General features: G+C 47.8%; 9 protein-coding genes and 1 long non-coding RNA gene across 30 annotated transcripts; 6 read left to right on the top strand and 4 right to left on the bottom strand.

Annotated features, from left to right (window-relative positions):
- Positions 1-20,954: 20,954 nt before the first annotated feature.
- RIMKLA (ribosomal modification protein rimK like family member A) lies at positions 20,955-48,224 on the top strand. Of its 3 annotated transcripts, XM_084785087.1 has the most exons (6): positions 21,447-21,571; positions 31,760-31,820; positions 35,002-35,232; positions 38,425-38,511; positions 42,869-43,072; positions 44,754-48,224. In XM_084785087.1, the coding sequence occupies exons 2-6, from the start codon at positions 31,772-31,774 to the stop codon at positions 45,209-45,211; spliced, it is 1,029 nt and encodes a 342-aa protein (XP_084641213.1). In that variant the 5' UTR covers positions 21,447-21,571; positions 31,760-31,771; the 3' UTR covers positions 45,212-48,224. The 3 variants fall into 3 exon arrangements, with proteins under 3 accessions (XP_084641212.1, XP_084641213.1, XP_084641214.1); XM_084785086.1 differs by lacking the exon at positions 31,760-31,820 and having other exon boundaries at positions 20,955-21,571; XM_084785088.1 differs by lacking the exons at positions 21,447-21,571; positions 31,760-31,820 and adding an exon at positions 33,247-33,763.
- An 11,523-nt stretch (positions 48,225-59,747) lies between these two features.
- On the bottom strand, positions 59,748-97,393 carry ZMYND12 (zinc finger MYND-type containing 12). 7 transcript variants are annotated; one of them, XM_084785090.1, is made up of 8 exons: positions 95,177-97,393; positions 81,544-81,685; positions 77,014-77,185; positions 70,805-70,974; positions 66,417-66,539; positions 64,550-64,661; positions 62,478-62,623; positions 59,748-60,041 (listed from the first exon to the last, which is right to left on the bottom strand). In XM_084785090.1, the coding sequence occupies exons 1-8, from the start codon at positions 95,275-95,277 to the stop codon at positions 59,916-59,918; spliced, it is 1,092 nt and encodes a 363-aa protein (XP_084641216.1). In that variant the 5' UTR covers positions 95,278-97,393; the 3' UTR covers positions 59,748-59,915. The 7 variants fall into 7 exon arrangements, with proteins under 7 accessions (XP_084641216.1, XP_084641215.1, XP_084641217.1 ...); XM_084785089.1 differs by lacking the exon at positions 95,177-97,393 and adding an exon at positions 93,637-93,853; XM_084785091.1 differs by lacking the exon at positions 95,177-97,393 and adding an exon at positions 93,693-93,838.
- PPCS (phosphopantothenoylcysteine synthetase) lies at positions 94,069-98,187 on the top strand. Of its 4 annotated transcripts, none has more exons than XM_084785097.1 (3): positions 94,069-94,264; positions 94,885-94,988; positions 97,400-98,187. In XM_084785097.1, the coding sequence occupies exons 1-3, from the start codon at positions 94,222-94,224 to the stop codon at positions 97,757-97,759; spliced, it is 507 nt and encodes a 168-aa protein (XP_084641223.1). In that variant the 5' UTR covers positions 94,069-94,221; the 3' UTR covers positions 97,760-98,187. The 4 variants fall into 4 exon arrangements, with proteins under 4 accessions (XP_084641223.1, XP_084641222.1, XP_084641224.1 ...); XM_084785096.1 differs by having other exon boundaries at positions 94,069-94,729; XM_084785098.1 differs by lacking the exon at positions 94,069-94,264 and adding an exon at positions 94,635-94,764.
- A 2,558-nt stretch (positions 98,188-100,745) lies between these two features.
- CCDC30 (coiled-coil domain containing 30) lies at positions 100,746-180,080 on the top strand. Of its 6 annotated transcripts, none has more exons than XM_084787403.1 (19): positions 100,747-101,083; positions 109,506-109,696; positions 111,287-111,440; positions 120,350-120,421; positions 123,942-124,057; positions 134,852-134,977; positions 136,410-136,544; positions 139,469-139,632; positions 145,476-145,692; positions 152,432-152,611; positions 154,808-155,017; positions 157,466-157,620; positions 161,040-161,184; positions 166,765-166,877; positions 171,849-171,990; positions 173,399-173,535; positions 173,959-174,073; positions 179,303-179,370; positions 179,726-180,080. In XM_084787403.1, exons 2-19 carry the CDS (start codon positions 109,532-109,534, stop codon positions 179,922-179,924), a joined length of 2,613 nt encoding a protein of 870 aa, XP_084643529.1. In that variant the 5' UTR covers positions 100,747-101,083; positions 109,506-109,531; the 3' UTR covers positions 179,925-180,080. The 6 variants fall into 6 exon arrangements, with proteins under 6 accessions (XP_084643531.1, XP_084643529.1, XP_084643528.1 ...); XM_084787402.1 differs by having other exon boundaries at positions 100,747-101,277; XM_084787404.1 differs by lacking the exons at positions 100,747-101,083; positions 109,506-109,696; positions 111,287-111,440; positions 120,350-120,421; positions 123,942-124,057 and adding exons at positions 127,710-127,820; positions 132,346-132,444.
- A 1,967-nt stretch (positions 180,081-182,047) lies between these two features.
- PPIH (peptidylprolyl isomerase H) lies at positions 182,048-205,534 on the top strand. 4 transcript variants are annotated; one of them, XM_084787420.1, is made up of 10 exons: positions 182,048-182,145; positions 182,327-182,391; positions 182,710-182,733; positions 182,993-183,037; positions 184,253-184,295; positions 186,503-186,595; positions 191,430-191,517; positions 194,976-195,016; positions 195,638-195,727; positions 205,325-205,527. In XM_084787420.1, exons 1-9 carry the CDS (start codon positions 182,080-182,082, stop codon positions 195,704-195,706), a joined length of 534 nt encoding a protein of 177 aa, XP_084643546.1. In that variant the 5' UTR covers positions 182,048-182,079; the 3' UTR covers positions 195,707-195,727; positions 205,325-205,527. The 4 variants fall into 4 exon arrangements, with proteins under 4 accessions (XP_084643546.1, XP_084643547.1, XP_084643548.1 ...); XM_084787421.1 differs by lacking the exon at positions 205,325-205,527 and adding an exon at positions 197,256-197,881; XM_084787422.1 differs by lacking the exon at positions 182,710-182,733 and having other exon boundaries at positions 205,325-205,533.
- Positions 198,553-212,059, bottom strand: LOC311600580. Its single transcript, XR_014780282.1, has 4 exons — positions 211,836-212,059; positions 210,273-210,367; positions 206,001-206,109; positions 198,553-204,225 (listed from the first exon to the last, which is right to left on the bottom strand). It is a non-coding gene; the product is annotated as an uncharacterized lncRNA (long non-coding RNA).
- Positions 212,060-212,201: 142 nt separating this feature from the next.
- On the top strand, positions 212,202-232,748 carry YBX1 (Y-box binding protein 1). The gene is made up of 8 exons (XM_084787410.1): positions 212,202-212,501; positions 212,922-212,985; positions 224,589-224,622; positions 226,625-226,714; positions 227,077-227,379; positions 228,130-228,212; positions 231,468-231,733; positions 232,355-232,748. The coding sequence occupies exons 1-7, from the start codon at positions 212,342-212,344 to the stop codon at positions 231,700-231,702; spliced, it is 969 nt and encodes a 322-aa protein (XP_084643536.1). The 5' UTR covers positions 212,202-212,341; the 3' UTR covers positions 231,703-231,733; positions 232,355-232,748.
- An 11,830-nt stretch (positions 232,749-244,578) lies between these two features.
- Positions 244,579-249,542, bottom strand: CLDN19 (claudin 19). Its single transcript, XM_084787417.1, has 5 exons — positions 249,001-249,542; positions 247,533-247,697; positions 247,340-247,424; positions 245,505-245,657; positions 244,579-244,726 (listed from the first exon to the last, which is right to left on the bottom strand). The coding sequence occupies exons 1-5, from the start codon at positions 249,221-249,223 to the stop codon at positions 244,678-244,680; spliced, it is 675 nt and encodes a 224-aa protein (XP_084643543.1). The 5' UTR covers positions 249,224-249,542; the 3' UTR covers positions 244,579-244,677.
- Positions 249,543-255,129: 5,587 nt separating this feature from the next.
- Positions 255,130-272,168, bottom strand: P3H1 (prolyl 3-hydroxylase 1). Its single transcript, XM_084787408.1, has 15 exons — positions 271,620-272,168; positions 269,178-269,330; positions 267,265-267,454; positions 266,399-266,530; positions 265,216-265,355; positions 262,739-262,828; positions 262,410-262,462; positions 262,117-262,238; positions 259,550-259,677; positions 259,295-259,390; positions 258,301-258,451; positions 256,775-256,892; positions 256,339-256,414; positions 255,952-256,092; positions 255,130-255,606 (listed from the first exon to the last, which is right to left on the bottom strand). Exons 1-15 carry the CDS (start codon positions 272,097-272,099, stop codon positions 255,451-255,453), a joined length of 2,226 nt encoding a protein of 741 aa, XP_084643534.1. The 5' UTR covers positions 272,100-272,168; the 3' UTR covers positions 255,130-255,450.
- A 127-nt stretch (positions 272,169-272,295) lies between these two features.
- LOC311600577 (uncharacterized protein C1orf50 homolog) lies at positions 272,296-279,308 on the top strand. 2 transcript variants are annotated; one of them, XM_084787418.1, is made up of 5 exons: positions 272,325-272,472; positions 272,589-272,704; positions 276,736-276,822; positions 278,064-278,195; positions 278,690-279,308. In XM_084787418.1, the coding sequence occupies exons 1-5, from the start codon at positions 272,394-272,396 to the stop codon at positions 278,876-278,878; spliced, it is 603 nt and encodes a 200-aa protein (XP_084643544.1). In that variant the 5' UTR covers positions 272,325-272,393; the 3' UTR covers positions 278,879-279,308. The 2 variants fall into 2 exon arrangements, with proteins under 2 accessions (XP_084643545.1, XP_084643544.1); XM_084787419.1 differs by lacking the exon at positions 272,589-272,704 and having other exon boundaries at positions 272,296-272,472.
- The last annotated feature ends 3,013 nt before the right edge of the window (positions 279,309-282,321 follow it).

The raw sequence follows: 282,321 nt of genomic DNA, 5'->3' as shown, positions 1-282,321 counted from the left end.
CTTCGCCAGAATAAACTCATTTAGCATTACTGGATTGAAATGGCGCGACGTTGGCATAGAGCCTGACAAATTGGTGAGCGGAACCGGAAAAAGAACCCCGAAAGCAGGCTTTGAATGACTGTAGTCCGAACACTTCAAGTGTGCCTGTGAAAGTATGGAGTAAAGGGTCAGGTACGGTGGCGCAATCATTTAAGGCCAGCAGAGACAGGTGGGTCTCTGTGAATTTGAGGCCTGGTCTACATAGAGAGCTCCAGGACAGCCAGAACTACATAAAGAGACCCTATCTCAAAATTAAAAAAAAAAAAAAAAAAAAAGATAGATGGAAAAGACAAACTATTCGATAAATAAATGAGAAAATTGGTAACAGTGGAAGAGTCTGGCTTTTGGGGTGATCTGTGATGGGTGCTTTTAGCATAGCAGGAGACACCATGGCCCTGTACTGCATATTCCTCTCACGTGCAGGAGCTTAAAACGTTGACTTCAACATGTTAGTCTTAATGCTCAGATGGAAGGTGTCCTGGGAGCCCAAGAACCACATAGCTCTTAGCTGCCACCAGTGCAGAGATCTTCACAGTACCCTGTGTCCCCTGCCACACACACACACATACACACACACCACACTCAGGAGCTGTCAGTGTAGTGACGATCAGCACACAGCAAAACTTTAAGTGGTGCACACACCACTAGGGCTATTAGAGCCCTTCCTTCCTGCCCCAGGGCTGTCAGGGCCCCTCCTTCCTGATCCTACAGGAGCAGTCAAAATGGTGGCTCCTGTCAGACAGGTGATGCCTACTCTGCTGGAGCTAACACCTTTCCTGCCTCAACCTACTGCCATCACAGGAGCTTCCCAGGATGGCAGCACCTCCTCTTCAAGTCTCTATAGGTTAGTCACGCTGCAGGGAAGGGCTTTCCTGCTGTGGACTTTCTTTGTAAATTTTGTGTACTTTGTAAACCCTCAAGGCAGAAGAGTGACCAGACCCTGGCCTGAGGAAACTCCAACAGCCTGGCCCCTTCACTAGATCTCTGTAATGGTCACAAAGTCATCTCCAGCCCAATAGGACCCATCTCAGATTATGCTAATTTGAGGTGAAAAGTCTGAACCAAAACAAACAACAACAACAACAACAACGAAAATCACCAATCCCTGAAGAGGAAAGCCCACCAATCTCCGAGCTCTCCAAGCCCAGGACTTGAAATCCCACCAATCCTCATTCCGGAAACCTCTGCCCTAGAAAGCTTCACACACACGCACGCGCACACACACACACACACACACACACACACACATGAAATCCTATATAAAGGCTGTGTCTGCCCAATTCCCTGTTTGTCTGCTCCCAGGAGCAGAGGCAGCCACTCCTAAATTCATCCCTCTTCTCCTGGATTCATTCCTCCAATAAACCTCTTTTAAGAAGTGTACTGCCGGGCTGGAGAGATGGCTCAGAGGTTAGGAGCACTGTCTGCTCTTCTAGAGGTCCTAAGTTCAATTCTCAGCAACTACATAGTGGCTCACAACCATTTATAATGAGATCTGGTGCCCCCTTCTGGCCTGAAGGTGTACACGCAGGCAGAACACTATACATAATAACAAATAAATAAATCTTTGAGAGAGAGAGAGAGAGAGAGAGAGCACCTGCCTGGTGTGACTCTCTCATTGGAAAAGGCAGAGAAGAAAAGAAGCAATGAAGAAGAGAAGTGGAGTGGGGCTGAGGCTCCTGCGTTCTTCAACTTAGCTGAGGATACCCTCCCCTGGTCTTTCACTGGGCCACCATCTCACCTCAGAGCTGAGTGGCTCCTGAACTTCCGAGTCCCAGGATAATACCCTCCTATCCAAGAACAAAGGCCAACAAATATCTTTTGGAAGGGCATAGTGGGACATGGGAGACCAGCAACCACCCAGCTCTGAGAGGAGGCGTCCTCAGCAGAGGGCTTGCAGCTCCCAGGAGAGGGTATTCCCAGGTGAGCTGAGGAGCTCGGGAGCTTCGGCCCACTCCACTTCCTCACTTCTTTCCTCCTTCTCCTCTTTCCCTTTTGGCTTCTACTGATGAGAGTCACACCAGGTAGCAAATGGCATAAGAGATTTATTGGAGGGACACATCCAGGGTTGGCTGCCTCTGCTCCGAGCAGAGGACAACAGAGAACTGAGCAGACGCAGCCTTTATATTGGATTTCTTAGGAGTGGGAGGGATTTGTGGGTTTTGGTTTGGTTGTGTTCCTCCCCACCCCACCCTGACAGGGTTTCTTTGTGTAGCCTTTGCTGTCCTGGACTCACTTTGTAGACTAGGTTGGCCTTGAACTCACAGAGATCTGCCTGTCTCTGCCTCCTGAGTGCTGAGATCACAGGCATATGCCACCGTGACTAGTACCACCTGACTAGCACTTGTGGGGTTTTTGTGCTCAGGAATTGGTGGATTTCCCTGTTCAGGGTTTAGTGGCTTTTTGTTTAAACTATTCATAATCTGGAAAGGGTCCTATTGAGGGGCTGGAGATGGCTTTTGTGACAGTTACAGAGGCTGGAAACAGCATGAAGACTGTTAGGTCTTGAGGAGGGGCCTGGCTGCTGGAGCTCCTCAGACAAGGGCCTGGTCACTTCCCTGCTTTGTGGGTTTACCAAGTATATAAAGTTTACTAAGGGAGTCCACGCAGCCTACTGCTTGAGTTGGTGTGAAAAGCCAACACATTGTAGAACACTGTAGAATGCTAATCACTGGAAGCCAGCAAGTGTAGAGGAGAGGGTCAGGCAGCAGGTTCCAAACAGATTGGAGGAGCTGTGGGTTCTACTGTACAGCATAGCACAGTGACTGTTGCCATAACAACCTACTGTATGTGTGAGAAGAAGCAGAGGAGGAGCTCACAGTCTCCACAGAGAAGAAAATATGAAGGGCTGAAGAGATGGCTGTTCTGTCAGAGGGTCTGGGTTCAGTTCCCAGCACCTACATTGGGCCTTGCAACTATTTGTAATTCTGCAGTGGGGGAAAAAAGAAATGGTGTTTATTGAAAAAGCTAGGTGCACAAGCTTCTAATAAAATTCCCACAGATCATTAATAAACGTGAGACAGCAGGAAAGAGGGAAAAGGGGTAATTCCTAGAAGATTTCTGAGTAGCAAATAAATATGCAAAAAAAAATGCACCTTACCCCTTATCAGGCAACTGAAGAAAGCCCTTGGGATGCTATTTCACACCCATCGAAGTAGGAAAGTGGGAAATGATGCTGGTACAAGGGTCGGATATGGAACACTGGGCTCTCGTGCTGCCAAGCAGAACTGTCAGTTCTTTCTACATTAGAAATAATTAGGCAGCTGTGTGCAGTGGTGCTTCCCCATAATTCCAGCTGCTCAGGCCCATGGGATGAGGGGATCACACAACTGAGGTGATTTAGCAAGGCCCTGTCTCAAGAAGGCAGGGAAAACTGCCAGTATAGTTGTGAAAATGAAAGCTGGCATTTCAATTGACTCGCAAGTCCCCTCCCCTCTTTTTGATATTCTGTCGGGCTAGAAAAACCCTCACAGGTATGTACACAAAGTCAAATATATGAATGATCAGGCTGATGGTATGACTCACTGAAAGAATACATGCTTAGCATGCATGAGGGCCTGGGTCCAAACACCAGTACCACATGTGCGTGCACACACACACACACATACACACACACACACACACACACACACACACACACATCATTTGTAATAATAATTATTATTTTAAAAAGGAAATAGCTGAATGTCCAAGAAAAGAAAGAGTGCGGTAGTAATTCACAAGAGAGCTTCCTTAGCACCATTGACATGGGGGTGAAGGTGATGGATATCAAGGGGGGACGCACTTCAAACGTGGTAAGGAGACAAAATCAAGTTGCAGAATAACATGTAGGATAAGGTACCATGAACATAAAGATCCAGCCACGTTCAAATCGTGTTTATGGCACACGTACAAACGTAAGCATCAAAGACACATTGAATTCATAATAGTTGCTAGAAACGGGAGAGAAGGACAGAAGTGAAAAGTTGTCATGGTGGATGCAGATTTCACCTCTACTTACAATATTTATCCCTTTTTGAAAAGTCTAAAGTGAGTGTGAGTATAAAAACATTAGCCTCGGGCTGGAGAGGTGGCTCAGAGCTTAAGAGCCCTGCCTGCTCTTCCAGAGGGCCTGAGTTCAATTCCCAGCTACCACATGGTGGCTCACAACCACCTATAATGTGATCTGATGCCCTCTTCTGGCCGACAGGGGAACAAGCAGGCAGAGCACTGGATACATAATAAATAAATAAATCCGTGTGGCTGTTTTGGGAAACTGTAATAGGAGCTGAAGCATGAGATAAGTTAGCTTCCTGTTGCTGCAATTAAACACTGTGGCCAAAGCAACTTGGGGGAGGAAAGGATTTACTTCATCTTGTAGTTGCAGTCCACTACTGAGGAAAGTCAGGACAGGAGCGTGAGGCAGGAACTGAAGCAGAGGCCACGGAGAGATGCCTACAGTGAGCTGGGCTCTCACACGTCAAACATTAGTCAAGGGCTGGAGAGATGGCTCAGAGGTTAAGAGCGCTAGCTGGTCTCCTAAAGGTCAGGAGTTCAATTCCCAGCAACCACTTGATGGCTCATAACCTCTTCTGGCCTGCAGGCAGAACACTGTGTACATAATAAATAAATAAATCTCTTTAAAAAAAAAACACTAATCAAGAAAATGAAAGCCAGTCATGGTAGTGCATTCCTTTAATCCCAGTACTAGAGAGGGAGAGGCTGGCAGATCTCTGTAAGTTATGGCCAGCCTCATCTACATAGCAAGTTTCGGGCTAGCCAAGGCTACACACTGCAAAAGCTTGTCAAAAAGGAGGAAGAGGAGGAGGAGAAGGAAGGGAAGAAGAAGAAGAAGAAGAAGAACAACAACAACAACAACAACAACAACAACAACAACAACAACAGATGGAAGGAAGGAAGGAAAAGAAACACCGAAAGACAGAAGAAAAGGGCCAGACCTGGCTCATGACTTTAATCCCAGCACTAGAGTAAGGCAGTTGGATCTCTTGAGTTCAAGGTCAGCCTGGTCTACATAGCCCCAGAACAGCCAAGGCTACATAGGGAGACCCTGTGTTTAAAAAAAAAAAAAAAAGAATCAAAAGGTAAAACCAAGTTTAAAAAAAAGGGGGGAGGGCAGGCATGGTGGCACGCACCTTTAACTCCAGCACTCAGGAGGCAGAGGCAGGTGGATTGCTGTGTATTCGAGGCCAGCCTGGTCTGCAAAGTGAGTCCAGGACAGCCAAGGCTACACAGAGAAACCCTGTCTCAAAAAAACCAAAAAAAAAAAAAAAAAAAAAAAAAGGTTTATAGTCTATGCATGTTCTCCCATAGCTGTGGCCGTCTCTAGGTCTCGATCGATGACTTACAGCTCTATGTAAGTCCCTTTACATGTGTAAGGAGAAACCAAGTGCCTGACAGAAACGATGTAGCGTGTTACCCATCACTTGGCTGAAGTCTTCTTGCTCTCCCTGGGTAGGAGCATGGGCAGGTGAAGAAAAAGAAGCTCTTCCCACGCCTTTGGCAGCTTTTGTGTCCCTCAGTGTGTGATAGCAGCATGACTGCAGCTGTCACACAGGAGAGCAGTGGTTGCTCTCTGGTGTCACGGCTTTGTACTGGCCTTGGGAAGTGGGGACCCTTAACTCTCGAGGAGAGCTAGTAGTCTCGTTTGCTATTGGTTGGTGTGATAAAGCACCCTGAGTGAGGCAACTTCTAGAAGGAATGGTTTGACTTAAGGTTCTTGTCAGATGAGAATCTGCCGTGGCAGCAGACACAAGGCGTGGTGCCGGCAGCCGAAGCTGAGGGCTCAGGTCTTCAAACACGAGCTTGAAGCCGAGAGAGCAAACGTGGAATAGAGGAACACTTAAACCAGTGACATACTTCCTTCAGCAAGGACATACCTCGTAAGCCTCCCCTAGTTGGGGACCAAGTGTTCAAATACTTCAGCCTCTAGGGGACATTCTCACTCAACCACCCACAGGCAGTTAGGATTCCTCAGCTCCTGGCAGCACCTGGCATCACTGGGCAGGCATATGCTCTGGGATTCCTCAGGACTTGACATAACCAGTGTTTTATCTCCTGGGCTAGGGGGGTTTCTGAGATCCTTGGCTAGCCCTAAAGGCTTGACAGCTCTCTGAAATTCTTCCAACAACCGGGACCTGCAGTTTATTTTCTCTGTCTATTTATAGCTTTCTTTAGCTTCGGCACTTCATTCGCTCCGTTTCTGCCCACCCCCACCCTCATTCCTGCCCCGGGCCACTGTCTTGACCAGGTCCGTGTGTGTGTGTGTGTGTGTGTGTGTGTGTGTGTGTGTGTGTCTCCCTCAGCTGTTAAGCAGCTAGGCACCTCACAGCTCCGCAGCTTGGCCTGGGGACCACTCAGCTCTGCCTCTCCCTTCAGCTGTCAAGTTGAAGGCTGCCTTGCCACTTCTGCCCCTCAGCTTGGCAACTGCTTGGCTGACATTGCCACTGCTGCCGCCACCGCTGATCTAGAGCATTATGTCTCAGCTGTCTCTGCTAAAAGTGCTCAGGAGAAGAAGATCACCCAGCTGAGCATGGTGGCACACACCTTTAATCCCAGAACTCAGGAAGGCAGAGGAGGCAGATCACTGTGAGTTTGAGGCCAGCCTGGTCTACAAAGCAAATCCAGGACAGCCAAGGCTACACAGAGAAACCCTGTCTTGAAAAGAGGGGTTGGGGGTGGGAGTGGGTCACTGGAGATGAACTTTTGGTCGGGTCTTCTGTTGCATCACCAGGGAGGCAATACAGAGGAAGGATGTCTCCCACGCTGGCTACCTAAGAGAACTTCATATAACAGAATGGGTGCGTGGATCAATCACAGCACAACTTGCATGCAAATGAAGGTTTGTGTTTCCACCAATCACAGCACGCTTTGGGGAATGGAGAGAAATCAAGTTTAGATTCTTACAAATCATAGCCCAGCCTCTAGCACCAGCCACAGCAGTGCCGCTATTTAGACCTCCAAGAGAAATGCTCCTGTTCTGGTGGTGTAAGGTAATTGGTTGCCAGTCCTTTCCTCACCACATCCAGGGCATCAAAGGACCGTCTAACAGCTGCCCATAGAGATCACATTGTTCCATCCTTCAAAAGTTTCCCTACTGACACAAAATGAAACTGAGCATGTTCACACTAAGAACTTTGAGAATCCATCATTAACACTACCAGTAATTTTAACAGATTTCAACAATGTGCTAGCAAATCTTTCTTTTTTTAAAAAAGATTTTATTTATTGCATATGAGTGCTTTATCTGCAGAAGAGGGTATTAGATTACATTATAGATGGTTGTGAGCCACCATGTGGTTGCTGGGAATTGAACTCAGGACCTCTGGAAGAGCAGGCGGCACTCTTAACCACTGAGCCATCTCTCCAGCCCCTGGCAAATCTTTCTTAAAAGAAGGATTTGTTTTGATTTTGTGTTGTATGTGGTAGGGGGCTGTGTTTGCCTGTGGGTATGCCTGCACCACATGCATACAGTGCCTAAGGAGGCCAGAGAAGCTGCCAGATCCTCTCGAATTGGACTTGCAGATAGCTGTGAGCCGCCACATCGGTGCTGAGAACCAACTCTGGTCTTCTGGAAGAGTAGCACTCCTTGTAACCCCTGAGCCGTTTCTCCAGCCCTTGTTGTAGCAAATCTTAACATCTGCCCAGTGGCCCAGAGAGGAGCTCCTACCCCCACCCCTACCCCCCCACCATTTGCCTCATAGGAGGAAGGTCTTGTTTTGTCTGGGAGTTTTGGAGGGCTTAGTGGATGGTTGCTCCCCTGCAAGTGGTTCTATATCATGGCATTGGGAGCTTGTGTGGGTGATGGTTCTCACCTCATGGCTGACATGAGGCAGAGAGAGAAGGAAAAAGACCTTTGAGGGCAGAAATAGCCCTCAAAATCATCCTTCACAGTGACCTGCTTCCGCCAACTAGGCCCCACGCCTACCCTTCACCCTCTCCCAACACAGACCTCATACTATGAATCTATCTCTTGATAGATTCTTGATAGGTCTATGGGCCAGAGAGATGGCTTAGAGGTTAAGAGCACTGTCTGTTCTTCCAAAGGTCCTGAGTTCAGTTCCCATGGTGCTCTGCATGGTGGCTCACAACCATCTGTAATGTGATATGATGCCCTCTTCTGGCACGCAGGTGTACATGCAGGCAGAACACTGTGTACATAATAAATAAAGCGAGACAGAGACAGAGACAGAGATAGATCTATTCATGAGGTCAGAATCTTATAATCTAATCCTGCCTGAAAAATACTATCCCAGATACATCTAGACATATAGTATGTGTTGTTAGCGCCCCAAGGTGTTTCTCACCTGGTAACACTGACGATCAAAATGTAAGCAGCATATTTTCCAGAATGATGACCAGGAAGTGCATGTGCCTTCAACACACATGCATAGTTTCCATTGACATTGGCAGGATCCATGGGCACAGTCTTCAGACAGAGAGCTGACTATGCAACTCCGAGCTCAATAGTTTGAGGAGCATACAGTGGTTTGGTTTTGCTTGTTTGGGTTTTGTTTTGTTTTTTTCTATTTTCTACTTGAGACTTCTATGGGGTGGTCTGTTGACCTTTTCCTTTCTGATATCTGCTTCCTTGGGGTTTGCTGGTAGGACTTTCTCAACATCTTTCCTATTGTTCTTGCATTTATGGGCTAAGGGCTTCTTGGATATAATGTGGCTTTTTAAAAAAAACTATCTTAATGGATTAAGTTTGCCAAAGTTTCATTTAAGACTTTGGAATCTGTGCTCATAAATGTGTTGACCTACACATGTCCTTTTTTTAAAAATACCAGCTTTGTGCACACAGGAGAAAACACAGCATATGAGGACTCAGTCATACAAAGAAGAGAGCACCTGTTACCTTCTGTAACGAGTCCTTTCTTACACAGGGAGGATGGTTTAAGTGTGGTTTTGGGTTCATGTATTTCAATCGAATTTAGTCCTAAAGCCATATTTCCTGGGGCTAGAGAGGTGGCTCAGTGGTTAAGAGCATGTATTACTACTCTTCCAGAGGACCTGAGGTCAGTCTCCAAGTGAGCCACCATGACTCTGGGATTTGACACCTCTGGTCTCCATGAGCACCCAACACACATGGCATGTACTTCCATACACACTGACACACATATTACATACACACATACAAGTAATTAGAAATAAAGCGAATCAGCTGGGCGTGGTGGTGCACACCTTTAATCCTAGCACTTGGGAAGCAGAGGCAAGCGAATCTCTGCGAGTTCGAGGCCAGCCTGGCCTACAAAGAGAGTCCATGATAGCCAAGGTTACACAGAGAAACCCTGTATTGAAAAACCAAAAATAAAAATAAATAAATAAACAAGTAAATAAAGCAAATCTTTTTTTTTAAGGTCATATTTCCTGCTGTCTATCCTTTCAGTCCCCCACCCCGACTCATAGGAGTAGGAGGAAAAGCCTCACACTGTCTTTGTGGCCTTTCTTAAGTTCCTTGTCCAAAGATGTAGCTCAGAAGGGGATTTGTGTAGCACACTCAAGGTCCTGGCTTCAAACCCCAGGACTGCTCCCCCCCCCCAAATCTAACCAGAAACATGGATTGAGGCTGGAGAGATGGCACAGTGGTTAAGTGGCTGCTCTTCCAGAGGCTCTCAGCTCAATTCCCACATGGCAGCTCACAATCCATGTGCCATCTCCTGGTCTGCAGGCATACACGCAGACAAGCACCTGTATCCATTAAAAGAAAAAACGAAAAAGTTCCTTACCACCACCCAAACTTAGTTCAGTACCCGAGCCTAGTGCAGAATTGCTCCAAGGGGCTCAGATCTCTTCCTCTGAAAAACAGGAAGTGGGCACCAGCTCCCAAAGAACAGGAAGTGGACACCAGCCACGCTTTTGAGATTTCCCACAAATCAGTTGTTCTTTGCCTTCTCACTCTCTGATTCATGTTGGCACCATCACAGGAACTTTCTATTTTCTCTTTTTGTTTCTTTGGAGCTTCCTTTACCAAGGACTCTTTTTCTCCCTTGCTGGTATTTGTTGTGTTCTATTCTGAGTCAATAATAGTGCAGGCAGGAGAATGGCAGGGAAATAACCCAAACTGTGGAGGATGTCTTGTAAAAATACCTTCACTTACTCATTAACTAGAATCAGATCAGGATGTTTACCAAACAACGGGGCGGTTAAGCTGAGAAGAAGTTGACTATTCTAACGGCCAGCTGGACCACAAGCCAGGGGACACTTATCCCAAGTCCATCTTTCTGATGAGCTGGTTTAGGAGTGATGCTCTGTGCAGCAGATGGATGGTTCCAGACTGGTCAGCAGCACCTTCTCAGAGATGATGGGCCAAGAGGATGCACATCCCATTCTCTGAGACGGAACCGGGAGATGCTTTTCAGCTCTGTAACTCTCAAGAACAAAGATCACGATTTCTTCAAGCTATTCCTGCCACTTGTTGCCCATATGTAGTTCCCAACATGTCACATAATAGACAGGCAAGGAGGCAGCAGCCACACTGAGGACCACTCGTTGATTGCCAGACTCAGGGCAAAGGAAGTAAGGGCATTTTTCTTTGTTGTTGTTGTTGTTTTGTTTTTTCGAGACATAGGGTTTCTCTGTGTAGCCTTGGCTGTCCTTGCTTTGTAGACCAGGCTGGCCTCGAACTCACAGCAATCCACCTGCCTCTGCCTCCCGAGTGCTGGGATTAAAGGAGTTGAGAGTGTGAAGGCAGCATGCACTCTGGTCTCAATGACAGAGTTTATGCTTACCTTTAAATCTATCTTCTCACGCTTTTCTAGGTCCGAGAATCAAATCACAGCAACAGCCTTCTATTACTAACAAGTTTGGCATGCTGCCCGCTTCCTAAAAGTGCTGTCACCAGCTTCCTATGAACTGTGACGTATCAAACCCATGCCCCAGTGCTACCTTATTTCTAAGTCTCAGCAGAACACATCACATCGTCGCCATCTTACAGAAAAATAAAGCGAGGCAAAGAAAGTGTGTTTGGATCTGAGCAAGGCCACCATAGCAAAAGGATACCAAAGTACGGAGACTAGAAAATGTGCCAGCTTATTTATTGCTTTCACACTGTAACAGAGACAGGCAGAAGGTCCAGAGTGGTAGGGAATTCCACCCCGCGCAAAGTTACTGGGAAACGGTACCTTGTGTCTGGTTACTGCACTGCCACCCGAGGTGTTGTCCTTGTGTCTAAAATAGCTGACATGGCCACCACGCATCAGCGCACCGCCTGTGGGCAAGGAGAAATGGACGAGTGAAGGGCAGGCACTTCCTACAAATACTTCCGCTCTCACTTCCGATTGTTTAAAGATGTAATTGACTGCCAAGGAGGCTGAGAACAACGTAATGTCTGGCTGTGTGGCCAAGGTCAGATCAGTGGTGGGGGTGGGGGGGTGGTTCTATGGCTAGAAGGGCACCGTAAACATGGAGGGTCACAGCAGTGTCCATCGGTGTGTCCGGCGTGTGAGACCCTCCTTCCAAACTCTCAGCCACGTGCCCAGATGGAAAGCCACTGTTCAGGGTTCTCTTGTAAATTGACCCATTCAGTGTGAGCAGAAGCCGCTGGCAAGGGCTTAAAGAAAGATGTAACTGCCCTCTACCTCTTCTCGCCCTTCCTTGCTGCTTAGACAGATGAGAAGGCTCCGGCTTCACAGTCCGTATCTGAGTATGAGTAGTGGACTGCGGACAGGCTGTGTGCTGGAGACGACGGGTACTCAGAAAGGAGGAACCGGAAGTCCCGTGACCAAGGAGCCACCACAGCAATCCTGAGCTGCCACATTCCATATTTTGAGGGAGAAATAAGGTTTTGTATTGTTGTCGTTGTCACTTTTGCTGTTGTTTGAGACAAGGTTTCTCTGTGTAGCCTTGGCTGTCCTGGACTCACTTTGTAGACCATGCTGGCCTCGAACTCACAGACATCCACTTGCCTCTACCTCCCAAGTGCTGGAATTAAAGGTGTGCGCCACCACTCCTGGTTTTGTATTTAAGTTGCCTTTTGTTTGTTTGTTTGTTCGTGTTTTTGTTTTCTTGAGACAGGGTTTTTCTGTGTAGCCTTGGCTGTCCTGGATTCGCTTCGTAAACCAGGCTGGCCTCGAACTCACAGACATCCACTTGCCTCTGCCTCCCGAGTGCTGGGATTAAAGGCGTGTGCCACCACTGCCCGGCTTAAGTTGCTTTTAAAAAATGATGTTCAGGCAAATGTTGTTCCTAACTAATTCAGAGTATTCAATTAAATGATATATTCAGGGGCTGAAGAGATGGCTCAGCAGTTAAGAATTCTTGCTGCTCTTGTAGAGGACCCAGGTGTGGTTCCCAGAACCACATGGCAGCTTACAATCAGCTGTAACTCCAACTTCTGGGAATCTGATGACCTTCTTCTTTGGCTTCTGTAGGCACAAAGTACATACATGGTACACAAACACACATGTAGGCAAAACATTCACACACATTAAAGTAATGTATAAGTAAATGATATGGTCAAAATCATACACCGATTAAGAGGTTTGCATTCAGGACCTATTTGCATCCCTCCACCAGGAGTCTATTTTTCACTTACAATATGGGAGTAATGCCCCTTTGAAAGGCAGCTTCGATCTACTGATGAAACTGTGGTTAGGTCCAGCATACTTAAGGCAGGTTGTTTATCTTTTTTGTCCAAACCGTAGCATGACAGAGCACTGTAACTAGCAAAATATTTCTCTGATAGCTGTATACATCATAAAGTTACAGGAAAACGCCATGAGCTATTGAACCGGGTGTGATTTGTTGTTCCCTGTCTCTGCTTTTTTTTAAAATTAATATTAATTGCCTTCCTGCTTATTTACTTTGCTGCCGCCTACCATGTTCCAACAGACACACAGGTAAGTGGGAGGTGGCAATAATAAGGACAATTAATAAAGAACATTAAAAAAAATTTTATACTGTTTCTTACTTCCAATTTTTTTCTACTTGGAAAAAAATCACAATTATTTAACCTTAGGCACATGCACATATTCTGCGCTGCGCTCTCTATGCCTCCAATGAGTCTTCAATTGCCAGATGGTAAAGATGCAGAGGACAGGGTACAGGCTTAGAGAGCCATCATGAACTGATGTCGTGAAGTCAGTGTCAGATGCCCCAGACCTAGCGTTACAGGTGCCCGAGAGCCACGCAGCATGGGGCCTGGGAACCAAACGTAGGTCCTATGTAAGAGCAATAGACATTCCTAAGCACTGAGCCAGCTCTCCAACAAGAGACTCCCCTGCCTGCCCCCCAAAAGTAAGTTTTATGCGGTAGCTGCTTATTTATTTACTTATTTTGTGTCAGAGTCTCACTGTGTCGTCCAGATGGCCTCCAACTTGCCATCCTCCTGCCTCAATCCTCCTGGTGCTGAGATTATAGGTGCCCGGCACCATTCGAGCTGTAGGAGACTTTATTAATGAGCATCACTACCTGCGTTATATCATACGCTGTGTGTGGTGGCACTCTCCTGTAACCCAAGCACCGGGGAGGCTGAAGCAGGATGGTTGAGAGTTTGAGCGCAGCATTTAAGTTATTGTCTCAAAGCCGAAAGTAAAACAAAAGACTCTGGATGGGGACACTTCCCCTGCCATGTGGAAGGCAGGAACAGTGTCATCGAGAGCAAGGGACAGGAGGAGCAGCAGCAACCTAATTTGGTCTATGTGGACATCTTCTAGTCCCAGGTCCAGCTGAGACTGAGGCCTCCCCAGCCTTCCAAGGATTGTGAACCAGCACATTCCCTTTTTCCTACATTGGTTTAAATTTGTTTTCAGTCATCTGTAAACAAACAACTTCTAAGAAACCTGGGAAAGGTCTGAGTACTCGAGCTAGGCAATTGGGAGCAATCTTGTGTGGCCAATCCATCTTCAGTTCGTTAGGAGCACTAGCTCTGTGGCTACAGAGAAGGCTCAACGGTTGAGAACTGGGTTCTGAATTAAGGGAAAAAAAAAACAAAATAAAACTAGGTTCTGTTTCAGCACCCACACCACGCTGCTCACAACCACTGTAACTCTGTCCCAAAGGATCTGATACCCTCGGTCTCCTTTATCAGCATCTGTACTCATGTGATACATTTGAACTTATGCAGCTGTGCATGTAGACACACACACACACACACACACACACACACACACACACACACACAATTATGAGGAATGGATGGTGGGGCACACCTTTAATCCCAGCACTCAGGAGGCAAAGTCAAGAGGATCTTTGTGAGTTCAAGGTCAGCCTGATCTACGTTGCTAGTTCCAAGACATCCAGGGCTACACAGAGAGACCCTGACTCAAAAAACAAACAAAAATATGAAAACCAAAACCCTCCAGAGCCAACTGCCGCTTCATTCCTTAGATATTGCCAAGGTCTTTCAGGACTGTTTAACTTTTTAAGGTCAACTCTCTCTTTTTGAAATTGTAATTTACTTTCATTTTAGCATTTCTCTCTTCCCTTTTCTCCCTCCAAACCTCCCTATACACCCTTTCCCATTCTTCTTAAAATTCCTGGCCTCTTTTTTTTCACCAGATGTTATTGCGTGCACATCTGTATTTGTACATACATACATATTCCTAAATATAATCTGTTGAGTCCACACAGTGTTATTTGCACGTATGTTTTCAGGACAGACAGGCACTGGGGTAACCAATTGGTGTGTTCTTCACCGTGCAAGGCCATCTCCCCTGCTCCCAGCTTTACCTAGTTGCCTGCTGTGGAGCAGGCATCAGAGGCTTTTCCCCATCCAGTTCATCGGTGCCATCCTTACTGGGCTCACGTTTGGGCAGTCGTGATGGGGAGACTTTGGTGGTAGCTTCTGATGTTTCCAGGAGATGATGTTTCGCCGCAAATTCCCTGATCCTCTGACTCATACAGTCCCCCCTTTTGCAGTGTTCCTTGAACCTAAGGTGTGAAAGTGTTTTGTAGATGTTTTTGGGCCCCACAACTCTCTTGTTATCTGGCCAGTGGTTTGACATACAAAAGAACAGATCGTATGGCTTCCCAAAGCATCCTTCTGTCTTTGGAATGCGGCCTGGCTAATAACTAAAGTCGTGTTGAATGGGAAAACCAGAGGTCCTCAAGGCTGACACTGTAAAGCTGGTAGAAAGAATGGACAGGGCAGCTGGGCGTGGAGGCGCACGCCTTTAATCCCAGCACTCAGGAGTCAGAGGTAGGTGGATCGCTGTGAGTTCGAGGCCAGCCTGGTCTACAAAGTGAGTCCAGGACGGCCAAGGCTACACAGAGAGACCCTGTCTTGAAAAACCAAACCCCCCCCCCCAAAAAAAAAAAAAAGAATGGACAGGGCAGGCGGGGGAGAGGGGTCGTGTGTGGAGGCAGAATCTTATACTTTTGATGTGGGTAGGAAGATCATCCTCCAAAAGGAACAGCTCCCAGGGGCTGACTGCGGGTCCTGTGGCAGAGTGCTTGAGCAGCGCTGAAGAAGTAGTAACCAAAATGACCTTATGATTGGGGTCACCACAACACAAGAAACTGAAGCTGGGTATCGGTGGCACATGCCTTTAATCCCAGCACTTGGGAGGCAGAGGCAGGTGGATCCCTGTGAGTTCGAGGCCAGCCTAATCTACAATGTGAGTCCAGAACAGCCAAGGCTACACAGAGAAACCCTGTCTGGAAAAAAACCAAACCCACCACCACAACAAAACAAAACCAAAACCCAAACCCCAAAACACTGTATTAAAGGGTCTCAGCATTAGGAAGGTTGAGAACCACTGGCCTACCTGGTTTCAGGAAACAGGTTCAGGGCAGGGTTACAAATATTACCAATTGGCCACAACCACCTCAATATCTTCCTTATAGTCTACCTTAATCGTACCCTCCTGCCACACACACACCAAAAAACATATATCGATAAACACGGGATGCTAGGTTCTGCGCGCTTGGTCCCAGTAAGACAAAGACTTGTTTGGGCCTCTGGGCTTCACGTAGCATCCTTCAACTCTTCTGTCCCTTTCATCATTGCTTTTCCATGCCCAGCCATCCTTCCTTGGCTACATTTCCATGAGGCTATTTTTTCATATTATTTTCAATGTCCAGTTCTTGAATCTATGCATATGTGGTACTTCTTTGCTCCTTAAATGTACCACTTTCCATTTATTATAGGACATTTTGACATGATTGAATTTTGACCCTGTGTACACTTGGCAAATCCTCTTGCTTGGGACCATTGGTAATTTTTATAAAGATTCACTTTCTTTGCTTTGTCCAGATTCTCCTCTCAATGTTGTTCTTTGGTGGTGTATAATGAGTGTTGGAAATTAGAGAGAAATCCTGCCTAGAATTTCTGGTTGTAAAAGCTTCTGGCCCTGACACCTCACCCGCCCCTCCCCCCCACTACCATAGGAGTAGTTTCTGAATCAATGGATTCAACCAACTGGACATTGAAAATAATATGAAAAAATAGTTTATACAGACCTCCTTTGTGCATTATTAAGCGATATCGTAAAAAACTATTCACAAAGCACTTGCATTGCCACAGGCAGTTTATGTAATCTAGAGATGACTTAAAGTATACCAGAGGTTGCATGTAGGCTATATGTAAATACCACGTCACTTTATACAAGTGGGGCTTGAGCATCTATAGGAATTGGAGGGGTCCTGGAACTAGTCCCCCAGAGGAAGTAGGAGTGATTGTGTATCTGTATTGACCCTGGTTTTGTCAACTTAAATTGTGATGGTGTCATCTTAAATGGCATGCCCATTGTTGCCAAGACATGTCTGAGTGCCCACTACATGTAGAAACAGTATGCATAATACATGGTTCTTGAGGGGTTTTGTCTAGGTGAGCATATGGTCAAGGCACACACATTTTGGGAACACAGCAAAGGCTCCATTGTCCAATGTGCATACAAGCCAACCATGGTGCTGGGTACTTGCAAAGGAAGGAAGGAAGGAAGGAAGGAAGGAAGGAAGGAAGGGTAGTGGAAGCTTTGGTTTCTTCTATGTGTTTTTTGTTTTGGTCCCAAGTATGGAACATGGGAATGTTTTACCACTACTGAAGATAATCTTGTGACCTTTGTTGGCAGAGAACAGACCAATAAGAGGGCATGTGATGTTTTTCTGGAAGCTGTCTTGTGAGAGGGCGTGTGATGTTCTTCTGGAAGCTGTCTTGTGACAGGGTGTGTGATGTTTTCCTAGAAGTTGTCTTGTGAGAAAGCGTGTGATGTTTTTCTGGAAGCTGTCTTGTGAGAGGGCATGTGATATTCTGCTGAAAGCAGACACATGAGAGGGAGCCTGAGGTTTAGAAAGAATATAAATAGAAGCCCACGGACAGTGAGACAACGCCTTTGCATCGCCACGCCAGGCAACGCTTCACTGGGCTTCACTTTGTAGAGAGAAACATGCTAGAGAACGTCCCGTGGTGTTCTGACTGATTCTAGCTGCTTCCGCTGGCTCATGCTGATTCGGCGGAGCACGGCTCTTCCCGCTGGACTGTGCCTCTGCTACTGATTCGTGTTGCTGTTTGGTGTTTGCTATTGGACTGGACTCCTGGTATCCTGACAACAAAGGGTAGAATCGCCCCAAGGAACTACTTCTAAGCAGGTCCACAACCCTCTTTTCCTACTCTTTCTCCCCCACCTCTGGTCAGTGGGTTAGAGGGAAGGTAGAAGCAAACCCTAAATAAAGTATGTTTTAAAAAACCAAAGCCTACAAGGAAGGAAGGTTGGTTTATTTCACCATCAACCTCTAAAGAGGCCAAGAGCTGTGAAAGCAGCACAATAGAATAAAATTTCAGCTTCTCCTGTCAGTTGGCTTCGAGGAACTTTGTAGGACGGGAGGGGAGAAGCTGCTCGCTGGTTGTGTAGTAAGGAGGAGGGACTTGGGTTCCTTAGCTGAGGAATCACTGGGTGCGTCACAGGTCTCTGTTTCCTTTCTGAGGGGAGTTATTCACTCTGCCTAGAAGGTTTTGAGCTTTCTCTGTGCTGTCAGACGGCCATTGACTGGTTGCTTGCTTCTTGAAGAGCTGGTTTCAGCCTGCACGTGAGTGGAGACTTTCCCATGAAAGACAATTTAAGAACTTGCAATTTAAGGAATGTGTGTCTGGATGTGTTCAGGCTGGAATTCTTTCCTCCTGTGTCCTTTATTCTTACTGACTATTCCATGAGGGACGGGGTGGGGGTGGGGAGAGTGTTGGCACCTTCCTCTGTGTGTGTGTGTGTGTGTGTGTGTGTGTGTGTGTGTGTGTGTGTGTCTCTGTGTGTGTGTGTGTGTGTGTGTGTGTGTGTGTGTGTGTGTGTGTATTTGTAGCTAGAGATCAAAATCCATGTTGCATACATGTCAGGTAAGTTCTCTGCCACTGAGCACCACCTCCATTCCAGATAGAAAGTTCATTTTATTTAATTTGGTGTTTTTAAGATTCATTTTGGGACTGGAGAGATGGCTCAGAGGTTAAGAGCACTGCCTGCTCTTCCAAAGGTCCTGAGTTCAATTCCTAGCAACCACATGGCGGCTAATCTATAATGAGATCTGGTGCCCTCTTCTGGCATACCGATGTACATGCATCCAAAACACTGTGTACTTAATTAATAATAATAATAATAATAATAATAATAATATTTACTTTGGGGCTGAAGAGTCTATAAATCTAGTCCCATGGGATGTAGTACCCTCTTCTGAACTCCACAGACCACAGGCATATACACGGTATACATGGACACATGCAGGCAAAACACTCATATACACAAAAACACCAAAAAAATTGTGTGTGTGTGTGTGTGTGTGTGTGCGTGTGTGTGCGTGTATGTGCGTGTGTGTGCGTGTGTGCGCGTGTGTGTGCGTGTGTGTGCGTGTGTGTGTGTGTCTGCCTCTCTGTATGGGTGTGTGTGGTGTGTGTGCGTGTGTGTGTGTGTGTGTCTGTTTGTCTGTCTGTCTGTCTGTCTGCCTCTCTGTATAGGCGTGTGTGTGTGTGTGTGTGTTGTGTGTGTGTGTGGTGTGTGCGCGTGTGCGTGCACATGCTCCTGGAGGTTATAAGAGGATATTGAATCCCCTAGAGCTGGAGTTACAAGTGGCTATGAGCCACTTAGTACGGATGCTGGGAATTAAACTGTGCTCCTCTGAGCCATTTCTTCAGCACCACAGGGTCTAGTTTCAAACTCCTATACGTAGCTGAGGATGACCTTGAACTCCTTATCCTCATGCCCCTACCTAGAAAGTGTTCAGATTACAGGTATGCAGCAATCTGGCTGAGAGGAAGTTATTAATCTGGTCAGAGCCCAGGAGTTGGCCTTTTCCTTCACTCACAAAACTTTTTTGTTGTTTGTTTTTATTTTGGAGACAGGATCTGCCTAAGTAGCCTAGACTGCCCTTGCACTCAATCCTCCTGTCTCGGCCTTCTTAGTAATGCAAAGACATGCACGCACTACACATATGGCTTCGCACAACAGGTCTAATACTACCCTTGCGTATCTCTTCTGGGACCAGTCCCTGGGACTGTGGTTAGAGTGCCCTCTTTGAAAGCACTACTTATGAAAGCACAGGGATACAGTTTTATCACTTAAAGAAAATGCATTCAAGCCGGGCTTGGTGGCGCACGCCTTTAATCTCAACGCTCAGGAGGCAGAAGCAGGCCAATTGCTGTGAATTCAAGGCCAGCCTGGTCTACAAATCGAGTCCAGGATGGCTAAGATAACATAGAAAAACCCTGTCTTGAAAAAACAAAAACAAAAACAAACAAACAAAAAAACCCCAAAACAAACAAAAACTAACAAGAAAATGCATTCAGAGACCAGGGAGGAGATGTTTTTGCAAACTTAGTGCTGCAAAAAAAAAAATTTTTTTTGCAAGTTTGTTTATACAGAACTTTCCCAGAGGCATACCTTAGTGGGCATTGATATACACAGTGGTACCTGCACCTTACCCGACTAATCTTGCCAGTTTATAGATGTCATTGCTGAGTTGAGCTTGAAACTGGAAAAAGCCTTTTGCATAAATAAGGAAGGGAGGAAGGAGGGAGGGAAGGGAGGAATGTTTTAAGGACAGCAAGATGGCTGAGCAGATCAAAGTGTTGCTGGGCAAAGCCAGCAACCATCTCAGAAGTCCACCCTGGAGAGAACCATGCCCAAAAGCTGTTTTATGAGCCCCAAAAGCTCTTTGTGGCATTTATTGCCCCTGCACTTCAAACACACATTACAGTTGCCAAAAACAAACAAACAAAAACAAAACCAACAAAAAAATAATTTAAGCCAGGGGGTGGGAGTGCACGCCTTTTATCCTATCACTTGGGAGGTAGAGACAGGCAGATCTCTGTGACTTCAAGGCTATCCTGGTCTATAGAGAGAGTTCTAGGACAGCTAGGGCTACACAGAGAAACCCTAGCTCGAAAAACCAAAATAACAATAACAATAATAAAATCGTACAGATGTTTTAATGAGCTGGAAATGCAAATGGATAAAGTCAACCCCATAGTTATTTAAAAGTGACTAGCTAGGATCTGGTGAGGTGGCTCAGAGGGTACGTGCTGCCAAGCCTGATGGCCTGACTTTAACCCCGAACCCACATGATGGAAGAGAACACGTTGTCTTCTGATCTCCGTGTGCAAGCCTTGGTAGCTCACCACCGGCTCGCCTTGTGCACAATAAATAAATAAAAACATAATTTATTTATTTCCAAGAATTGAATACCAGGTTTCACGCTATTGTTTGCAGGCAGAATTTGCAAACGGCTAGAACCAAGGATGAAACGTACAGAAGACTGAGTTGTAGGGAGGAGGGGAAGTGAGATGTGGACCGAGAGGGAAGAGGCACACACCGGGGATCCTCCTAACTCCATAGGATCTTAGACCTGTTTTTATGACACTGAGGCTATGATGGCCAAAAGCTGGCGCAAACCAGGAGACGATGCCTAGTGTAAGAAAACGAGACGCTGAGAAAAAAAAAAAAAAGCACAAGCATTTTCTAATTATCTGAACAAGAGGCTGCCAAGACCCAACTGCCTCCACTTCTCAGCCCAGGCTGCAGGCCAGGATTGGGGCAGTCAGGATCGCTCTTCTAAGGGTCAAGTCCAGCTGCGGAGGACCGCCCCGTGACCTTGCCAAGCTGAGAGTCCTCTTTGGAAGAGGCTAGCGGAACATCTCAGACTCGCGCCTCTCTAGGGGAGCAGCGCCGCGCCCACCCGGCCTGTGGACCCACCGGCTCCGGGGGGCGCCCCACCCCTCCCGGCCGCCGCAGGCTGCGCATCTCCGCAAGCTCCGGGCCGCGTCCTTCCCGGGCGGCGCGACGTGCTGATTGGCTGGGCGGTGGTGGTGGCGGCGGCGGCGGTGGCGCCGGGAGATCCGGTGCATTCGCCGGCGGGGGCTGCAGAGGCGCTGCCTCACGGCGCGAGCGGAGCCGGGGTGCTCGCCCGGGACGCGCCAGGGGGTCGCGCCGGCGGGCGGCCGCCGCTTTGGTCGCCATGTGCGCGCAGGTCTGGCTGCTGACCGACCGGCTCATCCGCGAGGACTACCCGCAGGTGCAGATCCTGCGCGCGCTCCGCCAGCGCTGCTCCGAGCAGGACGTGCGCTTCCGGGCGGTGTTCCTGGACCAGATCGCCGTCACCGTCGTCGGCGGCCACCTAGGTGAGCTCAGTCCCACTAGGGCGGGAGGGGCGCCGGGGTCCCGTGAGCCAGCGGCTCTCTGCATTGAGCCCCTCCTGGAGGCGGCACCTCTTTGAGGCCAAGAGTAGAGATGATGTTTAATTCACTTAGGAGACCGGCTAGCGGGGCATTCGCACTCACCTGAAGCTAAAGACAAATTGTACGTTCTCTGTGCATAGGTGCCCTGCTAGACAGGACTCTGAACCAACCCAGAATTCACAAAATAGCTCTTAGGGCAGATGTTTGGGAAACTTTTCCAGAGATATATATGCACCACCGATGAACGCCCCAGGCAGAACACCGTTCTCAAACTGGGCACCTAATTATGGAAGACAGCTGAGAAAGATTGGGGTTGTCTCTGGAGTTTAAGGGGCGAGAGGAGACGATTGACGGTGCTCATTCATTCATTTCAAAGCATGTTAAATTCTGGTTCCCAAATAATCAAGTACACACCCTTCAAACCTTCCTCATCCCTCCAGTGCCGGGTCCAGGGGAATTTTGGGTGATAAATGGTTATCATCCCGACTCCTATCTCAAAGCGTTCTGTTTTCCGACATTTTTTTTAATCATCCTCATCCACGCCCGCTTTGTGTAGGTTTATCCATGACTTTTCAAACTCACATTCACTGGCTTCACACACACTAAGTCTGTGTTCTCAGCAAGCCCTTGGAGGTATCCAGCTATTTTAGGGGGCGTCCAAGGCGGAAGAGGTCTTCATGGATGCTTCTTAGAATGCTATTCATGTGCCATCTTTATCTGAATAAGTAGATTTTGAACAGACAGACCCCTTCCAAGTGAGGTTTTGAGTACGTGTCTCTAAGTGAAATGGCCTAGTTATACATTGTTCATCCATAAAGTGTATTTAAATCTTCCATATGTAGGATCAGATTACATATACTTTTGGTGAGGTGTACACAAGCATTAGACACCTCACATTTCAAAGAGGTGTGCTTAAGTGTGAAGAGTGCCATTTCTCAAGGCGCGATTGCTAAAACCCTCTCAATGGGTTAATAGTGAATTACGTTCCTGAATAGAGACTCTGAAGAACTGGATTCTTCTAACAGCTTTTCTGTTTCCAAGCGTCTTGGCTTCACTTTGTGCAGATCACTTTGATTTTAATTTTAGGGTTATGTTATGTTTTGCTTTTCACGTTTAATGTTATGTGTTTGGGTGTTTTGTCTCCATATGTCTGTGTACCATGTGCATGCAGTGTCCACAGAGGCCAGAAGAGGGCGTCATATCATCTGGGAACTGAAGCTACAGGCTGTTGTGAGCCACTGTGTGGGTTCTGGGAATCCAACCTGAGCCCTCTACAGCAGCCCCCCAAGGCTCTCGGTCACTGAGCTATCTCTCTAGCCTACATCTCTGAATCGTGTGCCTTAGAGAGTTGAGGTTCTCCAGGCTTGGAAAGTCCGCGCTTTCGGTTCCATGTTTAAGTGCAATGATCAGTTGTATTTTGGTGATCTGAATTAAGTCATTGGTTTATACATCTTTACACTCCCAAAATGAGTTTGCTTGTTTATTTTACAGCATGTGAAGATGTCATTTTTTGTGATGTGGTAGTCAGATTTTCCTATCATTCTCAGCCTTTACATGCACATCAGCAATTCTGAAAATGCTCTCTCTGATTCTGTATCTAAAACTCCATTTTAAAGAGTCAATTGTAAGAAAAGTGAAAGTTAAATCATAGTGATTCAGAAAGCACTTACACAATTAAGTGGAATTCATGTCTGAAAGTATTTGTATTCACAAACCAGTTATTTCCTTTTAGCTACAAGAAAATCTATAGAGATGCTTGCTGGCTAGCTGGAAAATTTGAAGATAGGTTTTTTGTTGGTTATTTGCTTGCTTGTTTGTTTATTTTGAGACAGTGTCTCACTAGGTAGCCTTGGATGGCCTGGAACATGCTATGTAGACCCAGGCTGACCTCAACTCCCAGAGATCTACTTTGCCTCTGCCTGCCAAGTGCTGGGATTAAAGTCATGTGCCACCACACCTGGCTATGTGATGGTTATTTTTACTTCAGTGATCTACCCTAATCAACCTAGATTTGGATGGGCTGGGGGCTCTTAAGGAAAAAGCGATGCTCTTCAGGTGCCTGAAGCAGTCCTGTGGAAAGCACCCCTCCCTTTGCCCTCTGCTTGCTTAACATGAAACCCATAAATGCCTTGTTGGGTTTTCCCTCCTTTGAGAATCTGCCAGTTCTTTAATCATTCAAATAAGTGTGTATTTTCCTAAACACAAATGGTGAACAAGACCCAAATGCATATAACTAACAACAACAACAACAACAGTAAAAACACAGCCACAGTAGTAGGGACTTACATGTGCGCGTGGCTTGCACTGGGTTCTTTTCCCTAATGAGTTCTCATAAGCATCAGTGAGGTCATTAAGCACACAGCGGCAGCTGGGAATCACAGCTGTACTCAGTGGCTCCTTCTGTCTTCTCATGCCTTAGTCGACGCTGGCTTCACTGTCGTCTGTGACTCTGGGCTTCTGCTAAAATGTCAGTCTGAGGTCCCATCTGGTTCCTCCCAGATGGTAGAATTCCATCCACCTCTCAACTCTGGCTCAAGCCACTTGTCTCTCCTGGGAGTCTCTCCCGAGCTCCTTGCTCTATCCCCATGACGATATCTCCCACCTGCTACCAAACAGCACCAGAGTAGCACCCTCTGGATTTTACTTTACTGCAATCTATCTGTGTACAAGGCTTGTATCACCTCGAATCTAAGATTCTTCAAGTATTCGTTCCATAACCAGGACACGGTAGGCCTTAAGGTAACGTCTGTTGGCTGTTTTGAAGTATGGGGCTTGTACTGGAAAGTGCGCAAGGCTTCTATGCAGCTAGTGCCTGGTGTAGGAGACTGTGATTAGATGCGCAGGGTTCTGTGCTGTTAGGTGAAGCCAGGTTTACTAATGACAGTCACTTTCCCTGACCACCCTCAGGTCAGAATCATTAACCGACTCAGGAAAACAAGGAGAGTTATAAACTCATAATCCGAGACAGAGAAAGTGAGTTTGACCCAGAAAGGGCCGTGTTAGCATTTGCCTCTTAGGAGCAGGATGATTCAGCGTTCCTGCTGCTTTCCGAGCTCAAGCTTTGGTGGCCATAGCTACTTATTTATTTATGTTTACGCAGCCCTGGGGACTGGAGCTAGGGTCTTGTACACGCCAGGCAAGTGATCTCCCACTGGACATCTTCAGTGCTTGAAGTACTTTCTAGGTCAGGGTCTCTTTTGTCTGTGGTACTAAAAATTGAACTCAAGGCTTTGTTCATATGTCAGGCAAGCACCCTGCCACTGAGCTACAATGCCTAGTCTTTTTTTTTTTTTTTTCAGACAGAGTCTTGCTTTGTTTCCGATGGAGGCTGGCCTTGAATTCAAGCTCTTTCTAATATGGACTAGATGAGACCCTGTCTCAAAAAGAAAGTGCATGGGTCAGGGTGGAGCTGTCATGGTGACCCACGCCTTTAATCCCAGTGCTTGGGAGGCAGAGGCAGATGGGGTCAATGTAAGTTTGAGGCCAGGCTGGTCTCTATAATAGTCTCAGACCAGCCAGGGCTACAAACTGAGATCCCTTTCCCCCCACCCCCACCCCCAAAAAAAGTAACTCAAGACTTCACCACTACCAAGTGATAATTCAATTACTCTTGATAATTCAATTACTCTGTACTGACAACTGAATAGGAATGACAAGTCTTTATTCTTGCACTGCTATTATTAAATTTTAGTACATGCTTTATTCTTCACAACAATCCGATTTCTCTGTTTTACCCATTTCGTTCAGCAGGTCTTTGCTGAGCAGTGTGCCAGGCAGTGTGCTGGAGATACAGAAGGGCACATAGGAACAGACATGGTCTTTCCCCTCCCAACTAATTCATGTGTTTGTTTACTAAGTATCTTGATGACTGTGTGTAAGGTATTGTTCTAGGTGCCTGAATAAAAGTGCTGGAAGCCACTGCCTATTCAGGGGATTGCATTCTATACTGAGGTAGAATATAACAAGGTAAGTGAACTATACAGAGTAATTCTGAAGGAGCCAAAAAGTGCCAGTCTGCTGGTTTGAATAGGACCAGCCCCCATAAACTAAAGCATTTGAACACTTGGCCCATAGGGAGTGGCTGGAGTGGGTGTGGCTTTGTTGGAAGACGTGTGTCACTGGGAGGGCAGGTGAGCTTTGAGGTCAGAACCAGGCCTAGTGGCTTACAGTCCTCTCCCTGCTGCCGGCAGATCTAGACCTGAGAGGTCTATTGCTCCTTTGCCGGCACCACGTCTGCCTCGTGCCATGCCCTCCGCCATGACAATAATGGATTTATTCCAAACTGCAAGGCAGCCCCAGTGAAATGTTTTCCTTTACAGGCATTGACATGGTCGTGGTGTCTCTTCACGGCAATAGAAACTCTCGGGAAGAGAGCAGGAGGTAGGGAGTGGCCGCCGTGTGAGGGTGACTGGAGTGGTCCACAGGTGTGTTCTAGTCAAGAGCTGAAGGAGGTTCAGGCAGTATACAGTTGGTTTTAAAGATGTTTCTTTGATGGTGGGGTGAGAGCTGCACGTGTCTGTGAGTGTACGGATAAGTATTTAAATGCAGTTGGGGATTGATGTTTGTTTAGGAAAATGGCAGTATCGGTTCTCTGTCAAGGATCTGTGACCTCTCTAACCAGCCATAAATTTCCTCCTTTTGAGCAGGCCTGAAGCCTAATTAGATGGCTATTGCTTTCCTCCAAGATGAAAGTGGCGTGGTTGCATCCTAGGGGCTGGCTATCTTGCTGGGTTGGCCATTGCTGTGGGCCGTAGGCTTTGTAGCTGGGTAGGGGCCATTGGCTGCTTCTCTCCCTTGGCAGCTCGCACGGGGAAGCGTCTTCTGATAGTAGGAGAGCCAGTCCTGAGGGAGGATGCTTGCAAGCCAGTTCCAGCTTGATTCTTCCGAAACCTGTCTGAAGTCCATGGGATCTTCAGCAATCAGGTCTTAACCGCCATGTCCTGGAAGACAACCAGGGGCATTGGTAATCGCCAATATTGTTTTAGTCCCCTGGCCAACAATTTGAAGGGAGATTTCCCCTGTCTGGCATTGGCGTTTTTTTTTTTTTTTGCTAAATAGGCTATGGCTCTTGAGGGAGGGGCATTATCACCCCATGTGGCATAACTCCATTGAACTATATCTATTAATATGCATTTTTTATGTAAGCTTATAAAACAGTGTTTCCCTATGGCTTTTCCAAACATTAGCTTTCTGCCTTCCTTCTTCCTCTCTCTTTTTCTCCCCGCTTCCTCACACCCCAGGAAGTGCACTGTTTAGCTGTAGAGAAGAGAGTTGTCCTGGGTAGAAGAAGCAGGAGGCCAGTGTGACAGAACAGAAGGAGTGAGGGGCAGACTTGAGGAAAAGAGGCGGAGAGGTGGGGGTGGGGCTGAGCAGCTACACAGGGCCTGGTGGGCCAGGGACGGACATTGGTTTCCATCTGGAGGGGGTGACAGAGAAAGGACGGGGGGAGCAACGCATGGCAGTTCCTAGGGAAATCCACTGTAAAGTTTTGAGCAGAGCAGGGAGCATACTGAGGATCTGCAGTCTGGAAGACTCTCTTGTAAAGGGAAGGTGAACATTAGGAATAAGTCAAGGGGGAAGCTAAGGTCCTATACGGGAAGAAACTGGCTCATTCATATGCTAGTGGTCCACGGTTTCCCTACATCCACCAAGGGGAAAAGAGAGGCAGGGAACACCTCAACCCAGGCCAGCTGATCTGAGGGAGGAGGGTAAGAAGACAGTCTGACATGGGAGGGCAAACGGGGAAACAGAGTCACTGGGAAGAGAATGGGAGTCCGAAAGGCAGTAGCTGGCTTTGCTTTCTTTTGTTGTGATGAAGCCACAACCAAAGCAACTTGGGAAGGAAAGGGTTTATTTGGCTTCCCTGGCCGTGGGGGTGGGGGTGGGGGTTGGGGGTTGGGGTGGGGTGGGGGGGTGGGGGGAGGTGGAGGTTGGGGGGTGGGTAATGGGGGTGGAGGGAAGCCAGGATGAGAACCACAGGGCAGGAGCCAGCAGAAGAGAGCTGCTCTTTGGGTTGCGCTCTGTGGCTTATTCAACTTAGTGCTTTGTTGTTACTGTTTTAATATCTTTTAAAGATTTGTCTTCAACTGTGTTTTTGTGAGCACGCACATGCACATCGATATATACGTGTAAAGTGTGTGCCCGCAGAGGCCAGACAATCTCTCGGGAGGCAGAGTGGTTGCTGCTAATGAAAGTCAGGTCGTCTGGAAGAGCAGTATTAGTTTTTTAACCGCTGAGTCATCTCTCCAGCTCCATCAGCTGAGGAGCACTTGCCTGGGCTAGCACTGGCCCCAATGGACTGGGATCTCCCACATCAATCATCAATTAAGAAAATGCCTCACAGACTTGCCTACAGGCCAGTCGGATGGAGGCATTTTTTCAGTGGAGGTTTCCCTCTTTCCAGATGACTGTAGTTGATAAAATATTCGCTGGCACAGTACCTCAGGTGGGTGTATTTGTACTCAGTGCTGGGGGACCCCCCCTCCAGAGGGTGCCAACTCACTGACCACACTCCTGACTTCCCACAATTCCCTTCTCAGGCTCCTCTCTCAGCATTTTTTGAAATCAACGCCTTTTTGGGTACAAGAGCCTAAATTGCGGTCTCAGGGTGTCCTGGCAAACCAAAATTGAGATTGGCCCAAAGTAGCTGCCAAATAACCATCTGCTGAATGAGTGCAAACTAGTCTGTGCACTGAGTCAGACTTCAGCTTCCTGCACGAGGGGGCTGTGAGCTTGGGGGGGGGGGGAGCAGCAGCTGCCTGGCTCGCCTTTGCGTCCTGCTTAGAAGGTGCATCTGCCTCAAGCCAACAGTTCTGTAAAGGCTGCACTGAATTAAGTGGCCTCAGAAAAGCAGTGAGTGGGGAAGGAAAAGAGGGCACATAAGTCACTGTGGGTTTCAGCGAGGTGGCGCCTCGATTTCTGTGGGCATCTTCCCCGACAGAACCTCAAAAGGATAAGCACGGTTGCTGACAGGATCCATCCCAGCATCCAGATGGCTCCCTTATGAGAGGGCGTGGGGGTCAAGCAGAGAAAAAGGGAGAAAAGCTGCAGTGACAGAGCCTGTTGTGCTCCGATGACACGGCTTCCTCCTAACACAGCAAACATCCAGAGCGTGACAGGAGTGACCACGGGGATATTGATTCTTCACTGGCACCTTTCAGAGTTTCAACGCCGGCCACAGTCTCTGGATCCTGCTAAAATACCATAGTCTTAAAAGGTGCCCTGGGGCTGGAGAGATGGCTCAGTGGTTAAGAGCACCGCGTGCTCTTCCAAAGGACCTGGGTTCAATTCCCAGCACCCACATGGCAGCTCACAACTGTCTGCAACTCCAAGATCTGACACCTTCGCACCAACGCATAGATTAGAATTAAATAAAATATTAAAAAAAAAAAAAGTGCCCTAAGTGAGGGCCTCCCTTTCTCTCAACTCAGTGTCTGCTGTTTCTGCTGCTGCTTGCTTTGTACTTTTGTTTCCCAGTGTACTGAGAGCCAGGTTAGTGTTGAAGGGTGTGTGTGTGTGTGTGTGTGTGTGTGTGTGTGTGTGTGTGTGTGTGTGTGTGTGTGTGTCTTCTCGAGTACACAGTGAGTGACTTGCATGCGCAGGAGGCTGGGAGAGCTGTAACCCCCGGTGCATCCTCTTGTGTAAATGCCAGGCCTTTCCAGTCAAATCTCTTTCCAGGGTCTGTATTATCGGATGCCTCTAAATGAGATAATAAATATGGACACTGTTAGGAGAGTACCCAGCACAGAGCAGATACATGCTCAGTTAAAACAGCAGCTGGAGTCAGATCGGACGGACAGTGTGCTTGCCTTCCTCTGTGTGGGTCACAGAGAGTGGTTTTGGGGTTTTTTGTTTGTTTGTTTGTTTGTTTTTGTTTTTTAAGTTTTAAAGCTCTTCCTTTGAATCATGGTTTGTTTATTGCTCAGTAACACCGTATCTCCATTGTGACCTACATTTATCTGCTACTGAACACACAAATGCAAAAGTTTACTTTTGTTGAATGTAATTCATCCTGATACAGGTTATATGAGCAGATTTGATTCTTTGTAGCTTTTTTTCTCCCCCCCCAAGTCAGGGTTTCTCTGTGTAGCCTTGGCTGTCCTGGACTCACTTTGTAGACCAGGCTGGCCTCCAACTCACAGCAATCCTCCTGCCTCTGCCTCTTGAGTGCTAGGATTAAAGGCGTGCTAGATTTGAGTCTTTGAAGAAGTTCTTCTACTCTTCTGTCCTGGGTTAATTTTGTTTGGTCTTGTTAGTTTGTTTGTTGTTGTTTTATGACACGGGCTCACCATGTAGCCCAGGCTGGCCCTAAAGATATGGTCCTCCTCTTTAGCCTCTGCAATGCTGGGGTTACAAATATGCTAGTTAGACTTCTTTCTTTCTTATCAGTTATAACAAGATAGAGTTAGGGAAGAGGAGACCTCAGTTGAGTAAAGGCCTCTATCATATTGTCTGTAGGCAAGTGTGTGGGGTATTGTCTTGACCGATGATTGGCATGGAGGCACCTAGTCTACTGTGGGTGGTGCCACCCCTGAGCAGGTGGTCCTGATGGTCTTGGGTTCTATAAGAAAGCAGGCTGAGCAAGCCATGGGGAGCAAGCCAGTAAGCAGCACCCCTCTATAACCTCTGCCCCAGCTCCTGCCCCTAGGTCCCTGCCTTGAATTCTTGTCCTGACTTCCCTCAGTGATGGACTGTGACCTGGAAGGGCAAGATGAAATAAACCCTTTCCTCTCCAAGTTGCTTTTGGTCATGATGTTTATCACAGCAACAAAACCGCAAGCTAACACAACAGGTATGCAGCGTTTCTGTCTTATTTTAATGCATTAAAATAGTTCCAAATGAAAACAGAATTCAAGAGGAAGTTGTGATATAGTGACCCATAAAGGTAGAAGATGGAGAAAATAGTGTTTCGGTTGCACAAAGTTGATTTATCCTACCTGGGTCATTGCACAAACCAGTTTGACACCTAATCGTTGCCCTATGATAGACTTTTTTGTTTGGTTGGGTTTTTTTTTTTTTTTTTTTTTTTTTTTTTTTTTTTTGAGGATAGAGTGATCACTTCTCCGTTAATTTTTTAAAAGTGGTTTGAGGCTAAACCTCAACCCAGCCAGGTGTCCGAGGGATGGAGGGGTCCTGGACATTGCTCTTGTCCTTCCTACCTCCCTTTGAAGGTGATACCGGGTCCCTGCTTATCTGAGGGCGAGGGTAGTTTTCCTTCCATTCACCACAGCCAAACGGAGCCCCATCCTCCATCCCCTTGGCTTGAGGCCAGCGATCACAGTGAGAATATTAAGGATCCTGGGAAAGGTAATATGTTCAGGAAGCTGTCGGTGCTAGTGATGGGAATTCCTATGTGGTTAAAGGTCTCAAGCTTACTCCCCATGGCCAGCGGGGTTGCCAAGGAGCCAAGCCTAAATGCAAATTTCTCTGCCTGAGGTCACATTGCAGCAATGTGATAATGGCCAACGTGAAGAGACTAAGCAAGGGCTGGTGGGGTGGCCCAGAGCAGGAGTGTCAGGAATGTGGAAGCTTTGTCCTCACAAAGCTGTATGCTTATCTCTTAGTGTTTGCCAGTGATTGTTCTAGACCCTTCCTTCCCATATCAAAATCCGTGGCTCTTCCAGGCCCTAACATGTCACCTACACATGTTCTTCTGTGCTTCAGCACACCTCCAGGTCAATTAGAATACTCAATGAAGTGTATATATTATGTAAATAATTGTGGAGTCTTTGTAGGTTTCTTTTTTTTTTTTTTTTTAAGGTAGGTGGGGTTTAAACCCAGGGCCTTTTGTGTACTTGGTGAGTGCTCTACCACGGAACTATCCCTCCAACCCTGGAAATACTTGTCGTACTGTATTCGTATTGCTTAAGGAATAATGTCAAGGGGAAAAAAAAAAGTTTGAACATTTTCAATATGGACATAAATTAAGTTTTTCCAGTACTTTCTATTTGCAGTTGGCTGGATCCATTGATATGAAACCTGCGGATACCCGGAGCTGATGCAACCCCAAACCCAGCATGTCCCTCTTGCACAGGGTCAGAGGGCAGCAGAGGCAGGCACCAGGCCTGTCCTTGTGCCTGGCAGAGCTTTTGGGGTTCTGCTTTAACCCATTGCATTCTTCATCTATTAAAGGTTTCAGTGGGAATGAGCCAGGCCCAAAGATTTACAGTTGGAGGAAAGAGAGAACGTTCTGGTAAGACTTCTTCCCAGGTGTCTGTCCCGCTGCTTGTGGAAGCTGAGTTCCCTCTGTGCGCTGTGGTCGGTATTTCCAGATATGGACTGAGCTCTTTTCTTCCTGTGTGGAAGTCTGTGTGTCCGTGGGCTTGTGCTGGAACTTGAAGGCTGGATGCTGCTCTTGCTCTTGCTTCTCTAAGTGGTGTTTCTGTTGCTAAGCTGTGTTCTCATCGAGTAGTTTAAAAGCAATTGTCCTTCCGCGCTTTTGGACTGTCTGTGCCATGACGGTGTTGGCGCCTTGTGTGTGCAGTATTTTGTTGGATCTCAAAGTGTCTTTGGCCTCTCTATCGCAGTATGTAATGGTGTGCTGGGCATTCCGTATTTACTCACCATTTTGATCAATGTGGTTACCTTTCTGTTTCTTTCAATTTTGCCTTTTCCCCACTTTCCCACTACTTATCCCAAGGGCTGAAAGGAGAGGGCGTTTTTTCAACTACAGGAAAAGCAGCTTCAGTCTTGTTTCTGGTGGCCCAATGAAGCTAACCCGGCCGCTTCTTAGAGACTAGCCCTGACACAGTTGTACCTGCTGGGCTCACGGCATCACGGGACTGCCAAGAAAAGAGTGTAACTTAATAACTGTCTCTCTATATCCACCTTTAAAAAATAATCCCAGAACAAGGGAGGCAGAAAAAGGCAGATCTCTGTGAGTTTAAGGCTAGCCTGGTCTACAAAGTGAGTCCAGGGCAGCCAGGGCTCTTGTTACACAGAGGAACCCTGTCTCAAAAAAACCAAATAAATGCCGGGTGTGGTGGCACACACCTTTAATCCCAGCATTCAGGAAGCAGAGGCAGGTGGATCACTGTTCGAGGCCAGCCTAGTCTACAAAGCAAGTCTAGGATAGCCAAGGCTACACAGAGAAACCCAAATAAATAAAAATTGATAGCTGACTTGTAAGTTAAAGCCACACAGTCCTTTTTGTGGATGGCTTGCTTTCTGCTTGGTTGATTTTTATTTTAGAGATTTGTTTTTTTCTTCTTCTTTCTCAGCTTAGAACTTCGATATTGATATAGTCACTGTGCCACTGCCACGTAACCCAAGTCCTTGAACTCTATCCTCCTGCCTCAGTATCCTGAAGGCTGAGATTGCGGATGTGTGCCACCGTGTGTAGCTTAGGAGAGACTACTACCCCCTCATGTGGCACTGCATGGGGTTAGGAGAACTTCATACAAGGGCTATCACTGAGGGAGAAACTATTACTTCTTTTGCACTTTTTGGTTTTTTTGGTGTACTATATAATAAAGGTGCTAGAAGTTAAAGCCTGTAAGGTGGGTCTGTAGACTGTACTTTAAAGGGTTTTTTGTTTTTGTTTGTAGAGGATTTGGGAAATTCTTTCAGGTTGGTTAGAATGGAGACCATTCCAGGAAGTTCTGGAACTCAATTCTCATTGCCTCACACGTTCTGTGCCTCCCTCTCTCCATCCCAGGTGCTGGGTGCCCTGTAGATGGTTGGCACCTGGAGTAGACAAGCCCTAGGGTGTCAGGGCTGAGAGGCACCAAGCAGTTTGTATGGGCACCTCTACCCCTTGCGTCCCCTCCATGCCATCTTCGAGTGCCCGCTCCATTCTAAAGGAAGAGCCACCGAACTTGGTGAAGCCCAAATCCATCTTCCTGTCACGTCTGTTCAACTCAACACATTCCAAGTGCCTACCAAGCGCCAGGCAGTGTGCCAGGCATTGGAGTCAGCACAAAACACGCGGATGAAGCTCGTTTCATGGCCAGCTCTAGCTCTTGGTGTCATGCGAGGCAAGCCAGCCGCAGAGTTCTTCCGCACAGACGTCCTTCAGTAACTTGTAGGCTGCTCAGGGCCCTTGTGGGTCTTTACGTGAAGCCGAGCCCCTGGTTAGCCCACAGTCAGCCAGCCAGCCTCAGATGCTGTCACTTGTGTATGCTACAGTAGCTTTCAGTAAGTGCCATTTAGTGAATGTTGACTTCAATATTTGTCAAGTATTGAATTGATTTTTTTTTTCCAGAGGCATTTTTAGCTTTGGTTTTGTTATGAAGATAATATACACCTAGAAAAAAAAACATTCTGGAAAATCAAGATAAAGAGGAGGAAAAAAAGGATAGTCATAGGAGTTTCTGTCCTGTCACTTGGGGTGCTGAGGCAGGAGGCAAGCCACATGAGCTACATAGTGAGTGAGAGGGAGGGAGGGAGGGAGGGAGGGGGGGAGAGAGAGAGAGAGAGAGAGAGAGAGAGAGAGAGAGAGAGAGAGGTTTCTTTTTAACCCTATTCGCACTGTTAAAATGTGTATTTCTTTTCTCTCTCTCTCTCTCTCTCTCTCTCTCTCTCTCTCTCTCTCTCTCTCTCTCTTTTAAGCCAACATGTATTTACATAGTTGAGACCACAGTGAATTAGTTATTTTGAATCCTGAAGTGAATTAGTTATTTTGAATCCTGAAGTGGGTTTATTGGGGGGGGGGGGGGGTAATGGGCAGTGTTAGGAGTTCCTTCCCCCCCACCCCCGTCAATTGTTTCACACTGAGCTGGGAGTTGAAGCTGGGCCTTGCACATACTTGCATACTTTACATAACGTTTCTAGAGTCCTGTTTCTTCATCTAACGTTGACGTTTGCATATACAAAAAAACAACTATGTTCGTGAAGATTATTTAGCTGGGCGTGGCATAGCATGGGTCTAAGAGGCTCAACCCCTGAGGCAGAAGGATCTTCAGTTTGAGCTAGTCTGGGCTACATCATAAGATCATAAGATCAAACGAAACAAAATGAACCGATAATATGGAAGTGGTTGCGTAATGTTGCAGCCAGAAGGGCTTCTCGAGGTTTCGTCACTGAAGAACGTAGGACTGACGGGCTTGAAGCCGGCAGCCTCCCAAGCTCTGGCCCCAGAGCAGTGCTAGCCCCCACCGGAAGCCGGGCCTGTCTACAGCAGTGCTTGGACTCTTCTAACTTACGTCACTCTTCGTGCGCTGCATCCTCTTTCTCTCTGCCCATTCCTTGTCTCATAATCACCTTCTGCCCACTCGCCGGAGGGGGGCGCTGTCTACAGCCCTCTTGTGGCATACACCAGCGACGCCCATGCGGTGGTTCTGAGGCTCTCCTTTGGCCAGATGAACTCTAGAAGCATTTCTCCCAGGTGACGAAGCACTGGCAATCGCTGAGCTCACTCTAGCCCTTGCTTGCAGGCCTGCAGCTGAGCCAGAAACCCCTGACCACCTTCCCGGACGTGGTGGTTGTACGATTATCCACGCCCTCTGTCCAGTCCGACAGTGAAATCACCATCCTGAGGCACCTGGAGAAGCTGGGCTGCCGCTTGGTCAACCGTCCTCAAAGCATCTTAAACTGCATCAACAAGTTTTGGACATTCCAGGAGCTGGCTGGACACGGGGTCCCCATGCCAGACACCTTCTCCTATGGTGAGTGTCCCAAAAATATATTTGTAGCTCCTTCCCAAAATACTGGGTGTCTCTCTTCTCTTCCCCCGGAAACCTCCCGTGTCTCTGGCTGCTGTTCCCTCTGAGTCTGTTTACCTTTGAGGAATTAGTATATGGAATGCTGGCCGGTCCTTCTGTGTGAACTGCCTTGGCCACTTTCTGTTTGTAATGATTTGGTAAACATGGACCAGCCACCATAAGAGGACGTCTTAGCCAGTGTTCTGTTGCTGTGAAGAGACACATGACCAAGGCTACTCTTACAAGGGAAAGCATGTAATTGGTGGCTTGCTTACAGTGTCAGAGGTTCAGTCCGTTATCCTCATGGTAAAGGCCATGGCAACAGGCTGGCAGACATGGTGCCGGAGAAGTGGATGACAGCTGCATCCTGACCCACACACAAGGAAAGAGACCGGCCCTGGCATGTGTTTTTGAAACCTTCAAGCCTACCCCCAGTGACACACTTCCTCCAACAAGTCCACACCTCTTAATCCTTCAAATGTTATCAAAGAGTTTCTCCCACTCCGGTGACTAAGCATTCAGATATATGAACCTACGGGGGACATTCTTTTTTTTTTTTTTTAAAGATTTATTTATTTATTATTATGTATAAGTACTTTCCCCGCATGTACATCTATAGGCAGAGGAGGACATCAGATCACATTATAGATGGTTGTGAGCCACCATGTGGTTGCTGGGAATTGAACTCATGACCTCTGGAAGAGCAGTCAGTTCTCTTAACCGCTGAGCCATCTCTCCAGCCTTATGGGGGACATTCTTGTTCAAGCCACTGCAGAAGCTCTAGGCTAGAAAGGCCCCGGCCCCCCCCCCTGCCCCCACATTCCCCACGGCAAGGCATTCCCATGACGTCAGAAACGAAAGGCAGCAAATATCCAGGCAGCCATTGGGTGGTAGGAGAGTTCATGGGAGAGCTCCACCCACAGAGATCAGGCATGGAGGACCACTCTCTTAAAGAAGCAGCATTATCGAAGCTAAAGATAGCCCACGAACAAAAGGGTCAGAAGTAGCAGAAGAAGAGCCAGGGGTAAAGAGAGCATAGTTAGCAGGTGGTTAAGGATGCACAAGAGAGCTGAGGCGTAAGATCGGGAAGATGAGAGAGTGCTGTATGTGGTGTGCCACCAACAGGAAGGCTCTGACCAGGAAGTGCCTAATCAGAGGCCCTAATGCAGATCCCATTGGCCACGACATGGAGGCAGGGGAGGGAGGGGTAGTCTTCTTCAGTGAGGGAGGAATGGTGTCACACGCTAGTAGACACATTAACAGATTCAGGATTTGTGAGGGCAACGGACAGTCATAGAGCAGAGTGGCTGATCGTGTAGAGGGTGTGAGGGGAGGAATCAAGGTGACTAGGTTCTGGCTTGGGTCGCCCGGTGTCAACACAATCAGGGACTGAACTGGAAACACAGGAGGAAGAAGTACACTGGTTGTCAGGGTGAGTGGCTGGCAGCGGGGACACAATTTCAGTGGAGACTCGGCATGTTTTCATCGTTTGCAGTCTGCAAAGGGAGATGTTTGGAAGGCAGTGAGCAGTGAACCCGAGGCTTCTGAAAGGCTGGGGACGAGGATTTGGAAGCCTCTGCTATGCTGATTTAAGTGAGAGGCACAGGAGGTTGCGCAGTGTGAACACAAAGGATGAAAGAACAGAGGTCTAAAGGGTCCGCTTAAAGGGTTTGACGTGGAATGCTTATGTTTACTACAGGGAAAAGATCAAATTGGGCTGTATTGGTGATGCATGCCAGTAATCATGGCACTTGGGAGGCTGAGGCAGGAGGATCCTAGGTTTGAGGTCAGTCTGGGCTACAAAGCAAGATTGTCTCAAAGAAAACGGAAGACTATGAGGCTGGAGAGATGGCTCAGAGGTTAAGAGCACTGCCTGCTCTTCCAAAGGTCCTGAGTTCAATTCCCAGCCCCCACATGGTGCCTCACAACCATCTATAATGAGATCTGGTGCCCTCTTCTTGGCCTGCAGGTGTACATGCAGGCAGAACATTGTATACATAATAAACAAACAAACAAACAAATAAATAGAGAAAACAAAAGACTAAAACATAAGATAAAATTGGGAGACGAAGAGGGACTCTGTTAGGGAATGGATGGGTAAGAGCCTATTGAATAAGATGCCATTGGAGACGCACAAGGTCACAGAGGCCAGTGGGAAGGATGGGGTCGTCAAAGGCCCACGTGGCTCCCGAGGACAAGAAGACTGCTTCCACTCCGTGGTGGGGAGAGGAGCCATCATTGGGAAGTGTGAAGGACTGAGGGGCAAGTGAAGTGATTGAAACCTGGAACTTCCACGCAGCTCGCCAGTGGGTTACAGAGTTGGAGTTAAGGGATGGTGTGGGGCCAGCAGCAGGAACTCCATTTGTTTAGGATGGGAGAGAACCAAGCACCTGAGGAAACTAGGACAGGGAAATTGCAGAGTAGACCAGAAAAGGAATGCTTTGATGGTGTAAGGCCTGTGAGGAGGTGACAAGCAGGTCCCTCCCCGCTTTCTGGTTGTCCATCAACAGGGGACAAACAGGGTCCCAGATGCTGCCTGCTGTTCCCTGTTACATGGCCCTCTCCACAGCATGGCACTTTGCTCCTTCACGGCCAACAGAAAATGCTCTGGAGTCTTGCTTCCTTTTAAAGGGTTCGCCTGAGTAGAGCAGGTCCACCAAGAACCACTTTCCTTTCCCGCCTTTGATGGACTCAAGGTTAACAGAATATTAACGTAATCCTAGGAGTGACAATCTGTGCTCCCATATTCACTGGCATCTCGCCCACTAGAGAAAGCGACTGTTCACCTGGAGGGGTAAGTGTCCGCCAGGCCAGCCTAGAATTCTGCTCCCACCGCCATTGGGAGAGACCCAACCATAAGAATGCCGTGAGGGTTACAATAGCTGGTGTAAGGTTTCCGTGGAGACAGGGGCATGATGCTGGTAATCGCCTTCCTCTGTGCCCGCCTTGCACATTACAGATGAGTGTGGTTCCTGTGTGCTAGGTCTGGGTGGATTTAGACTGACTTCCTCAGGGCATTACAGATGTGTGTGGTTCCCGTGTGCCAGGTTTGGGTGGATTTAGACTGACTTCCTCAGGGCATTCTAAAGGGGCAAGTGCTGGTCCAGCCTCCGCCCCATCACCAACCCTTGATTGATTCTCGCTTTTTCTCGGCAGGTGGGCACGAAGACTTTTCTAAAATGATCGATGAAGCCGAGCCCCTGGGCTACCCAGTGGTGGTGAAGAGCACACGGGGGCACCAGGGTCAGTGGTACTGCTGGGCCCCCTGGGTGGCCGGTCGGTGTACCCGCAGCTCTGCGGCACAGGAGCGCTGTGCCCATTCACAATGTGTCCTGTCCACTCTGCTCAGTCTCCTCTGTCCTTTTGTCAGACGCACCCCCCATGCCTCCACCCCCCCCCCACCCCCCCCCACCCCCGTCTTGCTTTGACCTATTGCAACAGAGGCTCCCCTGGGCAGATTTAGATTCTCAAGTCCCCAGGAAATGCAGATTTTCAGAAACAGATCCGTTCCCCCTTGCTGAACTCCTCCCAAGTCCCCATGTTACCTGTGAGATGGAATCCATCTTCTTCCTCATGGTGCCAAGGCCTGTGTAGACAGCTCCTCCATTCCAGACTGCCCCATAACCACCTGCTCTCTTGACCTCACTAGAGTACCGTCTTGCTCATCTTGTAAGCACAGCTCCTGACGCCATTTCTTCTATCAACACACCCCCCTTTTCAGACAAAATCAGTCATCTTTCCCTTTTGTTTCTGTAGTATTTTCCCTTACTTCTAGTACAGTGCTACACTGTTTGACTGTTCTAGCTTTAAATGCTACTCGGGTTGGGGTCCTGAGACCCGTCTGTATAAGGTGGTGGTTCTCAGCCTTGCTAATGCTGTGACCCTTTAATATAGTTCCTCATGTTGTGGTGGACCTCAACCATAAAAATGATTAACTTTCTGTTCCATAACTGTACTTTTGCTGCTGTTATGAATCGTAATGTAGCTATCTGTGTTTTCCGGTGGTCTTAGGCAACCCCTGTAAAAGGGTCACTCAGCCCACAGGTTGAGAAGCGCTGCTATAAAGCCCTGCTACAATACTCAATGCAGAGCAGGGGTGTGGCGGAGATCTCGGCAGGAGAGAGTAGTCCCCCTGCGGCAGTCGTATGTAACTCAGATGGCATAGTACACTTGGGATGGGGCTTCTGCAACGAGACGCAGGAGCCTGAACAGAAACGAGCTGCCCCTTGCTGCGGTGTAGGGACTGATGTAGACACCCAGGGAACAGTCCAGTTCCGCTTTCAAGCTCACATGCTAGACAGTGCGGACTGTCATACTGCGGGGTCTGTAAACCGGCATGTCCGCAGGCGTCTTTGAGCCTGGAAAGTGGGACGCTCCTTCAACCTGTTTCATTTCTGGTTTTGAACTTTTAAAGAAGTTAGGCAGTTGATTTATATGTGTATGAGTGTTTTGCCTGCTTTATACACACTGTACCACACTGCACAGTACCTGTAGAGGCCAAAGAGGACGTTGTACCCCTCAGAACTGGAGTTACGGAAGTTCTGAGCCACCATGTGGGTGCTGGGAATCGAACCTGTGTCCTCTGAAAGAGCATCTAGTGCTATGGCCACTGAACCATCTCTCCGTCCTTCATTTCTGTTCTTAAATCTGAGTTATTCTATTCCATTCTCACCTACACACGTGCACATTTAGACACTCTCCGGCGGACGTTAACCGCACACCTCCTGTCACCTGTCACTTGGACATCTTCAAATAACTTGCTTCCTCTTCTCAAATCTCACTGGGTGTCTGGGGTTCCGTCGTCTCAGAAATGGTTGAATATTGTGGTTTGTTTTATTTTGATGGTACTGAAGATGGAAGTGTTCTGGTTAGCTCTCTACCTCTATGCTACATTCTCAGCCCTGAATGTTGCCCGTAGTTTTGGGAGCTGCTTTTCAGTTTTATATGCCGTGTGTGTGTGTGTGTGTGTGTGTGTGTGTGTGTGTGTGTGTGTTATGTGTGTGTGTATGTATATGTGGTCTGTATGTTTGTGTATGTTTGTGGGTATATGTATGTATGGTATGTGTGTATGTATATGTATGTGTGGTGTGTATTTTTGTGTGCATGTGTGTATGTATGTGTGGTGTGTGTGCGGTGTGTTTGTGTATATTTGTGTGTGTGCGGTGTGTTTGTGTATGTTTGTGTGTGTGTGTATGGTGTGTTTGTGTATGTTTGTGTGTGTGTATATGGTGTGTTTGTGTATGTTTGTGTGTGTATGTATGTGTGGTGTATATGTGTATGTGTAGTGTGTTTGTTTGTGTGTGTGGTGTGCGTATTTGTATATACATGTGGTATGTGTGTGTGCACGTGGCATGCATGCACAGAGCCTGTGGGAAGGTGTGAGTATTCACCCCTATCACACTCCATCTTACTCTTTGAAGATAAGTCTCTCCCTAAGCAGAGAGCTCAGGTTTTCCATTTGCCTGGCAGCCAGCAAACCCAGGGATCCCCCTGTCTCCACCGCTCTAGAGCTGAGTTATAGGTGTGCTCAGGATGCCTGCTTGTTATGTGGGTGCTGGGATACAGACTGAGGATCTCGGGCTTCCACAGCCAGCGCTCTGTACTCACCAGGCCATCATCTTCTACCCCTCACCTCTCTTTCTTTCTTTCTTTCTTTCTTTCTTTCTTTCTTTCTTTCTTTCTTTTTTCCCAAAGCTTCCAAAGCTGTTCTACTTCCCTTGTGGTGGTGACAGGAAACCTGGGGAAAACATTTCTTTTCCATTTTTGCCTAAGAGAATGCCCAGTCATGCATGCTCATGCCAGATTTTCAGGACAAACCTGTCGGGAAGGCTGCTCAGACCTGTTCACTGAGATGCAGAGAGACAGCAGGTGCTGGGGGGTCGCAGGAGAAAGGGAGCTTCAGACCCACAGAGGAATACTCTCCCAGGGGACCACAGAAGCAAGTGAGGATGGCCAAGTAATAAATTTCATCCACTTAAAAGGAAGCAGCAGGGAACTGGGAAGATGGCTCCATTGGTAAAGTGCCTTGCTGAATAAGCCTGCGGATGTTCGCTTGGCTCCCTCACCCCCACCCCCACCCCATCACCCACGTAAAACGCTAAGTGTAGTGGAGTGCTGTGCCCTGAATGCTTGCTCTGGAGGGGCGGGGAAGGAGGGCCATTAATCCCACCTAATTGGTGGGCTCCAGGTCCCAGTGAGAGACCTTGTGTCAGAAAATAATGTGGAGGAGCTGAGGAGATGGTGGAGACGCCTCAGTGGATTCAGCACTTCCTGTACAAACAGGAGGACCTGAGTTCCAGCCCTCAGCACCCATGTCAAGAGCTGGGCGCAGCTTACGTGCACCTAACCCTGGCATTGGGCGTAGAGTGGGTAGAGACAGGTGGGTCCTGGGAGCTGGCTAAATTGGCCAGCCATCCAAAACAGCTTCTGGTTCAGTTAAAGACCCTGTCTCAGGGCAGTGAGGTAGAGACTGACAGGGGAAGACAGCCCACTTCTTCTTCTGGCTTCCACATGTGTGTGCATGGGTGCACGCACCATCATGCTCACATGTATGCACTATGCGTACACATGCCCTCCTACACACAAGCACATAGTCGTGCACACACGCACCAAGGTGGGAAGTAATAGAGCAAGGCACCTAACACTGATCTCTGGCTTCCATGTCCCCCACATGCACATATATGGGAATACATGCACACACTACACACAGAAGGTGTCTGTCAGAGGCTCCCCCTGTGAGCCCACAGACCTCTCTTGTGGTCGTAGTGTGGACTTCCTGGGCCTCTTACTGTGCTGTGCTTGTCCTCTGCAACTCCCTCTCCATCCATGCTTGAGACCCCTCCAAACCATGTTCAATTAATTGTGTTCTGTAAACAAAAATGAGTGTCTGTTGTGTATTCTAAGACAAGTGTGTTAGAGCACTTGCAGACAGACAGACAGACAGACTGAGCCCTGCAGGACCTCGAGCTGGTGGGGAGCGCTGACTGACTGCTGGGGATCTTGTTTTGGCCCCTTATATGAGTTTCTAGAACACGTTACCGTTTCGTTTTGGAAAAAAAGAGCAGCCATGGGACACACCCTGTGTTCTATGGGAAGCTAGGATTGGAGGATTGGGAGATTAATTTTAGGGCAGTGTGGGTTACATACAGAGTGAAACTCTTATCTCAAAAAACAAGCATACAAACAAAAATTGGGTGCAGGAAGCAAAACAAAAATTGGGTGCAGGGCCAGGCATGGTGGCTCACGCCTTTAATCCCAGCACTTGGGAGGCAGAAGCAAGCAGATCTCTATGAGTTGAGGCCAGCCTGATCTACAGAGTGAGTTCTAGGACAGTCAAAGCTACCCAGAGAAACCTTGTCTAGAAAAAAACCAAAACCAAACAAACAAAGAAAAAAGTAGGTGCAGGGAAAGAGATAGTGGGATTAAAATCTGGAGAGAATAAGATTTGGTCTCGTCAAAGAAATGGGAGGAGCCAATACATGGAAAGTTCTGGAAAGCTGGCGCCTGTTGGGGCAGGGCGGCAGAATGAGGACGTGGTAAAGCCAGGCGCATAGCCTCTCCAGCCTTCACCCTCTGTCTCCTCTCATCTTTCTTCTTGAAGGAAAAGCTGTTTTTCTGGCTAGAGACAAGCATCACCTCTCTGACGTCTGCCACCTGGTCCGCCATGACGTGCCCTACCTGTTCCAGAAATATGTGAAGGAGTCCCACGGGAAGGACATCCGGGTGGTGGTGGTGGGTGGCCAGGTGATCGGCTCCATGCTGCGCTGCTCCACAGACGGCCGCATGCAGAGCAACTGTTTTCTAGGTAAGTTGCGGAAGGCTTTGTGCAAGGGGGTATACGGGGGGGGGGTGCGGGGGGGGGGCGGAGGGAAAGGAGGTGTGAAGGCGCCAGAAGACCTCACTAGGCTATTCGCCCCCACCCCCACTTCCCTTTCTCTGTTTTTTTTGGGGGGGGCAGGTTCTTTTCCAAGACAGGGTTTCTCTGTGTAGCCTTGACTGTCCTGAACTCACTTTGTAGACCAGGCTGGAATTAAAAGCATATGCCACCCGCCCCCAAGCTGCTCTCACATTTTAATTGAAGATTTCCTTTTCCTTTTATGTGTCAAACTATGAGAGATTTGCAGTTTATATTTCGGCTGACTACAGAAGCCCATTCCTTTAGTCCACTCAGAAATCTTGTTTTCTGTCATGGGGAACGGAGTCGTTATAGAAGAAACAGACCCTTGCATAAAACTATGGTCAACTTTGGCGAGTGAATTTGGCTTGGAAAAGCCCTCCAGTTATTTCCTGACTCAGCAGATGCATTCTCTAGGTTCACTGACCATAAAGAAGCTTGTTTGCTCGCTGGGTCCCATTTCGATGAAAGTCCCCAGCATCTGCAGCAAAACAGGGAGGACAAAAATTAGATCAGTGACCCTCAGCCTTCCTAATGCTGAGACCCTTTAACCCAGTTCCTCATGTTGTGGCAACCCCCAGCCATAAATTTACTTTTGTTGCTACTACTTCATACTGTAATTTTGCTGCTGCTATCAATCGTAATATGAATATATGACATGCAAGATATCTGATGTGTGATCCCTGTGAAAGGTGTCATTGGACCCCCAAAGAGGTTGTGCCCCACAGGTTGAGAACTGCTGATTTGTGAGGCAGTTCTTGCCCTGGCCTGGCACATGGTCCAGAAGTTGTGCAGGCAGACAGTTGTCAAATACTCTGGCTACCCAGGCAAATTCCGGGTTAAGTCTGACAGTATGCTGAGCACTTTAGCGATTATCTTCGTTTGCACAACAACCATGGGCAGAGCCACAGTGTGGAACCTTGTATTTGGGGGTATACATGGTGTGTGGAGGCCTGAAGTTGACAGTACATCATCACCATCATCATCATCATCACCATCATTACCATCATCACCATCATCATCACCATCATCTTTCATCTTCTGGTACTGGGGACTGAACCCAGAGCCTTACACATGCTGGGAAGGTGTCCTGACCCTGATGCTCAGTCCAGCATTATTACTGATTAATATATGTTGCCCCTACCTACTATGTGATAACTAGATTGTAATTTTTCATTTCCTTAACAACCATTTATTGAATACATACTGTGCATCAGGCAATGTGATTTTTCTAATAGTCATTTTTATTTTTCAGTTTCATACGTATGTATATATGTATATATGTATGCCATAGGTCCGTAGGTCCCCATGGGAACCAAAAAAGAACATTTGATCCCTTGGAGTTACAGGCAGTTGTGAGTCTTATGAAATGTGCGCTGGGAGCTAAAGTAGGATCCCCTGGGAGCTTAGTCAGTGCTCTTAACTACAGAACCATCTCTCTAGCCCCAACTTTGTAAAATGCCAAGTAATGTTGTAAATGATAGTGTGTGTCTTGCTCTCCCTTTGTCACTCGTCCCCTCTCTCCTGAAGGCCACTAACCTCCTCAGTGAGTGGCATTCATCACCCCCAAATCACTGCATTTACTTCCCAGGTGGTGTGGGCGTCAAGTGCCCGTTGACAGAACAAGGCAAGCAGCTGGCTATCCAGGTGTCCAACATCCTGGGCATGGATTTCTGTGGCATTGACCTTCTCATTATGGATGACGGCTCCTTCACGGTGTGTGAGGCAAATGCCAATGTCGGCTTCCTAGCCTTCGACCAGGCGTGCAGCCTAGACGTAGGAGCGATCATTGCAGACTATGCCATGTCCTTGCTGCCGAACAGGCAGACTGGGAAGATGGCCATCCTCCCGGGACTGTCCAGCCCCAGGGAGAAGAGTGAGCCCAGTGGCTGTGCATCAGCTCAGGGAGTTGCAGAGAGTGTCTATTCCATCGCCAATGGCTCTACCTCTAGTGAAAGCGAGCCTGAACTGGGAGAGGTCAGGGATTCCTCAGCAAAAACACTGGGGGGCCCGCCTCCCCATGTTGCCAGAGCCTGGTTGCAGCATTAACAGGATTGTTTCACAATTCCAGTGAATTCCTGCTTTTCCCCCCCTTTTGGCAGCATTTAAGCCAAACCCTACTGCTTCCCTGAGCAGTGTCCAGTGAGTTAGATTGGGACTAATGTGATTTCATTTGCACAGGAAATAGGAAATCCCATCCGGGCACTCAGCATTCTTTCCAACAGCAGTTTGAACAAAGACTCATAGAAAACAAAACACCAAGAGCAGCGTCCCGAATGATCGATTTGAACCGACATCTACTTTGAGCACTTTAATGAAATGGTAGGGCTTTAAGGCACTGAGTCTGTGTTGCTGTCCCTGGCTGTTAGCAGCAGCGAGCAACAACCTGGCTCTTGGACACACTGTTTTCACAGGCCAGGAGCTGAGGGCACGTGCAGACAGGCGGGGTCACCATCTTACCACATTCCTCCGCCACTTGGGCCATCTCACTGAAGAAGCGCCTTGTAGAAAGAGAGGTGGGACTTGCTTCGACCTCACCAGTTGGCACGTGCCCTGTTTGGAATGGGATTTCTACAAGATTGCTTTGTCACTCGGAACTCATGCCCCCCGCTTCCCCTAACGCCAGCTCCTGCAGTCTCACGCACCTTTGCCGCCTTCAGCCTCAACTGGAAATGAATGACGCCTCTGGGTGAGCTTCGGCCACACACTTTGTTTCTTGGGCGCTAGAACTCAACACCACGGACTTTTCTTTTCAATGGACTCTGCTCCCTTGTCATCTGGAAACCAGTGGGATTTTACCACCAAAAGTTACTGGACAATAACTGCCTCCCCACCCCACCCCCGCCTCCACCCCCCACCTTCTGGACAATGCCACTGTTGTCCAGACTCCAGGAACCCCTCGTTTGGGGAGATGAGGGTATTTGTGGAGGGGTGAGTGGGGCTATTGAGGGCATGATACCAAGTGCTTTCCATTTTAACTCTTCAAGCAGTAGATGAGCTCTTTCCCCTGGGAGAAATGGTAGAGATGGAGTTTTGTGTTTCTGCTTAGAGAAAGCCTAACCGAAAACAAGCAATGACCAAATACACCCAGAGTTACCTCACTGCGGTCACGTGGGAGACCATCCATCCTCTTCAGCTATTTTATGGCAGGTGCCGAGAACATTGAGGATCCCTCTTTGGGATTATCTCAGCAAGCCATCAAAGGAAAAGAGGCCTCACAACTTTATCAACAGGCCTCGTTTGGTTTATTTTTACCTGTCCCCACCAAACTCCTGCTACCTGCCAAGGCAGTGCCAAGCTCCAACACCTATTGTGTTTACCAGACATAATGCTCTTTGGCTGTTAAAAGCTGTAGACCTATCATAAAGAAAAAATATTTGCCCATTCTGAAGAAACACGTAAATTCACAGTTTCCAAAGAAAGTTCTAGAACTGTGAGTTGAGTCAGCTACACTGGAGTAACACGTACACTCTCCTTAAGGTCTCTGTCTACTTTGAAGGCAACACCACCCAATGGGCACATCATTCCTGCACTCACTCCACTACAAGTGTGAAGTGTGTATAAAGCCAAAACTTATAACATTTTCCCACAATGTACATTTTAATAGAAGTTTGGCCTTTAAAATGTAGCTAAAACCAGATTTCACCAACCAACAGTTGTACAACTGAAAAACATCGGTGCCATGTCACAGAGATGTCACACCTCACAGCTGTAGTTTCTATGCAGTCTCACCCGTGGGTGCATGCCACTGAACCATAAGGTGTGTGTGTGTGTGTGTGTGTGTACGTGTGTGTGTGTACGTACAGCTGAAAAATGACAACTGCTCACCCTTATAGACTAAGATGTGTAGCTTCTCCGTAGCGCTCAGGGTGGTTTTAAAAGAAGGTTGGCTATCTTCTGCTCCTGGTAGGGGTGGTCAGATGCGAGCCAGGCGTTGGCCCCTCAGGAGCTACTCTCACACACGTCCGCTGTTTAGCGCAAGTCTCTTCTCGTCGATCTGTGTCCACTAAGGGCCCCACCTGAGCAGAGCGGCTCCGAATATTTCCAGACTCCTTTGCCAAAGGAGGCCTGTCTCCCATACGGCAGAGACGTCTGCCATTGGTGGTATTGCCCAATACTGACCCTGCCTAGAGGCAGAGCAAGCTCACTTTCATCCGGTTCCGAGCCCCGCTCTGGGATTTCCATACCACAGCTGGCCACGGGCACATACTTGAGTCTCAGCTCCATGGCCCAGCCACACGTGCCACAGCTGCCTACACTGGAAAGAGCATGGTGACGCAGAGCAGGAGTCTGCTTCTGGCTCTCCCAACGCAACTGACCACCTGAGCTCTGTGCCTCCATGTTTTCAGTCTGTAGGCAGGGAAAATGGCCTATTTCATTTACCTCTTGGTACACTCCAAGGTTGACGTGAGTTACTAAGCACAGCTGTCTGTCTGAGGGAGGCACTCACAGCTACCACCCACAGGTAGTTTTATGTTTCTCAGCACGCCTATGAGAGCGTTAAGAAAGGGAGAGGCTATGAATTCTTGGCATTAGCAAGCTCAACAATAGTAGGGCCTCAGAAGTAAAGAATGAAGCTTCTTGGGGCTGGCGAGATGGCTCAGCGGTTAAGAGCACAGACTGCTATTCCAGAAGACCCGGGTTCAATTCCCAGAACCCACATGGCAGGTCAAAACTGTAACTCCAAGATATGACACCCTTACACAGACATACGTGGAGGCAAAACACCAATGCACTAAAAATAAAGAAATTAAAAAAAAAAAAGAATGCAGATTCTTAGAGGCCTTCCTTCTAGCCAGAGACACTTCACAACCCGAAAGGAGTAAAGCTCTTAGGGCAGCCAAAGAACCTTCTGGATGTATCCTGCATAACCTGAAACCCTTAACTCGTGTATGCCAATACCAAGTCTTCCTAGGTAATAGAGATTCAGGGTGTGTGTGTGTGTGTGTGTGTGTGTGTGTGGTCTTCCCACTGTCTGGTAACAACATCTTGAAACTGGTCAAAACTTGAATGTCAATAGCTCAGTCACTCAGAATATACATGATTCTGCACTTGGGAAAAATGTCTGCAGGTGTCTTGTTTGATTGATACGTGCATGCGGGCAGATGGGAGGCGGATTGGAGACTTTGGGTCCTGAAGATGTAAGCGCATAAGTGGGACATGGGTCACTGGTACTGACACAGCATTCCTACCTGAGCAGCCTGAGTCAAACAGGCCAGGGTGGGGATGGTTCTGTGGCAGAGATGAAAGCAGGGTCACTTGGGACTCTAGAGAAACGGAGAGAAAAACGGCATAAGGACACATTGCAGATATAGGAAAGACGGAAGCAGCTAATCTGGGGGGAGAAAGGAGGTTCTAATACCAGGCAAGTCACAAAATACCATCTGCAAAGCTTACAGTGGGGAGTAGTTCCATCATCAGACTCAGCTGGAGCCTGGCCACTCCTTGTCCTCACAGATACAGCGTCTACTTGGTGGTACTGTGGGAAGATGGGGATTTGGTTGGTTGGTTGGTTGGTTTTTGGTTTTTTGAGACAGGGTTTCTCTGTGTAGCGTTGGCTGCCCTGGAACTCTCTTTGTAGTCCAGCCTGGCCTCGAACTCACAGAGATTCACCTACCTCTGCCTCCCTGAGTGCTGGGATTACAGGTGTGCACCACCACACCCGACTCTGGGCAGATGTTTTAAGAAGGAATTAGCAGGCCGGGTGCTGGTGGCACACATCTCTGATCCCAGCACTTGGGAGGCAGAAGCAGGTGGATCACTGTGAGTCTAGCCTGGTTTACAAAGTAAGTCCACGATAGTCAAGGCTACACAGAGAAACCCTGTCTCAAAAAACAAAACAAACAAACAAAAACAGAAGAAGAAGGAGAGGAGGAGGAGGACACTAGCAACAGCTATTTGTCACTGCCCTCAAAGTTCATGTTCTTAGATCCTGATAGTAAACCTGGTGGCTTGGCAGTTAAGAGCAGTGGCAGTTCTTCAGGAGGACCCAGGCTCTATTCCCAGCATGCACGTGGTACCTTACAACATTCTATAACTCCAGTCCAGGAAATCCAGAACCCTCTTCTGGCTTTCACAAGTACATGGTACACATATATACATATAGGCAAAGCGCCCATACACATAAAAGATTAAAATACACAAAAGAATTACTGAAAAAAAGAAAACAAAAACCCTGACCTTGCCATTGGCTTAGGAATTCATGGTCGGTATAGATAATTGCTTTAAGAAACGCCTTAGCTACTTTTATGTTGCTTAGCTACAACATCATGACCAAAGCAACTTCTAGAAGGAGAGTTTATTCGGCTTATGGCTCCAGAGGGATCATCGCAGCAGGGCAGCAAGCGCCAGCACAGTGGCAGAAACGGGTAAGAAGCCACATCCTGAACTGCAGACTTCCTCCAGCCAGACTGACACACTCCCTCCAGCCACACCTCATAAGCCTCCCTAAACAGCCACAAACCTGGGATCACATTTTCTAATGCCCAAGACTTAGGGCAGGGACATCTCATTCAAACCACCAGAGAAAATTGTCCCCCTGAAAGACCATCCTTGAAGACAAACTCTTCTAATCATTTCCTCTAACAGACCGGTCACTATTCCAAACCCATGAACCCTGACTCCTCCCCAAGGCTTCACAGGACTCAGTCTGAGCTCCCTTCAAGCTTTCTCATCTCCCCCCCCCCCCCAAAAGCCGCAGTTCCTATGCCACCAGCATGTAGGACTACCGCCCCCAAACTAGCTCTCTAGCCCCATTTGGTAGCCTCCACCACCTCTGAGATCCCAAGGTAACACTAGAAAGGTCACCCGAGAGAGCCAGGTTGGAAAGGAGAGTGTTCCCCATCCTGCAAAAGGGAATCAGTTCCAGAAACCAGGGACACCCAGCTGGGTCATCAGCAAAGAGGGGACCTAGCACACTGCCAGAGGCTATGGACTCCTCCTCCACTCAGCTAGAGCCCGACTGCCATCTCGGGCCCAACCCTCTGACCTTTCCATGCTGAGGAGCTGCTGTTCTCACGCACCAGGCTGAGGAGTCAGCTGTGGAGGCCTTGGCACTGGTGTGCATGTAGGTGGGTGTGAATCAGTTTTGCAGAGCCTAAGTCAGTTCAGAGAAGGTTCAGGCCAAGCTCCCGTGTCCCAGCATAGCTGATATCTCTCACTGCAGAAAGCCCTGGAGATTAAACATTTTGGAGTGTGTGACTTTCTATCAGGCTCAGCTGAGGGACAGTCCTGTGACACGGGTTCCAATTGCAGTCAGCAGTGACACCAAAAGTTTCCCCCATCTTCTGCTTATTTCGCCTTTTAGAATGAGACGGCCCCTTGAGAACAAAGTGGGTCTGGTAACTGGGCTTCTTTCTATTCTGAGCCCCCCACCCCCGCCACCTCCAGGATTTCTGTGCTTTCGGAAGGATTTGTGTTTTGGCAGCACCTGCTGGCCCCAAACTTCTGCTACCTCATTTTAAGCAATGATGTTGTCTTGTCCCCACACTGTGCCCATGACGACATAAATCTCCGGTCCCTCCCCCATTACTACACATGGAAACTCTTAAAGGAGTCCATGTGTCCACGCCTGTGTAAGCAGTGTAGGAGGGGATGCCGGGGGCTGCAGCAATGCAGGCTCAGCAACACAGAACGTTCTCACAGACCACAGCGAGAACTTCCTTTCCCCCTCCTTCCTTGTGGCGTTTGTCTCCACTCCCCGGGAGTGAGTCCCATCTGTCTGTGCCCCTGTTCGAAGTCATTTTTTTCCTTCACTTTGAATCCTGTCAACGTTTCACCTTAAACTGTGGCTGCTTCCAACGGGGTGCTCCTCAACACAGTCAGCTCCCTCCCCGCTGGGGAACCCCCAGATGCCATCTCTGAAGGTGGTGCACTCTTCACCCTCACTAACTACACTGACTTGGTTAACATCACAGCAACCATTCGCACTTCTGGCGCCTGGATGCACCTGTGGAAGGGTGAAAGGGTGGCACGGACTAATGCGAATGGCACCGATTTGAGTCAGATCTGTTTCAAACCAGCTAACCTTGTGTGACACTAGGCACAGCCACCACATCTTACCACATCCTTTGCCAGCTATAAGTGAAAGCAATGAACACTGTCCTTGATGGGAGCTGCTTTGCCACAGGCCTGGCTTGCAGAAGCAGTGCCTTCCCTGGATCGTGCCTGAATAACTAGGGGGATAAAGGCTGGCGCAGAGCAGCTTTAGGGCTGAGAGAAAGAGAGGGGATGGGGGGAGGGGCAACGGCTGCTAGAGCAGACCATTGCTCAGGCTTAATGTCTGGAAGGTTCCATGCACCCTTGAGAGTCTATGGTACAGCAGTGTAAGCCATTGGGGGTTGTATATGGCTTAGAAAAAAATCCTGGAGGAAAAGCTGCCTGGGACACCAAGGAGCCTGGAAGCTGCCAGGAAGCCTGGCCTTGCAGGATTTAGCACCTGGTTTTCTTGGCTCGTCTGTCTTAGAATTGCTGGCTTTGCATCACATGGCCAGAGGAGGTGCCAGGGAGTTGCATTAAACCTGTCAAACCCTGAGGCTGAGGAGGGTGCGGAAGCGGGGGAGGGGAGCTGTGCAGAGAGTGCTGGGAGTACAATAGCACCATCTGGACTTGGCTGGGACAGCACGCCTGAGGTCCGATGGAACCAACCAGTAGAACAAGCGAAAAATGCTGCTGGCTTAGGCTGGGCCTCAGTGGACTCCCAGAATCTCCTATGGAGTCAGAGGGATGGTTTATCATAAAGGAAGGGTGAGGGGACCCCGGGTGCCTGGAGAACTGATAAGGTTTTGATGAAGGCAAGACTAGACAGGTCCCTAGTGTGTTTGGTCTTACCTGGAGTGCCCCAGAGAGCAGTGATGTGCCAGAGCTGGCCAGTCCTGGCCCACAGAATGGATTGCTTGTTAATCAAGAGAGTTTTGTGAGATGTTTATTAAGCACAGTCACCAGTTATGGTCAAATTTTGTAAGGCTATGATTAAAATATGTTTCAGACAGAGGCCAAGTTTGTGATCCAGCTGGTAATTAAAGTGCTCACAAAGCACACACCCAGGAAGCCCCAAGTTCAATCCCCAGAACAGCATAAAACCAGACAGCCAACACCTGTAATCCCGGCTCTCGGGAGGTGGTGACATTAGGATCAGAAGTTCTAGATCCTTCCTGGGCTACATTCCGTGCCAGGGTATAGGAAAACCCTGCCTCAAAAATAAATAAATAAATAAATAAATAAATAAATAAATACTCCAAGCTCAGAAAAATGTAACCCCAGGACTCAGAGGCAAAGGCTGGCAGATCTCAGTGAGTCTAAGGCTAGCCTGGTCTCCATAGCAAGTTCCAGACCAGGCAGGAATACACAGGGAGACCCTGTCTCAAAAACAAACCAAAGGAGAAAACAAAACAAAAACTCAAACCTCCCAGTTGTTTCACTGTTATTTGTATTCTTGGTGATAATTTGTATTTGTGTGATGGACTCTGACACAGTGGTCTGAGGCTTGGACGCTTGGAATCTCTTCCCAGCCTCACTGTTTAGATACATCCCAACGGTAGCTTGGAACCCACTGTGGACACTACAGACGCGAACACTACAGATCAAGTGTGTTTCCTCTGAGCACTGGCATGCTTTGTGCTAATTCTGTTTTGCTTCTCTGTTTTTCACATGTGTGGGGGGGGGGGCGGGCAGAAATCTGTTTCCTTTGCCTGGGAAGTTTCGGAGTGATTTGTGAGCCCAGGTCTCCCCTATGGGAAACACTCAGGCTAAGTTCCCTTGGGGAGAGTCCACTGTGGGTTTCCCTTGAAACTGGAAGTGTGCTGTCAAGAAGGAACAGATGTTAACTGGGAAACTAAAGAGCTCATTTGCAAGCGGGTTTTGTAGCAACAACAAAGTTAACTCTCCCAATAGAGGAAAAATCAGTTTGAAATGATTTGCTCGTCTCTGCTTCCTCATCAACATTATTATTGCAGACCAGAATGCTTAGTTCGTCTTTGTGCTCTGCGGCTTTTGGGCTTCCTTTTAAGTAAGAGTCGAGGGTTGGAGCTCCATTTTATTATTTTCATATCATAAAAACGAGGGGGACGCTTCAGAGAGATTTCACCCTATTCACTAGCCCTCCAGCTGCATTCTGAAAAGCCGTAATTTTCCTTTCAAAGGCAGAGTGTTGTCTGAATCGTAACAGCTCCCTGCTGTCAAGTTGATGGGGAGGGAAACACTGTTGCAGATGGTAGGAGCTTGTCTGGGCTGCTCGCCACGCCACGCTCTCCTGCACTGACGCCTGAATTACAATTCAAACCACGTAAGAGACTTAAAAGCTGTTTAAAATGGCAGCGTGGTGGTGGCGCAGACAGGGCCCTCAAAGACTTAGTGTCTCTGAGCACACCCAAAGAACCCTGACAGGTCAGTGAGGCCATTATGGCTGCTCTTAAAGCAGCAGGCAGATGAGGAGCTCAAGCCCAGGGGGAGAGACAGGGTCAGTATCAGCCACTGCAGCCAAAGATATTCCTGTCATCCTTCTCCCCAGCTCCTGTGGATATGACCTTTCTCTCCTTTTTAAAAGTATTTTTTTTTAAAGAAAAAGAAATGATTATTATTCTTTTATGTGTATGTATGTATCTGGTCTAGTGAATTAATGAATGCCATGTGGATGCAGTACCCACATATGCCAGAAGAGGGTGTCAGAGTCCCCTGGAGTTACAAATTAGTTGTGATGACAATTTGCTTTGGGATGTGGTTTTTTTTTGCTATACTGTACTGAGCTGAGCAGTGTGGATCTGTTCCCTCCTTGATGCTATCTCTGTTTTAGCAACACCACTGGAGAAAAGGTGGAGGGAGCCCTTGCTATAAGTCTGCACTAAGCCTTCCCCAACCTCCCAGTGTCACTCTTCAGCCCCCCCCCCCCCCCCCCCCCCCCCCCCGCTCTCTGCCAGTGGAGATGTGGAGGCCGCTGGACTAGCCAGGGCCTTGAGAAAGTACCAGCTGTAGTCTGGAGGTTTCTATTAACTTCAGGCATACCTTCCTTGCTCTGTTTCCAAGTTGGCAGCTCTGGAGTGTCAAAGCTAACCGTGTATCAGCCGTTCCTGCAGCAGGGGTGGGTGGGGGAATCCGTGACCTCCCTGGAGACACTGGTTAAGGCTGAACTGCATCGGATTTCAGCACCTTCTCCTGCTTCCTTGTTTTGCTAAGTTCTTTTACACTGTGGCTGTTGTCTCTTGCAGGGACGGAGGTTGTGTCTACTGTCCGTGGCTTTCTTTCACCAAGTCTCATCAATTACGTTTCTAATCTGACATCTCATCTGGAAGTTCTCTCTGTTTGGACAAAGGACTTTCTTTGAGGCTCTTGTTGTGCGTGGATCACCAGCACAGGCTAGAGAGTAATAGTAAAGTGGACTCCAGGTGACAAAGACCAAAGATTGTGACTTTCTCAGGTCACAATTTACAAGATGGGCCTATGGTCTCAGAAGACAGACTGCTGGAGAGGTTTGCTGTGCACTTAAGCCGTGGTCCTCACACTGTCTGTCCCTGTAGGGTTCAAAACAAGATATTTTCACTCATTCTGTCTCTGGCATGTTCCACTGCTCCCCTCCCCCACTCCTACTTTCTCCTCAATGTTTCAAAGCTCCAGTTACCAAGAGCCCCTCTTCTAAATGGCCGGGGGTGCTGGAGAAATGACTCATTTGTTAAGAGTACCCACTGTTCTTCCCAGGAGCCTGGGTTCAATTCCCAGCACCCACGTGGTAGTTGTTAGTCATCTATAACTCCAGTCCCAGCGGATCCTGCACCCTCTCCTGGCCTCCACAGCCACTGTACCCACTGTACATGGTGCCCAGACAAACACTCATGCGTGTAAATTAGAAATAAAAAAGCAGGATGTGGCGGCATACACCTTTGATCCCAGCACTCAGAGAGGCAGAAGCAGGTGATCGCTGTGAGTTCAATGCCAGCCTGGTCTATAAAGTGAGTCCAGGACAGCCAGGGCTACACAGAGAAACCCTGTCTCAAAAAAAAAAAACAAAACCCAAAACAACAACAAAAATCTCAAAAAAAAAAGTTTCCATATGCTGTTGTCACGTGAGCATTCACAATAGTCCTTGATGCCATTAATTCCTAGTTCATTAATTACCTCAGCTATGCAGAACACCACTGAGCTCCAGTGTAGGCCAGTGGGTTTGTCATGGCAAGAGGTATTAGGAGAGGGTAGCGATTGCAGCCTGGGCACCTTGTCTGTGGCTCTGGCAGAAATGGGTGGAGTGGGGGCCAATAGTGAGACCTTTAGCCTGGGTACAGCCATTTCCCCAAGCTGGTGCATGTTGAATTGCCACTCCTTGACGTAATGCTTGTGAGACTTCTTGGTGTCCTGTGGTCTTCTTCCGGGCCCTCCTAGATCCTTACGCCTGGTACCACCTGTCTGTCTCACTGGGACCCACTGCTTCTCTATTGGCCACCACTGTCACAGCAGAAACATCCTGACTCGGAGAATAGACTTCTCCCACGCCTCATGCTCTACAACCAAGGCTAGGACAGTTCCACTCAGCGACTCATGGATCTTTAGTCTCCCTTACATATTCATTTATTAGACTATCTTGGCTGAAAATCTCAAAGCAAGAGAACATTCGAGAAGCAATACCCTGCTGACCCCAAAGTCTATGGCCAAAGAAATATAGTAGCTAGGCGTTTCTTGCTATCAAAGACATGCTTAGAATAATTGGACTGGCCAGGTGTGGTAGCACACACTTTTAATCATAACACTCGGGAGGCAGAGGCAGGTGGATCACTGTAAGTTCAAGGGCAGCCTGATCTACAAAGTGAGTCCTAGACAGCCAAGATAACACAGAGAAACCCTGTCTCAAAAAAATAAAAAGAAAGAATAATTGGACTGGAAAAATGTGAATATGGTCCATCTGTATTGCATAGTATCAGATTTATGTCAATTGCCTGATGAGACTAAGAAAATGCATGATTTGTTTTTTCTTATATAAAACATATGTTGGAGGCTAAAATGGCATCATATATCTACAACTTATTTTCAGGGCTTAGAAGGCATAGATATGTATAGAGAAAACTGTAAAGCCTGTGTGGTAGAATGAGTCGGGATCTGGGATCTGGGTGAAGCAAGGCATCATGGGAGTTCTGAGAACACTCTCAGCCTCCAGGCCACAGTTGCCTAGGCTCCATCACCTGCTCCGTTTCCTCTCTCTTCTGTAGGTCACCCCTACCTACACGATCTGTTTCCAAGGTATTCACGACCATGCATGTGACAGTCTCAAGTTTCTCTCTTGATCTCTGGTTCGTTTTCTTAACGTCAGATTGAATGTCCAGCTCCTCACAGCTCCTCACAAGCATCTCCAGGTCACACTATCCCAACAATATCCATGTTCCTTCCCTGCACCGTGGACTTTTTACCTGGATGCACAGTGCCTTTAATCCCAGCACTCAGGGAGGCAGAGGCAGGTGGATCTCTGTGAGTTCGAAGCCAGCCTGGCTTACAAAGTGAGTCCAGGACAGCCAAGGCTACAGAGAGAAACCCTGTCTCAGTAGATAAATAGATAAATAAATAAATAAATAAAACTAAGGCTATAGGTTTAAGGTTTATTTAAAGTAAATGTCAGTGTCAAAGTTTTAAGGAGGTAAACGTGGCTAGGAGATCATAAAGACTTTTTATGTTGCAGGAGAAAGGATTCCTGAGTGGGTTTAGGTTTGTTTGTTTATTTGTTTGTTTTAAGATTTATTTTAGGGTCCAGTGAATGTGCCGGCACATGCCTTTAATCCCAGTACGTAAAGAAAGATCTTTGTGAGTCTGAGCCCACCCTGGTCTTCACAGAGAGTTCCACCGCAGTCAGGGCTACATAATGAGACCTCATCTCATAAAACCAGAGGTGTGGCTTTTTTGGAGTAGCTCTAAGCTACTTCAAGGCTTTGAGGTCTTAAATGCTCAAGCTACGTCCAGTGTGGCACACAGTCTCCTTCTGCTGCCTGCGGATCAAGATGTAGAACTCTCAGCCTCTTGGGTCCTTTTCCAACACCATGCCAGCCAGTATGCTGCCATGCTTCCCGCCTTGGTGCTAATGGACTAAACCTCTGAACTGTAAGCCAGCCTTAATGAAACGCTTTTGTGGAGAGCCACAGAGCCCTTTGTGGACCCCCGCCTCCACAAGGCGCCGGCATGCAGCCGGAGCCACCTCGATTTAAACAACCCCTTATTTGAAAAAGGCCCGCTGCTCGCGAGCCTATCAGAGCGTGAGACGTGTCTTGGTGTGATTGGCTGTTTGAGTGATATAAATGAGTGTGAGGGGGCGTGGCTTAGGGGGATTTCACCGAAGAGAAGAAGAAAGGCCTGAATAAAGCTGCTTAGGAGAAGAACTGGTGGTCGTGTCTTTCTTGCCGGTCAAGCGAGGCGGGACACGCTTTCCCTTGTAAGAGTTCCTGTGTTCAGCCGGGCCGTGGTGGCGCACTCTTTTAATCCCAGCACTCAGGAGGCAGAGGCAGGCGGATCTCTGTGAGTTCGGGGCCAGCCTGGTCTACAAAGTGAGTCCAGGACAGCCAAGGCTATACAGAGAAACCCTGCCTTGGAAAAAAAAAGTTGCTGTGTTCATGGTGTCTCTTCCCTGCAATAAGACCCTAACTAAGACCCCCGGCCTGCAGAATCTCAAAGTATTGGATGCCCTGTGGCTAGGGCTACAGGCAACTACGAGAAGCCCTATGTGGGTCTGGGAACTGAACCCAACTCCTCTGAAAGAGCATCAAGCACCCTTAACTACGGACCCATCTCTCCAGACCAGATTTTAATTTTTTACTTTTTTTCTTTCTTGAGATAGAACATCCTGGAGCTCAGCTTGGCTTCAAACTTACTGTGTAGCTGAGAATGACATTGAACTTCTGATCCTCCTGAGTGCTGGCATTACAGGTGTGTACCACCATGCCCAGTTTATGTAGTGCTGGGGACCAACCCCAGGGTGTACCAGTCAGGTAAGCATGCTACCAAGTTCGCGCCCTCCCCCGCACCGAGGTTAGAGCTACACAGGACTGGGGGGGGGGGGAGTGAATGTTTAAGATTTCCAGGGTAATCACTAAAAACACAGAAACACAGCAAACTAACAGAGGAATAAAATGCAATGAAGCATTTTCATGCCGTGAGGGGGAAAATAATCAATCAAAAAAAAAAAAAGGAGAAAAACAGAATTGGTCAGACAAAAAGAACCATAAAATAAGATCATAAATTTAAATCCAGTAGATTCTTTTTTGTTCGTTTGTTTTTAAGCAGGGTCTCTCTCTCTATAGCCCTGGCTGTCCTAGAGCTCTCTTCAGACCAGGCTGGCCTTGTACTCACAGAGATCCACCTGCCTCTGCCTCCTAAGTGTTGGGATGAAAGGTGAGCACCACTATGCCGGGCAATTACAGACTCTAACAACTGAGGGAGGCGAACCAGGATGGGTCGGCTGTGTTCAAAGTCCTCAAGGTGCGTGAGTGCGTGCATGTGTCTGTGCGTGCATGTCAGAAAGCTCTTACTAAAGAACTGAGCTTTAAATTGTGCATGTCTGAGTATGAGGCCCCAGTCTGTCCTTTGCATTACATGTCTTTTTGGGGAGAGGGGTGGGGGTGTCTCTTCTAGACAGTACACTGCCCATGCCTGCCTCAAATAGTGTCTCAGCCAGAGCTTACGGGGGGGGGGGGGTCAGGGGGGGGACTCCCTTACATCTGTGCTTTGTCCTTCGCTTTCTGTTTCATGTCCTTTGTGTCCCTCTGTCCCACTGCCACTGCAATCCTTTCCTCTAAGTAGATATTTTTTAGTATATTGTTTTATTCTGTTTGTTAATTCTTAACTATTTTAAATTACTTTCTCAATGATTTCTTCAGAGGTTATAATGGCTTATTTTCTTTCCCCACAGTCTGCCTTGATTAATGTTAACTTAATCCCAGGGTCGGGGAAACTGCTCCAACACAATCTATAACTATCCCTCATCCCCTCACTTGGTGAAGGACTAGGAAGCACACATGAGGGGGGGCCTTGGAGGGGGCGGGAGTCCTGCAGGGAACATGATGACAGGGGGAGGGCCTTTTTGGGGGGGGAGTCCTGCAGGGAACATGATGACAGGGAGGGTGGGCCTGAGGGGGAGTCTTGCAGGGAACATGATGACAGGGGGAGGGCCTTTTTTGGGGGGGGAGTCTTGCAGGGAACATGATGACAGGGGGAGGGCCTTTTTGGGGGGGAGTCTTGCAGGGAACATGATGACAGGGGGCAGGCCTTTTTCGTGGGGGGAGTCTTGCAGGGAACATGATGACGGGGGCAGGCCTTTTTCGTGGGGGGAGTCTTGCAGGGAACATGATGACAGGGGGAGGGCCTTTTGGGGGGGGAGTCTTGCAGGGAACATGATGACAGGGGGAGGGCCTTTTTTGGGGGGGGAGTCTTGCAGGGAACATGATGATGGGGGAGGACCTTTTGGGGGGGAGTCTTGCAGGGAACATGATAACAGGGGGAGGGCCTTTTGCGGGGGGAGTCTTGCAGGGACCATGATGAACTGTTTGTAGTTTACTTACAAACACCATCTTAGTGATGTAACTCTACATTACCCAGAGCCATACAAAGTCATAAGCCAAGAGCAAGGTCACAATCAACAACAGTTTTATTGACTACTGTGCCCAAAGCTCTGTACATCACAGGTTGATAGGATCGCAGTCCCTCAGGCAGTCCCTGGGGAGGGGTGGAAGCAGGCCACAGGACCCCAGCAGCCGCACATCGGTCAGGCCGCAGCCCCAGCAGTAGCCTGCTCTCTCTAGGGGCTGGGCTGTTTTTCTACCTCTGCTGAGACGATAGCCAGTAACTCTTGGATGATACTTTGCTCCTCCACAGTAAGATGTTCCTCGGCTAGGCTGAGGGCTCTCCGCGCATACTCCTTTGCCTGAAACAGAACTGAGGTGGTCAGAGGAAGCGGCCATAGCAAAGAATAACGACAAGAAACTAATTTTCTGTTTAGCTCAGAAACTGAGGAGGGACCTGCCAGTCAGGGAAAGCTCACCTGACTTGAGTGATTCTGGCCAGGTATACCTTCTTAGCAGAGCGAGAGCTGGGGAGGAAGGGGGCAGGGGGGCAGGGGGCAGAGGGGTCACTGGACAGAAGCTCCATGGATAGCTCTTTCAGGGCAGTCTCTGGTTCCTACCCTCTCTGCCCTTCCTGATCATCGCATGGCTGCTATCTCCCAGGGACTGGCTGGACACTGGAATCTGTGCCTTTGTGAAACTTAAGTACAGTGACTAAGTAAAACATGAAGATGCTGTTTTTATTCTTTTGAGACAGGTTCTCTCATAGCTCAGGCTAGCCTCAAACTGTTTTGAGACAGGTTCTCTCATAGCTCAGGCTAGCTTCAAACTGTGTAGATGAAGATGACCTGGAACATCCTACTGTCTGTGCCTCCTGAGTGCTGAGATTACAGGTGTGCACCACCACACTCAGCTGATTACGACAGAATCCTTGAGTTAATATATGCCAAAGAGGGCTGGGGAGATGGCTCAGAGGTTAGGAGCACTGACTGATCTTCCAGAGGTCCTGAGTTCAATTCTCAGCAACCACATGGTGGCTCACAACCATCTATAATGAGATCTGGTGCCCTCCTCTGGGCTGCTGGCTCACATGCAGGCAGAACATTGTGTACATAATAAATAACCAAAGGAAAGCGGGGTTGGAAGTATCAGTGGTGGCCCTGCCCGCCCTGCTTAGTTTTATTATAGACCTGACACAACCTACAGTAACCTGAAAGGGGGGAGGCTCAGGTAAAGAACTGTCTTGCTCAGACTGACCTGCAGCCCAGTCCAGGAGAGACTGATTGGTGATTGATGTGAGGCCCCGCCCACTGTGGTGGCACCATCCCTAAGCAGGTGGGCCTGGGTTGTATAAGTGCTAGGTGTGATCGCGCACGCCTTTAATCCCAGCACTCGGGAGGAAGAGGCAGGCAGATCGCTGTGAGTTCGAGGCTAGCCTGGTCTACAAAGGAGTCCAGGACAGCCAGGACTATAGATTTTTGTCTCCAAAACCAAAACAAACAAAAGCAAGAGACTGGGCCAGTGAGCAGTACCCTTACATGGTTTCTGCGTTGGTTCCTGCCCTGACTTCCCTCAATGTACTCTGACCGGAAGTGGAAGCTGAAGTAAACCCTCTCCTTCCCCAAGCTGCTTTTGGTCATTGTGTTTTGATACAACAACAGGAATCACATGGGAAGGTGGGACTTTGCAGGGTTAGATAGGGAAGCGAAACAAGAAGGAAGCGAGGTGTTAAAGCTCAGTACACAGATGGGCCTTTTGGCCTAAGCTCCTGACTTCCTTAGCATGCTTTGGAGGAATGACCGCCCCTAAGGTGGACTCCGATCTGTGGGAAAGAGTTTTCAGTTGATAATAAGTTGAAAATTCACTGGAAAAAAAAAAGTTTCTGTGAGAATTCTAGGATTAGCACCCGTCTGCTGTGCTCCCACGGTGCCCTGTGCTGTCATACTCCCCTGTGACCCTTTACAAAGCACCAGGTCCCCAATTCTTAACAAAGTCTGATGAAGAAAAGGAGTGCGGAAATAAAGCTGTGGGCAGCGGTGTGGGATTCCCTGTGTCGCCCACACAGGCCTCCCCCCACCTCACCTCTAGTTCTTTATAGCACTGCTCAGGGTCCGAGATGATGTTACACATTTGTGCATCTATCTGGCTGTGGTAGCTTCCCCGCCCCCACAAGTCCTAAGTTCTACAGAGAAGTAACATGTCTGGTTGTTTGCTACCGTCTGCTCTATTCTGGGCAGAAAGCCCTTTAAGTAGTAGATGCTCAGGACCCATTTGAGGGGATGACTCTATTAATAGCCTGAGATAGACCACTTACTGTCTACAAAACACTGGGAAAATAACCACGCCTTTTCGTGCCTCGATTTCCTTATCTAGAAAGAAGGGATGAGAAAGAAACATGACAGCCGTGTACAGGGCTTCAGCCAGCGGCTGGTGCCCTTCTTAACAGGCACATGGCAGTTCCTGTGTGCCTAAATCCCCGCACGGAGCTGGGACACAGTGCACACTTCAGGCTCCACAAGCGTCCACAGAACCTTCCCACACGCAGGCTTCCCCTGCACGCGCGTTTCCCCTGCACACGCGCTTCCCCTGCACTGGCCCCCATTCAGTGCCTCCACGCAGCTCTGGGAAATGTCCCCCTGAGGGAAGAAGAGCCCGTTACACAACCTGACTGGAAATGCTAGAGTGAAAGCTCGCCCTGGGGGGAAAGGGAGCGGGAGGGGGGCGGCAAAACATGGATGAACTGAGCTGTCAGAGGCTTTGTGGTCTCCACGTAGATGGGCTTTTCTGGGGAAGCTTACCGTTGAATTCTCCATCATCAGATAGTAAAGCATGCTCAGGGTCTTCAGAATGAGGATGGTTTTCTGGGGCGCTTTGCCGGAAGTAGACTCTCGAATGCTCAGGATGGAAGTTAGGATCCGAATGGCTTCTGCTTCCTGGGCTTCATCTGCGTTGGAAGAGGAGAAAAGAAATAGGCCGAGGAGGCTGGTGGGGTGGGAGCTCGGTGGGCACAAGGACCTGGGTTCAGAAAACCAGGTATGTCTGTTCAGCTTGGAACCCCAGAGCTGTGCGGAATAGAAACAGGAGGCTTGCTGGAGCTGACTGCATGGGACATGCTGCATCTACAGACATACTCACACACACCCCACCCACATACCCACCCACACACACCTCCACATCCACCCCACTCACACACCCACACACTCACACCCCACCCACACCCCTCCACACACACCCCACACACACCCCTACACCCTACCCACACACCCACAACCCCCAGACACACAGACTGGCAGGCACTTGGGTATGCATGCACGCGTGCACACAGACACACAGGCAGGCACACACGCATGCATGCACACACACAGACACACAGACACACACAGGCTTGCTGGAGCTGACTGCATGGGACATACTGCATCTACAGACATACCCCGACACCCACACCCCCACACCTCACCCTCACAACCCCCACAGGCACACAGGAGGACACACACACACACACACACACACACACACACACACACACACACCTGCCTTAGCTCTAGACACTCAGCTGGGGCCAGCCACAACCCCCCTCCTTCCCCAGCAGTGGAAAAAGGATGGCTTCTACAGCTCTCCAGCTCTGTCTAGCAGGTCAGTATTGGAGCAACCATAAGTGCCTAGAGCCGCTAAGGTTCCTACTTCAGAGGCTGAACTCTCCTGAGCTCCTAATACAGGGAATTTGTCAGCCCCCAGCCCCCCTTCCCACCCCCACCCATGCTTCTGCAAGGTCAAAGACAGCTGACCTGTAACAGCAGCCTGTCTTTCCCCCCACGAGAATCCATTTATTTCCCCCCAGAGATTTTTTTTCCTTTCCTGTTTGTTTTGTTTTATTGAAACATGGTCTCATGGAATATCCAGACTGGTATTAGACTTGCTATGTAGTTAGCCCAGGCTAGCCTTGGACTTCTGATCCCTCTGTCTCTACCTCTTAAGTGCTGGGACTATAAATGACTTCTTCCCATTTGCTTCTGTGTTGGTCACCATTTACTGTACAGTCATTATGGGCTGGCCATGTAAGAGCACATATTTAAGTGACAAGCTTAAAAAAAAAAAAAGCACAAAGCACAAACCCATGATGCTAAGCATGGCAGCCTGCACGTGGCTGTGTTTCTACTACAGCGTGAACCACTGTCCTGATGAGAAAACTGAGTGAAGTTACTACATTTCTAAACCTTAGCCTTCAAAGTCACCCTTTCAATGCCACCTGTCTATCCTCACGTCTTCATTCAGGGCCTCCTGTTAGAATTTGTGCCTGCGGAATGTTCTTTTGTTGCTGTGTCATCGCCTGCACTGGGGCGGGGGGTGGGGTGGAGGGGTATGGGGGTGTGTGGGGTGAATTTTGACTGAAACTTGATCTCCCACCTCTTTATCATCTCAGGGGACATGGCCCCACACAGTGCAGTCCTATATGCAGCCCTTTGCTGGGCCTAGGGATGGAGCTGGGTCAAGGCCGGCCCTGCCACTGAGGACTTCCTCACATCCTGAAGAGGAGGAGGGCAGTGTCAGGAGGAATCAACAGGGTGGCAACTGCACAGAGCTTCGCTGGGCCTATGTGCCCTGGAGGGCGAACAAACGAGGAACAGATGCTAGGTAGAAACCGCCAGGGTCTAATGGGGTCCCCGTCTTCTCTACGTTTGCCCGTGTCAGCCTGCTGAGGATTACGTGTGATGGCTGGGCTTCGAACTCTTCCTGACCCTGGTACAAGCTCTTTGAGCCCTGTGTCTCCATTTCTCCCCATCTACAAAATGGGGAAAGTGGCACGGATGGGCTCCGTGAGTGTTAGGGAGGAAAAGCCATTGTCCCACTTTCTTAGAGACCTGCCACTTACCCAAGCCGGTGTCATTCACAAATTGTTTGCCCAGTAAATCTGCCTTTTGGGAACGAGCGTGTAAGAGGGCTTGACAGTGATTGTTCAGATATGTATACCAGATCTCCGAGACCTGTTGGGAAAGCAGGTGGTCAGGGTCACTGGCCAGCCTGGTGGAAGGCGTTGTGCCAAGGCCAGGTCTGGAAGTCCTCACTCTCATTGTGCGAGGAAGCAGAGGAAGCCCTAGGGATCCAGACAGGCCTGGGGCTTGCTGGCCAGCCAGTGTAGCCACTTGGCAAGCTCCTCAGCATAGGGAAACCCTGAGGATGGTGCCTAAGAAACAGCACACATGGTTGAACTATGACTTCCACATGTAAGCTCACACATATGCACACACAATTATAAGCACATGTATATACACACACAAACATGCACACACACACACAAACATGCACATACATGCACACACACATACACATACATACACACACACACACACACACACACACACACACAAAGAATTTTAAGCTGGCTATGGTGGTACAAGCCTTTAATTCCAGCACTCAAGACGTAGTCAGGAGGATCTCTGTGAGTTCAAGGATAGCCTGGTCTACATAGTGAGTTCTAGGTCAGCCGGGACTAATTAGAGAGACCTTGTCTCAAAAACAAAAACCAAAAAACCAACAACAACAACACAAGAAAACCCACAGACTCAACTAACCTGGGTCCATAGGGGCCCACAGAGACTGAACTGCCCACCAGGGAGTTTGCATGGGTCTGATGCAGGCTGTCTGCGCATGTTACAGTTTGTGTAGCTGGGGCTTCCTGTGGGGCTCCTACTAGTGGGCTCGGGCTATTTCTGACTATACTGCCTGCCTTGGAGACCCTTTCCTCCTGCTGGGCTGCCTCATCTAGCTTTAATATGAAAGGATATGCCTAGTCTTACTACAACTTGATTTGCCGTGGCTGCCTGAGATCCATGAGAGGCCTGCCCATTTCCAAAGAGGGGAGTAAAATAAATAAATAAATGTGGAGGCTAAAAAGATGGCTCACCAAGTAAAGGTGACTGCCACCAAGTACGATAATCTGAATCCCATCTCCAGTCCCCACGTGGTGGAAGGAGAGAGCTGATAAATGTGACATGGTGTAAGCAGACAGACACTAAACATTAATAATAATAATAAACATAATTTTTTTAAATTTTAAAAACTTAAATTTATACTTATGTACGTGGGGGTGGGTAGGTGCGGGTTGCATGTGCTGTGGGTTGCATGTGCTGCAGCACGCATGTGGAGGTCAGAGGACAACTTTCAGGAGCCCGTGTTCGCCTTCCACCATGTGGTCCTGGATCAAACTCAGGGTCAGGCTTTGGCACCATCATTGACCTGATGAGCTAATACACTGGCCCACATGAAGAATTTTAAAACATTTTCTTGTGCTCTGGTCCTCTGAGAGGGCATTGCAGCCCTAAGTGTCCCTTAAGAAGGCCCTCCCTCCACCAGTTGGTAGTGGCACGTGCCTTTAGAGAGGCAGAGGCCGGTGGATCTCTGTGAGTTCAAAGCCAGCCTGGTCTACAAAGTGAGCCCCAGGATAGCCAGGGCCACCTGGAGAAACCTTGTCGTGAAAAACAAAATAAAATTAAAAGTTCTCTTCTTTCTCCGTTGTACTGCCTCGCTGGCTGAGTGGGTGTGACGGAGCCTGCAGTAAGATCTGGTTCTCTGCGACTCTCTCTACACAAGGGAAGGATTAGCCATTTAGCACTGGAGAAAGGAAATGTGAGTACCTGAGGGCTGGGCTGTGTCAGCTGATGACGTCAGCGAGGCCTGACCCTGGTTATGAGATGCTGGGCCTGAGTTCCGGCGCTAAGCTCCCACATCCTCCAGCTCACCTTTGTATACAGTGTGTCAGCCACCTCCATTTTCTGAAGGCCATGGAAGATGTTGGCCAGGTGGAAGTAGCCGCCTGAGGTCCTGATGTCTTCCGACCCAAACGCACAACTGGCAAAATAAATCTATGGCGGGAGGAAGAGAAGGTGCCTGAGTCCCCTGACAACCATCCGAGTGATGAAGACAAGGCTTGTGTTCAGAACTCCCAGAAAAAAAACCTTTACATCACAGCCTGGTGTGGGACCCCAGCAGACATTTCTCTAAAAGACACACGGATGGCTGTCACCCCTCTCCAGTAGAGTCTCTGTGACAGAAATAACACAGGCCTGAGACTAAGACCCCCCCCCTTTTTAGGCTAAGATCCCCCATAGAGGGGAGAGTCTCCTGGACTGGGGTCCATGTTCCTGCCAGCAGAAAAACTGCAGATTTAAAACTCTTATTACTGGGAGCTATTTCCCTCTACCCTATTTCTTACAACTTCATTTCTTAAGCTTCACTCCCAGTTCAGGACCTTTGTCAGGTGTGCACGTTACTACGGAACGTTGCTAAGGCAGGACTGCAGCCAGGGGCTGTCCGTGGCCGGAGCAGTACTCCTTCACGTCCACTTATTAAAAGAGACATGACTAGAGATTAACCATTAGTTAATAAGTTACACTGTGGCCTACAAAGAAATGGAGTATTTCAAAAGGCTCCAGGTGGAAGGAACGAGAAGAATGGAAAAATGTCCCGGCACACAGGTGCTGGGCACAAGTTTCGTTAGGGAGAGGATGTTGGCCCTGGACAGAGAAAGCACATACATACTGATGTCAAGTGTGTAACTTAGGAGAGATGACATCTTTCTCCTATGTACCTTGTATTGTTTCATTCCAAGCTGTAATTTAAAAAAATGACAACATAATAACCACATCTGTATCTGTACTGTGTGTGTCTGGTTGTTCACTGACTCCTGTGAGACTGCTCTGTGGAAACTGTAACCACTACAAACCCCCCTGTTTCAGAAGAAGAAATGTATATAATGTTAGACTGCTTGGCTGCAAAATACACTCAGATGCAAAACTTCCCCATGAGTTCTGTCTCTGTTTGTCACCGCCTTATCTTCTGTCCACCGACGCTTCAAGAACCCTGTATCCAAGGACCATTCCGGACTGAGCTAGTGGTCCGTGGCAGATGGTTAATAAGCACGTGACAAGTGTTAAACACTGACAGTCATTCAAGAAAAGCAAAACAAAATCACAGCAGCCTCATTCCTCTTCATAGGGCTATCTTCAAAAAGAGAAACTGGTGCTGGGCACTTGGGAGGCAGAAGCAGGTGGACCTCTGTGAGTTTGAGGTCAGCTGGAATACATAGTGAGATCCTGTTCAAAAAGAAAACAAACTACAATAGCAAATATATATGTCTGTGTATATACATACATACTTATATATATATACATATAAATATATACATGTGTGTATATATAGGTATATATGTGTATGTGTGTGTATATATATAAATACATACATGTGTGTATATATAGGTATATATGTGTGTATATATGTGTATGTATATATATATATGAGAGATAGAGAAGAAGCTTAAGGTTGAAGATTTAGTCCAGTGCTTCCCAGTGCTGGAGCATGTGTGTGTGTGTGTGTGTCTGTGTGTGTGTGTGTGTGTGTGTGTATGTGTTTACTCAGGAAGCTTGGGTTTGATCTCATTCCTAATTGTGTAGTTCAACACAAAACAGACTTTGCTTCTGCTTAATTAACTGAAAAGTACAGGGTAGAGAGCAACATAAACGAAGAAAAGCTGCCAGGCATGGTGGTGGACACTTTTAGTCACAGCACTTAGGCGGCATAGGCAGACAGAGCTCTTTGAGTTCAAGGCTAACCTGGTCTACGCATCAAATTCCAGGACAGACAGGGCTATGCAATAAGTAAGACCTTCTCGCTTTGAATTAAAAAAAAAAAAAAGTATTGGTTAGAAGTTTGGGTAGAAGCAGCTGCCACCTTCAAGGGCTGCCTGAAGTTAGTTTAATGGAGAGTTCCTGGAGATGTGGAAAGGTTACAAAAGTAAGAGGGCTAATGAGTCACCAGGAACACCAACAGCAAGGAAAATATTACCATCCCTAGACCTCAGAAAGCAGGAGAAGGCAGCAGGGGCGACAGAGACCTGTTGTGGAAGCTTTGGTGTATGATATGTAAACATGGCTTTGTTTTAATCCCAGGTGTGGGATACAGGGGCTGCTTCTGTTTGTCCACAGCTGATAATTGCCTTGGGAGAGGGCACGGGATGCTTGCCAGCTGTGAACTGCCTCGTGCAGGGGCGTGGTCTTTCCCAGCTGGGATAAATGCCAGACCCAGAGAGAGGCTGCTGGTATTTCCCCCTGCTGCTCCTGATTGCTGTTGATGAAGTTTGAGGAGAAAAAGTCGGAGCTCTCCTGAAAAGGAGATTGGATTTGCCCCAAAGAACCTGACGACCATAAACATCAGGAAGTAGCTATGGAAAACTCGCCCCTTCTCCCCGCTAACCTTCTTTTTCTCCTACCTAGTGATGGGGTGTTGGGATGGAGAAGGGAGAAAGGGATATAAGAAACCAAATTAAAAATAGATTTTTTAAAAATGCACTTACAGCCAGGCGTGGGGCGCACACATTTAATCCCAGCACTTGGGAGGCAGAGGCAGGCGGATCACTGTGAGTTTGAGGCCAGCCTGGTCTACAAAGCCAGTCTAGAACAGCCAGGGTGACAGAGAGAAACCCTGTCTCAAACAAACAAACAAAAAACGCACTTACAGAGCCCAGCCAGAGCTAGCGCTATGGCCATTGGACAAGAGCTGTATACAGAAAAAAAATGCTGACTGCTTCTGCCAGACTGGAGTAGGTCCCACACACCACTCCCCCACTGTATCACCAACCCTCCTCCCCACTGATAAACCTCCCACTCCTCGATCCCTAACAAAGTCAGACAGCAGTGGCCTGCAGGATGCCCATGGAGGTCAGCCTCCCAGGGCAGAATGTAAGCATAAGGTTATTGTGTAGTTTAAATGCTGATTTCTGCAAACCCCACCCTCCCCGTCTGGTTGCAAGCTTTGTTCTGAGAATTTTCTGTCTAAATGTTGTAGAAACTCTGCTCCCCAATTATCCCCCTAATGTGTCAATAAAGCAGCTTGTATGGGGGAATAGAATAGGGCTGGGCTTCCTGCCAGCCATGGGAAGAGGAGATAGAATAAGCAGAGGATTGAATCATGGGGAGAGAGGGTCTAAGGAAGATGAGGAGGAAGGAGCTGGAGCTGAGGAAAGCTACAAAGTGCCAAGCATCACTGGGATGTCTGCTGGGAGTAAGACAGGACAGCACAGAGGGCTGAGAACAGACTCAAATCGCTCAAGACTGTGTTGTGAAGCCTTGTGTTATTAAAAAATAAAAGTCAATTATTTGTGTTCTAGCCAGGTTAAGAAATAAGCTAAGAGAAACAAATACAGTTTTATAAAAATAACTTCAACAGCAGAGAAGCTACCCTTGAGGCTCAGGGTAAATAGTCCAAGGCCAGTGCAGAGGCAGGCAGCCAAAGGGAAGGTTGCCTGGGGGAGAGGCGAGTGGACAGGCTACAGAAAGACCACAGGGGAGTGTGGTATGACCCAGCCTAATCTGGATCAAGAGCAGGAACTCTGAACATGTCTCCCAACCCAAACATACCCTAGAAGGAACTCCCTGACTCAAGACAAGCAGCTCATCACTCCTCCTAGCTAACATCTGTACAGTTTTATAGACTAAGTGCTTTCTTATAGATCAGCTCATTTAAATTTAATAAGCACACTCTCGAGAAGAGACGTCAATACTATCTTAACAAATAGCCATAAAGTCCAGTGTGTACAATCTTCTATTATTAATGTCTGCACTGCAGTATGTGGTTGGGACCTTTCTACGATTTGTGTCTTACATGTGATGAAAAGGGTTAAATAGTATGTCACAGAACCAGCAGAGTAGAGCTGAGAACAGACGCATGGCCCTCTCTTAGCCAGTGTGCGACTCTGTTTGCCAGATGAACCTCACACAACTGAGACCTCGGAAAGAGGTCTGGCCTGGCCACATTTTCATAGACAGGAACTGGGGTCATTAGAACTGAGTTCCTGCAGCTGCTCCGGAAATGGTCAGTATAAGCAGTGAGTGTTAGAGACATGCTCAGTTAAAAGAAACACTAAAAGCCGGGCGTGGTGGTACAAGCCTTTAATCCCAGCACTTGGGGCGGCAGAGGCAGGAGGATCGCTGTGAGTTCGAGGCCAGCCTAGTCTACAAAGCGAGTCCAGAACAGCCGGGGCTACACAGAGAAACCCTGTCTAGAAACAAAACAAAGAAGCCAGTAAGCAGAGCTGTTCTGGGGATACCCAGGTGTTTTGCGTGTGCTCGCTCACATCGTTAGCCAGGTGGTAGCGAGCTTCCTCGTGGTTCTTCTTGGCTATGTAGAGGAGGCCCAGGTTCCGGTGCAGTAAAGAGTGGGTGGCATTACTGCAGTTGGTTGACTTGAGCACTGTCCACTGGGCTTGGGCTAGGTATTCTTCAGCCTGCACTATCCGGCCCAGACCTGCCAAGAGTCAGTTGTAAAAGACATTATAAACCTGGAGTGGTGATGGATGTCTTTAATTCCAGCACTTGGGAGGCAGAGGCAGGAGGCTCTCCATGAGTTCAAGGCCAACCTGGTCTACATAGTGAGTTCCAGGCCGGCTAAGACTCTGTAGAGATACCCTAAATCTCAAAACTCCTAATAGGTTATAATTCAAGTTTTAACTAAAGAATGAAATATGAGTTATCATACATTGGTGTTTTTCGTTAATACAAATACTTATTGGTACCCCAAAGTTTCTCATGAATGTTCTTAGCCATCCACTCATAACAAATGCTCCTCAGCTGACAAGCACATCCTCACCCATGAGTGAACTGTGATTAGTCATAAAAAGAACATGGCTGGATGCATGCTACAGAGCAGACGGCTTAAAAACAGCATGCTAAGTGAAAGAAGCCAGATACCGAAAGCCACGTATTGTCAGACTCCATTCATGTGAAATGTCCAGGGAGAAAGGAGGTGGTGGCTGCCTGTGCATCAGGGAAGGGAGCAAGTGGGGATGTCTAACCAGGTGTAACTACTAACAATTACATGGATTTTTTTTTTAAGAGGCGGTGAAATGTTCTGGAATTAAATAGTATCGAGTTATATGACCTTTTGAATATGTAACCTTCTGAATAAACTAGATTGTACCTTAAAAGGGTGAATTTATAGATTGTGGATTCTCTTTCTACACAGAGAGAGAGAGAGAGAAAGAGGGGGGGAGGGAGAGAAATTCACTAGGATTTTACTTTTTCCTTAGGTAGTTTTTTGTTTTGTTTTAGACAGCCTTGAACTCTAGGTAGTCCAGAATGGCCTTGAACGCATACAGATCCTCCTGCCTCTGCCTCCTGAGTGCTGCCATGTGTGCTGCCATGCCAGGTTTTCACCAGGCTTTTTTAAAAAAATTTATTTATTATTTATATAGTCTTCTGCCGGCTTGTACACCCGCATGCCAGAAGAGGGCATCAGATCACACCGTTAATGGTTATGAGCCACCATGTGGTTGCTGGGAATTGAACTCAAGACCTCTGGAAGAGCAGCCAATGCTCTTAACCACTGAGCCATCTCTCCAGCCCCCATACACCAGAGTTTTTAAGATATTTACTTTATTTTGATTATGTGTATGTGAGGGGTGGAGTATGCACATGTGCATACTGGTTCTTGAGGAGGGCAGAAACCCAGTGTGAGATTTTCCGGAACTACAGGCAGTTATGTGACATCTGACAAGGCCGCTGGAAACTGAAGTCCTCTGCAACGGCGGTATACAAATTCATACATATATCTTTCATTTCCCTCAAGGGGGCGATGCTAAAGCAAAAGGTCCCAAGGCCACATTGCAACTGCATTTAAACATCAGCCCTGAAGGGAAAAGCATACTAAAGAGAATGCACCGGGAGGCTGCGGGTTCAGAGAGCTGGCAAGCAGTGGGGCTGACGTGGGGCTCCAGTTCATGGGTCCTCAGTCAGAGCTTACACTGCCCCAGGAATGGTCAATCCAGGCATGCCTCCCTCTCACAGGCCATGCCTCCCTGCAGGGTGTAAGGATGTTGGGGAGATGGTGGAGGTGTGAAGGAAGCAAGACTTGCCTGAAGCGGAGAGCAGTAGCATTTGTCTGGAGAGAGGCAAAGGCTCACTCTTACACTGCTAAGTGGCAAACTCGAGACACGTTACACTATGGGGGGTGGGGTGGAGATTTTGCAGGCTTTGGTGAGGAAAGCAAAGGAAGACAGAATGTAACAGTCACAAGGAAGGTACTCAGGCCCAGCACCAGCCAGCCCATTTGCACCCGTGAGAAGTGTGCCGGCATTCCAGGAAACAGTTGTCGGAGGAGGAAACTTCCTTCAAGTTTGGTATTTTCCCCTAACTTCCTGAGTGTTCATCACTGAGCACTTGCTCAGTGGACGCTGAATGGCATCGCCCATGATGGCAAGGCCCCTGTGGTCAAGCAAGGTAAGGCCCACAGCAAAGCAACCAGGAAAGGCTGTGAAGGGAGCCAACTCATGGTCACCACCAGCGCGGCGGGAGGAGCCTACACTGGGTGATTAGGGCATGCCTCTCTGTAAGAAGGATGTTGAAGCAGACACCTGAGGGAGGACTGTGTAGAAACCAGCAGTGTGGCAGAGAACAGAAGTCTCCAGCCTTGGCTTGCATGGACTGCAAAGCATCCCCCACAGGTGCATATTTTGCCACCTGGTCCCCACCTGGTGGCGCTATTTTAGCGGTTTCTTTGGGAGGTAACTTAGGGCAGAAAATTGCCCAGTAGACAGGTGTTCTTCAAAGCTGCCCCAGCCAGTCCCTCCCTCTCGGCGTTTGGTCTACCATGAGGAGCGCTGCTCTGACCCCGCGTACCTTCCCACCACAAAGGACTGAACCCTGTGAAGCCAAGAGCCCTAACTGGTCCTTCCTCCCTGACTGTCTATGCCAGGTGTGGGCGTCACACTGTTCAGGGCAGCGGCAGAGGGTGAGAGGGGCGGTGGGTGCCACCCTTCTCTTTGAACTATTATTTCTAATTCCATTCCTAGTTAATTTAAACTTCCAAGTTTAAAACTAAAAGAAAAAAATAGAAAAAGAGAAAGAGGGAAACTGAAGAACAAAAACAAAAAGAAGGATGACCGTCCAAGTAGTTTCCGGGGTGTGGGGGATGGGGGGCACAGGGTGTGGGGGATGGGGGGCACAGGGGGTGGGGGATGGGGGGCACAGGGGGTGGGGGATGGGGGGCATAGGGGGTGGGGGATGAGGTGTGGTCTCTAGAGGAAAAGGAGCGTGTGAGAGAAGACTGTGATTTACTTAGATTTTCAAAAAAGCCTGGCAAGATTGTACCACAAGGATTTGGCCCTGTGTTGAAACCTTCCATTTAACAGCACTTTTGGCTTCAAAGCCCTTCCTGAATTCCTGCAACCATCCTAGGAAGAGCCACCAGAGGCTTCCTAGGGGCCTCGAAGTACCAGGTCAGCACTGAGCCTGCCCTCTCTGCCCTGGCCAGTGCTGGTGTGAACACCACCAGGGAGGATGGATCTGGTTCTCTTGAGTCTGGGGAGGAGCGAGAGATCAGGTACTGTCATCAGGGAATCTATGACTAGAGATGAATGAGTGCTCAGGAAAGCAGGAAAAGGGTTCTAAGTGAGTGGATTTAAAAAGAGTCGCAGGGCAAGCAAGATAGCGCAGCAGGAAATGGGACAAATGTCAAAACCCAGATGGCCTGAGCTCTATCACTCCCAAAAGTTGTTCTCTGAACATCCACATGAGGGCCATGGCACCTATGCCTGTGAACGCAACACACACACACACACACACACACACACACACACACACACACACACACACATTAATTAAGGTTAAAAAAAAAAAAACACCCAACCTAATCTTGGAGATAGGGGAAGGCTTTCAGACTAAAGAAGAGAAACCTTGACCTGAGAATTGAAAGACAAGGACTTCATAGCTAGAAGGAAGGGAAGGAGAAGTGGAGGAAATAGTTAGTTCTAGAACACAGAGTGCCCCCAAGAACTTGAGAGGAGGTCTTTGTAATTAGAAGAGAGAAAAGAGCAGGAGGGAGGCGGTCACTGGGACCTCAGAGTGCTGTCAGAATTTGTCCCTTCGGATATGCAGTGGGACTGCACCGTTCGCTGGAGGAGAGACTGAAGAGAGTCAAGGAAGATTTAGAGAAGGCAGGTAAGAGCCTAAGTGACTGTTTCAAAGCCCCATAGTCAGTGTCAAGAGTCCACGGAGTCTGGGCTGCATTTCCTGGTCTGGTGCTCTTTCTACAGTCTACAATGGAGACCTGAGCAGAGTGAGGAAGGCAGGCTCCCTTGTAGGTACAAAGCCATGCTGGAGAGTCAGCCCCGTCCCCCCATTCCCACCCCCACCCCACCCCCGCCAGAGTGAGGAAGGCAAGAGCTCACATAGGCAGGGGAGCACATCTCTGGGGGCTGGTGGAGAGATGGGGGGGTGGGGGGAGTGGGGAGGAATCCACCACCCAAGATTGAGAGCAAGTGCTTAGCAGCCACTGCCTGATGGCTGCTACACGGGGTTAGCATTCTGAGGAAAATTATCTTTTTTTGGGGGGGTGGATTACATTCTTGAGCATCTACAGCGTTTTAGGCCATTGTTTTAGTGCATCTTAATAGCCATCATTTTCAATAACATTCTTCAGGCTAGGACCATAGCTCCTCAGTAAAGCACATACCTAGCATGTATGGGTCCTGGGTTCAAGTCCCAGCTTTGAAACTAAAAGGTGATGCAAGCTATTGTTGTTGACCCCACCCATGGCCTGTTGTCTAATGCAGAAGGGTGGGTGGGCCTGTTACTCTTCCCATACAATGCCCTCCTCACAAGCACAGTGCAGCCCCTCTCCAAAAAACGACAGGAAAAGTCACAAGTGAGAGCTGCATGTCCCAGCCGGGCTAACAGTTCTATCCTTTAGGAGTTTGTAATGGAAATCGGATGCTGAGCCATTCCTGCTTCTCAGCTTGAATCTAGAGAACAAGCAGCGTTCACTCACCTGAAGTGAGGACAGGATGTGGGAACTTAGACAGCACACAGGCGGCCTGAAGCCGGGCCACATGGAGGAGCCGAGACTCAGGAGGAGGAGGCCAGGGTGTAGCTGAGCTGTAGAGTGTTGGCCTAGCTTGCATGAAGCCCTGGGCTTGATCCCCTCCACAGCACATATGCTGGGAATATAGTTTTGGCCTGAAATCTCAGCGCTTGAAAGGGGGATGGAGACAGGAGGATCAGAAGTTCAAAGTCACACCTTAAGCTACCTGGCGAGTTTGAGGTCAGCCTGGGTTTTGTGAGGAGCTCTGTAGAGAGAACAGAAGGGACACTGGGGTAAGGCCGAGAGCCCCGCCAGTTTCCTATAGAGGCCGACCCTTTAACCCCTTAGGACAGTCCAACAGCCTAATTGATTTCTCCCTTTTCCTCAAGCCAGCTGGGGTGGATTTCTTTTTCTTGTTTTGTTTGTTTATGTTTGTGACAGAGTCTCTCTATGTAGTCCTAGCTGTCCTGGGACTCGCTCTGTAGACAAGGGTGGCCTCCTGCCTCTGCCTCCCCCCCTGGGATGAAAGGTGAATATACAGAGACTTTAATCCAGCAACATAGCTACTCTGGCTGGAATATAAACAAGCCATTAGCACACACCTTTAATCCCAAACAATGAAGGTCAAGTTAGTTGTTTGAAGGAAGCAGCCATATGTGAAAGTGATGCCTAATTGAGAGGCAGACAAACCAGAGAAAGATTTGACAGAATAGGATATGCCCAACTCTCATGAGGACAGAGAAGGAGACGTGACTTAAAAGAGAGCAGCACAGACAGAAATCGAGGAGGCAACTTTACCAGGATGGTTTTACAGAGAGAGAGAGAGAGAGAGAGAGAGAGAGAGAGAGAGAGAGAGAGAGAGAGACAAGCTAGACACAGGTGAAGACAGAATGAGCCAGAGAAAAAGAAGGATCCAGAAGATTAGAACAGATGGCTAGAGGTAATTTGAGGCCAAGCAGAGCAAAACGTCAGAAGCTGAGAGAAGCCAGATTGAATCAGTCAGCTTGGAGAGGAGTTTGAGCCAGAACAGCTGAGTTGAACGAGCCAGCAGAGTTCAGAAAGAGCTAGAAAGGGTGAGCTTATTCAGCAGTGAGTCTCAGGCTGGAAACAGCCTAGGCCTAATTAGATTGTATGGAGGCTAGAAGCTCCTGGGGCCTAGATTAGCAGACGGAGGCAGTGAACCTCTGACGACGACGATGACGATAGTTGACTCTGGTGAATAAAAGTTACTTTAACAGGCCTGTCTTGAGTGATTTCTGTCAGCTGTGGCCATAGCCTTCACTCTCTCTCTCTCTCTCTCTCTCTCTCTCTCTCTCTCTCTCTCTCTCTCTCTCTCTCTCTCTGTGTGTGTGTGTGTGTGTGTGTGTGTGTGTGTGTGTGTGTGTCTGTCTGTCTGTCTCTCTTTCTCTCTCTCTCTCTCTCACACACACACACACACACCCATTATGCCGGACTTCATCCCAGGGGTCTAACGTCAGTTCCACTCACCAAGGCTGGCCTCAGCCAGGAGCAGGTAAGCAGGCACAAGCTCCACTGAGCTCAGGCCGTACACACTCATTCGGAAGCGAAGGGAATGCAGAGCCGCAGGGACAGCCTCCTCGTGTTTTCCTTCAAAGAGATATTTCTGGGCGACGGTGTAGCACAATTCAATCAAGTGCTTCTGCGGGAAGCAGGAATAGACTCTGAGACAAGGGAAAAGTCAACAGGGAAGGCCGACTGCTGGCATCTAGCTGGAAGTACTGAGTGAGCCTGCCTGTCCTAGGTAGACAGGAAATTTAGGGGTGGGCCGGATAAAAATGCAAACTGGGGACCCTGAGTCCAAGGTCCAGAAACAGATGTCTTTTGTTTTGGGTCAGAACTTGGCAGACAGGAGTTTTGGACGTGGGCTTTCAGGTGAACAGTGACCACCACTGTTCCTGGAGTTCTTGGGGTTTTTTTGTTTGTTTGTTTTTTCTGAGACACGGTTTCTCTGTGTAGCCTTGACTGTCCTGGACTCACTTTGTAGACCAGGCTGGCCTCAAACTCACAGTGATCTGCCTGCCTCTGCCTCCCAAGTGCTGGGATCAAAGGCGTGTGCCACCACCACCTGGCTTAGTTCTTAGCATCCTTTTTCAGTGCTGTATATTCTTTAAGACAGAGTCTAATGTAGTCCAGGGCAGCCTCTAACTCTCTGTGTGGTGAGCATGTGCCACCACCTTTTGTAGTACAGAAATAGCTTCACAGAGCACTCCAGTCTCAGTCAGATATGGACAGTTTATTGAGGGAACGCCCCCTCTCCACCCCACCCCCCATGCCTCCCCCACCAAAACAAGGCTGTTTGCAATCAGGGCCACAGAAAGGACTCGGGAGCCTACCTGTAACATTGACCTGTTTTCCAGGGTCAGCTTATAAAGGTAAAAACTGAAATTAGCTCATGGGTCAGGGGCAGATAGTGAAACAGGGTGGTCAGCTCTGACTCAAGTTATTTTGCTAACAAGCACTTCTAGGTAACCTTTGGTTTGATTGGTCGTAAGTGAATTAAGTGAGGCAGTGCTTAGGGCACATCTAAAGTATAGCCAAGTGTATAGCTAGCAAAGTATGAATTATGGCACCATTGAATCACAGATAACCAGGTGTAGCTTAGTATAAGGTCAGCTTGACCCTCTGGCAGGGAATGTTAGCGTCAGCCATAAGTAACTGCTTCTAGGAAGCAGAGTTGAAAAGTTTAAATTTTTTGTTTTTGTTGGGTTTTGGTTTTTTTTTCCAGACAGGGTTTTCCTGTGTACCCTTGGCTGTCCTAGGCTCACTTTGTAGACCAGGCTGGCCTCGAACTCACAGCAATCCGCCTGCCTCTGCCTCTGCCTCCCGAGTGCTGGGATTAAAGGCGAGTGCCACCATACCCGGCAAAAAGTTTAAAGTTTTTGAGCTTAATTTCACCTTATAAACAAAATGGAAGCTGTCTATGAAAATGGCTGTAGCTACATCAAAGAGCAGGCCTCAACACACCCAGTTTTGTGTGATACCAAAGCTCAAACCTAGGGCTTGGTGTCTACTAGCTCAGTCCATACCAGCTGATGTATATCCCCAGCCTAATTTTAATAAAACTTTACTTTAGCAAAGCTATAGATGGCACAGGACAATGTACAACTCTCTGCCTACAGAAAGACAGTAAGAACCAGAGGACTGGGACCTCTGCTTCAAGATAAGTGTCTTGTAGACAGGGCAGAGACACTGCACTCATGAACTCTCAACAAAATGCTTGTTCAAAGACAAGACCAAGCCTGGAGAGTTGGCTCAGAGGTTAAGAACACTAGCTGCGCTCTTCCAAAGGTCCTGAGTTCAATTCCCAGCAACCACATGGTGGCTCACAACCATTTATAATGTGATCTGATGCTCTCTTCTGGTAAGCAGGCATACATGCAGGCAAAACAGTAATAAATAAATAAATATTAAAAACAAAACAAAAACCAAACCAAACCAAAAAAAAAAAACCAGGCCAGTCATACATGGAGAAAATTTAACAAGAACCTTGAGTAGTTAGTGACTTTTCAGGGAGAATAAGCTTCCATTTTTGTTTTTTTGGTTTGTTTTTGTTTGTTTGTTTGTTTGTTTTTTGGTTTGTTTGTTTGTTTGTTTGTTTGTTTGAGACAGGGTCTCTCTGTGTAGCCTTGGCTGTCCTCGATTCCCTTTGTAGACCAGGCTGGCCTCAAACTCACAGCGATCCGCCTGCCTCTGCCTCCCAAGTGCTGGGATTAAAGGTGGAGAGTAAGTTTTCTTCAGGGATGAGCCACTTGAAGGCTTCGAAGTCATAAGGAGTCAGCTTTAAACACATGTACATACAATCAACACTATAGGTCACACGGTCTCACACACACATAACAGTAATTACAGAAAAGGTCACGAGTTTGAGAGGGACGGGGGATAGAAATGGTGTAAAGTGTACTGTGTACTCAGGTAGGAAATTCTCAAGAAATTAAAATTAAAAATTAAAAAACCCAAAACTTTCTATCTTTATATTTAAGTTAATGTCAAGTAAAACACTTATTTCTTATCCTGCCTAGCTAATATAAAAACAACGTTTGAGTCTTCATTGTTGTTGGTGACCACAGTTTTATTAGACCAAAATTGACGTGTCTGGTATTTATAGATTTGTGACTTTCAAGGGAATAGTTCTAGGGGCCTGGGGAGATGGCTCAGTGGGTAAAATGCCTGTTGTGCAAATACGAGGACCTGGGTTTAGATTCCCCAGCATGTACATAAAAACATGATAGCAGTATTCATCTATGACCACAGGCCTGGCAGAGGGACCTCAGGATCTCAATAGCCCCTGAGCCAAAAGGGTGAACCTCAGTCAAGACCATATCTCAAAAACTAAGGTAGGGGAACAGTAGAAAAAGGCACCTCATCTCAACCTCTGTCCTCCTCACATGCAAGGTACTGCCGGGCGTGGTGGCGCACGCCTTTAATCCCAGCACTTGGGAGGCAGAAGCAGGCGAATAACTGTGAGTTCAAGACCAGCCTGGTCTACAAAGTGAGTCTAGGACAGCCAAGTCTACACAGAGAAACCCTGTCTTGAAACAAAAACAAAAAAAAATGCAAGCTTACCTGCATAGATATGTGTGCACACACATACAAAGGGGATTAATTTTCAAAACAATAATTAATATTCATAGCTGGATGGTAGTGGCATATGCCTTTAATCCAAGCCCTTGGGAGGCAAAGGCAGGTGGATCTCTGTGAGTTCGAGGCTAACCTAGTATACAGAGGATAGCCAGGGCTACATAGAGAAAACCTGTCTCAAAAAAACTAAATAATAATAATATTATTATTTATATTTTGTTAATGTCATGATAGAAGTTAGTATTCCTAATTTCTTTATACCCTAATATATTCATTTCATTTTTAATATCCTACTATACCAGTGGTTCTCAACCTTCCTAATGCTATAAGCCTCATGTTATAATGACTTCCAACCATAAAATTTTTCATTGTTACTTCATAACTATATTTTTGTTGCTGCTGTGAATCATATTGTAAATATTTTCGGAGATAGGGGCTTTCCAAAGGGGTCGTGACCCACAGTCTTATCACATGGATTCTAAGGACTGAACTGTGTCTCCCACAGAGCCATGCGCTGCTGAGGCTCTCAACCCTAGCCCCTCAGGATAGGATGGTATTTGGGTAAAATGCCATCCAAAGAGGTAGTTAAGTTAAAATGGGCCCACTCACATACTCTAATTAAATCTGTCTTGGCATCTTAATTACATTTTGTGTGTGTCCATGTGTGCTGTAATGCATGTGAGAGATCAGAGGACAAATGGCAGTCAGTTCTCTCCTTTGACTAAGTGGGTTCTGGGGATCAAACTCTGTCTGTCAGGCTCAGCAGCCAAGTGCCCTTTCCCACTGAGCCATCTTACCAGCCCTGACTGACATCTTTATAAGAAGAAAACTGGACAGGCAAAGCAACACCAGTGATGTGAGCACACAGAGGACGCCATGAACTCTCAGCTGGAAGGAAGTCATCATTCAGCCAGGAAGAGATCTTGGAAGACACCAAATCTGGGGCTCGGGAGCTTGGGGACCTGAGCTCAACACCCAGAAACCATGGAAAAAGGCTGGGCCTGGTGGGGCTCACTTTGCTCTCCCAGCACTGAGGAGGCAGCCGTAGGCAGAGCCCTGGGGCTCACTGGCCAGCTAGGCAAACCCACTGGATGAAACCCAGCCTGGTGAGAGACCCTGCCTCAAAAACCCAAAACCAAAACCCAGGTAAGCAGCTCCTGAAGAAGAGTGCCTGAGGTTGTGCTCTGGTGGGCAACCCAAGCACACATGTGTAACCCAAAGGGTTGGGCGAGAAGGGAGGGAGGGGAGAGAAGACAGGAGAGACAGAGCAAGAGAGCGGTATAAACCTCTACAAACTTTGACATGGACTTTCAACCTCCAGCAGAGTTTGTCGTTTTTATACAGTGGGTGTTGGGTGGAAACCTGGGAATTTGCCTGGGGAAAGGCCCCGCCCTCACCATCACCAGCTGCAGGACTTGCCTGTCTCTTCCGCTGCTGCTGCAGGCCGTGCTGCCGTTCCTCCTCTGAGTTGTAGAAGGGCATGGCGGTTCGCAGGGGGATTAGCAGCTGGCATATCTTCTCGTGGATGCTGCCCCAATCAGCCTTCTGATGCACAAGGCCACTGACAACAAAAAACATACACTGTGTTATCTTGATTTTTTGTTTCCTCCCAGCCCAGCTCTAAATTCCAGAAAAGTCCATAACAACCCAAACCTGCCAGGAGCCTAAAGCCATTTATGAGATGGAGTTTGTCTATTTTCTCTCTTGTCTTTACTTGGATAAAAACCCACTGGGGCCAAGCAGAGGTGACTCCGGGAGGTAGAGGCAGGCAGATCTCTGTGAATTCAAGGGCAGCCTGGTCTACAAAGTGAGTTCCAGGACAGCCAGGGCTACACAGTGATAGTTTGTCTAAAAAAACCAAAACAATACAAAACAACAATAACAACAATGGCACTAGGATCCCTGGCCATAAGAAAATGCAGATTAAAACTACCTTGAGACTTCAGGCAGAATGGTTATCAAGAAAACAAATGTTCTGGGTGTGATGGCACACTCCTTTAATCCCAGCACTCAGGAGACAGAAGTAGGCAGGTCTGTGAGTTCGAGGCCAGCCTGGCCTACATAGAGAATTCCAGGTGAACCATGGCTGCACAGTGAGACTCTGTCACCCTGTCTTTAAAAAAGAGAGAGAAGGGCTGGAGAGGTAGCCGGCTCAGCGGTTAAGAGCACTGTCTGCTCTTCCAGAGGTCCTGAGTTCAATTCCCAGCAAGCACATGGAGGCTCACAACCGTCTATCCTGGGATCTGGCGCCCTCTTCTGGCAGACAGGCACACATGCAGATAGAGCACTCATATACATAAACACGTCTTTTTTTTAAAAGAGAGAAGAAGAAAGAATAACAAAAAAGTGGCACCAACAGTGGTGCATGCCTTTAATCCCAGCAGGGAGACAGAGCCAGGTGGATCTTTGCGGGGCTCTGCTGAAAAGGTTGACGTGTGGAGCTATATAGGCTCCCTTTCTCAGCAGGGTCTCAGGGGAGTCATATATCACGGAGGGAGACTACAATGCCAGCCCTTCCCTGATAAGAAACCTGTTTAGCAAGCACCTGGGGATTCCTGGAAATACCCTACTCTATGCTAAGGAGATCTCAGCTTTCAGCACATGACCTTTAATCATATCTGCATGGTCTTCCCCACCCGTAGGATGATTAAGTACTGTGTTCTCCATCTTGTGATAGGACCCCCGAGCTACTGAATGTAAATAAGATATTGTTTTGTATTTCATGTAAATTAAGTATTCTGGCACCCCTAGCCACAACAAATCAAATATGTTCACCCTCAAAACTCCTCCCCACCGCCCAAGGTCTATAAATGTCTCTAATTCAGGAAATAAACTCTCTCTTTCCTGCTCACACCATTCCTTCACCACGGCCATCTTAACGTCCATTTACTCTTGAGGAAGGGAGGGCTCCCCTCCTCGCAGGAGAATTGCTGTGAGATGCCTGAACTCAGCTACCAATAAAGCAGCTACCTGTCTGTTGCCTTGAGCTTCTGGACGGCCTGGGGCTTGACTGCTGGTCAGTCTGCCACGTTCCAAATCAGTGCTGACCTCCAGCCAAGCACCTGCCAGGCCTGCGGTAGACCTTTGTCTCACTGGACCTACCTTCCCACTGGTTTGGGGCATCTCCCCCCACACACACACACACACACACTATCTGCCAGGCTTAGCACAGGAGCTTAGCAAAGCCCTGTAACACTTTTGGTATTATCACAGGCCTTTGGAATGCCTTTGTTTCCAATGCAATTCTATTCTAGCTGCAAAACACCCAGTAGAAAACTCAAGTCCGCCTCCCCCAGGGAGGCGGGAACCTCGCCTGGCACACGGGCCTCACCCTGAGGGAGAAGCTGGACCTCTGACCTTGAGGTCTGTTCTGTTCCAGAAGCAAGCAGTGCCTAGAAGGGCCCACTGGACACGGAAGCCAGGCCACTGTCAGACGACGAACAACAGATCTCTGTGAGCTCAAGGCCAGCCTGGTCTACAGAGTGAGTTCTAGGACAGCCAGGGCTACACAGTAAAACCCTGTCTCGAAAAACCAAAAGCAAAACCGGAAAGAAAAAGACAACAAATGCTAGGAATATGTAGGGAAAGATGAACCTTTATAAACTGATGGTGGAAATGCAGACTAGTGCAGGCAAAACTTAAATGTAGGAGACTGGAAAGATGGTTCTGTGGCCAAGAGAACCTGGGTTTGATTCCCAACACCATATGGTGACTCAGCCATTCTTATGTATAGTTCCCGGGGGCCCAACCCCCTCTCTGGACCTCCCAGGGTACCAGGCACACACGTGGTGCACAGACATACATGCAGGCGAAACATTCTTACAAATACAACGAAACAATACATATTTAAAATGTTCAATCTAAAAATAGTGCTACCCAAAAAATAAATAAATAAATAAAAATAGTACTACCACGTGGCCCAGCTATACCACCCCTGACGTACACCTGAAGGACTGTAAGTCGATGTGCCACAAAATTCCTTGTGCAATCATGTTTATTGCTGCATGATTTACAACAGCCCAGAAATGGATCCAGCCTAGATGTTCACTAACAGGCAAATAAGTAAAATGCAGCACGTCTACATAGTGGCTGTATGTAGCTGTCAAGAAAAATGAAATTATGACGTTCTAAGAAAAATGGATGGAACCGGAGACCATTATGTTAAGTGAAAAAAAAAAAACCAAACTTAGGAGGACAAATACTACACGCCGTATGTGTAATGCAGATTTAACTTCACACACACAGAGACGCACACGGTACATAAAAGTGGAGCAGGGAGTGTGAGAGGAGAGGACGAGGTCTAAAGGGAGGATGATGGAAATATATGTCAGGAAGCAGAAGGAACTATTTGGAGTAGGGAGGGGACCAGCAGGGAGGGGAGGGAGGACGGAAGAGGGCAGTGGGTGATGTGAAAAGGGATGAAGTGTGTGTGTGTGTGTGTGTGTGTTTGTGTGTGAGTGATGTCACAATAAAACACTTTTCTTTGTATGCTAACCAAAAAATTATTTAAAATAGACAAACAAAACCTGTTGGTTTGGGAGGGGCCATGTGAAGGGGTCTTTTCTACAGACACCTGCTCACACTGCAAGGCCACACGTGTCTGCTGCGCCTCTTCTGTTAGGAACAAGAACAACTTCACGTTGTTCTAGGGTCCTTTTGAGCACTGACGTCATCGGTAGATTTGAGAATCTTTTTCTTAGGGAAGGGAAAGGAATTTATCTATGATATGGGTCTAAGAAAGATGTCATAAACATGTTTCTCCGGGCTGGAGAGATGGCTCAGTGGTTAAGAGCATGGTCTGCTCTTCCAGAGGTCGGGAGTTCAATTCCCAGCTACCACGTGGCGGCTCACAACCATCTATAATGTGATCTGGTGCCCTCTTCTGGCATTCAGGTAGACATGCAGGCAGAGCACTGTATACATAATAAATAAATAAATAATCTTTTTTAATAAAAATAAACATGTTTTTCTATAGTCAGTGTCACCAAGAGTACCACTAGTATTGTCTTCAGACTTGCAGGAGGTGGGGTGCATTTACAGACTGCGCTGGGAACGCCCTCTAAGCGCAGTAATGGGAGAGATGGTCTTGAATGTAACTACTTGACTCCTTGGAAATAAAACAAAATCTGTTTGAGATCATGTTAAAGTTAAGAAGGGAGGAGAGAGTGGGAAGGTATCTTAAGGCCAAAGCCAGTGTCTTTAGTGCTCTGAAACGATAGTAACAATTTTGTTTACAGACCTTTGTTTGTTTGTTTGTTTTGTTTTTCAAGACAGGGTTTCTCTGTATAGCCTTGGCTATCCTGGACTCGCTCTGTAGACCAGGCTGGCCTCGAACTCACAGTGATCTGCCTGTCTCTGCTTCCCAAGTGCTGCTACAGACTTCTTTAAACATGCATTTTTGTCCTTTGTTTGACAAGGTCTCACTCTGTAGCCCAGACAGGCCTGGAAGTCACTATGTAGTTCAAGTTGGCCTTCAACTCATGGCAATCCTTCTCCCTCGACTCCAGGGTATAAGGGTCTAATGCCCCACACACTGCCCAGCTGACACTCCTTTACGTCCGTCTGTATTTGCAGCTGTCCTAGTGGACTTGGCAAGGTTTTTTACAGTGGTTTTGATTTGTATTTCCCCATGACTAACAAGCATCTTTTCCTGTGCTAATTATGCACTTTTCTATCTTCTCTGGGAGGAAGAGGTTGATTTAAATCCTTTGTTTCTTTCAAAAAGAAATGGCCCTTTTACTGGTTTTAGGAAATCTGAATATATTCTTGATACAAGATATTTATCACATATATGGTTTTTCTTCCATCCTATGGGTTTCTTCTTCTTCTTTTTTGCTTCTTCTAGACAATATTTATTTTCTTGCTTGTTTGTTTGTTTGTTTATTGTTTCTTGAGACAGGGTCTCACTATATAACCCCTGGCTGGCCTGGAAATCACTATGTTGGCCAGCTGGCTTTGAACTCATAGAGATCTTCCTGCCTCCGGCTTCTGAGTGTTGGGATTGAAGGTGTCAATTTTAACAAATAGAAATCCTACAGCACAGAACCAGGTCAGAGGGAGATCTTTCTAATAAATCTTTTTTTTTTTAAGATTTATTTCATTTATTATTATGTATACAGTGCTCTGCCTGCATGTACAGCTACATGCCAAAAGAGGGCATCAGATTACATTATAGATCATCATGAGCCACCTTGTGATTGCTGGGAATTGAACTCAGGACCTTTGGAAGAGCAGTCAGTGCTCTTACTCTCCAGGCCCTAATAAATCTTTTCTGATACTAAAACTGCTTCATTTTAAAACATCAAACAATATACCCCAGGCCAGACAGTGGTGGCGCACACCTTTAGTTCCAGCACTCAAGAGGCAGAGGCAGGCATCTAGATCTCCGTGAGTTTGAGGCCAGCCAACCTGTCTAAGCTGGAATTACACATGGACTGCATTAAATCTAGAGAATAATTCAGGGACTGTGGCTATCCTAAAAATAAGTCTTTCAGTTTCTTTAATTTCTTTCAACAATGTTTTGTGAGCATGTGGGGCTGACCCTAAAGCCTGAATCAGGCCACACCCCCCTGTAGCTCCTTCTGAGATGGAGTGAAACGTTCTGTGCTGCAACTCTTAAGTTATGGCACATGCCTCCTCCATGTTCCTCGTCAAGCAATCACGTGATGGATGTGAACTTCCCGCCAACCCTAAGAGGTTAGAAAAAGTCAGACCTTTCGTTTATCTGGGTTATTGGTCAAAGACATTTTGGGAAGACTGTTCAAGGATTTGGTTAAGAAAGGAAGGCTGTTTTAAGGCTCCATCACATTTATATTTTTATATGTCCTTAATGCTTTCCGCTCTACTCAGAGCCCTCTCGTCATAATTATCCTTATTTAAAAAAATATCAGCTTTTTTTTTTGACTCATCACTGTTTCATCATCTTTTGTGGTATTTAGGTGTGTAAGTCACTTATGAACTTCCTTGACTAAGTTTTTCTCTACTATTTCATGCTGTTTTGAATAAGGTGACATTATTAATTTCACTTTCAGATTGTCCGTTGCTAGTGTGTAGGAATGCAACTACTTCTGCATATCAGTCTTGCCACGCTTATTGCTTAGCTTTAATATAATTTTGTAAATAGTTTCTATATTACAAGCTTGTTAGGATTCTCCCCGGCAAACCAATACTTATTACAGGAATTGGCTCCTGTGATATTGAGCATAAAGAGTCCCACAATAAAGCCGGGCGGTGATGGCGCACGCCTTTAATCCCAGCACTCAGGGAGGCAGGTGCAGGCAGATCGCTGTGAGTTTGAGGCCAGCCTGGTCTACAAAGCAAGTTTAGGGCAGCCGGGGCTACACAGAGAAACCCTGTCTCGGGGGGGAAAAAAAGTCATGCAATGGGCTAAAGAGATGGCTCCACAGTTAAGAGCACTTACTGCTCTTCCTGAAGACACGAGTTTTATTCCCTATACCCACATCGGTGGCTCCTGATACCCTGAAACTCCAGCTGCAGAGGAATCTGATCCTCTGCCCTCTGTGGACACCTGCACTCATGAGCACATAGCTCTACACACACACATACACACACACACACACACACACACATACACACTTAAAGAAAATACCTCTTTAAGTCTCATAATGCTATCTGAGTTGGAAAACCAGAAAAGCCAGAACTGTAATTCAACTGAGTTCAAAGGCTGAGACTGGAGGTCAGGGAGGAAGGAGCCGGTCTTCTTGCTGCAAATCCAGGGCCCAGAGGCCCCAGAACCAGCAATCTTGTAAGCAAGGACAGGACAAGATGGATGACCCAGCACGCGAGAGAGCAAATCACCCCTTTGCCATCGGTGGAATGGACAGTACCCATTCTCCTTGGTGACCATGCTCTTGACTGAGTCTGCCAGGCTGAATGCTGCTCTCTCACACAAACACACCAAGAACGAGGCATTACTGACTATGTAACATCACTTACTGCAGTCGGGCTGGCACATGAAGTTGGCCATGACAACAGGTCATGTCTTCTGTAAATGAAGTTATTTTACTCTTTCTAAGCTTGGGTGCCTTCTACTTCACTGTTTGTCTAATCATGTTCTGACTAGAGCTCTTGTGCAATATTGAATAGAACAATGAAGGCTGCGTTACTGTCTCATCTGTGTCACTGACGGACAAGCTGTCACAAGTATGACATTAGCCATACTCCTTTTAGCAAGTAACAGGAGTTCCTCTTTTATTCCGCTATTTAACTGTTTTTTGTCATGATGCTGGATTTTGCCCAATGGTTTTTCTGCATCTATGTGTGTGTTTTATCTGGTTACTCTGACGATTTCTATTGGCTGACATTTGTATGTTCAGCCTCTCCTGAATTCCCAGCATAAATCCCAGTTGCCCATGATGTCTGACCTTCACAACTGCTGTGGGTTTGGTTGGCTGAAGTTTTGAGAACTTTTGCATCTATATTCATTAGGGATGTTGGTCTGTAATGTTCTTGTGATATTTTTATTTGGTTTTATTACAGGCATCATATTGGTCTTATAGAATGTTAGGAATTATTTATTCCTTTTTGTTTGTTTGTTTGGTTGGTTGGTTTTTCTGAGACAGGGTTTCACTGTGTAGCCTTGGCTGTCCTGGACTCACTTTGTAGACCAGGCTGGCCTCGAAGTCACAGCGATCCACCTGCCTCTGCCTCCCAAATGCTGAGATTAAAAGCATGAGCCACCACCGCCTGGCTTATTCCTCTTTTTAAAAAATAAAGTGAGTTAATTTTCCTTTAAATGTTTGAAAGAATACCCCAGTCTGAAGTCATTTAGCTTTAGCTTTTCACCACTTGTTATAGACCTAGTCAGACATTGTTTCTTCTTCTGTCAGGTTGGGGGTTTTTGTTTGTTTTTGTTTTTTTAGGAATGTGTTTCATCCGAGTTATCTAGTTTCTTGACATGTAGGTACTCAGGAATTTCTCTTAAATTTCCTTTATTTCTGCAAGGTAGGGGGTAATGGAATCAAGTTCATTTCTGATTTTAGGAATTCGGAACTTCTTTTCCTGGCCACTCTAGCTAAAGGTTCACCAGCTTTGCTGTGTTTTCAGGGAAGTGATGTTTATGCTTCTACAGTCTTCCTGTTCTCCTTCTCACTCACCTCGCTGCTTTATAGTACCCCCTCTCCCAGCACATCTACACCTGACAAGGGCCTCGCTCGAACAGGCTGATGGATATATTTTTGTTTGTTCTTTATAGGTTAAGATAGAAAACTAAGCTACTGATCTGGAGTCTTTTCTAATGTGTACATTAACAACTGTAAATTCACAGGGACCACTAATTCAGCAGTTCCCAATAAATATGGTTTTGCCTGTATCCCACAATTTTTAGAAGGTTGTAGTTACTTTTTCATTTATCTCAAAGTGTTTTTAAGTATTCCTTTGACATTTTTAGCTTCTAAAGAGTGTGGGTTTTTTTGGATTTTAAAGAGTGCACTACTTTTGACCTGACTGTAAACTTACCAAGTTTCCATCTGTCACTTGTTATTGATTTCACTGCACTGTAACTGAACCTGCTGCTGTGGATTTATTCCTTCCATACGTACTGAGGTTTGGTTTGTGGTCTGATATTTACCCTCACGAGCATGCTCTCTGCACCGGGGAGGATGCACACTCTGCTATTAGGGTTTTCTACAGACTTGGTTGGGTCTAGGTGGTTTGCAGTGATGCTCAAGCTCAAGGACCCTGTGTCTAGTCGTTCTGATCACTACTGAAGGGGGATGCTAAAAATTCCAACTCCTGTTCCTGAATTGCCTATTTCTCCCTTCGATTCTGTCAGCCTCAGCTCTGTGCATTTTGAGGCTCTGCTGTTAAACATATATAGTCACGGATTCTTGCATTAGTACTGCTGATGACACAATTTCACTTATGTAGGAGACATTGATATATCCTACACATTTCAAAACAGGTAACTATAATCTAGGGGAAAGGTTGCCAGCGTGTTTCTGTTTTTCTTCCAGACAACAACTATGTTATGTTTTGGGAGCGCTAAGGTCTCAGCTGCAACAACGTGAGCCCCGGGATGTGGCATAAAAGCAGCCACGGACAAAACATGGCTGCATCCAAGCACTCTCTCCCTCCTTCCTCTTCAAGTAACAGAAATACTATCAAGTAGTTTCCTTAAAAGCTGTACTACTACCATAGAAGTTATAGAAAGCATTTTAAGGTGGTTTTTTTTTGGGAGGGGAAGCAAATTACTAAAAACAAATGAATAAAAACATGTCACTGGATTGACAAACAGCTATATTCCACAGCAGAAGGACAGGCTGGGTAACTGTACAATGGAAATGGAAACACAGCCAACTTCCCGATCTTCTGCCCCACTGACAGTAACCGGCATAGCCTGCCTTTCTAAACACACTGAACTTTGTTCATTCATCTCTGGGTGCCCCCATCATGCAGCTGTCTCACCCAACACTCACCACAGGCTGGGATGCAAAAGAGGGATCACAACTGTGCACTTTATGAGGCAGACATGTTTTACTCAAGCATTATCATGGTTTATTAACCTGCATCCGGGTGTCCTTAGGTAAAGCATTCATTCTACCATCCACTGGACCTCCTTTTCTTTTCTTTCTGTCTTTTTTTCCAGACAGGGTTTCCTAGTGTATCCCCGGCTGTCCTGGACTCACTCTGTAGACCAGGCTGGCCTCGAACTCACAGAGGTCCGCCTGCCTCTGCTTCCCCGAGTGCTGGGATCAAAAGCGTGCACCACCGTGCCTGGCTCCTCTTCCTTTCCCTCCCTCCCTCCCTTTCTTTTTCAGACAGGACCACACTGTCTGAGCAGGCTTGTTTTGAACTCACTATTATGGTAGGTCATTCCTGAGTTTCCTGTGATCTTCTTTGCCACCGCTGACTCCCAAATACTGGAATTACAGGTATGAACCACCACACCCAGCTTCCTGTTGCTTCTTATTATTAAATATCACTTGGCATCTTTTTCCCTGTTGGCCAGTGAAGACATTTAAAGTTATCACACATACATTCAATTGAAGGGGAATTATTGCAAATTTCTGTTATCTATACACGATGATCTGCTCTCCTATGAGCTGAGGGCTCTGCAATCTACTACTAATGTGTACTAACATGTGTACTTTTATAAAAATTATCCTTCTTTAAAATCTTCTATTCCACAGGGCATGGTGGTGGCGTACACCTGTAATCCCGGCACTTGGGAAAGCAGAGGCAGGCAGATCTCTGTGAGTTTGAGACCAGCCTGGTGGACAAAGTGAGTCCAGGACAGCCAAGGTTACACAGAAAAATCCTATCTCAAAAAACAAACAAAACAAAACAAAACAAAACAAAAGTTCTATTCCAGGCCAGCATGGTTGCTTCCCCAGCTTTAGGACCTGGTCTTGAACTGACATGTTGAAACAGAGAACTAAGTCCAGAACGTTGCGTTTTGACATACACACACACACACACACACACACACACACACACACACACACACATACACACTAAATAGATGTCCTGTTTTTTTTAATGTTCTATCACCCGGGAACATATTCACAATTCAAAGCATATAACATAAATGTATCCAGAAGCAAGTAGAAGGAATTTTACCAGAGTGTCAGTTGGTTTTGCCAAGATTGTTGCACTACAGAGTACAACACAGAGGAAAGGAGGCACCTGCTCTGAGAAAGGAAGGGTCACTCTGCACTTGGACCTCTGAGCTGGCTAGGTGGGGTCTTCCCTCCAGCGTACCACAGTAGTGCTGCCTGTCACTTCATGAACACAGTCAGCATCACATCAGCTCACAGCCACCCAGATGGCTTGCTAAGGAATACGTTCCAAGTCACTGCCTGGCCCAGACCTTTATCCTCCTAATGGATCACAGGCTATGAACTGTTTCTGACTCGACTCATAGGAAGAAATCCGCCTTATGAATATACATACAGTATACAGTATTACTATACTGTATCTATACAGTATTAATGCAGGCTGTGACTTCCTCATGACCCCTGGCATCCCAGTCTGCAGTATAGAAATCACCGACTGGGGCTGGAGAGATGGCTCAGTGGTTAAGAGCACTGCCTGCTCTTCCAAAGGACTGGGGTTCAATTCCCAGCATCCACATAGTGGCTCACAACTGTCTATAACTCCAAGATCTGACACCCTCACACCAATGCACATGAATTAAAATTAAATAAAATATTTAAAAAAAAAAAAGAAAGAAAGAAATCACCAACTGCCCTTCCACAGCTTTCTTTCCCACTCGGTTTTCCCCCTTTGTCCAAACCAGTCCTGGATGGCTGGGAAGACCTCCCCTCCTTCTCTGTCTCTTCACATACCAAGCCCCTACTGGCCTCTCAACTCAGATGCTATCTCCTCAGAGAAACCTGTTTAGATATTTCCCTGGTCACCACGTTTCCATCTGCAGACATCTCACAGCTTAGTACACCTGAGCTACAGGATTTATCGTGTACAATGCACAATAACGGCTTTTTAAGAAACAAGTCAGTTGGCTGAGTCAGGTTGGGAATGTCAACAGCTTTGTTTTGTGAGGCCCAAAACAGAGTCTAGGGCTGGGGTGTGATTTAGTTGGTGGTTTGTCTAAGTATGCACGGAGCCTTGCGTGTTAGCTCTAGTACCACACCAACCAGGCATGGCGACACACATTTGGGACACCAGCCCTTAAGAGGTGTGAGTAGGAGGATCAAAAGTTGTCCTTAGCTTACATAGTGAATTTTTTTTTTTAACATGGATGCTGGCCGTTCAGACACAGGTCCTCAGGTTTGCTTGTTTGGTTGGTTGGTTTGGTTTTTCGAGACAGGGTTTCTCTTTATAACCTTGGCTGTCCTGGACTCACTTTGTAGACCAGGCTGGCCTCGAACTCACAGCGATCCACCTGCTTCTGCCTCCCGAGTGCTGGGATTAAAGGCATGCGCCACCACGCCCGGCTCTTATGCAGTGAATTTAAGGTTAGCTTGATTACATGAAACCCTGTCTTATTTTTAAAAATAAACTAAAATAAAAAAGATGTGTATGTTAATGTGAATACTTATAAACAAATCTCTAGAATTACTACCTCCCTTACATGCAAACTCCTTTCCTACGTATGAAACCTGTATGAAACCTATCTGTGCCCTCTCAGAGAAGCTGTCGGCGCAATTTCTCCTCCCATATCCTTTGACTTCTGACATTTCTCCCTGAAATGATCATTTGTTTTACTTCCATGTCTTCCGAGTTATATGTTTGAGTTCCCAGGGAATGGATGTGCAGAACTGGCCCACTAAGTTCAGCGTGTGGCGTGCAACAGGGTAACATTAGGAGCCCGGGGAAAACATCAGGCAAAAAAAAAAACAAAACCAAAACAAAACCGTAGAGCGGGAGAGAGGGCAGACAGTCTCAGAGACGCATCTTCAAGCCTGCTCCAGGCTTGAGGGGCCATTGGCAGTGAAGGCCACATACGACAGACAGACACGGCCAGACAGACCCACTGGCTGGGAGACAGGGAGGGAGCAGAGGCTCCAGGCAGCGCGTTCCAGGGCCTACCAGTAATAAGTGACTGTACAGGCCGTGCAAACCCGCTCGGCTGGGGCTTCGCACACCTCACAGCAGAGCCGGCGCCCCTTGGGCACCGCCAGGGGATAGATCACGTTCATGGCGTGGCCAGCGGTGACAGTCTCCAGGACGGTTGCCTGGCTAGCACTCGCAAGATATGGCCGTCACGTGATAGCCACGGGCCAGCCGGGAAGTCGGGATTTCAAGGGCAAGGGGGCGGGGCGGGACTAACAGCGGTAATTGGGGCGGGGAGAGAGCGCAAACTCTAAATCTCAAAGGTTAAATGGCCAGAATTTCATTGCCAAGGAACCCAAGCATGGAGGGGACTGTACGGTGGCCCGCAAAGATCAGAAATGTCCACTCTGCTTCCCAGAGTACGAAATCCACAAAAAAATACATTTTTCCCCCTGGATTTTCGAGAAAGATACTTCTTCTTGACTCATTTCAAGTCTTGGCGAGGTCAGGCCCTAGCGGCAGACAGAGGACAGGGAGCGACCGCCGTCACCACTCGCAGCTGCGCGGAGGCCAGGTACCCGGAAGGGGGCGTGGCCCCGGCGCCGAGGTTCCAGCGTGCAGATGGCGGAAATGGATCTGGAGGCCGAGTTGCCGCGTCCCGCAGGTGCAGAGCGCTGGGCCGAGGTTATGGCTCGCTTTGCAGCCAGGCTGGGCGCGCAGGGCCGGAGGGTGGTGCTGGTCACGTCAGGAGGCACCAAGGTCCCCTTGGAAGCGCGAGCCGTGCGCTTTCTGGACAACTTCAGCAGCGGGCGGCGCGGGGCGACGTCGGCGGAGGTCTTCCTGGCTGCGGGCTACGGGGTCCTGTTCTTGTACCGGGCGCGCTCCGCCTTCCCCTATGCCCACCGCTTCCCGCCCCAGGCCTGGCTGTCAGCCCTGCGGCCATCTGGCCCAGCCCAGGCTGGCAAGCTGAGTCTGGAGGCCGAAGAGAATGCACTCCCCGGCTTTGCTGCAGCATTGCAGAGCTACCAAGAGGCGGCTGCTGCCGGCACCTTCCTGGCCGTTGAGTTCACCACTTTGGCGGACTACCTACATCTGCTGCAGGCTGCCGCCCAGGCTCTCAACCCACTAGGTGAATGCTCTAGAGAATGCAAAGGTTTCTTGGAGGTAGAGCCATTCTCCCCAGCTTTTTTCCCCCTCGTGCTTGCTACTTGCTATAAATCTCATTCCTTTCCCTGAACTTTTTATATTCCTTCTCTCTTTTCTTTCTTTCTTTTTTTTAAACAGGTTCCTCCGCGATGTTTTACCTGGCCGCGGCAGTGTCAGATTTCTATATTCCTGTCTCCGAAATGCCTGAACACAAGATCCGCTCATCTGGTGGCCCACTACAGGTGATGGGCCCTTCTCTTCCAGAGATCTGACCCCCTTAGAAACCAACCTTGAGTTACTTTCCTTTTGACCCGGATGGCCTTTCTGCATTCTGTGTGAGCTAGGCACTGGGAATACAGAGATGAATAAGACACTGCCCTCCCTCGAGGACCTCACAATCTAGCGAGGGCCTGGACACAGCCATACTCACAAGTCAGAGTGATAAATGCTGTAGCGGAGGTATGTACAAAGTGCAGTCAGATCGCGGGGTAGTGAGATGGGGGAGTCGAGGTTTCCCCGGAGATGACTCATCAGAAGATGAGCGGAGGGTATAGTCAAGTGGGGGGAAGGTCGTTCCAAGTGGAGTTACAAGTTGGAGTTTGCAGTCTGGTGATGGTCCGTGAACGGAAGGGCTTTCTCTGGTAAGATTGGGAGAGGCAGCTTGCCTCTTTGTATCCAAAAACTTTGTATTTCTTAAGACACTTGGACTTTATATCCTGTGGAGGCCAGAGGCACAAAGGTAGAAGAAAAAGAGAACAGTTTTTGTTTGGTTATAGTGACGCATTCCTTTTTTTTTTTTTTTTTAGCTGCAGCCCCTCGCCCTCCACCCCCATCTCCAGGGACAGATGATCTCTGTGTCTTCAAGGCCAGCCTTGGTCTACCTTGAGTTACAGGCTAGCCGTGGCTGCACAGTGGGTGCCTATCTCAACCTAGAGAAAAGGGCTTGTTTGTAAAGGGTAGTCCAGCATTTTGAAAGATGAGGTGGAAGCAGCGTGCATAAATAGTGCACGGGTGGTTGTAGTTTCAGAAGAAGGCGTGAGAAAGGTAGGTGAGGGCTGAGAGCTGGAGGGGACTTAGTGTCATGGAACCTGAGGGCATTTACACATTGATTGGCTGATGTAAGTAGAGTTTTTAGATGAATCTGTCCGAGGGCCACCTTTGGGATAGTTTACTTACACACACATAGTGTGTACCACATACTACCGTGGGACCTGAAGTGAAGGGAAATACACTAGCAGTTGCCGGCCGCGCTTTCCTTCTGCAGGGGAGTCCCTACTGCACACAGGAGAGAGAAAGTGGGAGCTTGAGTGTGATTCCCGTCACACTTGATAACAAACCTTAGTGTCTTTAAAAAACCCTGGGGTCTTCAGCTTATTCCATACTTCTTATTTTTCTTGAAAATACACAGTATTCCCTTTTGTGTAAGTTTTAAGAAACAGGGCAGGAAGTGAAGACCGAGTCAGTCATGTCTTCAGTGCTCTGTTGTGATTGCTGTATATATACTTTTAATTAACAAATGAAAAATATTGTAAATGGAAACCAGTAGCCACTCCGCCAGTGTATGACATATTTTACACACAAAGGTTTAAAAACCAGTATTATTGGACTTCTGCCCAGGTAACATCTGCATGAACAGATTATATTGTTTATATTCAGGGTTTTTTTTTTTTAATGGAGAGGAAGTTAAATATGATCAAGATACAATGTATACTTTTTTTGTTTTCAAGACAGGGCTTCTTTGAATAGCCTTGGCTGTCCTGGAACTCACTCTGTAGACCAGGCTGGCCTCGAACTCAGCAATCCACCTGCCTCTGCATTCCAAGTGCTGGGGTTAAAGGCGTGTGTCACCACCACCCAGCTAAAATTCTTTTGATTTTTCCAGACAGGGTTTTTCTGTGTTACCCTGGCTGTCCTGGACAGGCTTTGTAGACCAAGCTGGCCTCGAACTCACAGAGATCCGCCTGCCTCTGCCTCTCAAGTGCTGGCATTAAAGGCATGTGCCACCACCGCCCGGCCCAGCTAAAACTCTTAAAGACTTAAAAGGTGATGCACACCTGTAACCAGGAAGATCTCTGTGAGTTTGAGGCCAGCTTGTTCTACAAAGCGAGTCCAGGACATCCAAGACTACACAGAGAAAACCCTGTCTCGATAAACAAACAAACAAACAAACAAATTTTTAATCTAAAACAATTTTTAAATGAAAATATTTAAATGAGTTGAAGTGCTGGGTGTGGTGGCAGCTCACCCCTCTAATCCCAGCACTCTGGAGACAAGCAGACAGATCTGAGTTTGAAGCCAGCCTGGTCCATATGCCAAGTTCTAGGTCAACTAGGGCTCTATAATGAGACCCTGTCTTTGAAAGTAATAGCAATAGTAAAATAAAAGGGAATGTTGGAGGAATTGCAGTGAGGATGACAAAACAGTACAGGTTCAGAAAACATAGTTTGCATCAAGGTAGATGCTGAGACTTTGGATTCAGGCTTCATTATGAATCCCGACAGAACCTAGTCTTTAGGCATTTAGTGCGCTCCAAGAAGCTTCCCAATGAGAAATCCCATTTAAACTTAGGCAAAGGTCAGGCAGAAGTCAGCCCTGATTGCCTAGATTCCTGGTAGGGGCAGCCCATGTTTATTTACTGCTCTCTCCAATACAGATAACAATGAAGATGGTGCCAAAAATGCTCTCTCCTCTGGTTAAAGATTGGGCTCCCAAAGCGTTTATAGTTTCCTTTAAGCTGGAGACTGACCCGGACATCATAATTAACCGTGCTCGGAATGCTTTGGAGGTTTATCAGCATCAAGTGGTGGTGGCCAACATCCTCGAGTCATTACAGTCCTTTGTGATCATCGTAACCAGAGACTCCGAAACCAGGTTACTGCTGTCACAGGATGAGGTAGCAAAAGGCATGGTGATCGAGGAAAAGATTATAGAAGACCTTCGGTCCCGACACACGGCTTTTATATGTGACACTGAAGGAAGTGCTGCTCTAGGGTGGAAAAGCCAGGGTCCTTAGAGCTGACAAGAACTACAATTAATCCTTTGCTAAGGATAAAGACAATGAGGAAATGGTAAAAAAAAAAATCGGCGTGCAGGCAGATAACTGTTGGTATTTTATTGCTGTGCCCGAACCATTTCACACACCGGTTTTGATTTCGGAATTGGATAAGAACCCCTTTTTTGTTTTCACTTTGACAAAGCCGACTGTGGGATTGCGTCTTCTGCAGAGCAGCCGGGACTGGAGCCTACTGGACGAGGGAAGGATTGTGGATGCGTGACTGGTCATGCTCTGAAGATCAAGTACTTACCAAGTGCCTATCTCATGCCAGGGCCTGCGGGAGCTGTGAGGGTTTTAAAAGATGAATAAACACATCTTATTCAGGAACTGGATGTACAAAATTTTAAGTGCAATAAAGTACGTGCCCACAAACTGACACATGGGAAGGGTGGGTTTTTTTCATTTTGTTTGTTTTTTTTCAATATAGTTATTTTTCTTTTATGTGTTTGTTTCTGCCTGTGTGTATGCTTGTGCACCATGGGTATGAGGTACCTTTGGAGGCTAAGAGAGGGAGTCAGATCCTCTGAGCCTCCACGTGGGTGCTGGGAATCAAACTTGGATCTTTTATAAAGACATACGAGTTTACTAAAACAAGAGTGAGACAGACACCTCCCTAAAGATGGACTGTAGATCATAGACCTTCTTACATTTGCTTTTTGTCTCTTGTCCTAGATGTATTCCATATTTAAGTAACAAACACTTTTCAAATATTTTAGAACTATTCTTGAGGTAAATAACCGGCCTCTCACTTGGGCCCTAGCAGGAGTCAGTGATAGCCTCTGCCCCAGGGGAGGTGTTACAGTGTGGTTAAAAGTGTGGGGTTTGAGCAGGGCGGTGGTGGCGCACCCCTTTAATCCCAGCCCTTGGGAGGCAGAGGCAGGTGGATTGCTGTGAGTTCGAGGCCAGCCTGGTCTACAAAGTGAGTCTAGGACAGCCAAGGCTACACAGAGAAACTCTGTTTGAACACACACACCCTCCCCCCCAAAAAGTGTATACCTATTGCAAGTTTAAAATCTTCAGTAAATGATATATAGGATAATCCTGAACACAGCTGGAGGCAGGTGTGTGTGTGTGTGTGTGTGTGTGTGTGTGTGTGTGTAGAGGGCGGGGATGCTATTATTATTATTTTGATTACGGGCTGGTGGTAAAATTGGTTGAGTGCTTGGCTAGTATGTGCAGGCCTTGGGTGTGATCCAGAGAAGTGCAGAAGTTGTAAGTTTACGATACAACTCATGTCCCGGAGTTGGAAAGGGTAGCCTGCCGTCCGACTGCTGCAGCCAGGGCCGAAAGCAGTCTTTCAGAGCGGGCAGTTGAGATGAACTTTAGGCCTAGTTGGCAAAACTTCCAAGACAAGAGCAGATTTCAACACTGGTACAGGGTTGTGAAAGACTGATTTTCCTCTCTACAATCAGAGCCTCGGGGTGCTGACTCATCGTTGTACAGAGGGATTTGCACTGCTAGAACAGGGTGATCTTGAAGGTATTATTCACGAGGGAGCCTCTGTAGCTTCCGGGACAGGCACGAGCCTGTTGGATGGACTCACTGACATCCCTCCCTTCAGTTTAATGTCTGTTCTGCTGGCTTAAAAACAGTCTACCCAGGTAGAAGATGCAGGGGTGTGTGTGTGTGTGTGTGTGTGTGTGTGTGTGTGTGTGTGTCTTAGGAGGTGGAAGTGCTCGCAAACAGCCGTGTGTGTGTGTGTGTGTGTGTGTGTGTGTGTGTGTGTGTGTGTGTGTGTCTTAGGAGGTGGAAGTGCTCGCAAACAGCCATGAGTCAACAAAAGTAAAACAAGACATTTGATCTAGATTAGTGGATCAATGAACCTTTTCAAAAGAGGTGAAACTGATCAGTGGAAGTGGGCTGTGAGTCACAGTAGAGGGGAACATTTTAGATGGGGTGGTGGTGAAGGTGGGCTACTTTTAAGGCCAAAGAATTGTAACAGAAAATAAGGGGTGCTATTCAGATGATGGTCCCAGATAATCCAGAAGGAGATCGTGGCAGCTAGAGTCACACCAACAAATCTAAGTGGTGTTTTGGAGACCAGCAAAGCAAAAGCCTCCAAAAAGAGAGCAAAATCCAGTTTTGACAACCGCCTGGAATTTTGCAAAAAAAAAAAAAAAAAAAGAGAACATCTGGAGATTTAAGTTGAGCCTGTGCTAAAATGTGTCATCAAGAGCCGGATGGTGAGGGTGGGAGCTTTTAATCCCAGCAAAAAAGGCAGAGGCAGGTAGAGCCTCTGTGAGTTCGAGGCCAGCCTGGTCTACAAAGTGAGTCCAGGACAGCCAGGGCTGTTACACAAAGAAACTCTGTCTCGAACAACAACAATATATACATATATGTATATACGTATATACATGCATATAATTAAAAATACTTTGGGGTTGGAAGATGGCTCCCTGGTTACTAGCATTTGCTGCTCTTGGAGAGGAACCAAGATTCGTTCCCGGCACCCAATGACTATAACGCTAGTTCCAGGAGGTCTGGTGTCTTCTTTTGGCCTCGTTAGGCTCTGGCATGCATGTGATGCACATTAACTCATCATCATACATGCACATAAATAATTTTAAAAAGAAACATTTATTTTGCGTTCTATCAGTAAGAAGCCGAACAGAATTTTCAGTGCTTAGGTTTTCTTAAGGGTGGTCAAGCCCACTTTCTGCATTTTCACAATAATTAGCTGGGTCCAAAAGCGTCGAAATTTACCTTAGGTGCTCTAGTTAAGACGAATCTGGCTCTACACTCAGAGCTGCTGCCTTCCCTTTTTAAAGGCAAGGTTTCATTCTGTAGACCCCGGCTTCACGGACTAAACTGTAAATGACACAAACTGGCTCTAAACTCAAGTCTGCCTCGCCCTCCCATGCTGCAACTGCAGGCGTGAACCCTCATCCGATTTTTGAAGTCACTTACAGAAAAATAAATATAAGGAGAATAGGTTGAGCTTAGCTTACCCACAGCCCGTAAATTATATAGACGCGGTACACTGTTGCTAGGGTTACTGCTGCCTCCAGAGCCAATGGCGTAGTTTGTAGCTCCGCAGGCCAATAGTATGCATGGGAACAGCCGAAAAAGCAGCCGCAGCGCCGAAAGCGTGCGGATCTCCATGGCTCCCGCTCGGTGCGCGCCTGCGCGTTCCCTCGCTGAGGGCGGTTTCCATGACAGCGGCTGGGCGGCTGGAGCTGAGTGACCCGGGCTGCTTCTGCTTGCTCTCAGGAAAACCCCACCTCAGCTAGTGGTGGGACCTGTTCTTCCTGCGTGCACGTTCCAGATCTCTCCGGATCTCTGGTGAGCTCCTTCAAGGGGGCTGGCCCGGCCCAGGAGAGGAGTGCTTGTGGCTGTCCCCAAAGGCCCCGGAGACGCCGCTGTGCCCTACTCGTGGGCCGAGGGAAAGGACCATAGGGCTAGCTTCGTCAAGCGCAGCCTTGAGTCCTCACGAAGCTCTCCAGACCTTTGGTGACGCCAACATCCGAGGTCATCAAGTCAGTTGCTTTCCGCCTTTCAGCCTTCAACTCCATCCACTTTTCTCACCATCTGAGCACCATCTCCTTTGTCCTGTTTATCCCACAACCGTCTCACCCTTCCCTGTCCACGCTGTGCGTTGTTGAGTGGCCCTTCGTCTCCACCACTCTCTGTCTGTCTGTCACCTATAGGCCACCTCCTCCCGATTGCCCTCAGGTTTTGCATGACTGCACATTCCTCAGTCTTTAGCTATGCAGTCACTGTGAAGACTTTTTTTCCATTTCTCTGCACTGTTGCAAACTCTCTGTCTTGGGTGAACTTGAGATGAAAGAAGTAAACGTTGCAAATACATACGTTAGGCTGGTGCAGACCTATTGCATTTTGAAAATAGAAAAGCATTTCAATGTCAGTTTTGGACTTATTGACAGCCATATGCACACATCCCGTGTGTGAAAGTTAGGTTCTATTTCTTGTTAAGGACTATGTTAGTCATAAATTTAAGCAATATGTTCGTACTCGTAAAAATGGCATTCAAAAATGACCACATAGCAGGACTTTGACTTTTAGGCCAACATATATCCAACATCCGGGGATGGTGGGATTTGCTAGAGTGGGGATGCTTGAAACGTCTTGTGTCTCTTTTTTCTAAATTAGAAAAACACTCTTGGTGAAGTAAACCAATCAAGAGCAACTTAAGATAGGTATTTTTGGCAAAGAAGCAGGCCAAGTGCTATTTAAAAAAAAAAAAAGGAAAGAAAGAAAAGAAAAAAGGACTAATACAGAAGTTTTTTATTATAAAATGTGATAATTTAGATCCAGTGAAATTTTATTTTGGCCTGGAAAATATTAATTAACTCATACTTTTGTCTTATAATATGCATTTCCCATTGGCTCTTACTATTACTTTTTCAGTATTCGGGTTTAAGTGTAAACCTATGTTAGAGAAACAATAAGTTTACATTTTAAACAGATACTTTAGGGACTATAATATCTTGTGGGTTTTGTTTCTTTGTTTGTTGTTTGTTTTTCGAGACAGGGTTTCTCTGTGTTAGCCTTGGCTATCCTGGACTTGCTTTGTAGACCAGGCTGGCCTCGAACTCATAGTGATCTGCCTACCAAGTGCTGGGATTAAAGATGTGTGCCACCACACCCGGCCTAATATTTTGATCTCTCAGACCAATTAAAGCAATATCTCAGATGTCTCATGCTGAGGGTCAGGTCTGATTTACAAGTGCTGAAAATTTTTGTTCTCTGTACTATGTTAGTGAGGACAAAGTTCTGCAGCTTTTCTAACTTTTTACACTAAATAAAATTAAGTAGACTCAATTAGGTCCCCCCCACACTCCCACACACCCCCCCCCTCTGGTTTTTTCGAGATGGGGGTTTCTCTGTTTTGGCCCTGGCTGTCCTGGAATTCACTCTGTGGCCTTGAACTCACAGAGATCTGCCTGCCTCTGCCTGGGATTAAAGGCGTGTGCTACCTCCCCAACACTACCCTCCCCCCAACCCCCACCCCCCCAACCCTGCTGCCAGGTTCTCTTTTACAAGGTGCTTCCTCCGATACATGTGGAACAAACATTATGACAAGACTGAATCACAGTCTTGTCCTATCCCCTCGAACAGTTCTAAACCAGAGAGTGGGGTGAGGAGACTTTGATCTAAGAGACCTTGCAAGGCTGGGAGTCACCGCTGGGTGTGCTGCTTGCCCTTGCCTGCTCAGTAGCGGCCAGTGCCCGGACTCAATCTAACCAACAGTGACTTTTTATATTCTATATCAGTCCTTGTTCACGTGTGTGCATTTTACATATTGATGGTGTGCAATTTCCCCATTTATGTGTTAATCATCATCGTTTTCAACTTTTATTTGCGGGGGGGAGGGGGAGGCGGAGGCGGGGGGAGGACAGGGTCCAAGACAGGGTTTCTCTGTGTAGACTTGGCTGTCCTGGACTTGCTTTGTAGACCAGGCTGTCCTCAAACTCACAGAGATCCACCTGTCCCTGCCTCCCAAGTGCTGGGATTAAAAGTGTGCGCCATCACACCCGGCTCATTTTCAACTTTTTAAAAAGTGTATTTCATTTAGGAATTGAAACAACTTATGAGTAATATTCTTGTGTTCAAGATTATGTATGTTTGAATTACATACATATTATTACTGTCTGCTTGCTTTGACACATCATTACCAACCCATCTTTACATGTGAGAAGCTTTAGAGGCCTAAAACCATCACAGGATACACTTGCTTAACATGCTTAATGACCATTTCTTCTTCTTCTTCTTCTTCTTCTTCTTCTTCTTCTTCTTCTTTTTGTTTTTTGTTTTTGTTTTTTGAGGCAGGGTTTCTCTGTGTAACTTTTATTTTCTGGGGGTGCGGTTTGATACAGGTTTTCTCTGTGTAGCCTTGGCTGTCCTAGACTCACTTTGTAGACCAGGCTGGCCTCAAATTCACAAAGATTCACCTGCCTCTGCCACCCGAGTGCTGGGATTACAGGTGTGCTGCCACCAGGCCCGGCCGAGACAACTATACTTCTATACTTTGGTAAATGGGGTCAGTTTTAGGTACAGGTTAAATATCAGAGAATTTATCATTCAAACGACTTGTTTTTATTACCTTGAGGTCTGTTGTATTAAGATTTTAGGATTTCTCAACCTCCATTCTGAGTCCACTGAGGGGGAAAAATGTCCTAGCATGTCCTAACACCATCCCAGGCAGAGGGACCTGAATGTGCGGAGTCAAGAAACTAGCTGTTTAGAATGTGGGGGAAGCCGTGCTCACATGGCCGGAAAGCCTAATGCAAAGGATGAACAGAAGACCAACTGGGAGACACAGGCAGGGACCAGGCTGTGGAGACTTGCAGGTGCCAAGCAAAGGGGCTTGACCTCTGCCTGAAAGCCATACAGACATTCAGAAGCAAGTGATCTGTATTCAGAATGAGCCTTCTGGGGGCTCTACGGAGCCCAGGCTGGCTAGGCACCGGCTGGGGACTCTACGGAGCCCAGGCTGGCTAGGCACCGGCTGGGGACTCTACAGAGCCCAGGCTGGCTAGGCACCGGCTGGGGGCTCTACGGAGCCCAGGCTGGCTAGGCACCGGCTGGGGGCTCTACGGAGCCCAGGCTGGCTAGGCACCGGCTGGGGGCTCTACGGAGCCCAGGCTGGCTAGGCACCGGCTGGGGGCTCTACGGAGCCCAGGCTGGCTAGGCACTGGCTAACATTAGCAACTCCCGTGGCAGATGCTCCTGTGCTCTCCTGAGTGCATCATGAGTGCCTACACTAAGCCAGCAAGCATGGAGATGAAGCAGGAAGTGAGGAAAGAGCCAGCAGCTACAGATCTGGTGACTGCCATGGTAAGATGAATGGGAGGAGTCACGGAGGAGGCGGAGGACATAGCTGTATTATTTACTGGTGATTATAACTATGGAACGCAGAAGGCTGAGGGGCCACTGTGGAGTATTCAAGCTGACCTGTTGGGCTGACAAGTGGACCCACACTGATCCGAGTCCACTCACTTTGTGTTGCCCTTCCACCCTGTGTCCTGTTTTCCAGAGCTTGCATCCTCTTCCCACCTGCTCGCTGCTGGAGGTTAGGCCTTAGGGATCAGATCTGTACTCCTGCTTCCAGCCCATTTCCGCCTACAACTCACCGCGTGAGAACCAGATCATTGAGCGGTTAACCGAAGGTCTCAAAAGTTAGAACCAAGAGAAACAACGCATTGGCCTATTCTGAAATGATGTGTGGGCTTAGGGCTTGAAGAACTGTTCTCAGCCTTGCTGATGAGCAGCAGACAGACTGTCCTGCTGGGAGGAGGAGCATATTCACACAGAACCCCAGACAAAAGTGCCAGGCGCAGTGGTGAATGACATCTCAGCACAGGAGGCAGAGGCAGGCAGAGCTCTGTTGAGTTCAAGGCCAGCCTGGTCTACACAGGGAGTTCTGTGCCAATGAGACCCTGTAACAACAACAACAACAACAGCAAAGCATATTCTTTAAAAATTAAAAAATAAGGGGGGGGGGCTGGAGAGATGGCTCAGAGGTTAAGAGCGCTGTCTGTTTTTCCAAAGATCCTGAGTTCAATTCCCAGCAACCACAACCAAAGATCCTGAGTTCAATTCCCAGCAACCACACGGTGGCTCGCAACCATCTAGAATGTGATCTAATGCCCTCTTCTGGTGGGCAGGCACCCATTTGGGCAGAATACTATATAAATAATAAATAAATATTTTTTAATTAAAATAAATAAAATAGATAAATAAATAAAAAGAAAAAAATTAAGAGCAGCATGTCCCCGAGCACTTAAAAGCAGAAGGACCAGGAACTCAGGGCTAGTTGAGCTGGACTCATGATTCTCCGTCTGCCTTCTAAGTGCTGGGATTGCAGGCGTGCACCACCACACCTGCTGTCCTTACATCGTGCCCTTTCCGTAACAATCTTGAGGTAGAGTGGGATTAACTGACTGGGAGTGACAGGAAGCTCAAACAATAATGGCTTGGGTAGGCGGGGATTATAGCTCCGTAACAGAATTCCCGGGTATGGGTTCTCAGGGGGATGACAAATGATCTGAAGGAGAAGGTGGCCTATTAGATGGCTCAGCAGGTGTCATCTGGAGAACCCACAAAAACTGGGTGCCAGGGTTTGCATCTCTAATCCAGCAGTTCCATGGCGAGATGGGAGGCAGAGACAAGAGAATGGCCCAGAAGCTCACAGGCCAACCAGCCTAGAGTATACAGAGCCAGGAAAGTAAGAGACACTGCGTCAGCACTGTGGAAGGAGAGAACCTCCTCCCCCCCCCCCCCCCCCCCCCCGCCAGCGTTGTCCTCTGATCACCTCACAGGCAGGCGAGCTGTATAAAAAAGGTAGCTAAGCAGGAACCTATGAAATAAGGCAGCAAGCCGGGTGTGGTGGCGCGCGCCTTTAATCCCAGCAACTCGGGAGGCAGAGGCAGGTGGATCTCTGTGAGTTCGAGGCCAGCCTGGTCTACAAAGTGAATGAGTCCAGGATAGTCAAGGATATGCAGAGAAACCCTGTCTTAAACACCCCCCACCCCCACCCCAAAAAAAGCCAGCAAGCAGTGTTCCTATGTCCTGCTTAAATTCTTGCCCTGACTTCCCTCGGTGATGGACTGTGACATGGAAGTGTAGCCAGGCAAGCCTTCCCTGCCCTAAGCTGCTTTTGGTCTGAGTGTTTTATCACAACAACAGAAAGGAAGCCAGGACAGTGAACATCTCTCCCACCGAGAAAGGAGAGATAGGAGGTCTGAAGATGAAGGCTCATATGTTGGGGTGAAAAGGAGAGAAGATGACAGGTTCTGATGGGCTGAGTTTTTCTAGCGTGGAGAACGAGATCATCGGTCAGGAGTAAGAGGACAGGATTTCCAGTAGAAGCCGGCCACACACAGAATGACCTAGAAGACGGAGATGATGACATTGTAGCAGCTCCACTCTCTGCGCTTGTCTGACTTTTCTCTAGCAGCACTCAGCAACCTAAAGTAGATAAAGAAGAGCCGGGCAGTGGTGGCGCACGCCTTTAATCCCAGCACTCAGAAGGCAGAGGCAGGCGGATCTCTGTGAGATGGGGGCCAGCCAGGTCTACAAAGTGAGTTCCAGGACAGCCGAGGCTACACAGAGAAACCCTGTCTTGAAAAACCAGAAAATAAAATAAAAAACAAAGTAGATAAAGAATAGTGAAACTTTCCCAGGATTGGTATTTTCAGAAAGGTGGGAAAGGGGACAAGATAATTGATAATATCAGTGAGGTTTAATAAAAATAATGAACAGGTTGGGCTAATATAACGTACGTGCTGGCATAAGTGCTGGCAATGCTGTGGAGAAATCGGGGCCTCTCTGCCTTGCTGGTGGGGAAATAAAATGATGCCATTATGGAAGACTATTGATAAACAATCACATATCTAGTCATTCTATTACTGGGTAATAAATCTAAGAGCAGAAAGCGGGGACTCAATGTGATACCCGCACACCAGCATCCTTAGCATCCTTCAGGATAGCACACTCAGTATCCATCAGCAGATGGATGGATACACTAAGGATGTACAGAACGGTGGCATATTGACAGAGAAGGGAAACCTGGCATTCGCTGAGGGAGGATGATTAGAAGCAGAGTGAAATGGGCCAATACGAGGGAAGTTGCCTGTGCTCCCACTTACAGTGGGCACTTTGAGTCCTCAAAAGTTAAAAGACAAAAATGGCAGGTGCCATAGGCCGGGGAAGGAGCCAACTATTGTGCTGTGGGTACAGATTTTCTGTTTGAGATCACGTTAATGTTCTGAAAATGAACACTGAACAACCTGTACATGGGCGGTGTGGCGGATAACGCATATTGCAATACCCATCTCTTCATATACATGAAGTGGCTACAATGGTAAGTTTTAGGGAACATATATTTTACCACAATTTTATAAGATGAGGCAGGGAAGATAGAAGATGGTGATCAGAAATGGACCATGGCAGCCTGGCCTCGAGGCAGGATTGTCTCAAGAGTTCAGGTTATGACAAGGGTGTGAGGTGGCTGTGGAGATGAAAGATTCCTGGCTTTGTGTGTCAGAGTTGTACTTCTGCATTCTATTTTAACTTTTTAAAAAATCTGTGTGTGTGTGTGTGTGTGTGTGTGTGTGTGTGTGTGTGTGTGTGTGTTGGCACTTTCATGCTATGGAGTATTTGGAGGTTTGGGGATCATTTCGGGGAGCAGATTCACTCCTTCCTCCAGGCTTGCACATCGAGTGCATTTGTCCACCAAGCTGTCTCACTCACCCCGGCATTCTGCCTTTTGTCTCATCATTATAACATGTTTCCAAATAGTCGGCCAGGGGGCTGGAGAGATGGCTCAGAGGTTAAGAGCACTGGCTGCTCTTCCAGAGGTCCCGAGTTCAAGTCCCAGCAACCACACGGTGGCTCACAACTATCAAAACCAAAACAAAACATAGCCTGCCTGGGATACTCATGTGTGTCCAGTACCTTGGGTCCCTTAAAACTACGGGTAACTGTGTGATGCTCAGAGACCCTGTGGGAGGAGAATGTGATGACAGATGACAGGGCCTGAGGGGCACAGGAGGCTTAGTTATGCGTTGTGGGGAGGAGGCGTGGTAGGCCAGGCATCCAGACACCAAACCTTTCTCCTTCACTGTGAGTACCAGATGATGCAGTCCTGAAGACAGCCTCAAAGCTACTGCTGTGTAAAATGTGAAAATAAAGGGCAAAACAAATAAAGCTGTGGGTGGTTTTTTTTTTTTTTTTAGAAAGCAAAACTATTACATAGTACCATAGCATTTATGAGGTGTGTATCACTGTTAATTGAGTCAGACTAACTTACAGTGGTGTGACTCCTCGTCCTATTTAGTGATTCACATTTCAGTTCACAAATCAGATGTTTAAATTTTATTTTATCTTGTGTATGAGTGTTTTCACACACATGTGTATACCGTGTAGGATTTGGCATGCATAGTGCCCCAGAGACCCCACAAGAGGGCGCTGTGCACCTTGGAACTGGAGTTATAGATAGGGTTGGTGTTAGTGTCCTACTCTGTTGCTGTTCAAGACACCAAGACCACAGCGGCTCTTGTGAAAGATAGAGATTAATTGAGGGCCTGCATACAGTTTCAGAGGATTAGTCCGTCATCAAGGAGGAGAGCATGGCAGCACACAGGTAGACATGTGCAGCCCTGTGTGGGTGCTGGGAACAGAACTCAGGTTCTCTAGACGAGAGGTATGCCCTCTCAGCCAGCCAGCCGTCTCTCCAGCCCCTCCCTTCCATTTCTGTTTTAAATCAACATCTCACTATGTAGCCCAGCCCAAATTCATAATTCTCCTGCCTCCGCCTCCTAAATGCTGGGATTCGGTGTCTGCCACCATGTCAGCCACTCTTTTTTTTTTTTTAAAGATTTTATTTATTCATTATTTATTCACTATTCTGCCTGCATGTGAGCCAGCAGGCCAGAAGAGGGCACCAGATCTCATTATAGATGGTTACAAACTACCATGTAGTTGCTGGGAATTGAACTCTGGGACTTTGAAAGAACAGCCAATGTTCTTTCTTTAACCTCTGAGCCTTCTCTCCAGCCTCATATCAACCACTCTTACATTATTGTTTCTGAAAGTTTTCAAACACCCTGGAGAGACAGGGAAAATGGGGGGGGGGCAGTGTCAGTGTTATATTTATTAATTATTAGACTAAGAATTTTCTTGGTGTTTTATAAAACAATAGTTATTTGCCTACAAGTTTTTCGTTATTTCTTCCCAACAGAAACTCAAATAAGGAAAGCCAAAGGCATGTGTCAAGAAGGCTTGTCCAGACTGGCTCTGAGCAGCCCCAGCAAACAGAGCGAATGCTCACTGGGGGAGCGGAAGACACTAGCGGAGGCCCCAGGGCTTGTGGACCGCGTGCTGGAGTCTTCAAGACATCTGTGCAGTAGCCTTCAGAAAGAATTTCCCCAGGTATAACCAGAAAACCGAGTGAGTGAGAAGCAGGGCCCCTGAGCCCTCACCACTCCACTGGTCAGCTATTCACCGAAACCCCCGGGAAGCCCGTTTACGTACATCAGAATAAGGCTCGGTATTTGGATGGCGGCCTCTGCCAGCCGTTAGCGTTTGGACACGGCACGCTGACTTTCACGAGCCTCAGTTGCCTCCCCTATAAATCTGACGTGAACTCAGCTACTGCACCCAAAGGCCAGGAGGATGAAATGCGTTAGAGCGCGTGCGTTCATCACTTTTCGCATCGCCCACGACCATATAACAGACAGAAAATACTTAGAGGACAAGAGGTTTATCTTGACTCGTGGCTTCAGTGGGTATCACCCAGGAAGGCTCGGCCAGGGTGGTGCCGTCTGCAGTGGGGGAGGGGGGAGGGGGCAGCATCTTCCACACCTTAGTGGATCAGGAAGCAAAGAACTAGACATGAGTTGGATCTGAACCTGGAGCTCACTGATTCAGTTACTGACTGCCGGGGTGCTGCCGGGATCTGCCTGTGCCCCCCCCCTCCCCTGCCAGCGCTGGTTGCTGTGTCTTCCTAGACTTTCCACTACGGGCCGTGTCCCCAAAGGTTCTATAGCCTTCCATGACAGCACCTCAGCTGGGCACTGGGTGTTCGGACATATGAGCCTAACGGGGGGCGGTGGGGGGCTGAGGGGTGGGGTGGGGTGCATTTTACATTTAAACCATAATGGAATGCAGATCTGTGCTAGTGAGAAGCAGAAGCGACTGAAACTCTTGCACTCCACTATTGTACAGCTATTTTTAAGACTAAACATCAAGCCAGACGTGGTGATACAAGCCTGTTATCCCAGTAACTCCGGGATGCAGAGGCAGGTGGATCCCTGTGAGCTCCAGGCCAGCCTGGTCTACAGAGTTAGTCCAGCCAAGGCTACACAGAGAAACCCTGTCTTGGAAAAAAAAAAAGTATCGTGTGTGTGTGTGTGTGTGTGTGTGTGTGTGTGTGTGTGTGTATTTTGAGACAGGGTCTCTCTGTGTTAGCCTTGGCTGTTCTGGACTTGCTTCATAGACCATGCTGGCCTCAAACTCACAGCGATCCACCTGCCTCTGCCTCCCGAATGCTGAGATTAAAGGCGTGCGCCACCATGCCCAGCTCTAGTTTCTTTTCTTTTCTTTCTTTCTTTCTTTTTTAAGATTTATTTATTTATTATTTATATAGTATTCTGCCTACATGGATGCTGCAGGCCAGAAGAGGACATCAAATCTCATTATAGGTGGTTGTGAGCCACCGTGTGGTTGCTGGGATTTGAACTCAGAACCTTTGGAAGAACACACGGTGCTCTTAACCTCTTAGCCATCTCTCCAACCCCCTCTTTCTTTCTTTTTTTCAAGACAGGGTTTCCTCTATGTTGCTTTGGCTGCCCTGGACTCACTTTGTAGACCAGGCTGACCTTGAACTCAGAGATCTACCTGCCTCTGCCCCCCCATCACCCACCTCCCTCCCCCATCACCCACCCCCCACCCCTACCTCCACCTTACACATGCTCCCTCCCCCCCCCAGCGCCTGGCTTACTAACTGTAGTTTCATGTCAGCATCAGAGTGAAGACCTGGCTGAAGACGCAGGGCCTCGGAACTGCCTCCTGAGGGAAGTGGAGTGCACAGCACAGAGGCTGGGGACGTGCCTGGAGGAGATCCACAGGGGAGCCACGGAGCCCCAAGAGGAGGAGACGAAACGGAGAAAGTTGGGTGAGCTGTGATGGCTTCAGGCTACCATTCTGGCTGTGGTTTTACTGGGACTGATCTGAGAGGCTATGTGGAAGGAGAAAGGCTTGTTGCTACTGTGTCCCCAAGTCTTCAGGAAACACAGGCTTGCCCAACCAGCCCCAAATGCACGGCCCAGGACTGCGTGCCACTCGCCACCAGGAGGCCCTGTACCCAGACAACACATCTGCCCCTTCTCCCTAGCTCTACAGCCTCCTTCCTCACCAAAAATAACCACCACTCTACTTTGAATTCTATTTCTGTTTTGACCACATGCAATATCATTCATTTACATTTTTATTTTATTTATTTATTTATTATGTATACAGATTTCATTATAGATGGTTGTGAGGCAACATGTGGTTGCTGGGAATTGAACTCATGACCTTTGGAAGAGCAGTCAGTGCTCTTAACCTCTGAGCCATCTCTCCAGCCCCTATTTTATTTATTTTTATTGTATGTGTATGGCTGGTTTGCTTACATGTATGTTTGTGCATGCCTGGTGCCAGTGGAGGCCAGAAGGGGATATCTGATTTCTTGAAACCTGAGTTAACAGACAGACAGTAGTGAGCTGCCATGTGGGTGCTAGAAAGTGAGCTTGGTTCCTCTGGAAGGTCAGCCAGGTCTCTTAACCCACTGAGCCATCTTTCCAACCACCCCACCCACCCACCCCACCCCCCCCCCCCCCGCCCCATCGTTTAAAACAAACCAACAAACTTTTAAATGGCTGGGCGTGGTGGTGCACACCTTTAATCTCAGAACAGAGGCCAGTGGCATCTCTATGAGTCTGAAGGCAGAAGAACCTTTGAATTCAAGGCCAACCTGGCCTACACAGTGAGTTCCAGGACAGCCAGGGTTATGTAGAAGACACCGTGTCTCAAAAAGCAAAGAATCTTCTTAGGGTCAGTTTGGTCAGTGGAGAGGAGCTGTTATCTGCTTAATAGACATTTGTGTGGTGGGATTTTTTTTTTAAGCACACACACAGTACCTGTGGGGCCGTGCACAGCAATCATTGTCAATGACAAAGTGACTATTGAAGTTATAATTGTATTAAATTAACGCTAATAATTTGGATATTTTATTTTATTTTTGGCTGCTCGGGTAACTTAGTCCTAACCAAGCATATGTGGTTGGTTTTTTTGGTTTTTTGTTTTTTTCTTCTTTTTTTCTTTTGGGTACAGCTGTAAAATATTTGAGTATAGGAGATGTTATTCTTGCAGCCTTGATATTCAGGGTGGATTGTAAAATATGAATTTTTTTGTGAGATTTCAAAGATTAAGATTATTTTGATAACATTACTTACAGATTTTTAAAGATGTGGTTATCACAAGTCTGTTGAGGGGGAAAACTACTGCATAAAATAACTAACGTGGAATAAATATTTTGCATCAGTAAAAAAAAAAAAAGTAAAGAAAATAACTCTAAAATTCTGTTAAAATTTTTTATTTTCTGTATGCTTGAGAAGGTGAGCCACATGCTAAGGCACACATATGAAAGTCAAAAGACAATTTGGAGGAATTGGGTCTTTCCGCACCTTTGGACTGTCAGGCTTGGAGACGAGGCCTCCATCCTGAGCCGTCTTGCCTAAGATCTCCATTCTTTCTTTCAGTTTGTTCTCTTGCTCCGTCTCGCCTTTGTGAGACCCACTTCCATTATTTTGTATATAGGGCTTTCTTCTCTATCGCTCCGTGTGTAATATCCCAGGGGGCGACAGCGATCTGTCCGTTCTACTGTTGACGGGCGTTCGTGCTGCTTCCACTTGGGGCTAGCATGAGTTCTGCTGCTGTTAAAATTCTCGTACTTATCTGTGGGTATTAACATATTGCCAATCCTGCTGAAAATGCGGTCTCTGGATCAGAGACTCGGGGCACATTTGGTCTTCCGAGATACAGCCACTGGCCACTTAACTATGGGGATTCGCTCTGGAAAACGGGTCTTTAAGCGGTTTCCTTCTTGTATGAGTGTCACAGAGTGTGCTTACAAGAACTGAGATGGGGGGCTGGAGAGATGGCTCAGAGGTTAAGAGCACTGGCTGCTCTTCCAGAGGTCCTGAGTTCAATTCCCAGCACCCACATGGTACCTCACAACCGTCTAGAATGAGAGCTGGTGCCCTCTTCTGGCCTGCAGGTGTACATGCGGGAGGAATACTGTATACATAATAAATAAATATATATTAAAAAAAAAAAAAAAGAACTGAGATGGCTACCATGACCAGGTGACATGCTATAGGCTTAACAATGTGTGGGAGGTCGACAGTGGGTCGACTTTATTTTGTGGCCCATGGGCATAGTTAAGCCTCCTCAGTAGTATAAGGGACTCTAGTTTTTCCACACTCACTGGCATGCTTGCTAATCAGCCTTATAATGTTGCCTGTCATGGTGAGCATGTGGTGGCATTAACAGGCTTCACCATGAGAGTCTGAGCTCTTGTAGGGAGCAAACCAATGCCATTTTGTGTTCAGGGCCTGAGTACCTCACACACACACACACACACACACCACCCACTTCCCCGACACCACCCCGACCCCCATACATACCATAACCTGGAGTCCCTCATGAGTTTCAAACTTGCAGCTAGCAACTGTTCCTATGAGCTTGCACCCGAGGCCAATTAATTAGAGCTACAGGCCACAGTAACCAGAACAAACAAACACAAAAATTCCCTCTGCCATCTAGTCCTGGTCCCGCAACCTGGCCCTGGCCCCCCAGTCAGTCAGCTTAAAGGGCAACATTCCTGTACCCCTCTGACGATAGTGTAACAGCAAGGCTTGGGAACACCCCCCCCCCCACCCCTGCCACCAGCAGTTTTTTCCTTTCAAAACCCTGTTCCCCTAGCACTAGGAGCCACCATCTTCCCTACTCATGAGGGGGCCAACCGTCCAGGTTCTGAGCTTGATCAATAAATGAGCCCCTTTGTGATTTGCATCCAGCGGGTTCCTGGTGGTCTTCAGGGGCCTCACACTTAGGCATTACACTCTGTGTCTGCTGCAGTGGTTGCTCCTGTGTGCAGTTTGGTGCTATCCTGCTCAAGCCTCTCACACATATTTCTATTTCATTACATCTTTGCTTTATTGGTTTGTTTGTTTGTATTGTTGTTGTTGTGTTTTTTGTTGTTTTTCAAGATAACGTTTCTCTGTGTCACCTTGGCTGTCCTAGACTTGCTTTGTAGATCAGGCTGGCCTCGAACTCACAGCGATCTGCCTGCCTCTGCCTCCTGAGTGCTGGGATTAAAGGTGTGCGCCACCACACCTGGCTCACATGGTTGAGTCTCAAAAGCATGTTAAGTGAGAGAAAGCAGATGCACAAACTCATATATGATTCCATTTATATGAAATGTTCAGAAAAGAAAACATGAGAGACAGAAAGTAGGTACCTGCTTGCCCAAACTGGATTTAATAAATAGCATTCCTGTTTGGCAGAACCAAAAGAAAGAAAGAAAAAAAGAAATTCAACCATGATACAGATATGACTGCTTCATTCCTTTTCACTGCAAGATAAGTTAACTCTTGCTCTTTTTCAGGGTCTTTTTTTCCCATAATGCCAATCATAATGGGCATAGAATGTTGCCGAATTATGATTTTATGGTTTTGGTTTCTACTTCCCTATGGCTAGTGATATTAACTATATTATATGTCTATTCAATACGTTTTTGTGACTAGCTTTTGTTGCTTTTCTTCAAATGTTATTATTTTATGTGTATAGGTGTTTTGCCTGCACATATGTTTGTGTAGCATGTGCCCATGGAGGACAGAAGAGGGCATCAACTCCCCCGGGACTGGAGTTAACGGACAGTTCTGAGCCACCATGTGTTGTTGTTAATCAAACCTGAGTCCTCTGAGGAGCAACAGTGCTCTTAACTCTCCCTCCATCTCTCCAGCCCCTGCTATCTCTCCAGCCTGCTTTATTTCTTTCTTTTATTTTTTTTTTAGACCATGTCTCACCGAGTAACTATAGCTGGCCTAGAATTTGCTGTGTAAACCAAGTTCGCCTTGAATTTAGGCATCTGCCTGCCTCTGCCTCTCGAGTTCTAGGATGAAAGATTTTGTGTTACCACACTCAGCCAGCCATTGCTGATTTTTAAACTGTAGAATTTATAATATAAACACTCTGGATTTTAATCTCCTCTGAGACCGGTGGTTTGCAAATACTTCCTTCTCCGAATTGTGAGCAATCTTTTCTAGCGAAGGTGGCTAGCCTGCCAAAAAGCTAATTCCATTAGCCTCCCTTATCCTGTGAAACCAGAGCCTGTTGGCCCAACCCTTGAACGGTCAGGCATTCCTGAGATTTGATTGTCACACCCCGAGCCACCAGGACTAGCATCAGATAGTGAGGTTGTAGGGTGAGGCACACCCACTGCCCTGCCTCAGGATGAACATTAAGAGGGCCTCCTGCCCAGGTGTGCTTGCTCACCCTTTGGATCACTATGCGGCCTTTTGCAAAAGTGGGTATTTCCTTTTGGAGTTACTTGTGCACTGCTCACACGTCCGTCTCTGTGTGTGACACTAGGAATATTCACTCCCCAGCACTTCTCACAGATCTTCACTCTGCTGATAGTGTCCTTTGGTGCACAAAAGGTTTTCACTTTATGCAACTCAGTTTACTTTTTTATTCTTTTATTGCTACTAATCTTGGTATTCGATCAAACAAATTAGGCCGGAGAGATGGCTCAGAGGCTAAGAGCACTGACTGTTTTTTCCAGAGATCCTGAGTTCTAGTCCCACACGGTGCCTCACAGCCGTCTATAATGTGATCGGATGCTCTCTCCTGGCCTGCAGGTGCACATGCATGCAGAGCACTATATACATAGTAATAATAAATAGGTAAATCTATTTAAAAAAATCAAACAATTTATTGTCAACCCCCACCCCCCAAAAATATCTAGAGCTGGGCATGGTGATACATACCTTTAATCCCAACAGGCAGGTGGATCTCTGTGAGTTTGAGGTCAGCCTGGTATATATTGCAAGTTCCAGGACAGCCACAGAGACCCTGTGCAAAAAAACAAAAAACAAAAAACAAAACAAAACAAAAAAACAAAACAACAACAACAAAAAAACTAAACAAACATATCTAAAGTTATAAACTAAAAAGTGGACTTAGAAAGCACAACTGTGAGCCAGGCATGGTGGTGCACGCCTTTAATCCCAGCACTCGGGAGGAAGAGGCAGATGGATCGCTGTGAGTTCAAGGCCAGCCTGGTCAACAAAGTGAGTCCAGGACAGTCAAGGCTACAGAGAAACTCTGTCTTGGGAAAAAAAGAAAGAAAGAAGGGAAGGAAGGAAGGAAGGAAGGAAGAAAGAAAAGAAAGAAAGTACAAATGTGAATCCAGTAGAAAGGTCTTTAAAAGGTTTAACCAAGCAGGGCTGAAGAGATGGCTCAGTAGTTAAGAGCACTGGCTGGCCAGGCAGTGGTGGTGCACACCTTTAATCCCAGCTCTCGGGAGGCAGAGGCAGGCAGATATCTGTGAGTTCGAGGCCAGCCTGGTCTACAAAGTGAGTCCAGGACAGGTAAGGCTACACAGAGAAACCCTGTCTCAATAAACAAAACAAAACAAAACAAAACAAAACAAAACAAAACCAAGCACTGGGTGATCTTCGTGAGTACTCCAGAACTCAGGAAACAGCACCCACATGGCAGCTCACAACTGTCTGCAACTCTAGTTCCAAGGGATCTGACACCCTCACCCAGACCCTCATGCAGGCAAAACACCAATGTGCATAAAACAAAACTGTAAGCCAGTCTGGCATGATGGTGCATGCTTGTAATCCAGCATTTGAGAAGCTGAGGCAGGAGGATTGTAAATTCGAGGTCAGTGTTAACGGTGAATTCCATTCTGGGCTACATAGCAAAGCCTTCTCTCAAAAGAGGAAAGGTCCGACCAATCCAAGGATTGTGACTCATTTAAGAAGGCTAACAAAAAGCCAGGGTTTTTGAACGCTTCACAAGCATTGCAGGAGAATCTGGCCAGTCAAATTTAAAGAATTTGGTTGTCTCTGGTAATTTTTTTTTTGAGACAGGGTTTCTCTGTGTAGCCCTGGCTGCCCTGAACTCGCTTTGTAGATCAGGCTGTCCTCGAACTCACAGCAATTCACCTGCCTCTGCCTCCCGAGTGCTGGGATTAAAGGCGTGCGCCACCAAACCCGGCTGTCTCTGGTAATTTTTAAATTGGGAAAACAATATATTTGGCTGTGTCATTCTAAAAGCAGATTTTATGTTTGAGACAGAGCCTCGCTGTGTAGCCTTGGCTAGCCTCACGCTCCTTCTGTAGGCCAGGCTAGTTTCAAACTCATAGAATCCTCCTGCCTCTACCTCCTGGGTACTGGGATTAAAGGTGTGTGACACTGCTATAGCCACAGCCCAGTTTCTAAGATGAAAACCAACCGTTTTCTGAACATCTGGAATACATCCTTGGAACCTTTTAACATTTGGAAGCCCTGGTTCATTTAAAGATGGCAGAGCAAACAAGACTTTTCTGGCTTGCTGCCTGCCTGTCTGTCTCCACGCTTACCCCTGACTTTGCTCTGCAGTCTCAAGTAGCTCTGGATCCCTGTCCTTCCCAGAAGGTCCGGTTCCTCCTGCCTTCTTTTTGTTCTTCCTGTCGTCTCTCCATTGCTCATCCCACTCCCTTCCTTGGATACTCTTCCACCTGCTGTCCCTCTGCATCCTCTTGGGTCTGTCTGTGTAGCCCTGGATGTCCTGGAACTCACAATGGTGTGCACCATCACTTCCCGGCCAGAAAACTTGTTATGGTGAGACACAGAAGCCATCTCACATCTCTGGCACACAGAGAAAACGTCCCTGGGTTCGCATCATTGCTGTGTTATTTGTTTCCCCGCCCATGAATTTCACCCATGAATTGGGATGTGGGTGCCTCTGTTGTAGAGTTATCAAAATAACATATCTGACAATAGGAGCAGTTGCTCCTGGAGGCAGCAGCAGAAATAGTATTGCTATAATTAGAATATGGTTTCTATGAATGTGGTGGGTTATAATGGGATTTGCCCTGAAGCTCTGAGTGTTGCCTGCACAGCAATGGAATGTGCACAGTTGTGTGATGCACTCACGGTGTCTTCTAAAGCTCGGTGTTTGCCTCTTGTTGGTAGCAGAGCTTCCATCCTAACAGCTTAGGAAACCTGCCAGCCAGTCACAGTGAGGAGCCCACAGAAGCAAAGGGGGAGAATCTGAACCAGGAAGTCCAACACCCATCAACTCCAATGCCCCATGCCTGCCATTCTCATGTAACCCTTTGTACCCTGACGGCTAAGACTGTCAACCTGAGAGAATCTAGAACCACCTAGCAGACACACCTCTGAGCGTGCCTGGGATCTAGAATCTCCTAGGAGACCCACCTCTGAGCGTGCCTGGGATCTAGAACCCACCTAGGGGACCCACCTCTGAGCGTGCCTGAGATCTAGAACCACCTAGAAGCCCACTTCTGAGCATGCCTGGGATCTAGAACCATCCAGGAGACACACTTTTGAGTGTGTCTGGGATCTAGTTTCTAGACTGGGTCGGTGGAGAGGGGAAGAGATCCTGAAACTGTGAACAGCACCATTCTGTGGTCCGGGCCCTGGACAGAAGAAAAGGGGGAAAGTAGTTGAGTCAAGTTTTCATCTGTCTGCTTCCTGCTTTGCATGGGATGTGACTGTTGCTGCTGCTGACATGACAGTCTGCTCCCTAGAACTCAGCCACGAGCAACCGTTCCTCTTTAAGACGTCTTTGTCAGGCATTTTGTCCTAGTAGTGAGGACAATGACCAACACAGCACCAAAAACTATTTCTTTAACTAGAATGTGGTGATGCACACCTTTAATCCCAGCACTTTGGAGGCAGAGGCAAGTGGGTTTTTGAGTCTAGGGTCTGGTCTACAGAGCGAGTTCTAGGACAGCCAGAGCTATACAGAGAAAACCCGTCTCAAAAAATCAAAAGAAAGAAAAAGAAAAAAGAAATTAACAAAACAAAATTACAACAACAACAAGCATTTCCTGAGATTTTGTTATTTTCATTTCCAGCAGACATTGGCATAATTCTCAATGCCCTGCATTCACTCCCCAGTGACATCTTAGTCAGCAGGAAATCTTCTGTGTACAACGGTGGTCCCACACAATGAAATCACCTAGGAACACTGCACCCATCTTGCCGTGGAAGTGTACCCCATGATGTTTATACATTGACAAAATTACCTGGCAACAATTTCTCAAAACGTACCCCCTTACCATCACTAAGTGGGGTGTGACTATTATGTGCATGCTTTAAACACTCAGCTGCCCTTGTAACTTCAGCGGCCCGAGCTCCTCAGCATGTGCTCTTATCAGGAAACGGCAAGCTTGACATCAGAGGTCCACGGAGTACACATGGGAGATGGGAGGGACCATGGAAGGGAATTCAGGAAAGCCTCTGACAGGTTACATTTCTGTAGAGACTCAAATTTGGGTGTTCAGAGATAGAAAAGGTATGAAATGTGATTTTATACGAGTCATTCCCTTCCTTCCTTCCTTCCTTCCTTCCTTCCTTCCTTCCTTCCTTTTTGTTGTTGTTGTTTTGAGACAGGATCCTTCTGTGTAGGCTGGCCTCCAACTGATAAAGATCTGCCTGACGCTGGGACTAAAGGAACAGACCACAGTGCCCAGCTAGCTCACTTGCTTTGGGGGTGTTTCTTTTTATGCGTATGAATGTTTGCCTGATGTCTGTGCACCCCAAGCATGCGGCACCAGAGGAGGCCAGAAGAGGGAGTCGGATCCCTTGAGCCTGGACTTCCGGTTAGCTGCCCTGTGGGCTGTGGGAATTGAACCTGAATTCTCTGGAGCAAGCAGCCAGTATCCTTAACTGCTGAGCCGTTTCTCCAGCCCTTCATTTACTTTTTTGTACATATGTTTTCTTAATTTTTTTCTTTTAGGTGATGCACTTGAGAGCGCCCGACTGGAAATGGAAAGATTGAAAGATAATCTGATAAAATTGAGAGAAAGTGGTGAGTCATTAGCACACATTATAACGACTGGTCACGCAACAGCATAATAGTATAGTTTAAAAGACTGTTTAGGAGCTGAACGTGGGCCCCACGGTCACCACCGAAGGCTCCTGCAGAGGACCCCTGTGTGGTTGTAGCACCCACATTGGGCAACTCACAACCACCTGTATGTAACTCCAGCTCCAGGGGATCTGGCGCCCTCTTCTGGCCTCTGTGGACTCTTGCATACATTGTGACCAGATACGCAGACACTCACGCATGAATAATAAAGTAGAATCTTTAAAATACTTTCAATTACGAAAATCTCAGGTACCACTCCTACCGCCATTGCCACTTTTTGTTGTTGTTGTTGTTGTTTTGTTTTTTAAGACAGGGTTTCTCTGTGTAGCCCGGGCTATCCTGGGACTCACTTTGTAGACCAGGCTGGCCTCGAACTCACACGATCCGCCTGCCTCTGCCTCCCGAGTGCTGGGATTAAAGGCGTGCGCCAACACACCCGGCCCCGACTGCTACTCTTGCTGTTACTTACTACTTAGAGAGCAGCAGCTGTTCTGCCGGGAACTTTTCATGACTGTCTTTAACCCACCCAACAAGTCAGGAGGTCACTGTAATCCTGCCCATTTCATAGATAAGGACGCCGAGTCCCAGCAGGTTAATAACCGTGTTACCCATTAACTACAGCAAATATCTCAGCTGATGTGTGACGATTCCAAAAACTGTCCCCAGGACAAGGAACTCGGAGGGCACTGAGGCCCCTGAAATGGCAGGCCCTGCAGTCACCCAGCAGCTCCTCCTGTTAGCTCACTGGGAAGCCGACAGCCTCGGCATGGTGTTGGATGTGTTGGTCTTCCACTGCCGTGGCTATTTAGTAATGCTCCCGGCTCTTGCAAAATTCACAGAATGTTTCTTATCAGTTTTGGATCATTCCAAAATTAGTTATTCTTTCCTTTCAAAATATAGGGATGTGATTATAAGCTCGAAACTGCTTACAGTGGCTCATACATCCGGTAACTAGAAAAATCCGTGAGACTACAGAAGGCCTGATTGGTACTCGTGGACACAATAAGATACACGTTTTTTTCATACAGCCAAGAGAGACCCTCGGAGGACGCCAAACACACAAAGGCGTTAACTGGGATCAGACAAGTCACGTCTCCCAACACACGGGATTAAACTAGCGATCAGGGACAGGAATGATTTGGAAAAGTCAAGAAGATGCTTCCAAAGAGCCTCTGACATCAGAGAAGAAAGTCCCAAGAGATAACAGGACATAGTTTGACGACAATGGGAACATGACATTATCAATATTTTTGGAATACTGCTGAGTCTGTGGCCCGATGGAGCCTGGTGGCACTTCATGTTTACACTAAGAATCAAGTAAGGTGGAAGACAATCTAAAAATTCAAAGTAAGAGAAACAAATGAAATCTGAACCAAGCAGAAGGAAGAAACTATCAAAATAAGAGTTAAGGGCCAGTTAAGGGTCGTGCACATCTTTGTTTCCAGCACTCAGGAGGCAGAGTCAAGTGGGTCTTTGTGAGTTCCAAGCCAGCCTGGCCCAGCTAGAGCTACATAATAAGACCTTGTCTCAATTAAAAAAAAAAAAAGGATCAGGGAGATGGCTCAGCCAGTAAAATGCTTATCACAAAAATCCAAGTAAAAATTAAAAAGCAAGTGCAGTGGTGCACATCTGTAATGTCAGCGCTTCTGCATGGAGACTGGAGGCAGAGGCATAGATAGTACAGGACAGGACAGGGCAGGGCAGGACAGGACAGGACAGGGCAGGACAGGACAGGACAGGACAGGACAGTATAATCGGAGACAAGAAGAGAGACCCTGCCTCAGAACAAGGTGGGGGGACACGACTGACTCCTAAAGAGCTGCCCCCTCCCTTGTATTCATGCTGTGGCACACGTATTCCTGCACTGACATATACATACACATGCTTATAAACACATGCACACACACACAAATGGGACATACAAGCAAAAACTCAGGAGAAAGCTGGGCGGTGGTGGCGCACGCCTTTAATCCCAGCACTCGGGAAGCAGAGGCAAGCAGATTACTGTGAGTTCGAGGCCAGCCTGGTCAACAAAGTTAGTCCGGGACAGCCAAGGCTGCAGAGAGAAACCCTGTCTCAAAAAACAAACAAACAAACAAACAAACAAAAAACCAAAACAAAACAAAAAACTCAGGAGGAAGAGGCAGGAGAATTGATGCAAGTTCAGCCAGGGCTCCCTAGTAGGACCATGCCAGAAGTATGGGGGTGGGGAGATAGGGAGTGGGGGGCCTGGGGGTGGGGAGGTGGGGGGGGACAGGAAAATGGGAAGAGAAGAGGAGGGATCCTAAATACATTAAGTTGAATCTGTATTTAGAATTCTCCTATGTTAATCCCAGCACTCGGGAGGCAGAGGCAGTCGGATCGCTGTGAGTTCAAGATCAGCCTGGTCTACAAAGCGAGTCCAGGACAGCCAAGGCTACACAGAGAGACCCTGTCTCGAAAACAAAAACAAAAAAGAAGTCAGGCCGTTCACAAATGAATTCTAGCAAACATGTTAGGAATAAATAATATGTGTTTTATGTAAACTCTTCCAAAAAGTCAAAGAAGAGAGAATAATTCCCAAGTTTTAAGTGCATTACTGTACACCAAAATCAGGTATTATCAACCATCTCCAATGAATATGGAAATACAAAGTAGCTTGTTGGGTGGTCAAATTGAATGCACTCACCAAAAGTGGACTAGCTAAGTGGTGATTGCTTAGTGGATCCCTAGAAGCTGTTAGTAAGACTGCAAGGTGGAAGAGTCTAGAAATGTCTAAGGTGCCTAAGAGACAGTGTTAAAGAAAATTTTCTGTCATTTAATTTTTAAAAGTTAGGCACAAATCCAGGCAAGGTGGCACACACCTGTAATCCCAGCACTCAGGGAGGCAGAGGCAGGCAGATTTCTGTGTGTTCCAGGCTAGCCTGGTCTACAAAGTGAGTCCAGGATAGCCAAGGCTATACCGAGAAACCCTGTCTTGAAAAAAACATTAAAAATAAGTTAGGCACAGCTGTTTTCCAACTTCAGCTCCTGGGCCATCAAGATGGCTCAGTGGGTTAAGGCCACCAAACCTGACTCCCTAAGTTCAGTGCCCAGGTCACATACAGGCGAAGGGGAGAACTTACACCAGTAAGTTGTCCTCTACTGTGCATGTGTGCACGCACACGTGAGCACACACACACACTCACATGCACATCAGCTCACGTGCGCTCATACGCAAAAAATAAAGAAATGCTTCATGTTTCCAGAAGAACCTGTATCGCTGGAAACTTTACACTAAAAAGTTCACTAGGCTTGTGTGAGAAATACAACCCCCTGTTCTGTTACAGCAAGTTGGGAGGTAGAACACTGGTTTGGTGGCTTTCCTGTGCAGCCGACCATGGGTGCAGAACACAGTCGAATGGCACTCACGAATGCTTGGGGCCAGCTCCTCCCAGGGTAAAACTGACCCAGAGGAATGACTGACTGCCTCTCTGTTTAGGTGCAACCGACTTACAGAAAGCAAAGGAACATAACCAGAGGCTGGACGAGGAAATTCTGGCCTTAAGGAACCGGGTTCGAGCGCTTGACTCTGAGAAAAAGGCGCTTGGAGAAATGGTCAGTGTGCTTTCGTTCCTAGAGTTTCTTTGTGTGTATCCAATAGCAACCAGAACTGTGAGCAGAGTGGCTACCCATGGTCCAAGGTGGTCCTTGGGGAGAATTGTTTGTTTTTGGTTTTTGGTTTTTTGTTGTTGTTGTTGTGTTTTGGCTTTTTCTGAGACAAAATTTCTCTGTGTAGCCTTGCCTGTCCTGGACTCACTTCGTAGACCAGGCTGGCCTCGAACTCACAGCGATGCACCTGCCTCTGCCTCCCTGAGTTTGTTTATTCCAAGGTGATCATTTCTATTGTTTGTTTCAAGATTATTATTTTTCTGTATTGTTGATAGTATTTTCAATTTCATCCAATGCATTATTCATTTCAGACAGACTTTTCCTTCTCTAACAATTCCATTTTTTAAAAAAATCCCTGAAGCCAGGCATGGTGTCGCACTCCTTTTATCCCAGCACTTGGGAGGCAGAGGCAGGTGAATCGCTGTGAGTTCGAGGCCAGCCTGGTCTACAAAGCAAGTCTAGGACAGTCAAGGCTACACAGAGAAATCCTGTCTCCAAAAACCAAATCAAAAAACAAAAAATAAAATAAAATTACAAGATACACTTCATCCACAGGCTGAAAACACTTATAAAGATCATTGCAAATATTCTTCCAGAGCAAATAACATATGTAGCCTATTATTACATAGAAATTACTAACTATATAAAGAAGAATATATTATGTGTAGAGAGAAGGGAGGCGGGATCTCTATTTTTCTTTTTTCTTTTTTTTTTTTTTTTTTTTTTGGTTTTTCAAGACAGGGTCTCTCTGTGTTAGCCTTGGCTATTCTGGACTCGCTTTGTAGACCAGGCTGGCCTTGAACTCACATCAATTGGGGCGAGACCTCTCTAGCCCAGGCTGGCCTGGAGCGTACTAGGCACACTAGGGTTAGCTTCAAACTCAGCCTCCTGCACCCTGAGTGGTGGGTTTGTAAGTGTTCATCACATCACATAATGAGACCCATTAAAACTAGGGCACATTATCAGTAAACAGTGACCAACATGAGTTAACAGACTTTGAAAGGTAGTTTATTTATTTTTTGCCTTCGAAATTCTTTCACAGAGAAAAGGCTGGACTGCTTTAACTGAGGTTGGCAGCCAGGTGATGAGCTATCAGTAACTATTAAGCCAGAATCACTCTCGGCTGAGGAACGGAATGGGCCAGGTGCTATGGCCAGCAGGTCAGCGCAGCTGTCTCCCATGAGTTTGTTTCTCGGCCTTGGCCTGGTGCCCTCCATCCTGGTCATGGATGCTCAGCCTGCAGGTGGGCAGCCATCCTCTCCTGACCACTGCTATGATTTCTGACAAAGGAAGTAAGAGCATATCACCAGGCTCATTTTCTGTCCACCTGAGTGGGCTTCGGATATTCCTAGATGTGTCTGCGAACCTTTGCAGGCTGAGGGAAGCACCCCAGTGGTAAGCCTCATCTAATTGAGGGCATGACTGGAGAGAGAGAGAGAGAGAGAGAGAGAGAGAGAGAGAGAGAGAGAGGAGAGAATGAATCTCTCTTTGTGTCTGCCCTCCCTTCTCTTTCTCTGGGCGTATGCGTGTGCTCCAGCATACAGGTGCCTGTGTGTGTGCATGTAAAGTCTGTTGATCATATTTCTGGGTCTTTGTTTTTGTTTTCATTTTTAAAGACAGGGTTTCTCTGTGTTTCAGCCCTGGCTGTCCTGGAACTCGCTATGCAGCCGAGGCTGGCATCGAACTCACAGAGATCTGCCTGTCTCTGCCTCCCAAGTGCGAGTTCAAAGGCATGCACCACCACCACCCAGCTTGTTGGTCATATTTCTCTGTAGAGCCCTCTCTAATACAGATGGAAGCTAATAGTTGAGAATCTATAGTGTTGTAGTGACTATTGGAGATTTGCCAGAATCATGGACGTTTTCTTATTTTGTCCTGTTAAATTGCTGTTTGTTTGTTTGGGACAAGGTCTCTCTCCCTCTGCATCCAAAACTGGCCCCAAATTTGCTACCCTCTTGCCCCAGTCTCCAGAAAACTGGGGTTATAACCGTGCACTACAATACTCGGCTGACATAATTCACAAGATGCTAACAGTAATTCTGAAAGGCAGGAATTGTTCACCTGGCTTAGCAAACCAAGGCCACAAATTCATAACTGTCAAACCATGGTGTCACAGCTCCCTCCGCTGACCACAGAGCCCCTCTTTTCGCCCCTGAACCTCTCACAGCCTGTAGCTGTGGTCCTTAGTTCTACAGGAAGGCAAAGCTCCTACCTCCACTCCACCCCAGCCACAGAAGCTTTCCCTACTGTGCGCTCTGCAGCAGTTTTTCCCTGCAGAACTCCCTTGAAAATAACAGTGTGCAAGCATTCTTTGATTTTTAAATGAAAAATAATCCAGAAAGAAAGGCTCTTCCTTTTATCAGACACCCTACACGTGTGACAGTGCGTCCAGATGCCACCAGGTTCATAGCAGGTAGAGTGCTCTGTTGCTGTTGCTCTCGGAGAAAAGAAAAGAGGCAGAGCAGGGAAGAGCCAGGGAGATGGCTCACTAGGTAAAGGCACCTGCCACCCCTAAAGACCTGCCTTTGATCCTCAGGACCCCATCTGTCGAAGGAGAGAACCGATTTCCATAGGGCCCCCCTCTGGGCTCCACAGGTAGTGGTGTGCACAAACTATATGCCCAGACACAAAAGAGAAACATGTAAATTTTTTTTTCTTGAAAAAGAAAAAGTATTGTTTTTAAACAAAATCCCAAATATTTGATTTTACCAATAAAGGCTCACGAGCCAGATGCTGGGATGAAAGCCTGCTAGCTCAGAGAGGCAGAGAAAGCGCCCAGCTGACCTTCTTACTCCTCAGACATCCCGGAAGGAAAAAGCCCCTTCTCCTTATCCACACTGTTTCAAACACCTTTCAAAGGGAATGTCCCTCGTTTCTACTTCCTGTTTGCCTCCCTATCCATCCTCACTTCCTCTCACTCTATAGTTTTTGCCTATGTTCACTCAGTGTCAACTGATTGCTTGCTCCACCTCTTGACCTATGGCTGCCTTTATTTAATCCTGTTTACAGAAAGATCTTGGATTAAAGGTGTGTGCTAGGGCTGAGACACACCACCACAACTAGAAACAGGGTTTTCTAGTATTAAAAATCTTGGGGTTCACAGTGTGACCAAATATCCTGTGAGCTATTTGTCAGGGATAACAGCAGCCCCGGTATTTTAAGGGTTTAATCCAGTACCATGATGTGTGCCAGAGTCTCACAGACAGCAGCTCACTTGTCGGTGGGGCAGACTTCCTCAAAGCAGACACCGGTATTCCCACTGCAGAGTTTTCAGAGCCTTGGAGGGTTTGACCAAAGCAAGTGTCAACCAGGAGTTGATACAGGCTTATCTGGCCTTCGAGTTCACTTTCCACACAGTACCAACTTTATATAGGGAATTTAGGTAGAGAGGCCTGCAGAGGTCACCGCGGTATGTTCAGAATCCGCTCCGCATAGAGGCGAGTGGGCAGTGTGTCCTCCTCTGTAAGCCTTAGGCAACTGTGACTGTGACTGAGAGAGGTGACGACAGTGAGATTGGCTCGTCACTCTGTGTCCAGGAGGCACAGTGAAAACCAGAGCGTTGGGTGGTCTCCACCTCCCAGACAGAATGTTGACAAGGCCACGTTCTGAGCCGTTAAACTGTTTCTCAAAGTCCTTGGCAGCTGGTCCTTGTGAAGGAGGCAACCTGCAACACCACTGGCTTCTCTCTTTATTTGCTGCAGACTGACAGGTGAGGTGAGGTCCTGTAGCCACCAGAGAGCTCTGAACCCCTGACCCACGTCCATTTCCAGCTTCAAACTTTGGTCATGAAGTATGTAAATTGCCTAGATGCATAACTGTATCCAATGCACTGTAAGTTATGGCAACATTTACACACACGTTTATAAAATATATCCAAATGCCTTCAAATATATTATTTTTCAAATATAAAGCAAGCTGTGTGAATCAGTTGGTTACAGACTTAAGTAATAAATTATAAATTATTTTCTCAGTTCTTTGTTTTTGTTTTTCGAGACAGGGTTTCTCTTAGGGACCTGCTTTGTAGACCAGGCTGGCCTCAGACTCATAGAGACCCACCTGCCTCTGCCTCCTGAGTGCTGGGATTAAAGGCGTGCGCCACCATGTCCAACACACTTTTTTAGTTTTTAAATATATTATTTGAAAACACTGTCTTAAACATTTAAAAAATCTATCTTAAAAATAGCCATTTATCATGGCACACATGTTTAATTCTGGCAAGCAGATGTCTCTGAGTTCAAAGCCAGCTTGGTCTGGATGGGGAGCTCTCATCCCCCTATGACTTTTTTTTTTCAAGACAGGGTGTCTCTGTGTAGCCTTGGCTGGCTTTGTAGACCAGGCTGGCCTCGAGCTCACAGAGATCTGCCTACCTCTGCTGCTGGGATTAAAGGCATGCGCCACCACGCTCTTTTTTTTTTCCTTATAATTTTTTGTTTGTTTGGGTTGGGTTTGTTCTTGTTTGTTTTGTTTTTTCTTTTTTGAGACAGAGCTTCTCTGTGTAGTCCTGGCTGACCTGGAGCTCACTCTGTAGACTAGGCTGGCCTCCAACTCACAGATATCCACCTGCCTCTGCCTCCTGAGTGCTGGGATTAAAGGCCTGTACCACCATGCCCAGCTCAGGATGACATTCGTTGTTTTTTTATTAAATAAATTTTTACATATCCATTTATATTATTACACATATAATATATAATAAACTACCTACAGCAAGAAGAACCACAAAACAATCAGGAATTATATAAATGTTACATTCATAGAGCGTTTTGGCTATTTGTATTTGGCAGTCTTGAAGAAAACATGTTTCCCATCTTGGTATGTCTAAAACTCTAAATGTAAGTCAATATCTATCATATCTCATCAGTATCAAACATCTATCTAGACCTAAAAACATCTTAACCCCTAAACAACTAAGCTTAATTGTGAAACTAAACTATCTGGTCTTCAGCCCCATCAGAGACTTGAGAAGGAATAAAAATTAATTACCTGAGTATACAGAGAGTGCAGGTTAGCTGGAACTCACAGCAATCCCCCTGCTCTTCCTCCTAAGTGCTGGGATTAAAGGCATGAGCCACAACTCCCAGAGGTTAGCTGCTTCTAAAATGAGAAGATGACAGAGACAGTTTGCTGCTTAAACAGTCACCCAAAATTCTCTATAACACTGGAGCATCATCTTCAGCCTTCTGGCCCAATATATCTGACAGACATAGTTGTGAGGCAGGAACTATTGAGGACTTGCTTACCCTGTCTTGGTAGAATTCGGCTATTGACACTGCCTGCATCCAATATTGCCCATTTTTAGGTAGAATTCTGTTTGTGGTAGAAATGAGGACATTTTTCTCAGTGGCTTGCTTTCCACATTTGAAGCCATCTTCATAAGGAGGTTCTTTGATGCTCATCATCTTCTTTGAGGTAGGCTAGGTGTTGCCAGGAGTTAACCTGTCTCATTGTAAATGTATCTTTAAAATAATAAAAACATCTTTAAGCCAGGCATGGTGGTACACTCCTTTAATCCCAGCACTCGGGAGGCAGAGGCAGAGGCAGAGGCAGGTGGATCGCTGTGAGTTTGAGGCCAGCCTGGTCTACAAAGTGAGTCCAGGACAGCCAAGACTACACAGAGAAACCCGGTCTTGAAAAACCAAAAAATATTTTTTAATTAAAAAAAATCTTTAAATGCCATATTCTGTAGGACTCTGAGGTTTTTGAAGACCTTATCTCTTTTACCTTATATAGCTATAGAATCATATCTATCTGTTAAACCTAGGATGTATATTCTTGTGATAAAAATAGACTAGTAATTGAGATGACCACTATTTGATCAACTAACAACCAACTTGTATAACTTACTTATCCCAAGCAGCCTGCAATAGCACTTTCAAAATATTGGAAGTAAACTTTGTATTATAATTGAGTTATATGGGTACAATACTGCATATTAGAGTAGAAAATATATATATATATATATAATGTGTGAAGAATAATCTTAAATTTGAATTCTATACCAATGTATCTAAAATCAAATTTATTTTGCCTCTCTATTCACAATTCTATACCAGTAAATTAAAAATAACCTTGTGAGTAACAATTAAGGTATTAAATTGAGGAGTAGATTCACTAATCTACTTTTTTGTCCAATCATCCCTATATATTTCTACAGTCCCCCTTCTTTCTTTCTTTTTCTTTTCTTTTCTTTCTTTTTTTTATTTTTATTTTTATTTTTATTTTTTGGTTTTTCAAGATGAGGTTTCTCTGTGTAACAGCCCTGGCTATCCTGGACTCACTTTGTAGACCAGGCTGGCCTCAAACTCAAAGATCCACCTGCCTCTTCCTCCAGAGTGCTGGGATTAAAGGCCTGTGCCACCTCGCCCGGCTCCCCCTTCTTTCTTTCAACCCCTATCTCCAAACCTAAGAATGAAAGATAAAGGAAAGGAGAGACATCCCTGAGTCCAATCTTGTTTTCTCTCCAAATAAGACCAATAATAACTTATAACCAACTCCCAATGAAAATAAATATCTATCACCCAAGAAAGCAACCAAAAACCTACACAACCCCCATTAAGGAAAATGGGGTGTCATTCTGTTGAGGTTCCTCCAGCTGATTTGGGGCAAATAATACCTTTGGAGAGGTCCAAATAAAATTGTGGGAAACGATTAAGCAAGCTAGGAATAGCATTCTTGATCCAGTTTCTAAATGTTGAGAAATTCCAGGCTTAATTAGAGTCCCGTATAGGACACTCTGAAATGCTGGGCCAATTGGGATTGGAGCCTTTCTTTGAAAGCGTCCTGGGAGCTGTCTTGTTCTGATGAGGCACAGACAGCAGCTGAAGCACTTGGTGCTGGAACACGAAGGATATAGGATGTCAGTGTTCAGCATGCTGAAAGGAATGAATCCTGTCAGGTCTGATCCAGTGTCAGTGTCTGATTCTTTTGTTCTGAAAAAAAATATGGAACGCTTCATGAATTTGTGTGTCATTAGCATAGCACAGGGGCCATGCTAATCTTCTCTGTATTGTTCTAATTTTAGTGCATGTGCTGCCAAAGCGAGCACTGACATTGGTTTTTGTTTTGGTTTGGTTTGGTTTTTTGTTGTTGTTTTTTTCGAGACAGGGTTTCTCTGTGTAGCCTTGGCTGTCCTGGACTCACTTTGTAGACCAGGCTGGCCTCGAACTCACAACATTCTTATAGTAAGAAAACACAAGGAAAATATATAGTGTCCTTAGTTTTAAGGGTTAAGGTGTCTCTCCTGCTTTAAATTAAAGTGCAAGTGGGACCAAGGAACTCCTGCCTTGAGTGTTGGATGTATCAGAGAGTCTTGTGTGGACATAGAAAAATTATTCACTTGGCAGATGTTGATAATGATGAGGGAAAATAAATAAATAAATCCTTCCTCAAATCCTCAGGCCATGCTGTAAGCTACTGTCAGGAGGAATTCTAGCCCACAACCCTGAGTCTTGGCATCCATTTTAAAAATAGCAGCCCTCCTTTCTAACTTGCCAGTTTGGGATTGCTATTCTTGTTTTTTCTGGGCCTGAACATAAGGACTGTAAGCAGTAACGTGGTTAGTGCGACAGGATGCTCTAGCTTTTCTCTCATGTTTGTTCCCTTAAGCCAAACAGCAAAAGCCCCAACCCATAATAAGTCAGCCCATAGTTAAAATGAACTGCAACAAAGAACAGTTGGTCTAACCCAAGAAAGAAGGCAAAACTTGCTGGGAGGCATTTCTTGGGGTTTGTCTCAGAAAAAGATACCTAAGATGCGTCGCTTGGGGCTGGAGAGACAGCTCAGCAGTGTTTACTCCCCTTATAGATGATCCAGGTTCGATTCCCAGCACTTCCACAGCAGCTCACAACCGTCTGTAATTCAGGTTCCAGGCGATCTTATGCCCTCTTCTGGCAGCCGTGGGCATTGCATTCATGTGATGCATAGACATAGGTGAGGCAACACTGATACACATGAAACAACAATAAAACGTAGCCTATTTGGGAGGCTGGCAAGGTGGATCAGTGATTGAAGGTGCTTGCTGTACCAGCCTAGAGACCTGAATCTCTAGAGCCGCATAAAAGCAGAAGGAGAAAACAGACCCCACAAAACTTGTCCTCTGACTTCCACATGTGTACCATAGCACAAGTGTGTCCACATATGTCTTGTAATAAGTTTTAAAATTAAACAAGTGTAGCTTATTTTTGAGACGTTTTAGTAACACTTGTATGTATTTTAACTGGTGATTTATTTGGGTTGAGATTTCCATCTTAGAGCCCGAGTTATCAGTAACGTAGGAAGACTGAAGAGTTACCAGTATGAAAGACCAAGAGCCAATTAAAGTGCAAGATTTTAATGAGGTAAGAAATGAACATTGGGGGCTGGAGAGATGGCTCAGAGGTTAAGAGCACCGGCTGCTCTTCCAGAGGACCTGAGTTCAATTCCCAGCAACCACACTGTGGCTCACAATCATCTATAATGTGATCTGGTGCCCTCTTCTGGCATGTAGGCATATATGCAGGCAGAACATTGTATATATAATAAATAAATCTTTTTTTTTTTTTTTTTGAGACAGGGTTTCTCTGCCTAGCCTTGACTGTCCTGGAGTAGCTTTGTAGACCAGGCTGGCCTCGAACTTGCAGTGATCCGCCTGCCTCTGCCTCCTGAGTGCTGGGATTAAAGGTGTGCACCATCACCACCTGGCATAAATAAATCTTTTTTTTTTTTTTTTAAGGAAAAAGAGCCAGGTGTGGTGGCGCATAACTTTAATCCCAGCACTCGGGAGGCAGAGGCAGGTGGATTGCTGTGAGTTCGAGGCCAGCCTGGTTTACAAAGTGAGTCCAGGACAGACAAGGCTACACAGAGAAACCCTGTCTCGGAAAAAAAGAAAGAAAGAAAGAAAGAAAGAAAGAAAGAAAGAGAAAGAATGAAAAGAAAAAAAAAGGAATGAACATTAAGGATGATACTTTGCTTTGAGACAGGCTTCGTAGAACCAGGCTGGCAACAAACTCAGTCTGCAGCCAAGGCGACCCTTGAGCCACTAACCCGCCTGCTTTGACCTCCACATCCAGCTTGAAGAGAGAATTCTCCGGTTATATTTCCTGATGAGTGTGCAGAACACTGGAAACAGGCGAAGGGAGCAAGCACCCCTCCGGGAGTGGTCCTTCTCCAGCTCATTGTGACGAGAAGTTTCCAGAAAGCGCCCGTGGAGAAGGCAGTGGGGCTTGCGGAAGCCACAGGGAGGATAAAGCTTATTGATTCATTTACAAGTATAAGAGTGTAGAGCAATATGGTGCATTGTCTCTGAGCTATATATCTATAATATACATATATAATATCCAGACACCACTGGGGAAACTGAGGCTAAGAATAAAGAAATGACAGCTCTTCACCACTGGTGATAAAACGTTGGCAGCATGGCCCTGCCCTGCCAGGCGCGTTTGCCCTCGGCAGCCAGTTCTTTCCACGGAGTGGTTTAAGGCTGTTCTGGCTCTGCTCTCCCTAAGGCACACTGTGATTTTAGGCAGACTCCCTAGTCGGTTTTACACACAGCATAAGCGTCCATGGGTGTGGCTGTATACACTGGGCTTAAAGTAAGCACTCGTGAGATCTGGACTTGAAAGTCAGCCATAACTGCATGACCGTGGAAAACGGCATCACACCTGACGCTCACTTGTCTCCTGGTGTGTGTGTGTGTGTGTGTGTGTGTGTGTGTGTGTGTGTGTATGTGTGTATGTGTGTGATGATAGTTACATAGATTCATGTGTGACCTTCCATCGTGATGTCTGGTGCATGATAGACCCACAATGAATGGCAGCCATTACCGTCATTAGCCCAGTTGTCATCAGCATTTCGTTTGGGAAGATTCCGTCAATGTCTTACATTTCGGGCCTGGGGAAATGGCTGAGAGCTGTGGTTCTCAAACCCTCCTAATGCGGTGACCCTTTAATACAGTTCCTCACGTTGTGGTGACCCTCCCCCGAAACTATAAAAATATTTTCAGCACTCGGGAGGCAGAGACAGGCAGATCGCTGTGAGTTTGAGGCCAGCCTGGTCTACAAAGCAAGTCCGGGACAGCCAAGGCTACACAGAGAAACCCTGTCTCAATAAAATAAAATAAAATAAACCAAACAAAATAAAAATAAAAAATATTTTCATTGCTACTTCATAACTGTAAATTTTGCTACCGTTACTAATTGGAATGTAGATATCTGATATGCAGGATGGTCTTAGGTGACCCCTGCGAAAGAGTTGTTTGACCCCCCAAAGGGGTCGCCCCACAGGTTGATAACCACTGTCTTTGAGGGTGAAGGGGCTTGCTGACAGGCCTGACAACCTGAGTTCAACTTCTGGGACCCATATGGTGGAAGGAGAAAACTGACTCCTATGCACTGTCCTCTACACACACACACACACACACACACACACACACACTGTGATGTGTGTGTTCTCCCTCCCTCCTCCCACATAAGTAATAAAGTATAAATATATTTAGTGCATTATTAGCATTCATAAGACGTCTTCAAAACCACACATCATGCCTGCTGTGGTGGCTATGCTGTAGGGCAGGACAAGGCTCAGTATGTGTAGCAGTTATATCTACCGTCTTGGGGAGAAAGCTGTGTCCGATGAGCCGGTTTTCCTAGGTTTTCCTATCCCACCCGTGACTTTACCATCAAGCCAAAGGTTATTGTCATTTGATTTTGCGTGTGACAGTGCTGTTGTATAATAATTCGCAAAGTGAACTATGCAAAATGGATTTTACAGATATCGAAAATGAGCCAAGAAAATATTAAAGTACTGGAGAGTGACTTTTCAGAAGACAGAGAGAAGAGACAGCAGCTGATGTCTGCCTTTGTTACTATTCAGGAAGCCTTGAAAGTGGATAGTGAGGTACCACATTCAGGTGGTGTTTTCTTCCTCTTCATCTAATTTAGGGATTCCATGTGATTACTTGTTTTCTATTTTCAAACAAACTATGGCCTTGGGGAGACAGTTCAGCGGGTAAGAGCCCTTGCCGTACAGGTATGAGGAGCTGTATTCGAACCCCCAGCATCATGCAGAGTCAGGTGTGCCTGAAACCTCAGCACTGCGGGATGGAGGCAGGTGGATCCAGGGAACTCACTGACTGGCCAGCCTTACAGAAACAGCAAGCTTCCCATTCAGTGAGAGACCCTGTCTCAAAGGAACAGAGTGGAAAGCATCCAATGTCCTGCTCCACACAACCGTGCTACGCTCTCATGCACGGACCACACAACACAATAAAAACATAACTTAGGGGGCTGGAGAGATGGCTCAGAGGTTAAGAGCACTGACACTGACTGCTCTTCCAAAGGTCCTGAGTTCAATTCCCAGCACCCACATGGTGGCTCACAACCATCTATAATGTGATCTGATGCCCTCTTCTGGCCTGCAAAAACAAAACAACAACAACAACAACAACAACAAAAAACTTAGCCTGGGGCACTGTAATTCAGTACCATTAGCCAGGTGCCTTAAACAATAGAAACTCTACTTCCCTACACCCCTGGAGGCTAGGAAGTCCTGGCCACCTTCTGTGTCCTCTTGACAAAGTGTGAGGCCTGTGCCTCCTCTCGTCTCACAAGGGCCCCAACCTTATGCTTTTATTTAGGTTGGATTTAGGGACCCGCTACCTTTTGAGGCCTTTTTACAGCCCAGCCTCACCTTCCATTTGACTTCAAGCCTTTCAGAAGGCATCCGGGAGCCCCCTCTCCTACAGTGTATGTCATGTGACCTGTTGGCTACCTGGGGCCGCAAGCTGCCACGCCCTCATCATCCACCTATCAAAGCTGCCACGCCCTCATCATCCACTCATCAAACACTGCATATCTGTGTGATCTGTGTGAAAGTGTGAGAAAAATGTGTAACTATATATGCACGGAGTAGAAGCAAATAATCTGAGGGTTCGAGGAGAAATGCTGGTTCATGAGTCAGTGAGCACACACCAAAACTGAAAAACAAAAAATAAAACCGATAATGTGCTAGGACCATTTTAAAAATCCTTTTTAGAGGTGTTAGACCTTTGTAAGAAACTTTTTGGGGGGGGTACGGGGGTCCGAGACAGAGTTTCTCTGTGTAGCAGCCCTGGCTGTCCTGGACTCACTTTATAGACCAGGCTGGCCTTGAACTCCCAGAGATCCGCCTACCTCTGCCTACCGAGTGCTGGGATTTAAAGCATGTGCCACCACTGTCTGGCTTTAAAAAAAAAAATCTTATTTTTATTTTTTTACATTAAAAAATTACTTAAACCAATTTTAAATTTAAACATATTTTGATCATAAAAATATCTTCATTTCTTAAACAGGAATTCCAAAAATCAAAGTCAGAACTCTTGGGCCTTTATAAGGAAATTCAAAGTCTTCCGAGGGCCGAGGGCAGAGACCAGTTCTTAATAGCATATAAGCTGCTACAGAGAGAGAACTCTGAATTAGAAGCCAAGGTGAGATTGAACTATTTGATTACTTGGGTGTTCAATATCTAACATGTCTTGGGTATAGTTAGAATGAAAGGAGACGTTAAGTAGCATCCAGAAAGGAGTTTACGATGGAGGAGGAGAGGAAGAGGAGGAAAATAACAACTCAACACATTTCTAGTCTTAAGGGACAATACAAGACCACGTAATGCTTTTTAAGCCCTTGAATCTTTCCAAAGCGGTTATCAATCTATCCGTGAGGGTTTTGAAGAAGTCCCAGTTTGGCAACTTTAGCAGAATATCAGAGACTAGGCAGTTTAAATGACAAGGATTTATTGCTCGTGGCTCTGTTGCTCACAGTAGGTTGGGAGGTCCCAAGGTCAAGGTGCCAATAGACCCCGTGTTTGGTGAAGGCTGATCTCTGGTTTGCAGACGGCCATCTTCTCAAGGTTCTTTCCTCCCCCTCCTCCTTCGCCTCCTCCTCTTTAACTTTTGTGTGAGCGCACGCGAGCATTCGTGCACGTGAGTGTGGACACCCTCGTGCCACAGCATGTGTGGAGGGCAACCTCAGGTGGCTTTCCGGTTGGTTTGAGTTAGGGTTTACTGTTTTTCTGCTGCTGCCTGTGCTAGGCTAGCTGGTCTGCAAGCCTTTCCTATCTTCCTGTATCTGCCTTTCACCTCACTGTGGGAATGCTGGAATTCCACACACCTCCCCCTCCCCCTTCCCTGCCCCCATCCCCCTACCCCCCTACCCCCCACCCCGTCACATCGGCTTTACCTGGGTTCTGGGGATCAAAACTCAGGTCCTACGAATTGGATTGAGATGCTGAGCCGTCTTCCCAGCCCATTCGGTTCTTTAAAAAGGGCACCAGTGTCATCCCGAGAGCTCCACACTTGTGACCTAGCTCGTTCCTGAGGTCCCTCCTCAGACTACCTTATTGAGGGTTAGGCCTTCATTTCCAGTTTAGGGATCTTGAAAGAATTACGGCCTGATCCCTTGGAGGGATGCCCCTCTGTTTGGGTTTGTCTGGTGTGTCCCAGCTACCCAAGGCAGGGTGTTTGTTCTGGACCGGAGTCCTATGGAAATGACGTCTCCTTCCTGACACGTCTTGAGCTACGCTGCCGCTGTTGTGTCAACCTTGGTTTGGTTGAGGTGCTTTCCGCTTTGTCTCTCGTCTGTAAAATTAACGTGCTGCCCTTTGCAGTGACAACCATCTCCTGGATGGCTTCTCTGGGACTCTGCATTCCTGCCCATCAAACTACTGTTCATGACGTATTTTTCTTTTGAGCGTTTGCATCTTGACCAACCCCCAAGCCTCTCTCCAGAACACTCAGTGGTCTAGACTTAATGGCACACCTGCTCTAGAAGGCGGGCTCTGCCTTATGAATTTGCCAATCGCAGATTTTTGGGGGGGGAGGGTCTGGGTCACATGTAGACTCATGTCACAGAAATTTGTAGTGGAAACAGGTGTGATCTTGTAAGCCAGCCTATTCGATTGACACAAAGAGCCCAGAGGGATTGGGGGTGGAGCCTGGGCTGTTGAACTACTGCCAAGTGACAGGCCCATCGCAGCCTGTGCTCTTCCTGCCCTACCCTAAGGTCTCACAGGGTGGAGCACACAGCTTGGTATTTAAATGTGGCTGATGATAGGCCTGAACTGTGTTCTCTAAGACCGAATAGAAGCTTGGCCTTTCCCCGTACTCTCTGTATCCAGAAGAGCCGGTGGGCATAGTTTTCTTCATGAAAAATAGCAAAGCTTTAGACCTGGGACATGGCTGGCAGGGCTGGAACACCTATTGCTACTGCAGAGGCGCCCACTTCAGTTCTGCTACTCCTGAAAGGATGATGCTTTGGTTCCATAAAACATAAAAAACAAGTAACCCTTGAGGGTGGGAAGTCTACAGAATCTTCTAAAAGCAAGCAAACAAAAACGCGTCTTTTGCCAGATCCCACACAATGTGTCTCGCAAAGCACCTGCATGCACCGCCTTCCTGGGCCGCATACATGGATTGTCATTTCCGCCTGAACGCTGAACAGGGGCCTCACAATAAACTGGGTGCTAGGCTGACATTCGGGGCCCACTGCAGTCACAGGTGTCTTGGTTAGGGTTTTGTTGCTGTGAAGAGACACCATGACCACACCAACCAACTCTTATGAAGGAAAACATTCAATCAGGGCTGGTTTACAGTTCAGAGGTTTAGTCCGTTGTCGGCATGTTGGAAGCACGGCGGTGCGCAGGCAGACATGGTGCTGGAGAAGGAGCTGAGAGTTCTACATCTGGATCCACAGGCAGCAGGAAGAAACAGTGAGCCGCTAGGCCTGGCTTGGGCATCTGAGACCTCAAAGCCTACACACACTCTCTCTCTCCGACAAGGCCACACCTCCTAATAGTGTCACTCCCTATGGCCTATGGGAGCCATTTTAACTCAAACCACCACACCAGGGACCCTTTACAAGCTCAAGTGTTTTCAGATAGGGTCAGACTGGACGCGAGTTCCCTTCTGTAACGTACTCATAGCATTCTCATATTTTCTCGAGGCAATCATGACCGCTCTTATGAACCAATGAAGTTCAGTCAAACCTTGGGGACAAGAGTGTGTGGCAATCACGTAAAATCCTAGAGATCACTGGAGTTTTGTTGCTGTTTGTTTCTTTGTTCCTGCTTAAAGGTACAACCGAATCATACACAGCAATCTGAGATGTCAACATCAAAGACCAAACCACCTGTTTGTTTGATTGGTGGTTAAATCATGGGGTTTCATACCCCAATGACTACTATAAATGTGGATTAAGCATTTAACTAAAATGCAATAAAACTTTCTGTAGGGCACCGGTTTAGATAGCACAAGGCGGGAACTAAGCATTTGGTGGGTCCAATATACTTTTTTCCCCCGCAGTTGTACATGAGAGTCTGCAAAATAGAAATTTGCTTTCTCACTTAACTTTATAGGTCTTGAAGCTTTCACAAGAATTGGAACACTTAAAATACTGCTCCGTAGGGGACAAAACTGCTAACTTAATGACCAGTGAAAGCCTCTGTGAAGATCTGGTGTCTAAAGCGCCACCTTTGGAAGTAGAGGTTCTGAGCCCAAGCGAAGAAAGACGGGCACTCTGGTAATTGAGAAAATCCTGAACACAGTAATTGGAGGGGGTTTCTTTGGCTTGGTTATCCCAAGGCCCTGACATTTATTTTCTAGAGATGGAATCAGAAGAAGAAGAAAATTAGTTTTAAGCATTTCCTAGAATTTGTCTTTTTTATAATAACAGCTATATGCTGAGTATGTGGGAAGATGACAAAGTGACATTCTGGGCAGTGCCACCTGCAGCACAGGGCAGTGGGCTGACATACAGCACTAACACTGCATATTGAAACTTTCCCTCTTGCTTTTAAGTTATCATGTGCTTTGTGTTGAAATGTAGGAAGCATGTAAAGGTAAAAACAGATTGCAATAACCCATAATTCTCTTCAGGGAGAGCCATGCACCCGTCTCCCGTGCACATACCTATGCAGGCAAATTATTTTTCACATAGTCAAGGCTGTAGTCTACTGTTTCTGTTTTGCTGATCAGATTTAACATTTATTTGGCGATTGGGTTTTCAGAACCCTTCCCTTTTACTTATTTGCTCCCTGGCTCTATGTTTACACATTTTAACCAAAATTATCATCCACAGAAGTTTTGAGGGCAAACGATCTGCTCTAATCTAGTACAAAAACTAATAACAAATTACTTGATGTGAGCAAAATCCTAAAGGCCATTGAGAAGGAAGCAATAGCTGCCCACGCTCCTCAGACACCAACCTCAAGGACACCCTTGTCCTCAGCTGGGGAGATGGGTTCCTGATGTCCACCAAATGTACTTCTGCATAAATGTTCTAAGGTAGATACTGGCTTTTGTTTTTGTTTGTTTGTTTTGCCAGTTTTAGAGCCCCTGAAGTGTATGTTCTTTTAAAATGTTCTTTAAACTTCAGAATAAGCCCTGAGTCCAAGATTCACAACCAGGAAACCGTTATTACGGCGGGAAGGGGCATCTTGGAGGGATGGCGGGGATAGGTGCGGGGTGGCATGGGCGGCCGGGAGAGATGGGGACATCTCTGAGAGAGAGCCCAAGAGCCAGGCACCAGAAGCCGGATCGCCACGTTTAGGTTTGTTGGAGGGCTCAAGGAAGCCCAGTCGTAGAGCGCGCTGGGGACCGTGGGACAGGTTTCAAGGGGAGTTGTTCTCTGGCTTCTCCGCGGATGGCGATGGAAGGTGACAGGCAGGTCATTAATCCACCGTGAGCCACAGATGAAGACTAACTGGCCTAGAGCAAGAGACTGTCGGGACATAGCGGTCTGAAAACTCTTCACAGGAAGAACTGGCTGTGTTGCTCACAGCTGCTGAGCCCGCCGGACCGGACCGGTATGGGTCCCTGATGGGGAGACTTGCCACAGTAGCAAGCCTGGGGCCTTCAGTCGTCTACAGGGGAACGCTGCCGGGAGACAGACTCTGGCCTTCTCTCTAGAGCTCCATCCCACCCTCGTACCTGTAGCTTGGTCCAAACTACTTCTCACTGTTGAGTGGGACTCTTGAGAACTCTATGTACCCGCCACACGTGCCCCTCTCTCCCCACCTCCAACGGCCCCACTTCAGTCAGATTTGGAACACAGCCACATTCAACCCCTAACCATTTGTCCGCTGTGCGGGTGTTCCAGGCAGAGGTAGGTTTGACCTTACAGTCTTTGGGGCCTGATGGGAGAAGATAGTTCAGCAAGGGAAGGCTGGCTTAATAATCTATCAAGGGGCAAACGGGTGGTGCCGGGAGACAGAGACAGAGAGGGGGAGGGAGAGGCAGAACATGATGTTCAAGGGGTGTGTGGTTTGTGTGAGGTTGTTTAGAAGAACTCTAGGGAAGCGAAACAATGAAAAGAAGATGCAGGCAGGATCCCAAATTGGGAGAGGGGGGGGGCTTGTATCAGTACATGGGAGGCTTGGATCAGGGGGGTATTTGTTTGCTTGCTGGTTTTGCCATATTGGGGTTAGTCATGGGGCTTCACTGTGCTAAAGTGTCCAATACTGAACTATGTCCACAACCCTAGTTAGGAGTTTAAACAATTAAAAAAAAACCTCCAAAGCTCAAGAGATGGCCCAATGGTTAAGAACACTGGCTGCTCTTTCAGAGGATTAGAGTTCAATTCCCAGCACTCACGTGTCGACTCACAACTGTCTGTAACTCCTGTTCCAAGGGATCCAGCACTCTCGTACAGACACCAATATACATAAAGTAAAAATAAAAATAAAATTTTTTTTTAAACTATAGAGTTTAGCAGCCTAGGCAAAACAATAGGTTCATGCTTTAGAAAAGTCACTCTGAGCCGGATGGTGGTGGCGCGTGCCTTTAATCCCAGCACTCAGGAGGCAGAGGCAGGTGGATCGCTGTGAGTTCGAGGCCAGCCTGGTCTACAAAGGGAGTCCAGGATAGCCAGGACTACACAAGAAACCCTGTCTTGAAAAACCAAAAAAAGAAAAAGAAAAGAAAGAAAGAAAGAAAAGTCATTCTGCCTATTATGTGTAAAACATATTTTTTTAAAAAATCAATAGGGCCAGGCATAGTGGTGCACGCCTTTAATCCCAGCACTTGGGAGGCAGAGGCAGGTGGATCCCAGTGAGTTCGAGGCCAACCTGGTCTACAACTCGAGGCCAGGACAACCAAGGCTACACAGAGAGACTCTGTCTCGAAAAACAAACAAACAAAAAAATCAACAGGATTTAGAGATTAGTGGCTAGAGTCAGGATGAAGATGTTAGAGTAAGCAGTAGCTTGAGTGTGGGGAGAGGTGGCTGGGAAGATGGCTCAGGCAGTGGGGAGCTTGCCAGGTAAACACAAGGGCCTAAGTTCAGATCTCCAGCACCCATGTAAAAGCCAGGTACAGTGATGTTCACCTGTCCCTCTGACGGTTTGCCACAGAAGGGTCCCTATAACTCCCAGGCCAGGGGCCAGCCCTTCTAGATACATTGGTGAGCTCTAGGTTCAGTGGGAGACCCCTCATCTCAAAAACTAAGGGGAGGACCAGGAGATGGCTCAAGGGGTCTTGTCACCAAGCCTGAGTTTGATCACTAAGACCTATATGACAAATGGATAGAACTGATTTGAACAGGTTGTCCTATCACACACACACACACACACACACACACACACACACACACACACACACACTTAAATGTAATACAATTTTAAATAAATGAATTATTTTGAATTCCAGTTTCACTGTGTCATTTGCACTGGGGAGCAAGTCTATTGCTTTGAAAAAGTACTTGAGGCTGAATTTTTTTTCGAGACAGGGTTTCTCTGTGTAGCCTTGGCTGTCCTGGACTCACTTTGTAGACCAGGCTGGCCTCGAACTCTCAGAGATCCACCTGCCTCCGCCTCATAGTTCTGGGGGTTCAGAAGCATGGCACCCACCTCTGGCTGGGGCGTCCCAGCAGATGGCATTATAATAGAAGGAACATGTGTAAGAAGGGATAACATTGGGCTGGAGAGATGGCTCAGTGGTTAAGAGCACTGACTGCTCTTCCAGAGGTCATGAGTTCAATTCCCAGCAACCACATGGTAGTTCACAATCATTTATAATGTGATCTGATGCCCTCTTCAGCACTGTATACATAACAATAAATCTTAAATATATATATATATATATATATATATATATATATATATATATATATATATATATATATATATATAATCAAAGCAAGTCTGGAAGCCAGTGAGCAAGGAAGGGACAGTCATCTTTTTTTCCTGTGTGTAAGCATGTGTGTACATGTTTACACATGTGGATGTATATGTGTGTGTGCCTGTATGTCAAGGCCCAAGGAGGTGGATGTCAGGAGTCCTCCTCGGCTGCCCTTCCACCTTGTTGGCTGGCTTGCTCAGGGGATCCTCTTGGGAGAAACAATAAAACCATGTCCGAACCGAACTGTGTGTCACTGCTGTTTTAAATAAAATAATTATGAGCAGCATCACACACTCAGCTTTTTTTTTCTTATGAATTATTTTCTTAGACTATATCAGGGAGACTGGGGTTACAACTCAATAGTGCAGCACCTGCCTAGTGTGCATGAGACCCCGAGATCCAATCCACAGAACAATAAATGTTCATGGTTTGTTGTTGTTGTTGTTGTTGTTTTCCAGAATCTAAGCATACTTAGATGTTTTAGGGCTTTTTTTTTTTTAAATAATTGCTTTTATGTGTATGGGTGATTTGCCTGCATGTGTGTCTGGGCATCTCAAGTGTGCCTGGTACCTGTGGAAGCCGGATGAGGGCATCAGATGCCTGGAACTAGAGTCTCGGATGGTTATGAGATGCCAGCCCAGGTCCCTCTGGGAAAGCAACCAGTGCTCTTAAGCGCTGAGCCGTCTCTCCAGGCTCAGAAGCTATAAACACCTTTATGGCTCTGGATTTCTGTTGCCAGCTGCCTCCTTAAACGTGAGTAACAGCTCTGAGTGTGCAGCATGCAGTGCCGGGCTCCAAGGTACCCCGAACGAACTTCCGATTGAGGGGATAAGCATACAAGCGGCTGTAGCTTAGGTGGCAGAATGCTTACCCAGCTTGCAGAAAGCCCTGGGTTCAATTCTAGCACCGCCAAAAAGGAAAAAGAAAAACAGCCGAAACAAAACGCAGCAACTCCACCCGGCGTATCTGTGTGTACTCATCTACATATGACTTGCTGATGGCTGAAGGTGCGCGCCTCCTCCTGTTGCTGTGGCTTAGCTTCTCAAGGAGTGCCCCGCCCCCTTCTCTGGCGTCCCAGCCTCCTATGATTTGCTCTTTAAGCTTTTGGCTTCTGTGTAAAATGAACCCTCTATCCCTGACCAACTCTTCCTTGTGTCCTAGTGTTCCAAACCAAGGTTTCTGGTCTGGCTCTCCTGTGTCCTGGGTCTCTCCAGACCCAATCCTGGTTCCCATCCTGATATTTATTATGTGGATGGAGAGAGCAGCTCTCATCTAGTTTCCCTGGCATGTCCCTGGAAAGCATCTTGAAAAACCAAAAATAACAAAGAAAACATTTGCTTAGTAGTGAGTAGAAGGTGCACTGCACGCATGCCACAGCACTCTTGTAGTGGATAAAGTAAAGGTCTTGATCCATGTGAAGAATCCACCCAGGGATTGAACTTGGAACACCAGGCTTTGCAGCAAGCACCTTTACCCACTGAGCCATCTTGCTGGCCCCTACAGATCTTACTTACTAAACTATCCTAGGATACTTTGGTTTCTCATGTTCTTTCGTTTTGGTTTTGGTTTTATCAAGATGGAGTTTCTCTGTGTAGCCCTGGCTATCCTGTACTCGCTTTGTTGCTTTGTAGACCAGGCTGGCCTCGAACTCACAGAGATCCGGCTGCCTCTGCCTCCCGGAGTGCTGGGATTATAGGCGTGCGCCACCGTGCCCAGATTCACGTTCTTATCTTTACCAAAATCTACCAGCAACCATATATGTGTGTGTGCAAACACGCTATTCTTTCACCCTTGTCTTTTACTCCTGCCAACAATTAACCAAGGCGTATATTACTTTTCAGTCTAATTTTCTCCCTGTCCTTATCTCTCATTATAACCCTCTTACAGCCCGCTGCAGCCCCAGTGCCTGTTGACGTCCCTGTGGCTTTTGAGTGGCATTTGAAAATCTTTATGACCCAAATTTGCCCAGTGCAATACTAAAAGTCTGGGGAGGAGAGAAATCATTTAAACTGGCTATAGGACGGTAAATGAAAATAATATGAGAGGTCATCTCCCCGACTGTAAGGGAAAAAGAGTCACTGCTGTAAAATGCTCAAGAACAGCCTCATCACTGTACAACTCAATTTTGGGAAGAAAACAAAACAAAAATCGAATGTGTAGGGTTTTCTTCTTTCCCATTCTGCCACAGGAATATTTGTTTGATAGCTTTTTTGTTGTTGTTGTTGTTGTTGTTATATTTGTACCAAGTTCTGAATTAGGAGAAAGTAAACAGGAAGAAATGACAGAAGAGTCAGTGAAGGCGGCCACTTTTCCAGGAGAGAGGCAGGAGTCACAGCAGAAGCAAGACTGGAGAGGCCAGGAACAGCTGTTGGCCGTGGAGCCCAAGGAAGCTGGGAGACTTGGAGAGGAGCAGACCCCCCAGTCTCAGAGCTACGGGGATAGTTCAGATGACAGTAGCACCCAGGTAGGTGCTGCAGATACACACCCTGGGTCCCGTCCTTTGGAAATAAGCATCATTTTACCCATCTTCATTTTTTTTTTTAAAGATTCATTTATTTGGCGGGTGTGGTGGCACGCTTTTAATCCCAGCTCTCAGGAGGCAGAGGCAGGTGGATCGCTGTGAGTTCGAGGTCAGCCTGGTCTAGAAAGCGAGTCCTGGACAGCCAAGGCTACACAGAGAAACCCCGTCTCAAAAAACAAAACAAAACAAAAAACCCAAAGATTCATTTATTTATTATTTATACAGTATTCTGTCTGCATATGAGGCAGAAGAGGGCAAAGGATCTCATTATAGATAGTTATAAGTCACCGTGTGGTTGCTGGGAATTGAACTCAGGACCTTTGGAAGAGCAGTCAGTGTTCTTAACCTCTGAGCCACTTCTCCAGCCCCCACCCCAGTCTCCATTCTTAATGTCTGTTTCTTATACAAGGTTACAGCCATGGCTTGAGTGGTAATAAAATTACAACCGAAGTCAGAACCGGCTGGTTCACTTTGTTATAGAAGGGCTGCTTTCTGAATTACAGGGCCAGTGCCACACAGCTCTGGGGCATTTGTTCTCTCCTGCTGCCTTCCAGCCGCTCTCAGGCATGGATGTCCCTCCCCGCTGAGCCACATGCTCAAGGCAGGCTCAGGCTCAGAAGGAGCACATCTGCTTCAGATGGGCAGGGGTGAAAGGATGGCAGGGTACGTGCAACCCTCCCTGTTCTAGGGAGCTAAGTGAGCCAAGTGTTCATTTTAGTAGAGAAAATGGCCTCAGAGCCATTGTTTTGAGTAAGGCCCTTGCTGTTCACTGCAGGTTCCGCCTAGAAAAGAATCAAAGGGAGTGGCCACCAGCCCCACGTTTGGTCTTAATCCAACAGGACTCCGTTATTCAGAGTAAACATTTTCTGTAGACACCTTTCCAGAAGTTATTTTTGAGATCCTCAGTAAACCACCCTCAAAGGGCTGATAAAATGCCAGGTGCTAGCCGGCTATTTCAGAATTTGAGAGGTAGAGGCAGGAGGGTCAAGGGGCAAGGGTCAAGGTCACCCTTCAGTGCATGGCTTTGAGGCTAGCCTGGCCTGTGAGTGACTCTGTCTATAAAAAAAAAGTTGATACTGTGTACTTGAGAAGTAAGCCAAGGGTATACTTTACATAAAGGAAGGTTGGGGGGTGACTTCTGCTCTTGCAGAGGACTTGAACCCACACTGGGTGACTCACAACTGCTTTTAACTCAAGCTCAAGGGGGAGTTAACATCTCGGGCCTCTGAGAGTACCTAAAGTCACATGCTCAGACACACACACAGAGAAATAGAGTTCAACCTTTAATTTTATTATTTATTTATTTATTTTTGGTTTTTCGAGGCAGGATTTCTCTGTGTAACAGCCTGACTGTCCTAGACTCACTTTTTAGTGCAGGCTGGCCTTGAACTGACAGAGATCCACCTGCCTCTGCCTCCCAAGTGCTGGGATTAAAAGGATGCTCCACCACACCTGGTTTCATTTATTTATTTCGAGATAGTATCTCACTGTGTAACCCTGGCTGGTCTGGAACTCTATAGAGGCCAGGCTGATCACCGAGATCTGTGTGTGCCTCTCCAAAATGCTAGCATTAGAGGCAGGGGGCACCATGACCAGCCAAAAATTTCTTCTTCTTCTTCTTCTTCTTCTTCTTCTTCTTCTTCTTCTTCTTCTTCTTCTTCTCCTCCTCCTCCTCCTCCTCCTCCTCCTCCTCCTCCTCCTCCTCCTCCTCCTCCTCCTTCTTCTTCTCCTTCTTCTTCTTCTCCTTCTTCTTCTTCTTCTTCTCCTCCTCCTCCTCCTCCTCCTCCTCCTCCTCTTCTTCCTCCTCCTCTTCCTCCTTCTTCTTCTTTTAAATATAAGTCAAGGGCTGAAGATGTAAGCATGCCTTGGATTGAATCCAACATGGGGAGGGAGGAGGAGAAGGAGATGAGTAAAACCTATATTTGGAAATAAGATCTAAAATTTGAAGAAGCAATAGTAATTAAAGAAACTGTAACCAGGGTTGACTGTAGACCAGCTGTTCTCAAACTGTGGGTGGCAACCATCAGAAAACACATATTTTTGATGGTCTTAGGAACCCCCCCATCCATAAATTTATTTTTGTTGCCACTTCATAACTGTAAATTTGCTACTGAGTGGTGTCTCAGTTCCTAAGACTATTGGAAACGTGTGTTTGGTCGTGACCCACGGGCTGAGAACCGCTATTTTTGACTCATAGGAGACTGAAGGGGGAAGACCACACAGGAGTTCAAAGGCAGGGTGAGATCTTGTCAGAGAGAGAGAGACAGAGGCAGAGACAGAGAGAGACAGAGAGAAAGCCCAAAGAAGAGCTTGGCATCAAATGCTGAACAAGAAGTCACACTTAGACGCCACCCCTCCCCCTCTGGCACACTGGCCCAGAGCAGCAGACTTGAGAAGATGTGAAATGGGAAACAGGATTGCAGAGCCATTGTTGTTGTTGTTGTTGGTTTGGTAGTGGTGGTTTCTTTGGCTTTTGGGGTCAGGGTGTTGCTTTGTAGCCAGGCTGGCTTGAAATTCAGTATGTAGCCGAGACTGGCCTCAAGCTCAGTCTTCTTGCCTTACTCCTGAGTGATGGGACTGTGGGAATGTGCCATCATGCTCAGCTAAAAGTATACAGCTTTGCCTACATGTAATCTTACGTCTGAAAAGTAATTCCTGGATAATTTGTTAGTTTAATTCATCTTTCCCCTCCATTTGAAGTGCTCGTAGTTGGCACCTAGTACCAAAGTACAAAAGTGGGAGGGAAAAGTGGAGGGGGACGGGGAAGAACAGGAAGGCAGGAAATGGGGGTGCACTGATCAAAACACATTACGTCAACATATGAAATTCTCAAACAAGAACAGCCCCTCAATAACGATAAAAAGCAGATTTGAAACAATGAAATATGTAAACATTCTAAGGAAATTTCAAGTGTAGGCACTTTATGGAAGGGCAGATAGATCTACATACCACACAGCCTCTTGGGCTTCAGCAAACTCTAGTATATTCCGTAAGTTTCCTTTAGTGACCGTGAGTTGTTGGGGAAAGCTGAAGTTCTTACTTATTCAACCAGAATGAGTTACCTGGGATGTAATGGGGCGAACACCCACATCTGAGTCTGATGCAGGTGGTCCGTGGCCCAGCAGACCTGGCCCTGCCAGCTGGTGATGGGCTAGCATCCACATCTGGGTCTGATGCGGGTGGTCCATGGCCCAGCAGACCTGGCCCTGCCAGCTGTTGATGTTAAAGTTTTCTCAAAACTCAAGGTAAAAGTTGAGCATTGTGGGGATGATGGCATTGAAGTTTACCCCAAGTTGAAAAGTTCTGTATCGGGATGTGTGGGTGCGGAACCCACTTAGATTGCCCAAGCAAACTATAGGGCCCACTGTGAGCTGTCACCAACGCCTGCACATATAGTCGTCACAGGGTTCTGTATGTCACACGTGTGTGTATGTGTTAGAGAAGCTCATGTTTGATTATGATCTAGAGAGCTGTACCACTTCTATAAACAAGACTGGGGCCCTGAAGCCTGCTTTGCTGCAGCTGTGAAACGGAGGACAGCTCACACGCCCCACCGTGGTCCAGGAAGTTGGCAACATTGAATCAGTGGGCTGTGTTGATATTCCTGTTGCTGGCTGGGCAAGGATGAAAACTCACTTTTGGCCCAAGGTCTCCCTTCTTGTTTTCCAAGATCTCCCTTCTTGTTTTCCAAGATCTCCTTTCTTGTTTTCCAAGGTCTCCCTTCTTGTTTTCCAAGGTCTCCCTTCTTGTTTTCCAAGGAGGTTCTCTTGTGTCTCTCCCAGGGAGATACATGGCACGCGCACACACACACACACACACACACACACACACACACACACGTACACGTGTGTGTACCATATATATTTATGGCTTTACCTCATAATCCTTGGATTAAGTTGCAATTGTTTCTTTTGAAACAGGGTTTCTCTGTGAAGCCCTGTCTCTGTTCTGGAACTCACTCTGTAGACCAGACTGACCTCAAACTCAAAGGTCTACCTGCTTCTGTCTCTCCTCCCCCACCCCCCACACCGCACTAACCCCGAGTGATGGGGACTAAAGATCTATGGTACCACACCTAGCCCTCTTTATAACTTTTTAATGTTTGTCTCATGGTCTTATCCAAATAAGCACGAGAAGGCTTTGTTCTCATGTTTCTTCTGAGACTATTTTTATTTCTTTAATTTTTGTTTGTTTGTTTTGTTTTGTTGAAGCAAGGTTTCTCTGTGTGGCCTTTACTGTCCTGGACTCACTTTGTAGACCAGGCTGTCCTCAAACTCCCAGTGATCTGCCTGCCTCTGCCTCCCTGAGTGCTGGGATTAAATGCATGTAGCGTCATGACTGGCTGAGACTATTTTTATACTTTTAGCTTTATAATAAAATCTTGGATCCATTTTCAAATACCGTCTATAAGTGTTACAAGGAAGGGTCTGCCTTCATTTTGTACATGACTGTCCAGTTGTACATGTAAGATTTATTGAAAGGAAACCATTCTTTCTCTGTTGTACAAGAAAGATAGATGTGTGTTTGACCTTTCTACTTTCCAAATCAGATGTTGCACGCAATTTCATTTTTTTTCAATGTGCATGTGTGTTTGCCTGCATGTGTGTGTATGTGCGCTAATCACACATAGTACCTGAAGAGGCCAGAAGAAGGTGTCAGATCCTCTGGGACTGGAGTTACAAATAGTTGTGAACCAACAAGTTGGGGCTGGGAATTGAACCTGGGTCCTCTTAACCACTGAGCATCTCTCCAGCCCCCTGATTTCATCTCTTTACAATGGCAAGGAAACGAGTGCGTTTTGGACAGGGGCTTTTTCTGTCATGTTCTATGCAGTGATGACTCTTCTGTTCTCTCTCTCTCTCTCTCTCTCTCTCTCTCTCTCTCTCTCTCGTGTGTGTGTGTGTGTGTGTGTGTGTGTGTGTGTGTGTGTGTTGGTCTGCTGTGCCCTATCAGCTTAATCTTCTTAAATGTACAATTCTAGCAACAGACGGGCCAGATGCCAAACTTTTCAGAATGCTTATAAATAGGAAAAGAATTTTGGGAGCCTCTCTCATGAGCAAGCCTCTGAGCTTTCACGGCCAAAACTATCTTGTGACGTCAGCTGCAGATGCTGATGGTCTGGTTAACACTAGCCCAGGTGAAGTTTCTTTCTTAACTATTCTTCAACCAAGTTGGAAGCAGTATTAACTTAATATTGTTGGCTTAAAACTTAACATTTTTCGGGCCAGGCGTGGTGGTGCACGCCTTTAATCCCAGCACTAGGGAGGCAGAGGCGGGCGGATCGCTGTGAGTTCGAGGCCAGCCTGGTCTACAAAGTGAGTCCAGGACAGCCAAGGTTATACAGAGAGACTCTGTCTCGAAAAGCCAAAAACAAAAACAAAAAACAATAAAAAAAACCTTAACATTTTTCTAGCATTTTGGATATTTTGCTGTGCTGTGGGTACCACACTAAACTACCCATGTTCATTAAGCAATACAATTGGACAGGAACATAACCAGTGCCTCTTACAGGTAGAGAAACAAAGACTTTAGTTCAGAATAAGGTAGGCAGTATGTGCCCACACTGAGGAAGTAGCGAAACCCTGGTCTACGTCCTCTAGGGCAGCGGTTCTCAGTCCGTGGGTCGCAAACCCTTCGGGAGTCGGGCAACCCTTTCACCTAAGACCATCAGAAAACACAGATATTTACATTATAATTCATAACAATAGCAAATTCATAGCTGTGAAGTAGCGATGAAAATAGTGTTATGGTTGGGGGGGGTCACCCCGACATGAGGAATTGCATTAAAGGATCACAGCATCAGGAAGGTGGAGAGCCGCCATTCGGCTGCTATGCTGATTGCTAACAGCTCACAGGAAGTTTCTCTCTCCGATTGTCCCAAGGAAGAACAGCAAGCTGGCTCCCCAGATCCCTCTTTGATTCATGTTTAATTTTTATTCATTTTCTTTAGTTGGGCTAGTGAGATGGCTTAGTAGCTCCTGAGAGTTACCCTCTGGTTGTCACACGCATGTGGCACACAAGTGTACACATGTGCACATGCACACACATGCTAATCAAATGTAATAATTAAAATTAAATGTGGAGCTGGAGAGGCGGCTCAGCAGTTAAGAGCACTGGCTGCTCTTCCAGAGGACCCGGGTTCGATTCCCAGCACCCACATGGCAGCTCACAACTGTCTATAACTCCTGTTCTGGGGCCTCTGACATGCTCCTGGGCTCCACAGGCACCAAATGTGCAAGCAGCACACAGGCGTACATGCAGGCAAATACCCATAAACACAGAGTAGAACAATTTAAAACTGTGTGTTTTTTTAACTACAAAATACTGTGTGTTCCTGGTTGTTTTGATTATTAAAGGATTTTGTAGTTCTGAGGCTCCGAAGAGGGGTGCTTTACTCTAAAATCCTCTCTTCTGTTTGCCTTTCACTGATATGAGAAATTTTTTAAAGTTAATTGTCCACACACAGCTGCTTTTTGTTCCCATAATTCGCTGGCCTTCTCACTCCGGTGTAGAAGCTTTTGAATTACGGGAGCATCACCGAGCAGCCATAGGCGTAGAAGCCTCCGTGTTGTACGTAAGCGAACTCATTCCCAAAGCCTTTGTCCGTGAGCACTCAGACCCCCCCACCCCGCACATGTGTTGAGAGCTTGAATGCATCTCTCTCTTTAAATGTTTGCCTCAGTACCTAACATCGGGAGAGAAAGCGGGCCACCAGCACCAAGGGGAAGTCCAGCAGCTGTTCCAGAAACTGCACCGCCTCCAGCTCCTGTGCAACTCGGCTGAGAAGGAGCTGCGGTACGAGAGGGGCAGGAGCTTGGACTTCAAACAGCATAACAGTCTGCTCCAGGAGGAAAACATGAAGGTAACACTCTCAGGCACAGCCTTTCCTAAAGGCCCTCCGCAGCATCTCTAAACCACGGCTGTGGCCTTCATCACTGACTCTCGCTTCTCTGGCCTAGGGAGCCAATGGGCAGAGAGATGGGAAGGGATGGGACCCTCTAGGGAGCCAATGGGCAGAGAGCCGGGAAAGGATAGGACCCTCCTCGTTAGCAACGCGAGGCTTGGGTTTCGTGACTCTGAACCAATCCACTGTCCCCCACGCACCTGCTCAGCTTGCTGGATTTCCTTTGCAGCAAGGGTTGTACTTGGAAAAGGGAAACCCCGGGCTTTCTGTTAGGCCATAGTTCCTTCTGAGAAGAAACGAGCCGTGAACAGATTTTGTTCTTGTCAATATTTCAAAAGCGCCACCAGCTCTCCAAGGGTACAGTCCCTGGGTCAGTATGCAGCGAGAACATGAGGAGTTGCACTGGTATACCGGGAGGGAAAAATGAATGTTCACTGGAAAAGGGGAAGTTTATATAACGCTCAACTAGGATTTCTTCTTGGTGTTATCATAGAGACGAGGCTAATGGTAATTTTTTTCCATCGACTTTTGACCCATCAGTAATTAGGAAGCATTTGGCTCTTAGGTTGTAATTTCTTCATATATTTTTTTTCTCCGTGTGGCTTGCTTGACTTTCTTTCTTTTTCTTTCTTTCTTTCTCTCTTTCTTTCTTTCTTTCTTTCTTTCTTTCTTTTTGTTTTTCGAGACAGGGTTTCTCTGTGTTAACTTTGCTGTCCTGGACTCACTTTGTAGACCAGGCTGGCCTCAAACTCACAGTGATCCACCTGCCTCTGCCTCCCGAGTGCTGGCATTAAAGAAGTGCACCACCACACAGCTCAACTCATTTTTAAAAATTATTTATTTATTATTATGTATACAGTGCTCTGCCTGCATGTGCACCTGCAGGCAAGAAGAGGGAATCAGATCATGTTATAGATGGTTGTGAGCCACCATGTGATTCTTGGGAATTGAACTCAGGACCTCTGGAAGAGCAGCCAGTGCTCTTAACCTCTGAGCCATCTCTCTAGCGCCCTGTAGCTTGACTCTTATACATCTGTTAACTAACATCTTTGGAGACAACATGCCTCTGGCCTTCAGGAATTATTTCAGATATGTCCAACTCACAGATGAAGCATTCTTTACTGAATAATATAAGCAGTAAGGGTTGCTGGTTTGTCTTGCTACTTTTTTAAAAAATACTTATTTATTTATTATATATACAACATTCTGCCTGCATGTATGCCTGCCCCCCAGAAAAGGGAAATAGATCTCATTATAGATGGTTATAAGCCACCATTTGGTTGCTGGGAATTGAACTCAGGACCTCTGGAAGAGCAGACAGTGCTCTTAACCTCTGAGCCACCTCTCCAGCCCCCTGTCTTGCTACTTTTTAAAGAACATGGACACGCACACCCATGTGTGTGCATGCTAATGTCCACTTATGCGGCTCTCTGGGAGGAGAGCGGAGTCGGTTCATTCAACTATAGAGGCAGCGTGTGGGTCACTCACACACTCATCTGGTCTGGTTTGATCGACACTGTGTAAAGTGTAGCATTGTTTTCATCCTTGCCAGTTCTTAGAACTGTCACACTTCACAATTTACCTGCTAATCTAGTATATACTTATAGTGATAACTCCTTGAACTTAATTATTATTGTCATCCATAATAATATCATTGTGAGCCGGGCGTGGTGGCCCACGCCTTTAATCCCAGCACTCGGGAGGCAGAGGCAGACGGATTGCTGTGAGTTTGAGGCCAGCCTGGTCTACAAAGTGAGTCCAGGACAGCCAAGGCTACACAGAGAAGCCCTGTCTCGAAAAACCAAAAAGAAAAAGAAAAAATAATAATAATATCATTGTATGTGCATGAGTGTGGCGCACACATAGCTTGGCATGCACACAGAGGTCAGAGGACAACTCTGGGGAGTTGTTTCTCTCCTTCCACCATGTAGCATTCATGTCGCCAAGCTTGGTGGCAGGCATCTTTACTGGCCAAACCATCTTGCCAACTTCCATGTTTATTTTTATCTTTGCGTGTGCATTTATGCGTGCTCTGGGTCTCAGGCCCAGAGCCTCAGGAATGCTGGGCACACTTTCTACCATTTAATTGCAGCCCCGGCCTTGTTTTTTTTTTTTTTTTTTTATGATTTTTATTTATGCCCGTCCCATCTCTAGATCAAAATCGAACTCAAGCAGGCCCAAGAGAAATTGCTAGACCACGCCAGGGAGCAGTCGTCACTCATGGCTGAGTGGAAGCACTGTCAGCAGAAAGTCAGGGAGCTGGAGCTGGAAGGACTTAAGCAGGCGCAGAGCATTAAGGCCCAGCAGAGCCTACAGGAGACTCTGGCTCGGGAGAAAGTGAAAGCAACCGATGCGCAGGAAAAGGTAATTATCTTTGTGCTCTTGCTCAAGAAGCAGAGTGTACAGCTGGGGCCCTGCTCCCTTCTGACCTTAAGAAATAGGTATGTGCAAACATGTTTTTCCTTTTTTTTTCTTTTCTTTTTCTTTTTCTTTCTTTTTTTTTTTTTTTTTTTTGGTTTTTTGTTTTGTTTTGTTTTGTTTTTTGAGACACGGTCTCTCTGTGTAGCCTTGGCTGTCCTTGATTCACTTTGTAGACCAGGCTGGCCTTGAACTCACAGCAGTCCGAGTGCCACGCCCAGCTGTTTTTCCTATTTTTAATAATAATATTTGTTCTGCCCTTATCATAATAATTCTTGTGTATTTTTGAAGACTGAATGAAGTTTTTTAAAAAATGAATCTTTCTGGGACCGGAAAGATGGCTCAGTCAGTAAGGTGCCTCACACAAGCACGCCACGTGAGTTCAGATCCCCAGCACCCACAGCATATGGCTGCAATCCCAGTTTTGGAGAAACAGAAACATGAGGGTTCCCGGAGCTGCCTGGTCATCCAGCCTCGCCAAAATAAGTGAGTGACCAGCAAGAGACCCTGTCTCAAAAAATAAGGTGGAGAGAGACAAAGGAGTACTGTCGCTACTCCATCCTTGCTCCCTAACGGCATGATCATGACCTGAGAGAGAGCATGAGGGGCCAGGGTAAAATAGAGAGCCCTGAGCAGTTTGCTTGCTGAGAGCAAAGGCTACTTAAACCTTCAGGGAGTGGGTAGAGGCTTTGGGGGTGAGTGCTTGGCCAGGGCTTAGGTGCTGGGACTGCCTTCTTTGCATGAAGAGGAATCCCAGATGCTTGCTGAACATGGCCTTATAAGGAAAAGGGATGTTTAAGCTGGCTGTGACCATGTGACCTCCTCTGGTGGGGGCAAAGGTAAGGGGCATAAGGTGCAGGACTAGGTGCACCGGGACATGCAGGCCCTGGGGCAGGGGAGAGAGTGGTCCTCACTCCTACCACCCTGTGTCAAGATTTCCAGGGTTGGACATTACTCTATCCCACCCCTGCTCTGGACCGGCTCCTCCCAGTCCCACAGTACCCCAGCCCCACAGAGGAGAAGACTCCTTATCAATTCTTGGTCTCCACACAACTGTATACAGATGTGCACATACATATATAAATATTACATAAATATATCTATATAGACATAAGTGTATATTTAATTAAAGCTATAACATAAGCCAGGTGTGGTGGTGCCTCTAATCCCAGCACTCAGGAAGGTAGAGGCAGCCAGATAGCTATGAGTTCGAGGCCAGCCTAGTCTACAAAGTGATTCTAGGACAGCCAAGGCTACACAGAGAAACCTGTCTCGAAAAACAAAAAACAAAAAAACAAAAAAAATTATAAATAAATTAGAGTTATTTATTTTAATTGTGTCTGTATGAATGTTTTGCCTGTATGTATGTATGTATGTGCACCACATGCATGCCTGGTGCCTGAGAAGGTCAGTAGAGGGCATCAGATCCCCAGAACTGGAGTCACAGATGGTTGGGAGCTGCCATGAGGGTTCTGGGAACTGAACCCAGGTTGTTTGCGAGAATAGCTAAGCACTCTGAGCCACTGAGCAGCACACTGCCGCAGGCTGCAGTGGATGAGGGGCAGTATGTGCACGTGCCAGCCTGGAGCTGCGGCAGTGAGCAATGGGTACGACCTGGGCACCGGGAGTTCATTGCTGTCACCTGAGGAAGCCAGTGAACAAGAGAGAGGAACCAACTCTTCAAATGACACTTTATGCCAGGTGTGGTGGCACAGGCCTTCAAGCCCAGGGCTTGAGAGGCAGAGGCAGGGGGATCTCTGTGAATTTCAAGGCAGCCTGGCCTACATAGTGAGTTCTGGGCCAGCCAAGGTTACACAAGGAGACCAAAACAAAAACAAAAACAAGACAAAACTTTATTCAGACTGCTGACAATCTGAGAAGACAATGTATTAACATCTTCTATCTCACCCCAGGCCAGCAGGATACACAGGGAGAAGGGGAGGCAGAGCGAGGGCAAGAGGCTGGCTCCTCTGCTTCCGTGCTCAGCCGCACTTCCGGGACTTAGGACGTCTGCTTCCCTATCATCCTTGCTTCATCCCTCACTCTCCGGGTGGTTTTCCTCAGGCACTTGAACCGCTGAGTCAGGCTAGTCTCTGCTGGTGTCAGTCTTGTCCCCATCCAGGTCACCTGGACTGATGGCGGGGACGGTTAACTGAGAACACGCAAGCCATTAACAGCATGTGCGTGCTAAACTGCCAACGACATGTATGTACATGTATGCACGTACAGATTCCTTTTTACAGTGCGAGGCGCAGAGGTGCCTTTATAACACAGCGTATGAAAGTGCCCCGCCCCATCTCCTACCTCAGTCCTTGCTATAGTTCAATGTAGTATAGAGTTTGTTACTGAGAAGGGGCCACACACCCCATAACGTTTTTTGCTTTCTCATCCAAGATTTTGGACCTGCAGCAGAAACTAGAGCACGCGCGGCAAGTGTGCCTCTCAGACGCTTGTGTTCTGCACAAGAAGCAACTAGAGGATGAGATCAAGGAAGCAAAGAGCAGCGAGGCCAGGCTGCAGCAGCAGTGTCAGGAGGAGCAGCAGAGGAGGTAAGGACCGCCGGGGTGCAGGGCTCCCAGAGCACAGATTTACCAGAACCCTGGCTAATTGCCTTGGCTGGATTTCCCCGGTGATGTCCGGCACACTGCTTGCCTAGCTCTCTGATGCGATCCGTGCAGATTCGGGCTTCAATGAAGTTGCGTCTTTTCCTTGTTGGCTAACGTTCTTCAGATAGACCTGGATCGTTTGTAGGCATCTTTAACATCAACAAACTGCCAGCAGATAGGAACTGTCGATTTCTTCCTCTTAAAATAAGAGTTATGATTCTGACTTAAAACATTCTTCTGGATGCCCTGGACCTCAATGACCAATGCGTCTCTCATTTGTATGATGTTCAGAATGAGTCATATATATTTTTTCCCAAAATATATTAGCTGCTCAAAACACATGGAGGTGTTCACTTGCACCTTGTAGCTCGGAATCTTACTTCCAGCGATAGAAGTTCTGTGCCAGGACCTGTCACAAGATACTACTGAGTAAATTTTAGTTGATTAGCTGAATGAGTGCTTGAGTAAGTGACTGGCTGGATATTTGTTTTTGTTTTTGTTTTTCGAGACAGGGTTTCTCTGTGTATACTTGGCTGTCCTAGACTCGCTTTGTATGCCAGGCTGGCCTCAAACTTACTGCGATCTGCCTGCTTCTGCCTCCCGAGTGCTGGGATTAAAGGCGTGCGCCACCATGCCTGGCTCTGGATGGATATTTGTATGCATGAAGACTGAACACACGCACTGAGATGCTGTGAGGAAACACTTGCCTCACTAGCATGTCTCAGGAGATAGTGGGCTAGCCTAAGATGGTGGGCTAGCCTGTCATAATGCAGTCAGAGCCTAGCTGGAAGCGTTTACTGCTCACAGGGAAAAAGTAGGACGCCCCAAAGACAAGTGGACCCCTGCACTGACACAACACTGAGGAATGGTACACGCCTGCAGGCCAAGCGGCAGATAACACCAGCTGCACACTGAGGATGTGCCGGCAAGCTTGCCGCAAGGCCAGCTAGCTGAACTGAGAAAACCCCCATTTAAAGGATGCTACAGTGGGACTGGGAATGAGGCAGAGGGGCCACTTAGTGGTTGAGAGCACTTGATGCCCTTGCAGAGGATTTGATTCCCAGCACTTTACCAACGTAGCCATCTTCCCAGGCGTCGCTCTTCTTTTCGGAGGTGGAAGTGTTGCTGAATTGGCCAGGCTGGTCTTAGATTTGCAGGGTCAGGAGGTGTTCCGGCGGCAGACTCCCAGTGTGTGGGCTATGTGTGAGCGCACTGCTCTCTGCAGACTTCAGGTTCTACAGTAGACATAGCAGTGTCCACGTCATCTCTCTTTCCTTATATGATGAGCCCCGTCGTTTACATCTTTCAAGAATCCAGACCATTCCTCATCAAACTTATCGTATCTAAGGGAATAGAGTTGTTTATGGTGCTATAATGATATAATCTCTCTTATGTTCTTTTTTTTTTTTTTTTGGTTTTTTTTTTTTTTTTTTTCGAGACAGGGTTTCTCTGTGTAGCCTTGGCTGTCCTGGACTCACTTTGTAGACCAGGCTGGCCTTGAACTCACAGTGATCCGCCCACCTCTGCCTCCCGAGTGCTGGGATTAAAGGCAATGTGCCACCACGCCCGGCTTTATGTTCTTTTACTATCTGTGGGATCAGTGGAGACGGCCCCTGTTTCATTTCTGATATTGGTAATACCTGTATCCTATACATCTTGGTTTGCCTGCCTAAATAGAGATGTATCAATTGTATTGGTCTTTTCAAAGACCTACCTTTTGGGTTTATTTCATTCTATTTTTTTCCTTTATTCCATTTATCTATCTATTCTCCCTACCCCACCCCTCTCGACAGGATCTCATTTACCCCAGGCTAGCCTCTATATAGCTAAGGCTGGCCTTGAACTCCTGATCCTTATGCTGCCACCTTCCAAGTTCTGGTTTGACACAATACAGTCTCACTTTGTAGTCCGGGGTATCTTGGAACTCACTAGATAGCCCAAGCTTGCCTCAAACTTAACAGCAATTCTCCTGCCTCAACTTCCAGACAGAGTGCTGCAATTGCAGACACACCACCACCACACCTGGCCAGGGTTCTCATTTTTTTTTAATATTTATTTATTCATTATTTATACAGTATTCAGAGGGCACCAGATCTCATTACAAATGGTTATGAGCCACCATGTGGTTGCTGGGAATTGAACTCAGGACTTTTGGAAGAACAGCCAGTGCTCTTAACCTCTGAGCCTTCTCTCCAGCCCCCATTTTTTTTTTTTAAATTCTTCTTCTTTTCTGTTTGTCCTTGGTTTATAATGCTCGTCTTCCTCTGGCTTCCTATGGTGGGAGCTTTGAGCACTGATTTTAGATTCTCTTTTCGTTGTAACATACACATTTCCTGGTACCAGTTGCTCTGTTTCTGCTGCATTCCACAAAGTCTGGAAATCCTATTTTTATTTAATTCAAAATTTTCTCAACCTGACTGATAGTAGACATGCCTGCAACATTGGCAGAGCACACATTGGGGTGTCTGTGAGGGTTTCAGGGCAAGGTTGTGTACTGAATGGGAGAGCAAGCAGCAACTTCCAAAAGGCCAGGGCCCAGATGGAATGGGAAAGTGAGAGAAAGAAAGAAAAACTCGCTCTCCCAAGGGCTGGGCCCTTAGTAAACAACAGGGTTTTCTGCTGTTGTCTCTGGCTTCCTCAGCCTTTGAGTGTGGCGCTGCGCCAGGAGCTCTGCGTGGTGCTTTCAGACCATCGGCCTGACCTGCTGGCTCCCTTGTATTCTGAGTCTCCAAGCAGCCCTGAACCAGGCGGCTATTGTGAGGTTCTTCAGCCTCTGGCCCTGTGGGTTCATGGGACACGCCCCCCACCGTCTATATGTGATTGGTTCCAGTTGTCTGAAAACGTTGGACTAGATACATAGAAACATACTTTTATGTTGATTGAGTGATGGATTGTCTGAAACAGAAGTTTGCTTCACCTTGAACTCCTGAGTTCAAGTGAACCGCCGCCTCACCTCCTGAGTCGCTGGCACTACAGATGTGCACCACTGTGCTGTAGAGTTTGAGTACTGCTGCAGTGAATCCCCTTGCCCCGAGACACTTGCACTGTGGTGATATGTGGCGGGCATCATGCAGAAGGCTAGGAAGGCTGCAGAAGCGACTGGAAGGAACCTAGCATCTGTGGAGCTGAGGGCTCAAGAAAGCCTTCCTAGGAAACAGCTATTAAAGCCGCGAGTAAAGCAGTTGGTGGGTGGTGGGGTCAGGGAGTGGGGAGCTGGGAGCTGATGATTGGGCAGAGGCACAGCTGCGCCTCACTGTGCCAGAAGAACTCGCCCCTTGCTGGGCCAGAAGTTTTAGGTCTGCGAACGGCTTGCAGAGTGTGGCAGTACAGAGAGTGATCTGCTGTGCATTGATCATCCTCAGGGTCCTCCTAGACCAGGACATAAATGAGCTCCAGAGGCAACTGAGGGCCTTGCAGGACAAAGAGAGCCAACAGGCAGCAACCAGCTCCCAGCAACAAGAGGCTCTGCACAAACAGCTGGAAAATGAGAGAAGAAAGTGCGAAGAGGTAAGAAAGCAGCAGACGTGCTCCCCGGGCCCCCTGGCCTCGTAGGCTGGACTGAGGGCCCCTCATTACGATTGCTATTTAGCTAATTTTCATTGAGCACACTTTACCTACTGAATCTAGCTGGGAAAACAAATCTACCATACATAAATGCAAATATATGTACATACATAAATATGGGAGATATGTGGGGGGGGGTGTATCCAAGTGGAGGGGAGGGAAGTAACTTCCCTGTATTGTTCTGGGCTGTTTTGCTAGGCCATAGGTTAAATCTATAAGAGCTAGAAATATGGCTCAGTGATTAGGGGCACTGGCTACTCTTCTGGAGGATGTAGGTTCGATTCCAAGCACCTACATGGCAGCTCACAACTCTCTGTAACTCCAGCTCCAAGGGAGCCTACATCCTCTTTGGAACTCCTTGGGCACCAGACACAATGCAGAGCACAGACATGCAGGCAGGCAAAATATTCTCATACATAAACTAAAAAAAAGCATTTTTAAAAAATTAACAACATAGGGCAAATAAATAAGAGTGAGCCCATTTTAATTCCATGTACGTGCATGGGTGTCCCATAAAACATGAGTCTTAAAAAAGGTCAGATGTCCAAAGTTTGTACAGCGCCCTGAGCTATCTAGAAAGGGCCTCGGGACCTCTGGGGCACAGTAAAGACAAGTTTGGTAGGGTGTGGGGAGGAGTTGTAGGGTGAGGAACGGGTTTCTCAGAAACAGCTAAAGTCTCTCCAAGAATAAAAATGATGTGGGCCTAGGTCATGACTCAGTGGGTAAAGCACTTGCTTGCAAGTGCGAAGACCTGATTTGAATCCCCAGGCCCCTGTAAAAGCCAAACACCTGGTGTCTGTAACACACAATATCTGTGATCCCAGTGTTCCTATGGGGAAACAGGAGGCAGAGAGTAGGGAATTCCTGGATGTTCAAGGGCCAGGGATCCTGGTGAGCACAGCGTAGAAAAACAGAGGGAACCCTGTCTGAAAGAAGAGTAAAAGGCCAGGACCATCATGGGGTTATCCTTTCACGTCTTCAAGAAGGCTGTGGCACATCCACGCCCATATTCACACACATGAATGTGCACTTGCGTGTGCTCATGCATACACACACACAAATAAAGCCCTCTTCTTGACACAGAAACTTTTGCTGACCTGCATTTCCTGTATAGATGTAAATTTCTTTTACAAAAGATAGCTCTCTCAAGCTGCTTTCGTGTCTGTAGTTTCTCAGCATAACAACCTTGAAAACACATGGAGGAAAGCCACAGGAGGCGATCTAGATAGGGTTACTGTTGCTATGGTGGAGTGCCATGACCAAAAGCAAGCTGGGGCCAGGTGGTGGTGGTGATGCACACCTTTAGTCCCAGCAGTGGGGAGACAGAGGCAGGCCCATCTCTGTGAGTTCAAGGCCAGCCTGGTCTACAGAGCTAGTTCTAGGACTGCCAAGGCTGCACATAGAAATCCTGTCTTGGCAGGGGAAGAGGAGGCAGTGGGGAGTTGGGGAGGAAAGACTTTATTTGGCTTGCACGTCCATATCTTAGTCCATCACTGAAGGAAGTCAGGTCAGGAACTCAAGCAGGCCTAGAAGCTGGAGGCAGGTGCTGATGCAGAGGCCGTGGAAGAGTGCGCCTTACTAGCTTGCTCAACCTGCTTTCTTATAGAACCCAGGACCACCAGCCCAGCGAAGGCACCACCCACAAGGCGCTGGGCTCTCCCCTGTCAGCTCTAACCAAGAAAATGCCTTACAGTCAGCAGTAGTGTTGCATGCACATCTTTAATCCCAGCACTTGGGAGGCAGAGGCAGACAGATCTCTGAGTTCGAGGCCAGCCTGGTCTACAAACTAAGTGCCAAGACAGCCAAGGCTACACAGAGAAACCCAGTCTTGGAAAACCAAAATGGAGAAAAAAAAAAAGAGAGAAGAAAAGAAAGACAAAGAAAGAAAGAAAATGACTCTAGCTTGTGTCAAGTTGACATAAGAATAGCCAACACATGGCGCACACCTTTAATCCCAGGATTCAGGAGGCAGAGGCAGGTGGATCACTGTGAGTTCGAGGCCAGCCTGGTCTACAAAATGAGTGCAGTGCAGCCAGGGCTGTTACACAGAGAAAGCCTGTCTCAAACAAACAAAAAAACAAACAAACAAAAAGAGTAGCCAACACATAGTGGCACATCCCATTCAGTGGTTTTGGGGTTATGTGCCCTGAGCCCCCAAACAAACAAGAAGGTATTTAATACATGAAGGAAAAATGTTTGCAAAGCTGCTGCATGGGAGATCAGAAGGACCTGCTGTGGTTTTCCAACAAATCCAAAGGAGCCAGAGATCACAGGGACGATACCTCCTCCTGTGCCAAAGATGTCTCGCCTGCTGTCTGCCCGTGCCTCTGACAGTGTTCTAGAAAACACTAAGAGGGAAATGCAAACCTGTTTTCTCTTTGTGAGCCCACATTACTTTCAGTACTTTACTTCTGGTTTGGGTTTTTTGTTTGTTTGGTTGGTTTGGGGTTTTTTTGTTTTTAGAGACAGCATTTCTCTGTATAGCCTTGGCTGTCCTGGACTCACTTTGTAGACCAGGCTGGCCTCGAACTCATGGAGATCTGCCTGCCTCTGCCTCCCAAGTGCTGGGATTAAAGGCATGAGCCACCACCACCCCCCCACCCACCCCCACCCCCACCCCCACCCCCACCCCCCCGGCCAACAGTACTTCACTCCTGAAGCCAGGGGAGTAGGGCTTTTATTGCTGTCCTTGTTCGTTGGGTTTTGTTTGTTTGCTTTCTCCACACAAAGCAGTCTTGTGTGGGAACAAGCAGGGTGTACAAACCTGAAAGTCTATGGACACTATCTACCTGGAGACAGCATCAGACCTCACAAAGGAAGGGCTTGCTCAGCAGGACCAGCCCATTTCTCAGGCCAACTATCAGTCCAGATGCTCTCCCTCCTTTCTGAAGATAGGCTGCAGTGATTGCACCATCATCTTTGGTCATGTGTTAGAATGGCTCAGGAGGGGCTGGAGAGATGGCTTAACTGGTTAAGAGCATTCGCTGTTCTCCCAGAGGGCCAGAGTTTGGAGTCCCAACACTAGTATCAGGCGGCTCACAACTGCCTGCAACTCTGGCTTCAGGAGATGTGATGTCTTCTTCCTGCCTCGGTTAGTGTACACAGCACAGAGATGTGCGCATACACGTGCATAAAAGTAGAATGCCTTAGGAAACGTTTCCTTGGTTACCAGCTTATTAGAAAAGGTCACAACCCAGAATATGCAGAAGGAAGAGATGCCCAGCAATGTGGGATGGGACCCGGAGTTCAAGGGTCCAGCCTGCACCTCCACATGTTCACCAACCCAGAAGCTTTCCAATCCCTAACCTCATGGGATTTTATGGAAGTTTCTGGCTCAGGGCTTTGTACAAAGAGGACTTGGAAGTGATCCCTACTTTATCCTGACAACAAATTAAAAACAAAACAAAACAGAGCAAGCTGAAGTGTTGAACAATGCTTATTGACCTATCAGCAAAGTGAGGCCTCAGCATCACTGCTGCCCCTGAGGCTGGAGAGACCAGCGCAGCACCAGGGAGAAGCTCTGGTGAGTACCATGCAGGAAAGCCTGTGCTGAAACTGAGGAACCGTTGAAGGCTCCGTGTGGACAGAAAATTCTGAGAGCTAAGAACTCCTGTGGACTCTCTAGTTCTCAGGCTGCACATTTTTGTGGGTTTCACCTGCCACGTTCTGTCTGTGAATATTTGAGGACTGTCTCCCAAGGCCCCCGGGACGGGGCGTGGTGCCCACCGGGCACTCAGAGTTTCTTAGTAAAGGAAACTCTTTAACTCCAACTTAACACGACGGACCTTTGTCAGAACGTAACTGACCCAAGTCAAAAGAAACAAGTGACTTCAGCCCTCTCTGCTCTCGTTCAAAGGGGAAGAGATGAAAGTGGGCCATCCTGGGCTACAAATAAAATAGCCTGTTTCAAAGTATACTGCTATGAAAAAAAAATTCAAATCAACTGTTTATCAGTCACTGTGACCAAAGCCACAACTGGATTGTTTGCTATGTCAAACCACTTGATTGTCCCCGTTGCCTATAAACAGTGCTCACACACACCCACATCTAGAATTGAAATACTGCCACTTGTCCTCTGGAGCTCTGTAATACTTACCAGCGCCACTAAAATCAGGGAGTCATGTGTTTGGAGACACCTTCCTTTGGGACCTCCAGGATGGATGAGCTGGTCACCCATGGTGAACTACTCCAAATGTCCTATCTAGATCAGGCTTAGGTTTCCTTCCTCTCCCTTGTATCTAAGTAAGACATCTTCCTGCCACTAAACTAGGCAGCCATTGAGCCCAAGCTTCCGGCAACGGACCTAACTATCTAGAGTCACCCTTAGGGGTTCAGATTAACATTGCAAATCCCAGAGATGGCTCAGTGGTTAAAAGCACTTGTTGCTTTTCCAGAGGACGAGAGTTCAGCTCCCAGTAACCACATCAGGCAGTTCACACGCATGTGTAACCCCAGCTCCAGTAGATGCAGCATTCTCTTCTGGCCCCTGTGGGTGGGCTCACGCACGCACGCACGCACGCACGCACGCACGCACGCACGCACTCACGCACATGGTGGGGGAGGGGCGCGTCCTATCAATAACTTTGGCCTGGGCAGTATTGTAGTCCTTCCTTCCTAGCTTAGGCTCTTAGAAAGCCGTTCCTTCGCTTACACCTCAAGCTTCTGGCATTGTAAGACGCCAAATCCTGCCCGTATTCCTGTTGTTCTTTATAAGTCAAGGCCTCTGTTCAGCCTCTTCTCCCCGAAGCGCGCTAGGATCTGACTCTGTGTTATTACTGGAGAGACAATAAGAAAAGATGGAGTGGTGATACGCAGAAGGCTTTAAGGATACTTTTTTTTTTTTAAGAGACAAGGTTTTTCTGTGTAGCCCTGGCCTACAAGCTGACCTTGAATTCACTGTGTAGCCAAGATGATCTAGAACTTCTGATCTGCCTGCCTCTGCCCCCTGAGTGCTTAGCATGACTGCTTGTGGGACACCATGCCTGGTCTGTGCCATGCCGGCGATCAGACCCAGGGCTCCATGCGTGCTAGCCAAGCCCTCCATCAGTAGAACTGCATCTCTTAACAACAGGCATCTTCTTCCAAGGCACCCGCCTGCCCGCCTATGATACCATCCATACAGATCCCCCCAAAGCAAGAATTTCACACTCTGCGGACAGCAAACCGGGGCTCCTTACCCTGCCACAGGGAGCTTGAATTTGAGGTCCTGTCAGACATCACTCTTCCCACTTGTTTTCTGTGCAACCCCAGAAGAAGACAAGGTAGAAATCGGCACCTAAATAAAGGGATACATAGATGAGGTTGGGAAGGGTCCTGAGCCAGGAGCACCTGTCTCCCTACGGCAGGAGTGAGCCAGCTCCCAGCACATGAAGAGGACTTTTTCAGCTCCCTGCAAGCCCCTGAATTCAGCTGCCCCAAGGGTCATCAAATCCTGCCTTTGGAGTGTATGTGAGGACTTGACTGCAAAGACCACAGACTAGTCCCTTCCCCCCACCCCCACCCCGACCCACCCATGTTTTTCAGTATGTCAGGAGCAACCAGGAACTGTCAGAGAAGCTGTCTAAGTTACAACAAGAGAAGGGAGCCCTGTGGCAAGAACACGAGCGGTTTCTGGAGCAACTCGGTGAGCACGTGAGGTGAGGTAAACCAAGCAGGTTCCCTGTGGACAAATGAGATGCAGGGGCCGTTCTGTCGGCAGCCCCCAGAGCAATCACACTGATGGGGCCCTCAGCGTGATTTCCCAGCCTCAGGAAGATGTGGGGTCCAGTTCCTTCCCAAGAAGAAGGGAAGTATGCTCCCTTTTGGAGCTTTCTGTATGTATCTTGCGTTCCCAAAAGTTACCCTCTCCCTGTCTTCAAGGATTTCCCCTACATTCTATAATATTTACATGTTTATTTTCAATGTATGTGTATGTGTGTGAGCATGTATGTACATTTATGTGCAGCATGTGCATGCAGGAGCCCTTGGAGGCCAGAAGAGGGCGTCACACCCCCCTGGAACAGGAGCTACAGCTGGTTGTGAGCCGCCATGTGGGTGCTGCGTCCTGAACTAGTACCCTCTGAAAGAGCACCAAGCGCAGCTAACCACTGAGCTGTCTTTCCAGTCCCTCTCACTTCCTTTCCTCCTCGGCCAGGACAGTATGTTCACTGTACACCCGAGAACCAGGGAACAAACGCAGATGTCTCAACTGATCATTGCAGCGTCGCCTGCCTCCCTAAGCAGAGTCTTCCTGGGACATCCTCAGGGCCAGGCACACGTCTCATTCTCACAGCTGGGGACAAACAGTGCCTAGGTGCTGGTATCACGCTGCTGCAGAACTTCCTGTCGGTGGCTATGAAATCAGTTTTACTCAGTGTATTTCATGCCTTGACCAGCAGTTGGCGCCAAATAGCTCAAAGAGCAAAAGTGCAGTCAGGAAAGCATAGGCTGGCTCTAGACCTGCTGCGATCAGTCAGTCATCCGACCACAGGCCTGATTCCCTTTGGAATGACTGGGAGGTGGGGGCTGCTGGAGTGGGAGGGTCCGACGATTGACTAGCACTATGCATTGTTAATGCCCTGGCAAACGTTCAGAAGCAGCCCGCCACCGAGGCAGAGGAGCTGCTGTTTCTCCACATCCCCTTTGAAGGGGGAGGGGACCTTGGTGAAAATGTCCTCCAACATTCTTGCTTTTGATGTATATCGAATACGTGCCCAAAAAACTAATGTACGATTCAATGCATTTTAATAGACACACACATATATGTAACTCCCACCGCAGTCAAGACGCAGAGCATGTGCCCGCTGCCGAGTCTCTCCTGCCTGCATGCAGTCTGCAGCCCTAGCCCCTCTGTCCCTCTGTTCCTCAGGCAACTACTGCTGTGACGTCTGTGTTTTCTAGCATTTCTAAGTAGACCCTGCATCTTGTTCTTTTCGTGCCTAACTTCTGTCGCTCAACATAGTCCATTATTTACATGTGCACTTACAGCCAGGACTTTCCATTGTATTGGGGACGAGGGGGGGGCAGGGGGTTGTTATGACTGTGAGATTAAATTATTTTCCATGTCATTTATGCATGACCTTTAGAAAAAGGACTCCAACCCTGGCTGCGTGTGCCTGGGTCCTTACATACATGACTTTAATCAAAATCTATGAAAGAAGAAAATTAGGGCTGGAGAGGTGGCTCAGAGGTTAAGAGTGCTGGCTGCTGGTCCAAAGGTCCTGAGTTCAATTCCCAGCAACCACATGGTGGCTCACAACCATCTATACTGTGATCTGGTGCCCTCTTCTGGCACACAGGAGTACTTACAGACAGAACACTGTATACATAATAAATGTTAAAAAAAAAAAAAAGAAAAGAAAAGAAAGAAAGAGAGAAAGAAAATTAATGTTTCCCCAAAGCATCACCATACGGTTCTAACAGGATCCAGAGCTGAAGAGCACAGATCTGTGAAGGACAATGGCAGGAAATGTCAAAGCAGAAGGGTTATTTTGAGCTTTGTCTCCCTGATTTCAGTCCTGATCTTTACAGACAAATCTTGTATTTACATGTTTTCCCAACTGCTTTTCCAGGGAAACAAATCCCTCACCTTCTTGAAGCCCAAGTAATAGGCGATCTGGCTTTCCTTAGGTTTCCCCCGAAGTGGTGTGCTGCTTTGTGAAGCTGGTGGTTTAAAAAAGTCAGAAGGACAGAAAAGCTGCTCGTGCCTTGAGCAAGCTGATCTAGTAGAACCTCTGACCAAACCAGTATTTAAACCAGACAGCAGTGGCCAGGGAGGCCTCCGGGTTCTCCCTGGCTGTCCGGCATCGTGTGTATACAAACCCACACACAAATATACACATACACAAAACTTCACAAACATATTGGGAATCAGCTATTGTCCCAAATTCTCTGTAATTTGTCCCTTTCAAATTAAAAAAAAAATTAATCTAACTGGCAAAACAGATTGGGGGGGTTGTGATTTATTTTCTTTTTTTTTGTTGTTGTTATTTTATGTGTATGAGTGTTTTATTTGCATACATGTAAGTACACCACATGTATACATGTAAGTACACCACATACATACCTGGTGTCCTCAGAGGACCCTTGGGATTGGAATTTTAGATAGTTGTGAGCTGTCATGTGGGTGCTGGGAATCGAACCTGGGTCCTCTGCAAGAACAGCAAGTGCCCTTAACTTCTCAGCCAACTCCCCAGCCCACGGCTGGGCTTTAATAACCAGGATAAGTAGAAGACTTTCTAAGAGTGTGTGTGGTGGGTCAGATGATGTCAAAACATCACTGGGTATGGTGTCACAGACCTGTAGCATCAGCTATTGGTTGGTATAGAGATGAGGAGCAGGAGCTCAAGGACAGCATCAGATATATAGCCAAGTTCAAGGCTACCCGCGGCTACGTAAGACACAGTATTTTAGGCAAAAAATACTATCATGATTTTACTAGATGTGGTGGCACACACCTATAATCTCAGCACTTGGGAAGTGGAGGCAGAAGGACCAGGAATTCAAAGTCATCCCGGGCCCCACTGGGAGGCACTGTCACCAACCAAAAATCCATTAGCACCACTGTGAACAGCTGGGGGAGCGAGCGAGAGGAGGCTAGGAGGGTTGTCCGCTCTGGGAGAGGCTCGGTTTCAGATGCTCCTCGGCGTGCGGGCGCTCAGGAATAGCTTCCACTGCGCATGCCCCAGTGCAAAGGGAAAGGAATAGCTTCCACTGCGCATGCCCCGGTGCGAAAGGAAAGGAAAGTGTGGTGGGAGGGAACCATCTTCTCAGGAACTGAAAAAACTTACGGGAGTCTACGTCTCACACTGCATAGTAGGTGCCGTGCAAGGGCCACAGGCTGAAATGGGTCCGGGGCAAGTTTATGAGCATAGCTCTCTATAGTGAGCACTGTTAGTTAGGGTACTGTAGAGGAACCTGAATACAAATGGCTTCAGAAGCCAGGGCCAGCTCAGCCGGTAAAGTTATATGAGGACCTGAGTTTAGGTCCCCAGGATCCATGCAACAAGCCTGTAACCCTACTGCTGAGAGAGAGGGGGAAGCCAGGCAGATCCCTGGAGCTCACTGGCCACTCAGCCTAGTCAAATGGGTGAGCCCCAAGTTCAGTGTCAAATATAAGGCGGAGAGCAACACTTAGACGTTGGCTTTTAGCCTCCGTACTCATCCACACATTTATGCACACCTGCACTTACACATGAAAGCACACACAGGCATATGCACTTGCACACACACAAAGCAGAAGATACAAACGCTTAGTTGCAGGCCGATCTGAGCTATATGCTGGGACTCTGCCTCAAAGGACTGGAAAGGGGCGTGCAGAATGTGGGGGTGTTTTCTTATCTGGCAGTGCAAACATAAGCAGTCCATAACTGATTGACACAGAGGTTCACAGCATCAGAAGCCTGGACGTCTACTGTTTTGGTGTTGCTCCAGCATCTTGTAATCTTGTTTTGTTTTGTTGCTCTTGGGTTTTTGTTTAGTTGGTTAGTTGGTTGGTATTTTTGGTTTGGTTGGGTTGGGTTGGGATTTTGTTTGTTTGTTTGTTTGTTTGTTGGTGGTTATTTTTGTTTTGTGTGGGTTTGGTTTTATGTTGTTGTTGTTGTTGTTGGAGACAGAGTTTCTCTGAGTGGCCCTGGCCATCCTGGAGCTCTGCAGTCCAGGCTGTCCTCGAACTCAGAGATCTGCCTGCACGTGGTTGTGCCACTCCACCTGGCTTTGCGTGCTGTAGCTTTAACATGTGGACCTTCCCCACATCATGAGGACAGTTCACTAAATATCCACATGACAGTCAATAAGCATGAAGAGAAGCAAGCAAGTGCATGTCAGCCTCTCTCAGGACACACTGCTTCCTCCTTACATCCTGTTTGCCAAAATGTATGTGGATTTATATGTCCACAAAGAAAGCTAGCAAAATCTAGTTATAAGAAAAACCAACTTAGGTATTTTACAAGACAACCTTTGCTCAGCCAAAACCATGGACTCTATAATGATAAAAAGAAAATTAGCGGTCAGCCAGAAGGCTCAGCTGGTAAAGGCACTTGCCACAAAGCCTTACGACCTGAGTTCAGTCCCTGGAGCCCATGTGGCAGAAGGAGAGAACCGAGTCCTCCAAGCTGTTCTCTGACCTCCACATACATGTTGTGGGAAAACAATAATAGTACATTTTTTTTTTAATGAAAAGATCATAGGCCGGGTCTGGTGGCATACACCTTTAGGTTCAACACTTGGGAGGAAGGCAGGGCTAGCCTGGTCTACATAGAAAGCTCTAGGTGGGCCAGGGCTGTATAGTGAGACCCTGTCTCAAAACAAAGCAGTATGGCCAAAAACTAGAAAAATGTGGAGCAGGATTCAGAATTCCTACATCAGATATCCGAAGTTCAGGAGTTTCCTAAATTAAACTCAGACGCTGAATCTGTCATTAGTTCAAGCCAAGGTAAACTAGAGGCTTGAGTCCGTGGGGCTGGACAAAGAGAGGGGTTATTCTAGATTCATCCTTCATGTGAGGTGAAGATGATATGTGAGGCAAGGAAGCACCCACCATCGAGGTCCATGATGGGTCCATATCCCAAGGAGGCCACGCAGACCCTGCTTGTATTCTGGCATGCCGATCTTGAATTTTGCCTTTATAGAAACTACAAAGACAAACACCACTGCCACAAAGCCAAGCTTCAAAAGGTCAAGGACCGTCTGACTCACGAGTTAGAAATACGAAATAAGAGGATTAAAGAACTCGAAGATGAAACTGGGAAACTGCAGCAGAAAATTGAAATGGTGAGAAAGCAAGAAAAGAAAAAACAAAACAAAACAAAGGGCTGGGGCACCCCGGGCGGTTGGCAGGTTAAGAACAGCAGCTCATCTCTTCATGACCAATGCCTCTCACAGCCACAGCTTCCATTTTTGCTACCACCTTCCATCTTCCACGTGAGGAACTCTTTTTCTTTTTAATGCATGTGTATCATGCATGCACATTCATGTGCGGGGCGGGGCCTGCGTGCTCCTGCACATATGGAGGTCAGGAGAGGACTTCAAAGGTCATTTCCCGCTGGGTGTGGTGGTGCACACCTTTAATCCCAACACTCCGGAGGCAGAGGCAGGTAGATGGCTGTGAGTTCAAGGCCAGCCTACTCTACAGAGTGAGTCCAAGACAGTCAAGGCTACATGGGGAAACCCTGTCTTGAAAAAAACCAAAAATGTGTTGTTATTGTTGTTGTTGTTTTTCGAGACAGGGTTTCTCTGTGTAGCCTTGGCCATCCTGGACTCGTTTTGTAGAACAGGCTGACCTTAAACTCACAGTGATCCACCTGCCTCTGCCTCCCAAGTGCTGGGATTAAAGCCATGTGCCACCAGACCCGGCTAAAAATGTATTTTTAAAAAAGAAATTCTGTTGTGAGGCCACTAGGTATGCGGTAGTTTGATTTGTCTAAGGCATGGGGTAGGGGGAGAGGCTACATTCTTACCTTTCCCCTCCTCTGCCCCAAAATGACCATAGCTATGGGTCAGCCATTATGGCTCAATGGGCAAAGGCACTCGCTGCCAAGCCTGTCAGCGGGGGTTCAATCCCCAGGACACATGAATAAATAAATTGTCTAAAATAATTAAGAGAGAACACAGCAAGTAGAGTACAGTGACACATGACTGTAATGCCACCACTCAAAAGGCTAAGGCAAGAGTATCACCTTAGGATATCTACAAGTCTCTGCTCAAAACAGCAAAACTATCTACAAAGCAGGTGGAATTGTATCCAAGGGGACGATTTCAGTGCAGAGCATAGAGATCTGTTGCACTTGCTGGTGGTTTAACACCTGCTGGCATTAAGATACAGGGAAGACACTGCTTCTTCCTGGAAATTGAGTGCTAAGGTCTTTTTAATTGTGAATATGTGCATTCCCTAAAGTAAACACCGCTCAGCAGGAGGGCATCTAGTATAACAGGGATGATGGCAGCGAACAGGCGCCAGAAAGAAAGAAAGTGAGAGTTACTGTTAATCCACCACTGGGGAGGCAGAGGCAGGAGGATCTCGGTGAGTTCGAGGCCAGCCTGGTCTACAAAGAGAGTTCCAGGACAGCCAAAGCCACACAGAGAAACCCTGTCTTGAAAACCAGTGGGGGGAAAGAAAGAGTTCCTGTTGAGGCCCAGAGATGCGCTGAAGTCCTGTAGTTCTCTCTGTGCTAACCCCTAGGAGAAGGTGTTCCAGGACCAGATCATGACCCAAAATGACATCCTCCTCCTGGAAAAGAGGAAGCTTCTAGAACAAGTCACAAATCAAGAAGAACTGATTTGCAGCAGCAAGTCCACACTCTCTGCAATTCAGAGCAAGTAGGTGCAGTGGTGTCTGGGGACCCCTGAGCTCCAGGGAGGGTTCCCTCTAACTGGGGCACGGGTGGCTCTGGAGACTGTTTGGGGGAGGGGGTGCTCCTGTGAGTCTTTTCTTGTTTTGCTTTGTTTTTTGAGACCCTGTCTCAAAAAAAAAGAAAATAAAATAAATAAATCCAAAATAAAGACATGCACCACCACACCCAGCACATCCCATGAGTCTTGTTCTGCTGCCTTCTGTTTTCAGTAAAGCGCAGCCACCGTGGCATTAAAGAAGGTGTCTGGGGGGGGGGTTATAGTGAGGGGCTTGGATAACAGCGGTAAAGCACGTGCTTAGCATACGTGAGGCCCCATATTCGATCCCTGCACAGACAGGAAGGGAGGGAAACATTTTCTAGCCGTGCCTCTGATTCATGCCATGTTTAGAGCATTCCTACTGGATAAAGAAAACCAGCAGTTGCAGGAGAACTGCCTCCGGCTCATGCAGCAAATCGGCCTCTTGGAGCGCATTATAAGGAGCATCCAGATTCGCAAGGCAGAGGTAAGATGCGCCCTTTGTACTGGGCCCTGACTCTAAGGGTTGGCTCACTGGTTCGCACTGCCCTCTCTTGGCCCCAACATCTCAGCACCACAGCCTGCTCACACGTTGTGCTGTGGCAGAGAGGCTCCTCTGGGGCCGTGTAGGGCAGCAAGCCCGCGACTGTGCTTGGTGAGTCCTGCTTTTTTTTTTTTTTTTTTTTGGTTTTTGTTTGTTTGTTTGTTTGTTTGTTTTTTGAGACAGGGTTTCTCTGTGTAGCCTTGGCTGTCCTGGACTCACTTTGTAAACCAGGCTGGTCTTGAACTCAGTGCGATCTGCCTGCCTCTGCCTCCCAAGTGCTGGGATTAAAGGCGTGAGCCACCACGCCCGGCTTGGTGAGTCCTGCTTATCACTGGGTCAGCTTTCCTAACATTTTTATCCTGTGTGATTTCAGGCTACCTGAGCATGCCTCTGAGCATGGGGTACATCATCGTTGCCTTTTCTTCTTCTCTAGATCAGAAAGTCAGCAGGGAGGTCCCAGAGGGCAAGGAACGGTGGCTCATGTGTGGCCACATCTGAGCACAGGCGTAGCTCACTCATGACTGTGTCTGTGGACAGGTCTAGCTCGTACTCTGACCATATCTGCAGGCAGACGCTCCAGGATGCTTTGAGAATGAATGGATGCTGACTGTTTTCCCCAGATACGCCTCCCTCTGAGCAACGCTGTTTGCAGCGTATCGCTCTAGGCCTGTTTGGAAGGAAAGAATAGCAAATCTGAGGCTCAGAAAGGTTGCGCAAAGCTGCTAATGAGTCAAGACTAAGGAGAGTAAGTGAGTCAGAGGAAAATAAGTGTGTTCCAAATTCAAACAGATAAATAGCCAAGAAGAATTGTGGAGAAAGGTATAGGCTGCCGTCAAGGTTCAGAGTCTGGCTGGTGAGGATGGGGGCGCGGGGGTTGGGGGAACAGTGGACTTCAGTAAGTAGAATCAGATGATAGACCTGGTAGAGGCTGCGTCCTCCCCTCCCTGGCGTGCATCACCTGCAAGGCATCCCTTTGGAAGATGCTTCTCCACTGATCTGCTTATGGGTCTCTATCGCTATAGACCTGCATCCTTTTTATTCTCACAAAGGCCATTATTTCTAAGCTGCACAAGGTGCTGTCCAGTCACCAAAAGCAGAACTGCCAACCTCCGGGACCTGACTGACAGTAGTTTCTCGGTTTGCTTGAGTGAGTTTTTCTCAACTGTCTACGTATTCACTCATTCATCAACCATTAATTCCAGGAACTGGGCTGGGTCCTAGACTACAAGGAGAGCCTGTGTTTTCATCTGTCCTCACCCCAGTGCAGGAAGACAGTCACACACATGAACGAATAGGACAGGGTTACAAGTCAGAGTTAGAAGACCACATGGTGGCTCACACCTGTAATCCCAGCACAGAGGAGGGTAAGGCAGGAGAGCTAGGAGTTCAAGACTGGCTCCTGCTACTCAAGGGTTTCAAGGCCAGCCTGGGGTACATAAGACTGTCTCAACCGAACAATAGAAACAACTAAGAGGGCTAGCCTGGGAGGGTGGCCTTAGCCTAAAGACCTGACTTCAGTCCCTGGAACCCATATGTCAGAGGAAGAGAACCAAGTGCTCTGACCCCCACATACATACTAGTTAATTAATTAATATAATAAATTTTAAAAACCAGGCTGGGCTGACAACATGTAAAATAATACACACACACACACACACACACACACACACACACACACACACACACACACACACACAATGTAACAAAAAACTTAAAAACGGGGCTGGAGAGATGGCTCAGCAGTTAAGAGCACTGTCTGTTCTTCCAGAGGTCCTGAGTTCAGTTCCCAGCAACCACATAGTAGCTCACAATCATCTATAATGAGATCTGGTGCCCTCTTCTGGTGAGCATGTGTACATGCAAGCAGAACAACCGTATATGTAATAAATAATTTTTTTAAAAAAACTTAAAAACAGGGCTGTGGACACAGCTCAAATGGTAGAGTGACAATCTAACATACACAAAGCCCTATCTTAAAACAAAACAAGCAAACAAACAAAAAGTCAGACGTGGTGGCTCACCTCTTTAATCCCAGCACTCTGGAGGGAGAAGCAGGCGGTTCTGTGTGAGCTTGAGGCCAGCCTGGTCTACACAGCCTGGGAAGATCTAGGACAGCAGTCCAGAGGTGGTGGCGCACACCTTTAATCCCAGCACTTGGAAGGCAGAGGCAGGAGGATCTCTGTGAGTTTAAGGCCAGCCTGGTCTACAAAGCGAGTTCCGGAACAGCCAATGCTACGCAGAGAAACCCTGTCTTGAAACAAAACAAAATAAAAAGTCTAGAACAGCCAAGGCTACACAGTGAGACCCTATCAAACAAACAAAACATAAATAAATAAAGCAAAAAAACACAAATAAAAAATAAAAATAGCTGGGAGCCAGCTCCGTTGGTAAAGTGTGCTGTGTGACTGTAAGGACACGAGCCCTGTCACCAGCACCCTAGCATGGAAAGGCTAGATGTGGCACAGTGCCTGCATTGTGCCTGTGGTGCTAGAGCTGGTGAGCAGAAATAGGAGGCTCCACAGGGCTTGCCGGCCAGGGCTATATAGTGAGACTCTGCTTAAAATAATTAAATCAAAATATACTTAATGGAGTAGGTGCTAGAACTCACACCTGAGATCCACAATCTTATCTTCAAATCAAGATAATGCACGTCATATGATCAGAATTGTACTGTACCAAGATCCACAGCCGGAAGCACCAATAGCTTGAAATTATTGGCATAAAACAACTCCAAAGTCCCTCTTTCTTTTTTTTATGATTTATTCATTTTTATTTTATGTGTATTGGTGTTTTGCCTGCATGTATGTCTGTGTGAGAGTGTCAAATCTTGGAGTTACAGACAGTTGTAAGCTGCCATGTGGCTGCTGGGAGTTGAACCTGGGTCCTCTGGAAGAACAGTCAGTGCTCTTAACTGCTGAGCCATCTCTCCAGCCCCACCCCGCTTTCTTTTTTTTTCAAGTTTTTCTTTTTTGGTTTTTCGAGACACTGATCTCTCTGTGTAACTTTGGCTGTCCTGGACTGGCTTTGTAGGCCAGGCTGGCCTCGAACTCACAGCAATTCCACTGCCTCTGCCTCCCAGTGCTGGGATTATAGGCATGAGCCGGCTCCAAAGTTCCTCTTAAACATGTGATCTTAAGGAAACCCTGATCCTATTCCTGTTTATTTTATCCAGGAGGGAAATAAAACTCAGAGAGGACACGTGGTGTCTGAGGCCTCTCTCACAAGTGTGTGCATACCTTCCGGCCCAATGCTGAGTGCTGAGTCTCACCGCACTGCCAGCAGTCCAGAGGGAGGGCTCTGAAGTCCGACATGTCTCTGAGACCTTCCTTCCTTAGACTCAGTGTCTCAGTGGCTCCAAACACAAGAGCTCAACATGTGTTGAGTGCTGTGTGCCTAAGCTAAGTGTGTTGGGTGTATGTTAATTTCACATCAACCCTGAAAAATTAGACACTATTATCCTAACATTTGAGAGACAGGAACCCAAGTAAGGGAACCCTTGTCACAGTGTAACTGAGAGGCGGGAGCTAGCCTCTGGCTCCCAGCTCTCAGCTCAACAAAATTTCCTTATCACTGTCTCTAAATGATTTGGTTTTTTTTTTTCTTTCACATATTCTTATGTGACACTATTCCTGGGGAGAGGTGTACAAATGTCTGGGAGGCAGAGGCAGGCTGATCTCCAAGTTCGAGGGGAGCCTGGCCTACAGTGTGAGTTCCAGGACAGTGAGAAATCCTGCCTCCAAACCCTGCCTCAAAAAAAAAAATAGTCTTTATTAGCCAGCCAGCAACTACATTCTCAGAGTGAGATTTTAGGCACAAAACTCATGTTGCGGGTTTACATACTTCCCTTAACAAGAACACTTAACCAGAAACAGAACTACAGAAGGTAAAAACAAAAACAGCCAACCAAGGTTAGTCCATGTAGAGACTTTCCCAGAACTATGGACATTGATGAGTGAGGCCTTTATTTCTGTTTAGACAGGTGGTGCTGTCTACGTGCTGAGTGTTCTGGCCTGACTGGTGCTTCCATCATGGCGTCAGTTGTGCTGAGGTCTGGGACCCCGTTACAACCCCAGAAGGGAATCAACAACAGACCACAGAACAGATATTCCCTAAAGCCCATCTTGGTGAACTAATGAGTTTGTTGAGCTTATTTACAGGCGTATGGGTGAGGGGTTACTTACAGGAGCAGATATGACTCCAAAAGCTCACCCCACCATGGGTGACAGTTCATGAAAGCTGGAAACCCAAAGCACGCTATTCAACCTGCAGGCAGCTCAGCGGGTTGGAGGGTCTCTCCCAGGCAGCTTAGTTAGTTTGATTGTGTCTCTTGGCAGTTTTTAACTAGTATATCAGCTTGGAGATTAAGGAGACTAGTGAATCTAGTCAGTTTTAGGGACTTCTTGAAGCTCTTGAGTTGTTTAAATCCTAAATTTAAAGCACTTCCTTATGGGATGGCATGTTTCTCCTCTCTTTAGAACATCCTGGATGTTAAGGAACATCCGCTCTAAGATGGAATGTTTTATCTCTTCTTAAAATCAATACATAAGGGGCTAGAGAGAAGGCTCAGCAGTTAAGAGCACTGGCTGCTCTTCCAAAGGTCCTGAGTCCAACTCCCAGCAACCACATGGTGGCTCATAACTATCTATAATGTGATCTGATGCCTTCTTCTGGCCTGCAGGTGTACATACAGGCAAAGCATTGTGTACATAATAATAAATAAATCTTTTTTAAAAAAAAGAAGAAGAAAAAGAAATGCACTTTATGTTGAAAGAAACCATTTTTACACACACACAAATATTGTTTATTCCTGAACTCACAGTTATTTGTTTATTATTTTTAATAAATTAAAATAGAAAACAAAAAGAGTGCTAGGACTAAACGTGTGTGCCACCACAGCGAGTCTCTCAGTGGTTAAGTGTAATTGTTCTGGCAGAGTACCTGAATTTACTTTCTTACTCCAGTTCTAGGGAACCTAACGTATATACAGACAGACACACTCACTCACTTGCACAAAACAAAAATAGTAAATCTTGGTAGGGCATGCCTTTAATCCCAGCACTTGGGAGGTAGAGGCAGGTGGATCACTGTGACTTCAAAGCCAGCCTGGTCTCGGAAAAACCAATAAATAAATAAATAAATAAATCTTTTTAAAGATATAAATTTTTCTTTTAGGAAACAATGATCAATGACCATGCTGCATTTGAAGTACTCAGAAAGATGCTACCTTTGCAAAACTCCAGGTGAGTCGTATACATCAAGATGGTCCTTATCTGCACATCTCAGGGGGCTCCTTCCTGGTTCCAAGTGGCTGGCTTGCAAAGTCCCCGCTTTGGGTTTTCTTTCCTACATTTAACCTTTGAATCTGCTTCCAGTCCCTGCTCCTCTCACCCCGCTTCCCAGTCCTACGGGATGGATGCCAGTTTCAGGCAGAGGATAGTCCAGGAGCGCAGGCTTCCCGTAGCTTTCAATTTGTTGTTTTCTTTGGTTTGACAGCTGTAAGGTGCTAAAATCCTACCAATGCCATAAACCCATAGCCCTAACCTTCCACCACGAAGTCCCGTGTGTGTGGCTGTCCTCACAAATGGCCTTTCTCAGTGTCTCAGGCACAGGTTTGGTATTGTCAGTTGAGAATCTCCAGGAGACCGAGCTGCATAAATCGGAAGGAGCCACAGCAATCCCCAAGTCCCCTGAGCCTCTGTCGTGTTCACAGACTTCAGAAAGTGGGTATATAAATGTGACTTCTCTAAAAGAGAATGTACAAGGGGACCAGAAGCTAGACCCACTAGACCCATGACGTCACCGGGGTCTAAAACAATACTAATGGAACCTACTAACTCAGAGCACGGACATGAAGGTGCTAATTGACCCGGAGAAGTCTCACAGAACATCCTGGGCATCAACAACGAGTCTTCAAAATTGCTAATCAAACAGTCATTAAAAACTTTCTTAAAATGGAGTTATTGTTTGTTGACTATACCTACTGATAATGGGGGTTTTTTTTTTCCAATTTTTTTCTTTTGTCTATCGTATGTGTGTTGATGTTTTGTCTGCGTGTGTGCCTGTATACTTTGTGCATGCGATGCCAAAAGAGGTCATTGGGTCCCTGGGTCTGGAGTTGCAGACAGCTTGAGCTGTCATGTGGGTGCTGGGGCTCGAACCCCAGTCCTCTGCTGAACCATCTCTCCAACCCTAAGAAGATATATAAATATATATGTGTGTGTGTATATATCATGCATATATATGTGTATATATGTATGTGTGTATATATATATATCCTTTAATAATACTCCATCAGACAAGATTTATGTCTAGTAAGCACAGAAAAATGTTCTCAGCATTGGTCGTGGTGGGGAAGGGACTGGCAGAGAATGGATAAACATACCTTTTAGACCATGCAGTAGCAAAGTTGACTTAACACCACGAGGGGCCGTGGAGAGGGCTATGACGGCTGTACATGTGCCGCCAACTCACACGCTCTAGGCACAGCTTATGTCACTTTGGAGTTAATCTTGTATGTTTCTTGTTTGTTTGTTTGTTTGTTTTTTCAAGACAGGGTTTCTCTGTGTAGCCTTGGCTGTCTTGGACTCGCTCTGTAGATCAGGCTGGCCTCGAACTCCCAGTGATCCACCTGCCTCTGCCTCCCAAGTGCTGGGATTACAGGCGTGTGCCACTGAGCGGGGATTATTCATTTTGATGTGTAGTGGTATTATGTTTGTATGTCTGTTGCTCTCAGAGGCTGGAAGAGGGTATCAGAAGAGGGTACCAGATGTATGGATGCTAGGCATTGAATCTGGGTCTTTTGGAAGAACAGTCCATGCTCTTAACTGCAGATCCATCTCACCAGCCATGTGTTTGGGGACTTTTGAGACATCTCATGCACCCCTTCCTAGCCTCAAACTTGATGGGCCAGAAGATGAACCTGACCTCCTAATCTCCCTACCTCTATCTCCCAAATACTGTGGTTACAAGAATGCTCCACCACACCCTGCTAATACATATATATTTTATTTGTCATCTCTATTAGATCTTTGAGAACTTTATCCAGTGCACTTTGAGCAGAGTCTCTCCCTGAACCTAGGGTTCCATTTTTTTCCAGCAGGTTGGAAGCCAGTAAGCGCAACCACACCTGGCTCAAGATGGTCTTTAAAAACAAACAAAAAAAGTGGACATAATTTGTATCTAGGCCTTAAAGGGGCATAGCAATCTAATGACCTCTAGGACAGACACAGAAGGGTACTTGGTAAGAGTGAATGGTATAGCCGGGCGTGGTGGCGCACGCCTTTAATCCCAGCACTCGGGAGGCAGAGGCAGGCGGATCGCTGTGAGTTCGAGGCCAGCCTGGTCTACAAAGCGAGTCCAGGACAGCCAGGGCTACACAGAGAAACCCTGTCTCAAAAAAACAAACAGTGAATGGTATGAGATGAGCACATAGGTGGCTTTTAGGGCTTCGAATACGCAGCTGGACTTCGGTTGAAAACGCAAAGCTCCACACGACTTACAAGCACAAAGGTTGTTTTAAAACCTGGAAGTCTCTGTGGGCTGGAAGCTTGAGACAGAAATGAAATTACATTTCCAGGATCCCGACTGAGCCAGCCTAAGTAACATAAAATTGTATAATATGGAAGGTGACCCAGAGGGTCCTCCTCTCCGGGACAACAAGTGTAACGGCTCAGGAAATGTTGCAGGAGCCTCGTTTTATTGCACTAGTACAGGTCAGCGAGTGGGGAGCCCGTCGCCTGTAGCAAAGACGCCTGCACTTCCTTCCCTGAGCCTCCACTACGTGATTTCCTGAACTCCCTCAGCCCCCGCCTCACTTCCGGGACGCGGCACCACCGCGGTCGGTTTCCAGTGCGCCTGCACCGTGGATGAATTTCTTCACTCTCCCCCCCCCCCCCAACACACACAGACTCTGCCCCCGGAAACCGATCTTCTACTTCCGGGCCAAAGCTATGGCGGTGGCAAATTCAAGTCCAGTCAACCCGGTGGTCTTTTTTGATGTCAGCATTGGCGGCCAGGTGAGGCGTGGGTATCCTGGTGGGCCTGCGCGGGCCGGCAGGACTCGTGTATGGGAGGCAGCCAGGGAGGCTCTTCTAGCCCTCCCGAAACAGGCTGGGCCAGGGCGGCGGAGGTGGGAGCTTCCGAGCTGCGTGGACAGCGATGGTGGACTAAGCCTCGCGTCTTTCCCTTCACATGCAGGAAGTTGGTCGCATGAAGATCGAGCTGTTTGCAGACGTGGTGCCTAAGACGGCAGAGAACTTTAGGTAAGGATAATGCTCCAGCTGATCCAGAGTAGTGGAGCCCGAAACCGGCCTCGGGTCAGTCATTACAGTGTCTGCTTCTGTCCATCCATTCACTACCTTGGAGCTCTGGGTATCGCGCTGGCCGAATAGCGACCGAGTTTGACCGATCCTGTGTCATTTTATATTACTGGTCCGTACATGCCTGCATGCCCTGACATCCGACCAATCAGTTGGTGGACATGCTGACTCCAGGGTTTCCACCGCCCTCTCCAGACATTAGAGGCGCTCCAAGCAGTGACGGCATGGTAACTCACTTGTTCACTCTTTCTTTCCTTTTAGGCAGTTCTGCACGGGGGAGTTCAGGTCAGTCTCAGATGTATTTGACCTCTCTACCGATCCCTGAAGGGCGCTCTGGGAGTTTGGTGATGGTATTGGAGAAGCATAGGCCAGGTCTTGAGTGACGGAAGATGTTATCCCGAGTGTGTGTGCTTGGATGTGTTCTCTATCTCTCTTCCCCCCAGCCAGATTTTCACGAGAGTCCTTTTAGTCTCCAGTGTGTCCTAAATGGGAAAGATCCATGGTTATTTGTCACTATTCCAAGTCTCTTCCGTTTTGGTTACAGAAAAGATGGTGTTCCCATAGGATACAAAGGCAGCACCTTCCACAGGTAAGGTTTTTGACAAACCGGAAATACAGTACACCTGAGCGCAAAACCTGTGGAGGATTAAGTCTGTTGTTTAAGATGGCGTGTTAGGGGCTGAGGCTGTAGCTTGGGGGTAGAGAAAATTTGTCCAGCATGCATGAGGCCGTGGGTTCAATACTCAGCATCATGCGATCTGTGCACAGCACCTTAAATCATCCCGAGCTCTTTGTAATACCGTATTGTAGAAAGAGTGACAAGGACGGCACTCTATATGTGGTCAATACATGTGCGTGTCCACCTGCTCCTGTCCCCATCTTTTATGTGGGTGCTGGGGACTTGCAGACAGGTCCTTGGGCTGCATAGCAAGCACTTTACCCACTGAGCTGTCTCCCTAACTCCAGGTTTTGATTTGAGCAGAAGCTTTGGTACCTGTTAACTGTGAACCACAGATAAGAGTTATCTGTAGGAACCTGGCCTTTGTGACCTCCCAGCTTTCTGTATTTACCTATTTTTATTACAGTTTGACAGAAGTTGCTCCATTTTAAGCCTGGAAATTTCCGTATCACCCATATCAAGGGCTTTAGAGCTACAGTCTGTAATCCTCCCCAGCATTCTTGTGAGATAATTTGTGTTTTCTACATTCTTCAAGGAAGGAACCTGAGGCTAAGAAAAGCTAACACCCACACCTGGGTCTAACATCATGGAGCCTCTGTGTAGTGTTCCATTTCCCTTGTACTTCCCCCACCCCCAAATTTTCATTGAGCCCCCAGCATGGTTCTTGCTTAGTGAATATGTTGGTAACTCTTCTGTGAGGTTTCAGTCTCTTTCTGTTGTCCAGGTGCTAACTCGTACACCCAAGATCAACACCAAGGGGCCCCTGACTTAAAAACTGTTTTTGGTTGGTTAGTTGGTTTTGATTTTGATTTTTCGAGACAGGGTTTCTCTGTGTATCCCTGGCTGTCCTGGACTCACTTTGTGGACCAAGCTAGCCTTGAACTCAAGAGATCTGGCCGCCTCTGTCTCTTGAATACTGGGATTAAAGACGTGCATGCACCATCACTGCCCGACTCTTAAAAACTATTTATATGGTTACTAATCCCTCAGCTCGCTCACTCCAGGGACGAAGACTCATCCTCCAAGCCTTAGTGATAAACACTGTACTTCAGAATAAATGCCAGTCTACCATTTTAGTGGCTAAACCACTGAATCTTCCTCAGGATTTTATTTTTCCTGTTTCAGGGTCATAAAGGATTTCATGATTCAGGGTGGAGATTTTGTTAATGTAAGTATTGCCCCAGTCTTAAGATTTAAGAATAATAGCTAAGTGGATTGAGCATGGACATGGGGGTGCACTGTAGAATTGCCAGCCACCACTGACTAGTCATTTAGGACACATATCAATGCTCAGCTTGAATCCCTGCCTTCCGTTGTCCAAACCTTAGCTTTTGTAACTGGAAACTGGACTTCACTAGTGTACCCATAGATCATCTGAGATGACCAACATTCCTTGTTCACAGAAAACTTTGAAATTGGTTGCAGTTTTACCCCAAAGGAAGTGAGCTGACTGCTGATGTCCCCCATGTTTCCTTCCACCTCTGGTGTCACTGTCTAAAATTCCAGCTTTCTTTGATTGCTTTTGCACATGTTTCTTCCTTTTGAAAGCTGAGATTTTAATCCAAGCTAGTTAGTGGGCAAAGGATCAGGAGGGGCAGGGGGTTCGAAAGGTGTTTGCTCTGCTTGCTGACGTAGCCTACTGGATCCGTCCCTCACTGCTAACCGTGACTTTTTCTGTGACCATGCTATTTGTTTTCCCCATTGGAGTATGCCCAATAAGAGAATTTTCCCTCCTTCCTTCTCCTTTTTTTTTTTCCCTTTTGGCTTTTTGAGACATGGTCTCTCTATGTTAGCCTTGGATGTCCTGGACACTCTTTGTAGACCAGGCTGGCCTCAAACTCACAGTGATCTGCCTTGCTCTCCTCTCAAGTGCTGGGATTAAAGGCATGTGCCACCATGCCCAGCTTACATGCTGTTTCTTTACTGTTAACATTGCTTAGTTGGGTATGTTTCTAATTCCTTGTGTCTAAGAGACGTTTATTCTCCTCTAGATTAGAGTCTTGTGGCTTTTTGTTTTTTTAAGATTTATTTATTTATTATGTTTACAGTGCTCTGCCTTCATGTACACCTGCAGAGGGCATCAGATCACATTATAGATGGTTGTGAACCACCATGTAGTTGCTGGGAATTGAACTGAGGACCTCTGGAAGAGCAGTGAGTGCTCTTAACCTCTAAGCCATCTCTCCAGCCCCGTCTTGTGCCTTTTTAAACATCTTACTCTATATAGGGTTGCAATGGCTGATTTTAGGCCAAATCCTGCTTTCTTTTTCTCTCCCTCCCCCCACCACCCCAGCCCATTCCCCCCCCCCCCCACCCGAGACAGGGTTGCTCTGTGTAGCCTTGGCTGTCCTAGACTCACTTTGTACACCAGGCTGGCCTCAAACTCTCAGAGATCAGCCAACTTCTGCCTCCCTTCTGGAGTGCTGGGATTAATAGCGTGTGCCACCACGCCCGGGTCCAAATCCTGCTTTCATTTATGCTGTATTTCAACTATGGTACAGCCAGCACGGCGGCATGTGCCTTTAATCTCAGCACTCGGGAGGCAGAGGTAGGCCTGATCTACAAAAAGAGTTCAGACCAACCAAGGCTACCCGGAGAAACCCTGTCTCAAAAAACAAACAAAACAAAGCAAAAAAAAATCAACTGTGTTGGTACTACTGGGAAATTTGAGGGACTGGAGAGATGGCTCAGCAGCTAAGAACACTGTTGACTCTTCCAGAAGACCCACATTTGATTCCCAGCCCCTACATGGCAGCATATAGCCATCCAGCTCCATAAATCTGAAAAAGAATAAGGTGTACATAGCAGGGTTTGGAGGGAGGAAAGGAAAGGGAAAATGATGTGATATAATCTCAAAAAGTAAAAAATACTTTTTAAAAATAATAATAAATACATTTTTAAAAGGAAAAAAAGCTAGGCTTTAAGTGCAACAGTGTTTCTTACTCCACCTATCTAGTATGTATATGGACGTGTGTGTGTGTGTTCATGTATGTCTGTGCAAGCATGTGAGCATACAGGCGTACAAGCCCATGAATGTGGAGACCAGAGGAAGACATCAGTGTTCTCTGTCAGTCACTACCTTACTGCCTTGAGACAAGTGCTCACGAGGTGAAAAGCTACTTGGCTGAGCTAGGTCAGCTGGCTGGCTAGCTCCCAGCATCTACCTGTCTCCATCTTAATGCTGGGGCCATAGGCAAGTACAGCCATGCCTGGCTTTTCCTCTTTCTATTCTTTGTTTCTCTTTTTTAGTGTGTGTCCTTGTGCTTGGATAGCAAGCAGTCTAACCCACTGAGCCATTCTTCCCAGCCCTGTCTGTCATCTGTTTTCCAAGGTGCCTAGTGCTCTAGGCCACTAACATGTCTGTTCTCCACTCAGGGTGATGGTACTGGAGTCGCCAGTATTTACCGAGGTCCATTTGCAGATGAAAATTTTAAACTGAGACACTCGGCTCCAGGCCTGCTTTCCATGGTAAGTGAGGTTCAGTTAAGTTCTGGGGGTAGCCGGGCGTGGTGGCGCACGCCTTTAATCCCAGCACTTGGGAGGCAGAGGCAAGCCTGTCTCTGTGAGTTTGAGGCCAGCTTGGTCTATAAAGAGAGTTCCGGGACCGCCAGGGCTATTCCACTGAGAAGCCCTGGCTGGTGTCTGGAGCCTTGTTGAGGCCCAGCTCTGTCTGTTGGAATCAGGCCTCACCTGCCCCCAGTCCCTCCTCCTTCCTTAGTCTGGTTGGATTTTGTTGGGTGGAGTTTAACAGCTATAGAACCAAAACTGAGCTAGGACTTGTGTTGTTGCCTGTATTTGCACCAAGGTGTGCGGCTGGGCGTGTAGCCGCAGTGTTCGGTGCTTCCAGGGCTGGTGCCCCCCGCCCCACCCTGGGTGCTGTGACTCACTCACTGCAGTAGCTGTGTGCTGGCCACTCACCTGCTGTCCCCCTCCGTGCTTCCCGTTTCTATTCCCACGTCTTCATCTCCCTCCCCATTTCTGATCCCTGCTCAGACTTCCTCAGACCTTTTTCTTTCTTTCTTTTTTTTTCTTTTTAGATTTGTTTATTTATTATGTATAGAGTGTATATCAGATCTCATTATAGATGGTTGTGAGCCATCATGTGGTTGCTGTGAATTGAACTGAGGACCTCTGGGAGAGCAGTTGCTGCTCTTACCCTCTGAGCCGTCTCTCCAGCCCCCACATACCTTTTTCTAACCCTCCTCTGCTCGTTGCTTTCCCACTTCACCTTGCTTACCCTCACCCCTCCTCTCCCTTCTCCCCCCTTTTGTCCCTCACTTCTCACCCCTCCTACCAATTCCTCCATCATTGCCCCAGTCCTCACCTCCTGGGTGCCAGTATTTACACTTTATACAGTATTTACACATTATACAGTACTTAACACTTTATACAGTATTTACACCTTTACAGTATTTACACTTTATACAGTATTTACACTTTATACAGTATTTATCCTCTCTCCTGCTCGCCTACTCTGCACTCCTCTTCTCGGGCATTTATGAAATGGAAGATTTATCCACAGCTGCTCGATCAGGCCTCAGGGCAAAGCATAAGGACACAGACATGATCCTACCATTGTGACCTGTAATGTCTAACAACACACACACGTTCAGGGAACCAGCCCAGTACAGTGTAGTTTGCACAGTGAGTAAGGACACCTTGGTGCACATAAAAGGACCCCAGCGGCCTAGAGGCATTAAGGTGGTTGCTGCTGGAAATGAGAGTAACCTTCCTGGAGGGGAAAGATCTGAGTCTTTACAAGAATTCTGTGCCTAGTGCCAGAAGAAGAAAGCATTTCAGGTCTAGCAGACGGCTCTGCAAAAATCCCAAGACCAGCCAGAAGCACAGTGGCATAGTCAGACGAGGCAGGTCGTGCTTGCTTTGCTTGATTCTCTTCTGGTTTTGTCGTGCTGGAGACTGAATCCAGGGTCTTCTGCGTGCTAGGCTTTATCCTAGCCCTTTGCAATTCTTTATTTATTCTTTTGGTTTTGTTTGTTATGTTTTGTTTGGAGACAGGATCTGACCATGTAACTCTGACTGGCCTGAAACTTGCCTTGTAGGCTGGCTTCAAAATCAAATAGATCTACTGGCCTCTATGTCTCAAGTACTACCACACCCAGCTTACTCACTCTTGTTATTGTGAGTGTATGTGCATGTGATGTTGTTGGTGTATGTTCCCAGTGTGTGGGTCTGTGGGGGTCAGAGGACAACTTTAGGAAGTCAGTTCTCTCTTCTCTCCTTTACAGGGATTTAGAGGTTAACTCGTGTTGCCAGGCTTGTAGAGCAGTTGCCATTACCCTCTGAGCCCTCTGGCCAGCCCCTCAGCCCTCTTTTTACTTTATACTTTGAGGCAGGGTCCCACTCCATTGCTTAAGATGGCCTTGAAGTCATTCTGCATCCCAGGGAGGTCCTGACCTGCAGTCCTGCTGCGGTGGCCTCCAGTGTAGTTGGGCTGACAGCCTGCACCACCAGCGCCGTCTGGAGCATAGTTAGTTGTCTTTGCCTCCATCTCCTAGTGAGTTCTTGAAAGACAGGGACAGATCCCTTGACCTCAAGGCCCTCCTGCCTGCCTCAGAGCGGTGCAGAGTAGAAAGCAGTAGTGAGCAGGCCAGGCACATGTTACTGGCACTTACAGCACCGTGCCTGCCTTAACTCATGTGGATGTGGAACCTCCCTTTGAGACAGTGAGCAGGCCGAGGCACAGACAGGTGGTCAGTGAACTAATCACACAGCCACTGGTGGAGTCCTGTGGCTCAGGCTGTGTTATCCACTGCAGGGTGTTCCCTGAGCGTCAGCCACACCACCACCAGGAAGAAAGAATAAAGAAGTGTCGGCCGTGACAGAGCATCCTTGAGCTGTATGAGCACAAATTGTGCTGCACGACTGACTGTGTCTGTTTGCTAGCTAATGATTCTGTAGAAGGGCAGAGAAGAGAGAGACGGTGCCCTGTCCCAGAGCAGGAGTCTACTCTAGCTGGCTTGTGGGGAGCCAGAGGGAGTCCTTACATGAAATTTTTCAGGAATACATGTGCAGACATCACAGCTTTTCTTTTGAGACATGCTCTCCTGTGTAGTCCTGACTGACTTGGAAGCTGCATAGCTCACGCTGGCTTCAGTTTGCCTCCATCTTCCTGCTTTAGTCCCCTGAATGGTTAGATTGCTAGCATGTGTAAGGACCTAAATTTAATTCCCTTCGTGATTAAAGAAAAGAAAGAGCCACTCAGGAGGCAGAGGCAAGCAGATCGCCGTGAGTTTGAAGCCAGGCTGGTCTACAAACCGAGTCCTGGACAGCCAAGGCTACATAGAGAAGCCTTGTCTCCAAAAACAAAAACAAAAGAGCAAAGGGTTTTCCAAAATGTAGTATAACATCCCAGATTGGAGGCGACCCCAGGCCTTGGCCTAAATACTTGTCAGTGCCTCGTGCTTGGACACAGAACCGGCCATTCCACATGTGATTAAAGCTGAGGGCCACTCACTGTGAGTTGTGCTCTTGCTGGCGGTAGTGTTCTGTAACCCCTCCCCCACCCACCCCACACGTACACCCAGGCTGGCACATCAGGCCTTAAGTATCACAAAAAAAGAAAGAAAAGACTGACATGGTAGCACACTCTTGTAATTCTAAAACTTAGGGGGCTGATCTCCACAAGTTTGATGCCAGCCTGGGCCACAGAAATGGGACCCTATTTGGGGGATGAGGAGGGGACAAAACAGAATGAGACTGCCTGTGAGCAGGTAACTTCTAGGGAGGAAAGGGGAAGAGGAGTGGCTACAGAGTTTCAGATTCTCAGCAGGGCTACGGTGGGGCTCAGTCGGAAGAGTGGCCAGCAGTGTGCAGGAGACCCAGATGGTGCACGACTGTAATCCCAGCACTCGGGAGGTTGAGGCAGGAGGATCACAGTGTCAAGCCCAGCCTCACATACATAATGAGTTCCAGAGCAGTTTGGTTACATGAGACCCTGTCTCAACTCCCTCCTCCCTCAAAAAAAAAAAAAAGAAAAGGTAAAATTCAGCAATGAAAATGTTGGGACAGTGCAGGGGTTGGAAATTGGCTCAGTGGGTACAATCACTTCTTTTCTTGCAGAGGACTGGAGTTTGGTTCCCAGAACACATGCCAGGCAGCTAACAACTGCTCCTGAGGATCCTGCATGAATGTGGTACACATAAATTACCACAGGCACACACATACTCAAGTAAATATATTTTAATACATAGGGAAAAAGAGCTTCAAACAGCTAATTTCATGGGCAATGTATCTTAGCAGGTAACAAATTTGTAAAGATAGTCCAGTTGTAACTAATTTGCAACTAAATACACTAAGTCAAGCCCTGTAAGGAGGGAAAGGGCTGTTGTAAGATAGCTCAGCAAGTAAAGACATAAGACACCTGTTGCGCACACCTGAGAACCTGAGTGCAATCCTAGCCCCATGTCAAGATGGAAGTAGTGAACTAACCCACACACACCTTCAATCCCAGCACTTGGGAGGCAGAAGCAGGTGGATAATTGAGTTCAAGCCCAGCCTGGCCTACAGAGCAGGTTCCAGGACAGCCAAGGCTATTCAGAGAACCCTGTCCCAGAAAACCAACCAACCAACCAACCAAAAAAACAGAAAAAAGCAGAAGGGGGGTGGGGAGCAGGGGGTGGGGGAAACATTTGAGAAAAGTAAGGGAGCCAGCTAGAGAGATGAGAGGGTCTAGGGAAGGAGAATAAGAATATAACATATATAATATACATACACATATATATGTATATTTTATGTGCCATAATTAAAGCCATGACTTTGTATGCCAAGCTAAAATCTTAATTAAATCTTGCGTCTGCTTGAACAATCATCCCTATTACAAACCTCACACTAGAGCTGGGCGTGGTGGCGCACACCTTTATTCCCAGCACTCAGGAGGCAGAGGCAGACAGATCGCTGTGAGTTCCAGGACAGCCAAGGCTAACACAGAGAGATCCTATCTTGAAAAACAAAACAAAATACAAACCCTCACACTGGGGCTCCGTGGGTAAAGGTGCTTATCGACCCCACTCTGATGGCCTGAGTGCAACCCACAGGACCCATGTGATGGAAGGAGAGCCCTAACTCCTACAAAGCCTGACACCAAGAAGACTGTGCACTGACTGAAGACCTTAGATTCTCAGGGGTGGGGACTCTGTCTTGTCATGCCTGTGTCCTTGCCTAGGCTTGGGCTCATAATAGGTGCTCAGTTAGGTTGCAGTTAGAGCTGCAGTCTGTGGAAAATCTTGCCTTTCACCTGGTATGGCCAGAGAAACTTACTGCAGGTGTGTTTGGTTTCTATCAGGCCAACAGTGGTCCCAGTACAAACGGCTGCCAGTTCTTTATCACGTGTTCTAAGTGTGATTGGCTGGATGGGAAGCATGTAGTGTTTGGTAAGTATCCCTCCCATCCCATTGCCCCAGTCATCTGTCTTGCGCTTGCCACAGGATCCCGTCTGCATACTCACTAAATGTCCTCAGCTGCCTTAGCTGCTCTAGGCCAGGGCAGATGGACATGGTGGGGTTGGCTAGGGCAGGTGGACATGGTGGGGGTGGCTAGGGCAGGTGGACATGGTGGGGGTGGCTAGGGCAGGTGGACATGGTGGGGGTGGCTAGGGCAGGTGGACATGGTGGGGGTGGCTAGGGCAGATGGACATGGTGGGGTTGACTAGGGCAGGTGGACATGGTGGGGGTGGCTAGGGCAGGTGGACATGGCGGGGGTGGCTAGGGCAGGTGGACATGGTGGGGGTGGCTAGGGCAGGTGGACATGGTGGGGTGGCTAGGGCAGGTGGACATGGTGGGGGTGGCTAGGGCAGGTGGACATGGTGGGGGTGGCTAGGGCAGATGGACATGGTGGGGTTGACTAGGGCAGGTGGACATGGTGGGGGTGGCTAGGGCAGGTGGACATGGTGGGGTGGCTAGGGCAGGTGGACATGGTGGGGTGGCTAGGGCAGGTGGACATGGTGGGGTGGCTAGGGCAGGTGGACATGGTGGGGGTGGCTAGGGCAGATGGACATGGTGGGGTTGACTAGGGCAGATGGACATGGTGGGGTTGACTAGGGCAGGTGGACATGGTGGGGGTGGCTAGGGCAGGTGGACATGGTGGGGGTGGCTAGGGCAGGTGGACATGGTGGGGTGGCTAGGGCAGGTGGACATGGTAGGGGTGGCTAGGGCAGGTGGACATGGTGGGGTGGCTAGGGCAGGTGGACATGGTAGGGGTGGCTAGGGCAGGTGGACATGGTGGGGGTGGCTAGGGCAGGTGGACATGGTGGGGGTGGCTAGGGCAGGTGGACATGGTGGGGTTGGCTAGGGCAGGTGGACATGGTGGGGGTGGCTAGGGCAGGTGGACATGGTGGGGGTGGCTAGGGCAGGTGGACATGGTGGGGGTGGCTAGGGCAGGTGGACATGGTGGGGTGGCTAGGGCAGGTGGACATGGTAGGGGTGGCTAGGGCAGGTGGACATGGTGGGGGTGGCTAGGGCAGATGACATGGTGGGGGTGGCTAGGGCAGGTGGACATGGTAGGGGTGGCTAGGGCAGGTGGACATGGTGGGGTGGCTAGGGCAGGTGGACATGGTGGGGGTGGCTAGGGCAGGTGGACATGGTGGGGTTGACTAGGGCAGGTGGACATGGTGGGGGTGGCTAGGGCAGGTGGACATGGTGGGGGTGGCTAGGGCAGGTGGACATGGTGGGGGTGGCTAGGGCAGGTGGACATGGTGGGGGTGGCTAGGGCAGGTGGACATGGTGGGGGTGGCTAGGGCAGGTGGACATGGTGGGGGTGGCTAGGGCAGGTGGACATGGTGGGGTGGCTAGGGCAGGTGGACATGGTGGGGGTGACTAGGGCAGGTGGACATGGTGGGGGTGGCTAGGGCAGGTGGACATGGTGGGGGTGGCTAGGGCAGGTGGACATGGTGGGGGTGGCTAGGGCAGGTGGACATGGTGGGGGTGGCTAGGGCAGGTGGACATGGTGGGGGTGGCTAGGGCAGGTGGACATGGTGGGGGTGGCTAGGGCAGGTGGACATGGTGGGGGTGACTAGGGCAGGTGGACATGGTAGGGGTGGCTAGGGCAGGTGGACATGGTGGGGGTGGCTAGGGCAGGTGGACATGGTGGGGGTGGCTAGGGCAGGTGGACATGGTAGGGGTGGCTAGGGCAGGTGGACATGGTGGGGTTGACTAGGGCAGGTGGACATGGTGGGGGTGGCTAGGGCAGGTGGACATGGTGGGGGTGACTAGGGCAGGTGGACATGGTAGGGGTGGCTAGGGCAGGTGGACATGGTGGGGTGGCTAGGGCAGGTGGACATGGTGGGGGTGGCTAGGGCAGGTGGACATGGTGGGGGTGACTAGGGCAGGTGGACATGGTAGGGGTGGCTAGGGCAGGTGGACATGGTGGGGGTGGCTAGGGCAGGTGGACATGGTGGGGGTGGCTAGGGCAGGTGGACATGGTAGGGGTGGCTAGGGCAGGTGGACATGGTGGGGTTGACTAGGGCAGGTGGACATGGTGGGGGTGGCTAGGGCAGGTGGACATGGTGGGGGTGACTAGGGCAGGTGGACATGGTAGGGGTGGCTAGGGCAGGTGGACATGGTGGGGTGGCTAGGGCAGGTGGACATGGTGGGGGTGGCTAGGGCAGATGGACATGGTGGGGGTGGCTAGGGCAGATGGACATGGTAGGGGTGGCTAGGGCAGGTGGACATGGTGGGGGTGACTAGGGCAGGTGGACATGGTGGGGGTGGCTAGGGCAGGTGGACATGGTGGGGTGGCTAGGGCAGGTGGACATGGTGGGGGTGGCTAGGGCAGATGGACATGGTGGGGGTGGCTAGGGCAGATGGACATGGTAGGGGTGGCTAGGGCAGGTGGACATGGTGGGGGTGGCTAGGGCAGGTGGACATGGTGGGGTTGACTAGGGCAGGTGGACATGGTGGGGGTGGCTAGGGCAGGTGGACATGGTGGGGGTGGCTAGGGCAGGTGGACATGGTGGGGGTGACTAGGGCAGGTGGACATGGTAGGGGTGGCTAGGGCAGATGGACATGGTAGGGGTGGCTAGGGCAGGTGGACATGGTGGGGGTGGCTAGGGCAGGTGGACATGGTGGGGGTGGCTAGGGCAGATGGACATGGTAGGGGTGGCTAGGGCAGATGGACATGGTGGAGGTGACTAGGGCAGGTAGACATGGTGGGGGTGGCTAGGGCAGATGGACATGGTGGGGGTGGCTAGGGCAGGTGGACATGGTGGGGGTGGCTAGGGCAGATGGACATGGTGGGGGTGGCTAGGGCAGGTGGACATGGTGGGGGTGGCTAGGGCAGGTGGACATGGCGGGGGTGACTAGGGCAGGTGGACATGGTGGGGGTGGCTAGGGCAGGTGGACATGGCGGGGGTGACTAGGGCAGGTGGACATGGCGGGGGTGACTAGGGCAGGTGGACATGGTGGGGGTGGCTAGGGCAGATGGACATGGTGGGGGTGACTAGGGCAGGTGGACATGGTGGGGGTGGCTAGGGCAGGTGGACATGGTGGGGGTGGCTAGGGCAGGTGGACATGGTGGGGGTGGCTAGGGCAGGTGGACATGGTGGGGGTGGCTAGGGCAGGTGGACATGGTGGGGGTGGCTAGGGCAGGTGGACATAGGGGTCAGCTAGGACTCAGAGTATTCCAGTAAGCACACATAAAATAAATAACCCGAGGTAGCATGGAAGTGTGGGGTTATGGGGTCACTCAGACCCAAGCCTATACCCTATGTTCCCTGGCTCACCCCCACTGAACCTCAGTTTCCCTGTGCTGTAAGAGGATCTGAGGGATAGCTGACTGTGAATGGACACACTGCTTGCACCATGAAGGAAGCTTTGACTTAGTGTTCTTCCTGCAGGAAAAATCATTGATGGACTTCTAGTGATGAGGAAGATCGAGGTAGGTCCCGCTTGGGTATCCGCTTACCCTCTCTGACCAGGTGCCTTACGCCTGCTAATGAGGAGTTAGAGAAAGGTAAACGGGCTCCAGGCTGCTAGATCCTCTTAACACTGTCTACAGTTATAGGCCCCATTCCATAACCTGCCCAGGACCTATTGGGGTTTGCCTCGCACCCTGGTGCCCACTTAATAAAATTCCACTTCTTGGCATTGCATTCAGAATCCTTCCTGACCTGTACCCCTCCATATCCCCTCCTGCCACTGCCTCCTTTGGTCCCGTGGCATCAAGGTCTGGGCTTTTCTGTAAGGAGGTTGTGCAGTGTGTGCCTCCTGCTCTCTACCTGAAGAGTCTTAGGGACCTTGCTTACCCGTCCTGGCCCACATGCCCTCTCCTCTGTGACTTCTCCATAAGCTGGGTCCCTGGTCAGAGCTCTTGTTCATTCTTGTGGGCCTATGGCCTCACAGTGTCCTGTTCTCCGTGATCTGCTATATTTTACTGTCTGTCAGGACACACTCCTCACATCAGCCTGATCTCCAGCCCTTCCATAGAAGATAGAAAAGGTTCCCTGAGGCACTGAGCAAGCACCTGAGTGCATCTCATGTTCTCTTCTTTGTTTTCTAGAATGTTCCCACAGGCCCCAACAATAAGCCCAAACTGCCGGTGGTAATCTCACAGTGTGGGGAAATGTAATCTAGACCAAGACTGAGCCAGGTGAGTGCTCTCTTCTTCCTGATTAGGAGATGGAATCATGACTTGAAGGAGACAGTCTACTCAAAGGTGTGCCTTGAGTCTCTCCGTGCTCGCCTTTGAGCGTGTTTCTCAGCTGTCTGTCAGCTGAGATGGTGTCAACCTCAGGGTCACTGTGAGGAGCAAAAAGAATGGACCCTGGAAACTCCCTTTTCCACTGCTTCATACAGTGTCACTTGAAAAGGACCTGACTTCCAGGTGACTGCACTGGAACCAACCTGGGAAGCCAGGAGACATGTACCATGTCCTCAGAACTGACACTGGTGTGCAGCCTTGGAGTTGTGGGCCTCACATGTAGCTTTCACAGGCGCCCTTCCTCCTAATACCCGCCACTGGCTGCTCTGCACTGAGGCCTTCTGAAAAGGAACTGAGAGGCACTCCCAGGAGAGAAGACACGTTCTGGAAGGTGAATGCCAGTAATGCACCAGGGAAAAGTGGGCCAGTCTACCTCTGAAGTCATGGTCTTTCATTTGCCTTCCAAATTGTTTTCCAAACCTATAAAAAAGTTGGGAAAATCACCCACAACCTCAAAAATAGGGTCACCAGTAATTGATATTTGTAATACATGGTACATATTCAAACTTGCCAGTTGTCTCCAAAGTAACTTTTAAATCATGTACAAGTTTTATTTGTGGTGCTTGATTGAACCAGGCTTTGAACATTTGAAGCAAGTACACTACCACTGAACTGCACCTGCAGTCCCACTTTTATGGATGGACAGACAGGGACACGGACACACACACAGAGATCCTGGCCAGACATGTTGGGGTACTCCTCTCGTCCTAGCTACTTGAAAGGCTGAGGCAGGAAAGTGACCTGAGAAATTTTAGAGGAGCCTGAGTAATGCAACACAAACCCTTAACTGAAGTCCTTATATTTCCTTGTTTTTATTTATTTATTTATTTTATGTGTATGAGTATTTTCTCTGCATGTACATTTGTAGAACACTTGTATGCCTGGTGTCCACAGAGGCCAGAAGACATGAGATCCCCTAAACTGGAGTTATAAGTGGTCATGAGCCACCATATGGGTGCTGGGAGTTGATCCTGGGGACTCTACAAGAACAGCAAATGCTCTTAACCACTGAGCCATCTCTCCAGCCCCTGGCTATTGTAATTGCACAAGTAATACAATTTTCTCATGAAAACTTTAACACCAAAGTAATAATGTAGAAGCCTTTCTTCCCTCCCAGAAGCATTCCCTTGTCAGGGTGAGGTTGTTTGCCTTTTCTTTGTCAATCATTCTCTCCCCCCCCCCCAACCCCCACAGTCCCCCGCTACCACCCAGACAGGGTTTCCCTGTGTAGCCTTGGCTGTCCTAGACTCGCTTGATAGACCAGGTTGACCTCAAATTCACATCAATCCGCCTGCTTCTGCCTCCCAAGTGTACCATCACCTCTCCCCCTCCCCCCTGCTGTCAATCTATTTTTGAGACTCATTTTTTTCTCTTTCTGTTATGTAAATGAGTCCTTCATCTGTATGTACATCTGCAGGCCAGAAGAGGGCATCAGATCCCAGGATAGATGGTTATGAGACACCATGTGGTTGCTAGGACTTGAACTCAGGACCTCTGGAAGAGCAGACACTGTTCTTAATTGCTGAGCCATTTCTCCAGCCCCAGATTTTTTTTTCTTAAATAACATCATGCTATAGTATTGCTCTTGAACCCTGCTTTTGTTGTGTGTGTGTGTCTGTGCAGGACTATGTACATGTGAGTTCATGTAGCTCCTTGGAGCTTGTTATAGGCGTTCTCAGCTGCGGAGTGTGAGTGCTGGGTCCTCTGTAAGAGTGGTAAAGTGCCCTTAACCACTGAGCCATCTTTTCTGGCCCCTTGAGATTTTTTGTTTGTTTTTGTCTCTTCTTATTTAATATCATGTCTTGAAAACTTTTCCTTTTTAGTTGATGTAAAACTAACTTATGTTAAACAAAACAAAAACTGGATGTGTGAGATGGCTTCTTGGATAAAAGTACTTGCCATGTAGGCCTGAGTTTGATTTCCAGATTCCACCTTAGAAGAGAACCAACTTACACAAGTTGGTCTGATTTCCACATGGGCACCATGGCATATGCATTCTCATGCATGATGATAGAAAAGAAAATGTTTTGTTTTTTGAGACAGGGTTTCTCTGTATAGCCTTGGCTGTCCTCTACTCACTTTGTAGACCAGGCTGGCCTCGAATTCACAGAGATCCACCTGCCCCTGCCTCCCAAGTGCTGGGATTAAAGGCGTGCGCCACCATGCCCCTCTTTAAAAATATATGTATATTTAGGCCGGGCGTGGTGGCGCATGCCTTTAATCCCAGCACTCGGGAGGCAGAGGCAGGCGATTCGCTGTTGAGTTTGAGGCCAGCCTGGACTACAAAGTGAGTCCAGGACAGTCAAGGCTACACAGAGAAACCCTGTCTTGAAAAACCAGAAAAAAAAAAGTATATTTATTTAAATCGTTTAAAAAGAGAGAGAGACCTGTGAAATGATATCCTAGAAGACATTTCTACCATGTTTACTTTCCCTTTAGCAAGGACGCATGTGAGCTGTCTGGGCTTTAGGCTGTAACTGGTGACTGAATTCTCCAGATATGTTAGAAACATTAGCATTCTGTTCTCAAGTTTGATGATGCCCTCTTCCCCCTTGGTTAGACAGAAGGGCTTGCTTGTTTATTCAGATACATGGTCTCACCTTGCTGTTCTGGCTGGCCTAGAACTCAGATTTGCCTGCCTCTGACTCTCAAGTGCTGGACTTAAAGGGTTAAACTTGTTTAGTTGGTTTGCTCTTTTGGTTTTTGATACAGAGTTTGTAGCAAAGGCTGGCCTCAAATTGGATATGATGTCAAAGATTTTGAATTGCTGATCCTCTTGCTTCTATCTCCCAAATGCTGGGTTTACAGATGTGGGTCACCATGCCCAGCTGTTTGTTCCTTCCTTTTATTTTATTTATTTATGTATAATGTTTTGCCTACATGTTAACCATAAAAGGGCACCAAATATTATAGGTGGTTGTGGGCCACCATGTGGTTGCTGAGAATTGAACTCAGGACCTCTGGAAGAGCAGCCAGTGATCTTAACCTCTGAGCCATCTCTTCTGTCTTTCTTTCAATAAAGGTCTCTGCCTGGGCTGTGGTGGTGCATTGCATGCCTTTGATCCCAGCATTTAGGAGTCAGGCAGGAGGCCAGCCTGGTCTACATAGTGAGTTCAGCCAAGGCAGCCAGGACTGCCAAGGCAATACAGAAAAGCCCTGTCTTGAAAAACAAAAGCAATAAATAAATGTTTGTTTGTTTAAGTCTCTGTGGCTGAGACTGGTATGAGATTATAAGGATAGGCCACGGTACCTAGTTCACTGCCTCAGGCCTCCTGATTGCTGAGATAAAATGCTACCTAGATATGGTGGGGCAGGCCTTTAATCCCAGCTCTTGGGAGGCAGAGGCAGGAGGATCTCTGAGTTCAAGGACAGCCAGGGCTACACATAGAAGGAAAAAAATTTTAATGTATTTTAGCTGAATGACAGTACACACCTGTAATTCTGTAATCCTGGCCAGGAAGAGTGTAACAAGCTGGGCATGGTGGTGCACACCTGTAATCCCAGCACTTGGGAGGCAGGCAGATGGCAGGTATAACAAGACTGAGGGCCTCCGGGACTTCAGAATGAATTCAAGGATAGCCTGGCAACTGATATAAAGGGGACAGATGATGTCTTCTCAGAGTCAGGTAGAGGTGCTGGCTGCCAAGCTTATAGACCTGAGTTTGATGCCCAGGACCACTTGGAGGAAGGAGAGAACTGACTCTTGCCAACTGCCCTCTGACATGTGCTGTGGCTTTGAGCACCCATTTACACATGCGCAAAATAAACATGTTATCTTTTGAGCAGGGCTGGGTGTGGATGCTTGTACTTAGAATCTCAGCATTTGGAGGCTAAAGTTCAAGGCAAGCCAGGGCAGCGGCGTCTTGCCTGCCTGTGGAAAAGAAGACTCGGGTGTTGCTCAGGAATGCAAAGCATACACAGAACCTGGGTCTGTCTCTACTGCAGACAGAGGAAAGAGAAAAAAAAACAAAGTTTTAAGTGTTGATGCATCAAGATTATTGCTCCAAGGTAGCTGTGGTGGTGCATACCTTTAATCCCAACACTCAGGGAGCCAGAGGCAGGCAGACTGCTGTGAGGCCAGCCTGGGCTACAAAGTGTGTTCGGGAATGCCAAAGCTACACAGAGAAACCCTGTCTCAAAAAACCAAAAAAAAAAAAAAAAAAAGATTGTTGGTCCATTAATGGCTTTTCTGCCTTGCCTTACCTAACCTTCACCACCTCTAATCATAATATCCTCTATAGTGTAGAGTCTGTACCCTTGGATATTGCTATACTTTATCTGCATGCTTAGGAAATTATAGTTTTTTTTATTATTTATTGTGAGTACAATGGCTGTGAAGGGACAACTTTTATAAGTCTGTTCTCTTCTCTGTGTGAGTCCCTGGGATCAAACTCAGGCCTAGCAGCAGGAGTCTTGACCCATTGGGCCATCTTATTGGCCTGAGTCTTGTTTTACTTTGGAGCCAGGGTCTCACTGTATCACCTCGGCAGACCTGTCTCCAACTCACAAAGATGCCCTTGCGTACTGAGATGAAAGGTATGCACCAGCATGGCTGACAGTCTCTTCACAAGCTCAGAGTCTGTATCATCATCATCTGTGACATGCTTGAGCTCAGAGCATCTGGAACTTACAGGCATTCAGTAAAACTGACTACATGCCGTGGTGGAGAGAGAATGCCAGACATTTTAGGAAGGGCACTGGAGTGAGCAGTGCTGAGGCTCGAATGCACAAGTGCAGGCTGCGAGCTACAGTGGACCTTTCTTGCCTAAGCAAATATTCCCTTCTCAGGCTGAGTGAACGCCATGAGCCTTTCTGCCAACATGGGGCCTCCCTTGGACTCAGCCTGCTCTTCACCTCAGGCACTGCTGACTGTTCTTGTGGTTTCACTCTTGTTTTCCATGTCACTAATGATGAGTTTATAAACTGATCTCTGATCATCACTAGATGGTAGAAGATTACAAGACTTAAAGTACATTAAGAAATACCTAAGAATTTAGGGCTCTCTTTCGCAGTGTGTGTGTGTGTGTGTGTGTGTGTGTGTGTGTGTGTGTGTGTGTGTGTGTGTGTGTTCTGGTTTTTCAAGACAGTGTTTCTCTGTAGCCTTGGCTGTCCTGGACTCACTTTGTAGATTAGGCTGGCCTCGAACTCACAGAGACCTACCTGCCTCTGCTAACCCCGACTCAGTGCTGGGATTACAGATGGGCACCACCATGCCCAGCTCTGAACATATTTTTTTGTTGTTGTTGTTGGTCTGATTTTTAAAGCTTTTATCTATTTGTTGTGCATACAATGTTCTGCCTCATGTACGCCTGCCCACCAGAAGAGGGCACCAGATTTCATTACAGATGGTTGTGAACCCCCATGTGGTTGCTGGGAATTGAACTCAGGACCTTTGGATAGAGCCAGTGCTCTTAACCTCTGAGCCACCTCTCCAGCCCCAAATTTTTATTTTTATTTTTTTAAGATTTATTTATTTATTATTATCCATGGAGTGCTCTGCCAGCATGTACACCTGCAAGCCAGAAGAGGGCATCAGATCACATTATAGATGGTTGTGAGCCACCATGTGGTTGCTGGAAATTGAACTCAGGACCTCTGGAGGAGTCAGTGCCCTTAACCGATGAGCCATCTCTCTAGGCCCTGAACAAGTTTTTAAATATTTTCTGAAAGTATAAGTAAAAGACAGCCAGGTGTGGTGGCACAAGCCTTTAATCCCAGCACTGGGAGGCAGAAGCAGGCAGATCTCTGAGTTTGAGGTCAATCTACAGAGTGAGATTCAGGACAGCCAGGGCTACATAAAGAAACCCTGTGTGGGGATGTGGTTGGGGAAACACCTTGCTCAGGAACTCTTTGTTTTAGGGTTGTATATTAGGGATTGGGGTTGTAGCTTAGTGATAGAATGCTTGCCTGACATACACACAAAACTTTAGATTCAATGTCCAATACCGTAAAAAGAAGGGAAAAAAAACTTTACATTGGAGTCTCCTTTCTGTACAGTTCTTTGTTGGGGGCTCTAAAAATCATTAGCCCATCTCCCTGCTATTAGCAGAAATCACTTAGATCTTTCTCTGTCAAAGTCCCTCTTGTAGCCCAAGTGGAGCAAATTCCTCAGTGGTCATTCACATTCCAGAAGCCCTCTAGAGCGGGACCGCCCACTGGACAGCCTGTCTGCAGTGATGGCAATGCCTGTGTCTACCCTGGAAGGTAGAGCGAGGTGCCAGCCACTGAGGTCTAAACATTGAAATATGGCTGAGGGGATTTTTTTTTTAACTTAAAGGGAAGAGAAGAGTTTGAAACAGGGTCTTAATTTTTAGCTCTGGCAGACCAAGAACTCACTTTGTAACCAGTTTAGACTCAAACCAGCAACCCTCTTGTCTCTGCCTTTAAAGTGCAGAAAGTATAAACATGTATCACTGTGCTCAGCTATGGTTTATTTTTGAGACAAGGTCTCATGTAATCCAGGCTGGGTCACATGGAGCTGAGAATGACTGAATTTCTGATCCCCCTGCCTCCATCCTCTGAGAACTGGGATTGCAGGTGTGTATCATCACATCTGGTCTACATGGTGCTGGAGACTGAACCCAGGGTTTTCTGTGTAATAGGCAAGTATGTTACCCACTGAACTACATTCCAGCCTCTCCTGGATTGTTAACTTTACTTAAATCTGAAGAGTCACATATAGCTGTGGTGGCTGCCATATTATTCAGTGAGCTGTAGACTTGGGCTCAAATTCAGTCCTCCAACCCCTATTTGCTCTGGCTTGTGCTGGGGCTAATATTTAGGGACATCAGCCATCTTGGATAGTTCCAGCCACTGCAGAGGCTGAGGACCACTTGAGCCCAGAGATTCAAGGTTAAACTGGGTAAAGCAAAGCAGAATAGCACGACTCTTTTGTTTTGAAGGCATAGGGCTTGTGGGTAAGTATGAGAACCTGACTTCCAATCCCTAGCACCCACGTAAGATCTGGGTGTGGAGCTGGAGATATGGTTCAGTGGCTAAGAGCATCCATTGCACTTGCAAAGGATCTGGGCTCAGTTTCCAGCACCCACATGAAGTTTAAAACCATTCATAACTCCAAATCTAGGAGACCTGACGCCCTTTTCTGACCTCCTTGGGCACCAGGCACATATGTGGTACATATACATACATTCAGGCGAAGCGTTCTTATATGTGAGTTGTTTCTGTTTTTAACCCCTATCACAGGTTTTAAGGCATTAGGGAGACTAGAGAACAGTCTGCTGTAGAGAGGGCTGGCAGATGCTTGTCCAGTTTGGATTTCTTCATACTGAGACTAGTACATAGTAAGGAAAATGAGGAAGGAACTAGCAGGCTATCACTTTTCTTTTCAGGTGAAAACTTACAAGCTTCTCTAACCTCCCAAAAATGTTTTGTTTGTTTTTCAAGACAGGGTTTCTCTGTGTAGTCCCGGCTGTCCTGGACTCACTTTGTAGACCAGGCTGGCCTCGAACTCAAGAGATCCGCCTCCAAGTGCTAGGATGAAAGGCATGAGCCACCACCATCCAGCCTCCCAAAAATGTTTTGTTTTTAATATCTTATATGCGTGTTTTGCCTGAGTGTGTATCTGTGCACCACGCATATGCCTGGCGCCCAGTGAGGTTGGAAGAAGACATCAGAGCCCCGGAACTGGAGTTATAGACAGTTGTAAGCTACCATGTCCTCTGGAGGAATAGCCAACGAGTGTTCTTAACCACTGAGCCATCTCTCCAGTCCCCCAGAGGTGTTTTCACTATACCTCAGGTTTGGTTTGAGTGCAATAAGGGTTGACAGCCATATAGATGATTTTAAGACCTACTGAGCAGTTGTTTGTTGTTGGGTTGGATTATTGGGGGAGGAGGAGTCTTGTGACAGAGCCTCCTGAGGGTCCAAATTACAGGCCTGAGTCACCATGCCAAGCATTGTTTCTCACACTTGAATGTACTTCGAATTCCCAGAAAAATTTGTTAGAGAACTGGTTCTGATGAATTTTCACAGGTAATAGCAATTGGCAAGGCTCAACATGGGGGCTTTTAGGGTCTGTCCTCTCATGGAGAAAGCCACTCCAGGAGGAAAAGACACCCTGGTGCTCCAGCAAGAATCACTGTGTTCACGGTCTCACTTTATCATGTTGCTGAACTGTATGATACTGCCTGGCACTACACATACAGTGACTATAATATAGACGCCAAGAGAGAGACAAGCACCCTAGATATCTCCAAGGTGTGCCCACATGTGTTTACCTGCCTGCTGGGCGTGTGGCACTGTTCCCTGCTCTAAGAGCAGGAAGCTCTGCCACGAGAGAGGTAGAGTGTCTGGCTCGCTCCAGTCAAAGGCAGGCTTCTACGTTGTCTTCACATTCACAGCATGACTGCCACGCAATGCCGTTCAGCCTTGTGAGAAAGAAAGGAGGGGACCTGTGTGTACTGGCAAGATTTCTAAAGTAAATGAAGTGACTGAGGAGATGCAGTATGCTGTCCAACCATGGCACTCGGTTGACTATTTCAGAACTTTGAGTGGAGCTAAATAGCATACTGCTAATAGCAGATACTTTCACTTTCTTTTCAGTTCATGTCCTCTTCCTGCTTGAATTTCCTACATTGAGACACAGTGTGTGTAAATGTGCATATATCCCAAGTCTTTCCATCGCCTCCCTGAAGCATGCCTATGGCTAACATCAGTTTAGGAATCCTGCCTATGTCCCTCCAGCTCTGAGTTCAGCCCCGTCAGTGGTTTCCGCCAGGTTCAATTACAGCACTTAACACAGTGTATTACAAATACATTCCTCTGGTTTTGTCTTGACTAAGAACACCTTGAGGCAAGGGCCATACTGAGAACATAGTGCCTGCTGGCACAGACCTTCGCCCCTGCTGCACTGGGCAGTTTACAGTGTACACACTTTGAGGGCCCAGGGTAATTTTTATGAACCTACATTGTGATACCAGAATTTACTGTCCCCTAGAAGATGGCATGTCCACATAAGGGAAGTGGTAAGAGAAAAACAGTGCTAGTACCTTCTTTGTGTCAGCTAACCTGGAAGGCCATGGGCAGCAAACCATCAAAGCCAGATAAGGACACAGGCCATGAACCAAGCAGAAAGCCAGAACACTGTTAACTCTGTGGCCTTAGTCAGGTCACTAAGCCTCCTGGAACTCTTCTTGGTCCTTCTGCATGGAAATTGTATATGTAGGCCAGTGACTGCCAAGCCTGACACCTGAGTTGGGTCCCTGGGACCCACGTGGTTGAGATAACCAACTCACACACATTGTCCTCTGATCTGCATGGCATGCATGGCCACACACAGACTAAGTAAACACACAGTAGGGAGAGGTGAGTATTGCACTACAGTCACTTCACATGGTTGAGGGGATCCAAAGGTTTGGTCTGAGGGTGAAGATAGGAGCTGGGAGCACTTGTCCCATGGAATGTCCCCTTCCTGTTGCTTTGAGTAATTTATCCCTGTCTCCTCACTGATCTGCGTCTTCCATTTAGGTCTGCTGCTGTTGTGGGTGACATTCTCCCTTGAGTCGGACAAGCTGGACTGGCCTCTGTTTGCTTCCCTGCCTCCACAGGTGTGATCCAGGACCTGGAAGTGTCACAGATCACAACTAAGATCCTGTTTAAATTTTGAAATGTAAATACAGTTTTAGTTTTTTTAAAAAAATGTATGGCTTCAGTTGTTGCTGTTTGTGTTGCTCATTTTTAAAGTCAAGCAAAGCCAAAGTTTATTCAATAGGACAGTTTAGTTAGGTTTAAATGAAAAGCCCCCAGAGCTGGCTATGGTGACACAGACCTTTAATCCCAGCACCTGGAGGTAGAGACAAGCCTGTGAGTCTGAGACCGGCCAAAAAACAGAGCAGGCAGCCTCTACAGAATCATTTCACATGGAGAATGGATGGTTAGAAGTGGGGGGCTGTACAGAAAAAGTAAGGAAACCCAAAGTACCAGAAAAGGCAGAAGCAGATGTAAGTCTGGGCATGCATCCAATGAAAGAAAAAGGGAAAGGTGTGCCTGAATCAGGACTAGGGCGGGTGCACAACCCAGCCAAACCAAGTGGGAGTTGGTGGTGTGGTTGGTTCTAAATGTCTAAGGACAGTCTGTCATTTGTCTCTCTTCTTCAGTAGGACTGGCTCTCCTCAGAAACCATCATAGAGAAGAGCCAACTTACAACAGCTGTAGGGTCCTCTCAGGTCCGTGCTGATGAGCACAGGCAGCACCAGGCAGTCAAGGATACCCCAGAGGTTCAGTTCCATTAGCTCTGGTCAAGGAGTCAGCATCTTGGGGTGTGTGGGGAAGAGACCATCTGTGAGAATATGCCTTGATAATGATGAGGTAGGAATTGTGGGGTGGGGGAGCTTTACCAGGTCACTTTTTGTTTTGTTTTTATTTTTCGAGACAGGGTTTCTCTTGTAGTCCTGGCTGTCCTGGACTCACTTTGTAGGCCAAGCTGTCCTTGAACTCCAAAAGATTCACCTGCCTCTGCCTCCTGAGTGCTGGGATTAAAGGCGAGTGCCACCACGCCCGGCTCAAGCTTTTTCAGGTAAAAGGCTTAGGCCCAGGCATGGTAGTACATGCCTTTAATCCCAAACAATGAAGCTTGTAGAAGGAAGCACCAGTGTTTGAAAGCCATGCTTGAGTGGCAGAAAAAGTGACAAATCAGAGAAGGATGTGACAGAATAGGATGTGCTCAACTCTCACAAGAGAGAGGCAATGGAAGCTACCTACGGGGGCAGTGCAGAGAGTGAGAGGAGGCAGTGTTACTGGAAAAGTAATAGGTTGCAGAGAGAGAACTCCAGTGAAGACAGAATGAGCCAGGAGATTAGAGCATGTTGCTGGAGTTAGCTTGGGGCCAAGCAGAGCAATTCAGAGGCCAAGAGAAAAGCCAGATTGAATAAGTCATCTGGGAGAGGAGTGTGAGCCAGAACAGCTGGGCTGAACCAGCAGCCCAGAGCTCAGTAAGAAGAAAGGGTGAGCTTACTAACCAGTAAGTCTCAGAGGCTGAAACATTCCAGGCCTAGGTTAGATTCTATGGAGGCTAGACGCCTCCAGGACGAGGCCTAGGTTGGCAGACAGAGGCGGTAAGCCTCCCAGGCAACTGAGCCAGGAGAATAAAAGTTCCTTTTACAGAGAGGCTTTTTGGAGGCTGGGGAGATGGCTCGTGCAATAAAAGCCTTCCTGCACAAGTATGATGGTGTGAGTAGAGACTCCCCCCACCAGAAGAAGGCATCTAAGAGCCAGACTTTATAATCCCAGTGCATGAACAGCAAGATGGGAAGCTGAGACCGGAGAATTCCAGGGAAGCTTGCCAACCGGCTAAGCTAAGTGTGCAGCACTCCAGGAATGAAGGAAGCTGCCTCAAACCAGTAAAGTGAGGACATCTGAGCCATGGTGCCCCAGACCCACACACAATAAACACATGCATGTCATATACACAGAAAGACTCAAGTTTTGAAGGCACCAGGCACTTGGGAAGCAGACACAAGTGGATCTCTTATGAGTTCAAGGACTGCCTGGACTACATAGTTACAGGCCAGGTAGGGCTACCTAGTGAAACTGTCTTAAAAAATAAACTTTTAAAGGCCCGGAAGAGTTGACATGTGATGTAAGTGTGACTTACTGATAGGGAATAAGGAGGAGGCTAGGGTGGGCCAGGGAGTGTTCCTAAACCAGAGCCTGTGGGGGATGAGGAACAAGGTGAAAGCTGTTTTGCAAAGGAGATTCCTGGTATGTGTGCCCTTGCATTCCTTAAAAGCAGGAAACAGAAACAGGGCGTGGGGGCGCACGCCTTTAATTCCAGCACTTGGGCGGCAGAGGCAGGCGGATCTCTGTGAGTTCGAGGCCAGCCTGGTCTACAAACCGAGTCTGGGACAACTAGGACTACACAGAGAAACCCTGTCTCAGAAACAAACAAAGCAGAAAGCAGAATTACGTGTGAGGTGATTCTTAGACAGATTGGCTAGTGTAAACCCCCAAGGTGATGGGGGTGAGTAACAGAAAGGAGTGTGGAGTCCCTATTTTGGGTCAGGAAATTAACTTGAATAATTAATTTCTACTGTCAATCCTGGTGTGCATCCTTTTTTTGTGGGGAGGGAGTTTCTGAGACAGTTTCTCTGCATAGGCCTGTCTATCATGGCACGAGGCCAGGCTGTAGATCCACCTGCCCCTGCCTCCTGAGTGCAGGGATTAAAGATGTGCCAATCAGTGCATCTTAATACCTCATCTTGTTACACCAAAGCGTGAAGGCAGACGGATGAGTCCCCAGATGAGGAAGGAAGGACACCCTTAAGCAACAAAGACAGGTGTGACAGAACTGGCTTTTCAACTGGAGACACCACCTCTCCAAAACAATTAACATTTCTTTCCACATTTCTTATAATGTATATGGTGTGCATATGCATGTTTTTGCTTGTGTGTGGGTACTCATGGTGTGTGTGTGTGTGTGTGTGTGTGTGTGTGTGTGTGTGTGTGTGTGTGTGTACATGTGGAGGCCTAAGGTTGACGTCCAGAATCATTTTCCTTTGCTATCCCACCTTATTAATGGAGGCAGAATCTCTCTGGATGATATGGTTAGCATTGCTAGCTAGCTTGATCTGAGGAGCCAATCTCTGCTTTCCAAGGCTGAAATTTTAAGAGAGGACTGTCATGCCCACTCAGCATTTATTCTGGGTATCCAAACTCCAGTCTTTTATTTGTTTTGTTTTTCAGGACAGAATCTCTCTGTGTTAGCCCTGGCTGTCCTGGACTCAATTTGTAGACCAGGTTGGCCTCGAACTCACAGCCATCCACCTGGCTCTGCTCATTTGTTCTTAAAGGTTCTGTCCATGCTGGACTCAGGATGGCTTCTAAATCACTGAGAGCCTCCTGCCTCAGCCTCTCAACTTCGGGGATCCCAGGTGCCATCTGTTGCCCTCGCTGGCTGTCACTGTCTAAGTGTCTATGAAACAATCGTCTATTTTTTTGTTGTTTAAATTTTGAACTGTAGGCCAAGAGTGGTGGTGCACACCTTTAATCCCAGCACTCTGGAGGCAGAGGCAGAGGCAGGCGGATCACTGTGAGTTCGAGGCCAGCCTAGTCTACAAAGTGAGTCCAGGATAGCCAGGGCTACACAGAGAAACCCTGTTTCGAAAAAACCAAAACTTTTTTTGTTTTTGAAATTTTTTAAAACTGTCAATAAAGGATTTTTTCAATGCATGGGTTCTGTTCCACACTGTCATTAAACAAGATTAATTTCAACACTTGGTAACTCAGATAGAAAACAAGCATAGATTAAAACATTACACTGCAGGCACAGTGGCATGCACCTGTAACCCTAGCACTCAGAAGGCAGAGGCAGGTGGGTCTCTTGAGTTTCATCCAGGCCAGCCTGGTCTACAAATCGAGTCCAGGACAGCCAAGGTTAAAACCCTGTCTCATAAAAAACAAAAACATTACATTGCTAGATATGGTAGTACACACCCTTAATCTCAGCATTTGAGAGAAAGAGGCAGGAAGATCTCTGTAGGTTCCAGGCATAGTGAGACCCTGTCTCAAACCAAAGAACAAAACAAAGCAAATTGCAAACGCTCTATGCTAGGCACCAGGTAGACAGATACTCAAGGGAAGGTCAGCCACGTGGGCACATGCCTGCACAGCTACCTCAGAAGAGAGGCAGGACCATGAACATCAGGCGGCCTGAGCTTCCAGGTGAGACCCTGTCTCAAAAGGGGGCAGAAGGGAGAGCGAGTGCTGCGAGAGGAATGTACACAAAAGTGGAGAGGGTTTGTCATATGTAGTAACAGCTTGTTTGTTTGTTTGTTTGTTTTTTGAGACAGGGTTTCTCTGTGTAGTCTTGGCTGTCCTAGACTCGATTTGTAGACCAGGCTGGCCTTGAACTCACAGCGATCCGCCTGCCTCTGCCTCCCAAGTGCTGGGATTAAAGGCGTGCGCCACCACGCCCAGCTCTGTAGTAACAGCTTTAAAAAAAAAAAGTCCCTGTCAGGCTGGACGAGGGGTGAGTTCCTAGAGAGGTACATTTGCAGAAGTTGTACCATATTAAGGAATTGGGATGTAATGGCCAATGGGGGAATACTTAGAAAGGAGTAGGGCAAGCCATGGTGACATATATGCCTTTAATCCTTTCATCAGACAGGTGGGTCTCAGAGTTTGCGGTCGACCTGGGTTTCACAGGAAGACCCTGCCTCAAAACAAAGCAAATAATAAAAGAATCTGTTTTAAGTAGTAAAGCAATTTAAAAAAGATGACCCAGGCGGGCGGTGGTGGCGCACGCCTTTAATCCCAGCACTCGGGAGGCAGAGGCAGGAGGATCACTGTGAGTTCAAGGCCAGCCTGGTCTACAAAGTGAGTCCAGGACAACCAAGGCTACACAGAGAGACCCTGTCTTGGGAAAAAAAAAAAAAGATGACCAGCGACAAGCAAAGGCTACATGGAATTCATAGTTTACCTCTGTGGGTGAAGTATTTCAGAGCCAGTGGGATTGCGCCTAATGGGTGCTTGATGCTAACACCAAGAAGGGTGGCCAAAGCTCCATGCCAGGACCTAAGGAGAAGATGGATTATCACAAGTTGTCCTACCTCCACACCAGTATGCATGGTGGCACACAAGGTGCCCGGCCCCCAACACACACACAAAATAAAAATAGCAAAAATGTTTCCAGTTAAAAAAAAAAATCTTAGCCAGGCATAGTGCTACCTTTAATCTCAGCACTTGGGAGGCAGAGGCAGGCAGTTCGCTGTGAGTTCGAAGCCAGCCTGATCTACAAAATGAGTCCAGGACAGCCAGGGCTACACAGAGAAACCCTGTCTCAAAAAACCGAAAACTCTTCCAACACATGTACTCCCTGTTTTCACTTGGTCTAGAATAACCCAACAGCCACTGGGCTTTACATATTTTGCATTTGTAAACATTTTTGCTGGTCCTGCCGCAGCAACAGCAACCACCACGAGCAATGGTAGAAAAGCGAAACTGGCTTCAGGGTCAGCATTATCAGAACTGACTGAGGGAGTGGCAGGCCTAGATGGAGCTGGCAGGGGTTGGGGGTGGTAGGGGGTGGGGCGGGGGGATAGGTGGGTGGGGGGTGGTGTTAAGTGTTACTGCACTAGCTTTCTTTAATTTCTATTACATTTATTTATTTACTAGGGGTGTGAGTGAAGTATGCCACCGAGCGTCAAACTCAAAACTACAATTTGCAGGAAGCCGCTTTCTCTTTCCACCATGTGGAGCTCAGGGAAAGAACTCAGGGCTTCGGGTTTGGTTTACACACTGAGCCATCTCGGCTACGGTAGTCCTTTCCTCTACTTCCATCCTTTTTTTCTGCAGCCCATTCCCCAAGCAGCAGCCTTTTCCTTCTTTCTAAGATGCTACTCGCTCCTTACAGCTCTGAAGCTCCCCTCCTCACTGGGGACCTCAGGCTGAATTTCTCACATTAAATGCCAGTAGACCCTGTCCACCTCTAAAGCCTCTGTTTCCTTCTACTACTAACTCGATCCTTTCATTTGCATATTCCTCGAGGCCCTACCTTTTCCAGGCCTCTGCACAAGCCCACCTTTGCCTGAAATGTCACCACTCAACAATTCCTACTTCCATTCCCCAAACGCTGTGCTCACCCAAGTATGAAGTGCTGGGTGTTTTAAATTGCTGCCTCCGTCAGAAAGCAGAAACTGGCAAACCATTTCAATCCCCAGTCAATAGCTGATGCCTAATATAAAGAATGAATGAAGGTACAGAAGGCAGCCTGTATTTTAGAGTGTATAAAAGCACGGATAGCAATCCTTGTCTACAGTGCTGTTTAGCGGGGGAAAGAAAAGTCTAACTTATCCGATAAATGTGAGACGAAATTAAATCTGACTTGTGGCCAATATGAAACACCTCCCTCGTACGCCCGGACAAAAACTACCACCTCCGCCCTGAACACACTGAATCGTGGCAGCCCGGGCGCCTGCGTGGTCCCTCCAAGGTGACTGGACCGCCAAAAGACCGAGCCATTAAGGAGGCCGAAGGCGCTCACCCAGCCGAGGGAGAGAGCCCCTTCTAAAAGGCCCGGGGAAGGTAGGCCCGGCCGCCGTGGCCCACGTGCGCGACGAGCGCAGCCCCGTGCGGGAACGTTCCCTCTGCGCGTCGTCCCGGTACTCTATGGTGTTCACGGCCGAGGAGCTCATTCTAGTTCCGGTCTCTATGGCGGCGGAGGCAGGAGCGGCTGTGGGTCGGTCGAATTAGTCGCCATAGGGACCAATGAGAGTGCAGGAGCCGCGGAGCGTGAGCCAATAGGCGCTGGGCGGTGGGTCAGGTGGTGAGATTGACCGCGACACCGGCTAATGAGAGAGGACGAGGGCGGGTCCATCGCGGGGCTTATCCCGCCCGTCCCGCCATTCTCGCTAGTTCGATCGGTAGCGGGAGCGGAGAGCGGACCCCAGAGAGCCCTGAGAGCCCCACCGCCGCCGCCGGCCTAGTCACCATCACACCCGGGAGGAGCCGCAGCCGTCGCCGCCGGCCCCAGTCACCACCACCGCAACCATGAGCAGCGAGGCCGAGACCCAGCAGCCGCCCGCCGCCCCCGCCGCCGCCCTCAGCGCCGCCGACACCAAGCCCGGCTCCACGGGCAGCGGCGCGGTTAGTGGCGGCCCGGGCGGCCTCACATCGGCGGCGCCCGCCGGCGGGGACAAGAAGGTCATCGGTGAGCGCCAGAAAGGGACCGGGGGTGGGGCCGCGGGGCCGGACCGTTAGGCGACGCGGCCCGAGCCACCGACTGCGCGGCCGCCCCTCCCCCCCCCCCCCGCCCGCCCGGAGGCCCGCGGCGCGCGCACGCCGGTCTCCCGCCGCTGCTCGGGCCGCTGCCGCCCCTCCCCCGCGCCCACCCGCCCACCGGGGCCCTCGTGCTCGGGTGGGGGGGGTCGCCGCCTACGCAGCCGAAGCGGCGCGGGCTGCTTTCCCGGCCCTCACGTGCTCGCCGCCCGGGCGCACACCCACCTCGGACCCGCGCAACCCGGGCGCACCCACGTGTGCGGCGAGGGCGGCGGCCGGGGCCTGCGGCCGGATCCTGGACCGACTTCCAGGGCCAGCTGGTGATTGGACGTTGTTGTGCTTTGTTTTCCAGCAACGAAGGTTTTGGGAACAGTAAAATGGTTCAATGTAAGGAACGGATACGGTTTCATCAACAGGTGAGAGATGCCGGGCCCGCCTCCTGCATGGGCAATCTCTGGGGCCAGTGCCACCACGGGCCTGACAGGGGAGGGAGGGAGGTTAGGACCTTGCTGTTTCTTCCTTGGCTAACCGGATCCGTGGGCCCTGCTGCTTGCTTTGTTTTGCCGTGAAATACCAATCTTGAACTAGCCTTAAAGCTCTGGCACAAAGCAAGCAGGTCAAGGCAAGGCGCTGCGCGCGAGCCATGCCTTAACAGTTACCTTGCATCAAACTGAGGCATCTCCAGGCTAAGCACGTTTTTAACCTTGACATCCTTTTCTGCTCGGTTGAAATTGCTATGTGAGAATATGACCCACTAATTAACATACAGGTGATTTTTTTTTCACCTTATTAACCTCTCGGGGGGAAACGTGATTTGACATGTCAAGTGCCTGAGATGGTATCTGTGCTGTAAGGTTTGGTTGCCTTTGTTTAGACCACTGAAATATGCGGTCCATTTGGCCCCTTATCACATTTTCTACAGATCTCCTTTAGCCAAAGACGGCTCTCATTTGTCCAAAGTGCAAGAAAAATCTTTGAAAGGAAATGGTTCTTCCTCAATTTTTATTTCTCCTACTTCCTTGTTAGGGAATCATGCTGATCAAATCAATTTTTGTTAAGCTTTAGCTGTAGCTTATTGGAGTGGCCTTAAGTCCTTGAGAACTTAACCTTGATTGTATTTGGCTTAGAGTTGTAAACTACATCTTTATAGATCCATAGAATGGTTTGTAGCCCGAGGTGGTAAGCGCAGGCAGTTGTTCAAGATGGCTGCCAAGGCTAGTGCAGTTGCATGGGTGTAGAGCACCGCGAGTGCCAGCAGCAATCCTGGCCGTACAGCTGTGAGACTTGGCGCCATTTCAGCATTTTCTCTCTTACATGCTTGCTTAGAAGGCGTTAAATAAGTAGATGGTGAAAAAGAACGCTTAAGAGTGACATAGAGTGCTTCTGAAGTGGACACTACTACCAAATGGACAGTTAGGCTTTTAAGTGTAACCGAGTGATTAAACACAAAAAACAAAACGTTCATTGAACCGCACACTGTTGTGGAAATACTTAAGCAAAAGCGATTACAATCACTTAATGATCTGTTCTCTACAGTTGCAATTAGAGGGAAACATTTTGTTTTTCCAGACTAGGATTTCTACTGTCATAGGCTGTTTGCTTTCCTGACCAGTGCTACATTTTCTGTTTTGTTCAGTGGGTTACTAGTGAGCAAAGAAAATGCAATGCTTTGCTGCTTGTGTGTGGTTGGTTTCCTGTGACTTTTAAACTGATCATTGTTGGTGCTTTGGTTGAGATTTCCATCCTAACAGTCCTAGGTGATGCTAGAACAGTGTGCCCTACCTTCCAATGGACAGTTTTAAGCCTAGGTTCATTGTAGCTAGCTCTCCCTCCTTGGCAGCCTTTCCAGTTGGGTAAATTGTCATTTTGTATGCATTTAATAAATTTTAGCATTTGCCTATGCTTACAGCGTTTGTTGAAGCAGTTTTTATCTGAGATGAGTGTACTGCAGTTGTGTTATGTTGTGCACAGATTACAGTCATTTGGCCGAGTCCTGCGTCCTTAGTATCAGCTTAGTTGGTCATCCTTCTGGGCAAGTTAAATGTAATTGGCTTTTGATGATTCCTTGTTAGACTATCTTAACCTCAATTACTGATTTAACTGGCTACGTGTGCTTTGTTTCTCAGCCCACTATTATATTAGTGCTGTTCTTTTTTAATGAGATACACTGTAAAGTCTAGTTCCAGTGAATGAACAGACGTGTATCCTAGTTAGGAAAAGTATAGAAAACCAAATGCTGGGCCGGGTGGTGGTGGTGCACGCCTTTAATTCCAGCACTCGGAAGGCAGAGGCAGGCGGATCGCTGTGAGTTCGAGGCCAGCCTGGTCTACAAAGTGAGTCCAGGACAGCCAAGGCTACACAGAGAAACCCTGTCTCAAAAAACCAAATTTTAAAAAAAAGAAAAGAAAACCAAATGCTGGACACACTTGACTGCAGAGGTGGTCAGCCCTGTCAAATGGAAGATAGGTATTTGGAGTGCATTGTGGATTCTGGATTCTAGGTTCTTTAGATATTTTCTTTTTGTGCCTTTAAGGAGGTGCTTGTTGCAGCCTAAATTACATCTTGGTCAGAATTCTTTGTCCTAAGGCTTTTTATTTTTTAAATGCTGTTTTTAATTTTCAAATAAAGGGGTTGGGCATGTAACTCCACTGTTACAGAGTGTTTGTCTAGTGTGCCTAAAACCCTAGGGTTGACCTGTAGCACTGCATAAAAGAGCATAGTGATGAGTGCATGTAATCCCAGGAGGCAGGAGATCAGCAGTCATGCTTTGCTCTACTATTTGTGTGAGTTTAAGGACAACCTGGATTACATATCAGGCCTCCCCCTCTGGAAGAAATTAAATAATGCCTGGGTGGAGGTGCACACCTCTAATCCAGCAGTCAGACAGAGGAGTGAAGTGGTTAAGGCTCCAGAGACCCTGTCTCAAAAACACAAGCAAAATAGAAACCATAGAGCTTGTTGTTGTTGTTGTTGTTGTTGTTGTTTGAGGGAGTTTTTCTTTGTGTAACAGCTCTGGCTGTCCTGGAACTCACTCTGTAAACTCAAACCTCTGTAGGCCTCAAACTCAGAGATCCACCTGCTTCTGCCTGCCAAATGCTGGGATTAAAGGCATGCCTCGCCACCGCCCAGCCCCGTAGAGCTTTTAGTTTGTTAGAGACATTATAATCTAGGGATTCAAAGAAAATTATTTGTTTTATCCCTTTGAAAAGCATGTAACTTAGTTGTTTGCATCCTTCCCCCACATTACTATTCCAGGTTATTAGATGTAGAGAGTGGCCCATACTCCTGAAACGCTTGTTAGGAGATAAGCATGCATCAAGAACATTTCCTCAGAGGAATGTGTGGCAGTAGTTAGGGGGTGGGGTTGTGGCTCAGTGTTAGAATTTAAAATTACAGAGCTGTTCCCTTTACGTGGGACATCCTTCTTTTTATCTCTGTTTCTTTTCTTTCAACCACAGTCTGTTACTTAAGTTTACATGCGTGTTTGTATGAGGGCTTGCCTGCGCTACAAGCACTTGTGTGTGCAGGACAGAAGACAGGCTGCATCTGAATTTCACATGGGTTCTAGGGAGTCAGACTCTGTATGAGACCCGGCTTCTCTGTAGCCTTGGCTATCCTGGACTTGCTTTGTGGATGAAGTTGGCCTCACAAGAGATCCCCCTGCCTCCGCCTCCCCAGTGCTGTGATTAAAGGCGTGCGACACCACTGCCTGGCCAGACTCTGTTGTTGGGTTTTACAGCAAGTGCTTTTTTTCCAGCCAAGCCATCTGCCTGGCCCATGTACATAGTCCCTTTTGTTGCTGTTTTGTGTTTTGTTTTGTTTTGTTTTAGATTTATGTATTATTTATATACAGTGTTCTGCCTGCATGTACACGCCAGAAGAGGGCATCAGATCTCATTATAGATGGTTGTGAGCTACCATGTGGTTGATGGGAATTGAACTCAGGACCTCTGGAAGAGCCGCTAGTGCTCTTAAACCATGGAGCCATCTCTCCAGCCCTTGTTTGTATTTTCAAGACAGAGTTTCTCTTTGGAAGAACAGACAGGGCTCTTAACCTCTGAGCCATCTCTCCAGCCCCTAGGCCTTTCTTTTTAACTCCTGTTCTGAAGAGCTTGCTTTATGACCTTATTTAGAGCTTGCTGCTACCAGGGTTAGTCTTCCTTTGGAGGTCCTCCCCTTGGGTCTGTGTCTATAACTAGTGGCTGCAGTAACAATAATATGACTAGCATTTATTAGGGTCTGTGGTAAGGTGGTTAAGATGATCTATCTATAAGCCGGGAGTGGTGGCTCATGCCTTTAATCCCAGCACTCAAGAGGCTGGATAGCTGTGAGTTTGGGGCCAGCCTGGTATACAAAGCAAGTCCAGGCCAACCAAGGCTACACAGAGAAACCCTGTCTCAACCCTACCCCCATAACCCCAGTGATCTATCTAATTGACTTAACATAAAAGTCTTTGAGACTTTGGTGCTATTCCTCAGAAACACAGGTCTGAGTGATTTGTCCCATAAAAACAGGAAGTATTAGAGGCAGTATTTGAACTTAACTATTCTGGACTATTTGTTCAACAATTGCTGTGTTATATGAAATCCCTGAAAAATGGACCCTAGCCGCCTTCTGTTTGGAGGTTGTCCACATAGTTACAGATAATTTCTTACCGGGTGACTATTAGCTATTTAAAGATTTCGTGTGATGTACACTGGAGGTTTTGTTTCTGACTCCATTCCTCAGGGTGACGGGTTGGTGACCTTTTACTGTGTTTCCTAAAGTCCGGAGCAGCCACAGGTTCTAGTTAGTATGTAAGTTGGCTTGGCTTTGCAAACTAAAGAGTTTGCTTACTACCCTATACTGAGATTGAGGTGCAGTTGAGGATTAAAGAAAAAAAACACTGGACCTCCTAGGTCTTTTTGTTGGTTATTGGGTTAATAATGGGTCTGAACCAGGCAGCGATGGTGTGCGCCTTTAATCCCAGCGGGCAGAGGCAGGCGGATGGATCGCTGTGAGTTCGAGGCCAGCATGGTCTACAAAGTGAGTCCAGGACAGCCAAGGCTACACAGAGAAACCCTATCTCAGAAACAAACAAAAAAAGAAAATGGATGTTTGTTTGTGGTGGGTTTGTGTTTTTTAAGATTTATTCATTTATTACATACACAGTGCTCTGCTTGCATGTACACGTGCTCACCAAAAGAGGGCATCAGATCTCATTGTAGATGGTTGTGAGCTACCATGTGGTTGCTGGGAATTGAACTCAGGACCTCTGGAAGAGCAGCTAGTGCTCTTAAACCATGGAGCCATCTCTCCAGCCCTTGTTTATATTTTCAAGACAGAGTTTCTCTTAATAGCCCTGACTGTCCTGGATTCTTTGTGGACCAAGCTGGCCTTGAACTGATCTGCTGGGATTACAGGCATATATGCCAGGACCTGGCTAGAAAATGGGTCTTTTAAGGAGAGTTACTGAGGTAACTCCACCTGGTATCATCGTGGTTGGTTGGTCAGGTTTTTCAAGAGACAGGGTTTCTCTGGCTGTCCTGTAACTCGGATCTGCCTGCTGCCTCTGGGATCAAAGGTGTGTACCACCACACCTGGCTTGGTAGGTGGGGGAGGTTTGGGGTGTGCTTTTTACGACTCGGGTGAGGATTTGATCTGGCAGGGTAGGCAGGTGTCTTGATCTCCGTACTCTATAGTCCCCAACAGGACCAGATGTGGCTCATTCAGTGATATAAGAAAGCCTACCTGGGCACAGCCATGAAGACCAAAGGGGGAAAGTAGTGGTTGGGGTCTAGCTCATCAAGAACAGCAAGAAAGGAGCTAGAGAGATGGCTCAGTGGTTAAGAGCACCGACTGCTCTTCCAGAGGACCCGGGTTCAATTCCCAGCACCCACATGGCAGTTCACAGCTGTCTGTGACTCCAGTTCCAGAGGATATGACACCCTGCAAAACACCAAAGCATACAAAAAAAGACAGAGAGCAGCAAGAAAATCCCAGGTGTTTGCCCAGTCATTGTTGTTTGAGCCTCCCTGAGTGAAAAATGAAGCTCTGGATGCTGGGTTTAGTCAGAAGAATCATGCAATGTTGGTATTCCTAGAGTCTCTCTTGGCCTGTCGGAGGGCGAGAAGGAAAGACCAAAAGCCTAAATATTGATGGTAGCAATACATTTTTATATTCCAAGAAAAAAATAGCTGAGAAGTTTTTGAGGGTTGGGGGAGGGGTGAGAATGGGATTGTGACAGTGGCTTCTCTGTATAACCCTGGCTATTGTGGAACACCTGCTTTGTAGACCAGGCTAGCCTCGAACTCAGATCCAAGAGCTGGGATTAAAAGATGAGCCACCACACCTGGCTTGCTGAGTCTATTGTATAATACTGCCATGCCTGAAGTACTTTTGGTTTTCCAGGCAGGGTTTCTCTGTGTGTAGCCTTGGCTGTCCTGGACTCGCTTTGTAGACCAGGCTGGCCTCAAACTCACAAAGCGCTGCCTGCCTCTGCTTCCCAAGTGCTGGGATTAAAGGTGTGCGCCACTACTGCCTGGCAACTTGAAGTACTTTAATACAGTGTTCCTGGTTTTTAAAAAAAGGGCGGGGGGGGGGGGGGGGGAAGCCGGGCGTTGTGGCGCACGCCTTTAATCCCAGCACTCGGGAGGCAGAGGCGGGCGGATCGCTGTGAGTTCGAGGCCAGCCTGGTCTACAAAGTGAGTCCAGGACGGCCAAGGCTAACACAGAGAGACCTTGTCTCGAAAAAAACAAAAAAAGGGGGGGAGGACCTTTTTGCAGACTGGAAAGGTTTTGACAAATCTCTTGGGCTTTTTTTAAAATCTATTTATTTAATGTATGGTGCTCTGCCTGCTTTTACCCCTACAGGATCACATTATAGATGGTTGTGAGCCACCCTATGGTTGTTGGGAATTGAACTCATGACCTGGAAGAGCAGTCAGTGCTCTTAACCGCTGAGCCAACTCTCCTGCCCCTCTGTTGGGCTTTTAAAATCACCCTAGTTGTTTCCGTCTCAGAAATGTCTTGATGTGTATATTAAAATTGGCTTGCACAAGAAGGCCTGAGGACTACTTGACAGTGAGTGTTTTAAGGAAGGGACATGCCAAAGGTTGAATGCTGGGACCCTTGAGACAAGCCTCAAACGCAAAAGACCCACCAGCCTCTCTCCCTGAGTGGTAGGACTAAAGGCATGCACCACCACTGCCCAGCTGTGAGCTACCTGTTACTGACCACCCATCTTTTTGTTTTTGTTTTTTTGTTAGCCTTGGCTGTCCTGGATCAGGACCCTTCCTTGAACTCAACATCATTCTGTCTGCCTCTGCCTCCCGAGGCTTGCACCACCACGCCCAGCCCCTGACCACCCATTTTTAAGATGATGGAAGTCAGCTGGGCTTGGTATCACACCTGTAATCCCAGCACTCTGGGAGGCAAAGGCAGGCAAAGTTTGAGGACAGCCTGGTCTACAAAGGGAGTCCAGGACAGCCAACGTTGGACAAACCCTGTCTTGAAAAACCAAAAAGAGAGAGAAGGTGGAAGAAGTCAGCTACTCCCTCAGTCACTAAGTTAGAACAGAATCCTCATCCTGTTGAGGTTCTTTCTCTTTCTGCCAAGTAAAATCATTTGCTCCTAAAGTGCCCCAGAAGACACAGGGAGTATATTAACCCTCTGTTTCCTGACGCTGAGACTGTAGTTGGAGGTAAGGGCCTTCAGGCTTGTCTAAACCCTTGGGAGCATCTACAGTCATGCCTGAGAACAAATAAGAAGTTAAGAGGGATTTGTGATTTTAGGGCAAGCTTCAGGGCTTGGAAATTGATGTTAGTAGTTTTAATAGAATGTAGAATGTTTTGTTGTGAATAAACTTATGGTATATCTTACTTAAGGCACTAATGTGTGTTAGTAAGGAAGTACTTCATAAATATTTTGTCAATCCCCAGCACCATGATGGATGATTTCTTTGAGAGGGTTCAATATTTTTTGTTTGTCATTTTGTTCCTGTTAAGGTTGCTTTTAACTTTAAGAAGTTGGTCTGCGTAGATTGAATAAAAATAGTAATTTTAGAGAGCTAGCATTTGAATGATAGGCATCCAATACATGATTTAGAGGTTTAGTAAACACTTAGTATATTGCTGTGTAGGAATGAGATGGGGAAGCTGTGTTTGTCCTCCTTGACCTACATCAAGAAAGCATGTGGGGTTCTTGTTACTGCTAGTCATCCTGCAATTGGAAGAGACATGTTTTAATCTGCCTCTGAAGGTAAGATGTGGGCTGTAGATAAGAGCACTTCCTAGCACCTTGTAACTCCTGGCTTCCTCAGCTAGGTACCTGTACACACCTGGCATTTGCATGGCTAGCAGACAAACAAATAACCTTAATTAAAAGGTTTCTGAAATTTATTTTAAGGTAAAAATGTAAGAATATTTTTGAAAATACAATGCAGTAAAGACCAGAGCCCCCCCGAAGTCAGAATTCAATCTTGTGAACAAATGACCATGTGATATTTCAGTTCCCTGCTTTGAAAGGTTGGTAGGGACCATGATACTCCTTTGACAGAATTGTGAGGGTTGAATGGTATATTTGAAACACCTAGTATAATGTTTACAAGTTAGTCTTCAGTAATACAGGCTGCTGTGTATATTTGCACCACATGTTTGCCTGGTCCCCACAGCCCATAAGGACGTTGAATCTCCTGGAACTGGAGTGGCAGGTGTTGGGATCCAAATCTGGTTCTGGCAAGAGCAAGTGTTCTTAGCTACTGAGCCATCTCTGCAGCTCCTATAGTGTTTTCTTTCCCTCAGTCTTTTATTATTTACTTACTGGTTTTTCGAGACAGGGTTTCTCTGTGTAGCCTTGGCTGTCCTAGACTCACTTTGTAGACCAGGCTGGCTTCAAACTCAAAGCAGTCCGCCTGCCTCTGCCTCAGGAGTGCTGGGATTAAAAGCATGTGCCACCATGCCTGCCCACTCAGTCCTTTTATTAAGTTGTAACTACATTGATTTAGTGTGTTCAAACGGATGCTATTTTAGCTTGGATGAAAATGTATTTTAGGAACTGTCAGTCTTCTTCCCTGATATCTGCAAACACTTGGATATCATTCTACTAGTAGGCTGGTCTAGTCACTGCTACTAGCTGCTGTGTTTGTGGTTGGGTTTCCATATCTCTGTGCATCCACAAAATAATAATGTTCTTAGGAAATGCTGTCTGACTGCCAGCATTATCCTATTTTTAAAAGCTGTCCTAACTAGATACATAACAGTTTATATAACCCAGAAGTAAGTTGTACATAACTTTATTGTGAATAGAAAATACCCTTTGTGAATGCTGAATTTAATGGATACTCTTGGTTTTTTTTGTTTTTTGTTTTTTGTTTTTGACAGACCCCCTCTGTGTAGCTCTGGCTGTCCTCAAACTCTGTAGTCTTTTTTGTTTTTCTTGTTTTTGTTTTTGTTTTCCAAGACAGTGTTTCTCTGTGTAGCCTTGGCTGTCCTGGACTCACTCTGTAGACCAGGTTGGCCTCGAACCCACAGCGATCTCCCGAGTGCTGGGATTAAAGGCTTTTGCCACCACGCCCGGCTTCACTCTGTTGTCTTAGCTGACCTCAGATTCAGAGATCTGCCTCCCAAGTGATGGGGTTAAAGGTTTATACCATTATACCAAGCTCATTCATTATTATATTGCATTTATTTACTAGGGGGTGTGAAAACATTTGGAGGTCAGGGGACAACTTGCAGAAGTTATCCTTGTGTGGGAGGGATCCACTTCACATGGTCAGGCTTTTCAAGTAAGCACCTTAACTTGATGAACCATCTTACTGCCCCTGTCAGTTTAAATAAAGCATATTAAAACAGCAACTATTAGGTGATACACACCTTTAATCCCAGTACTTGAGAGGCAGGCAGATCTCTGGGTCTTGAGTTGAGGCCTGCCTGGTCTACTTTTTGGGTTTTTAAGACGGGTTTCTCTCTGTAGCATTGATTGTCATGAATTTGCTTTGTAGACCAGGCTGACCTAGAACTCAGAGATCCACCTGCCTCTGCCTCTGCCTCCCAAGTGCTGGGATTAAAGGAGTGGGCCACCACACCCAGCTCTTTGGTTTTGTTTTTCTGAGATAGGGTTTCTTCGTGTAGCCTTGCCTGTTCTGAACTGCTTTGTAGACCAGGTTGGCCTCAAACTCACAGCAGTTATCTACCTCTGCCTCCTAGGTGCTGGAATTAAAGACATGTATCACCATGCCGGACACTTTTTTTTTTAAAGATAGGGTAGCCTTGACTGTCATGAACTTGCTTTGTGTAGACCAGGCTGGCCTTGAACTGAACTCAGAGCAGCCCGCCTGCCTCCAACTCCCAGAGTGCTGGGATTACAGGTGTGTGCCTGAGCCTGGCTCTGGTCTACATATTGGGACTATATCTAAACATATAAACAATTGCCTCCTGAGTGCTGGAATTAAAGGCCTTAGACTGCAAACTTAATTAAATAAGCAAAAATAAGTTTAAGGCTCACATACTGCCTTTGCTTAGTGTAAAACTATTATGATTGGGGTGGGGGTGGGGCGCATGTTTGAGATGGTGTCTATATATAAGTCCTGGCTGTTTTGGAAGTCACAGATTGAGGCCAGCTTGGTCTGTAGCGCAAATTCCAGGACACTTAAGGCTGCACAGAGAAACCTTTCCTCAAAAAAATTTTTTATTATTTATTTCTAAATGAAACCAACAATGAGATTTGCAAATTGTTCTGTTCCAGCAAATCAATTATGTTGTGATAATGGAGCTGTTATTTTTCTGTTCAATATTGAAGTCCTTTTGAATGAATTCTTTGGTGCTTACTTTGCTTCTTAACAGTATACCAATGGCATCTTTGGTTATTAAATACTAAAATATCAGTATTTTGAACTAATACTGAGCCATTTCTCTGGCTTACTAGTAGTGAAGAGAGGGGAATGGATCATTAAAGGTGAAAAAAATTTCTCCAAGTGGTTCTTTAGGTTCCTAATGAATTCTCACTTTCATTTCCAATTGTCTCAGTTTCCTCCTTTGTTGCCCCAAGAAAGATAGCCTAAATAACCTCATTAGGCGGTCCTTTAGTGTTAAGACTTGGCCACTTCCTCTCTGTTGAACTTTGAACTAACTTGCTGGGCTCTGCTTATTTAGATGTCCTTACAATCAACCACTGCATTTTATGCAGCAGTTTTATCACACTATATTCTTCTAATGAAGGACTTTGTCTAGTTTCCTAGTAAATCCCTGTAGCTAATCCACTCAACACCGGAAGCTGAGGCACAACTCAGAAACTCAAGATCAGGCTGGGCTTGAGACTATCAAAAAATAAAGCTTTGCTCCATATCTATTTGTTGGCAATTTCACTTTCTGTTAAGGATTGTTGATGTCTGAAAAGACGTGTGGAAGGAGGGATGTGTGCTATTAGAAACAGTTAGGTACAAGTCGGTGTGCACAGTTTCCTCATCTGTGTTTTCTGAGGGGTGTGCGTGTTACCTTGGAGTTTGGAGGTTAGAAATGGTGAGGAGGAAGTGAGAGTGACTACTGTTGGTAATACTGGTCTATAGATAAAGGCATGTGCCGGGCTGTTGTTAATGTTTAACAGGGTAAGGAGTAGGAGTGCTGCGTGCTGCTTGTCACTTCTATACTTTGAATTATGGCTCATTTTGTTAACCCTGCCTTAGCCATGTTTGTTACCTTCTTACAGGTACTGAGTGGGTTTATCACTGTTTCTAGCCCTTCAGTCTTTAAAACAGTTCATGTAGCTTGTGCTTTCACTGTCTCTCCCCTTCCCCCGCCACCCCCCACCCCCACCCCTGCTGATAGTGAAGAGGGTAAGCTAATCACTAAATATGTGAAAATTCATTTCTCTAAGGTTCCTAATGTTGTTGCCCTGCCCACACTCAAACGTTAAAAGACAGATGATTTTCTGCTTAATCCTAGGCAGCTAGGGCATCTCTGGGGAAATTGGGGCATCCAGTTGTCTTGGGCAGTGAAACGTGCTTTCAGGGTTTTCACTTGCTGATCTTGGTTGTGTCTTGCAGGAATGACACCAAGGAAGACGTATTTGTACACCAGGTGAGTGCTCTTGTAGAGCTCCGCACTATTGGCTAAGCCTGTAAGAAGAAACGGGTGGATGTGCTCTCAGTTGTGGTTCTTTGCTAGAGGTTAAGTCCAAGGACTTCTTTAGTTCCTGCAGCTGAAGAAGTAATGCCGTGACTAGAGTGTAGGGTGAAGCATTGCTCTAGAGAATGCACTTAATTTTAAAAGGTTTTGATTAGGATTTCATTAAGACTTTAAAATATTGAATCTGTTCAATAGATGGCACTCAGTTTTCATACCTAGTTTCAGACAGATAACCACTACAAGTCTAAACTTGAATAATGTTACTATAAATACACAGAAACACTGGCAAGACATTTCCAGGTCTGCCTTTGGTAAGGACGAATCTTTATGGAACAGAGCCACAAAATAGTTGCCTCAAGAAAATAGGAAGCTAGCATTGTGCAGGATAAGGCAGGTCTTTCATCCTAAAGCATTTTTAGAATAGTGGTGTGTTCTGTTTTCACCTTTTAGAGTTGGCTGGAAACTGAAATCCTCACTGGTAATTAAACATTAAGTGGAAAGCATCACAACACAGTTGTGATTGGTCAGGAAATAACTAATTTGCTGTCAATGGTTTTTGGGAGAAAACAGAAAGTACATACTGGACACTGATCAGCTTTTAACTGGGACTGTTGTGCCCACTTATTATTTTAAGAATTTTCAACCACCTTTTTTTTTTTTTTTTTTTTTAACTCATCAGAGATCAGAAGACAGAATCTGTTTCTGTGCTCACCACTGTTCAGATAGCTAAGAGCTTGGGTTACAGCATTCTCCTTAAGGGAGAGGTGGTTAACCCGGTTAACCTGTTTCTGTTACATGTTGAAAACAAGCAGATTTAACAGGCAGGCAATGAGACTCACTACTCTTACTGCCATTGACAGCCATGAAAGATTGGAGGGGGCTAAAGATAAATACTGATGTGTTTGGGGATTTTAATGCATACGTCTGCTATCTCCTATGACTGCAAATAATTGAGAGTTGGCTATATATAAAAGGTATGAAACTATACAGGAGTTCAGATGACAGATGAGCTCAATTATATCACTCAACTCACCCAGTCTTAATTATCCCACAAAGTGTCACCAATATGCTTTTGTATTTATTTTACAAGTGGCTTCAACATGGAGTTGTTCTTGGGACTTGGCTGGGCAGCTCAGGTTGTGTGGTGTATCGAGTACTGGAGCTTAAATTGGCCTCACATTTGTTGGTCGTCCTGCCTCCTCTGGAATAGAAATGCATGAGTGAACGTGCAATGCACACTGCTGTGATGTGGATGAACGTGGGATTTGGAGTCCCAAGACCTAGGTTTAGAAAAGTTCTCCTGCCACTTAATAACGTTGTCGCCTTGGACACTTGGTATTTAAGCCCTATATATAATTAAGACTTAACTGGTTCCTAGGAACGTAATGAATTAATAACCAACAGTCCCATGTATATGTGTGTATATATTATAGAAATACAAAGAGTGGTGTAGACACACCTGAAATGCATTCCATGGAAGTGTACAGGCAGGCCGGAAGGGATTTGGTTGACATTTGTAATTGAGTTTGATACTGTAAAGGGACAATAGTTGGTCATGGTCAGCGTTGAAGCATGTAAAAAAGCTCGCCTGTCCTCTCAGCTGACTGTGTTAGCTTCTACTGCTAAGTGCAGTCTTTGGGGGATAGATGGAGCCTTTATTTTGTTCCAAGTTTATATGTGATGCTTTTCCAAAAAGCATCTTACACATTGTGGTGTCTGTTTTGAGTATTAAACTATTTTAGTTTTGTAAATAGTGGTAAAGTAAGATTGGAGTCTTTCTGTTGAGATTGGGAGTAACAATTGTCCCTGCTTTCTTAAATTATTGACAGTTTGGTCTTACGAAAAGCAAATATTAAGTGTATATCCAAGCTAAATGATATTGACGCTGGTACGTTTTACATGAAAAAGCACATTCTTCTCCTCTGTTAATCTATTTTTGGAATGATGTTACTAGACTGCCATAAAGAAGAATAACCCCAGGAAGTACCTTCGCAGTGTAGGAGATGGAGAGACTGTGGAGTTTGATGTTGTTGAAGGAGAAAAGGTGAGGATGCTTTTTGTGTAAAGGTTTGACTTCGGTATGGAAATCATGTGGAGAGCTCATCCCTTAGGTTGGTGGCTCTAACTGGACGGATGATGTGTTCTGGTGACCACACGGAACACAGGTGCATCAAGCCTAATGTGCTGGCTGCAGTTAGAGAGCATCTCTTGAGAACAGTGATGAGCTGATGATTTGGTCATTCTTATGCACCCATTGCCCGTGCAGAAGACCCCTCCATTTTGTTTTTTCTTGGGTTGTTGTTGTGTGTGTTTTGTTTGTTTTTGTTTTCCCCTCCCCAGCTTGTGTGAAATTTATTGAATATCTGCATTTCCTTTGTTATTGTCAATCAATAATGACTTTTGTAGGGTGCGGAGGCAGCAAATGTTACAGGCCCTGGTGGAGTTCCAGTTCAAGGCAGTAAATACGCAGCAGACCGTAACCATTATAGACGCTATCCACGTCGTAGGGGTCCTCCACGCAATTACCAGCAAAACTACCAGAATAGTGAGAGTGGGGAAAAGAATGAGGGATCGGAAAGTGCTCCTGAAGGCCAGGCCCAACAGCGCCGGCCCTATCGTAGGCGAAGGTTCCCACCTTACTACATGCGGAGACCCTATGGGCGTCGACCACAGTATTCCAACCCGCCTGTGCAAGGAGAAGTGATGGAGGTAAGTGCCAAAAGAGCAATTTTGTGTTGTCTTGGAAGTCAGACCTAGGGCCCTGAGTATCCTAGGTAGATGGTGAGTGAGAGGCTGCCCTCCATTCCTATAACAGATTGTTTAGTTTTTTGGTTTGTTTTTTAAGGATTTACTTAATTGTGTATATAAATAAGCACTCTATCTGCATGTACACCTGCAGGCCAGAAGAGGGCATCAGATCACATTATAGATGGTTGTGAGCCACCATGTGGTTGCTGGGAATTGAACTCAGGATGTGGACAGACAGCCAATATTCTTAACCTCTGAGTCACCTCTCCAGTCCCAAAAGATTGTATCTCAATATCGCCTGGTAATTTTCTCCTACATCAGCCTGTTACCCACAGAGTGCACTTTCAATTGTGAAGTAACACTGGGCTTGTTTATGGTGTGATCCTAATTATAACATTTCTTGCACTCAAAGAGTTTGACTTGGGGCAGTGGCGGTGCGTGCCTTTAACCCCTGCACTCTGGAGGCAGGGGCAAGCAGAAGTCTTAAGTTTGATGTTGGGAGGGAGACCCTGTCTCAAACAAAAGTTTGAATTTGCGGCCAGGCATGGTGGCACATGCCTTTAATTCCAGCAGGTGGATTTCTGTGAGTTGGAGAACAGCCAAGACTATAAGAGAAGCTGTCTCAAAAAACAAACCAAAAAAAAGTTTGAATTTGCCAGATTGGGATTTTGTTATTAATGAAATAGACTTTAATTTCTGGTGTCTTTTCAGGGTGCTGACAACCAGGGTGCAGGAGAGCAAGGTAGACCAGTGAGACAGAATATGTATCGGGGTTACAGACCGCGATTCCGCAGGTATGGTCCATCATAAACTGTTGTGTTCTTCAGCCAGATGTTAGGCTTTCCAGCGGTGTGCTGCTTGGTCTTTTGTGGGTTAAGACTTAACATTCTCTTACACTGAGTGTGATGCTGAAGTGAGTAATCTTTGCCAAAGTATTCTTTGCAGTCTTTGGCACTGCTTTGGTTTTGTTTTGTTTTTCGAGATAGGGTCTCTCTGTGTAGCCTTGGCTGTCCTTGAACTCACAGCGATCCAAGTGCTGAGATGAAAGGCATGCACCACCACGCCTGGCTTGGCACTGCTTTGTAAAACAACTTGTTTTAAAGTTGTGTAGTTGAGATCTGTTTTGGGGGGGTGTTTTGGACCCCCCCCCCCATTATTTTAAAGGAAAAGTTCCCATCCTTGAAAAAGTAAGTAATTCAGATGAGCCGGGTGTGTTGGTACATGCCTGTAATCCCAGCACTCACAGAGACAGAGGCAGGTGGATCACTGTGAGCCTGGTCTACAAAGCAGTCCAAGACAGCCAAGGAAGGCTACACAGAGGAACCTTATTTAGAAAGAAAAAAGTCTATCCAAATGGCAGTATCTAAAGCATGCCACTTAGGAGAGAAGAAAGGGAAAGGTGATCTTGCAAGCACTGGGAGGTGTCCACTGCCCGTCACAGCGTACACAAGTCAACCCGAGCCCACGAAGAACCTGTCTACATAAGTATAGAGAGGCCGTGACCTGGGTATTTTAGGTGAAGGAACTACTGGGGTAATTGAGGAAAAGCTTCATGAGCACCATCTCTACTGAACTTTCAGGCAGTGTTGCTGATGGCATATTGCAATGAGATAGTTTCATTTGTGGTTGAAGGTTTAGGGGTTTAAAAACCCAGCATGTCCTCCATACATTTGGAGACTCTGCCTTAGTAGCCAGTTTCTCATCCCACCCTAGAATCTGGAGTTTGGAATTGAATCCCATCACCACTTGTCTGACAAGCACTCACCAGTGAGTATCATGACTTTTTTTCCTTCCCAGCTTTGTGAGTGTGGGGTATTTGTGTGTATGTCAACATTGGCTGTCTTTGTCATTTCTCTCGGTTTTGAACTGGATCTGGAGCTCGTTGGTTGAGCTAGACTGGCTGGCCAGGGAGCCCTTGGTTTCTGTCCCCGGCGCTGGTGTGTAGGCAGCACCATCCAGGTTTCTCTCTTGGGTCATACTGGTGATCTGAACACATTTGGTGGTGAGCACTTAACCATCTGAGCTGTCACAGCTCCTCCCCCTGGCTTTTTTGTTTGTTTTTTCTTTTTCCTTTTTTAATGTTTTATTAATTTATTCATATTACATTTGAATTTTTATCCCATCCGTTGCATCCTCCCATTCCTGTCTTCCTTCCATTTTCCCCTTACTCCCCTTCCCTATGACTGACTGAGGGGGACCCCTCCCCCTGTATATGCGCATAGGGTATCAATTCTCTTCTTGGTACCCTGCTATCCTTCCTCTGAGTGCAGGTGGAGAATGTCCTGTCCATTGGCTAGATCTGGGTAGGGGTTTGAAGTTTACTGCACATTGCCCTTGGCTGGTGCCATAGTTTGAGCAGGACCCCTGGGCCCAGATCCACTCATCATAATGTTTTACTTGTACGTTTCTATTACCCGCTGGGTCCTTCTATTTTCCCTTGCTTCTCTCACCTAGAGTCCCAATAGGAAGTCTGGTAAGCAAAGACTTTATGGGACATGCCCTTTGGGTTAGTGTCCAGATACAAGTATAAACCATTTGACTCTTTCTGCTTCTGGGTTAACTCACTCATTATGAACATTTCTAGTTCAATCCATCTGTCCACAAACTTAAGGAATTCCTTGTTTTTAATAGCTGAGTTGCCTGAGCTGCCAGCCTCAACTACCTGCCCTGGCCTCCTCAGTAACTAGGATAAAAGGCATGTATCATAGCACCTAACATGGCCAGGGTCTGTGAGCTTATTAATTACCCTGTGATGGTTTGATTTTATTTATTTATTATTTGGGGGAGGGGGTTGTTTTGTTTTCTTCTAGACAGGGTTTCCTCTATGTAACTCTGGCTGTCCAGAACTTGCTTTATAGACCAGACAGGGCTCGAACTCACAGAGGCACCTGCCTCTGCCTCCCAGGGTGATTTTATTTTGAGACAGTGTTTCACCTGGTAATTCTGACTGGCCCAGAACTCAAAAGAAATTGCCTCTTCCTCAGAGCTACAATAAAAAAGATGTGCACCACCACACCTGCTAATCCTATGTTTTTATTCATTTGTTTTGAGACAGTGTTGTAGCCTTTACTGTTCTGAAACTCTTCTGTAGGCCAAATTGTTTTCAAACTCAAAAGATACAGATCAATCTGCCTCTGCCTCCTGAGCGCTGGAATTAAAGGCATGTACCACCATGCCCAGCCTTGTACTGTGTTTTAGATTTATTTTATTTGAATGTTTTGCTTGCATGTGTGCCCCACACATGCTTGGTTGTCAGAGGCCAGGTCTCCTGGAACTGGTTAAGAACAGGTAGTTGTGGGGGCTGTGAAAACTTAACCACTAGACTATGTCAACAACCCCTGGTTGTATGATACTGATTTCTTCCTGTCCATTTGATGATGTTTTAATACTATACCCATTACCACAGTGTAAATATGAAGCATACTTTCATACCAGTCTATACATTAGTCTATAGGTGGCAACAACAGGATATTGTTCGTGTTTTTTTTGTTTTGTTTTGTTTTTCAAGACAGGGTTTCTCTGTGTAGCCTTGGCTGTCTTGGACTCACTTTGTAGACCAGGCTGGTCTTGAACTCACAACAATCCGCCTGCCTCTGCCTCCCCCGAGCACTGGGACTAAAGGCTTGTGCCACCATGCCCTGCTCTTTTGTGCTTTTTTAAACCTATTTCTCATTTTGGGGGCAGGAGGAGGGGTCAAGATAGGTTTCTCTTCTACAACAAGAGTCCAGGACAGCCAGGGCTCTATTACACAAAGAAAACCGCCCCCCCCCCAAAAATACAATAGAATTGTTGTTGGCAAGAAAATATATAGAGCCAAAAGATACCTTTGAGTGCCTGCACCAACATGCTTTGAACAGCAGACTTGGCTTAACTGGCCTTGGTTTATATGAATGAAACAGAGAACAAACTTCTCATGCACTTGGCTTTTGAGAGTAACTTATATTTTTGCTAAGCTATCTGAAAAACCACTTAAAGAAAATGGTCAGTGCAGCCAAATGCCAAGGAGAAGAGCTATTCCTGTTCCTGAGTTTATATAGTGTTCATTTCAGGGGCCCTCCTCGCCAAAGACAACCTAGAGAGGACGGCACTGAAGAGGACAAGGAAAATCAAGGAGATGAGACCCAAGGTCAGCAGCCACCTCAACGTCGGTATCGCCGCAACTTCAATTACCGACGTAGACGCCCAGAGAACCCTAAACCACAAGATGGCAAAGAGACAAAAGCAGCCGATCCACCAGCTGAGAATTCGTCCGCTCCCGAGGCTGAGCAGGGCGGGGCCGAGTAAATGCCGGCTTACCATCTCTACCATCATCCGGGTAAGTAGGCACCCTCTGGCCTCCACTACTGTGCTCAGTGCAAAAGAAACTCAGTCATAAAGACAGACAAGCCGTTTTATTATGGTGGTGTCCACTCTGATGCAAGCTAGACAAATGTCCCCCTTAGGTCAGTCGTCACCTTGTACCTTTTGACTGTGAGCTGCCTGCATTTCTGAATCAACTTTGAGATCTTAACAGAAAGCTAAGCAAAGTCTTGCTCCTTGTGCTCTGAAGACAGTGTTGTAAATTTTCAAGATTTGTAAAGTAGCCTTGCCCAGTGTAGTAGTGCCCACCTTTAATCTCAGCACTGAGGCAGAAGCCGCCAGATCTCAGAATTTGAAACCAGCTTAGAAATGACAGATCTGCCCCGCCTAGCTCACGTTTATGTTTCCTTTTGGTGAAAACTTAGCTCTGGCCCTGGGTTTGACGTTTTCTCCCCTTCTGTATACACTGGGTAGCAAAAGATGAACCACACGCATCCAGAGTCCACATCTGCTGTAAATAAGTCATCCTTGGGCTAAAGCAAATGAAATGGTTAGAATGTGACTGATGAGCCCCTACAAGTGTGGTCCACTATCTGAAGATTTGAGAGGATGGTAAATAAGAATCTTTTCTTTGCAGTTTGGTCATCCAACAAGAAGAAATGAATATGAAATTCCAGCAATAAGAAATGAACAAAGATTGGAGCTGAAGACCTGAAGTGCTTGCTTTTTGCCCGTTGACCAGATACACTAGAACTATCTGCATTATCTATGCAGCATGGGGTTTTTATTATTTTTACCTAAAGATGTCTCTTTTTGGTAATGACAAACGTGTTTTTTAAGGAAAAAAAAAAAGGCCTGGTTTTTCTCAATACACCTTTACTGGTTTTTAAATTGTTTCATATCTGGTCAAGTTGAGATTTTTAAGAACTTCATTTTTAATTTGTAATAAAAGTTTACAACTTGATTTTTTCAAAAAAGAAAAAAAAAGTCAACAAACTGCAAGCACCTGTTAATAAAGGTCTTAAATAATAGTATCTGTCTGATTTTGTCATAATTCAGTAATTTTCTCCCACGTTCAGGATCTAGAGTGAAGCAGTTTGCAAATAGGTAACACTAGAAATACCCAGGGAATAGGAACACTTCCTCAGGGTTCAAGTCTGTAGGTGCCTGATCTGACAGTTGGCCATCTTTAAGGCACAGTCGATTTGTCTGTGAGGAGCGCTGTAGAGTGACCTGAGTTGGGAACGTTCCTTTTGCTGCAAAGTAAAGGGTAGGGGAGTTTTGTTGAGCTGTGCAAGTCCCAAGTGGTGTTTCCCTCTAGAAAAGTGCCATAGAGTACACTGGCATTGCGCCTAAGAACTGCTGACAAGGGAGTAATGGCTGCTGTCGCTCTTTCAAGTTGTTAGAGCCATTGTTAGTACAAACTAATGAGAAATGATAGCTTCAGCTGTCGGCTTGTTAATGTAAAAACTTTGAGAGATGTGTTACTGTTGGCTCATAGCAGCCATAGTGATTTCTGAAAATAGTTATTGCCAAGAGTGTAGTGAAAAATTACTGGGAAGTTAATTACAAATGTGAGTGTATCAACCTTAGACAATATTAGTTAAATATTGAATGTGTGTGAGTGTTTGTGTTAAATCAGTTTTCTAGAGAGAGAAACAACCATGAGATGGATATACATGTATTAAAAAATTTATCAGAACATTTTTATATTAAAGTAGTAACAGCTGAGAGGCCTAGAATCATCAGTCTGATAACTACTCAGTCTTGAAGCCATGTGCCTCAGCAACTTGACCTGCCAAGAACCTGTTCGATCGCATGTCTTCAGTGGAAGCTTACAAGGTCTACTTCTGGCACCTGGGAAGGAATCCGCAAGGGGGCCTGAGAAAGGCTGGGAAGCCAGTTGTTCTCAGCAGTGGAAGTGACGAGGGGCTGAAAGATGAAGAATATACATCATGGGGCGGGGTGCCAACCCGGCTTTAGAGGAGTGGTCAGCTGAGGCATACTGATGGAAGTCGCATTTGTGACAGACACGTGACTAAAGTTCATAGTCATGGCTAGGGACATAACTGTGATGACTGGGAAAAAGATTTAATCTTAAAGGGAGCTCAGACTAAAATTAAGTGATAAGATTAAGAGTGTTGCTGTGGGCTGGCCGTGGTGGTATGCACCTTTAATCCCCAGCACTTAACAAAGGCAGGTAGATCTGGCCTGATCTGCAGAGTGAGAGCCAGGACAGCCAAGGCTGTCTCAGAAGGGGGAGGGGGTGGTGAGGGAGCTACCGTGCACATTAAGGAGGCTGCTAGTGAGGGCAGGCCTGCCTATTCATGCAGACTGCAGTTGGCTGAGGGATTGGGGTTGGTGCATTGAGTGGACAGGCAACTAACTTCCCGCAGCCTCTCATCTGTTGTATATTATTGCTTGTGACAAAACACCATGGCCAGACATGTTAGTAAGAAACAAAAGATGGGCTGGAGTAGTGGCTCAGAGGTTAAGAGCACTGACTGCTCTGTCAGAGGTCCCAGCAACCACATGGTGGCTCACAACCATCTATAATATGATCTAATACCCTCTTCTGGCCTGCAGGTGTACATGTAGGCAGAACACTATACATAATAAGCATTTAATTGTGCTTACAAAGTACCAACAGGTTAGAATAGACTACGGTTAAGTCTCACGATGTACACCAGGCTGGCCTTGGGCCTGCCTCTGCCTTTATACTACGACTATAAACATGAGCTCACATCAATCCACAAGGCAGATCAGAAACTCAATGGCTACAAGTCGAGCTATGAAAGCCCACTCTGCAGTGATAGTCTTTCTCCAGGCCACACCTAATCCCCAAACAGCCAACTGTCCTTCAGAGGCCCTAGGCAGCCTTTATCACACTCCCTATCCAGTGAGTGTGAGTTCCATGGACTTTGAAATGGCACATAAGTCACTCCACACTGTTGTGCCCAGGCCTCCACTGACACTTGTGTCATCTGTGTAAACTCTCTGATGCATGTTTCCACTTGAGAACATGAGCACAAGAGACCTAGCAGAGCCTGTGGCATTCCCTGGAGGCCAGGACTTACCTATAGCTCTAGACCAGCCAGAACTACATAGAGCCTTTCACACTTTGCAGAGCAGTATCCTACAGGAGATTTAATGTGCTCCATTTCTGTGCCCTGTTTGTTCCAGTTTCCTTTTCCTGGAACATGCTAGGCACCATCCCCACCTCGAGGCTTTCCTGTATTTCCTCTTGGCTGGAACAGTTCCTGCTGATAACCGAGTCTTTAAAACCTGTGGCTTAGGAAGGCCATCTCTAATGTGTTGGAAGAGTAGCAGCCTCTGCCCAAGCACAGCTCTCATGGGCTCCTGGATCCCTGCTCTGCGTCAGCTCCTGATAACACAGCCATCGCGGTCTACGGCTTTATTCTCCCCGTCTGTCCCTGCAGAAGGTAAGCTCCTTAAGTGCAGGAGGTTTTATGTTTTGCCTCCTGAGTTCAAGATGAAATATTGAATGTGTTGAAAGTGATTAACTGTTGAATAGGTTTGGCACTGGGGTGAGGTGAGGGCTGTAGCCTAAAGGGAAGATGAGTAAGATGGCTCTGTTTGGGCTGCTATTACATAGTACCATAGACTGGGAGGCCTTAAACTCCAGCTCTAAAGGCTGGCAAGTCCAAGGTCAATTTTAATCTTGTGGTATGGCTTACAGTCACGTCACAAGAAAAGTTACTACCTTCCTGCTGTGTCAACAAGGAATAGAGGAACCTCTCCCACTATGAGGGCCCCACCCTTATGACCTCATCCAAACCAAATGGCTTCCTGCTATGGGCCAAAAGGCTCATATATTGACAGACAGCTCTCTTGCCAATAGCACTGTTGGGAGGGAGGGAGGGAAAGATGTCTAGTGGAAGGTCACTTTACCAGGGGACAAGCCTTCAAAAGGACTCCAAGCCTCTCTTGTGTCTTAAGACTATGAGGTAAAACAGCTTTGCTCTATCATGTGCCTCTAATAAATAGGACAGGCTGCCTCACCGCAGGCCCAGAAGTAAGAGGAAGAGGGGCAAATGGTCATAAGCCTGAAAGGGCTGAAGGTGGCATGTAGGCTTCTGAATAGCTGGGCATTAAACCCCCAGGGTCTTAGGCTTGCGTCCCACTAAGCAAAGCACTCCACCAGTGCAGGTTTCAGGATTTCATTACTGAGAGTTCACTTGCCTCCCAGCATCTCCAAGCACGTTCATGTGCAGAGCTGGGGCTTCAACATGACCTTCAGGCCAGCCTCATCTCCAAAGTGGGTCTAGGACATCCAGGTCTACACAGAGAAACCCTGTCTCAAAAAATATGAGCAGAAAAAGTAGGAGAGAGGCTTCTGGGAAGATGAGCAGGAGCAGACAGAATCTGAGCAGCCAGAACTGCATGCCACTGAGAATTAACTTCTGTTACTCAAATTAAGGTGTTGTAAGTCACATGGAACCCCATAGGAACCACCAGAAAAATAGGTATAGCATAATACACAGGAGGAAATGGGGAGCAGGGGTTGTTTTGTTTTTTGAGACAGGGTCTCGCTGTGTTAGCTGTGGCTGTTGTGGACTCGCTTTGTAGTAGACTAGGCTGGCCTCGAACTCACAGTAATCCGCCTGCCTCTGCCTCCCGAGTTCTGGGATAAAAGGCGTGTACCAGCACGCCTGGCTTGGAAATGTGGGTTTTAATGTGCTGTCAAAACAGCTAGATGTAAAAGAAGACAGTGCAGGGAGTGAGCTTCAAATACATAGGAAAATAGCAAAAGAGTAAGTGCCGTCACCAGCAAGTACTTCGGGTGCCAAGAAGTAGGCTTAAAGTTTCCAATCATAATGATGAATAAAAACAGCAACCCAGTCAAATGCTGTGTACAATAGACTCATTAGATTTCATTTCATGAAAATGAGAGTGAAAGGATAGGAAGACATCATCACCAGCTAATCCCACAGATTAGCTGTGACAGAAATAACAGATCTGCACAAACTAAACACTGAAGAAGAAGCCAATCAAATGGCCTAATAAAACATCAGTTGCTATCCTCATTGCCGCATCAAAACACTTGACCCAAGCAACGTACAGAGGTTTTGGGCCTGACGGTCTTAGTTTGCTTTCCTCTACTGAGGTAAAACACTCACCAAAACCGGTGTGAGGAGAGAAGGGTTTATCTCACCTCAGAACTTACAGGCCATCGTGAAGGGAGGAAGTCAGGGCAGGAACGCTGCCCGCTGGCTGGTTTTTCACAGTGCCCACACTCAAGAAACAAAAACATAGGTGAATGCTCGTGTTTAGGTTGCTTTCTCCTTTTTATTCAGTCCAAGACCCCAGCCAGGTGAATGTTGCTGCTCACAGTTAAAATGGGTCTTCTTGCGGGGCATGGTGACCCAGGCCTTTAACCCCAGCACTCGGGAGGCAGAGGCAGGTGGATCGCTGTGAGTTCGAGGCCAGCCTGGTCTACAAAGTGAGTCCAGGACAGCCAAGGCTAACTGCCTCAAAAAAACAAAACAAAACAAAACAAAACCCTTCCTTCCTTGATTTACCTACTATAGATTGCAGATTTTATTGACAATATTAGCCACAAACTGAATAAACTGTTCTCGAAAGAAGAACTACAGCAGCTAACAAATGCTTGGGCATCCTTAGGTATCAGGGAAATGCTAATCTGCTTCAAGATTCCATTTCACCCTAATCAGAACAGCTACCAAGAAAATGAGTGACACTGGGTACAGTCACAAGATAAAGGCTGGTGGATCTCTGAATTCAAGGCCACCCTGGTCTACGTAGAGAGACCCTGTCTAAATAAATAGGGATAGAGGTGATATTTTAGCCTGATTGTGTGGTATCTTAAGATCTAATAGTTCGGATCTGAAGAGATGGCTCAGAGGTTAAGAGCACTGACTACTCCTCCAAAAGGTCCTGAGTTCAATTCCCAGCAGCCACGTGGTGGCTCACAACCCTCTATAATGTGCTCTAATGTCCTCTTCTGGCCTGCAGGTGTGCATGCAGGAAGAGCACTGTATACATAATTAGAAATAAATCTTTTTTTAAAAAAAAGATCTAATAGTTCTTCCATAAGTTTGGATTGTAATGTACAATTGTTATGTAAAAGGAGAAAACAAAACTATTCTAATTGAATAATAATTTTAAGATGTATTCTAAAGTTGCCTGGTGTTTTTAAAAACATTTTATTGTTATTTTGTGTGTGGGGTCAGGGGACAATATGTAGGAGCTGGTTTTCTTTTCTTTTTTTTTTTGTTTTTGTTTTTGTTTTTTGTTTTTTTTTTTTGAGACAGGGTTTCTCTATGTGGCCTTGGCTATCCTGGACTCCGCTTTGTAGACCAGGCTGACCTCAAACTCACAGCATTCCACTTGCCTCACCTCCTGACAGTACTTCACTTCTTTTTTTGTTTATTTGGGGTTGTTGGTTTGTTTTTTAAGACAGGGTCTCTCTGTAATAGCCTTAGCTGTCCTGGACTCGCTTTATAGACCAGGCTGGCCTCGAACTCACAGCGATCCGCCTGCCTCTGCCTCCTGAGTGCTGGGATTAAAGGCGTGCACCACCGTGCCCAGCTGTTCATTTATTTCTGTGTGGCAGAGTCTCGCTCTGTAGCCTCGCTGTCCTGGGACTTGCTTTGTGTGGCCCAAATTTCAGCTTCCTAAAGGCTGAGATTCTCGTTCCCAGATGAAAGAACTATGCCTGACTTCAAGCAGTACCGAGACAATTCTGTTGACATAAATAAGAAAATCAGACAAGAGATTTTATAAATACAATTTCTAAATTTTATTTATTTGTTGGTTTGGGTTTTTTTTTTTTTTTTTTTTTTTTTTTTTTAAAGACAGAATTTCTCTGTTTAGCCCTGACTGTTCTGTAACTTACACTGTAGGCCAACCTGGCCTCAAACTCACAGAGACCCATTCTAAATACCATTTTTACTACAGTGAGTGAGGGAGGGAGGGGAGATAGCTGTTCCCAAGTGCGCGTGGCGATCAGAAGACAATTCGCAAGAGTCACTTCTTCCAAGTGTGAGGGTCCTGGAGAATTAAAGTTAGGTCATCAGGCTAACAGCAAGTAGTTTACCCACTGAGGTGTGTGTGTGTGTGTGTGTGTGTGTGTGTGTGTGTGTGAGAGAGAGAGGGGGGGGGGGCGGGCAGACAGGCAGACAGAGACAGATTTTTCTGAATGCAGATACTAAAATAGTTTTCAAAAGAACATGGTGACAGAGGGAAGTGACACCGATGCTCGGGGTTGCTCTCGCCCTAGACATGCTGTTCATCTCTCAGAGGCCACTGAGAGCTCCTGCTATTGAGCTGAAGGAGGGAAAAACTCAGACACAGGCTTACCAAATGGCAAGTCTTGTAAACTACCCTATGCTTTAAGTTGAGGACCTTTCGTGAACGTTCCACGCTACTCATTTAAACGGGCACTCACGGGAGTGTCATCCAAGGGCCTGGGGAGCTAAGGAGATGTTCTTTATAAAGACAGTCCTGAATTGCTCATGCCTTCAGGCGCCTATCAAAAGCAAGTTATGGAAGGAAAATACCATTGTGCCAGGTTTACATTGTCTCTGCTAGTGTTTTCTCAAATGCCAAATATAGCGCCAACTTAAACATACATAGGTCATGACATTACCTAAGAGAAAAGACACGAACTAGACCCAGTAGGAAAAACATTAGAAAAAGAGCCAAATGGGGCCGGGCAGTGGTGGCTCACGCCTTTAATCCCAGCACTCTGGAGGCAGAGGCAGGTGGATCACCGTAAATTCAAGGCCAGCCTGGTCTACAAAGTGAGTCCAGGACAGCCAAGGCTACACAGAGAAACCCTGTCTCAAAAGCCAAAAGAGAAGAAAAGAAAGAAAGAAAGAAAGAAAGAAAGACAAACTAGGGCTGGAGAGATGGCTCAGAGGTTAAGAGCACTGCCTGCTCTTTTTTCTCTTTCTTTCTTTCTCTTCCCCCTGCCCCCCACCCGAGACAGGGTTTCTCTGTGTAGCCTTGGCTGTCCTGGACTCGCTTTGTAGACCAGGCTGGGCTTGAACTCACGGCGATCCACCTGCCTCTGCCTCCCTTCCAAGTCCTTGGATTAAAGGCATGAGCCACCTCGACCAGCTGACACATTGAGTCTTAACCCTCAGTAATAATTCAGAACGTGACAGTACTTGTAGAGAAATGATCAGGAAGATACAATATCCAAAAAAAATCAGTGGGCAAGTTTAAAGGCTGACTAAAGACAGCTAAAGATAAAATCAGCCCACTGAGCGATTGCAGAAGGCAACAGTCTCAGTGTACGTTTCATCTTGTAGGGAGGTTGTTTCCTCAGAAGTAGCATTTGTGCTGAAACAAAAGACACGACTCCACCCAGAAAACTCTTAGAACTGATAAACAGTCCAGCCAAATATCAGGATATAAAATCAACTAACAATGAGCAGTAGCTTTCCTATATACAAAGAAATACATAAAAGCATGTGGAGAATGAAATCAGGAAAGCAATTCCACTCACCATAGCTTAACAAAAAGAATGGTGCTGGAGAGATGGCTCAGAGGTTAAGAGCACTGACTCCTCTTCCAGAGGACCTCGGTTCAATTCCCAGCAACCACACGGTGGCTCACAACCATCTATAATGTGATCTCTTCTGATGTGCAGGTGTACATACAGGCAGAACACTGTACACATAAAAATAAATAAATCTTTTAAAAAAGAAAACTATGGAAGAAACAAAACTGGAACCGCAGAACCTGTACAATAAAAGCTTTCAAACACAAGAGAAAAGACGAAGACAAGGTTTCCCTGTGTGTCTAGATCAGAAGCACAAAAGTATGAAAATGGTGCGGGGCGTGGTGGCGCACGCCTTTAGTCCCAGCACTCGGGAGGCAGAGGCAGGCAGATCGCTGTGAGTTTGAGGCCAGCCTGGTCTACAAAGAGAGTCCAGGCTAGCCAAGGTTACACAGAGAAACCCTGTCTCAAAAACAAACAAAAAAATAAAAATAAAAATTTGCTGAGCTAAAGAAATGAGTCATCCCAGAACTCAAGGAGGCAGAAGCAGGTAGATCTCTATGAGTTCGAGGCCAGCCTGGTCTACAAAGAGAGTCCAGGCCAGCCAAGGCTACACAGAGAAACCCTGTCTCGAAAAACAAAGAAAATAGAACAAGGGTCATTGGTTAAGAGCACTGGCTGCTTCTTCCAGAGGACTCGAGTTCAGTTCCCAGCATCCACTTCACCTGGCTCACAACCACCTCTACCTCCAGCTCCAGGGATTTTACTGTCCTGCCATCTTCCAGCCTCTATTGGTACCTGTACTCACATGGCATGCATTCAAACGAGCACATACACATAAATAAAAATTAAAAATAAAATTTTTTTTAACTTGTTGGGCACTCAGGAGACAAAGAAGGTGAATCTGTGAGTCTGAGGTCAACTTGGTCTGTAGTGTAAGTTCCAGGCTAGCCAGGACCACATAGTGAGACCCTGTCTCTAAAAAAAAAAAAAAAAAAAAAAAAAAACCCAAAATACTGGGCAGTGGTAGCTCACACCTTTAATCCCAGCACTCGGGAGGCAGAGGCAGGACAGCCAAGGCTACACAGAGAAACCCTGTCTCAAAAAACAAAAACAAAAACAAACAAAATTTCCAAACAAAATCAAACAGGGAGCCACCTTCATTATACCCAACAAGCAAAGGATGCAGGAAATTTCTATGTTAAGGAGGAAGAACTGGGGCTGGAAAAGATGGCCCAGAGGTTAAGGGCAGTGACTGCTCTTCCAGAGGTCCTAAGTTCAATTCTCAGCAACCACATGGTAGCTCACAACCATCTATAATGTGATCTGATGCCCTCTTCTGGCCTACAGGGGTACATGCAGGCAGGACACTGTATGCAACGTAATAAATAAACCTTTAAAAAAAAAAAAAAAGAAGGCAGAACTGCAAGGCTCTGTCCAGCATGCATTAGTGTTTGTCAAACTTAAACATGCTGTCACCTACATGGAGGTCTTGTCAAAATGCCATGCTTCATAGGAGACCTGAGTGGGGACCATGATGGTGAGTGGCCAACAGGTGACATAGGAAAGAGTCTGAGGTGCTGTGAGAAATGAAAATCCAGTGTCTTTGTGTATGTGTGGTTTTTCAAGACAGGGTTTCTCTTTGTAGACTTGGCTGTTCTGGACTCACTTTGTCGACCAGGCTGGTCTTGAACTCACAGCAATCAACCAGCCTCTGCCTCCTGAGTGCTGGGACTAAAGGCGTGCGCCACCACACCCAGCTTCAGTGTCTTTATTCCTTAGTCAGGGTCAGGGCGATGATGGATGCAGCTAGCAAACACTGGAAGTTTTTTTTTTTCCCAAACTTTTTATTTCTTCTTTTTCTTTCAATAGCAAACATACAAATAGAGGGGCAGAGTGGACCCCACCAGTGGATGGCGCTTCCCAGGATAGCTTTCCTTGCCCATGAACTTGCTCTAAGAGAGGTGATGAAAGAAAGTCATTTCAGCCACACCTCTACCAGATAAGGATCAAGAAAATTAAAAAAAATAAAAAATAAAAAACCAAACAACCCTACACTCAGGGTCATTATCACACAAAGTAATAGTAGTATGTAGCACAGAAATAATAACTTCTTGAAATTGTCGCAAAGCCATATGTCAAACTCTTGTTTTTCAAGCATCTTCCCAGGCTGTGACTCCCTAGTCGTTTCCCCAGGGCCTGGGACTTGAGGGACTGAACAAAAAGCTGTGCTCCTTCTAGAATCAAAGTATATAACTTCCCAATTTTACTTCTGGGACTCTATTTACAAAAAAAAAAAAAAGCAATGGCAATAGCTTTAGAACCATCCCTTCTGAGTTTGAGCCTCGTCTTCTTGCCTGGGCCATTGCCGCCGCTGGATCCCTCAGCCTGTGGTGAGAAAGGCAAACAACAGCCTGGACATTTGAATGGGGTCGTTTCAGGAGACGCCAGGGCCAGTCGTGTTCCCTCAGCTTCTAGCTGTAACCGCCTTCAGGCTCTTCCACACTCTTCCTGCCCACCCCTCCTACCTCAGGTTTTTAAATCAGTGTATGAACTGGTTGCGTAATTCATCAAGGTGTGCATGACCCTCTGCCCTTCCCGTCTCCAGTATGGATAGACTGAGCTACAATGTCACCCCGTTGCCAGGTCCTGTCGTCGCACGGAGCTCTCCACTCTCACAGCCTGCCCACAGAGATGTGGACAATACAGACTGCCTCCACAATCCGCCCACCCCCACCCCACTACCAAGTTTTGAGTTTCCTAGCCCTCAGTCTTTGAAGAGGAGACATGAAGCTCCCTGCCGGCGTCACGGCCAAATAAATGCCAAAGGGCTGCTAAGTACCAGACCTGGGGAGGGGATATCTGTGTCACACTTGATTCACAGGTTTCAAACTCTGTGTTAGTCGGTCTGCACGTGACAGGATCTAAGCCAAAATCATTAAGCACCAAGGGACACTGATGGGAAGGATGTGGGCGTCTCCTCCAGTGGTTTGGACTCCGGAAAGGCAGGAGGTGGATGGGGACTTCCTTTCTAGTCTACCCTCTCCCCCCACCCTTTTCTGGTAGGTTCCTTCTGCTCTCTGCCGATCTGATCCCTCAGAATGATCTGAGTGCAGGCCTCGAGGAGCTACCCCTAGTATGAACCGCACACTGTCAAGAAGCTGTGTGAATTCTGATGCCGACTAACTCGAGTCTGGGTGGAGGCTAGGCACTCACTTCTAGATGATTCCAATGTCCACCTGAGGCCAAGAACCACCTGATGGCTTCAGGCACCCAGAGAGGCCTCGTTTGTGGTTCTCACAGCTCAAGAGGCCTCACTTGGGAACAACCAGGATCAGAGGCTTCTGTGGGGGCCTGACGGCCGCCATCAATCAGAAGATTAGTCAGCAATTTAGCACGTGTGTGATTATCTGACCATCTCTGGGTCATCTGCTCCCTTCCTCCAACCCCACTGTCAGCTGTGGTGTTCTGGTCTTTGCACCTCAAGGCTGCACGGTCAATCTTGAGCAAGAAGCTGAGCCGGCATCTGGGGATTCAGTAACAGGGTGGGAGCTGTGGTCACAGACCAGAAGTGGAAAAGGCTGGAGCTAGCTGGCTAGCCAAGAGGGCATGTGGGAAACAAGGGAAGGGCAGTGGTGGGCACCTCTTTCCAGGAAAGGGACAGACCCGGAGTCCAGGGAGAGGGCTGGGTGGCAGAAGCCTGCGAGTGAAGGGCGGGGCCAGAACACTCTGGATGCAGGCACTGAGGATGAAGGACAGTGTTGGTCCTTTGCTGGCCTGGGCTGCTTTTCCTCAGTTCCTCAGAGGACTTGACCCTTTTCTGAAAGGTCATACCTGGGCTTGGAAACCCAGAGCCCTGTGGCCTGGCTGCACTTCAGGGCGAGGAGGCGCTGACAGTCACTGCACAAGTAAGATGCCAGCTGTTGAGGGCTTTGGAGTTGGCTCAGGGCAATCCTGCTTCCACGCCCCTCTCTACTCTTCACCCAGGGAGCTCCTACAGTGTCCCCTCACTCTGCTGTGGCCCAGCCCCCCAGTTTGGCCTCACAGAGACTATCCTTTTCCTCAGGAAGGCTCCCAGGGAGGGCCTACAACATTCTACCTATGGGATGGCCTCCATGTGTCCTGAGGCTCTGCTCCCTTACGAGGCCAGACTTTAGGTGTCCTCCAAGGGTAGCTCTGATCTCCCGTCATGGAAGTCCTGGAGCCAAACTCCAAGGCGGGGCAGGCAGAGATACAGAGCAAGAACCCTAACCGCTTCCAGCTCTGCCTGCGCCCTGACACCCACCTCAGTAGCCCCAGGAGTTGGCTCTGACCTCTCTAGTCCCAGATGCCACCCTGTGTGCATGGGAACAGATAGAGTGACATCACACTTGGGGGCCGAATGTTCACTTCTCTTTCAAAGACAAAAACAAAACCAAACACACAGTCTAGATGTGGTAGGGGTTAGGGCCTGGCTGGGAACCTGGACTTTACACACCCAGGGGGCCCTTGACGGAGGCGGGCAATTTAACAACGGGTCTGCAAGTCAAAAGAGAGAAAGCTGGTTAGTGGAATGAAGGAAGACATATGAGATTGGCGGGGGGGGGGGGGGGGGGCTGGGGGGCTGTGGGGTTCAGGCCCAGGCACAAGATTCTTATGGCAGTCCTGTCTGGGGCCCGTTCCTGGGGGTGGGGGGTGGGGGGTAGGAAGGACACGGTCTGACCTTGTGACCTGGACGGGCTGGATGGGCATCCACACAATGTTAGGCAAGTAAACTGCCAGAGCCTGAGGCCTGCTCTCATAGACAGGAGAAGACAGGCGCCTCCAGGTCTCTCTGAAACTCAGTGTCCTTGTGTGTGAGGTGGGGGACAGTCCTTAGCCGGGAGCATTTCCTCCGTGTGGTCATGTGAGGCGTACGAAGAGCCGTCTGGCACAAAGTGCTCGGCTGGGAGATCCTTCTTGGTTGGTTCTTAGGGCCCGGCATATCCTAGACAGATGGCCCCTGCAGCGTGGGCAGGTGAAGGAGCCAGCGGCTAACCTGGTGTGCTCACTCTGGTGGACTCAGACCAGGCCTGGTTCTTACTGGGTGACATGTGGGGGCTGGGCCTTGCCTCTGATCTCTTTGAGTGTCTGTCTGAGTCTAGCTCAGCGCCTGTGCGGAGGACCAGGTGCTTGGAGCTCCAGACTGAGTTCAAGGGGATCAGTACCCCCAATCTGCCCTGCCCCAGGGCATTATGTAGTCTGACTGGAGTTCTGGGCAAATGGGGATTGCTAGGTGAAGGAAGGGCCTGGGCAGGGCAGGCAGACTCAGACGTACTCTCGGGCAGCAGTTGAGGGTCCAGAGCGGTAGGGCTGTGGGATGCTGTTGGCTCTCTCGGGCTCTGGGCATGTGCAGCAGAGAAAGGAGCCTCCCAGCATAGCCAGGCCAGCAGAGGCCCAGCCGACGAACAGAGCTGGGCCAAATTCATACCTGTAAGAGGAGGACCCATATCAGGCTGCAAGACCCAGTCCTGCCTAGCCCCAACCCTCTCGGGGGTCCTGCCCACCCTCACCCCGACCCCCACCCCCACCCCCACCCCAACCAGCACCTGGTAGACAGAGAGGTCAGTACACAAGCTTACAGGGCCTCCTCTTTCTATAACCTAGGGTGAGCGCTCACCCCCCGTCCCTCCCCACCAGCAGGGCCACACCACACAGCTCAACAACGTCCTCCTCTGGTGGATACGGAGATTCAGATGGAGGCAGTGAGACAGTGTGCTCTCTTCTTTCCCTGTCAAGGTCTGGTTTGTGGGACAGCCAGCCAGCCAGGTCTGCTCCTTACTGCCCTCTGGAGACGGTTGCTTTTCCGCCTGGCCCTCTGGACTGTCCACACCCAGCCCTGCCAGCCAGCCTGGTTTTTCGCCACCCCTGCGCCTTCTCCTTCTAGAACACCTTCCCAGCCCTTTCTCTACATTTGAGGCCAGTTCAGATGGATCCTCCTGACTGAGGGACTTGCCTTGCTGTTCCCTTTATCCCCCTTCAGGCTCACCTCAGCCCTCACCCCGGCCCCCTAACCCCCCAACCGCACCAGGAGGATGCTCTAATCTGCACCTGGAGGGCAGACAGAGGCTTAACTGTGTTTTCAGGACCCAGCCCAGGCGGCCCTGAGAGCCCTGAAGGGGTGATCCTAGTCCCAGCTTGGCTCCTTGGGTTTAGACCTTGCACGGCAGGTCTTTGTGCTGTCGCTGCCCACCCGGGGCACAACTCATGTCTGAATTCTCCTTCTCCGTCTCTCCACATGGAGCCTTCCCTTGGAGACAGCCCAAGCGCTCTTCCTTGTCCTGCTCCACCTCAGAGTCAGGATGTTTGGATAGGGGCCTATCACTCTTTGCTCTTGGCTGGGGGCTGAGAGGAAGGGAAGAAACCAGACACACCCAGGCCCCACTGAAATCCCCTGTCTGCCCTCTCACCCACCCATGGCTTTACCCTTACAAATTCTGACCAAAGTAGCACCTATGATACGGCCTGCTTCCTGCCACTACCTCCCTCACCCAGAGCTTCTGCTGAAGGAGAGGCAAGGCAACAGTCGCCCTGCAGGGCTGGCCTCCTCCCTGCTCTTCCGCATACAGCAGAGAACAGTTGCAGCCTCACCCAGGATGAGGAGCACCTTCTCCTCACAGCTGCTGGGCCTGTCCTTAGCTAACCATTTTCTCAAGTCCCAGCTTCCCAGGCCCCACCCCCACCCCCCAATTCCAGTGCCTTCTGCAGGAAGCCATCTTGGCCTGCTGCCACCAATGGGAGAATAGCACGCCCAGGGGTACTGAGCTCTGGGAGAAATCTTTTTCCTCAGCACCTCTTGGACCCTTACAACCACAGGAGAGCTGGTTCTGGAATGAAAAGATTAAGTCACAAGTGACCCAGGTCACCCAGAAAGAATATAGAGCTAGACTTGACAGCCCCCAGAGATAGGGCACTGGAGTCCTCTGGGGTCTGACTGCCACCAGGATGTCCTCAGCAGGTCCTCTGTCCCTCCCAGGGGCCTGACCACACCCCCATGTGGCTCTCCTCCGGTCTTAGAAAACTAGCTGGGGCTGGTTCCTCATTTTTCTCTTCAAAGTGGCAACTGGGGCCAGGGGAGGACACATAGGAAGGAGGCCGAGCTTCGGCACTCACCTGGCGTTGACAGGTGTGCTGGGGTTGAAAAATTCCTGGGTCACCAGGGTAGCATACCATGAAACAGCAGTCAAAGTACAGAGACCTAAAGACCAAGTAGGTGTGCTCAGCTCTGCCTGGCCCAGCCAGCCACCAGAGGTGACCCAGCTAGCTGCACGGCCAAGAAGGGAAAAGAGGCAGGGCACTCACTCACCTGCCAAGAGGAAGAGGGCACCCCCGGAGATGGCCACACGGCCCTTGGCGATGGGGTTGCTGTCTCCAACGCGAGTACACTTCATGCCCACAACGCTGAGCACCATGCCCACAAAGCCCAGGAGCACCGCCACTACCATCAGGGCTCTCGCTGACTGGATGTGACCTGAGGTGGGGTGAGAAGGTACTGAGCAAGTGTGGGGAACTTTGAGAGGAGGGCTCAAAATGGAGGGTTGGACAGACCTGAAATGGGAGGAAGCCGGTATAAAAGGGCTTCCGTAGAAGCCTACAGATGGCCGAGCACTTGCCTGCATGTGAGATGAGACAGTGAGTGTATAAGGACGGGGGGGGGGGGGGGGTGAGGGGTGCGGGTGAGGCCATCGCCAATGACCCTGTTTTCCACTGGCCCTTACCCACACCTCTGTATGATGCCAGAGTGGACAGATAATTTGAGTTTGCTTGTCTGATGCTTCCTCTCAAGCCTGGTGCACCCTCAAGCAGCAGGAGATAGGGCAGGGTGCCGCTCACGGTCGCCAGGGCAAGAGCTGAGGGTACGTGGGGACCAGCTAAGGCCAGCTTGGCTCCCAACAGCAGCCCTGGCAATCATTTATGGAGCCATATGCCTGCTTCTGTATGCCTGTGTTGGTGAGTTCTAGGCCCCAGGCAGCTCAGGCGACTTGAATCCCTGAGGGAGGCCTGTGATTGGCCCGGACCTGTGTCAAGTGGGACTGACCGGTGGCAGTTCTGCTCAGGGCCCTGTGGGAGTGCAGGTGGGATGACCCCCAAGGTCAGAGCTGTAATGGTGTGACTGTGTGTGTGTGTGTGTGTGTGTGTGTGTGTGTTGTACACACCTAGGCATGTATGTATATACATCTGTCTGTCAATATGGAATATGAGAGGAGTGGTGGAGGATTTTTGTTGTTTTGTTTTTGGGTTTTGGGTTTTGGGAGACAGGGTTTCTCTGTGTAGTCTTGGCTGTCCTGGACTCGTTTTGTAGACCCGGCTGGCCTTGAACTCACAGAGATCCACCTGCCTCTGCCTCCGGAATGCTGGAATTACAGGCCTGCGCCACCTCTCCCGGCTAGGAGTGCAGGATGTTAACAGGCTTATGGAGCCAGACCCTCACCTCAGTCCACCTCCTATGTCCTATGTATTAGTGTCCTGGCTACACAGGAGAACATCAGAGAGCAAAAGGTTAGGTGAGTGGTGAGGCTATGGTTTCATGACAGGGAGCCAGAGCTGCCAACCTCTTGTGCTTCTGCCTGCCCAGAGCCCAGAGCCCAGAGCCCTGGCTGGCCTGGACTCTCCAGTGTACACAGGACAGCAGTTAGGGACTCGTGCAGGGGTTAGAGTGTGCACCCCAGCACTGTGAGCAGGCTATGAGAAAGCTTGCCCTAAACCTCCCCAGCCCAGTCGGTGCCCCCACCCCCACCCCCGTCGGGCTCCCCCCCGCCCCCCCCCAGGCCTACCGTCCAGGGCCAGAAGCGAATCATAGAGTTTGCACTGCACCTGCCCGGTGCTCTGAGAGGCGCAAGACATCCACAGCCCTTCATAGAGGCCCACGGCAGTGATGATGGCGTCGCCTGCATAGGAGGACTGCTTCCACTGCGGCAGGGCAGTGCTGGCGATGATGCCCACCCAGCCGCCCAGGGCTAGGAAGTAGCCCAGGAGCTGGAGGCCTGAGTTGGCCATGGCCCAGGGAGGAGTCTGAGGGTTCCAGGGCTCAGAGACCGGCCAGGGTCCGGAGCGGCGCAGTGGTCATGGTAAGAGGAATAAACTGGAACAGGGGAGCTAAGTGCCACGGGAGGTGGCGGGGTGGAGAGGGGACGGCTGGCTGGCCAGCCTCAGAGTCAGCCCAGCAAAGGCCGCTGGATTCCAGAATGCAGGGGCGGCCCAGGGGCTGGAAAAGGCCAAAACCCGCCCACAGCCAGTCCCCAGGAGAGCTCTTGTCCAACTCCTTGGGGGTGGAGGGCGGAACCCAGCACCCAAGCTGGGGTACCCCTGCGTTCCCTGTCTCACAGCTAAAGAAGGGAGGGGCTAAGAGGAGTGACTCTTCCCCTCTCAAGGCTTTTCCAACCAGGGAACCCCGTGAAGAGCGTGATTCCACTGCCCTAGGAGGTGCCTAATCCCATAAGCACGGTTCATCGGATGGCGTTGTCGCCCTTCGCCCTTTCGTGTGCCTGCCGGATCTGTTTTTGGTTTGGTTGGTTGGTTGGTTGGTTGGTTGGTTTTTCGGGACAGGGTTTCTCTGTGCCTTGGCTGTCCTGGACTCACTTTTGTAGATCAGGCTGGCCTGGAACTCACAGTGATCCGCCTGCCTCTGCCTCCCAAGTGCTGGGATTAAAGGCATGCACCACCACTACCCACCGGCTTGCCTGCAGGATTTGAACCTGGGGTTTCTTGCCCACTGACTTGAGGACAGAAAAGGAAAGAGATTTTAAGTTACAGCAAGAAAAACTAGAGTTAGATCTCTCTCTCTCTCTCTCGATCTCTCTCTCTCTCTCTCTCTCTCTCTCTCTCTCTCTCTCTCTCTCTCTCTCTCTCTCACACACACACACACACACACACACACGTGCGTCGGGGGTGGGGGTGGGGCGCCTTGGGTATGGAAGCCAGACCTTGTACATGTGAGGCAAGCAAGCATTATACCATGAGAGTTAGTTTGGGGTAAGGGCTCTGAGGCCAAATGTGCAGAGACTAGGCTTGCCATGAAGTGTTGGGGAGAAGGGTCCTAGGTGCCTGGAAGCCATGTCTATCAAAACGGGAGAAGGCCAAAGCAGGGAACAGGAGCTGGAGGGTCTGTTTGGGCTCTGAGCAATCAGAAGACGGACCCCCATAGTTCCTGGGCCAGCGGTGGCTGCAACCTAGCTAGCATCAGATGCGGTCGGGAGCTGCGAAGATCTGTGCCAGCATCTGGCGTGGACTTGGAGGAAGGAGAACCATTCAGCCAGTTAATCCTTTTGCTGGCGGATTCAGCAGCTCCTGCTGGGACCTGGGACAGCGGGGGAGGGGGCCGCCCTGGCCCCTAGCTCCAAAAGAGTCTGGCTGGGTCAGCGGCCTCTGCACATGCCTGGGGTTCAAGCTACCCCCTCCTAGACCCCTTGCCTGCCCCTTCTCACTCAGCCCTCGGGAGTAGGGAATGTTTAACTCCCATCGGTCTCATTAGCAATCGTCTCACGTTCATTTCAGGCCCACAGGCTTGGCGTGGGTGCAGGAGGAATGTCCCACCCCTGCTCCCACTGCAGCCAGCCTCCCAGCCGCCTCCTGCATCCTCTGCATCCCACTGCCTTCCCTGAGCTGCAGCCCGGCCAGCCTCCTCCCCCACGGCCTCAGCCCCCCCCCCCCCCCCACCGCAGGGACAAGCCCTCAGCCTGCTGCCTTACATTCTTCACGTGGGTGCCTGGCACTGTCAGACAATGGCAGGCCTGTATAGCTGCTCAGGGCGTGGGCCCCCTGGTATGGCCTGCAGCTCCAGCTCTGAGCTAGGGGGACCCACCCGGGAGAAGCTGGACAAGGGACGGGTGCTGTTTGGTAGGCTGTGCCACACAGTGGGCGCCTGTGGCTTCCTGTGGACACAGGACCGGCTTCTTAGGGTAGCCTGCCACTCCCCCCCCCCAAATATAGTGGGGTCCAGAGCGGTGACAGAGAACATGGTTCTGACTTCAGATTCTCCTGCCGTGAATGATTGAAAGACAATAGGATGGAAAGAAGCAGGGGAGGTTTACCAGAGCCCAGAGTGAGGCAGGAGATACAAGCTAAGACCCCGGGGGTGGTGAGGGAGGGGGCACGGAGGAGGATGTCCCTGCTGACGTCAAGGCAGCTCTTTCAGGTAGGCAGGTAAACAGATGTGTGTGGCTTCTCCCATGTCTTTGCCTTTCTGCCTTTTGGAGGGAACGAGGGACAAGGATGGGGAAGCCGCATAAGACGCTCTCTACGATTGAGAGGACTGTGGGGACTTGGTGTCTCCTCGCTAAAAGGGACACTGTTTTGCTGAGCTGTGATGATGCTCAGGGGACTCTATACAGGCTGTTGAGAAGGCCAGACAAGGCCCTCCCCTCCCAAAGCTGGGTCCTGGCCTTCTGTGGAGATTTCTCTGTGAGAAAGAGCCAGGTCTCGATCTGACCTAGGGAGTGCTGGTCAGATGCTGGAGTTCCGGAGCCTCAGGGCCGCATAGAACACTAGCTGTGACCCCTGTCTGCAGACATCTGAGAGCTGAAGCAAAGGGGAAGATGGTCACTGTCCCAGAGCTAATGCGTCCCAGACACAAAGCCTGAGAGGCAGCAGGGTGCCTGTATGTCTGTGTCTCCATTCTGGGCGTCTTCCAAGGCCCATCCTAGGGATCCAGAACCTCCTTTTTTTTTTTTTTTTTGGTGTTGGTTTTTTTTTTTTTTTTTTTTTTTTTTTGTAGACAGGGTTTCTCTGTGTAGCCTTGGCTGTCCTGGACTCACTTTGTAGACCAGGCTGGCCTCGAACTCAGAGAGAACTCTGCCTGCCTTTGCCTATGGAGTGCTGGGATTAAAGGCATGTACCACCTCGCCCAGTTTATTGTTTTGTTTTTTAGGTTTTATTTGTTTTTGCTTTTTTTTTTTTTCCGGTTTTTGTAGACAGGGTCTCTCTGTGTAGCCTTGGCCGTCCTGGACTCACTTTGTAGACCAGGCTGGCCTCGAACTCACAGTGATCCGCCTGCCTCTGCCTCCCGAGTGCTGGGATTAAAGGCGTGCGCCACCACGCCCTGCTGTTTTTGCTTTTTTAAGTATTACTTTTACTTTTTTTGAGATGGGGTTTCTTTGTCTGGTCTTGGCTGTCCTGGAACTTGCTCTGTAGACCAGGCTGGCCTCAAACTCAGAGATCTGCCTGTGCCTGCTTCCAGAGCGCTGGGATTAAAGGTGTGCGCTACCACACCTAGCTTCCGCCCAGCCCCGCCCCACCCCACCCCAGCCCCCAGACTGAGTTTCTCTGTGTAGCCTTGGCTGTCCTGGTCTCAATTTGTAGACCAGACTGGGCTTGAACTCACAGCGATCCGCCTGCCTCTGCCGGCCAAGAGCTGGGATTAAAAGCGTGTACCACCACACCTGGTGCCTCCATGGTTCTTATGTTGTCCCCTGAAGCTCTCCTAATTGCTCTTCCCTTTGGCATGTGAGGATTTGGATCTGTTTTACCTAACATCCTGTGCTTTTCCAACAGCCTTTCTCTACCAATGTTCCAAAACCTGCTCCTGAAGTGAAGTGCCCTAGCCCAGCGTAGCTTCTCCACCTAGGGGACTCACCATTGTTGGTGGCCATGCAGCCCAGTGACTCTCAGGCATGCAGAGAGAACTGAGAGCCGATGGCTCCAGGGCTCCCAGCCTCCCATCAGAACTGACAGGAAATGCCTAGGGCGGACACAAGTCACAGTTAAAGAAAAAAAAAAAAAGTAATAAAATGTTTTCACTTCCGGAGGGTGCTGGCTTTTCCTTGGCTACTAAAAAATGTATGACGTCAGGCAAGTCCTCAGCTTGCTAGGTCTGACTCCTCAGCTGAAAAGCAGGAGAGAGCACTTGCCTGTCTGGTTCATGAGGTTTGTTTGTTTGTTTTCTGATGTTTCCAAGACATGGTTTCTCTGTGTAACAGCCTTGGCTGTCCTGGACTCCCTTTGTAGACCAGGCTGGCCTCGAACTCGCAGCGATCCGCCTGCCTCTGCCTCCCAAGTGCTGGGATTAAAGGCGTGTGCCACCATGCCCAGGTACATGAGGTTATTAGGATCATAGATTATAGACTGTCAGAACTGTGGCTGATCAAAGCTGTTCCCAAGATATTGGCCCGAGGACTAGCCTTTCCTGGTGCCACCACTTCAGGTTGGCATGGCAGACTGCTTAGGGCTGGGAACCCACTGACATCTCTTTTACCACTGTGCCCGGCTGAGGGCGGCCTTGGTAGGTATGTGTTGATCACTGATGCGTTGGTATGAAGTCATTGGTTTTGCTTTTCTCCTAATGAAGTACCAGGGGCTGGTCCACCCTCCCCTCCCCTGGCTGACTGAGAGGGTCTGAATCAGTCAGTTGCAATCTATTACTTTCCCTGCAGCTGCCATGGAAACTCGGAGGCTCAGGAGAGGTGCCAGCCTTACCACGCCCATCTGGGTTAAGTTCCCTGCACAACCACAGGTTTAGGACAGAAATGACTCACTTTGGGCCACACAGCAAGGAAGTAGGAAGACCAGCCATGCGCCACTCCCAGCTGCTCTTCCTGCCCAGGCACAGTGGAGCAGCCAAACTGAAATCCCATAATCCTGTGCATGTTCCCATCCACTGCAACTGGCACATCGCTTTGCCCCGTAAGCAGCTTGAGGCTGCACAGGCCTCTCAGCTGTTCCACTGTCTGACCAGGGCAGGGACACCTTGCAGCACAGAGGCCAGTCCAATGGTGTCTTCACGCCTTGGGAACAGCACTGTGCACAGATCTCTGGTGCCGCCCCCACCTGCCAGGTCTGCAGCTTCCCTGGGCACCAGAGACTGATGAGTGTCATGCTCACATCTGCCCTGAGCTGCTCCTTATGCCCAGTGACACTCCCACAGGCTGTCCCCATCCTAAGCAAGCTTCCTCATATTGTTTACTGCTCCTGAACACAGAGCAAGCACACACAGTTGTGGCTCAGATGTACCTGCCATCACCCGCTTCTTCTGGCCTAATTACATATGTTTACCTCGGTCCTATCGCCACTAAAACGCCCTAGCTTCTGTGAGCTAAAAAGAGACAGTCTGCTGTCCTTACGTGGTTAGCGTGTATTGAAAGTGTGAAAGCCAGCTGAGTGGTGGGGGCACACGTTTCTTATCCCAGCAGCACTCAAGAGGCAGAGGCAGGAAGATCTCTGAGTCTGAGGCCAGCCTGGTCTACAGAGTTGAGTTCCAGGACAGCTAGGGCCATGTAGAGAAACTATGTCTCAAAAAACCTTTATAAATGTAACCCCTATAAAATACAAGCTCTGTGAGGACCAGGCTTGCTTTGTTCCCTCTCATATCCCCAGCACCACGCTGATGCTCACTACCTAAACATTGTTTGACTAATGGTCGCTCAGGTGCATGTCCCGACACTGTGCTACAGCATCTCAAGCATGGTGAAGGTGGTGGGCCCGGTGCCGGCTATGTGGCCAGAGAGGCCCCTTCTATGAAGTTGCCACTTCTGTGTCTTTGGTCTCTCTGGGTTACCGCCCTGCACACAAGGGCTCTCCGGTACAGGCCCTGAGGGCAGCCAGCAGAGCAGGAAACATGTGACTGCCCGGTAATGCGCCAGAGCACTGCTGACTGCTGCCCTCTGCCCGAAGAGGGTTAGCAACAATCTGGAGGCTTTGTCCACGGCTTCGAAGCTTATGAAGTGCTGCCTGCCATATTGGGTGCTGTGTCTGGGCCACCCAGTTCCCTCCAGGAGGTGGACACAGTGAAGACCAAGATGCCCCTTCTATGGTAACAAGCCAAAGTACCTGGGTTATTTGGCCTGAGGCTACACAGGAACTCCTGTATTGCATGGGCCACACTACACACTGCCTGGAGTAGCAGCTACCAGGCATGGCCTCTGGGGAAGAATGGAAACACGTTTTCTCTTGGAACAAACCACTAAATGAAAAAACATGAACCATTTCTTCTTCGGTTGTCTGTACAGACATTTAAATATCATGCTGCCGTGAGGCAGCTTCCTATTTGGGCCCCAGGGTGGTTCTGGGCCTGCATCCTAAGCCTTCAGCCAAGCCTAGAGAAGAGTGGCATCCTGCCACATCCATGCCAAGAACAGTAGCACCATGCAGAGGGCTGTGGGCAGGATCCTCTGGCTGGGCAGTAGACAGAAGTGCCCCTCACTCTGCAGCCCTGAGGGGCTGGGAAGTCCAGGCTGCGGGGCAGAGAGTTCCTCCCATGGGGCCAAGGGCACCCAAGTGCGACTTTGCTGCTGTCATAGCTCATCCTTCTGTTGTGACTCTCTGTCTGAGAGAGACTCTTCCTCAGGTTTTGGAGAGTCCTGTTGGTCAGGCAGGGGCTGTTCCTGGGGGAGGTCCACTTCTTCTGGGTTGAACAGCATCTTCACGAGGTCATCTGCCTGCACCCTGTCCTGTAATGGCAAACTCTTCTCAGAGGGCCCCCCCACCCCCCGGGTAGGTCCTCAACTTCGTACCTGCTGCTCCCAAGGGAACAACGGCAGTGCTGTCACAGGGGCTCTAGGGCCACCTCTTTCCCAGCAGGCCTACACTCTGGAGCATGGTCCAAGGAGTGACTGAAGGACTCCACATTGAGCCTCACTGTGGTCCCCCACTCGCATGTGACAAGGAAGGTCATGGGAGGGGGAGAGGCAGCCATGACTGCAGTAAGTATAGTCCCAAGCCCAGAGTCCCTTTATGACAGGATCACTAGGGTAGGACTCAGGGAGAGGACAAGTGGCCCTCCCAACAGCTCTTACTCGTTCACTGTGTCGCGGATCCAGGGTGAACCACAGGGCAATGGCACAGCGCTGCCCCCTGGTGACAGCCTTCACTCCGTGTGGGTTCTCAGTACCGGAAGAGAATCCCACGGCTCTTCCACACTGGGGCTGCACCTCTGCCTGTGGGCAGGGGAGAGGGGAAGTGGGAAAAAGCTCATAAGAGGAATGAATCATTAGCACCAGGGCCCAGAGGACAGTCAGAGGAGAGCAGCCATATCCCAAAGCCCTGGCCTGGGGACAGGGTATAAGGTGGGGAGGTGGTGGACGAGTGGGAAGTCTAGCAGTCAATGCACTATCCTCTGGGGACATCAGCTCCAGAGAATGGGGTTTCTTTCCCCAGGGGTGAGTGGACAGGGGAGCACTTACTGTCACAGTCTTGGCATCTAGTTCAGTGAAGTAAAAGTTTCCTCCATCAAAGTCCCCATTGAGGTAAAGGATGGCGCTGGAAAGGCGGGAATACAGACGTGGTTTATCCCCTGCTCCTCAGAACCCTCCTCCATCTACTCTCAACAAGCAGCTGGAGGCCAGAAGCCACAAACAGCTCGCAAGGTCCCTGCCCCACTTTAGAGACTCCATCACACCCTAGCTAGTATGCCTTTGTGCCAAACCCACTCATGCCCTTCTAATCACACACCCTGTCTGTCTCTCTATGTGGGGACTCAGCTAAGGGACCGGCCTCTGCAGATAGCCTGCTTTGCTTATGTGTGCACATGTGCACCAAGGGTGGGGAGGCAGAGTACAGGGCACAGAGGAGCTTCCAGGGGTGAGCAAAGTGCCTGGGCACCATGGCTACTGCATTCACCTGTAGTCCCGGAACGTGTAGGCAGGAGGTTCCTTGATGCACACAAGGGATTCGGCATTCAGGATGCAGTTATCCACGTGGACTGGGTGGCTACTGTCCTTCCTCTCAGCCTGGGACTCTGAGGCCAAGACAACCCATGTTAGAGTAAGGTACACGGGACACGTGCTCTCTTGTTGACACGTGGGGCATGGGACGGAGGAGTACCCCAAAATGTGAGTCTAGGGGACTGCCACGAATTGGGCTGTGAGGAGTCTTTGGTTAAGCCGCAGCTTAGAGATGAGTACATGTTTCCTGAGGTGAATAGGACGTAGCTCACAGGACCACAGGTGCCAACAAGGCCGGTCCTGGGCTGAGTGCCATCTCCTTGGAAGAGCTAGAGACTGTTTTAAGTAGGAAGGACCACAGGGGTAAGTAGAGGAAGGTGGTGAGTGCAGGCTCCTTTGACCCCATCTCCCAGCAAGCCTGCATGAGGGCCAGCCGGTGAAGCGGGGCTCTGTGCGTGGGGAGGGGTGGAAAACCACACAGGCAGAGGACACGAGAAGAGAACAGACAGGGTTACTGTAAAATGCCAGCAGATCGCACCTTCCTCCAGTGTAAACCTCGGCTCACTCTGTGTGGGGAGAGCAGATGCCACCTCCCCAGCCTGTCTTCCTCTATACTTCTCCCACAGCATCTCCTCTCCTGCCTCCTTGTCACCGCATCAGGCGCAAAGTTCATCTCTTAAAAATGAAGGTCCTGCCAAGCCCTTCCCTGGCTGCGCACTCCTCCTCCCTGCCAGCGCGTCTCCACCTCCGGGCTCTGTGGCACACAGTCAAGTGCCTGACACATTCCTTTGGTGTGTCCAGACTTTCTTAGAGCTTTTAACACCCCGAGGGAGAGAGAAGCCTTCCAGCACCTGCCACCTTCCAAGGAGTGTCAGAGCCAGAGTCTTCTGAATGCTACAGCAGGACGGAGCTGGCTCTGGGCCACACAAATGTCATCCCTGCAGCCTGGCTGTGCCTCGCCCTGGCTTAGGAGCTTGAAAGCAAAGGGGATGTGAGGAAGAAGGAGCAAGGCCTTGTAGCTCTCTGACTTCGCGCCTACACAGGACCGGTATCTAACAGTTACTGAGAGAGGGCTTGCAGCAAGCACAGTGCAGGATCAAGGGAAAGGGTACAACGCAAATTCTAGAACGTGCCTCTCTGTACACTGGTGATGCTCTTAGTTCTCTCCGTGCTTGGATTCCTTTAGAACTGGTCTCTCTGGCCTGCAAGGATTCCTGCTACCCCACACTCCACAGACGACACATTCATCCCGCAAAGTTCCCATCACTTCTCCTACAAGGCTTCCTGATCCCTGGGTAGCTGACTGGGTCGTCTCCCACGCCACTGTCAGATTCAGCAAGCTGGGCTGCAGCCATCGTACTCGCACTGGTTTCCCAGCCAGCCTGAGGGGGCCATGCCCTGGTCTTCTCTGTGTCCTCAGCGTCTAGGACAGTGCCAGGGCATAGCCTAGTCCCGAGAAGCTGCAGGGGTGACGAGGCCCACCTTCTATTGCAGTGCGGCACACCAGGTGGGAGTAGGAGAAGTAGAGGGGCGTGTCCAGGCGGAAGTAGGACTCTATGACCCTCCGAACCTTCTCTGTCACGTTGTAGTACATGTGGGCACTCTGCAGAGGAACTTTCCCTTCCTGCCCGAGCTGCAAAGAACAGTGGTGGTGAGCTGGCGTGGTGGCACACACCTTTAATGCCATCATGGGGAGGCAGAGGCAGGTGGATCTCTGTGGGTTCAAGGCCAGCCTGGTCTACAAAGCTAGTCCAGGACAGCCAAGGCTACACAGAGAGACCCTGTCTCAAAAAAACCAACCAAGCCGGCGGTGGTGGTGCACGCCTTTAATCCCAGCACTTGGGAGGCAGAGGCAGGCGGATCGCTGTGAGTTTGAGGCCAGCCTGGTCTACAAAGTGAGTCCAGGACAGCCAAGGCTAACACAGAGAGACTCTGTCTCAAAAAACAAAAACAAAAACAAAACAAAACAAAACCCCCACGACAAAAACAACCCCCCAAACAAACAAACAAAACAAAACAAAAACAAAAAACCCAACCAACCCACCAAACAAAAAACTCAAACCAAAAAGAGCACTGGTGGTCAGCTGCCCTGACTCTCCTCTGTAGGCCTGCCGGGACACTGAGGTACAAGGCTGCAAACTGAGAGCATTTTCCACCCGACCCACTGAAGGAGCAATCTCTCTGTTCCCCACGCCCGATAGTCGCCTCTCTTTTCTCCTTCACAGTTTTCATGTACCCTGCTCAGGAACACTGCCTCTGGGATCAGCCCGGAGTCACAGCCAGCCCACACGTCTGGAGATTTTTTTTTATTGCACCTGGTCTAAGAGCCAAGATATCCAAGGAAACCGCCTCAGCGCAGCTTTTCCTCGCTCACTGGCGGCTGCAATGGCAGCAGCAAGACGCCCCCCCCCTTCTAGCCTCCCCCCCCAACTCCTCCCGTGCTCTGTGCTCTAGAGAAGCCAGGATGGACTTTTACCTTGAGAGCTTTGAGGACAGTGACCCCATAGAACTTCTCATTTGGAGTGTGTGGGGAGGTCTGACCTCGGTAGCCATCTCCTGAAGTCGCTGCTGCCTAATGGGCCCGAAAGGCAAGGCGAAGTTAGAAAGTTAGTCAGGGCAGCTGTGTGCGTGCGTGGTGAGAGGTGTCAACCGAGAGCAACAGGGACCGCTGCACCTAAGAGGCAGTTGGCACACGGGGCGGGGAGCAGGTGCACAGACGAAGCTCCCTTACGTTGGTCAGTCTCTGCAGCTCCTGGCACTCGGCGTCAGAGATCACACCGTCCATCACCACCCGCTGGGACCCGTTCAAGGCCTTGGAGTTCATGGTGAGACTGACGCCTTCATAGAGCAAGGGGCCACCTGCAAGTCAAGGACATGAGCTCAGCCCAAGGCCTCCTTGTAATGGACAGGCATCCCAGAGAAAGGCCTCCTCAGTCAGAACCTGGAGTCCATATCCTAGGCCTCACTCTGCCACCAAACAGCTGTGGGCTCTTGGGCCTCCTGAGTGAACAGCCACATGGGTTCTTAAAACATGAACTCAGAATCCAAGAACTGGCTTGATCCTGAATCCCCTGCTTACTGTGTGACCTTAGCAAATGACTGAATCACTCTAAGGTTAATATTTTAAAGACTATTTTATTTTAGCTGGTGGTGGCACACATCTTTAATTCCAGCACTCGGGCAGCAGAAGCAGGCTGATCTCTGTGAGTTTGAGGCCAGCCTGGTCTACAGAGTTAGTTCTAGGACAGCCAGAGCTACACAAAGAAGCCCTGTCTCAAAAAAATCAAAAAACAAACCAAAACCTGACAAACAAAAAAAAACCCCAGCCAAACAAATAAACAAAAACCAAACCAAGCCAAAAACTTAACTAGCTAGCTAGCTAGTTAAGCTAGCTAGCTAGCTAACTAACTAACTAACTAACTAACTAACTAACTAACTAACTAACTATGATAATAAAAATTTTATTTTATGTGTATGGGTTTTTAAAAAATATTTCTTTATTTAACATGAGTGCTCTATCTACATGCACACCTGCAGGCCAGAAGAGGGCATCAGATCACATTATAGATGTTGTGAGCCACCATGTGGTTGCTGGGAATTGAACTCAGGACCTCTGGAATAGCAGACAGTGCTCTAAACCGTTGAGCCATCTCTCCAACCTGTGTATGGGTGTTATGCCTGCATGTATATCTGTGTACCATGTGTGTGCCTGGTGCTCAAGAAAGTCTGAAGAAGAAATCAGATAGCCTGGGACTAAGTTACAGACAGTGTGAGCCATCTTGTGGGTACCGGAAGTTGAACCCAGGCCTTCTAGAAGAGCAGACACTATTCTTACTGTGGAGCCATCTCTTCAGACCCATTGTTTTTTTCTTTTGAGACTATGTATCCCAGGTTAGCTCCAAACTCAAGAGCTCTGCTGGCCTCTGCTGGGATTAAAGGGGTGAACTATCACACTCAGCCTTGATTTTTAATCAGTTACTAGTAACAGCATCTACCAATTAAGTCTGACAACAGAAAAATAAGAACAACAGATAAGGCAAGTTAAACTCTTAGTACAGTACATAGCTTATAGTACATGCGCAAAAATGTTGTCCCTGGTACCTTCATCATCAGACTACGTGCATGAGCAATCTCGCAATCTGCCTAACCTATCTCTCAGGCATGAAGAGAAGCAAGAAAAACAGTATGCAGCTTCTGAAAACAAAGCAGTGCTCGACAGACTTGTCACACGCTAACCCGGTTAGATGCACCCGGTCAATCTAGCAACGGCAAAGGCCAACGTTTCACCTGTAGTTGTAAGGTGTCTGCTCGGGCCGCACTAGGGACCAGCTCAACCCGTCTACCTGCTGAGACCTTGTGAGTGATGCGACAGAGGGAGCCTAACACCCAAAGACGGTGCCAATTCCCCACAGTGAGACAACAGCCAAATGCTAGACATACCACAGCGCCCTTACAGAGTCACAGGAGGAGGGAGGTTACAGGAGGATTTGTAAGGGTGTCCCTGGGGCGGCGGCTCTAAGGGCCTAAGAGATGATGATGGGGACAAGCATGAGCAATGGCCTGTGGGCCAATGCAGGCTCAGCGGACCAGAAATGGCCCATCTCTTTGATGTAGAGGCATGGGGGATCTCCACATACAGAGGATGTTTCAATACTGACGATGCACGCATGGTCCCCGTGTGTGGAGGGTAGGCCTGGTGTCTGTGTGTGGGAAAGGAGGAGAACAGACAGGAGGTGTCTGGGCAACAGAAAAGGGAAAGGCAGGAGAGGAGAAGGAGCACAGAGAGAGCAGCCATCACTGTGGGCTGGGAGCACAGCAAATGGAACAGACTGGAAGGTTTCTGCTACCTACACTTACTGTGACTACACTAGTCTAACTGTGACACAGCAATCTTTTTTTTTTTTTTAAAGATTTTATATTATTTATAATTTATATAGTACTCTGCCCCCATGTGTGCCTGCATGCCAGAAGAGGGCACCAGATCTCATTATAGATGGTTGTGTGCCACCATGTGGTTGCTGGGAATTGAACTCAGGACCTTTGGAAGAACAGCCAGTGCTATTAACCTCTGACACAGCAATCTTACTTTTTAGCCAAAGGCCCATTCTCAGGGCTATCTGGGTGACAAGCTTGGTGTGTTGGGTGTGGAGAAAGTCCTAGCACCTGCTGCACAAGCAGAAACTGGTATATGATGGGCCGAGCAAAGCCCGGCCCCATGGGTGCCGCTGCCTGGTGAACCTGGGGAGACCCGCCTGGCCGCCCACCACGCCGCAGGCATGCCACCTGCTGCCGGCTCACCTTCCCGTGTCAGTCTGCTCACATCCAGCGACTCTTTGGTCTTCTCCTCGACCAGGGTCTCGATCTCCTTCATAAGGTTGCCTATCTCCTGGGAGATGCGCACTGCAGTTTCGCGTTCTGACCTGTAAGCAGGGCGGCGCTGGAGACTGTGGGGGTGGGGGGGGGCCAGTCCTGGTTCCCACCCCAACTTCCCAGACTGGACCTGCCCACTCCCAGCCAGGAGTTCCCCATCTGCCTGGGCTCAGGAAGCCTCAAGCGCTTTGTCAGCGGGATCCAAGCATGGAAGCTCTCACTTCTGTTTCTCTTGCAGCCTCTTGGGAACCACCTCTTCTGGCGTCCATGAGTCCTAAGGTAGGTCAGGAGAACAAGGGGGTGACTTAATCTTCCAGCTCTCAGCATGTGGCATAGGACTTCTGGGAGTGCACTGTCGCACTGCCTTGGAACCTAGGTTACCTTTGGTGGCCCAGGACACACTGCCCTGTACCCCCCCCCACCCCCACCATCCACACACCCATGCTTGGCTCAGCCCTGCACAGTCTCTCCCCACAGGGCTGTGCAGCGCGTACTCCCTCACCTCAGCACCTCCCTCCCCTCCTCCCTTCCAGCTCCTGCTCTGGCTCACCGGATCCACAAAGGGAATTCCGAAAATGTCGTAAGCGAAGAAAAGCAGTTCTTTCTCCAGCAGGCTCCGTTGTCGGTACTCCTGTGCATTCTGAGGGAACAAAGACTCTCCCAGGACTCAGGCCCACCCTTTAGGCCCCTCGCCGGCATCTTACATTTCCCTATGGGACGGAGCTGCCCTCTCCCCACCACAGGTTATGTCCTGGCTGGTTTGGGCCAAAGGCCTCTCTTCTGTGCTCAAGAAGATCCCAGTGGAGCCAGGCGTGGTGGCGCACGCCTTTAATCCCAGCACTCGGAAGGCAGAGGCAGGCGGATCTCTGTGAGTTCGAGGCTAGCCTGGTCTACAAAGTGAGTCCAGGACAGCCAAGGCTACACAGGGAAACCCTGTCTTGAAAAACCAAAAAAGAAAAAGAAGGAGGAGGAGGAGAAGAAGAAGAAGAAGAAAAAGAAGGAGGAGGAGGAGGAGGAGGAGGAGGAGGAGGAGAAGAAGAAGAAGAAGAAGAAGAAGAAAAAGAAGAAGAAGAAGACGACGATGACCACCCCAGTGGGCCTCTGAGCGTGTGTGGCAAATACCTTTTTCTTACTTAGATTTTTAAAAATTCTATTTATTTATTATGTGTGCATGCACGTGCGTGTTGTAGCATAGGTGTGGAGGTCAGAGGACAACTTGTCACTTCTCTCCTTGCCCCGTGTGGGTCTAGAGATCAAGCGCAGGCCACGAGGCTCAGCAGCAAACGTGTTTTACCCGCTGAGCCATCTTGCCTGCCATTTTTGTTCTGAGACCAGGTCTCACTATGTAGCCCAGGCTAGCCTTGAGCCTGGGATCCTTCTGTCTTGCTTCCTGACTAGGAGCTCATGGGCTGAGACTGCTGTCTTCATCTTAAAGGTGAAGGCTCTTAGGAGCAGTGGGACTGAGAATGATGCTACCCTCACACCCAGGTTTTTGGGTCCTCAGGCCCCATGTGTCCTTGGCCAGCTGCTACCCCTCAGAACAATCAGACCTTATCCCTCCCCGAAGCAGGAGCTGCAGAATAGCTAAGCTTGGCGCTCTGCCATGCCATGTGTGCTTAGGAGGGGGTGGTAGGGCTTACCCAGGGCTACGAACTGAATCCCTTTCGGGGTCACATCTTTCCCCACGTCCCCTACTAGGGTCCAAGCAGCAGAAGGAAGAGAAAAAGAGACAGTAGTAAAGGTGAGGCCCATGTTAACGCAGTCTGCCCTGCTGCCTCCTCTGACCACCCAAGAGGAAGTAGTCATTTTATCTGAAGGAGTTGAAATTATGGGCTTCCTCCTCCGAACGCCAGACGCCAAGCCATGTGTGCCAAGCCATGTGTGCTATCTCATTTAACTCTGAGCAGCAAGTCAACCAGCATGCAGGGACCAGACCCCGCTGCTGTCGTCACTTGTTTAGCCTACAATGACTCACCGAGCTTACCGGGTGCCAGCCATGTGCCGGGAGCGACACAGGGACAAAGCAGACAGCAGAGTAGTCACCACTACCAACCAGTGGCGGCATCCCCTGCACAAGTTATTCTATGTGTGTGCTCTTGTGGACAGCAGGCAGAGCGCCTACCTCAAAGGATAGCTTTGTACATTACAGAAGAGGAAGGCTGACTGGCTAGCACGGCAGCGTGTGGGGGCTGGGGCTCAGTACTAGCTACTCCCTTCCTGGGAGCAGAGTTCTAGGTAAACGTGCCTACGAGGAGTATTTTCCTTCCCTCCCCGAGGCTCATTAATTGAATCACAAGGAAGGAAAATCACATTCACCAAGCAAGACAAAAGACTGGAAGGGCCTTCTTCAAACTAAATGGACACCACCTAGTGGCCAAGAAGGGGAACTACAAGAGAGCCAGTCTTAACCCGGGAAGGGCTGACAATAGCATTAATTTCTCTGGAGTCTCAATTTTAGAGCCACCTGGGAGGAACAGTGGCTTCCCCCACAGAGGGGAAGTCTGTGCTACCTAGGTTTTCTCCTTATTTTAGAGATGTGAAGTGAAAAAAAAAAAACTACTAAGCTGGGCGTGGTGGCACAGACCTGTAATCCCAGCACTCTGGGAGGCAGAGGCAGGTGAATCACTGAGTTCAAAGCCAGTCTGGTCTACAAAGTGAGTCCAGGGCAGCCAAGGTTACACAGAGAAATCCTGTCTCAAAACCCCCTTTGCCCCCAGATGCTGAGTAACAATGACAGGGAGGAAGGTACAGAAACAGAAAGCAAGTGTGGGCAAACCAAACCCACACTATGAGGGAAACAGCACTGACTTTGAGCCCATGGCATCCAGCATCCAGGTTGGGTATCAGTTGGAGCAGGGAAATCTCTGCGTGCCAGTGCGAAGGATGCATGTCCAAATGCAGAGGATGCTGTGAGGTTCCAAGACCCGCCTCGCCCTGCTCCGCCCCACCCCGCCCGGCACCAGCAGCACTCTTCTGCCTTCTGATTGCGCTCTGCCGGACGCTGCCTGACTAAAGCAAGCCTCTCACCTGCCGGGGACTGATGGAGCTGGCCTCCTCTTCTCCAAGCACGGCTGCATAATAAGCCAGATTCTGGCTCATCACCTCATCGTTGGGGAAAAAGAGAAGGTAGGTCTTGGCGCATTCAATAGCCTGTGTATAGTTCCCAACTGCAAGGGAAGAAAAGAAAATGGCTATGAGAAAAGGGTGTAAGCCTGGGTACCGGTTGACACTTAGCACTGGGTTTCAGAGAAGCCTTGAGGCCATTGACGACAGGGCAAAGTTGTACTTTGCTATACAACAGGGCTTTTTAGAAGAAGACGATTACGATAGGGCATGGCCTCCTGGCAGATGGGTCTCTTCAACTCAGCTGCGCACGTGCACACATCATGAACTCTTGGATGTGCTATGACGGTTGGTAGGCAGTAGGTACCCAGTCAGCAGCTGCTCATCTGATGGGCTGTGGTTTGTTTTCTAAATATTTTCAGTCCGTCTAGCCTGGGAGGGAGGGCTGGCCATGTCCTGTGAGCTGGCTTCAACATCGGTACATCCTTACTTCGGCTACCGATTTTAATTCAAATGCAAAATTAGATTACAAACTGGGCGGTGGTGGTGCACGCCTTTAATCCCAGCACTCAGGAGGCAGAGGCAGGCGGATCGCTGTGAGTTCAAGGCTAGCCTGGTCTACAGAGTGAGTTCCAGGACAGCCAGGGCTACATAGAGAGAGCCTGTCTTGAAAAACCAAAAAAATAGCCAGGCAGTGGTGGTGCACGCCTTTAATCCCAGCACTCGGGAGGCAGAGGCAGGTGGATCTCTATGAGTTCGAGGCCAGCCTGGTCTACAAAGTGAGCCCAGGACAGGCAAGGCTACACAGAGAAACCCTGTCTCGGGGAAAAAAAAAAAAAAAGAAAAGAAAAACCAAACAATAAATAAATGAATAAGTGAAAATTAAAAAAAAAAAAAAGATTACAAATGTACAAAGAGGGACAAAAGTGAAAGGCCCTGGACTTCTCTGTATTGAGCTTTTGGGCAGCTAAAATCAGCTACCTGAACCAGTGGCTTGTGACAAAATACCCAGGAACCACGGAGCATGTCGCCTCCCATAGTCACAGAAGCCAGGGACGTTGGAGAAGGAGAGCGGCTGCAAACCCTGCCTGCCCTGGCTACGCTTCTTTGATGAAGCATCAGGGAAGAGAAGGGCAGCAGGCCTTACTGTTATAGTAGGCAAACTGTAGGTAATTATAGTGTGAAGGGAGGAAGTCTTCAAAAGGCTTCTCTCGGCTTGGGTGGGAAGCCAGCTCGGTGACACAGCTCTGCTTACAGCTGAGGACCTGGACGTAGTGATCTGCAAAGAATAAAGACGAGGAATAATTAGGTCAGTCTTTAGGATTCAAATTCGGGCTGAGACGGGCAAATTGAAGCAGAAAGGATTCTCTGTGTGGTGCGTATGTGCATATATGCGTGCAGGTGCAGGTGCGGGGTGTGTAAATGCATTCGTGCAGAAATCTCAGGTGATGTCAGGTGTCTTCCTCCACTGCTCTTCACTTTCTTTCCTTTTTTTTTTTTTCCTTTTAAAGATTTATTTATTATGTATACAATGTTCTGCCGGCACATATACCCGCAGGCCAGAAGAGGGCACTGGATCTCATTATAGATAGTTATGAGCCACCATGTGGTTGCTGGGAATTGAACTCAGGACCTTTGGAACAGCAATCAGTGCTCTTAACCTCTGAGCCATTTCTCCAGCCCTCTTTCTTTCTTTTTTGAGACAGGGTCTCTTACCCTGGAGCTCATCCATATGCTGGGACTGTCTGGCCACTAAGCTCTAGCACTGGGATTATCAGTGCATGCTTTTATGTGGCTGCTCAGGGACCTGAACTCGGGTCCTTTTGCTTGCACAGCAAGCACCTTATGCACTGAGCCACCTCCCCAGCTCCCGAAAGGCAATTTTTAGTCGGAGTTCCAGACTTAACACATTTGAGGATGAGGCTGCAGATAGCGGTGTTTGTGTGCATCATCAGGACTTTGACCTTAAAGCCCTACGAGGCTCGGTCAAGCCAGGCTCTGAAGGGCACATACCTGTGATGGCCTGGAAGAGGTCAGCACTGTAGTCCAGGTAGTTGTAGCCGTCATAGTCATAGGGCCCTTCGCAGAGGGTACGGCACTCCTCATCGGCCACAAAGTACTCTTGCAATGCGGCCTCCAGGTGGGGTACAGCTTCCTGCGGCTTCTCCTCGGAGTAGAGCCGCACGCCTAGCCGAAACTCATGCTACTGGAAGGAAGATGTACTCAAAACAGGCTCCAGAGGAACTCCTCGCCTTGTCTAAGCCACTGTCACGGAGGTCCTAATTCCTACTCGTAAGCTATGGATAGCAAGGAGGAAGCTGGGTACCGCTACAGAATGAAGGCCATGAGCAAACGGGCTTCCCAATACCCATTAAATTCACAATGCTTAACTCTTTTTAATTTTGGTTTTCCAAGACAGGGTTTCTCTATTTTAGTCCTGGCTGTCCTGGAACTCTCTCTGTAGACCAGGCTGGCCTCGAACTCACAGAGATCAGCCTGTTTCTGCTGCCTGAGTGCTGGGATCAAAGGTGTTGCGCATCATCACCGCCTGGCTACAGTGGCTGTCTTGGACTCACTCTGTAGACCAGGCTGGCCTCGAACTCACAGCAATCCGTCTCCCCTGCTGGGATTAAAGGAGTGTGCCTGGCTGCTTAACTTTAAAGAAATTTTTTTATTTACTTGTATATAGTGCTCTATTCGCATAGAGCACGCATTTCTTCGTGACAGAAAAGGGCATCAGACAGAAGAGGATATTAGATCCTATCATAGATGGTGTGAACCACCATGTGGTGCCTGGAATTGGAAGAGCAGCCAGTGCTCTTAACCAGGCTCTCCAATGTTCTGATTTATAAACTATTAAAATGATCAAGAACGTAAGTTCTTTATGAAAATGCTATTCAAATGTTAGGTCAAAAAGGTGCTAAAAATACATGTAGAATATGATACTAAATTAGGTTAAAGAATTAAATATGTGGGCTGGAGAGATGGCTCAGAGGTTAAGAGCACTACCTGCTCTTCCAAAGGTCCCGAGTTTGGCATGGTGGTGCACGCCTTTAATCCCAGCACTTGGGAGGCAGAGGCAGGTAGATTGCTGTGAGTTCAAGGCCAACCTGGTCTACAAAGTGAGTCCAGGCCAGCCAAGAATACACAGAGAAACCCTGTCTTGAAAACAAAACAAAACAAAACACCAAACCAAAGGTGGCTCACGACCACCTGTAATGAGATCCAGTGCCCTTCTTGTGGCGGGCAGGTGCACATGCGGGCAGAATACTGTATAAATAACAAATAAATCTTTTTTTAAAAAAAGAATTAAATGTGGGAGCTAGGCGCAGTGGTCTATATACCTGTAATCCCAGCACTCAGGAGGCAGAGGCAGGCGAGTCTCTGTAAGTTTGAGGCCAGCCTGGTATATAAAGTGAGTCCAAACAGTCAGGGCTACACAGAGAAATCCCATTTCAAAAAATGAAAAAAAAAAAAAGTAACTAAGTAAGTAAGGAAAGAAGTAAATAAAAAATATGGAAGATTTGGGGCCAGCCTGGATTACATAGCACCTGGACTACATAGCAGCTCACTTATACACACATAGACACAGACACACACACAGACACACACACACATATACACAGACACACAGACACACACACATATACATACACACAGACACACAGACAGACACACACACACATATACACAGACACACACACACATATACATACACACACAGATACACACACACACACACACACACACAGACACACAGACAGACAGACACACACAGACACACACACACAGACATATACACAGACACACACACACACACACACATATACATACACACACAGATACACACACACACACACACAGACACACACACACACACACACACACACACACATGTATACACGGTATGGAGGATGTCTTTTCACCATGTGGGGCTTGGCCTCGAGGTCCTTGAAGTCTTCCTCCTTGACGCCTGACATGGTTTGGTAGTAGTCGAGGTTCTGCCGCATCTCCAGGTGCTCGGGGTTGCCCACAAAGAAGGTGTGCGCTGCGGCCACAGCTTTCTCCAGCTTGTTGATCTGTGGAGGACGTAAAAGAACAAGCCCAGACTCTGTGGGGTGTTCACTGTTGGCTTGGTTGGTTTGTGTGCGCGTGTGTCCTGACACGGGGTTTCACCATATAGGTCAATCTCAAACCTTTAATCCTCCTGCCTCAGATCCCAAGTGCTGGGGATTATAGGTGAGACTTTGTCTCAAAACAGAAGAAAACAAACAAGCGAACAAAGAAAAAAAAACCAATTGAAATATAGGGACTGAGCTAAAGAGGTAAAGCTTCAGAAGATTTGGGAATAGGGCAGCAAGAGGAGTTAACAATTACACTGCGACCCTATGAGCACATACAGGGGGGAGGAGGTCCCCCTCAGTCACAGTCATGGGGGAGAGGAGTAAGGGGAAAATGGGAGGGAGGGAGGAATGGGAGGATACAAGGGATGGGATAACAACTGAGCTGTAATATGAATAAATTAATAAAATATATTAAGAACAATTGCACGGCGGCGAGAACCCAAGGCTGCGGTTGGATGGCTGTACCGCCACGCCCAGCCTGTTCTCCCCAGTCCTCCAGGACTGCTTCTGCCTTCCGTGTTATGCACCCGCCGCCCTGGCCTTTTTACCCCTCGGCACCTGCACCTAGCTTCCTCTGGTGGACTAAGGCACTGGGCTCCCAATTTTTACCCACCACTTTCTCCTTCCACCTAACCCTTCTGGCTTCAGATGATGGTTGCCTGCCTTGTGCGGGAAATTTCCTCTGAATCCAGCCTCACTAAACTCTGTAGTCACTGCTGCTGTTCTGCCCTCACATCTCCACATGGGAGCCATGCAGTGGACTACCTCATGGCCCAAATTATATCACACTCTAGCTCTACTTTCCCTCTCTGGGGGAATAGCCATTCTTTTTTTTTTTTTTCTCCTTTATTAATTTATTCTTGTTACATCTCAATGGTTATCCCATCAAAAACTTTTTTTTTTGTTTTTGTTTTTGTTTTTTGAGACAGAGTCTCTCTGTGTTAGCCTTGGCTGTCCTGGACTCACTTTGTAGACCAGGCTGGCCTTGAACTCAGCGATCCGACTGCCTCTGCCTCCCGAGTGCTGGGATTAAAGGCGTGCGCCACCACGCCAGGCCCGGAATAGCCATTCTTCAGTGTCACTTCTTCCTCGGGGCTAATTTAACAGCCACAAAGCTAGAGTTTCCCTCCTTTGTGCTCCCACAAGCCTATCTCTACAACCTTCACAGTTAGCCCTTAATACAGTGACTCCCAGCAGTAACACAAGGTAACACTCTGAACACTTGTGCATGAACTGGAATGGAGTAGGGGTTTAATGAATGTCAATGCATTTTTTTTTTTCTGAGACAGGGCTTCTCTGTGTAGCCATGGTTGGTCTGGACTCTTTTTGTAAACCAGGCTGGCCTCGGACTTACAAAGATCCACCTACCTCTGCCTCCCGCATGCGCCACCATGCAATGCCAATGAATTGTAAGTAGTGCTTTCAGTGACATGACCTAACTCATTCTGGGCTTGTAAAGCTAAGCACTCTTCCCAATAAACAGAAAGCATGGAGGAAACGAGCACAAATCTGAGGTCCCCAAGAGCCTCTAAGTCTCTCTTTAGGTACACCTGAAGGTCTGCCAAACTGTTGATGTAGATACTCAGTCTTTATGTGCAGCCCATGCCCCCAAAATGGTACTAATATCATCTGCTCAAAGGATACTGTAATAAACTTTAACAGAGTCTTTGAAATACAGCTGCCAGCCAACACCCGCAGACAAGCCTGTTGTTCCAAGCCCGTTTTTTTGGCTTGGCCTTAAAGTGCTGTGGCATCCTAAAAGGCAGTCATTTTCTTAAAAAAAAAAAAAAAAAGAGAGAGAGAGAGAGAGAGAGACATACTAGCCAGAGGGTCCTCCACGAGGAGGAGCCAGGCAGCCCCTGCTGGCGACGTGGCAATCCCACGGCCTGAAAAAACGCTGCTGTCGGGCTAGGCATCAGGAAAAGCATGATTGGAGAAGGAGCCGGAAGGAAGATGCTGTAGAAGCGCCTAGCTTCTCACTTGGATACTTGCAATGAAGTAGGGCTGGGATACCGAAGCGACCGCCACGGTTCCCTCTGTGAGGCCTTCCCTAAAGAAAAGTTCAGGGGCCTCTTGATTCGGGCTGTCAGGACTGGCTGGACCTTTAGAATTAGCATCTACACGTAAGAACCGGGTGAAGCTCCCTGAGTCTTCCTAGAGCTCCCCAACCAAGAGGCCCCTTTCCTCCCTGCCGACTCGTCCCTGCTCGGCTCCCCGAGTTTCCCAGGTCGCTCCCGGCCGCACCTTGAAGTAGGCGACCTGCAGGTAGTTGTAGGGACTCCGCTTGCTGAACTCTAGATCCAGCTCCTCGCTCAACAAGTGGGCAGAGGGCGGCCCGAGGCAGCGGCGCAAGCAGGCGGCACGGCGCAGGAGGGATCCAAAGAAGCGCAGGTCTTGCAGGGCGGCGGCGCCCGGGTCCTGGCTCAGGCTGGGGGACTGGCCGAGATCCAGGTCCAGCGTCCACGGCAGCTCGGTGGAGCATCGTGTGCGGCAGCGCAGGCGGAGGGCGCGCAGGGCGGCCCGCGAGCGCAGCGCCAGCTCCATGTTCAGAACCACTCCGGGCCAGTCCCCGCGCGCGTAGGCCGCTGTCCCCTCTGCGTAAAGCAGGTCAGGGGCTGCCACGTCCCATCCCAGCTCAGACTCCGCCGTGGCCCGCGAGGCTGAGGCTGCGGCTGCGGCGATCGCTAGCATCACGGCCAGCAGCCCCCTCACGTTCACCGCCATAGCCTTGCTCCTCCACTTAACGGGACTGCTCGCCTGGGGCCAAGGCCAGAGTCCCGCCCCCGCAGAAGCCACGCCCAGAGGCGAACCACGCCCCAAGCCCAGGAGCTCATGGCCCGGAAGTTTGTTCCGCCTCTTGCCTTCAACCAATCCGAACACCGCTCTTCGCAAGGCCCCGCCTCTAAACTCAGACTTACCGTTCATTGGCCTGTGAATGAGAAAGCTCCGCCCACAGGCTGTTCTGCGCTTGCGCTTCTGTCTGAGCTCCTCCGCGGGCTGTGGGGTTAAGGTGCTGTTATGGCGGAACCTGCGGACCCTAGCCAGTTTGAAAGAGGCGCGGAAAATCTGGGGGTCCAGGGAGCGGCGGGTCCTGGAGGTAGGTGGGACTGAGTTGGCCGGGAAAGGAGGTCGCATCCGGGCGGCTCGTTCCTGCTGCCTCGCGGGAGGCTGAGGGCTACAACTTACGCCTGTGTTCCCGGGTGTGTGTCGCAGGAGCCCTGGTGGAGCTCACCCCGACCCCCGGCGGCCTGGCTCTGGTGAGCCCCTACCACACCCACCGGGTCGGGGACCCCTTAGACCTCGTGGCGCTCGCCGAGCAGGTGCAGAAGGTGAGGAATACCGTCTCCGTACTTTACCCTGTGTCTTTGGCCTCGGACCTCACATTTCATCTGCACCCCTGCACCCTAGGACAGCCTGGCAAGTCACCATTCCATTTCACACACGAAGAAGATCGCTCTGTCCCCAATTCCTTTTTGTTGTTGTTGAGACAAATTTCTTCCTACATAGACTTGGCTATCATGGAACTCACCATACAGACTAGGCTGGCCTCGAACTCTCAAATCCACCTGCCTTCCCCACCTGCGAGTGCTGGGATTAATGGTGTGAGCCACCATGCTATAGGCTTCTAACCCAAATTCTTCTGTAGTCGCTTATTTTATGCTGCTTCCCATCAGGTCTTTTTCTGTTACCTAAGAGCTTGTGGAATTTAGATACGTGTTCTTTCTTTTAAAAAACAAAACAAAAACGGCACTAGGGGTGTAGTTTTGTGTTACACCATTTTCCAAGCCCTGAGTTTGATTTCCAGTAACACTGAAAACAACATGGAAAAGGCACAGAATAACATTCCTATTTAAAAAAAAAAATCAAAACAAGGGCTGGAGAGATAGCTCAGAGGTTAAGAGCACTGTCTGTTCTTCCGAAGGTCCTGAGTTCAATTCCCAGCAGCCATGTGGTTGCTCACAATCATCTATAATGAGATCTGATCCCCTCTTGGGGGGGGGGGGCAGGCACACATGCAGGCAGAACACTGTACAAATTAAATATTTTTTAAAAATCAAAACAAGCAGGCCATAATGGCGCAAGCCTTTAATCCCAGCACTCGAGTGTCAGAAGCAGGCAGATTGGCCTGTGAATGAGAAAGCTGGTCTACAAAGGCCAGCCTGGTCTACAAAATGAGTCCAGGACAGCCAAGGCTACATAGAAAAACCCTGTCTTGAAAAACAAAAAACAATAAACTGCTGGGTATGGTGGCACAGGCCTGTAATCCCAACACTGGAGGCAGAAGCAGATGGATCTCTGTGAGTTCGAGGCCAGCCTGGTCTACAAAGCCAGTCCAGGACAGCTAAGGCTACACAGAGAAATCCTGTCTCAGAAACAAAAAAAATCAAAATAAAACTGGGGACAGTTTCATCGAGATATTCAGAATAAGGGAAAAAGCAATAGAAGTTTGAGCGTATTAGCTTTGGGCAGATTGCTTCTCTCTTGAGCTCAGGGTGTGTAAATGGGAGGCCTGAGGTGGGCGAGCCCTTAGGCCTAAGGGAGACTCCAGGCTCCTTCTCACCTCTGAGCAAGCCTTCCCTGTAGAACCCTCTTCAGTATCTGAGTCTGGCTGCTTAAACGCTCCTAGTGTCTCCTCCCTCTTGTATCAACCAGCTTATTTGGTAATGACCGTGCTCAAAAGCTTGTTTTGATCAAGAAAATTAATGATTAACGTGTCCAAAATTCCTCACATAAAAGTTGCCTGCTGTTTTATTTAAGAAACATGCAAATATTTAGGAAAATCCTTTCAATTAAAACCTTATTTTTAAATTTTTTTGAGCGATAAGAGCAAAATAGAGGAGAATATCATGTGTGTGATCAGCTTGCTATTGGAGAGAAGCAAGCGGGCACAAAATCTTGAGCAGACAGCACTCTGAATTTCTGGGTAATTATCATGGACTCACTCAGCCAAAGAAAGAACGAACTCCCCTTGTGTCTTTTATACCACAGCCTCTTGAAAATCTATCTTTGAGAAGCTGAAGAAAAAACACTTTAAAAACATATTGAGCCAGGCAATGGTGGTGCATGTCTTTAATCCTAGCACTCGGGAGGCAGAGGCAGGCGAATCACTGTGAGTTCGAGGCCAGCCTGGTCTACAAAGTGAGTCCAGGACAGCCAAGGCTACACAGAGAAACCCTGTCTTGAAACAAACAAACAAAACAACCCCCCCCCCCAACCAAAACCATATTGATAGCTAGGAGATAGCTCAGTGGTTAAGAGCAGTGACTGCTCTCTTGTCAAGGACCCGGGTTCAATTCCCAGCACCCACGTTGTGGCTCACAACCATTTGTAACTCCAGTCCTAGGGGATCAGATGCTTAGTAATCATAAGTACCCTTGGGCTGGAGAGTTGGCTCAGAGGTTAAGTGCACTGATTGCTCTTCCAAAGGTCCTGAGTTCAATTCCTGGCAACCACATGGTGGCTCACAACCATCTATATTGTGATCTGTTGCCCTCTTCTGACCTGCAGGTGTACATGCAGACAGAACATTGTATACATAATAAATAAATCTTTTTTTAAAAGACCAGTAAGTACCCTTTGGGCCTGGAGAGATGGCTCAGGGAGGGGCACAGGTTTGGTTTCTAGAACCTACGTAGTGCCTCATAGCCCTCCAGAACTCTGGTTCCAGGTGATTCATTGCCATCTTCTGACCTTCTCAGGCACACGTAGTGCACATACATATATACAAACAGTAAATAAAATAGGGGGAAAAGCACTCTTTCCTTCATTTTTTTTTTCATTAGGCTCTGGTTTGCATAGGGGCTCTTTAAAAAAGTGTGTGTGGGGGGGGGTAATTAGAGAGAGAGCCTAGTCATCTCAGTGAGCACTTGCTGTTCTTGCAGAGGACCTGGGTTCAGTAGCCAGCCCCCATATTGTGGTGTACACCTTCACCAGCTCTGGCTCTATGGGACCTGATATCTTCTGGTGTTCTTGGGCATCAACCAAGCACACCGTGCACATACATACATGCATATAAACATTCAAAATAAAAATACCTTTCCAAAAAAGAAAAGGAAAGGGGCCATAATTACAAGTTTCCTCCCATCCTGAACCTGCCTTAAATATGGAGACAGCCTTCTCTCTTCATTAGCGATGGATTTTCTTGTCCTAAAAACAAAATGCTCTTTTTTCAGTCATAGGCTGTAGGGCCCTCTATTATCTGTTGCTGCCTTTCCCCTTTTAAAATTTATTACGTGTGTGTTGAAGTTTTAGGTAAGTGTGATTTAGGTGATCTAACTGAGGTGGTGTCAGAGTCCTACACTAGCAGGTGGTGAGAATCTATCCTAAATATCTCTTACTGTCTTTTGTTTGTTTTGAGACACTCTCACTATGTAGCCCTTTCCATAGACCCTGCTGGTGTCTAACTAAGAGATCCATCTGCCTCTGCCTCCTAGATGCTGAGATTAAAGGTGTGAGCCACCACATCTAGATTGATTTTTCATGTATAAAACTTATTTCTTTATTTTAGAGATGTTCAAACATACAAAACAAACGGAAGCCAGGCGGGGTGGCCCATGTCTGTAATCCCAGCACTCTGCAGGCAGAGACAGGCGGATCTCTGTGAGTTTGAGACCAGCCTGGTCTACAAAGTGAGTCCAAGGGGGCTGGAGAGATGGCTCAGTGGTTAAGAGCGACCTCCTGCTCTTCCAGAGGTCCTGAGTTCATTTCTCAGCAACCACGTGGTGGCTCACAACCATCTATAATGTAATCTGATACCCTCTTCTGCAGATAAAGCACTCATATGCAATAAATAAAATAAATAAATCTTTAAAAAACAAACAAACAAACAAAGTGAGTCCAGGACAGCCAGGGCTACATAGAGAAACCCCGTCTCAGGAAGAAAAACAAACAAACAAACTGAAAACAAATGGGTTGGATGTGGTGGTGCACACCAGTGGTCTTCATACGTGGGAAGAGGAGGCAGGAAAAGTGCAAGCTTGAGGCAAGCCCGGGCCCACAATGGGAAAACACACGAATCGAGGGGCCCGAGAAATGGGAGAATTTAGTCAGGCAGAGAGCAGAGGCAGCGATGCAGTAGGTGGAGGGAAGCATGTTTGGTGGCAGGAGACGAGGGTGTGCAAATACCGAAGCCTGTGGGATTGCGTTGAGAGTGACCAGCAGAGGAGACGAGGAAGGATTTACTGGGTGTGGGGTCATTGAAGCCTGGGCGTCTCCTGAGTTGGGCCTTGGGGTGGATGGGCGTTGGTTTACATGGCGATGGCGTAGGAACAACACTTAAGGTGGAAGCAGAGCTGTTGGCATAATTCCTCAAATTGTGGGTCCGGGAGACCACGAGTGTCTCGCTTTTTCTCTCTCTTAGGCTGATGAGTTCATCCGAGCAAATGCTACCAACAAGCTGACAGTCATCGCCGAGCAAATCCAGCATTTGCAAGAACAAGCTAGGAAGGTGAGAAAGATGCCCAGTCAAGGCCGGTGCGGGTTAGGCCAGCTTTCCTTTCCTTTGCTAGAGAGGATTGGCTGAAGTTGCTTGTAATCATGGGGCTGCCTTTGTTTGTATGTATGTATGTATGTATGTATGTATGTATGTATGTATGTATGTATTTTTGGTTTTTTGAGACAAGGTTTTTCTGTGTAGCCTTGCTGTCCTGGACTTCCTTTATAGACCAGGCTGACCTTGACCTCACAGAGATCAACCTGCTTTGGCCTCCCAAGTGCTGGGATTACACCACGCTTGGCTTGCCTTTGTTTTTAAATACATTCTGAGGGGGCTGGAGAGATAGCTCAGCGGTTAAGAGCACTGACTGCTCTTCCAGAGGTCATGAGTTCAATTCCCAGCAACCACATGGTGGCTCACAACCATCTATAACGAGATCTGATGTGCACTGTATACATAATAAATAAATAAATAAATCTTTAAAAAGAAAGAAAAAAAATACATTCTGAGCATGTAGATATTATGGATAAAATGCAAGCAGTAAGAGGTTTTCTTAGTTTATTTTGTTTTGTTGCTATGATGAACTTCCTGGGCAGCTATAAAGTTTATTTTGCCCCCAGGTTTAGAGGTTCAAGCTCTGGGGAGGACTGACTGGCTCTGGCTCTGGCTCTGGCTCTCATAGTCAGAACAGATCATGTGTGGGAGGAGGAAGCCCAGGTGTTCGCCCTGGCTTTTGCCACATTGTACCCTGGCTCAAGTCTCCATGTTGCTTTCTCCAAATCTCCCTCCTAGGCAGAGCCTGGCCGACTCGGCCTCCACCAAAAACGCTCTTATGTCACTGGTGGCCAAGCTCCTAGAATCCTTTAGAAGACATATGACATCTGAACCATGACAGAGGTTAAGCCGAAGTGGGTTTTGTTTGTTTCCTAGCCAGGAGGAAGGATAGTAAGATACAGGTTTTTAAGGCAGAAAGGGTTTCTTTTATAAAAGAAGTGCACTTGACCCAGGAAAAAAGCAACTTTGGAATCCCCCAAGCCAGCCACACTCATTTAAAAATCTTATCCCTCTAATGGCTTTTCCCAGCCTAGCAGCCTGTGTAATCTTCACATCTTCAGAGCCATGCGGACCCCCAGTAGTGACTGACTGCTGCTGGGGAACCAGATCGCAAGCCTTCTGCAGGCTTTGCTTAGAGTGATGTGGGTGAGGCCTGACACCCTGTGACTCATCATTTGTCACACCTGTGTGACCGGCAGGTGCTGGAAGACGCTCGCAGAGATGCTGACTTACACCATGTGGCTTGTAATATGGTGAAAAAACCTGGCAACATTTACTATCTTTACCAGCGGGAAAGTGGCCAGCAGTACTTTTCCATTATTTCTCCAGAGGTAAGAACTCTCCTTTTTTTCATTTTTCTTTCTTTTTTTTTTTTTTTTATTTAAGATGTATTATTTATACAATATTCTGCCTGCATGTGAGCCAGCAGGCCAGAAGAGGGCACCAGATCTTACTATAGATGGTTTTGAGCCACCATGTGGGTGCTGGGAATTGAACTCAGGACCTCTGGAAGAGCAGCCAGTGCTCTTAACCTCTGAGCCATCTCTCCATCCCCCAGGACACTTGTTCTTAACCCCAAGAAATTCTGGGCATGTTTGTATGGAAATATTAAGCATGCAGACTGGCCAGTGGTTTCCTAGAAAATGAGGAATGATGAAGAGTTGCGTGTGCCTGAGTGATAGTCATTAGTTCTGATGGGCACTGTAACCGCAAATAATGGTTTGAATAGTCTGAGGTAAAAGCTCAAAAAGAAGTTGTGGCCTGAGTAGGAAAAGAACCTTGTTCACCTCTCACCCTGATGCGGACTTGCCCCTTTGCCCTCTAGGAATGGGGAGCAGGCTGTCCCCATGACTTCCTTGGTGCCTACAAGCTGCAACATGACATGTCCTGGACTCCGTATGAAGACATTGAGAAGCAAGATGCTAAAATCAGCGTGATGGACAAGCTGCTGAGCCAGCCCGCCATGGCCTTGCCCCCAAGCACTGAACCCGCCTTCCAGGGACTGAGTCACTGAGTGTGGCTCTGACCAGCAGCCACCAGGACAAAGGCCTACTGCTGCCACCTCCTTGTTCGCATCCTCTTCCTGGGAGGGAGGGTGTAAGGCCTGTGGGTGGTCTGGTGAATGATGCTCCTTGAAGATGACCTTGGTGAGAGTAGCTGCTGCTGCTGGTTGGGATGGTAAGGAATCACACCTGTGGGGTATTCTTGGGTCCACTTATGCCCAGTTGAGTGGTTCCAAAGGATTGGCTGCTCCTCCCTTAAGTCAAAACACTGGAGAAAGAGGAGTCATCTTCCTGTCAAGTTGGTGGGTGCTTTTCCAGGAAGAACCACTTTTCTGTCAGGCTGGTATTGAAGCTGTCTTCATAGGTGGTGCTGTGCCAATTTGAAGTTGACCTGGGAACCCCAGTGCTGCCCAAGGAGGATTAAAAAGCCAACAGACAAAAGCCTGGCATGGCTGGGTGAGAGTGTTGACTCTGGTTTCAGCCCAGATAGTGTCCTGGGTTGCCTCTCCAGCCTAGTGCCTGGAGACTGCAGCAGCAGCAGCCAGGAGGCGAGGCTTTGGGAGTCATCCAGACCTTGCAGAAGTTGAAAACTGGAAGTGATGAAGGCGGCAGCAGTGGCTGCGAGTCCATTCTGAAGCCTCTGAAAGGACAGCCTAAGCTCAGCATCACGGCAGGACAGACCCATCAAATGGCATTAAAAAAACAAAACAAAACAAAAAACAGTGTAGAAGGGCGGGAGAGAGGGTCAGCAGCCCAGGGTGTTGCTGCTCTGCTGGAGGGCCTGAGTTCCGTTCTCTAGCACCATGTCAGGCAGCTCCAGATCTCACACTCTGATTCCATGAGCCACGCACATAAGCATACATTTCAAAATATGTAAACCTCAAGAAGAGATGGCAAGAGCCAGGTGCAGTGGCGCACACCTTTAATCCCAACACTTGGGAGGCAGAGGCAGGTTGATCTCTGTGAGTTCAAGGCCAGCCTGGTCTACAAAGGGAGTCCAGGACAGCCAGGACTCTGTGTAACAGAGAAATCCTGTCTCGAAAAACCAAGGGGAAGGAAAAAAAAAAAAGAAAGAAAATGACCTGCCCCCAGGTTATGAGTTGACTGAGATTACTTAAAAGGGTCTCTATAGCCCAGGTTACCCTGAAACTGATGAGCACAGGCTAGCCTTAATGTGATGACCCCTGCTTCAGCTTCCCTAGTGGTGGGTTTACAGGCACGAGCATCACACCTAACAAGCTAGTTCCAGTTGGAACTCATTTTTATTGCTTACTGAATAAATCATGAAGTGAAAGGGAGTGTTTACACAGCACGCAGGAGGTTCTGATTTCATCTTCAGTACTGCAGGTAAGCAAAGAGTACGGAACGGGGCTTTTTTGGCTAACACTGCTAACTGAGTGGGCTTTTTTTTTTTTTTTTGGACTTGACCTCATTTTCTGTTTGTTTAGCTGAGTTAAATTTACAGCACATTTGGAATGACTGCTTAGTGCTACGTAGTGTGTTGTAAAGAACATGAGGAATGTGTGTTTGAGCCCACAAGCCCAAGTTTGGGTATGCACTGTGTCCCGGTGTTCGTGGATTCCTTATGAACCTTGTGAACTAGAAAAGTCCATGCCTAGCACAAGAAGTGGAGATCTAACAAGGAACATGCCAATATTCGGTCATTCAGTTCACGCAGGCATGCCTTGTGTGAGCTGTAAGAAGCCCCTCGCTGGGAAGCTGCCTAGCTGGAAGACAGACTGGGACTCCAGAAGATGCTGACTGCAGCACACAGCTCCCATCTTCAGGAGGCTCTGACCTGTGTGGTACTGATGGATTCTGAGCGTGCTTTGTTGGGATGTAAACACATTGCCACAGGGTTAGTGGCTGAAAGCGACACTCACCTGTTCATGGTTGGGTGGCAGCAGTTTCACTAGGTCTTCAGCCTCGGGGGCTCTGTTGTTCTGCAAGCCTGCGGTCACGGTTGCCTAGGGTTAAGTTCTTGGGGCCTTACTGTCTGCTTCCAAGCTCACTTGATTCTGCCGGAATTTTGCTTTCTTGGTGATTGCTGGGCTGACAGCTGCTAATATGGTAGAGGTCCCCACAGCTGCTTCTCACAGATGCCCAGCAACAGAGTCTCCATCAGGGAGAAACGATGGGAGCTCACTAGCAGAATGGAAGTCCCATGCAGAAATGACATCCCCTTTGCTGCATTCTGCTTAGAAGCCAGTCTCTAGGCCAATCCACATGTGTGGGAAGGAATTACACAAGACCAGAAGGCAGAGATGACAGTGCTCCCAACCAGATCTTAGATCAATCTGTCTGCTGTAGTGCTCCCCCACCCACACCCCTGAGACAGGGTTTCTCTGTTTGGCCTTGGCTGTCCTGGACTCTCTTTGTAGACCAGGCCTGCCTCTGCCTCCCTGAGTGCTGGGATTAAAGGTGGTGTGCATCACACACCCTGTTGCAGTGCTCATTTGGGACCAAAAGTAGCCAGTTTGGAGTAGAAATATCCAAAGGTGATTGTTGTGATTGGATGGTGTTGATAGCACAGATCTGGGCTTGGCAAAATAACCTGGCTGCAGTCCCGCCCCCTCTGTCTTTTTCACTCCCTTTGGCAGGAAGTCGTCAGGCTGAGCCACTGAAAATGTAGATTGGCCCCACTGTTTGCCTGGGGAGAAACTTCCTAAGAAGATGTACTTCCTGCACTGGCCACCAGGTAGTGCCAGTGCTCTTCCCTGGTTAATCTGATTTCCTGGCTGAGGAATGGCTATTGATTGATAATGCCTGGTGGTTCTGGATACACAACTCAGAGCTGGGCATCAGGACCCTTTGAGTATATGTAGCAAATGCTGTTCATCGGCCACCCATCCCTCTGCCCTGGCAATTTCCTGGGCAGTAAGTGCTTTCTCTTTTCCAGGTGCTAGAGGATAATCTCAAGGTAGGACAGGGCCCTGCTTCTTTACCTTCTTTGGTGTGTGTGTGTGTGTGTGTGTGTGTGTGTGTGTGTGTGTGTGTGTGTGTGTGATTTTTAAATCTATGTCTGTCTGCCTGCCTGTCCGTCCATCTGTCTATTTGGTTTTTTTGGAGACAGGGTTTCCCTGTGTATTCCTGGCTGTCCTGGAACTCGCTCTGTAGACTAGGCTTGTCATGAACTCACAGAGATCTGCCTGTCTCCTGCCTACTGAGTGCTGGGATTAAAGGTGTGAGCCACCACCGACTGGCTGCAGGAAGTACACAGTCCGCTGGGGAAGAATCAGGTTAATGTTACAGTGTGGCTTAAGGACTTAGTGCAAGTATGGGAAGGACATTGTAGAATACAGAAGATGTTGATGGCTCCATGTACAGAAAGCTTGTTTTGGGGGATCAGGGAGAGTTCTTTTTGGGTGGAATTAATTGGATATGCTTTTAACCTCATCAAGCAAAGTAATCTTGGTCTTCACAAAGAGTGTGGTAAGACTGTTCTGGCTAGGAA

The sequence above is a fragment of the Acomys minous genome (assembly GCF_964271855.1).
Source record: "Acomys minous genome assembly, chromosome: 6".
Taxonomy (NCBI): Eukaryota; Metazoa; Chordata; class Mammalia; order Rodentia; family Muridae; genus Acomys; species Acomys minous.
This window is presented reverse-complemented; position numbering and strand designations above follow the sequence as displayed.

Excerpts from the sequence above, each read along its gene's own strand:
- RIMKLA (XM_084785086.1), top strand. The coding sequence starts at position 21,409 with ATGTGCGCGCAGGTCTGGCTGCTGACCGACCGGCTCATCCGCGAGGAC. Across the intron at positions 35,233-38,424 it reads GCCAGACACCTTCTCCTATG|GTGGGCACGAAGACTTTTCT; the intron begins GTGAGTGTCCCA and ends TTTTCTCGGCAG. Across the intron at positions 38,512-42,868 it reads GAGCACACGGGGGCACCAGG|GAAAAGCTGTTTTTCTGGCT; the intron begins GTCAGTGGTACT and ends TTCTTCTTGAAG.
- ZMYND12 (XM_084785089.1), bottom strand. The coding sequence starts at position 93,746 with ATGAACGTGATCTATCCCCTGGCGGTGCCCAAGGGGCGCCGGCTCTGC. Across the intron at positions 66,540-70,804 it reads GCTACCACCTGGCTAACGAT|ATTTATTTTGCCAGTTGTGC; the intron begins GTGAGCGAGCAC and ends CTCCCGCCATAG. Across the intron at positions 64,662-66,416 it reads CTGACACACTGTATACAAAG|GTCTCGGAGATCTGGTATAC; the intron begins GTGAGCTGGAGG and ends CTTTCCCAACAG.
- PPCS (XM_084785096.1), top strand. The coding sequence starts at position 94,222 with ATGGCGGAAATGGATCTGGAGGCCGAGTTGCCGCGTCCCGCAGGTGCA. Across the intron at positions 94,730-94,884 it reads CCAGGCTCTCAACCCACTAG|GTTCCTCCGCGATGTTTTAC; the intron begins GTGAATGCTCTA and ends TTTTTTAAACAG. Across the intron at positions 94,989-97,399 it reads CATCTGGTGGCCCACTACAG|ATAACAATGAAGATGGTGCC; the intron begins GTGATGGGCCCT and ends TCTCCAATACAG.
- CCDC30 (XM_084787403.1), top strand. The coding sequence starts at position 109,532 with ATGTGTCAAGAAGGCTTGTCCAGACTGGCTCTGAGCAGCCCCAGCAAA. Across the intron at positions 139,633-145,475 it reads GAAGAAAGACGGGCACTCTG|TTCTGAATTAGGAGAAAGTA; the intron begins GTAATTGAGAAA and ends ATTTGTACCAAG. Across the intron at positions 171,991-173,398 it reads TGCAGCAGAAAATTGAAATG|GAGAAGGTGTTCCAGGACCA; the intron begins GTGAGAAAGCAA and ends GCTAACCCCTAG.
- PPIH (XM_084787420.1), top strand. The coding sequence starts at position 182,080 with ATGGCGGTGGCAAATTCAAGTCCAGTCAACCCGGTGGTCTTTTTTGAT. Across the intron at positions 182,392-182,709 it reads AAGACGGCAGAGAACTTTAG|GCAGTTCTGCACGGGGGAGT; the intron begins GTAAGGATAATG and ends CTTTCCTTTTAG. Across the intron at positions 195,017-195,637 it reads TAGTGATGAGGAAGATCGAG|AATGTTCCCACAGGCCCCAA; the intron begins GTAGGTCCCGCT and ends TTTGTTTTCTAG.
- YBX1 (XM_084787410.1), top strand. The coding sequence starts at position 212,342 with ATGAGCAGCGAGGCCGAGACCCAGCAGCCGCCCGCCGCCCCCGCCGCC. Across the intron at positions 212,986-224,588 it reads GGATACGGTTTCATCAACAG|GAATGACACCAAGGAAGACG; the intron begins GTGAGAGATGCC and ends TGTGTCTTGCAG. Across the intron at positions 227,380-228,129 it reads TGCAAGGAGAAGTGATGGAG|GGTGCTGACAACCAGGGTGC; the intron begins GTAAGTGCCAAA and ends GTGTCTTTTCAG.
- CLDN19 (XM_084787417.1), bottom strand. The coding sequence starts at position 249,223 with ATGGCCAACTCAGGCCTCCAGCTCCTGGGCTACTTCCTAGCCCTGGGC. Across the intron at positions 247,425-247,532 it reads TGCCCTCTTCCTCTTGGCAG|GTCTCTGTACTTTGACTGCT; the intron begins GTGAGTGAGTGC and ends CTTGGTCTTTAG. Across the intron at positions 244,727-245,504 it reads CCCTCAACTGCTGCCCGAGA|ACCCGTTGTTAAATTGCCCG; the intron begins GTACGTCTGAGT and ends TTTGACTTGCAG.
- P3H1 (XM_084787408.1), bottom strand. The coding sequence starts at position 272,099 with ATGGCGGTGAACGTGAGGGGGCTGCTGGCCGTGATGCTAGCGATCGCC. Across the intron at positions 262,829-265,215 it reads GCTCCATCAGTCCCCGGCAG|AATGCACAGGAGTACCGACA; the intron begins GTGAGAGGCTTG and ends TTGTTCCCTCAG. Across the intron at positions 259,678-262,116 it reads GAGCAGACTGACACGGGAAG|GTGGCCCCTTGCTCTATGAA; the intron begins GTGAGCCGGCAG and ends CTTGACTTGCAG.
- LOC311600577 (XM_084787418.1), top strand. The coding sequence starts at position 272,394 with ATGGCGGAACCTGCGGACCCTAGCCAGTTTGAAAGAGGCGCGGAAAAT. Across the intron at positions 272,705-276,735 it reads TCGCCGAGCAGGTGCAGAAG|GCTGATGAGTTCATCCGAGC; the intron begins GTGAGGAATACC and ends TCTCTCTCTTAG. Across the intron at positions 278,196-278,689 it reads TTTCCATTATTTCTCCAGAG|GAATGGGGAGCAGGCTGTCC; the intron begins GTAAGAACTCTC and ends TTTGCCCTCTAG.